At 35.4% G+C, this 261,181-nt stretch overlaps 14 protein-coding genes, 1 long non-coding RNA gene and 1 pseudogene across 21 annotated transcripts; 8 read left to right on the top strand and 8 right to left on the bottom strand.

The window, feature by feature from the left end:
• Window positions 1-3,522: 3,522 nt before the first annotated feature.
• LOC138323203 (uncharacterized) lies at window positions 3,523-10,525 on the bottom strand. Of its 2 annotated transcripts, none has more exons than XM_069267617.1 (3): window positions 10,445-10,525; window positions 5,324-5,556; window positions 3,523-4,610 (listed from the first exon to the last, which is right to left on the bottom strand). In XM_069267617.1, the coding sequence occupies exons 2-3, from the start codon at window positions 5,426-5,428 to the stop codon at window positions 3,594-3,596; spliced, it is 1,122 nt and encodes a 373-aa protein (XP_069123718.1). In that variant the 5' UTR covers window positions 5,429-5,556; window positions 10,445-10,525; the 3' UTR covers window positions 3,523-3,593. The 2 variants fall into 2 exon arrangements, with proteins under 2 accessions (XP_069123718.1, XP_069123719.1); XM_069267618.1 differs by lacking the exon at window positions 10,445-10,525 and adding an exon at window positions 8,323-8,892.
• A 5,034-nt stretch (window positions 10,526-15,559) lies between these two features.
• LOC138324526 (membrane progestin receptor gamma-like) lies at window positions 15,560-17,610 on the top strand. The gene has a single exon (XM_069269580.1). The coding sequence runs from the start codon at window positions 15,571-15,573 to the stop codon at window positions 16,792-16,794; it is 1,224 nt and encodes a 407-aa protein (XP_069125681.1). The 5' UTR covers window positions 15,560-15,570; the 3' UTR covers window positions 16,795-17,610.
• A 9,695-nt stretch (window positions 17,611-27,305) lies between these two features.
• Window positions 27,306-30,534, top strand: LOC138323202 (membrane progestin receptor gamma-like). The gene is made up of 2 exons (XM_069267616.1): window positions 27,306-27,677; window positions 29,167-30,534. Exon 2 carries the CDS (start codon window positions 29,174-29,176, stop codon window positions 30,224-30,226), a length of 1,053 nt encoding a protein of 350 aa, XP_069123717.1. The 5' UTR covers window positions 27,306-27,677; window positions 29,167-29,173; the 3' UTR covers window positions 30,227-30,534.
• A 9,279-nt stretch (window positions 30,535-39,813) lies between these two features.
• On the bottom strand, window positions 39,814-43,757 carry LOC138323200 (uncharacterized). Its single transcript, XM_069267615.1, has 3 exons — window positions 43,130-43,757; window positions 41,643-41,849; window positions 39,814-40,771 (listed from the first exon to the last, which is right to left on the bottom strand). Exons 1-3 carry the CDS (start codon window positions 43,551-43,553, stop codon window positions 40,164-40,166), a joined length of 1,239 nt encoding a protein of 412 aa, XP_069123716.1. The 5' UTR covers window positions 43,554-43,757; the 3' UTR covers window positions 39,814-40,163.
• A 6,502-nt stretch (window positions 43,758-50,259) lies between these two features.
• On the bottom strand, window positions 50,260-72,063 carry LOC138324318 (target of rapamycin complex subunit lst8-like). The gene is made up of 9 exons (XM_069269395.1): window positions 71,849-72,063; window positions 69,775-69,826; window positions 69,323-69,485; window positions 68,939-69,014; window positions 67,980-68,054; window positions 67,114-67,191; window positions 66,364-66,489; window positions 54,130-54,394; window positions 50,260-50,789 (listed from the first exon to the last, which is right to left on the bottom strand). Exons 1-9 carry the CDS (start codon window positions 71,969-71,971, stop codon window positions 50,668-50,670), a joined length of 1,080 nt encoding a protein of 359 aa, XP_069125496.1. The 5' UTR covers window positions 71,972-72,063; the 3' UTR covers window positions 50,260-50,667.
• A 46-nt stretch (window positions 72,064-72,109) lies between these two features.
• Window positions 72,110-89,572, top strand: LOC138323197 (programmed cell death protein 2-like). Its single transcript, XM_069267611.1, has 6 exons — window positions 72,110-72,260; window positions 75,948-76,108; window positions 77,377-78,051; window positions 78,275-78,382; window positions 85,321-85,472; window positions 88,899-89,572. Exons 1-6 carry the CDS (start codon window positions 72,177-72,179, stop codon window positions 89,024-89,026), a joined length of 1,308 nt encoding a protein of 435 aa, XP_069123712.1. The 5' UTR covers window positions 72,110-72,176; the 3' UTR covers window positions 89,027-89,572.
• Window positions 89,573-91,296: 1,724 nt separating this feature from the next.
• Window positions 91,297-95,218, bottom strand: LOC138323199 (membrane protein BRI3-like). Its single transcript, XM_069267614.1, has 4 exons — window positions 95,087-95,218; window positions 93,766-93,820; window positions 93,041-93,282; window positions 91,297-92,468 (listed from the first exon to the last, which is right to left on the bottom strand). The coding sequence occupies exons 2-4, from the start codon at window positions 93,812-93,814 to the stop codon at window positions 92,337-92,339; spliced, it is 423 nt and encodes a 140-aa protein (XP_069123715.1). The 5' UTR covers window positions 93,815-93,820; window positions 95,087-95,218; the 3' UTR covers window positions 91,297-92,336.
• A 53-nt stretch (window positions 95,219-95,271) lies between these two features.
• Window positions 95,272-105,163, top strand: LOC138323198 (cyclin-dependent kinase 1-like). 2 transcript variants are annotated; one of them, XM_069267613.1, is made up of 8 exons: window positions 95,272-95,322; window positions 95,839-95,936; window positions 99,324-99,480; window positions 99,854-99,977; window positions 100,392-100,562; window positions 101,143-101,306; window positions 102,084-102,225; window positions 102,726-105,163. In XM_069267613.1, the coding sequence occupies exons 2-8, from the start codon at window positions 95,900-95,902 to the stop codon at window positions 102,846-102,848; spliced, it is 918 nt and encodes a 305-aa protein (XP_069123714.1). In that variant the 5' UTR covers window positions 95,272-95,322; window positions 95,839-95,899; the 3' UTR covers window positions 102,849-105,163. The 2 variants fall into 2 exon arrangements, with proteins under 2 accessions (XP_069123714.1, XP_069123713.1); XM_069267612.1 differs by having other exon boundaries at window positions 95,277-95,380.
• Window positions 105,164-105,935: 772 nt separating this feature from the next.
• On the bottom strand, window positions 105,936-134,905 carry LOC138323196 (regulatory-associated protein of mTOR-like). 3 transcript variants are annotated; one of them, XM_069267608.1, is made up of 32 exons: window positions 134,628-134,905; window positions 132,651-132,753; window positions 131,823-131,983; window positions 131,559-131,639; window positions 131,015-131,161; window positions 130,528-130,709; window positions 129,633-129,692; window positions 128,995-129,095; window positions 127,724-127,868; window positions 127,073-127,253; window positions 126,617-126,700; window positions 126,358-126,468; window positions 124,571-124,645; window positions 124,079-124,144; window positions 123,511-123,609; window positions 122,987-123,079; window positions 122,229-122,372; window positions 121,634-121,799; window positions 119,893-119,973; window positions 119,333-119,592; window positions 119,011-119,111; window positions 118,355-118,520; window positions 117,741-117,957; window positions 117,426-117,540; window positions 115,458-115,582; window positions 114,665-114,760; window positions 113,803-113,909; window positions 113,270-113,400; window positions 112,863-112,949; window positions 112,434-112,550; window positions 111,622-111,751; window positions 105,936-111,181 (listed from the first exon to the last, which is right to left on the bottom strand). In XM_069267608.1, exons 1-32 carry the CDS (start codon window positions 134,799-134,801, stop codon window positions 111,113-111,115), a joined length of 3,975 nt encoding a protein of 1,324 aa, XP_069123709.1. In that variant the 5' UTR covers window positions 134,802-134,905; the 3' UTR covers window positions 105,936-111,112. The 3 variants fall into 3 exon arrangements, with proteins under 3 accessions (XP_069123709.1, XP_069123710.1, XP_069123711.1); XM_069267609.1 differs by having other exon boundaries at window positions 121,670-121,799; XM_069267610.1 differs by lacking the exon at window positions 119,893-119,973 and having other exon boundaries at window positions 121,670-121,799.
• A 198-nt stretch (window positions 134,906-135,103) lies between these two features.
• Window positions 135,104-147,811, top strand: LOC138323194 (suppressor of fused homolog). The gene is made up of 10 exons (XM_069267605.1): window positions 135,104-135,303; window positions 137,118-137,252; window positions 138,829-138,965; window positions 139,578-139,723; window positions 140,072-140,157; window positions 141,402-141,557; window positions 141,861-142,022; window positions 142,559-142,700; window positions 142,942-143,010; window positions 144,018-147,811. The coding sequence occupies exons 1-10, from the start codon at window positions 135,122-135,124 to the stop codon at window positions 144,108-144,110; spliced, it is 1,308 nt and encodes a 435-aa protein (XP_069123706.1). The 5' UTR covers window positions 135,104-135,121; the 3' UTR covers window positions 144,111-147,811.
• A 666-nt stretch (window positions 147,812-148,477) lies between these two features.
• Window positions 148,478-150,019, bottom strand: LOC138323193 (polycystin-2-like). Its single transcript, XM_069267604.1, has one exon. The coding sequence runs from the start codon at window positions 150,002-150,004 to the stop codon at window positions 148,631-148,633; it is 1,374 nt and encodes a 457-aa protein (XP_069123705.1). The 5' UTR covers window positions 150,005-150,019; the 3' UTR covers window positions 148,478-148,630.
• A 708-nt stretch (window positions 150,020-150,727) lies between these two features.
• LOC138324317 (polycystin-1-like protein 2) lies at window positions 150,728-153,103 on the bottom strand. Its single transcript, XM_069269394.1, has 3 exons — window positions 152,645-153,103; window positions 151,270-151,399; window positions 150,728-150,996 (listed from the first exon to the last, which is right to left on the bottom strand). Exons 1-3 carry the CDS (start codon window positions 153,101-153,103, stop codon window positions 150,728-150,730), a joined length of 858 nt encoding a protein of 285 aa, XP_069125495.1.
• LOC138323195 (polycystin family receptor for egg jelly-like) lies at window positions 153,044-179,166 on the bottom strand. The gene is given in 23 exon segments (XM_069267606.1): window positions 153,044-153,208; window positions 153,211-153,227; window positions 153,597-153,710; window positions 154,066-154,226; window positions 154,578-154,748; window positions 155,030-155,263; window positions 155,542-155,717; window positions 155,924-156,374; window positions 156,812-157,042; window positions 157,336-157,565; window positions 160,185-160,287; window positions 160,794-160,931; window positions 161,441-161,590; window positions 161,956-162,105; window positions 162,476-162,597; window positions 163,503-163,661; window positions 165,412-165,582; window positions 171,731-171,912; window positions 172,238-173,573; window positions 174,077-174,235; window positions 175,547-175,702; window positions 176,287-176,571; window positions 178,960-179,166. Coding segments are annotated over 23 exon segments (5,031 nt in total). The 5' UTR covers window positions 179,042-179,166; the 3' UTR covers window positions 153,044-153,155.
• Window positions 179,167-182,645: 3,479 nt separating this feature from the next.
• Window positions 182,646-201,411, top strand: LOC138324316 (uncharacterized). The gene is made up of 11 exons (XM_069269392.1): window positions 182,646-182,710; window positions 188,319-188,360; window positions 191,163-191,221; window positions 194,333-194,377; window positions 194,937-195,097; window positions 195,339-195,387; window positions 195,883-195,974; window positions 196,549-196,633; window positions 196,979-200,350; window positions 200,573-200,632; window positions 201,317-201,411. The coding sequence occupies exons 2-11, from the start codon at window positions 188,329-188,331 to the stop codon at window positions 201,409-201,411; spliced, it is 4,050 nt and encodes a 1,349-aa protein (XP_069125493.1). The 5' UTR covers window positions 182,646-182,710; window positions 188,319-188,328.
• A 339-nt stretch (window positions 201,412-201,750) lies between these two features.
• LOC138323191 (uncharacterized) lies at window positions 201,751-230,785 on the top strand. 3 transcript variants are annotated; one of them, XR_011208531.1, is made up of 5 exons: window positions 201,751-201,787; window positions 205,779-205,832; window positions 206,186-206,226; window positions 229,088-229,105; window positions 229,949-230,785. It is a non-coding gene; the product is annotated as an uncharacterized lncRNA (long non-coding RNA). The 3 variants fall into 3 exon arrangements; XR_011208529.1 differs by having other exon boundaries at window positions 229,088-230,785; XR_011208530.1 differs by having other exon boundaries at window positions 207,431-230,785.
• A 12,784-nt stretch (window positions 230,786-243,569) lies between these two features.
• Window positions 243,570-246,631, top strand: LOC138324524 (apolipoprotein L4-like; annotated as a pseudogene).
• Window positions 246,632-261,181: the final 14,550 nt, after the last annotated feature.

The following is a 261,181-nucleotide window of genomic DNA, read 5'->3' as shown; positions in this document are numbered from 1 at the left end:
CCTAATTATCAACTTTCTGATAGTTTATAGATTCCAAGAATGGTTTGGGAGCAATATGGGGTCCGTACCTACATAAGAAATTTGATAAAACCGATGACATTGTTTCTTGATGTTTAATATTGTGAAAAAACAATAAATTATCATGCAATCATGTCTTGAATCAGGTGGGACCTACTATATAAATTTGTTTGATTTAATAAACAAACAACGTATGTTTGATATTTTTACAATATGCACAACTGATACATAGCCCTAAATTATGAATAAACAAACTATATGGTAGTGAGTTGAATGGGTGCTTACAGCCTGAGAACTAAAATATACACCAAAGATGGCTAAAACAAGAGTAGACTTGGAAATTCTTCAAAGAGAAATAGCGGGAACAAGAATGGTTGGGAGCAAGGTACCGATAAAACCGAGCAAGGTACCGATAAAAACCGATGACATTGTTTCTTGATGTTTATATTGTGAAAATAAATTATCATGCAAAAAGGTTGACTATTGTTTGATTTAATAAACCAATATGTTTGATATTTTTACCTGATATAGCCTAAATTAAATAATATATGGTAGTGAGTTGAATGTGCTTACAGCCCTTAAATATACACCCTAAAACAAGAGTAGACTTGGAAATTCTTCAAAAAGCAAAACAGCCCTAAAAGACCCTGAATTTAATGAAAATGTAATGTGTGACTTTGAAAGGTCATGGTTATTTGAAAAGCACAGATACCTCTTCATGTAAACAAGCTACAGGAGCAATACCAAAACTTTGATTCAGGTTCTGACAAGAAGCAGTTTTAAACATTTTACAATATGGGTCAGGGGCACTGTATAACACTTTCATTACACAGGGTATATTTGCGGAAATTGAAATTTCATGGTTCACAGATTCCAATGATACTTTAAACTATCATTCTTGAATTTCTGAATATTTTGCTACAAATGTAGTGTTTTGAATTCATGAATTTCAGTGGAAACGCAGATACAGCGAGAAAAAACCCACGAGTGACATTAATCCTCAACACAGTACATTACTACTAGGTAATCCTTTGAACAAACTTGCATGGTAGCGCATAATCCTAGGATATGACCAGCCCAATGTAATGTTGTAGGGTCTCTTTACTTCCTAAAGGTCATTTAAAGTTTTTAACATACCATATCCAGTGACCTTATTGTCATTTAGCTTAACAGACAAGGTAGCCAGCTTATTACTAATTGTCAATGAATTGTCAATACTATATTACCAAAAGCTTTCTATCTCTGAATTTCAAGTTCAAATGCCATGTAAGGCGATTACTTAGGTGCTCTTACTGACCATAGGTCACACTCTGGGTACTCCTGCATTCCTCCACATTCTAAACCATGCACACACTCAAATGTCCCTGGTGTAATGTAAAACAGAATCAAACAAACCCCAAAATGTTCCAATTTTGACATTATTTGCTTCTATGAATGCTCTGTATTATTTCCCTTAGCCAAAATACATGGTCTGACAATACAAACATCCATTAAGAATGTATTCCTCAGAGAAGTCAAAATTTTCTTGCATTATTTTTTTTTGCTCAAATAGATTTCTGGAAACTGTCCAGAGATCATACCATAGAAGAAAATGGAAGTGAAAAAGTATGTCCGTGTGCTCGTTTTTGAGCTCTTTTCACCCAAAGATACCTAGTTGACAAAATTAACACTCCATTCAACAGAGGATCTGACAACATCCAAAAAAAGGTCATGTTTGGATGACTATTTTACCACATGTACTTCAGATCACATACATTTTCTACACATTGCTATGTCAATTGATAACGCCATCTTGTCCCAGTATATGTATACATTTAGCTTTGTTATGCTCTTTGGGGGAGATGACTACGTACACGAAAATAATTTGGAAAGCTTTTTCAAACTCTTTCGTCCCCAGTCAAGATTTTGCCTGTGCTAATTTGATTGGCCATTTCCAATAGTCATCTGGATGTGACCCCTAATCGGATGTTGTCAGATCCTCTTATCAAACGCAGTGATAATAAGGATTTGTATTTTAATCAGGTTGAGCTACAAAATGCACCATTTTCAGCCATTTTTGCCAAATTTAACACGGTATACAAAAAGTTCTGGTATTAAACTTTTGTAAATATTTTGCATATCAATAGGGAAAAGGTTGCTCTCTCTAAATGGGGAAGAATATGGGGTGCCTGTGTGCTTACTTTTTTGCCCCATTTAAATATTTGTTATTTTTCAATATTTTAGAGTAAAAAATTAAAGTGTTCAAATTACCATTAAATGTAAAATTAACGAGACAAAAGTGTATCATTTCACACATCAATGCTCAATAATTTGATTACCATGAATCTAGTAAAAATTTACAGCAAAAATTAGCAAAATACAGCTGATAATTTAAAGTGAATAGTCCGGCAATGAATTTTGAACTTCTTCATAAAGTCTACCAGTGCGATTTGGCTGAAACTTGCATTAAATTATCCTGACATGGTAATGTCAAAGTGGTGTTATTTTTCGGGTTGATCAGAAATCCAAAATGGCTGTCACAGCCGCCATTTTGAAAACACTTTTTGAATTTCTTCTCAAGTTCTACTGGTGCGATTTGGTTGAAACTTGCATGAACTGATGACATAGTCCTGACCAAGTTTTGTTACTTTTTGGGTCGATCCGAAATCCAAGATGGCCATCAGCGTGAAAACAAATTGAGCTGTGCGATTTGGCTGAAACCTGCCTGAAAGGATCACGATATGATCTTGACAAATTGTTGTTACATCTCTGGTTGTTCGAAAACATGACGACCATGACACCATATCTAATTAATTTCTGAATATTGCCCAGGTAGTCAGATGACCGTTATTAAGGCCCTTGGGCCTCTTGTTCTCTCATATCTCAACATTTTATTGCAATGTTATTACTATGATTTTCCGCCATTTTGAAAGTCAGTTCAAAAGAAACACCACTTCAAGTCAATTATCCATACATGAAACTGCATGGTATTTTCAACTCAATTCCCATTGTTTGTATATAGTTTCCAAAAAATTAAATTGTTAAACTATACCCAAAAAATAGTAATTTTGTTAACACTGTGATGTCACCTGACTTTATTGCATGGGTAGCCATGCAATACAGCCTCAGGCGACAACAAGGAATTGCCCTAGAACAGCCAGTATTACATGTGTAGATATGAGAGAAATATAGCGTAAACATGCAAGGGAGACAATCCTTCAATACTAGTTACATGTAAAGACTTAAGGACAAACTACCAAAGAGACAATTTGAATATTATTCAAATTTTTTAGTTAGTTTAATTTTTACGTGTTTTAATGTTTGCCTATTTTACTGACAATTATAATTCTCAAATCACTGTGAAAATGTTCTAGATTTGTGTATGATCACCACAAAAATAGTTTGGTTTACATCAGTCCACCTTAAATGATAAAGGGTCATCATTAGAAGTTACAAATATCCACAGGATACTGAGGATAGAAAGACCGAACACCAGGTACATAGGAAGAGGAAACAACTCATATGTCAATACTGATATATAATTTATTAACAAAAACAAATTGCAAATAATTGTATGCTTCAAAAAACACTAGTATCTACTCGGAAGAAACATTCAACTCATAACATAAGAAAGCATGGAATTCGGTTTTCACAACTTGCATACTGAACCTGTGGTTCCTTTCTATATAATACTGTATCAAATTTAGGATTTTTTTCTTGTCATCCGTCAGTATTTTTCTTTCATTGAGACTCTCTAAATAAACAATTAAGATTTCTGGAGAATGACATACTACTAATGGACAGGAAACAATGTCTTCCAAACAGAATCCATGACTTTTTAAAACCTCAAGATTTTCGACGACCTCTTTTTCGTGTTTTACAACCAAGCTTTTCACATCATTATCTACAGCATGGTCTTTTAAACATTCGTAGAATTCCCAGTGTTTCTTTGATTTAGATCTAGAGAAAATCTTATTGCTATAACAGAATCTAAGAATTTTTTCTAAATCCAGTTTCACAACTTCTTCTCCAACTTCAGCAGTATGTTCAAGAAGAGACACAAATTTTTCATAACTCATTCGATTCAAAATATTATATTTGTCATATTTAGCAATGTCCTCTTCAGAAAAATAAATGCCTTTACTTTCAAAATATTTCACAATATTTTCTCTGTTAGTGATAGAATGGGTCCAGGCATATGTGTCAGACTTGTGACTGTCTGCTGTGCTATTTTTTGCATGGAGAAAATAGCGAATCAACCAACGATCACCGGTATAGAATTCCACAGGTGGTCGACACATACTTGAAGGCTCATTTTTAATCATATCTAAAATTGTATTCAGTTTCTTATGTTTCAAAGAAAGTATTTCATGATGAGAGATCACTTGTGGAATAGAATATCCATGTTGTCTAAGTGTGTAGATTTTAGAAACGGTTTGGCCCCAGCTGTTTCTGTATTTCAATTTAGAAATCTTTGCCAAATGCACCAACTCCACCGATTTACACTCCAAAGCAGATGAATGCTTTGTGATGTCTTGTACGTTCCATTCATGTTTATTTCCTCCATTTCTCAGTTTTGTCCCAATAACCTTTTGACCTTCTGATAGCATGTACTGAAAGATAGAAAATTAGGGTCAATAAAACTCATATAAAAAGTTCAATCTGTATGAAGGCAACTAAAAAGGGGGGACAAAATCCATAAAGACCTTCATTACAATAATGAAAGTGAATATTCAATGTATAGCTGCATTATCCAAAACTATCTATAAAGGCATTTGTAAAATGTCAATAGTGTATTCCATCTTTGCATATTACAGAGTTACATGTAGCTCCTTTGCGGGTAGGTATCGATTAGTTTGTGTACGCAGTTCATGTCGTTGTCTTTGAAAAGTATGATTTATACCTTACTGCAAGGGCAAATGTCTCTGTAATATGCAAATACAGAATATCCAAATGAAGGCTATTGATCAACAAAGCAGAGAAATAGAGGTCTACAGTAGAACTCATGTAATTCTAATAGTGACTTTTATTGACCAGTAGCCTCCAAGGTCTTACCATCCCAGATCTCTATAAGTGTTTCCAACTGCATTTTTTTGTTTATTTTTTCTTTTCTCAGTCTTTTGTGAGGAAACAAATCTTCACTATCGACAACTGTAATGGAAACTTTGCATGTCATTAACCTAAGAGTTTAATCACTGATATGTTTCAATTACAATTGTTAATTAACCAGTACACTGTAGTTTCTAGCTAGCCATAAAAATATCTTAAATCCCCTCTTCCCACTCCCCTCTATTGAGTAATTGTAATTGAAAGACCATTCACTTACTTTTTCATCTAAAGCAATCCTACATGAAGCTGATATAATTTGCACATACTGCCTTTGCCTGCATTGTAGAAGATTTCTTCTGAAATTTTCCATGAAACAATTCATTTTGCTGATTGTTCATTTATACTGCAAAGATGCTTTGTGTAATAAATGTCAGGTGAAAAGAGCTAGTCTGAGAGAAAGTATGTAAATCTTTCCATCAAAGGGTCCATTCACCACTCACTTTTCAAGTTCTGAAATTGAAAATAACACTGATGAGTCATTGTTCACAATAAATATAATTTGTCACATAAGAACAGTCTGTTTGGTTTACTTGCTTACTTCTACCATATTAAGAGGATGTTATTCAACTCCCAGAATATCAAATAAACATTGCAACTGTCGAACAACATATAGGACTTCCAGGTAATTAACACATCTTGATTAACTTTAGTAGGAGTGCACATTACTTTAACCCAAACTTCCTTTTTTTTCAGTGTCTCATTAGCATTTGTCATTACTGTATCACTAATACTAGATTGCCATACTTCTATGCTTCACCACCTTTTGATGCCAAAGCTGTTTTCAAAATTAACAATGTTTTTTTTAATTTACTGTGTAGCAGGTTTTAATTTGTATCTAGTAATATGCACGCTAGATGGAATGTCCCTTTAGTTCAGTCAGTAGAGCGGTGGACCAGTAAGTCTGGGGTTGCAGGTTCGAGTCACGACCAGACACTTTTGATCATTAATCATCCTCGATATTCCAGGGGTACCGACCACTTACAATCTCTACACCCCTGGCTTATCTCATACTATGAAGACAACAGAATAGAACAGGTAATTTAGTCATTTGATGTACATCAAAAGAGCTGTATAACAGTAGTCTTCAAAGGAAATCTTTGCTAGCCTGTGATTGATCAAATGTTTTCCGCTGAGCTGCCTTCATATTTACTATGAGATAGTCCAGGGGTGTAGAGATTGTGTGTGATCGGAACCCCTGGGCTGGAGTATCGATGATGATCATTAATACGTAGTGTTGATATTTAATATTATTGGATTACAGTAGAAGACTGCAACTTTAGGCCTAATGAAGTGCAACAAGTTGGGGACACTCCCATATATGCAGGATAGTCCTGCATTTGAGTAACAGTCCTGTATTTGAGGGATAAATTTTTTACACAAATTCAGGATTTTGTGAAATGAAAATGGATAAAGTTGTTTTAAAATTTTGTATCAAAAAGTGCATCATAATTTTTAGATAGCTATGTAACTGATTGAAGACTCTATGTTTTTGTGTCTGAACTATTGAATTCTATTATTTCACTATAAATGTCATAAAGTGACAATTTAGGTGCTCTCCATAGACTACAGTGTATAGCCATATGGGAAATTTAGTGCAAATAATGGCATGGTTGATTGCATTTTACCTGTGTTCTATTTTAGCCCCATAGTAAGCAATAGAGGTAATTTTGTTTGTGACTATTACCAACATTTAGAAAATAAAATTTGTTTCTATGTGAGAAATAATGTGGAAAGTTGTTTTAGTGATGTTACCATGTAAAAATTATGGTTCCCTATTTTGATAAACATGTTTAAATTAACTTTATCCATTTTCATTTCACAGAATCCTGCATTTGTGTAACAAAATTATCCCTCATATACAGGACTGTTACTCAAATGCAGGACTATCCTGCATATACGCACAGGCGTCTGCATCTGGTTTTGGAAAAACAAAATATCCTACCCATTATATAGTAGGGGTAGGTTATTATATTTTTATCTTCTTCTTCCAATTTAAAGGGCCACTACCTTTCCGGAGCAAAATTTATAGGTTTCTTAAAAACATTAATAACGAAAGAAAATATATATCGATGGCTTAAGATGAGGTTACAACACCAAACATATGCAAGATTTCCTGTCTAATGTACGATAACAGTGGAAATTCATTTCGCTGTTTTGCCGTCTGGCGCAGTGATAGTCAACTGCCGCGCGGCATTTAGGACCACGGCGGGAAACATAAAACGACCCGCGTTATGAAAATTAACATTTTATCTATTCTAATTAAACAGTTCTGAAGGTGGTGATAAGTGTGCTAGTAAACGTATAGTTAATAACTTCTGCGACTCTACAAAAATATTGATCTCGTTTCACATTCCTATTTTAAAAATTAAAAGCTGTTTCGGAAAGGTAGTGGCCCTTTAAGGGACAGGCTCAAAGGTTCGAGTGCATTTGTCCCTTGGAGGTGGCATCAATATATTATGTATGGGTTTTTTTATGTTATATAGATAAAAACAGGCCGTGTATATTATTATGGGAGGTTGTGTCTAGCCAGGGTTGTCCGCAACTTGTCCAGGACAGGCTCCTGAGCTAGAGATGTTGGTAGCGAGTTCCACTTGATGATGGTACGAGGGAAGAATGAAAATTTGCAGCGGTTTTTTTTAGAAGGTATCTGATTTAATCTGTGTGCACCTCTTGTTCTCCTGCTACCTAATGTTATATGTTAATGTGATGGGTCGATATCCACATGCTTATTTATGATTTTGTGTAGCATGGTAATTCTGTCTTTAGCTCTTCTTGTAGCAGGGGTTCCCAGTTTAATGATGTTATCATGTTGGTGACACAACCTGGTTCCCTAATTCTATATTGGTTGTAAACATACCTTGCAGCCGTCTCTAGATGTTTTCGAGTGCTAGGATTTGATCTGATGTGTATGGATCCCAGCAGGATGCTGCATATTCGAGATATGGTCTTACAAGTGTGGTGTATGTGGCTGCTTTTACTTTCATTGTGCATGATGACATATTGCGTCTAAGGAATCCTAAAGTTTTGTTGGCCTTATTTGTTTTGGTATGAATGTGTGTGTTCCAATTTAGGTCATGGTTGATGGTGACCCCTAGATATTTTCCAGATTCTATATTATTTAAAATTTGGTTGTGTAGTGTGCAATTGAATTTAATAGGGTTTTTCTTCCTGGATATGTTAATGACAGCACACTTCTTAGCATTAAATTGCATTTACCATTTATTTTCCCAGTCATCAAGTGATTTCAGGTCATTTTCCAGTTTCTGACAGTCTTGCAGTGAGGAGATTGCTGAGTAGAGAAGGCAATCATCAGCAAATAATTTAATTTACAAGAAACAGAGTCTACTATATCGTTAATGAATACGAGAAAGAAAAGTGGGCCTACCACTGTTCCCTGGGGAACCCCAAAGAGGACTTGGGCCCTATCTGAGTATGTTCCATTCAGTACATTGGTATTTAGCACACTGATAAGTCAAAGACCCACTATAGACTATTAGTACATCACGTGACAGAATACAGTATTCTGATTGGCTACACACATGGGTACTATTTGCAATAGTGCCCGGGCAGGCAGGCACTATTGAAGTGGTACGATATTGAACGTGAATGTATTGTGACGTCATCACTAGTTGACGTCATTATAACATTGCACTTCGACCAAGACGTCAAGATGGCGGACATGCTGTTGTGTGCAGGGATGGAACCAAATGTTGCTTTTCTACAAAGCACTCATGTTCTACTGATCTACTTTTAATCTTCATGAAGCTGAATCCCGTTTTAAAGAAATACAGATTTCAACGACAATTCATATCTTGCACTTTTAATGTAACAACGTGGTGTGGAAATGAAGATAGCGTTGCAAGGTGTCGCTTCATGTCTGGCTTGAGGTGAGTCTGTTACGATGACATGAAAATGGGTCTCATGTGAGGGTGATGTACTAAACCCATTATGGCCTGTTTGAGAGGGCACTATTGCCTCATAGTATTACCTCTTGATGGTATAGTGCCCTCGCCTTTGGCTCGTGCACAATTCCATCCCTCGACAATACTATGAGGCAATAGTGCTCTCTCAACCAGGCCATAATAGTATTTATTATACCTTCGCTTCTTTTTCACTATATAAAGAGTAGAGAATATAAATGCTATTCAAATCCAGTCTTTTAAAACCACTATTTACCGGGTAAATAGTCATTCGAACTATTTACCTGAAAATGAGCTATTTACCTGCATTCAAATTTTCGCGGACTTTTGCTTAATCATGAATTTGATTGGATAACGCATTGGGAGTACTTAATTTGGAACCTCTCTGACTGTATCTCATTCCCAACCAAAAAATCACAAAGCGCTTAGGTGATCTAGATTTGACGCTGCAGACGACAACTTGTTTACAACACGGCCTCCAGATTTGACAACCTATACTAGGAATCTTTCGAAAAATTGTTGACCGATAGGGACAGTGGAAATACATAGCAGTTCATATTCAAAGGACTACGTACGAGAAAATTCACTGGGCACTATCGATGACATGGAATGTGGAACAAGTGAAAATATCAACAGGTTATATGTTATAGCATTTTTCTCAACGGTATAATAAAACACTTATTGAATGTGTTTATTCGAGAAATGTCACTTTTATTGTCCCCCTTGACACAACTATTTCCCTCGGCTTCGCCTCGGGAAATAGTTTATGTCTCGGGGGACAATAAAAGTGCTATTTCCCTCATACCCATTCAATAACTGTATAATATATATATATATTAGTCTATAGGCCTAATGGGTCTTTGACTTATCAGCGTGCTAAATACCTATGATTCTGTATAACCTTTTTGATGTCTGTCATTTAGGAAAGAAGAAACCCAATTAACCACGTTTGGGTTGATACCATAGTATTTTAATTTAGATAACAGTCTGGATTGTGGAACTTTGTCAAAAGCCTTGGAAAAATCAAGCAGAAAAAAAATCAAACCAGAAGCAGACGCCTGTAATATACGGGAGAGTCCTGTGCAAGTGACAGCGATATGGTAGGCCTAATTCCAGTGATACTAATAGAGAAAATGTCAATCTGAAATCGGGACGCGCATACGAGAAACTATGGGCGGACACAATGTCAAACAAATTAATATGACGGTGGGCAATACAGTCAATAAACCTACTAGCCTAGCAACCTATATCCGTCGAAATGGGGCACGTTACTCATAACTGTGTAACCCATTTTGACGAAGGTTACGAGTTGTGCCATCCACGTAGACAAAACATTTGACAAGTAATATCATGATTTGGGTTTTAGCCTTTTTCAAAAACGACCCAGTTTATGTATATCCAATTAGCTCAATATATACCGGAATTTCACCGTTTCCAAACATTCCTCCAATATGCTATTCCTCAGCTCCGATCAAGCATTCGTCTGACACAGATTGCTAAACTATTAACCAACCAGGACCAGGCGAGGTGCAAAATAGCGCCTGCTGGTGTTGGGATGGGCTAACTAATAGCGGTCATAAAAGCACATGACACCAAACAGTCCATTTGGTTTATTTAGAGAACAATAAAATATTCTAACATTATTAAATTTGACCGAAGTACCGATCGGAGAATCTTTATAGGCTACTATTTATATAATTTTTATAATATTGTTGTTGAATGACATTATTATATCATATAGTCACTTTGACAGACTTTGTGATTCCATAAAATAGCTGATTTAGTTTGTGTATAATCCGAGAAATATAGATAATATCAGAGATTTACTATCTATGTCTCTGGCCATATAATCCTTTGCACATATATATATACGCGTAGTACTGATTTTTTTCAACTTTTGTAAAAACTTTGTATGGTTTACTTGTATAAGTAAAATTCGTATATCCAATTATACATGTAATAATTGGATATACGAATTTTACTTATACAAGTAAACCATACAAACGTTAATCCATTTTGATATGGAAAATATTTCATTATTGTTGTACATTGTGCAGGAAGCCATCCTAGCCCTCCGATGACTTTTTGGAAAATGAAACTAAGATCGCCTAACCATGATTCCACACACCTCTAACTAGCACATGCGGACATGAAGTAAGCATGCAAGGTGATCATCAATCTAGGTGATCATGGGCTACATCGAAAACCTTCCTCTGTCTTATCAAAATTATTCATAGTCGCGCGCAAATTCCATGTTCAAAGCGCTTCGTGTTGAATTTGTCTCGGTCCAGCTGGCATTTATTGGCTATGGATGACAACTGAAAGACGTTCAATGCTTATATTTACATAATTAATTTTTCTTTGTTTTCATACCAAATCTGGCTTTCTGATTGGCCAATATTTTTTTTGCATTTAAGCATTGATGTCACTATTGTTTAATTTGTTTTATCGGGGTATGAAAAAAAAATGGAATGCACTACAGTTAACATTAAATTAACATTAACAGCTAACATTAAAGGCCCATAACCTTTCCGGGGCAAAAAATAAAGGTTTCTTAAAAAACATTAATAACGTCAGAAAATGCTTACCGATGACCTAAGATAAGGTTACGACACCAAACATATGCAAGATTTCCTGCGTAATATATGAAAACAGTGGAAAGGAAAGTCAATTCGCTGTTTTGCCGTCTGGCGCAGTTGACGACGGCGGGAAACATAATACGACCCGCGTTATGAAAATAAACATTTTATTTATTTTAATCAAATCGTTCAGAAGGTTATGATCAATGTAGTATTAACGGTTAGTTAATACTTTTTAAGACTCTACAAAATTATCGATCTTGTTTTACATTCCCATTTTAAAAATTAAAAGCCATTTCGGAAGGGAAGTGGGCCTTTAAAGGCCCTCGACCATTCCAATACTTAAACTGGGAATGTACAAAGAGATCGATCATTTCATCGAGTTGCAAAAGTTATTAACTTATCGTTAATACTACACGTATCATCAGCTTGTGAATAATTTTATTTCAATAAATAAGATGCTAGTTTTCATAACGCGGGTCGTCTTATGTTTCCCGCCGTCGTTCTAAATACCGCGCGGTAGTTGGCTATCACTGCGCAAGACGACAAAACAGCGAAATGACTCTCCACTGTTATCATATACATGTATATTTCACAGGAAATCTTGCGTATGTTTGTGTTGTAACCTCATCTTAGGCCATGGGTATATATTTTTTTGACATTATTTATGTTTTCGAGAAACCTTTATGTTTTACCTCCGGAAAGGTATTGGGCCTTTAATTGTTAAAGTAATTTTACTTTACTATATTTGACTCAATTTAAAGGTAATATTTCAAACTCGATCCTAAGGAAAGGGTTCTTTAAATGCTGCCAAACACTCGACAAGCCTCGTGTTTGACAAAGAATCTTACTCATCGGGTTGGAATCGTCCCTGTTTCACCCTCAAGGGGGGGGGGGGGGGGTAACAACTATAAGATTATATTAGTCTATTTTTTAACCAACAGACACAAACTTGCATAGGAAAAATGAAGCATCCGCTGATTTGTCTTCCTTGTCGACAGGCTGACCAAAAGGCACTGCCAAATATGAAAGCTTATGTAAGTCAAATAAGGCATCTATACGTGTATGTACATAGATGTTCACCGAAGTGGATAAAAGCCTAGGGCAAAAACTTCCATTCCCTGTTGTTTACCTGTTGAAGGTAATGCAACTAAGCATTTAAGAAGTATAATGCTATATATACTATATATAATGTATACTCTAGAAATTAAAACAGTCAGGAGCTGAAAACCTAGTTTTATTTTTTTTAATTGTCCTTTGTTACTTTATCAAATTATTCGTGTATGAATTCATTTGTTAGCAATAGCACGCATGTTACAAAGCAAATTTGTTACTTACTAAAGCCGCTCTATATGACGCTAAACTCCCAGGCCATGGCGTATTGCCCGACCCCTCGGGGTTGAAGATAATGACAGGAATGATAAATCACTCACTGCACTTTACATGTATACAAGGAATCGATATACCAGGAATTAATATACACTGATTAACTGTCCACAGTCAGCTTCGATTATTTCTCCGTGGAAATTGGTGGTCAAAGGTAATTATACGTCATGAATATTGTCACAAACATATACCTTGTATGTTGTGTAACGGCACTATTGTATTGATGTCATATCAAAATATGTCGTCGAACTGTTAGTGTCTCGATAGAATCCTAAACAGAAGCGAAATTGGAATTGAAAGTGTTGTCTATATTTCCATAAACATTAGTTATGTGGTAAATAGAATCTTACACTTTTGGCTACATAATACGATATTTTAAAAACACGTGGCAAATCAACTTATTAGAACTACATGTTTTACATATTTACTCGTACATGTATACCTTTTCTCCATTGTTTATTAGAAACACAGACATTTTTTCTGGATTTGTTGAATCATAACGCACGTTTTAATTCACGTCATTTTGATAAAAAAAATAGCACACCTTACGATAACAGTTTGCGCTTTGTCTTAAAATCTTTTAGAAAGTGACATAAATATCACTGGCATCTTTTGTATCAATAACAGTAACGCAATAAATGTCTAGGAGATAATGTTGTTTTTATTGATAGGTTGTTCAGACTGTATTAAGTTGGTTTTTTACATGATTTCCTACAACCTCGTCAGATAATATGTTTCAGAGATGGCGCTGTGTTACTGTATAAGCTTTTCATATTATTTCTGGATTGAAATTGGTTTACATTTATTAGCCACATTGATATCAGTATGATATAAATATTATAGTGTCACTACTAGGGATATTTACAATATACGGACAAGTATTTGAAGGGAGCAATCATTATTCATTATTGCAGATTTAAATAGTCACGTCTAAAAATAGTAAATGTTATATCATACAAATATGTACAGATATTCTGTATCAACCTGTATCACGCCCGTCAGTTGCCCCTCATACAAGTAGTGATATATCAGATAGCGACATCAGAATGGCTATATATCCTTCAATGAAAAAGAAGTAGACAAAGAAACACAAGAAAACTAAATCCAGAAAAGAACTAAGAAAGGAAAACGAGAAATTTACTAGAAAAAAACTACGTTGATTTTGTGTTCTTAATTTTAATTTGTAATTTATACACACATAGAACAAAATTGGTATGATAAAAGTTATGAGAAATATTCCTTCTATATTTACTATTCACCTTAGTCAATGCTCGCTCCGAAGAACCACACTAATGACTAGCGTACAGCTCCGCTCCTTTACGGTTCACCCAGGTACACACACAGGGACCTGGCATGAAAATTTTAAACTAACAGAATACATATGAATATATTATAGTATCTATAATTTATACATAGTATTCTGTTAGTTTTAAAAAAATCGTGCCAGGTCCCTGTGGGTACACACATGTGCACGAAATCTTGCATTATAGGTCAAACAGAGCTACCAGATACTACATTGAACTACACAAATCAAATCAAAATAAGTTACGATAACATTAGTTTTATTATAGATTGAAAAAAATCATCAATTTTTATAAATAATGATCACTCCTCTTCAAATACGTATCCGTATACGAATGCTTAATGTAAATAGCCCTTATTCGATCATCCTTAGAGCATTTCGACACACACATCGATCGGCAACATGACAAGGGATTGGGTACAAGTTATTACAGCTTAACGAAAACCCTCTCCTAAAACACAACAAACTGAATATATACATGATATATACGTGTATTAATTAGAGTGAGAAATAAATGAACCAAAATATTTTTCTAAAACCTGCTTCTGGACCCAATGTAATTGTGGACCTGAAGAAATAAATTTGCATTAATTTCATCAGACATGTTTTCGCTTCCATTTAGCTCTAAATTAAGATAAATTGGAACATTCAAGTTAATCAAGAATCCAGATACTGTGTCTGATATATAAAATGGACATTCGAAAAAGTAGTGAAAAGTATTTTCAAGGAAATTCACATCGAACACTTGACTGTGGAGAAGAGTGCAAAGCGTGATTCGTATTGTTTGATTCGTTTAACTCCATTTTAAATATCGTCTTTGCTGAAAAGTAAAAAATAAATAAATAAATGAGTTTTTAATACAGATTTTTGGAAATAAGAGTTTAAATCAAATCCTAAAATAATGAAATATAAAACATACGTCGATGTGCTTGGTTTTGATAACTACACTTGTGTTGTGAATCAATGATCGCTACATGGATCTCTGCTTTTGATTTTACCAGAATTCCACTGTTTACCGTACACATGACAATCTAAAGCAATATCTTCAGGGATTTCAGTCGATCACTAAATCGTCTTTCTGACATTGGCAAGCTGAATACGCAAATCTTACGACTACCGTGTCAGTGTTTCATTAATTTCGTTAAATAGGATAAAATGGATACGTAAAAATACGGTTTTAATTAGATTGGCGATGTTCATAAAGATGGTCATATGACTTGAAATCTATTTTCACTTCTCAACACTAATTTCAATGCAATTTTCAGGGTTAAAGGCAATGAAGTTCCCTAATTCACCGCCGACCTTGACCTTGGCCGAACGCATGCCTTCTGAAATTTGTAAGAAGCACATCCTTACCGGATACCGCCGTCCGAATCAACCATGGATCTATTACGTCATCAGTGTCTTCCATGCCAACAATCAGACGCTCAACGTATGGACGCATGTGATCGGCTTCCTATATATAGCATACAGAACATATGACATCTCCTTGACCTTTGACATTGTATACGACCCCAAGTTTCGACCTTTAGGAGCTGGGTTGCTATGCGAATTGGCACTCCTGGCTGTCAGCTCATTCGCTCACACTTTCGGCGACAAATCAGAAGTAGCTCATTATGCTTGCTTTTGTATGGATTTCAACGCCATAGGAATCTATTCCATGGGTTGTACACTGATAAGTCATACTTACTTTACCAGAGAGAAAGGTCTGGCGACGTTTCTAGTGAAATGGTCAAGGCCTGTATGTATTTATTTAGCAATGCAGTTTTCAGTATTACTTTCTTTTACGAAAATTCGTATTGGAAGAGACCAAAAACTCTGCAAGGTAGTACAATGCTTTGTTGTTTACTCAAGCTATTTTTGGTTTATGTTGCCGTTAATACAACGTTATTTCTGGCCGTCGCATGGTTACCATGACGACAAATTGGGTCTGCATGTATATCACTTGATATCTTTCCAACTCAACATTCTTGTGTATTCTGCTCATGTACCGGAACGCTGGTTTCCAAAATTGTTTGATATCATTGGCCAATCTCACCAGCTACAGCACGTTATCATGGTAGCATTTGTTTATAATTTAATCAACGCGACGCTGGAAGAACTGAAATCGTCGTCCTCTGCCAGATTTATCAAGTTTATGGCAAGAAAACTGGGAACAAAGGAGAATTCGTATGGGGTAGTGATGTTGGTCGTTTATTTTAACTGTCTTGTAATTGCTGTGACCACTCTCTTTGCAATCATTAAAGTAGCACAAAACTCAAAACCGAGTGAGGTGAGTATTTCTAAAGACGCAGAGGATGATAACAACACGACATGTGATCAAACACATATTCCAGACGATGGTCTTTTCGACGGAGACATAAATGTTCCATATTCTTATTTAGGGGGACATTCCAAGTCGATGTTGGATGATAGGTCACTTCAGAAACCCTTAAACGGACTTCATGCTTCTGGATGTCATTATTCAGACAATGAATACCTTAACGACAAATCACAGTAACTATAAAAAGGTCTAAAAACACGATAGTTCTGCTTCAGCCTAACAGCCAATTATTTCCTATTCCAATGAAATATGGGACAAAGTAAACTGTTTTAATTGCAATTTATATAATAATCCCATATACGTTTTTATAACTATTGTAATGGTTCAAACTTTGTGCCAACCTGATTAAAATACAGATCTTATTATCACTACTTTAATAAGAGGATCTGACAACATCCCATAAGGGGTCATGGCCAATCAAATTGCTGCTGCCAGAATCTTTACTGGGAACGAAACTGTTTGAAAACAAAAGTCAGAATCATTTTCATGTACGTAGTCATCTCGTCCATAGAGCACAACAAAGTTAAATGTGTAAGTACACTGGGACGAAATGACGTTAACAATTGACGTAGAAAGGTAATGCACGAACGAACATGACCCACTATAAAATGTTGTCAGATCCTCTATTGAACGGAGTGGTTATAAGGATCTGTATTTTAATCAGACTGACTTTTGCATACATTTTATAATTGTCTTTTATGACGCCATGCCCAATGTGATATCCTTGTGTTTCGTTTTACTTTTCTCCAATACCTCGTGTACCCATATACATTGTACGTGTATATATACATAATGTATATCTGGGATATGTGATGGATATCCTTCCAACTTTGTACATATTTTTTATTAATTGTTATTTTTAGTAATTTTACGCTACAGATTAATATCACCCGATGGCCGGATGTTTTGTTAACAGTAATTTTTAAAGTGGGAGAGTTTGCGCCTTTATCCTTAAAATCTTACGGAATAAAACCAACTTGAATTAAACAATGATTTATGTCATTTCTGTTGTTTTTCATGCCTCCTGTTCAAAACCAATATGTCGATGTACATATAGTTTTTAACAAAACGGAGTTTGTGTTTTTCGTTTATTATAAACCATATAGACATCATCGCGTTATTAAGTAAAATACCGAACTATTCCTTCAAAAATGCCTGTTCATATAAGGCGTATATTGTGACGTCATACGTGTAATTTCAAAGAACAGACGCAACGTCATGAAATATGAGTGTGGCGAACAATAATGGTTGTTTCTAGACTCTAGTGTTATCTACGTGATCTTGTGGGGGAAAGGGTGTCGATCGTCACATAAAATAAACATCCTCAATTTTCCAGGGGTTACTATCACTGTCGTTATATCCATCCCTTGCAAAACTGAAGGCTCTAAATTTGTGCGATAAAAGCTGAAACAGGTAGTTTCGTCCTTTGATTTACACCGAAGCAACCGAATAAGAATACATTGGTATGGAGTTGAAATTGGCAATCGTTCTATGTTAATCTTCAAAGAAAAAAACTGTATGCCTGTGGTTGCTCAGTTTGTTTCTCGTGAAATGTCTTCAGACCGATATTAAAATGATAGTAACCCCTGGAATATCGATGATGGTAAACAAATGATGTGAGATTCAAAACACTATATCACTCCTGGTTCTAAAAGGCAGCGGTGGCCGAGTGCTTAAGATGTCCCGACATATTACCACAAGCCCTTCATCTCTTGGTCGCGAGTTCGAATCCCACGTAAGGCGGTAGTCAGGTACTGACCGCTGGTCGCTAGTTTTTCTCCGGGCACTCCGACTTTTCTCCACAAACAAACATGGCACGTCCTTACATGACCCTGGTTGAAACTAAAAAAAAACACACAAAAAACTAAAAAGACCGAGTATGTTCATACTTCACGCGCAATTTCTCCAAGGGACCGCAATACACCCTTGGCGAGATTGCCCACGCGTATAATTTAGCTGAACTTCCTAGTTTAACTTCCCTTCGGCATTAAATGACAACAGGTGATAAATTTCACGGCGCCTAAGTTAAGACAGAAATTACACATTGGACTAGCAGTTATTTCTTGCAGAGAAAGCTATCTTGCAATCGCGAACATTTCTTCGCTGTCTACATTTTATGTATGATAATTAACACGTAATTGTACACATTGCCGATGATCGACTAAGTCCAATCCAGTTACATCATTATTGACCGCCCAGAGTGTCAATAGACAATTTGAGACGTTTTAGGGGTTTAGATCAAAAATAGGTAAAATTTGTATTCTACAGTACAGTGCTTAACTATGTATATAATTTTCAGATCCCTGTGAGTTGGAGAATCGATTTCAGTGGCGGAATTGTTTCCGGAGGCCATTTTCTCCATGGCAGAAGGGAAGTCTTTTCAGAAGACTCACAGAAGGAAGATCACAGAGGCAGAAATGGTAATCAGGCGCGTAGCTACCAGACTCCCGTGAATCCACTCCATCCCTGCTCATTTTAGAATTAACTCTGATTACATTTAAACACTAAATTTAAACTTTAATACATCCTCTAAAAGCAGTGTGTCGATCACCAACATTTCTCCCATGAGTATCTAAAATTCCCATCAGATTCATTACTTGAGTTCATTAAATTATTCAAAAACTAGCGTTACTATTATATATGATTGGGAATGCAACTATATAATAATTGAAATGCTAGTAATCATCTATGTTATATATGCTTTGATTTTCCACTATTGCCATTGGCTAATACATGGTCACCTGGAGGTAGATACATCATATGTGTTGCTTATTTTAAAAACTTTGAGTTAATATTACATAATTATGCACTATTGGGAATTTCACTTTTCGAATTCTTGAGTTCACCAGGGTGTGGTCCCATGGCCATCGTTTTTCTTGAAAGTAATAAGCACCCGTTAAAAGATATCCCATATCTAATGCAATTTAAGGACCTTTGATTCGGTTAATATGGTGTTAAACTGCCCTGGTCTGTGCTCAATCTATGGATAGCATTTTGGGCATTTTGCTTATGGTAGACACTAATGGCTAAAATAAAAATAATCATTTTAACATTTTTTCTTAACTGAATTAAGAAAATAGAAGAAATAGTATTTGTAATTTCATTTTTTAGTTAATTCTCAATACCTGATCTATCAAATCCATATGATTTAAGATGGAATTTAAGTGTGTTATTCCAAGTGTTACACTGAAAAAATAATGGCCTGATTATGGCTTAATAGAGAAATAGGGAGGAACATGTGGAGGATTATGAAAATATCATGTTCTTTTATTATATTCTTAATTTACTTTGGGCAATTAAAAGCCATGCAAAGTTTGCCCTATGCGCTATTGTATCACTTATATTTTTTGTAAAGGACAAAAAAGTGACTTTGTCGGGCACTAGGTGCGTTCTGCTCGCAACACTTCTTTTTTGCTAAAGGAAAAAAGAAAGGTTTTAGCAACTTTTGCTAAGGTGTTTTCTTAACTAGAGTTACCAGTGCTGTCAGTATTAACCTCAACAAATTACAAGTCCATACTTGTAATTGATAAATGCCCCCATTTTTGAGACATCACTATTACAACATTTTAAAATTGTGCATCGTTTTCTTACTGATACATACATATCATGCAAATCCAGAGTTCAATTAAATTTATCAGGAAATGGGGGCGTTTCCATTAGAGAGTAATCCATCCAATCGTTTTCACTTGGAATTATCCTAAGTACTTTTCAAACAAAAACGTAATATATCACGACGAGACACTTTTATGGCAGTCACGGAAATTTTTGAACGATGCAAACGTGTAAATAAAGCAACAAATATGACGTTACCCAACCTTCATCATGTATGGAAGCGACTCATCAAACTTCTACCATAGCAATATGTACCCTCGAGCTGTGCAATATAACAAGGCATTTTATTTTAATCTCTTTTATAGTTTTATTGAATGACGGAGGATTTAATCGGATTTATTAGGATAGGATAGTAAGAAATAGTAATAAAATAGTATGTAATAAATTAGACTATAATATCAAAATAATCAATGTGTCGGTAATCTTTAAACTATTCTGTTATAAATTTCTTTCTTAATTCTAAATTGCAAGCGTGACCTGTCTGTATGTCCATTTGGAGGATGAATATTGGTAAACATTTAATGTCATCATCAACATGCGTTCCTCGTATGTAAGGTTTGAGTCACATTACTCCAACAATGTTAGAGGTGTAAGATTTATTCAATTTATTTCAGATCACGACGAGACAAAAGAGACTTTTATGGCGTGCCGATCGTTGTGCAAAAACAGGCCAGTTCAATATTAAGTAAAAACATATTGTGTAAATTTTTTTTTTTTTTCAAAGTAACAATCAAAATCATTTCTATGTAATATATATCTTTGTAAAATGTGTTCCTTATCCTTTGTGGTTCTAGTATATTTTTTAATTTGTGTGTAACTTAAACAATAAATGTTTATGTGAATAATTTATTTTTATTTAAAGTAAAGCAATTTGGACCAAACTGTAAAACGTCTGTTGCAATCTTGAGAGAGCAATCATGGAAAAATAAAAACACTACTCAAATTGTAAATAAATTTTGTATTTTATTCACCTTTTTTGTATAAAGTTTGTGCTTTTATGATTATTTGTAACAGATACACTAATGTTTAAATAAATGCTATTGAAAAAGGTAATGATCTATCAATCTACATGAGTTATATCTGTTTGGGTGTATTATAAATAATCATGGTCTATGACGGTAATATTCAGATCTCAGAATAATTGATTTTTATTGTTATTTATCTAATGCTCGATTTTTGCAATGAAAACCTCTATCTGAATTGCATGTTGTTCATGAGTATGGCATTTATCTCAATCACTTTTTTCTGTGTCATTTACATGAGGAAATCCCATGTACACTGTAACCATTATTTTGGAAGTTAACATCAGATATAGACCTTTTTGTCTAATGCACTATTTTTAATAGACCTACATGATTATATATACAGCGACCTGAGTACTAGGTACATTTTTGCCTTCTTTTCATTGAAATGCAGGACTGTTTCATACTTTGCCTATGATAGATTACAGCAATGATTGTGGTCAGTGATGACAATTATTGCTTCACAAATCTTGTGGAAGTTAAAGCTGTCGTGGCATATTGCCTCAACTTAATTTCAGACTTCCAGGGGCTGTTCTCGAATTTCTCAACAATTTTTTGGTGCACTAATTTCCAAAATTCTCTATCATTGTTCTTAAGTTGTAATTAAACTACTCATGTTCTTATTGATTGTCAATGAATAGGCAGACATGAAGTGGTCTAATTCTTGTGATGTAAAATGATCATCATTTCTCATACAAATTAAATTTCTGAGAGTTGGATGCGCTGAAAATATGAAATAAAATCATTGATTTTAGGCTGTCTTCTAGATCTGCTACATTATAACTTAACACATTTCATACAAAATTTTTTGTAGGAACAAACTTACTGCAATCAGTAGGAATTGTCGTTTTACATTACATATACTAATATTATCTATAAGAGCAACTTTCAATTTCCATGAATACTACATGTTAGTAGATTTATAGATTTGATCATGTGAGTTCTTCACAGTTGGTTTTTATAGTTTGACACCATATTAATAAACAAGGTTCATGTAACACATGTCAGTTTATTTGTGGAGGAAAGCACAGATAAGTGGTCGCAGTTCTACAATTGCTCCCATGGGATTTAGTTGCAACCAGAGGTTTGTTGTAGTAGTATGTGAGAATAAACACTGACCACTGCACACCCCCTCTTCCATTTGATAATGAAAAAAGATTTATATAAGTTACAAATCTTTTGGTTTGCTTGATTAAATCAAACCTTAGTAAAACCAAAATATTGAAAAATTAGCAAACTTGTTTCTTAGCATTTATTAGCATAAAAAATCCTGTAATAGTTTTGATGAAGTTTTTTATGTCCATTCTCTGTCCAGGACAGGACATGGACGTAGGTGTCCAAAGTATTTTTCTCACCCATTTTCATTCATAACGCTAAGGGGAATCTGTTAAAGTATGATACTATAAGTTCAAAACCTCTATGCATATTTTATGTTCAATATTTTTCTTTGTGTGTGTGGAAAAAATATATTTGTGTGTAAAAAATATTTTTGTGTATTTTTTTTTTATATTTGTGTGTGAAAAAAAATAATGTTTTGTGTGCAAAAATATATATTTGAGTGTGATTTTGTTTTATATTTCGTGTGTGAAAAAAAATATGTGTGACTTTTTTTTATTTGTGTAATAATTAGCATCATGGGATATATGCTAATGTCGCTTTTGTAACGGCTCGTCTGATTGGCTAATCTGTTAATGGCCGCATCTCTTCACTGGCGGCGAAATTATAAGATTTTGTTTGGAAAAAAAAAAATGGTGAGTATATTGTGGAGTATATACAGTTTCCATTAGCACAAGTTTGGATATGAAGCTACATAGTTCACAACTCGCATCGTTCAGTCGGATATATTATTATATATGTTTGTTTTATTTCGAAGTTGTACAGTGTGTAACAGTTATGGCATGGTCAGCCACGTTGTTACATTTAACGATCATAACGTTAGGACCTATGGGCCTGCTTGCTTCTGACCCATGCGTAAGTTTTACGGCCGGGTGTGCGGGGTAATTTTTCGACACAACCTTTCAAAATATTTTAAGAAAAGAACTTTATGTAAAGATCAAAAGTAGGCAAACCCTTGATTTAAATTCTTATGGTGCAGGTCGATGTCATCTTGAATGTTTCAGTAGGTCAACTCAACTATAGAATAATACAGTGGATTCACCCCCTTTCAATTTTTCAAAGTTCAAAATTTAATGAAAATTGCTGTGCCCTTTTTCACTTTAGACCTGCATTAGTGTTATTCTGGTCATAAGTTAAAAAAATAATGATCAATTATTTTAGAAAAAAAAAACATGCCTTTTTTTCAGGTAACAGAAGCCATTTAATATATATGTGACCTGCACTATAGCCAGAAATGATTCTGGCCTGTTGACTTAGTCTAGGCCAGAAGCATCGGCTATATGAAAATCTGGAACTCGCCACACTAGACGATGCTGCTACTTTAAGTTTAAGTTCAAATACAGAAACATTACATACATTTCCTCAGGATTATCTGATACAATGTTTTTTTATTAATACAATTTAGACAAATAAATATCAAAACAAACAAGCTGTGGCATCAACATAATATTTGGCACCCTTTATTAAATTTGTTTTAGTCATTTCAATTGAAGATTGAAACTGTTTTTAATGCTGCAAAAAATACTAGAAATAACGTTATTTTTCCAGCTGCCTCGGGTTAGAAACCTGAAATTTCTTTTGGTTGACACTGATCACGTGGGATCCAATATTTTTCCATATTGGATGCATGGTTACTGACCAAAATATTGAGAGATAATGCGCAAAAGTTGCATCGACAAATGTCTAGAATATAAAATTAACTCAATTTTTGCTATCACTGCAGAAGTCATTTCCGGATATTTAAACTGATTCCGGGTCCGTTTTTTGTGCCAGTATCCGATTTCCTGTTTTGGTCGAAAGTTTGTTTTCCGAAATGTCAAATTAGATTTTTCTGTCATTTGAGTCCGATACTGACTCAATTACAAATAATGTCTATTTGTATACAGGTATCTTTATTCAATCGGGTATGTACAATTATTGAAGGATAATTCGAATGTTGTTCACATTGGTGATCATGTCGACATATGTTAGGACGATTTGGCTGCATTCTTATGAATTAAAGTAACATAAACCATAAATATGTACACAATGAATAGTCTAGTATTTGTCATGTGAAGTGTGCTTGGCTGCTATTTGTTGTACTGCGTGTTATGGATAGGAATTTAAAATTCCGAGGAAGTAAGGTTAATTCTTGATTGGGAATAGTATGAGAGAAAAAATCTCTCCCTAATGAAAATGATGAGATTTTCATCTCACTGTAGTCGGACTTTTGCAGTGCTGCGAGCGCACGCTCCTAGGGCAATTATAACTTTAACGTAATTATTCAAACACAGGTAGTATAATACCACAAAGAACAGTGAAGATCTATGTAGACATCAACTACATGTATATATATATGACATTGCCTACATCATTCATTTAATTCGATCATTAATTTGTTATTAAAAATAAAAAAAAATAAAAATAATTAACGTATTGACTTTGATTCAATGAATATATTACATACAATGGCACAAAGATACGTCTCTTTCATATATTTATACTAAAATATTAGAAAAAGCGACATGGGCCATCCTTTAACACCACCTTAGAGTGAGTAAGTTAGACAAGAAGGTAAAATAAATATTTGGTCTTTTTATTTTATTCCAGGAAAATGTCTTCTGCATCTACTGAGACCGGCATGTGCTGGTGTTTACCGCATATGAATGCTGATGGAATTTTCATACCAGTTTCTGCAGGCGATAAAATAGAGATATCGACCATAAAATCTCAGTTTCCACAAGCCATTGGACTGAAATACAGACGACAGACTCCCAACAGAGCAGATCAAGATGGCCATGAAGGTTCTGGTTGGATGGCAGTAGCTGTCAAAAAAACCGAAGGCATTTCTTTATTCCTTCAGATGAAGATGTTTATCTTTGTAACAAGTGCGACAGCTACAGGTTTGTATTTGTTGACAGACAATTTCACAATTAGTATGTGGACTCCTTTAATATTTATGAGATCTTGATTTTATTTATACCCCTGGATAAAAAATCACTTTACCTGGGCATGTTTGCCAGAAAACATGGAAAACACTGACGTTTGTGAAATACTGGGTAACCTAGTCCCTCTTTATTTATGTCTCTGCTTTATGAGTAAGTGTATATCATGCATTTCTCTTAATTATTCTTTATTCCTTATTAGGTATATTTTGTATATTGTGTAGATCAGGCCAGAAGCGTCTTGAGAAAACACTAGCAGCCTAGCAATGAACATCTCCAGAACATTTGGATCTACACAGAAACTGAAAACTCCAGGAACTTCCCCAATTGGATTTTAATCCAAGGATGCCTTTGTAAGTTTTTACGGTAAATACATGTAATTGGGAGAGGCAATGTCCGTCAGTTTGTCTGTAAGTCCATCCGTGGTACGTCCATGCTATATTATGGTGGGTTTATCAGGTAATTTATTATAAAGTTAATTTGTTTGGCCACGAAAGGTATTGCAACTTCTTGGGAGAATTGCACGAGTTCAAATTTTGCATAGTAATATCGTGGTGTGAAGGTGCACATCAAGGGGAGATGATTTCTGTGATATATGTATCTTTTTAGAGTTATGGCCCTTTAAAATGAAATGATTATTTAATTAATATTTCCTATAATTTATATTTTCTATAATTTCTATGGATTAAACACAAACCCTGAGGAAATGTAAAAGGGTGGGAAAAGTTAGGTCATTTTTATTTATATATATATCATGATATGGGAGTGTGAAAATGTTCAAAGGTAACCGTGATCAAAATCAACAATTGCTACTTTCGGTTGATTAGCAATATGCATTACTTTATTTTAGGACATTATATTGTGGGCTATATATGGCCGCTTCTTTTTTAGTAATTATCCCCCGTCTCAGAAACGGGGGATATTTAATTTTTGGTCTGTCCATCTGTCAGTCGGTCTGTCAGTCTGCTAATGCCTTGTTTCAATGCAATTAATTTGCAACATATCTAAAGTGATTTTTGTAACTTGGTCACATGGTTAAATGTCCCAAGGGCTCGGATTAATTTGCTTTGCACTTTTATTGAACCCTTTTAAGCGGAGTTATGGCCCTTTAATTAACGAAAATTTCAAAACAAAAACTTCCAAAAAATTATAAGGAAAAAAAACTTGAAGCAGAATTTATGCTTATTGTTTAACGGAGGGCGGGGCATATAAATTCCACAAATTTGCTTGTTTAGTATTTGCTCAGCTTGTAAAACCTATAGGTAAATGGGCATTATATAATATAATCACACTCTACTATTCCTTTCTGCCCAGGACAAGAAAACAGACGCGAGAAACCTACATGATGAACAGAAACCCAAAGAAACCAAAGGAAGTAACCAAAAGTATTAAGTGTTGTCTAATTAAACGGGTGGAACTGCCATCCTCATTTGCAAAATCTTTGACACTAAGTGAGGGGATTTTTACTTTCTCGACAATCGATGATGAAGAAACAATTAGAAGTAAAATTGCGAGGATTTTGAACATTGAAGCAGAGGACTTTGAGTTCCTTACATGCGCCGGGGAAAACTCTGTGTATGAGCCCCCCCACTAGGTGGTGAAAGGTGGAATGGTGAAATGTTGAAAACAAATATAGGGCAGGGGAAACTTTATCTCATGATAAAACAGGTAATGAAATGTCATAAAACTGTCAACCATCATGCTTGTACTAAAAATGCATCATTGATTGCCATACTATACTATAATCTAATATAGAGGGAAGGCTCCATTTATTTTGCCCTAACTTGATTAATCCCTATTTGCATATAATCCGTAATAAAAGCTTATTATACAGGGAATGGTAATAAGGCTTGATAATATTGTAAAAAATTAGAATGGAGAAAGTACGAGTTTCATAGCGAATAATTAGAGATATTAACGACGAGACACTTTTGATCATTACGTCGTGCACATCAGAATTTTCTCAATATCGAGATCTAATATTATTGGATTACAACACACATATACGTACATTGTAGGTGTTTTCCCATTTTTAATTATATATTACAAATGTCTGTGCGTACATACGGAGAATTAGCTTAGCTTACGGCTTGTAGCGCGTTGATTTGTGACAAGTCATTGACGGATGGGAGATTTCCGCTATCTATACGTTCATTTATATACATCAAACATACCTCGGGTATTATACATGTTATTCCGTCTGCGAAGTTTCCGTGCTAAAGACCTATTGTGGAGTCCTTTACTTAAATAACGCACATGGTACAGTCGATTTCCGTATCATTCCCGGAAAACGTCATACAGGAACATATACCCGGAAGCAAATGTATTCTCTCAGCTTGATTTAGTCCTATCTCTTGTCAACATATACCAGCCAGGCGAAATATAGGTAAGTTGTTGACTTCAAAAGTTACAAGTGAGTTGTTTAGTTCATGTGTATCCCTGTATGTGTATAGAATGTCACCTGGACCTTTCAGTTAGTGTGCAATGTAATGCAATATTTTAATACGGACTAAAACGACGTCAGAAGATATTGGGAAACCATGCACCTGCGTAGATTGTCAAGGTCATCGAACGTTCGGGCCTAGCTCGTGCAAAACTATACACAGGGGCCTGATAAATCATAATTCAAGGTGTGTTGAAAAAACCAAAGAAATAGGTATTTTTGAACCACTGAAAATAACTTTCTATCGTGTCTAAAATATCATTAACATTTATGCACAACGTTTTATTATATTGTTTGCATTGCACATTTAATTGAATATGTACACTTTTACGTAATACATGTCAGTAGACCGGTACCAAGGCCCTAGTTTAACAGCTTGCTGCGTTCTATCTATTACACTTAGAACAGTTTCTCCATATATATATATGTATTTATATTATTTACCTACCGTCACGAACATGAATACTGTCATTAGTTACTGTCGTGTAAATAGTTCACCAGCTGGCGTAAGGTTGTGTCTAATGTTCTAGTCTACTATATACTACAACAACCGTTTACTAAAGTAATCATTTCGAGAATATATAAATCCCGACTGTAATGTATGTTTTTAAATAGGCCTAGGAAGGTTTTGGAAAGTTTTGCCAAGGCTAGTCTTTAAACAACATGAAACCGATAGGTCCATCGATCGTTATTTCACAAACGAATTTCGAGCAAATGTTTTATGATATAGACTATCTTCATGTCCATTATTTTACGTTTGTTTTAAGATTTTATGCATACAATCAATTGTTCACCGTGATGTCACACGAGAGAGACGTTAGGCTCGTTTGGAACAGATTTTTTTAATGATATCACAGGGACCTGGAACGAATTTCCAACCACTGGTCTATATACATGTATATAATAGTATTATGAGTGTCAAGTACCTGTGATTGATAATTGGATCGGGTAATCATTTTACAAAAGCTTGTCTGATAATGTTGAACAAAAATCGCTGGAATATTTTCAAGAAAAAGTGGTAGTCTAACAATTTTCTAATTGTCAAACCCAAGATGACAGACTCACAGGGGTCCGGGAATTAATTACAGTCTATATAATTAAAAATCATACTCTACATTGATAGTACAATGTTGAGTATGGTTTTTATCAGTTTGTTTTATCTATACCCATAAAACGTCTAAACATGGTAGATATGGGCACTCTGATTGGTCTATAATTATATAAACTGTAACTGATTCTCAGATCCCTACGGACAGACTGACAGCAAAGGTTTTCTGATTGATTACAAAATACCCTTAGCATTTTATGAAGTCATCGAAGATGACCACCTGTCGTTCTTTTTATCACCCGATCGATCCGGAATAGAAAATACACAACAAAGGACTAGTTTGATCATTTAATCAGTCTTTATCTTTTTTTTAATGTGTTGCAGGTTCCTCATGACGTGTTTCAACTTCCCGTCTACAGTGACCTCTGGTGACCCCAGTCTGACCGCCGTTTGTAACAAACACATACACACAGGCTACCGTCGATCGAATCAGCCATGGTCGTATTACGTCACAAGTGTGTTCCAGGCCAACAACCAAACATTCAACATTTGGACACATCTCATTGGTTTTCTATTCATAGCAGAAAAAGCACGTGCTATTTTTGTGACCTCCGATTTTGATTTTATCAAATATAACGAATTACCTCCATTAGGCACTGGGCTGATGAGCATCTGTGTGCTTCTGCTTGGAAGTTCATTGGCTCACTGGTTTTGTGACCGTTCACATTGCGTACACTATGCTTGCTTCTTCCTTGACTACAGTTGCGTTGGGATATACGCAATGGGTACTACCCATATCAGTCACTGCTTTTTAGTTAGGGACAAAAACCTGGCATTTTTTCTCTCAAAATGGTCAAGTCATGTGTCAGTGTATTTATCTTTACAACTTACCATACTGTTGTGTTGGCTGAAATTCCACCTTGGAATGGAGCACAAAGCAGCCAAGATCATTCAGCTAATGACTGTTAGCTCGTTCTATGGTTGGCTTCTTGTTCCATTATTGCATCGCTACATATGGACATCACAAAATGATGACAGTTTGTATTTCCATAAATGGCATATTCTATTAGCACTTTTCAATGTCTTGGTTTATGTTGCTCATTTTCCTGAACGCTGGTTCCCAAGAACGTTTGACATTGTTGGGAGTTCACATCAGTTCCACCACGTGGTTCTTGTTGTCACTGCCAACAGTTTTATCAACGCGACGCTTGAAGAAGTAAAATACGCCGATCTTACCACAAAACATATGACAAATTATATGATAGAAAATATCGGGACTGTTTGGATGTCTTACGGAGTTTTCTGTCTGACTTTAATAGCGAATGGTATGATCATTGTATGTGCTAGTTTTAAGGTAAAGTTTGAGGAAAACAAACCAAGCGAAAAACATACAACCCGGCCTTTACAAAACGGGAAAATACATAGAGATACCATTCATTTTTGACAATGCCAGAGATAATTCTCGTCACAGGTAAAGTTCAATGAACTGTAAGTAAAACTTAGCTACGACTAGGTATATCATTTATCTTGGGAAAAATGCGACAATGCGATTCCGTGACTAGGACTGAAGGCGGAAAGACTTGTTACAAACGGCTCATCCTTCAGGAAATTGTACAATCGACAATGACAATAAATGTATACAGTAAGAAAAGGATGGGGTCATTGTTATAACATATACGTGTACATAGTTCTTCAGCGACTATGTTTTGATCACATCATAACTCAGCAGTTCACTGAAACGGTGTTTTATTTTGTTTTTTGTTTTTTTTTGCGTTTTTTGGCTTAATTTTGTTTACTTTTCGTTGTTCATAAAGATATGTACACGTTACTGTATTGCTTGTTTTCTTTTCATGACAGTGATTTTATATCGAACACATCGCCAAAAAATTCGGACATTGCAAAAACTTGGGCTGATCGTAACGTCAAGTCGAATCTATAGCGTTTGAATGCCATTACCAGAATCTTAAATAATCTTTTCAGCGATACATGAAACATAAATTTCCCCACTAACTGACAATGGACACGGTAAAGTTCTACGTATACACTCCGATAGCTCGTCTTAGGCACAGAGATCTGAGAATGAGTTATATAATTATGGACTTACCAGAGTGCCCATAGACAATTTTAGGCGTTTTAGGGATCTAGATTAAAAAAATCGGTAAAAATCATACTCTACATTGTACTACATGTGTAGAGGGTGGAAAGCTCTCCAACACAAAATTTCCAACCCACCTAGCTTAAACTTGTGTCAAGAAGACAGGGATTTCCCTTACCCCAGACAGGGATATCTACAGTTTTACCGGTGTGAGATTTTTCTTTCTCCCATACTTCACAGCGATATCCCGCGGTTGCTAGGGAAAAGATGACTCTATCTTACACAGGGGGGTGTAAGACAGCTCACACGCGCTAGACAATAACGTGACATCATCAATACATGCGGCGTAACTGCGCCGCGCATTGTAGCTGACGTCATCAATTTTGACGCATAACGACGTTCCTGCGATAATGGTGCGATGAAAAACAGAAAACCCAGTGGAATCTCATCATTTTTTTCTACTTAGTATGGGAGAAAAAGAATCTTACATGGGTCTGTGAACAGGGATATCTCAACCCTCGTGAAAGATTTTGGCCGTCAACCCTCGGCAAGCCTCGGGTTGACCGGCCAAAATCTTTCACTCGGGTTGAGATATCCCTGTCCACTTCACAGACCCATGTAAGATTCTATTAATATACTCTACTTTATTTACACTAGGCCTATATAAAAGATACTTTGTTAAATTTACTAGCTCCCTGCTTTTTCCAAAAACCTCACTCAGCTGTGTGTTAGTAATCGAACTAGCACACCCCTGGAAGCTAGCACACCCTTGCACTCGGATATTTCCGTTTAACCAATCAGATTTGAGGTGGGCGGGACTTGTTTCCGATCACGCCATCAGTTGCTAGGTGACGTAACAATTGGACGGAGCTAGTTTCCGATCACGCCATCTCCGTTGACGTACTCAGACGACGTTAGTATCGATCGTAAACTGTTACCGAACACGTCGTCATGTTTATCTTGTAAGTGAGAGGCTTGTGATAAATGTAATGGGGTCAGAGGACAATACCTTTTACATGTACGTACAGTTGTTATGTATATATTTAGGCTACCTGTAAGTGGTTAACGTATGTTTGTATGTTTGAAGATAATATTACGTAGATCGATTACAATGGTAAAATTATCTCAATCTCCAATGGCCATTGCCGTACGCGACAGGAATATATAGCGTATGAAAGAAATATATTTTTAGTGTAATCATAGCTTTTGTATGTATCGGTATATTAAAACAGTTAAAGTATGGGATTGAGTGATATATCAAGTTTCCGGTTTCCCTCGAACTTGCCTATTTCCCTCGGCTCCGCCTCGGGAAATAGACAAGTCTCGGGAAACCAGAAACTTGCTATATCCCTCAATCCCATACTTTAACTGTATATTATTCTCTTACCCCAGACAGGGATAACGTTATCCACAGTTTTACCGGTGTGAGATTTTTCTATCTCAGGGTAAAGACAAGCTACACGAGATCTTTGCACGTGCTCAATAATTGTATGACGTCACGACAACAGTATCATGACGTCGCGGTGATAGTATTATAACGTCACGACAACAATGAAATGACGTCACAAAGACGGCGACTCATTGAGGTCACGTCATCCTCACTTACATAAGTGACACGTTTATTAGAGACACAAAATGGTCAACAGATTTGCAATGTCAACCTCTGAACAGGTGTCCATCGGTCTCAGGTTGACATTGCATTTTGTCAAGACCTGACCGACCGGTCTACACCAATCAGAAAACGGCAAAACTCACAGTCATATAACAAAGAAAAATCTCACACCGGTAAAACAGTGGATATCCCTATTTGGGGTAAGAGAAAGGGATATCTCAACCCCTCGTGAAAGATTTTGGCCGTCAACTCTCGGCAAGCCTCGGGATGACTGGCCAAAATATTTCACTTGGGTTGAGATATCCCTGTCCACTCAACAACCACGAGTTGTGTTATCTGTTTCTACCACGATTACATCCGCTTTCAGCCGATAGAAATCCGACGAAGATAAGGCAACGTGTGTTTGCCGACATATGCAAATAAGATGTAGTGATATTTTCATCAGCAAAAAAGGCACTAATTATTCAAAAGTCATATTTTTTATAAAGAATCCATTCATATATATATATTTTTTATAATTAAAAACAACTTCAAGATGAAATACATTTCATTTGACGTATTATTAAATTCAATTTTTCAAAGTTACTTCAACAATATAATACTCAATGTCGGACTATTTAAAAGTATGCTAACGGCATGACCAGGCCGTCTACTTCCCGTCAAATAATCATCAAGCCATTGTAATCAAGTTTAAGTCCGTTTCGGAATCGTTTAATCGTACATGGGTCTGTCAAGTGGACAGGGATATTTCAACCCTCGTGAAAGATTTTGGCTTGTCAACCCGAGGATTGCCAATGGTTGACGGCCAAAACCTTTCACGAGGGTTGAGATATCCCTGTCCATTTGACAGATCCATGTTTGATTCTTTTTCTCACATACTTAGATAAAAAGGGATGAAATTCCCGTTTGTTTCCGGCTTTTTCATCGCGCCATTCTGCAGAACGTCGTCATGCGCAAAACTGGTGACGTCATCTACAATGAAAGCCGCGGTTACGCCTCATGTATTGATAACGTTACGTAATCATTGTCTAGCGCGTGTGAGCTGTCTGATGATCATCACTATTATTATTTCCTTTATTTCCTCCAATATTGAAGAGTTTACAGAAAATAATACATAAATAAAGAAAGAAACATTCTAACATACACACGTTACACACATATATACATATCTATCAATACAAGAAAATACTATTAGATGTTCGACTACATTTCGCCATTATCTAATAGCGGAGAATGCTTATAATAATTAGCTACAAACATATGTAGACGAGACATCACAAATGATACATACAGTTTGTAATAACAGATATATACGTATCAAAAGTCTATATATAAGGCTAGCACAAAAACATACATAATACAAATACTCTGGAGTTCACAAGATTAGCATACATATAACTTCAGTTGACGTTAATACAATCAAATATTTGCCTAAAAAAAAAAAAAAAAGGTCAGTTATGGATACCACTTTGTACGAACATTTTGTTAACAATAATAATTGAATTTAGTCTAAAGTCTTCCATTTCATTTTGAGATAAATGGTAGTTAAATAGTCCACCAAGAAGAACATGCACTAGATGATATTTTGATAATACACCACAGTTGGTCTCGCAAGTTCTCAGTGTGGCTACATTCAAGTACACTGTGCAATATGAGATCATTATACATTAGACCACAAAAATTACACAAATATAAATTTTCATTATCGCGCATTTCTATGCATATTTTAACAATTCGTTTAATGCATGAACTATACTGTGGAAAACGTAAAGCAAGTTTCCATATTGCATATGGTTCTATTGAATTGTTGCTTAATTTGTGCTGTCGATAGACATTTCTCTTGCCTTCACTTTCATGCGCAAATACCATGATATAAGACTAAATCCTCTATAAACGTGACACCTGTATAAACAGAACAAATGGACTGATCCCGTTAACATCCGGTTAAGTTATACTGTACTGGACCAAACTTCAATCATGCTATATATTAACTTCATATTGTAACATCATCATGCTGTATCATCTTTGCGATTTAACAGGGAAATTGTCCATGCGGAATCCATGCAATGTCAATCAACTTCAAAATAAGTTAATTTTCAACTATGAAATGTTATGCTGTAACCATGTTGTATTAGGATACTTTTTTAAAGGAATTTTGAAGAATGGCTGATCATTTCCATAAATAATTTACGTTTTTAATCTTTTCATAAACAATTAACATTGCAATATGTTCCACACAATGTATATGCTAAAAGTTTGAAGATGTAATGTCACGACCGTCTATACACAAGTCATTTAAATATTAATATTTTAGCCTATTTGACCTCTGTGGCCTTCAATGAAAGTTAATGTCATTCATTTGAACAAAGTTGGTATTCAAGCTAATATTAAAATTCCCATAGAAACGGCCCACGGCCAGCCCAATTTTCTTTAAACTTTGCATATCAAAAGTACCATTAATTTCCATTTAAAATAAGGCTACTTTTTTCTCCTTTGTGATTTAAAAAGAACCCAAAGGGCCCAAAATCTTTGTGTTCATTTTCAACAAGAGACCACCTGGTTCGTAATGCCAAGTTATGTTCTGAATACAGGTTCATTGTTACAATCTATGCATAACTCTATGACTAGTAGCGATTTAAAGGATTTACCTCTATTTCCGTTATTGGGCCCCGCCCCTCCTGTCCCCGGGGGTAAGAGCCAAAATTTATACAAAGTCTGTTCCCCTTTCCCGAAGGAAGTTTCTAGCCAAATTTGGTCAGAATCCATGAAGAACCCTGATTAGTACTAATGTTGACGGACGGACGCCGCGCCATGACAAATAGGCTAGGCAATGATTTTTTTCCCCATAAGGGGTTGGACAAAAATTGTAACAAAGGTTTCTCAACTGATTTAGTTAATGTAAATGTTCATCTAACCACAGAAAAAAAGTCTACTCGAATCCCTGCATGGCAATGCCTCGTTTTCGACACAAATCCAAGATTGCCGCCGTTAAGTCTGATCAACTTTTGGTATGCTCATAATTCTAGAAGAAAGCGACCTATAGGTATGTTTGAGGTGTCAATTTTGATTGAATTGGTGATGGCGGATCGTTTGGTAACAATAATAGAGTGATAAGAAATCAACTGAAGCGGTTAGGCTCAATATCAACATCAAAATATTCCACTTTCGGCGTATTTTTTTTTACTAGATTCTAGTCATTCAGTATTTACTTTTTGCAGTTATCTTTCTTCGTTTTGCAGCCTTGTTTCGTCATGAAAAGCTAAGTATGAAATATTCATGTATGCACAAACCATGTAATTGTTGATTTATTCTCGTTTCAAAATTATAAATGAGTGATTATGTCGTCACAACCTACTTGTATACTGTGTGGTGAAGTGATATCTGAAGGAGTCTTTCAATCAGTTGGACGAAAAGGTCTCGCGACAATCAATGAATACGCCGAAAAATATAACGAACTAAATCCGGTTTCACCTTTGCCAATTTATGTCTTTGATGAAAATAAAAAATTAAGCGTACATACTGAATGTCGGAAAAAAGCCTACCAATCCCAAACGGTACGGACAGAAAAGAAAACATCATGATGAACTCCGGCATTCAGCAAAAAAACTTCGATCGGAGGTTACACCATTTTCATTCCGAACTGACTGCTATCATTGTGGCAAATATGTTGTTAAGGAAAAGGCTAGACGTGTCCTAAACGCGCTCAATATGAGTTCAGTCATGTTATGGTGATAAACGTACAGAAAACGTTACTGGAACGCTGTGCAAATCGAGCAGATGAATAGGCAAAGCAGGTTAAAGATAGACTTTCTTGTATCCACGACATACTGGTAGAAGAAGCTATATACCATCGAAGATGCTTCCAGTTGTTCATGACATCGCGTCATTTGGATTCCCGATTCGTAAAAGAGGAACTGGTGATGGTGAAGGGTATTCCAGGAAGTCACTCCAACGCCAACTGTACGCACATTATGGTGACAGAGTTTCCATCACATCACCAAAGCAGAGGCCACTCATCTTGACGCTCAACTCGAACTTGAAGCAGGTCATTCAAGATGCACAAACTAAGATGAAAAAGGATTCAGATGATATAGACTAGCTTATAAAAATTGTCCTTATGCATGATGCTTCGGATATGAAGTCTATGTATCACAACCTAGCCATCATGCCTCCGTCGGTTCGGCTACTTCTACAGACAATAATCAAGAGTAAAACAGCCGATCTGAAGTGTGCATCAATCGGTCAAGCGATCATGAGCGCCACGTGTCCCAGGGCCTTTTTATCTCCCTTACAAGTCGGTCTCTCGAAGACATCCGAAATATGGGACAACATAGATAGTATTCCAAAGAGATCCTAAAGCAGTTCCCGCATTCATGAATGGACTATTCCCTGTTAGGAGAAGTGATGGTGTATGGCCAGGCATATTCACAGATCTCGTCATCGAGCAAGTACTAATGGCTGGTATAAAGTCAACAGGAGGTCTTACGTGCGGTCGTGTCTTCACTGAAAGCACTCGTCTACTTTTTCTACTCTCCAGACCGGTATGCGCTGAGGTCAGTCAATCAATCTTCGAGATAGCAGGAATTTCTGTGAATAAAGGAGATGGACATCGTGATTTATCGAAAACGCGAATTGAACACGATATGCCTGACATACAGAAGTTGCTTGAGGTGTTCGTTGAACGGAAGCCATTTAGTAAACAGACAAACTTGAAAGCCTTTCCACTGGGTTGGTTGGAAATGAATCGGTCAATGTAGCCGATGCTAAACGCGTTGGTAATCAGATCCTGCATTCCATGGTCGGACATTCGGTCGCAGAGTACAAATTTCCCAAAAGAATCAAGTGTAAACATTGGCTTCTGCTATCCATGTAAAAACAGCATATGGTGAGAGAATAGAAATGGAGTCTCAACGTCTGTATCAGCGTCTCCTCATCACGGTGATGAACGATGTCTCCCTCCCGGAACTCTTCAAATATTAGCTGTGTTCATTCTCTCCCTCTCTCTTTGACAAACAGTTGTATATGCGTACTGATGACAAAGCCGAACTTTCACACCATCTTCTCAAACCGTCACCATCATGCATTACCCTGGATATGATCGACATGAGCTTACAGTTTGTCCTTGACGGAGGTGGATTGCTGCACAAGTTCTCGTGGCCAAAGAACTCTACCTATGAGGAGATTTGTGCTATGTACACCCGGTATGTTCGAGACAGCTATACAAATGCCTGTGTTGTATTCGACGGATACCAAGGTCCCAGCACTAAAGATGAGGTCAACCGTCGAAGGAAAGGGAATGACATTGGCGCTCCCGTCTCGGTATCCCCCGAGATGCGACTTACCATGAGCAAGAAAGCATTCCTCGCAAACGAGGCTAACAAACAAGCCTTCATCAACCTCCTCGCAGAATAACTAACCGACGCGGGTTTTTCGGTTCAACACGCGATAAGTGATGTAGACTATACAATATGTAAAGTAGCATGTTTGTTTGCGACAACGAAGCCAACCGCCGTCATCGCCGATGATACCGACGTGCTCCAACTGTTGGTGTATCACGCAGATGCTTCTGACGAAAGTGAAAATTTGTACATGATTACGACAAAACAGACGATCTGTATCACTACCCTGAAGAAAAAACTCGATCCTCTTCTTACAGTTTCCCTTCTGTTCCTTCACGCCTTCAGTGGTTGTGATACCACATCGCGACCCTCTATGGAGTAGGCAAAGCGACATTATATACAAAATATGAAGCACAACAACACTCGGCATCCGCTTTTGTCTCTCCGTCAGCTTCAGAGGACCAAATTGCGAAAGCAGGAATAGATGCTATGCTAGTTATCTATGGCACTTCAGCTACAGAAAGTCTAGCGGATGCCCGGGTTGTGAAGTTCCAGCAGAAGGTAGCAACATCTACTGGTTTCGTCCCACCAGAGAAACTTCCGCCGACCAACGATGCTGCCATCCTGCACAGTTATCGGGCTTATCACCAGGTGCATGTTTGGCAGGGACATGACCTTAATCCAGAAGATTGGGGTTGGACAAAATCTTCTGACGGTCTACATCCAATCCGGATGACTCAATCTGCTGCACCGGAGAAGCTCCTCACTATTATCAGGTGCAACTGTAGTGGAAAATGCAACAAAAAGGTATGCACCTGTTGCAAAAATGGCTTCCTGTGTACTCTAGCGTGCGGACAATGTAAGGGCATCACATGTCTAAATGTTCCTCCCTCAGAGAGCTGTGATGATGACGATATTGATCACAGTGATGAAAGAAATAAATAAAACTGGTTAGAACAGAGAACTGAACCAAGGAATTAACTGAATACTGCTGTCGTAAGAACAGAAAACTGAACTGTTGAACGTTACAATCATTGTACATTATTTTATTATGTTTTCAGTGTACAATTAAACCCATTTGTTAATATTGAATAATGTTTTTATCTCTTTATATGTGAACATCACAAAATTCTTGAGGTCAAAAGATTTGTTGGCCGCTTTTACGATAATTTGGAATAGTTTTGTATACAAATAGTCACTTTTAATTGCCTTACTTGGACATATTTATTTCTGGCGAGAAAACCATCGCAATTCATGACAATATGATCCATCTCAACCACCAAATCAGCCTCAAAACTATTTTCTCCGGCATATATTGCCCTTGGAAGTGTGTCCAATCGATTCAGCATCCCAAAATCAATTGAAATAGACACCTCAATTGTATCTCTGGGTTTAATACTTTTCAAACTATGGCCATTACCGAATTTGAAGCCATGTAGTGGCGGCCATCTTGGATTTTGATCGAAAACGAGGTGTTGCCATGGCGGGATTCGAGTAGACTTTTATTTGTGGCGAAGTATACCTTCCCTGAACATAATTCAGTTGATAAACCTTTGTTACAATTTTTGTCCAACCTAAGTTGTTTATTACCTAGCCTAATAAGCTAACTGGCCCGAAGGTGAACTGATAAAACTACCTTCACAAATACGTCAAAAAAGGTCATCTTTTGTTAAATATTCTACATTTTTTATTCATACAAAACTGGAGGCAACATAACAGAACAGGTAATCTATTCCTTTGATGCACAACAAAAGAGCCGTATAACGGTACACTGTGGTTGACTGTGTGACTTTGAAGTTGAGCCTTCAAAGAAAATTTTTGCTGGCCTATGACTGGTTCAGATTTTTCCTCTGAGCTGTCTCCAGTTTTACTTGGAGATAGTCCGGGGGGTGTTAAGATGTAAGTGATCAGAACCTCTGGAGTATCGAGGATGGGGTCAAGAATGATCTGTGGTCACCATGGTATTTCAACAATAACACCAGATAGTCAAGTGCGAACTTTATTTCAATGAATAGATACAGCTCAATTGTACGCAATCTAAGATAGTGACAGACCTGAATTTAGCAATGAATTACAGAAATATCAAATAATTTGTTTGTGATTGATAAATTATTTGACTTAATTGTGATCTTGCTAATATTGACATCTAACATAACTTGCATTGTGGTACAAAAAGGAATTACCAAATGAAAAGGATATTATCCTAACCATTCATAGAAATTAACATGCATCACACTGAACATGATCATAACTCAATATTTGTACCTTAAAACTGACAATGCTAGGCATATGCTTATTACAGTATGCTATCATACCAAGTTTAAATTTAAGTTGTTTAAATTTTCTTCAGAGTAACCTCAAATCGCTCTTCCTCAATTTCTTTCATTGATGGATCACTCACTAAGCTGAACCGTTTTTTGGGTTTAGGACATGGCCGTTCTATATTTCCAAACTGCAACTCATTTTCATAAATGAAAAGTCTTTTCTCAGCTTGGTGAAAAAATCCAGATCTTGTTTTCTTCAGAACCTGTGTTAAGCCATCACAAAGATATTGGTGATTCACAACCAACCAAGACACTATTATAGCCACTACACTGACATTTCCTGTTAATGATTTCTGTGTTACATGCAAAGGAATTGGGGAACTTTCAAGCAAAACATCATACTCGGCATCATAAAAATACACCACCATCTCTTGACTATTGACTCCAATACAAGGAAACAGATACTGGCAATACTCTGGGTGTCTTTTCTTCTGAAGAAAAGAAAATACAACAGTTTCAGCTATCATCTGGGAATTTCTTGAAAGACAAGCAGATTTTATCTTTACTTCCTTTGGCGTCCTCTCAGGACTCTCACTGTCAGGTTCATCTTCCAAGGCTTCTACTACAACTTCATTGTTGTCTATGACACCTACGTTTCCATGCCAAACTGAAGGGTTTCCTACAAAATGATATGCATTGTAATAACAAGAGGCCTGGAGGGTCTGTATCGCTCACCTGGATATTTATTAATGCGGAAAAATAACAAGACTTCATGTGCTGCCCTTCCTTAAAATCCCTTCCAATTTTCCGCTCAATAGCACCAGTGGGACTGGAGAAAAAGTTTAAAACAGGTTTTTCAAAATGGCGGCTGTGACGGTCATCTTGGATTTCGGACCGACCCAAAAAATAACAACGATTGGTCAGGACTATCTCAGGATCATTTCAGGTAAGTTTCAGCTTAATTCCATTGGTCAAACTTGAGAATAAGTTTTAAATAGGTGTTGTTCAGAAAAACAGTGATTGCGCAATCTTGTTACCAAATGGCCGTCGTAGCTGTAATATCAATTCTGAAAATAACAACACTTCATCAGCTGTCCGTCTACCAATTCCCAGTTCATTGGCACCAGTGAGACCAGAAGGAACCTATATTTGAAATTTGAGTTCTAGATCCCTTTAGTTCTTACTGAGAAATAGTGGTAACAGGAATTGTTTACAGACGAACGGATGGATGGACCATGGACAAAAGGTCATTTGAATAAGCGCACCATCTGATGATGGTGGGCTACAGATGGTCGGCTAAAAATGTAAGTGTAACATTAGGATTCCCATTTTGTAACTTGTCCAATAGCTTTTTGATGATAAAATTTGTAATATAAGGCTGCATACAAAGTTTGATCAAGCTCAGCGAACATGTACTCAAGTTATCATATTCCAAAGGAAAAGTTAAACACAAGACAATAACAGACAAAAGGCTATCACAAAAGGTCATCATCATCTATGGTCGGGTAATCTTATAATAAGGTAAATATGAATAACAAATCACATTTTACCTATTCCAGTGTCTCCAAAACGGCCTGTACTTTTACATTCTGGATTTAAACACGGGCAAGATCCCATGGTTTTGCCTTTTGCTTTATACTGTTTATCAATGAGGAAGCTTGATGATGTAGAGAGTTTCCCGAACAAGTGGTTTGTAAGAATGATGTTGATGTCTGTTTCTCCAAGTCCTTCTAAAGCCTGAAAAGGAGCCTGTGCATCTGCAATGAAAAACCATTTTTAAAAATCATGCAGCAAATACTGATTGTAATATCTCTGAAATGGCCTCCCATGGTCCTAAAAATATATCAGCTACGAAATCGTAAAAATACATCTGCACTTTAGTGTTTATACGGAATACTGTAAGTTAACGTTTTTTATCAGTAATACCTCCGTTAAGATTAACCTTGAATTATTTTATTATACATATGTATTATGAAGTGTTGGACCGATTCTCCATTTTAATCAATGATCGATTGATTATGATTTATCTAAGGAATATAGATTATGAAAGTTAATAATCCATAATTAAAATGGGAGATAACTTATGGTTATTTTACACTGTTCTGAATCTTTCTTATGTATATACATTGTATATAATTTTGCAAAACCACATTTCAAAATGCCTTACACATGTCAATCATTCAAATTTGAATGAAAAAAAATTACTTCAGTTCATCGCTGTTGGTTCATCTTTCTAACATTATTCATGGCAATTAAAAGGTTTATCAAATATGTAAATAAAGGGGAGTTTTCTGTTAATGGTATCCGATTATAAAATTGAAAATTAGTAGGTTGTCCAAAACCGATCATAGATTATGATTTTACAACCGATTCCCAACTCTAACATTATGAAGATTTTGTGTAAACAGTAACAGGTTGTGATGACCGATAACAGACTAGGTTACTCCAAAATTATTGACAGAAAAATCCTACCAGACTCTGTCAGTTGTCCATCGATGACGCCACATGTACCAAGTGACCACTAAGCTAATTAACGATTTTGCTTATCAAGAGCAGTCAACTTTGACTGTTGATATTCACCAGATTGACTGCCTGTTGATGGGCTATTCGTGTAATTTTGATGTGCGCAAAAAATTGTGTTGCTTTTTGCAATATCTTAAAAATGATAGCACAAATCCTTTAAAGGCCCAGTACCTGTTCAGAAAGGTTTTAATTTTTTAAACCACCATGACATAACGATTTCAATTTGCATCCAAAGCCTCCAAGGTATCAGTGTAGTGTGGACAGATTCTATAATACCAAATCCTTTTTGACGCAGATTATTTGCTTTTACACATACAGTATATTTATCTAATAGAACATGTTTTGCCTCTTCTATTTGTCAACTAGGCTATAAGCTACTCACTACTGTTTTTAACTTGTGATTTATAATAGCACATTGTATATTTATTATTGTGTATGCGATTGTTTTTGGTTTTTTTTAAATTGATGTACCATTGATTTGGTCATGTTTGTCACACAAACAGCGAGAGCTTACCTTCGTTAGTCATCTTCAAAATAAAGTGCAGAAGTGTATCCAAGACATGGCGTTCTTGTGCATTTGAAGGCATCTCTTGCATATCTAAGTATTTGATTAAAATACGCAATCCTTTTTTGAAGAGACAGCCGAAAGAATGCTCGTCATCGTTCTCCGATATACTACAAAATGCCTTTGAAAATGAATACCTGTCAGTAGCGTTAGAGTTTAAAACAGTAAGACGGTTTAGCTTGATAAATGAAAAACAGTTCTCGTCACATATACTTCGTAATTCCATTGCCACTTCTTTCAGTAATTTCCTAGTAAAGAATTCATGAATATGACCCATGTTTAAACGACAACCATTAATTGTACATCTCTTCTTCTTTAAAACTATCTGTGTATCGACTCTTCCTTCGAGCTCGCGTTTAGTAGTAGACGCCATTGCAAGTGCTACTTTTGGTTTGAATACACTCGGACTTTATCCATCATTACGGAGATAAAATACGAAACTAAAGTGTCAAACCGAAAGTAGCACAGAGAACGTCTAACTTCGCTGCTCATTTATCATTATAAGGGCTTTTCACATATTGTTTTTGTTCTGCTTTTACGTCATCTGACCCGAAGGATCAGGATGATCTATAGTCATCATGCATCGCCCGTCCCTGTGCGGCATGCATAAACTTTTCATTCAAACGACTTCATCTCAAGAACCGAAATGCCCAGGGTAACTTACTTCGGACTATTGGGCCGTAGGGATATAAGGGTGTCACCGACCTTATATTGGGCCTGTGTCATTTAAAGATTTTAGCCATTTTCACATACGTGACCTTGCATGAAGGTCAGAGTCATTCATTTGAACAAACTTCGTAGCCATAATCCCAACATGCTACAGACCGAATATCAGTACTCTTGGCCTTTTTGCCGGTTAATGAGAAGAAGTCGTTTAAATGTTTAAGCCTTTATGACACGTGACCTTGAATGAAGGTCAAGGTTACTCATTTTAACAAGCATGGTAGCCCTTCATCCTAGCATGCAACATGCCCAATATCAGTACTATGGGCCATTCGGTTAATGAGAATAAGTCATTTAAAGATTTTAGCCTTTAAGACCCGTGACCTTGAATGAAGGTCAAACAATTTCTTTTTGAGAAGCAAAAATCCCAAGGTGCTCATATCAGGCCTGTAGCATGCTGGGATGAAGGACTACCAAGTTTGTTCAAATGAATGACCTTGACCTTCATTCAAGGTCACAGGGGTCAAATAGGCTAAATACTTTTAACAACCTCTTCTCAAAAACCACAAGGCCCGGGATACTTTTATTGGGCCTGCTACCAAGTTTGTGCAATTGAATGACCTTGACCTTCATTCAAGATCACAGGGATCAAAAAGGCTAAAATCTTTTTAAAGACTTCTTCTCAAGAACTGACAGGCCCAGGATACTCATATTGGGCCTGCAGCATGCTTTGATGAAAGGCTACCAAGTTTGTTCAAATTGATGATCTTGACTATCAGTCAAGGTCATAGGGGTAAAATAGGTTAAATCTTTAAACGACTAATTGAGAATAACTTGGAGGCCTAGAGACCTGATATTAGGCCTGTGACATGCTGGGATGACTGGCTACCAAGTTTGTTCAAATAAATGACCATGACCTTTATTCAAGATGACAGGGGTCAAATAGGCTTAAATCTTTAAATGACTTCTCAAGAACCGGAAGACCCAGGATACTGATATTGGGCCTGCAGCATGCCGGGATGAAGGGCTACCAAGTTTGTTCAAATGAATCACCTTGACCTCCATTCAAGGTCACAGGGGTCAAATAGGCTAAATATTTTAACAACTTCTTCTCAAGAACCACAAGGCCCAGGATACTTTTATTGGGCCTGCAGCATGTTTAGACTAAGGGTTACCAAACTTGTTCAAATGAATGACCTTGACATGCATTCAAGGTCACAGGGGTCAGATAGGTTAAATTTTTTTAACAACTTCTTGAAATAAACTAGGAGACCTAGAGACCTGATATCTCGCCTGTGACATGCTGGGATGAAGAGCTACCAAGTTTGTGCAAATGAATGACCTTGATCTTCAATCAAGGTCACAGGGGTCAAAATGGCTAAAATCTTTAAATGACTATGTTGTATTGTGCTAATAGTCAGATGACTGTAAAGGCCCATGGGCCTCTAGTTTCCATGCAAGTTTTATATTCTGCATATTACATCAACATATTTGATATCAAAAGTGATTTTCATCAGTTAACATTTCCCTTCCAGGTTTCATTTGCCACTTTGTGACGTCATGACGCCCGTTCACTCCCAGCAAATTGGCAAGTGTTTTCGTGACCCAATTACACAACACTCCGGTCACATTCAGGTCATTCGATTTGCAATTAAATTCCACACTTGTCACAACACCTAGTGCTTGAATGAAAGATGTCATTAATTTGAACAAGATTTGTATATAGTCCTTCATCCCAGCATGCTACAAACCCAACATCAGGTCTCTATGGCTCTTAGTTATTGACAAAAAGTCATTTAAAGCTTTTAGCCTATTTGAATGAATGTGAATTCAATGATGGTTAAGATAAGTCATTTCAATAAACAGCCCTTCATTCAAGCATGATACAGGCCAAACATCAGGTATCTAGGCCTCTTTGTGTTTTGTCAAGAAATTTTTAGTCTATTTGATCCCTCTGACCTTGAATGAAGGTCAAGGTCATTCATTTTAACAAAAATGGTAGCCCTTCATCCCAGTTTGCTGCAGACGCAATATGGTACCCTGGGCCTTTTTGGTTATTGAGAAGAAGTCATTTAAAGTTTACAGATGGCGGATGATGACAATAGGTCAACCTGGCCCTTTGGATCAGATGACCTAAAAATATGGCTATCTTGAATATTGACAATGTTGGATTGCAGTAATGCATACTTTTTCCATGTTATCAAATATTTGAATGGAATAGCAGAGAAAAGATCAATATTCCATTTACATGTAATAGATAAAGGTCATTCATTCAATCCTCGACACCAAGACCTCTCTGGGATCTCTTGTTAAGTGATGTTGTTCATTTTACAAAAAATCACTTGCCTTGTTTACTTTAGGGTGTCACCTCTTCGACATCAAATAACCAAATGATGGATTGAGAGCCTTAAAATGTCAGAAAATAGTAAAAGGGACCTGAAAACTAGCTAGCTAAAATGTTTATAGTAGGGCTGGACACTAGGGACATGAAAACTAGCTTCAATGTTTATAGTAAGACAGGACACAAGGGACATAAAAACTAGCTACAATGTTTATAGTAAGGCTGGACACAAGGGACATGAAAACTAGCTACAATGTTTATAGTAAGACTGGACACAAGGGACATGAAAACTAGCTACAATGTTTATAGTAAGGCTAAACACAAGGGACATAAAAACTAGCTACAATGTTTATAGTAAGGCTGGACACAAGGGACATGAAAACTAGCTACAATGTTTATAGTAAGGCTGGACACAAGGGAAACTAGCTACAATGTTTATAGTAAGGCTGGACACAAGGGACATGAAAACTAGCTACAATGTTTATAGTAAGGCTGGACACAAGGGACATGAAAACTAGCTACAATGTTTATAGTAAGGCTGGACACAAGGGACATGAAAACTAGCTACAATGTTTATAGTAAGGCTGGACACAAGGGACATGAAAACTAGCTACAATGTTTATAGTAAGGCTGGACACAAGGGACATGAAAACTAGCTACAATGTTTATAGTAAGGCTGGACACAAGGGCATGAAAACTAGCTACAATGTTTATAGTAAGGCTGGACACAAGGGACATAAAAACTAGCTACAATGTTTATAGTAAGGCTGGACACAAGGGACATGAAAACTAGCTACAATGTTTATAGTAAGGCTGGACACAAGGGACATAAAAACTAGCTACAATGTTTATAGTAAGGCTGGACACAAGGGACATGAAAACTAGCTACAATGTTTATAGTAAGGCTAAACACAAGGGACATGAAAACTAGCTACAATGTTTATAGTAAGGCTGGACACAAGGGACATAAAAACTAGCTACAATGTTTATAGTAAGGCTGGACACAAGGGACATGAAAACTAGCTACAATGTTTATAGTAAGGCTGGACACAAGGGACATGAAAACTAGCTACAATGTTTATAGTAAGGCTGGACACAAGGGACATAAAAACTAGCTACAATGTTTATAGTAAGGCTGGACACAAGGGACATGAAAAACTAGCTACAATGTTTATAGTAAGGCTGGACACAAGGGACATGAAAACTAGCTACAATGTTTATAGTAAGGCTGGACACAAGGGACATAAAAACTAGCTACAATGTTTATAGTAAGGCTAAACACAAGGGACATGAAAACTAGCTACAATGTTTATAGTAAGGCTAAACACAAGGGACATAAAAACTAGCTACAATGTTTATAGTAAGGCTAAACACAAGGGACATAAACACTAGCTACAATGTTTATAGTAAGGCTGGACACAAGGGACATGAAAACTAGCTACAATGTTTATAGTAAGGCTAAACACAAGGGACATGAAAACTAGCTACAATGTTTATAGTAAGGCTGGACACAAGGGACATGAAAACTAGCTACAATGTTTATAGTAAGGCTGGACACAAGGGACATGAAAACTAGCTACAATGTTTATAGTAAGGCTGGACACAAGGGACATGAAAACTAGCTACAATGTTTATAGTAAGGCTGGACACAAGGGACATGAAAAATAGCTACAATGTTTATAGTAAGGCTGGACACAAGGGACATGAAAACTAGCTACAATGTTTATAGTAAGGCTGGACACAAGGGACATAAAAAATAGCTACAATGTTTATAGTAAGGCTGGACACAAGGGACATAAAAAACTAGCTACACAATGTTTATAGTAAGGCTGGACACAAGAGACATAAAAACTAGCTACAATGTTTATAGTAAGGCTGGACACAAGGGACATAAAAAATAGCTACAATGTTTATAGTAAGGCTGGACACAAGGGACATAAAAACTAGCTACAATGTTTATAGTAAGGCTGGACACAAGGGACATAAAAACTAGCTACAATGTTTATAGTAAGGCTGGACACAAGGGACATAAACACTAGCTACAATGTTTATAGTAAGGCTGGACACAAGGGACATAAAAACTAGCTACAATGTTTATAGTAAGGCTGGACACAAGGGACATGAAAACTAGCTACAATGTTTATAGTAAGGCTGGACACAAGGGACATGAAAACTAGCTACAATGTTTATAGTAAGGCTGGACACAAGGGACATAAAAACTAGCTACAATGTTTATAGTAAGGCTGGACACAAGGGACATGAAAACTAGCTACAATGTTTATAGTAAGGCTGGACACAAGGGACATGAAAACTAGCTACAATGTTTATAGTAAGGCTGGACACAAGGGACATGAAAACTAGCTACAATGTTTATAGTAAGGCTGGACACAAGGGACATGAAAAACTAACTACAATGTTTATAGTAAGGCTGGACACAAGGGACATGAAAACTAGCTACAATGTTTATAGTAAGGCTGGACACAAGGGACATGAAAACTAGCTACAATGTTTATAGTAAGGCTGGACACAAGGGACATAAAAACTAGCTACAATGTTTATAGTAAGGCTGGACACAAGGGACATGAAAACTAACTACAATGTTTATAGTAAGGCTGGACACAAGGGACATGAAAACTAGCTACAATGTTTATAGTAAGGCTGGACACAAGGGACATAAAAACTAGCTACAATGTTTATAGTAAGGCTGGACACAAGGGACATGAAAACTAGCTACAATGTTTATAGTAAGGCTGGACACAAGGGACATGAAAAACTAGCTACAATGTTTATAGTAAGGCTGGACACAAGGGACATAAAAACTAGCTACAATGTTTATAGTAAGGCTGGACACAAGGGACATGAAAACTAGCTACAATGTTTATAGTAAGGCTGGACACAAGGGACATGAAAACTAGCTACAATGTTTATAGTAAGGCTGGACACAAGGGACATGAAAACTAGCTACAATGTTTATAGTAAGGCTGGACACAAGGGACATAAAAACTAGCTACAATGTTTATAGTAAGGCTGGACACAAGGGACATGAAAACTAGCTACAATGTTTATAGTAAGGCTGGACACAAGGGACATGAAAACTAGCTACAATGTTTATAGTAAGGCTGGACACAAGGGACATAAAAACTAGCTACAATGTTTATAGTAAGGCTGGACACAAGGGACATAAAAACTAGCTACAATGTTTATAGTAAGGCTGGACACAAGGGACATAAAAACTAGCTACAATGTTTATAGTAAGGCTGGACACAAGGGACATTAAACAATGATAAATGTTTATAGTAAGGTTAAACACAAGGGACATAAAAACTAGCTACGATGTTTATAGTAAGGCTGGACACTAGGGACATAAAAACTAGCTACAATGTTTATAGTAAGGCTAAACACAAGGGACATAAAAACTAGCTACAATGTTTATAGTAAGGTTAAACACAAGGGACATAAAAACTAGCTACAATGTTTATAGTAAGGCTGGACACAAGGGACATAAAAACTAGCTACAATGTTTATAGTAAGGCTAAACACAAGGGACATGAAAACTAGCTACAATGTTTATAGTAAGGCTGGACACAAGGGACATAAAAACTAGCTACAATGTTTATAGTAAGGCTGGACACAAGGGACATAAAAACTAGCTACAATGTTTATAGTAAGGCTGGACACAAGGGACATGAAAACTAGCTACAATGTTTATAGTAAGGCTGGACACAAGGGACATAAAAACTAGCTACAATGTTTATAGTAAGGCTGGACACAAGGGACATAAAAACTAGCTACAATGTTTATAGTAAGGCTGGACACAAGGGACATGAAAACTAGCTACAATGTTTATAGTAAGGCTGGACACATTAGGGACCTCAAAACTAGCTACAATGTTTATAGTAAGGCTGGACACAAGGGACATGAAAACTAGCTGCAATGTTTATAGAATCATTTAAGGTGTTTTTCAGGTTCAAAATGAAAATGTTGACCTCTATCAGTTACTTGTTATACTAAATACAAGTTTATCTTTCACTGAATACTTACTCCTTCCTAAACCAGATAGAAAACAGAACTTCCATTATACTTTTTACAACAGTTATTTATCATCAAACTGTATATTAATTATTCCTTACTTCATTCTAGCCAGTCTCTCTCTTGGGAGGCACCAGGAGGTGTATAAAAGTTATCACATCTTAATGAATTAAATCACTTTCATGTCATATTTTTGACATTAAAAAGGCTAACATTTGCATGTAGTATTTCTGTCACTTCCTTCAGAATATATTTCAACACCTTGTCCATCAGTCCTCCTATAATAGTTCACACAATAACACTCAACATTTCATCAAGACGACCCTTCACAACCCAATGTTTTAATCTATGCAATAGAGGGTTCCATTATTGGCTTTTTCTTGCATTATCAAAATTTTCACCATCTTGCACTATCAAGTTCAGACAGGCATAATACACTTGTTTAAATTTCCGATCAATGAACAACGATTTCATCCCTGAACGCCATGGCAACCACAGCCTTCTGATGACCACTGTATTCCTTCTTCACTTCCCCTGTGTCCACACTCCATAGACGAGCAGTGTTGTCTGATGAGGCTGAAACAAAGTCGAGAATAAAGACCTAAAATTACCATACATAATCCAAAGAACATTAATGCCTGAAGGTGTTGGTATTGAAATAAGGATATCTACCCAGTTATCTACTGCATGAAATGTTGTGAAACTTTCAAATTACTTTATTTTGACATTTATGTTAGCTGATGGCACTGTGCTTTCAATATTAAATGTATGATTTTTTTGCAATTTTAGGCGTGTGTTTCATCAGCAACCACGAAAAGTAATGAGCAATACTACACAACCAACATTTATACAGTTATTATACAAATTGAGTTAGACCCCCTATGTTTCGTCCTGTTTTTGATAATATCAAAAATGCTGTACTTAAATTGTATGTCAAGAAATAATTCAGTTCTGACTACAAGTATTCCATGTTTGTTTTACCTGAAATGATATACTAGGAGTCACCACTGTATTCTATGTTTGTTTTACCTGTAATGATATACTGGGAGTTACCACTGTATTCTATGTTTGTTTTACCTGTAGTGATATACTGGGAGTCACCACTGTATTCTATGTTTGTTTTACCTGTAATGATATACTGGGAGTCACCACTGTATTCTATGTTTGTTTTACCTGTAATGATATACTGGGAGTCACCACTGTATTCTATGTTTGTTTTACCTGTAATGATATACTGGGAGTCACCACTGTATTCTATGTTTGTTTTACCTGTAATGATATACTGGGAGTCACCACTGTATTCTATGTTTGTTTATACATGTAATGATATACTGGGAGTCACCACTGTATTCTATGTTTGTTTATACATGTAATGATATACTGGGAGTCACCACTGTATTCTATGTTTGTTTTACCTGTAGTGATATACTGGGAGTCACCACTGTATTCTATGTTTGTTTTACCTGTAGTGATATACTGGGATCACCACTGCATCCTATGTTCGTTTTACCTGTAATGATATACTGGGAGTCACCACTGTATTCTATGTTTGTTTTACCTGTAATGATATACTGGGAGTCACCACTGTATTCTATGTTTGTTTTACCTGAAATGATATACTAGGAGTCACCACTGTATTCTATGTTTGTTTTACCTGAAATGATATACTGGGAGTCACCACTGTATTCTATGTTTGTTTTACCTGTAATGATATACTGGGAGTCACCACTGTATTCTATGTTTGTTTTACCTGTAGTGATATACTGGGAGTCACCACTGTATTCTATGTTTGTTTTACCTGTAACAATATACTGGGAGTCACCACTGTATTCTATGTTTGTTTTACCTGTAGTGATATACTGGGAGTCACCACTGTATTCTATGTTTGTTTTACCTGTAATGATATACTGGGAGTCACCACTGTATTCTATGTTTGTTTTACCTGTAGTGATATACTGGGAATCACCACTGTATTCTATGTTTGTTTTACCTGTAATGATATACTGGGAGTCACCACTGTATTCTATGTTTGTTTTACCTGTAATGATATACTGGGAGTCACCACTGTATTCTATGTTTGTTTTACCTGAAATGATATACTAGGGAGTCACCACTGTATTCTATGTTTGTTTTACCTGAAATGATATACTGGGAGTCACCACTGTATTCTATGTTTGTTTTACCTGTAATGATATACTGGGAGTCACCACTGTATTCTATGTTTGTTTTACCTGTAATGATATACTGGGAGTCACCACTGTATTCTATGTTTGTTTTACCTGTAATGATATACTGGGAGTCACCACTGTATTCTATGTTTGTTTTACCTGTAATGATATACTGGGAGTCACCACTGTATTCTATGTTTGTTTTACCTGTAATGATATACTGGGAGTCACCACTGTATTCTATGTTTGTTTTACCTGTAATGATATACTGGGAGTCACCACTGTATTCTATGTTTGTTTTACCTGTAATGATATACTGGGAGTCACCACTGTATTCTATGTTTGTTTATACATGTAATGATATACTGGGAGTCACCACTGTATTCTATGTTTGTTTTACCTGTAATGATATACTGGGAGTCACCACTGTATTCTATGTTTGTTTTACCTGTAATGATATACTGGGAGTCACCACTGTATTCTATGTTTGTTTTACCTGAAATGATATACTGGGAGTCACCACTGTATTCTATGTTTGTTTTACCTGAAATGATATACTGGGAGTCACCACTGTATTCTATGTTTGTTTTACCTGTAATGATATACTGGGAGTCACCACTGTATTCTATGTTTGTTTTACCTGTAATGATATACTGGGAGTCACCACTGTATTCTATGTTTGTTTTACCTGTAATGATATACTGGGAGTCACCACTGTATTCTATGTTTGTTTTACCTGTAATGATATACTGGGAGTCACCACTGTATTCTATGTTTGTTTTACCTGTAATGATATACTGGGAGTCACCACTGTATTCTATGTTTGTTTTACCTGTAATGATATACTGGGAGTCACCACTGTATTCTATGTTTGTTTTACCTGTAATGATATACTGGGAGTCACCACTGTATATGTTTGTTTTTTGTTTTACCTGTAATGATATACTGGGAGTCACCACTGTATTTATGTTTGTTTTACCTGTAATGATATACTGGGAGTCACCACTGTATTCTATGTTTGTTTTACCTGTAATGATATACTGGGAGTCACCACTGTATTCTATGTTTGTTTTACCTGTAATGATATACTGGGAGTCACCACTGTATTTATGTTTGTTTTACCTGTAATGATATACTGGGAGTCACCACTGTATTATATGTTTGTTTTACCTGTAGTATATATACTGGGAGTCACCACTGTATTCTATGTTTGTTTTACCTGTAATGATATACTGGGAGTCACCACTGTATTCTATGTTTGTTTTACCTGTAATGATATACTGGGAGTCACCACTGTATTCTATGTTTGTTTTACCTGTAGTGATATACTGGGAGTCACCACTGTATTCTATGTTTGTTTTACCTGTAATGATATACTGGGAGTCACCACTGTATTCTATGTTTGTTTTACCTGTAGTGATATACTGGGAGTCACCACTGTATTATATGTTTGTTTTACCTGTAGTGATATACTGGGAGTCACCACTGTATTCTATGTTTGTTTTACCTGTAATGATATACTGGGAGTCACCACTGTATTCTATGTTTGTTTTACCTGTAATGATATACTGGGAGTCACCACTGTATTCTATGTTTGTTTTACCTGTAATGATATACTGGGAGTCACCACTGTATTCTATGTTTGTTTATACATGTAATGATATACTGGGAGTCACCACTGTATTCTATGTTTGTTTTACCTGTAATGATATACTGGGAGTCACCACTGTATTCTATGTTTGTTTTACCTGTACTGATATACTGGGAGTCACCACTGTATTCTATGTTTGTTTTACCTGTAATGATATACTGGGAGTCACCACTGTATTCTATGTTTGTTTTACCTGTAATGATATACTGGGAGTCACCACTGTATTCTATGTTTGTTTTACCTGTAATGATATACTGGGAGTCACCACTGTATTCTATGTTTGTTTTACCTGTAGTGATATACTGGGAGTCACCACTGTATTCTATGTTTGTTTTACCTGTAGTGATATACTGGGAGTCACCACTGTATTATATGTTTGTTTTACCTGTAGTGATATACTGGGAGTCACCACTGTATTATATGTTTGTTTTACCTGTAGTGATATACTGGGAGTCACCACTGTATTCTATGTTTGTTTTACCTGTAGTGATATACTGGGAGTCACCACTGTATTATATGTTTGTTTTACCTGTAATGATATACTGGGAGTCACCACTGTATTCTATGTTTGTTTTACCTGTAGTGATATACTGGGAGTCACCACTGTATTCTATGTTTGTTTTACCTGTAATGATATACTGGGAGTCACCACTGTATTCTATGTTTGTTTTACCTGTAGTGATATACTAGGAGTCACCACTGTATTCTATGTTTGTTTTACCTGTAATGATATACTGGGAGTCACCACTGTATTCTATGTTTGTTTTACCTGTAATGATATACTGGGAGTCACCACTGTATTCTATGTTTGTTTTACCTGTAATGATATACTGGGAGTCACCACTGTATTCTATGTTTGTTTTACCTGTAATGATATACTGGGAGTCACCACTGTATTCTATGTTTGTTTTACCTGTAATGATATACTGGGAGTCACCACTGTATTCTATGTTTGTTTTACCTGTAATGATATACTGGGAGTCACCACTGTATTCTATGTTTGTTTTACCTGTAATGATATACTGGGAGTCACCACTGTATTCTATGTTTGTTTTACCTGTAATGATATACTGGGAGTCACCACTGTATTCTATGTTTGTTTATACATGTAATGATATACTGGGAGTCACCACTGTATTCCATGTTTGTTTTACCTGTAATGATATACTGGGAGTCACCACTGTATTCTATGTTTGTTTTACCTGTAATGATATACTGGGAGTCACCACTGTATTCTATGTTTGTTTTACCTGTAATGATATACTGGGAGTCACCACTGTATTCTATGTTTGTTTTACCTGTAATGATATACTGGGAGTCACCACTGTATTCTATGTTTGTTTTACCTGTAATGATATACTGGGAGTCACCACTGTATTCTATGTTTGTTTTACCTGTAATGATATACTGGGAGTCACCACTGTATTCTATGTTTGTTTTACCTGTAATGATATACTGGGAGTCACCACTGTATTCTATGTTTGTTTTACCTGTAATGATATACTGGGAGTCACCACTGTATTCTATGTTTGTTTTACCTGTAATGATATACTGGGAGTCACCACTGTATTCTATGTTTGTTTTACCTGTAATGATATACTGGGAGTCACCACTGTATTCTATGTTTGTTTTACCTGTAATGATATACTGGGAGTCACCACTGTATTCTATGTTTGTTTTACCTGTAATGATATACTGGGAGTCACCACTGTATTCTATGTTTGTTTTACCTGTAATGATATACTGGGAGTCACCACTGTATTCTATGTTTGTTTTACCTGTAATGATATACTGGGAGTCACCACTGTATTCTATGTTTGTTTTACCTGTAATGATATACTGGGAGTCACCACTGTATTCTATGTTTGTTTTACCTGTAATGATATACTGGGAGTCACCACTGTATTCTATGTTTGTTTTACCTGTAATGATATACTGGGAGTCACCACTGTATTCTATGTTTGTTTTACCTGTAATGATATACTGGGAGTCACCACTGTATTGTATGTTTGTTTTACCTGTAATGATATACTGGGAGTCACCACTGTATTCTATGTTTGTTTTACCTGTAATGATATACTGGGAGTCACCACTGTATTCTATGTTTGTTTTACCTGTAATGATATACTGGGAGTCACCACTGTATTCTATGTTTGTTTTACCTGTAATGATATACTGGGAGTCACCACTGTATCCTATGTTTGTTTATACCTGTAATGATATACTGGGAGTCACCACTGTATTCTATGTTTGTTTTACCTGTAATGATATACTGGGAGTCACCACTGTATTCTATGTTTGTTTTACCTGTAATGATATACTGGGAGTCACCACTGTATTCTATGTTTGTTTTACCTGTAATGATATACTGGGAGTCACCACTGTATTCTATGTTTGTTTTACCTGTAATGATATACTGGGAGTCACCACTGTATTCTATGTTTGTTTTACCTGTAATGATATACTGGGAGTCACCACTGTATTCTATGTTTGTTTATACATGTAATGATATACTGGGAGTCACCACTGTATTCCATGTTTGTTTTACCTGTAGTGATATACTGGGAGTCACCACTGTATTCTATGTTTGTTTTACCTGTAATGATATACTGGGAGTCACCACTGTATTCTATGTTTGTTTTACCTGTAATGATATACTGGGAGTCACCACTGTATTCTATGTTTGTTTTACCTGTAATGATATACTGGGAGTCACCACTGTATTCTATGTTTGTTTTACCTGTAATGATATACTGGGAGTCACCACTGTATTCTATGTTTGTTTTACCTGTAATGATATACTGGGAGTCACCACTGTATTCTATGTTTGTTTTACCTGTAATGATATACTGGGAGTCACCACTGTATTCTATGTTTGTTTTACCTGTAATGATATACTGGGAGTCACCACTGTATTCTATGTTTGTTTTTTACCTGTAATGATATACTGGGAGTCACCACTGTATTCTATGTTTGTTTTACCTGTAATGATATACTGGGAGTCACCACTGTATTCTATGTTTGTTTTACCTGTAATGATATACTGGGAGTCACCACTGTATTCTATGTTTGTTTTACCTGTAATGATATACTGGGAGTCACCACTGTATTCTATGTTTGTTTTACCTGTAATGATATACTGGGAGTACCACTGTATTCTATGTGTTTTACCTGTAATGATATACTGGGAGTCACCACTGTATTCCTGTAATGATATACTGGGAGTCACCACTGTATTCTATGTTTTTACCTGTTTGGGACCTGTAATGATATACTGGGAGTCACCACTGTATTCTATGTTTGTTTTACCTGTAATGATATACTGGGAGTCACCACTACCACTGTATTCTATGTTTGTTTTACCTGTAATGATATACTGGGAGTCACCACTGTATTCTATGTTTGTTTTACCTGTAATGATATACTGGGAGTCACCACTGTATTCTATGTTTGTTTTACCTGGTACATGATAATACTGGGAGTCACCACTGTATTCTATGTTTGTTTTACCTGTAATGATATACTGGGAGTCACCACTGTATTCTATGTTTGTTTTACCTGTAATGATATACTGGGAGTCACCACTGTATTCTATGTTTGTTTTACCTGTAATGATATACTGGGAGTCACACTGTATTCTATGTTTGTTTTACCTGTAATGATATACTGGGAGTCACCACTGTATTTCTATGTTTGTTTTACCTGTAATGATATACTGGGAGTCACCACTGTATTCTATGTTTGTTTTACCTGTAATGATATACTGGGAGTCACCACTGTATTCTATGTTTGTTTTACCTGTAATGATATATACTGGGAGTCACCACTGTATTCTATGTTTGTTTTACCTGTAATGATATACTGGGAGTCACCACTGTATCTATGTTTGTTTTACCTGTAATGATATACTGGGAGTCACACTGTATTCTATGTTTGTTTTACCTGTAATGATATACTGGGAGTCACCACTGTATTCTATGTTTGTTTTACCTGTAGTTATGATAATACTGGGAGTCAACACTGTATTCTATGTTTGTTTTACCTGTAATGATATACTGGGAGTCACCACTGTGTATTCCTGGGAGTCAACCACTATGATTTGTTTTACCTGTAATGATATACTGGGAGTCACCAACTGTATTCATGTTTGTTTTAATGGGAAGTCACTGTAATGATATACTGGGAGTCACCACTGTATTCTATGTTTGTTTTACCTGTAATGATATAGTCCACACTGTATTCACCCGTGAAATGTTATACTGGGAAGTCACCACAAGTATTCTATGTTTGTTTTATACCTGTATGATATACGGGATACCTACTTATTCTATGTTTGTTTAATACCTGTACAAGATATACTGGGAGTCACACTGTATTCTTTATGTTTGTTTTACCTGTAATGATATACTGGGAGTCACCACTGTATTCTATGTTTGTTTTACATGCTTACATGAATATACTGGGAGTACATACTGATGTATTCTTCGTTTTTCACAACTTTACTGTAATGATATACTGGGATGTGTCACCACTGTATTCACTATGTTTGTTTTAACCCTGTAATGATATACTGGGATGTCACCGACTGTATTCTATGTTTGTTTTACCTGTAACATGATATACTGGGAGTCACCACTGTATTCTATGTTTGTTTTACCTGTAATGATATACTGGGAGTCAACACTGTATTCTATATTTGTAATGATTTGCATCACCTGTATGTTTGTTTTTAATAATGATTATACTGGGAGTCACACACTGTATTCTATGGTATTGTTTTTGACCTGTAATGATATACTGGGAGTCACCACTGTATTCTATGTATGTTTAACCTGTAATGATATACTGGGAGTCACCACTGTATTCTATGTTTTTGTTGTTACCTGTAGTGATCCCCTACTGGGAGTCACCCACTGTAGCCCTATGTTTGTTTTACCTGTATGATAGTACTGGAGTCACCACTGTGATTCCTATGTTTGTATTTACGCTGAAATTGATAACACTGGGAGTCACCACTGTTATTCTATGTTTTGTTTTACCTTCATGATATACCTGCGAGTTCAACATCTGTATCTATGTTTGTTTTACCTGTAGTGATAAACTGGGAGTCAACACTGTCAAAATCTGCTATACAAGTTTTGTTTTACCTGTAAGGATGTTTCTGGGAATCCCAATTTGTATTCCATGTTTGAACTCTATGACTGTAATGATATACTGGGAGTCACCACTGTATTCTATGTTTGTTTTAACCTGTAATGTGATATACTGGGAGTCAGAGCCAAAATGTATTCAATGTTTGTTTTACCTGTAATGATATATTACTGGGAGTCACCACTGTATTTCCATTTTGTTTCTACCTGTAATGATATTACTGGATTTCACCACTCTATTTCCCCTTTTGTTTTACCCGCCCCTGATATACTGGGAGTCCCCACTGGGGGGTTCTATGTTTGTTTTATACAAGTAATGTTCCCCTTCCCCAAAGGATGTTTGTGTCACCAAATTTATGTTTTCCATTTACTCTATGACTAGTACTGGTTTAAAGGATTTATTCTATTTCCCCTTTTGGCCTGTAATGATATACTGGGGTCACCACTGTATTTATGTTTGTTTTTACCTGTTTGTGGCCAAATTTGACAATATCATGGGAGTCACCACTGTATTTTACCTGTAGCGATATAAAGGGATTTACCACTGTATTACCCTGTTTGGGCCCCCCCCTCCTGCCCCCGGGGGACTGGGTTCTGTTCACCACTGTATTCTATTTTGTTTTCCATGTAATGCTCTATGTTTAAAGGATTTACCTTTTTACCTGTAATGATATACTGGGGGTCACCACTTTATACAAGTTTGTTCCCCTTTCCAAAGGATGTTTGTTTTACCCAAATTTGGTTTTTACATGATATCCATTCAGGGCCACCATGTATTCTATGTTTGTTTTATTGTAATGATATACTGGGAGTCACCACCCTATTGGGCCCCCCCCCCCTCCTGCCCCCGGGGGGCCAGAGTAAAATTTATACAAGGAGTCCCACTTACCCCATTTTGTTTTACCAAATTTGGGAGTCACCACTGTATACCTGTTTGTTTTACCATATACAGGAGTCACCACTGTATTTATGTTTGTTTTTACCTGTATTTCCCCTACTGGGAGTCACCACTGTATTCCCCATGTTTGTTTTACCAGTAATGATTTATACTGGGAGTCACCACTGTATTCTATGTTTGTTTTACCCTGTAATGATATACTGGGAGTGACCACTGTAGCTATGTTAAAGTTTTACCTGTAATTATACTGGGAGTCCCACTGTATTCTGCCCTGTTTGTTTTACCTGTAATGTTTATACAAGGGAGTCACCCTTCCCCCAAGTATGTTTGTGTCCAAATTTTTTACAATCCATGTAGAGACTCTATGACTATAGCGATTTAAAGGATTTTTACCTCTATTTATACTGGGCCCCGTCACCACTGTATTCCAAAATGTTTGTTTGTTCCCTTAATGATATTTGTGGCCAAATTTGTTACAATCCATGCAGAACTCTATGATTCTATGTTTGTTTTACCGATTTAAAGGATTTACCTCTATTTTTTATTGGGCCCGCCCCTCCTGATATACTGGGAGTCACCACTGAGTCAAAATGTATACAAGTTCTGTTCACCCTTCCCCAAAGGATGTTTGTGGCCAAATACTGGTTACAATTCATGTAGAACTCTATTACAAGTAGCGATATAAAGTTTTACCTGTATGATATACCCCGCCCCTCCTGGGGGTCACCAAAATTTAAATACTGTTCTGTTCCCCTTCCCCATGTTGTTTTGGCCAAATTTGGTTACATTCCATTCAGAACTCTATGACGAGTGCGATTTAAAGGATTTACCTTTATTACCCCTATTGGGATCCTGCCCCCGGGGGTCACCACTGCCATAAATTTATATGTTCTGTTCCCCTTACCCCCATTTTGTTTTGGGAGTCACAAACTGTTGGTTATATTCCATTCAGAACTCTACCTACTGGGAGTCAGCGATATTTTTGATTTACCTCTATTTCCCCTATTGGGCCCCCCGCCCCTCACCACTGAGTCAAAATTTATGTTTTCTGTTTTTCCCCCAAGGATGTTTGTGGCCAAATTTGGTTACAATTCCATGTAGAACTCTATGACTATGTTTAAAGGATTTACCTGTATTTATATGGGCCCCACCCCTCACCCCCGGGGGACCAGTAGCTTTATACAAGTTCTGTTCCCTACCCCCAAAGGATATACTTTGTGGCCAAATTTGGTTACATTCCATTCAGAAGTTACTATGACTAGTACCGATTTAAAGGATTTACCTCTATTTACCCCGTCCTGATATACTGGTCAGAGTCAAAATTTATACAAGTTCTGTTCCCCTTCCCCAAAGGATGTTTGTGGCCAAATTTGGTTACATTCCATTCAATGAACTCTATGACTAGTAGCGATTTAAAGGATTTATCTATTGTATTGGGCCCCGTCCTGCCCCCCTGGGACCAGAGCCAAAATTTCAATGTTTGTTTTACCCCAAGGATGTTTGTGGCCAGTCAATTCATGTAGAACTCTATGTTTGTTTTACCGATTGATAAACTGGATTTACCTCTATTACTATTGTTCCTGTTTTACTGTACCAGAGCCAAAATTTATGGGTTCTGTTCCCACTTACCCCATTGTTGTTTGTGCCAAATTTGGTTTTACCATTCAGAACTCTATGACTAGTAGCGATTTAAAGGATTTATCTATTTCCCCTATTGGGCCCCGCCCCTCCTGCCCCCAGGGGGACCAGAGTCAAAATTTATACAAGTTCTGTTCCCCTTCCCCCCAAGGATGTTTGTGGCCAAATTTGGTTACATGTTTGTAGAACTCTATGACTAGTAGCGATATACTGGATTCACCACTATTTTCCCTATGGGTTTTACCCCTCCTGCCCCCCGGGGGTCAGAGTCAAATTTTATACAAGTTTGTTTTTCCTTCCCCCAAGGATGTTTGTGGCCAAATTTGGTTACAATCCATTCAGTACTCTATGACTGTAGCGATGATAAAGGATTTACCTCTATTACCCCTATTGGGCCCCGCCCCTCCTGCCCCCCCCGGGGATATACTGAGCCAAAATTTAAACAAGTTCTGTTCCCCTTCCCCCAAAGTATGTTTGTGGCCAAATTTGGTTACATGTTTCATTCAGATCTATGACTGAAGCGATTTAAAGGATTTACCTTTATTACCCTATTGGGCCCCCCCTCCTGCCCCCGGGGGGTCAGAGCCAAAATTTATACAAGTTCTGTTCCCCTTCCCCCAAGGATGTTTGTGGCCAAATTTGATTACATTCCATTCAGAACTCTATGACCTGAAGCGATTTAAAGGATTTACCTTTATTACCCCCTATTGGGCCCCGTTTTCCTGCCCCCGGGGGACTGAGCCAAAATTTATTCAAGTTCTGTTCCCCTTACCCCATTGTTGTTTTGGCCAAATTTGGTTACATTCCATTCAGAACTCTATGACTATAGCGATTTAAAGGATTTACCTCTATTTCCCCTATACTGGGCCCCCGCCCCTCCTGCCCCCATGGGGACCAGAGTTTAAATTTATACAAGTTCTGGGAGTTCACCAAGGATGTTTGTGGCCAAATTTGGTTACAATTCATTAGAACTCTATGACTAGTAGCGATTTAAAGGATTTACCTCTATTTTCTATTGGGCCCCACCCTGTCCTGCCCCCTGTATTCTATGTTTGTTTTACGGGGGGTCCAGAGTCAAAATTTATACAAGTTCTGTTCCCCTTCCCCCAAGGATGTTTGTGGCCAAATTTGGTTACAATGTATGCAGAACTCTATGACAAGTAGCAATTTAAAGGATTTACCTCTATTTCCCTATTGGGCCCCGCCCCTCCTGCCCCCGGGGGACCAGAGCCAAAATTTATACAAGTTTGTTTTACCTTCCCCAAAGATATACTGGGAGTCACCAGAACTCTATTACAAGTAGCGATTAAAGGATTTACCTCTGTTACCCCTATTGGGCCCCGCCCCTCCTGCCCCCTGGGACCAGAGCCAAAATTTAAACAAGTTCTGTTTTCCCCAAAGTATGTTTGTGGCCAAATTTGGTTACATTCCATTCAGAGCTCTATGATAAAGCGATTTACTGGATTTACCTTTATTCCCCTATTGGGCCCCGCCCCTCCTGCCCCCCGGGGGGTCAGAGCCAAAATTTATACAAGTTCTGTTTTTCCCCCAAGGATGTTTGTGGCCAAATTTGATTACATTCCATTCAGAGCTCTATGACTGTATTTATGTTTACCTTTATTACCCCTATTGGGCCCCGCCCCTACTGGGGGGACCAGAGTCAAAATTGTATTCTGTTCCCCTTACCCCATTTGTTTTACCTTTGTTACATTCCATGGGAGAACTCTATGTACTAGTATGTTTAAAGTTTTACCTCTATTTCCCCTATTGGGAGTCACCCCCAAGGGATTCAAAATTTATACAAGTTTTTCCCCTTCCCCCAAGGATGTTTGTGGGAGTCATTTGGTTACATTCATGTTTGAACTCTATGACTGTAGCGATTTAAAGGATTTACCTCTATTCCCCTATTGGGCCCCCCCTGTCCTGCCCTACGGGGGGTCAGAGTCAAATTTATACAAGTTCTGTTCCCCTTCCCCCAAGGGAGTCACCACTGTTTGTGGCCAAATTTGGTTACAATCCATGTTTGTTCTATGACAAGTAGCCTGGGATTTACCTCTATTTTCCCTATTGGGCCCTGCCCCTCCTGCCCCCGGGGGACCAGAGTAAAATTTATACAAGTTCTTTTCCCCTTCCCCACTGTATGTTTGTTTTACCTGTATATGAAATTTGGGACATTCCATTCACCACTGTATGACTAGTAGCGATTTAAAGGATTTACCTCTATTCACCCCTGTATTGGGCCCCGCCCCTCCTGCCCCCGGGGGGATCAGAGCCAAAATTTATTCAAGTTTGTTTTCCCTGTAAAGGATGTTTGTGAGTCACCATTGGTACATTCCATGTTTGTTTTATGACCTGTAGCGATATAAAGGGAGTACCACTGTATTCCCCTATTGGGCCCCGCCCCTAATGCCCCCTGGGGGTCACCAAAATGTATACAAGTTCTGTTCCCCTTCCCCCAAGATGTTTGTGGCCAAATTTGGTTACAATTCCATGTAGAACTCTATGACTAGAGTCGATTTTACTGGATTTACCTTTGTTTTACCTGTATATTGGGCCCCGCCCCTATGCCCCCGGGGGAGTCACCAAAATTTATACAAGTTCTGTTCCCCTTACCTGTAAGGATGTTTGGGCCAAATTTGTATTACATATCCATTGTTCTATACTAGTAGCGATTTAAACTGGATTTACCTGTATTCTATGTTTGTTTTATTGGGCCCCGATATACTGGGGGGTCCACCACTGTTTTACAAGTTTGTTTTCCCTGTAATGATATTTGTGGCCAAATTTGTTATTCCATATGAACTTTGACTTACCTGTTTAAAGGATTTACCTCTATTACTATTGGGAGTCACCCCCGGGGGACTGAGCCAAAATGTTTGTTTTACAAGTGATGTTCCCCTTCCCCAAAGTATGTTTGTGGCCAAATTTGGTACATTATCCATGTCCTGTAAGATATACTGGGAGTTTAAACTGTATTTACCTGTTTGTTTTACCCCTATTGATATACTGGGGGGTCAGAGCCAAAATGTATACAAGTTTGTTTTCCCTGTTTGTGGCCAAATTTGGGACAATTCCATTCAGATGTTTGTATGATATACTGGAGTAACGATTTAAAGGATTTACCTTTAATTATATTGGGAGCCACCACTGCCCCCGGGGGGTATGCCAAAATTTTACAAGTTCTGTTCCCCTTACTGGGATGTTTGTGGCCAAATTTATTACATTCCATTCAGAACTCTATACCTGTAGCGATTTAAAGGATTTACCTCTATTTCCCCTATTGGGCCCCGCCCCTCCTGTAATGATATACAGAGTCAAAATTTATACAAGTTCTGTTTTACCTTCCCCCAAGGATGTTTGTGGCCAAATTTGGTTACATTCCATGTCAGAACTCTAGACTGTAGCGATTTAAAGGATTTACCTCTATTTCCCTGTATTCTATGTTTGGGCCCCGCCCCTCCTGCCCCTATGGGGATCAGAGTCACAAAATTTATACAAGTTCTGTTCCCCTTCCCCCAAGGATGTTTGTGGCCCAATTTGGTTACATTCATGTTAAACTCTATGACTAGTAGCGATTTAAAGGATTTACCTCTATTTCCCCTATCTGGGCCCCACCCCTCCTAGCCCCGGGGGACCAGAGCCAAAATTTATACAAGTTCTGTTCCCTTCCCCCAAGGATGTTTGTGGCCAAATTTGGTTACAATCATGCATGTAGATCTATGACTAGAGCGATTTAAAGGATTTACCTCTATTACCCCTATTGGGCCCCGCCCCTCCTGCCCCCGGGGACCAGAGCCAAAATTTATACAAGTTCTGTTCCCCTTCCCCAAAGTCACGTTTGTGGCCAAATTTGGTAACATTCCATTCAGAATATCTTGACACAAGAAGCGATTTAAAGGATTTACCTTTATTACCCTATTGGGCCCCGCCCCTCATGCCCCCGGGGGGTCAAGCCAAAATTTATACAAACTTATGTTCCCCTTCCCCAAAGGATGTTTGTGGCCAAATTTGATTAATCCATTCAAGCTCTAACGAGAATCGATTTAAAGTTTACCTTTATTACCCCTATTGGGCCCCGCCCCTTGCCCCTTTTTACAAAAAGAAATGAAAGTTATGGTCATTGTTTTAAAACTTTTAAGTATTTAATATGCCTCAGGGCATAAACAAGGTCTAATGGCCTCTTAATTTTAAGTTGTTTAGCCTATTTAATCTCTGTAACTTTGATTATAAACCTGGTAATCCTTTATCCAAGCATGCTTCAATATCAGAACTAGAGGCATTGTAATTACTAAAACAATGTTTAAAATGTAAGACAATTGCAACAGGTCAACTGATACTTTGTCCAAGGTGACTTAAAACCTTTAGCATATAAATCTTGATTTATAAGCTAAGATTTTTTTCAATCTTCATATAATTCCATATTTGCATATTATAAACTATCTGCCTTTGCGGATAGGTATGGATTCTGACGTCATGTGTTTTCAAGGGTAACATCATATTTTTCAGAGAAAACAATGTGAGTTACAATGGATACCTACCAAAGAAGGGAGGTAACTCTATGATATGCAAAGACTGAATAAGCTGCCATCAGGAATTGAATACAATCATTTTTCTATAACTGCAATTTTTATGACAAACCTACTTACGTAGAATCTGGACTGAATAAACATTTCAGAGCATAGCGACTGTGTGCCTCAAACTTGGTTTTGAGGTGTAGTTGAGTTGGATCTGTACCGCGGCCTCCAGTCAGAGTCCATATGTAACAACTACACTGTAAAATTAATAAAACTTTGAATGACTAGACAATGGATGTGAATGTTTCTCTTAATTAATCCCACTTAAATTAACCTGAGATGTTTTGAAATCTAAGTGCCTTAGATTATTGAGAAATATGCATAATTTTCAGACCAGCAAGACATTTTGGTGAACTGCAGTTACTGACAGAGGATAAAATCTGTTCAATGTACACTTTTAGCAAATTCAATTATTTACAAGCTAAGAGTCAATACAAATAAAGTTATACTCAAACCAAGATGAGCTACTCATTCAAATAGAAAATTGGTTAACAACAAAACAATTTAGGAGACAGCCCTCAACAATATGGAAGCACAGAACAAGACAAGTAACATAAAATATCTGCCTCCCTTGGATAGGAACTAATTATGGTGAACCAACTTATATATCTCGGAGAAAATGTTTCAAATGCAGGTAAAGTATAGATCGCAAAACGAGATTACCATGGAAAGTTTATTAGGCATGAAACCTGGAATATAAGTCACAGCGAAAATTAAGTTGGTTTACAGTATTCATAATAACATTACTTGTTTCATGTGTCTAACAGGTTATCAACAAAGTCCATGAAAAGGGTTATCTTCTTCTCCCTCCTCTTACTTACCTTGTTATTTACCGCGGCCATCATTGTTCCCATGGGATCTATGCTGATGGAGTGGATTGAGGCGTCTGGTTCTGGGATCTGTAACAACAAGGGACAATAAAACATATAAGGGACCATTTAGTCAAAGAGTATGCTGGAATTTTGATATTACTGTGACCTGGCAGTAAGTGTTCACTATGTTGTCCGTGTGTGTGATACATAAAATATCTTGCTCTTCACCATTACACATTAGTGGCGCAACGTTTGTAGGCCTAACCAAACCTGCGCAAGTGGAGTAAAGTAACTTTTGTCTACTCCAATCACTCTTACAGTAGTGTGTTTTACTTTTTAGATGCATGGTCATTTATCAAAAGTATTTTTCCTTATAAAAGAGGCAAGTATGCCCAGTAGCATCTCAACGGTAGATATTTGTTGCAATGATTGCAAACATTACAGGGAGTCCAGCTTGGTTATGGTATGTACACGGTATATAGCAAACAAACCAGGTTAGCTTAATTGTATAGGTAGCTATATATTATATTATACAATTAGAAATTTCAATAGTATCAACTCAAAATTGTTAACAATAATGCAGATATTGCCAATGTTGTTTGCTTTATTTTTCAAATGGAATGTAGAACAATTATAGTTAAATGTAAGAATTTGCTTCCTGATTATGTGTGAGAATTTGGTGGTTTACAGTACAATGCTTAAAACCACATTAATTACGTTTAGAGAAATAGCGTCAGTACAACTAGTGCGGACTAAAGAACAGCTTCAAGGGCTGTGTACATCATGGATGTTGGATAGTCTTAGTATCCTAATTACTTTGTGTCCTATAAGTTGTTCACAATAGTCTGAAACTACAAAGCTAGGATGATACTTACAATCTGTTCATTGTTATTTGTCTTCAAATCCCAGATATGTATGGCTCCACTCTGGTCACCAATAAATAGTTCTCCCTGTCAAAATGTTTTTAAGTTACTTTATATTTGACAACAGCAAAATTTTATGGAAATGAAAAATGAATAGATGTACATGTATGTCCCTTCATCAAAGTCACCAGGGATCTGACAACAAGGAATGGTAGAGAGTTTTATATGTGTTTTATAGCTATTGGTATTGGATACTGTAATTAAACAGGTATTTAAAAACCACAGAAGTGTAAAATTTTGATGTGCTCTACTGGATATTCTTTCAGATGACATTACATTCCCACCCCTTCTTACAATCAACTCTAACCATCTGTTGTAACTTTCCATAATGTCTATACTACTTGTATATACCAATACTATGTATGTTCTTACTCTTTATAAAGTACATAAATGATTGGTGTCTTCGGTGGCATTTTTCAGTGATAAAGCACTATAGAAAGGGCAACAGTTCCACTATACAAGAAGACACAACATGAATATACTGCAGTCTCCCAAAACACACACCTGGCAAAACATACATGCAACACACCGCATACATGGGAGGCCGTCCTTACATGACCCTGGCTGTTAATAGGACGTTAAAATAATCAAACAAACAAACAAACTACACAAATACCTCCCCTTGTAATCAACAACTATACCAAACATCTCAGAGGCTCTGTTTTCCTATATTTTATGAACTACATAATTACCTCCCCTTGTAATAAATAAAAGTTATATACCAATCCTTTGTATTTTCCTACATTTTATCAACTACATAATACCTCCCCGTGTAAACAATAACCATACCATCCACTGTTATAAGTAACTCAAATTTTTAAATCTTGTCTGTATTATGTAATTGCCTCCCCTTGTTAATTACTTCCCTCTTGTAATCAATAACTATATTCATACTTTAATTTTATTTTTACCTGATTAGGATGCAGACAGACACAATTGATTGGGGCATTCACTTGGAACAGCCTCTGACACTGTTGATTTCTTGATCTGAAAAAAAATTATAATAGATTTAGGTTGAGGTGTTTTTCTTTTATTTGAGATCGGAAGTATCGCACAATACCATAATATGTTCATCTCCTACAAATTTTACGTTCCTGCTAAAATAAAAATGTGCTTAAATTTGATAACAGAAATTAGAAAACTTGAACCAACTGAGTTTATTATAAGATTGATAATCTGTATGTCAGAGGTAGAAGCAGGGCACTGCAGTCACAGTCATTTTATTAGGTTGTCATATTCGTAAACTAATTTAAAAGAATCATACAAGTTTCATCTATCTTGATATCAGTAATTACCTGAGATCCCAGATGCGCACATTGTTATCTTCTCCCCCAGTGTACATCCATTTGCCTTCTTCCTGAAATCCAACACCGGTAATGTTTTTGGAGATGCCTTCATAGTTGATAACAGGATTGGGATTGTTGGAGTTTAGATCATACATACGAATATGCTGATATCCTGCAAACAACAAGTTATAAGTTTTAGTCTCCAATATCCTGACTAACCCTTTACATATTTTGTTACCAACCCTAGCTAATTTTTCAATATGTTGCAAATAAATAATATATATGATAGTCTACAGTGACTGTCATAGGATGATGTTATTAAAGTATCCTTCAGACATCCTTTTGGGCATTTAAAAGCTTAAAGTGCCATTTCAGCAATTTCTTACAATATTGCATTTTAATAGATTTTGTATCACTCACTAAATATAATGTCACACAAGTATTAAAATGTAAACATATACCTGCTGCTGCTATCAGCTGTTTGTCTGGTGTGATTTCCAATGCATTGACTTGCTGTAAACTGTTAAAGATTATAATATCAAAAGAAAACTTTTCTCATTCTCATAAAAAAGAAGTTATTGATCTTTTTATGAAACATATGCTGTCTGACCTATAGCTACGTGACAGAAAATGGATTTAACATGGATGTAATTTAAATCATACTGACCAACAAGATTTAGATTGTAGTCCCACATGGGTTTTTATTTCTTTATTATATTAATTTTGTAAAAGGAGTGGATCGGTGTGGCTTACGCTCAAGTTAAATACGGTCTCTATCACTCAGCTGTTTGACTCTGAAGTCGGAAGGGCCATTGATTTATCCCACCAGAAACCTTGGTTCTATTCCTCGACCTGGTGGGTGTACTGAACAGGAATGGGCATATTTTCTCTTCTTCATTGATTGGTGACTAACTAAATAATTTACAGAATGTGGTTTGAGAGTCTAGATGGAAATCAAACCAGGTGTGTAAAAAGAGCAGATTGGTGTGACTTGTATATACACAAATACACAGTGGTCTCTATATCACACAGCTGAGGAGTGAGGATGGAGCATGTTTCAGTTTAGGCGTCAGACTTTGGTTTATCACACTTGAAATTCAGGTTCAATTCTTGGTTGGGGCACTAAACAGAAATGTGTATTTTAATCCAGTCATGTTACTATGTTATATGCTAAAAAGGTGGGTTTGCTCTATCAGCTTAATTTCTAATTGTCCAATAGATTGTGCAAAAGAGACTATACATTTGTACATTGACCCATTCTTTTTGACAAAAAACTTCATTTTCTCATGTGCTGGCAGACTTTAGATAATTTTTATCATCATGTCCATCCTCAATACTTTACAGATGGATATAATGTCAGTGATAGTAGCCCCTGGAGTATCCACAATGCACTACTCATGTCTGATAAAATTTGTTGTAACAGAGAGAGAGAAGTGTGCCACCAGCTGCATGACCAGCCAGACTCGAACCTGTGACTCCGGTCTTACTGGTCTGCTGCTCTACTGAATGGGAAATTCACCTTAGCGCAAAGCTAGAAGGCAACCGTATCACTACTACAGCGTATATAGTCAAGTGCCCTAAATTTGTCAAGGACCTGTTTTCCTCATGTTTACAATTTTGCTTAAGTCTCATGAACTATTGCTTGATTTCATAAAGAGTGTCGTCTGCCAAAGCAGATTTGATCAAGGAATACTCGTTTTGCTTAAAAGGGAGTGTGTGCTATAGCCAAGCGGTTTATAAAAAAAAAAAATAGCATTAAATCCCAAAATGTAGGTATTTTCTTAAGTCCATTTTAAATGAAACTTTAAAACCCTGCCATCAGCATTTGACTTTCAATGTGCACTGATCACACTATGTCAACAAAGTATCCGGAGTCACTTGTCTGATCATGTGATTCATAGACCTGATTTAGGGTTTTTACAAATTATTTTGGCGATTCAAATTACCCAAAATATTTGGTGCGGTACGGTTGAAAACATAACGTAATTCTATGTAAACAGAGGTGTTCGCCACTTTCAATGACCAATAGGTTTACAGACTTAATATTGAAGAAACAACGAGAACATTTCAGCTTAAACACGATCTCACAAGCGCCTGCTGCTCAACATTTATTTGGAAAATAGGTCCATCTTGTTTCGGCCATCACCCAGCAACCGAAGGGTAGAAATCTTCCGTATCACAATAAATAAATCACTAATTGATAGACAACTTGTTGTAAAAGTAAGACAAAATATTACATATTTGTGCTGATAAAATTGGTACATTTTATTTCTTGCTGGTGTTTAGTAATGTAAAGTGACAGACACGAATCCTTCTCATTTATAAATCCTTGATGTACAGTAGTGTGTGTACAATTTATGTTTACAATATTTCAGAAAGAAATAATTATAAGCTGATAAGGGGGTTCAGCGAGGCAGAATGTAATATCTTCATTCAATGTGGTGTCTAAAATGTAAGCGCACACCAAACGCTATAAAAACGGTGAAACCGGTATATCAAACCATCATAACAATTTTCATATTTTGGTAAGGATACAGAGTCTGGATGTTGTACCGTCCGGTAACATATCCCGCTGTGAGCTTGCCAGAACCTGATTGTATGGTCATATCCAGCAGTGGCTAGGATAACAGGGTCCGTGTTACCGTTTGACCCAGTCATAGCTCAGAAATAAATTACATATTTCAAAAAAATTGCAATATATTTACAGTTCATCGGCCGGACGTGCACCTTGCGGAAGTAAATAATAAACAACCCGAAGTGATCAGTATGAAGAGCGTTGATTGGTCAATAAAAAAGACGAAATTGTGCAGTTCTGATCTGATTGGACAATAATTCTATTCCCCATTGTAACTCACGTGGGAGAATGTCAACTTTACTTGGAGTTCCAGACGGGAAAATCGGAACTAGAACAACCGATTTCACAACTAACAAGATTGGAGGAATCCCGGTTAGTGTCTTATGAAGTATAAATTCGGTAATCGAATAAAAAGTTCCCGAAAAAACACTGATTGACACAGCCATGTGAGAAGCATGTGTGTCACAGGGACTTGTCAAGTTTTCTGTATCCATGACCAAGAATACCTACACACTGTGTTGGGTTCAATCTAATGCTCCTTTATAATTATTATAAGTGAACAAGTTGGGACATATGAACTAACTACTTTGTGGATTATATAGTTTGTACAAAATATAATATGAACATACATGTACCAATTTATGCCCCTGTTCTCACCCAGATAGCATGCCCATGTTGGCCCAATATTGGCCTAATGCTGGCAGTTACATCGGGCCAGTATTGGCAGTTGACATTGGCCCGCTGTTGATTTGCAAATTGGTCCATTGTCGGCCCAGTGTGTCGGTTCTATGTCGGCCCAATGTTGGCATGTCGGCTTTTGAATGTCAGGCCAACATTGGGCCGATGTAGAAGTTAGCATTTATATTGGCCCAGCATTGGCCCAATTCCGGCTATCTGTTGGCTCAATGCTGGTCTGATGTTGGTTTGTCTGATCCATTGGGTCGATGCTAAATATAAGCATTAATTAATTTTAAGCATGGTAAATACCTCTCTCATTAATACCATAAATTGCATGGTTCCTAATTAAACACCAATCCATTCCACATGAGCTGAACAGGTTATTTCAACATTTGATATTTACATTGCTTCTACTGATCAAAATAGACTTTAAAAGCTCATATTCTTCCATATATATATATATTTCTTAAAAAGACATTAAAAATACAGATTCCAAAACTTAAACCCATATTAATTAAATGATGAAATAACCTGTTATGAAATATTTCTAAAATTATCAAAATGTCAGCAAAGAAAAATGCAACTATTAGATATGGAATAACATTGTAGTGTATTTTTCTTTCTTCAAAAACAATAAAAGAAATATTTTTTTTAAATCATAAAGTTTAAGAGCATGCCAGTTGTTTTTAATGGATCAAACCTTTTGTGGTATTTCCCGAATCTATGTTAATTGTTTGTGTATTCATAACAGTTTACTATATTTCTTCTGGATATAAAAAGAAATAACACCAAATAAGCTTGTATAACGCTCACTGCACTCATAGCAGATGTGGATCATTGATAGTGCCCGCCTGCGGAAATTAAACTTACTTGTAAATACTTGTACACGTAATGGTATAAGTATGACCAGAAGACCGAGTCAAATATGCAAAAATTTAAATTCAAGCAATGAATCTCGCAGATACACACAGAGGAGAAAGACAAAAAATAAAATAGACCTGGGAAATAAAGTTTTTCATTTACATTATTTACGGTTCAAACCATTTAAATCAACTCACGGTCATTAGAGAAATTCTAGCAACTGTGTGTAGTACATAACATTGTTTCATTATTTTATTGAAAGTTTTTTTTTCTGTCACTCGTCGCATTGGTCTAATGAAACTGTATTGGGAATCGGCCAATTTGCCAATAATGGGCCAACATTTTACCAATGTAAGCAGGCCAACCATTGGGCGTACAACATCGTACCAAATTGGGCCAACTTTATCATCCCAACCGTTGGTCGTACTCCATCGGGCCAACATTGGGCCATTGATAGTACACCGACTGCCAGCGGTCACCCGACCGTACGACCATTACCCAACATCAGGCCAATATTGGCATGTTATCTGGGCAACTATTTTTTTAACTATAAAACATTTATCTGTTTGATTTTTGTAAATATATTTTTTCATATTTACCAATGTTACTTAAATGTTCAACTACAATATATGAAAAATTTCTCAAATGGAAGAGCTATATATTGGTTATTGCATGCCTGTCATATTTTTAATAGTTCCTGTATATGTTGAATCACAGGAGTTTGACGTTCTGTCAATAATATATATAGTTTACATATACAAAAAATACCCCAATATACTATATAAAAACATATAGTATATAGGGGTATTTTTTTATATATGTATACTATACATTATTGACAGAACGTCAAACTCCTGTGGTTGAATTGTTACTGCAGTATATAATAATTTAAATTATGATTCAATTAAGTGAAGTACTGGGTGGATAATGAGAAATGCCACATTGTGATATCCAAAAATGAACTGAAACTATCGATCATTATGAATTAGTGAAAACTCCCAGAGCACCATCTTTAGGATATATACACATTACAACTGGAACTACTGTGATAATTTCTTTAAACTTAGGAATCTAATTGATACACCTGACAAATTCCTTTCAATTTTAATACTTGATATTTTAAGCAATTTAAAGCTTTGAAGGCATAGTGTTACATTTGTATGTCTGTGATACATTTTTAGGTCAGGATGACCTATTGTCATCGTGTTTTGTCCGTGCGTCACTATTTATACAAAAGCCTACTCCTCCTTAACCATTGAGTGGATTACATCCATATTTGGTGTGAAACATCATTGGGGAAGGACAATCATATTTGATATAAATGAGCCTGGTCTGACCCCAAGGGGCTGAGGGGTGGGGCCCCCAAAGGGCAAATTTTCTTAATTTAAGCTCTAAAATCCTACTACCCCTTCATCCTTGGATGGATTTCATCCATATTTGGTGTGAAACATCGTTTGGGAAGGACAATCATATTTTATATAAATGAGTTAGGTCCGACCACTAGGAGCAGAGAGGCAGGGCCCCAAAAGGGCAAATTTTCTTAATTTTAGTTTTAAAATCCTACTCCTCCTTCATCCTTGGATGGATTTCATCCATATTTGGTGTGAAAAATCATTGGGGAAGGACAATTATTTTTTAATATAAATGAGCCTGGTCTGACCGCTAGGGACTGAGGGATGGAGTCCCAAAAGGGCAAATTTTCTTAATTTTAGCTTTAAAATCCTACTCCTCCTTAACCCTTGGGTGGATTTCATTCATATTTAGTGTGAAACATCATTCGGGAAGGACAATCATATTTTATATAAACAAACGAGTAAGGTCCAACCCCTGGGTACAGAGGAATGGGGCTCAAAAGGGAGAACTTATGGTGAGGACAATCATATTTTATAAAGGACGTCTTAGGACGAGGCAAGACCCATTGGGATAGAACGGAGGGGGTACAAAATTGGAGCTTTGCTGAAATTTGGCTTTAAAATCTGACTCCTCCTTCATCCTTGAATGGGTTACAACCACATATGGATGAAGGGCAACCAAGTTTGTTCATCAAATGACCGTTACCTATTTCAGAAACTTACATATTCAAGAAGGAGTTCCTTGTATTGCTTATATTAATTGTTAACCACTACTTTATACTGTGACTTTGTTGTTTTGAGCCAGGAGTCAGGTGACCGTTAAGGCCTATGGGCCTCTTGTTTTTGTTTATCCAAATTAAAATTCATAATTATATCTTAAACAAGACTATTTTCAGGAGTCAAACCTAGTTTATTAAAATTAAAGAAAAAAGTGGTCTCTAGATTTATAGCCAAGTGGTCTTTATACACAGGTCAAATTGTGTTATCAATGATTGTTTAGGACCCAGAGAAAATGGTCTTCACACATTTAGTGCTTGTGTATATGATTGATTTATTGATAAAATTCCTGAAGTAAGATAAGAAAATATCATTCATAAATGACATAATTTTAAAAAAGATCATTTGGTAATGCATGCACTTTCATAACTATTCCATACTTTTGTTTCAGGATTGGATAATTCCAGGAAGTAAAATACCAACATGTCGAAGCTGCAGTAGAGTTATGTCCCTTGCTGCCCAGCTGTACTGTCCACTGGAGGGTTCTCTATACCACCGAACTCTCTATATCTTTTCGTGTCACAACAAGAGATGTTGGGGGAAATCAGACAGGTATGTTTAAGTCAGTTTAATTTTGTTTATCCAATGCTCTGCATGTCACTGAGGGTGTTAGAATTGTACAGCTGCCTCCACTGCATGATTGTAAAGGATGACTAAAGTTGGGAAATTTTCTTTTATGTTACTAGGATGTTATGAAGGCCTTATCAACTAACCAGCCAACCAATGGCAGAACAAGAATATATATATATGTGAAGTTGTCTGATAATGTTGATGTGGTGGTGTTGGTCCAATGGTGTTGATCTGGTGGTGTTGATCTGGTGATGTTGGTCTAGTAATGTCCAAGGATGTTGATTTGGTGATGTTAGTTCAATGGTGTTGATCTGGTGGTGTTGGTCTGGTAATGTTGGTCTGGTAATGTCCAAGGATGTTGATTTAGTGATGTTAGTTCAATGGTGTTGATCTGGTGATGTTGGTCTGGTGATGTCCAAGGATGTTGATTTAGTGATGTTAGTTCAATGGTGTTGATCTGGTGGTGTTGATCTGGTGATGTTGGTCTGGTGATGTCCAAGGATGTTGATTTGGTGATGTTAGTTCAATGGTGTTGATCTGGTGGTGTTGATCTGGTAATGTTGGTCTGGTAATGTCCAAGGATGTTGATTTAGTGATGTTAGTTCAATGGTGTTGATCTGGTGATGTTGGTCTGGTGATGTCCAAGGATGTTGATTTAGTGATGTTAGTTCAATGGTGTTGGTCTGGTGATGTTGGTCTGGTGATGTCCAAGGATGTTGATTTAGTGATGTTAGTTCAATGGTGTTGATCTGGTGATGTTGGTCTGGTAATGTCCAAGGATTTTGATTGGGTGATGTTAGTCCAATGGTGTTGATCTAATGATGTTTGTCCAATGATGTTGATTTGGCAATCTGATTAAAATCAGCTGTTTGATACTCCGCTAACTTGAAATAGAACTTGTGGTACATGTACATGATCATTGATTAGCTATAGACTTCTGTATTACATCATATAATTGTGCTGTTGGGCGTTTTTATGTGATAGTGATCTGTTGAAGTTATTCTGGCTATTCTGGCAGTGGTCTCTGACCATATATTAGTCTCTTTACTATCAATAAAATTGTCAACCATGAGCTATCGGTACAACACTTACAGCAAATTATTTTATTGATAAAATGTCCTATGAAAGGTATCAATTGCAAATGTTTAGAATACCTTGCTTTTGTTCTAAAATGGCAATGGAGGTTTCCCTACTTTAGAATATTTCTGTTCATAACCATTGAAAAAAAATGTTCTTTTCGTTTTCTTCAGTTGGACAGCTTTGAGATCACAGAAACTTGATGGCAGTTTAGCTGCCAAGACAGAGAAGTCAGAGAAAACGAAAGCCAGTGCAGCATTTGATGACTGGGGTGTTGCTGCAGACGACTGGGGAGTAGATGCTGATGACTGGGAAACTGAGGCTGAATGTCAGAGGTCAAATGTCAATGATGGGCCTGACCTCGGGACAAACTGGAGAGATACTTTAGTTGGACCTGGAGCAGGAATGAGAGGCTGTTCACCAGAAACACAAATATCTTCTGATCAGAGTGAGAACAGGGTTTTATCCACAAGAGAAACTGATCTTCAGGGAGAAATGGCACAGTTAAATGTTCACGATTTTGATGATAGTGATTCTGAAAAATCGGGCTCTAATATTGTAATGGACACCGATAGTGTTACCATAAAAGTAACAGAGGAAAGTGTTGAAGGAATGATGAGTTTACTGGCTAGCAAAATCAAAGAAGACAAAGGTCAAGGTCAGAGTAGTTCTGAAGAGAGTTGCCATGGAAATGGCCCTGAGCTTGTTTTTGAACCTTATTATATAAGTGTTTTTTATGAATCAGAAGCTATTGAAGACAACACCTTTCATATACAAGAGCTAATTCGAAACTATAAAATCCAGGAAGGTGAAGATTTGGACATGATGCCAGCTGAAGGCAAGAAAGGGTATGTCACGACATTGATTTCTTTTCACTTCTATGTTATAGATTTATTTTGCTGTATGTGCACACAAAATATTACACCAATACAAAATGTATCATCATGGTTCTAAATAATAGTTTAAAAAAATAATTAAAAAATTTAAAATTGATTCAAAAGACAATTGTATAGTTGTGCTAGTGATTTACTGGCAGTAAATTAATTTGATTTTATTCTTTATGATCCAAAGGTTTAAAGGAGGGGCTGAAAACTATGAAGAGGACCAAGTCGTCCACGGCGATAAATATTTCTACAAGTTCAGTAAGAGAATGGCAGTGTGTCCACAGCAATGTATACGGTAAGTATAGACCTCAGTTTATGTTCTCCTTTGGAAAATGTTAGAAAAGGCAAGGTAATATATTACAAGGTCATTCCTTGTACTGATATTCTTCTTGGATTAAGAAAATAGTCAACTTCAACATACATTTTGCATTTTCCATGCTGCAGCAAATATATTAGAAATAGGCCATTACTGGTAAATGAATCCCATATCTGTGTTTTTCTGTTACAGCTAGTACATTTTGTTTAAATTCTAAACTCGCAAACACAAAATATTTAGAAATTCTGTGTTTCTATAAAACTCAGTTCTTATTCATAGTACATATATATTAAGCCATAAGCTGTGAATTTTTAGCTCACCTGGTCCGAAGGACCGAGGTAAGCTTATGGGATACCGCAGCGTCCGGCGTCCGGCGTCCGGCGTCCGGCGTCCGTCAACGATCGACTTCTTCTCCATAACCGCTGGTCGGATTTCAACAAAATTTGATTGGTAGCATCCTTATGGGCTACTAACTGAAAATTGTACAAATGATGGTGCTGATCCCCCGGGGGCCTGAGGGGCGGGGCAAAAAGGGGTCAATTTGGCTATTTGCATATAAACGACTTCTTCTCTGAAACTAAGCAAGAGATAGCACTCATAATGCAATGGTAGTATCGTTATAGGGTAGGGATTCAAAATTGTACAAATGATGGGGCTGACCCCCCGGGGGCCTGAGGGGCGGGGTCAAATGGGGTCAATTTGGCTATTTCCATAAAACAACTTCTTCTCTGAAACTAAGCAAGAGATAGCACTCATAATGCAATGGTAGTATCGTTATAGGGTGGGGATTCAAAATTGTACAAATGATGGGGCTGACCCCCGGGGGGCCTGAGTGCTGGGTCAAAAGGGGTCAATTTGGCTTTTTCCATATAAATGACTTCTTCTCTTCAACTAAGCGTGGTATAGCACCCATAATGCAATGGTAGCATCCTTATAGGATGGGGATTCCAAATTGTGCAAATGATGGGGCTGACCCCCCCGGGGGCCTGAGGGGCAGGGTCAAAAGGGGCCAATTTGGCTATTTCCATATAAATGACTTCTTCTCTGCAAATAAGCATGGTATAGCACCCATAATGCAATGGTAGCATCCTTATAGTGTGGGGATTCAAAATTGTGCAAATGATAGGGCTGACCCCCCGGGGGCCTGAGGGGCGGAGTCAAAAGGGGTCAATTAGGCTTCTATTTCCATATAAATGACTTCTTCTCTGCAAATAAGCATGGTATAGCACCCATAATGCAATGGTAGCATCCTTATAGGGTGGGGATTCCAAATTGTGCAAATGATAGGGCTGACCCCCGGGGGCCTGAGGGGCGGGGTCAAAAGTGGTCAATTTCCATATAAATGACTTTTTCTCTGCAACTTAACATGGGATTACGCTCATAATGCAATGGTTACATCCTTATAGGGTTTGGATTCAAAATTTTGCAAATGATGGGGCTGAACCCCCGGGGGCCTGAAGGGTGGGGTCAAAAGGGGTTAATTTAGCTATTTCCATATAAACGACTTCTTCTCTGCAACTAAGAATGGAAGAGCACTTATAATGCAATGGTAGCATCCTTATAGGGTTGGGATTTGAAATTGTACAAATGATAGGGCTGACCCCTGGGGCCTTAGACGGCAATAGATGCGAGGTCAAAAAGGTCAATTAGGCTACTACTTTCATATAAATTACTTTGTCTCTGAACCTATGTATTGGATAGCATATTTGTATGGTATCAATAGCATCATTGTATGGTTGTGATTCAAAATTAAACTTTGGGAGTCAATTTTGCTTATTTTTCCAATTGTCAGAGTCTTGTAATAATTACTAACAAAAAACCAGGTGAGCGATACAGGCCCTCTGGGCCTCTTGTTTGGCTAGTTACATTATTTGTGTTGTAAGGTACCAATGGAATGGGATTGTTAATTACATTATTTGTTTCGTAAGGTACTGTTGGAATGGGATAGTTTCATTACATTATTTGTGTTGTAAGTACCATTGGAATGAGATTGATTGCATTACATTATTTGTGTTGTAAGTACCATTGGAATGGGATAGTTTCATTACATCGTTTGTGTTGTAAGTACCATTGGAATGGGATAGTTTCATTACATTATTTGTGTTGTAAGTATCATTGGAATGGGATAGTTTCATTACATCGTTTGTGTTGTAAGTACCATTGGAATGGGATAGTTTCATTACATCATTTGTGTTGTAAGTACCATTGGAATGGGATAGTTAATTACATAATTTGTGTTGTAAGTACCATTGGAATGGGATAGTTAATTACATTATTTGTGTTGTAAGTACCATTGGAATGGGATAGTTTCATTACATTATTTGTGTTGTAAGTACCATTGGAATGGGATAGTTTCATTACATCATTTGTGTTGTAAGTACCATGTGAATGGGATAGTTAATTACATAATTTGTGTTGTAAGTACCATTGGAATGGGATAGTTACATTACATTATTTGTGTTGTAAGTACCATTGGAATGGGATAGTTTATAGTTTCATTACATTATTTGTGTTGTAAGGTACCATTGGAATGGGATAGTTATATGACATTATTTGTGTCGTAACGTAACATTAGAATGGGAGAGTTACATTACATTATTTGTGTTGTAAGTACCATTGGAATGGTATAGTTACATTACATTATTTGTGTTGTAAGGTACCAATGGAATGGGATAGTTTCATTACATTATTTGTGTTGTAAGGTACCAATGGAATGGGATAGTTAATTACATCATTTGTGTTGTAAGTACCATTGGAATGGGATAGTTACATTACATTATTAGGTCATCTGACCGAAGGTCAGGATGACCTATTGTCATCGTGTTTCGTCCGTCGTCGTGCGCCGTCCGCCGTCCGCCGTGCGCCGTCCGCCGTGCGCCGTGCGTCGTGCGTAAGACTATTTATACAAAAGCCTACTCCTCCTTCATCCTTTGATGGATTTCATCCATATTTGGTTTGAAGCATCATTAGGGAAGGACAATCATATTTTATATAAATGAGCCTGGTCCGACCCCTAGGGGCTGAGGGGTAGGGCACCAAAAGGGCAAATTTTCTTATTTTAAGCTTTAAAATCCTACTCCTCCTTCATTCTTGGATGGATTTCATCCATATTTGGTGTGAAACTTCATTAGGGAAGGACAATCATATTTTATATAAATGAGCTTGGTCCGACCCCTAGGGTCAGAGGGGCAGGGCCTCAAAAGGGCAAATATTCTTAATTTTAGCTTTAAAATCCTACTCCTCCTTCATCCTTGGATGGATTTCATCCATATTTGGTGTGAAACTTCATTAGGGAAGGACAATCATATTTTATATAAATGAGCCTGGTCCGACCCCTAGGGTCAGAGGGGCGGGGCCACAAAAGGGCAAATTTTCTTAATTTTAGCTTTAAAATCCTACTCCTCCTTCATCCTTGGATGGATTTCATCCATATTTGGTTTGAAACATCATTGGGGAAGGACAATCATATTTTATATAAATGAGCCTGGTCCGACCCCTAGGGGCTGAGGGGTGGGGCCCCAAAAGGGCAAATTTTCTTATTTTAGCTTTAAAATCCTACTCCTCCTTCATCCTTGGATGGATTTCATCCATATTTAGTGTGAAACATCATTAGGTAAGGACATTCATATTTTATACATTTGAGATAGATGTGACCCCTAGGGGCTGAGGGGTGGGGCCCCAAAAGGGCGAATTTTCTTATTTTAAGCTTTAAAATCCTACTCCTCCTTCATCCTTGGATGGATTTCATCCATATTTGGTGTGAAACATTATTGATGAAGGACAATCATATTTTATATAAATGAGCTTGGTCCGACCCCTAGGGGCTGAATGGTGGGGCCTCAAAAGGGCAAATTTTCTTAATTTCAGCTTTAAAAACCTACTCCTACTTCATCCTTGGATGGATTTTATCCATATTTGGTGTGAAACATCATTTGGGATGGACAATCATATTTTATATAAATGAGCCTGGTCCGACCCCTAGGGGCTGAGGGGTAGGGCCCCAAAAAGGCAAATTTTCTTAATTTTAGCTTTAAAATCCTACTTCTCCTTCATCCTTGGATGGATTTCATCCATATTTGGTGTGAAACATTATTTGGGACGGACAATCATATTTTATATAAATGAGCGTGGTCCAACCCCTAGGGGCTGAGGGGTGGGGCCCCCAAAGGGCAAATTTTCTTAATTTTAGCTTTAAAATCCTACTCCTCCTTCATCCTTGGATGGATTTCATCCATATTTGATGTGAAACATCATTGGGGACGGACAATCATATTTGATATAAATGAGCCTGGTCCAACCCCTAGGGGCTGAGAGGTGGGGTCCCAAATGGGGAAATTTTCTTAATTTTAGCTTTAAAATCCTTCTCCTCCTTCATCCTTGGATGGATTTCATCCATATTTGTTGTGAAACATCATTGGGGAAGGACAATCATATTACAAATGAGCCTGGTCCGACCCCTAGGGGCTGAGGGATGGGGCCCCAAATGGGGAAATTTTCTTAATTTTAGCTTAAAAGTCCTACTCCTCCTCCATCCTTGGATGAATTTTATCCATATTTGGTGTGAAGCATCATTGGGGAAACACAATTATATTTTATATAAATGAGTCTGGTCTGAAACCTAGGAACTGAGGGGTGGGGCCCCAAAAGGGCAAATTTTCTTAATTTTAGCTGGCTCACTTCCTGTTTTAAGGTTTCAGTCTCCGATCTCAATGAAAATTGGTCTATAGGGGTTTTAATTGATGCCGAACAACATGCAAACATTTTCGTAAAGATTTTGGTATTCCAAGATGGCCGCTGGCCCACTTCCTGTTTTAAGGTTTCAGTCTCCGATCTCAATGAAAATTGGTCTATAGGGGTTTTAATTGATGCCGAACAACATGCAAACATTTTCGTAAAGATTTTGGTATTCCAAGATGGCCGCTGGCCCACTTCCTGTTTTAAGGTTTCAGTCTCCGATCTCAATGAAAATTGGTCTATAGGGGTTTTAATTGATGCCGAACAACATGCAAACATTTTCGTAAAGATTTTGGTATTCCAAGATGGCCGCTGGCCCACTTCCTGTTTTAAGGTTTCAGTCTCCGATCTCAATGAAAATTGGTCTATAGTGGTTTTAATTGATTCAGAAGGGGGAACTTTAGGTAAGGACAATCATATTTTATAAAGGACCGAGGTAAGACCCATGGGGATAGTATGACCGAGGTCCAAAATGGGAGCTTTGCTGAAATGGCTTTAAAATCTGACTCCTCCTTATATTAATCCTTGAATGGGTTTCGACCATATTTGGATGAAGGGCTACCAAGTTTGTTCAACAAATGACATTTACCTTTTTCAGAAACTTACATATTCAACTAAGGAGTTCCTTGTATTGTTTATATTAATCGTTAACCAATACTTTATACTGTGACTTTGTTGTTTTGTGCCATGAGTCAGATGACCGTTAAGGCCCATGGGCCTCTTGTTTGTGATGTTAGGTACCATTGGAATTGGATAGTTACATTACATTATTTGTGTTGTAAGGTACCAATGGAATGGGATAGTTAATTACATCATTTGTGTTGTAAGTACCATTGGAATGGGATAGTTTCATTACATTATTTGTGCTGTAAGTACCATTGGAATGGGATAGTTACATTACATTATTTGTGTTGTAAGTACCAATGGAATGGGATAGTTAATTACATCATTTGTGTTGTAAGTACCATTGGAATGGGATAGTTACATTACATTATTTGTGATGTTAGGTACCATTGGAATTGGATAGTTACATTTCATTATTTGTGTTGTAAGGTACCAATGGAATGGGATAGTTAATTACATCATTTGTGTTGTAAGTACCATTGGAATGGGATAGTTTCATTACATTATTTGTGCTGTAAGTACCATTGGAATGGGATAGTTTCATTACATTATTTGTGCTGTAAGTACCATTGGAATGGGATAGTTAATTACATCATTTGTGTTGTAAGGTACCAATTGAATGGGATAGATACATTACATTATTTGTGTTGTAAGTACCATTGGAATGGGATAGTTTCATTACATTATTTGTGTTGTAAGTACCATTGGAATGGGATAGTTACATTACATTATTTGTGTTGTAAGTACCATTGGAATGGGATAGTTACATTACATTATTTGTGTTGTAAGTACCATTGGAATGGGATAGTTAATTACATTATTTGTGTTGTAAGTACCATTGGAATGGGATAGTTACATTACATTATTTGTGTTGTAAGTACCATTGGAATGGGATAGTTTCATTACATTATTTGTGATGTTAGGTACCATTGGAATGGGATAGTTACATTACATTATTTGTGTTGTAAGTACCATTGGAATGGGATAGTTTCATTACATTATTTGTGTTGTAAGGTACCATTGGAATGGGATAGTTACATTACATTATTTGTGTTGTAAGGTACCAGTGGAATGGGATAGTTATATTACATTATTTGTGTTGTAAGTACCATTGGAATGGTATAGTTACATTACATTATTTGTGTTGTAAGGTACCAATGGAATGGGATAGTTTCATTACATTATTTGTGTTGTAAGGTACCAATGGAATGGGATAGTTAATTACATTATTTGTGTTGTAAGTACCATTGGAATGGGATAGTTACGTTACATTGTTTATGTTGTAGGTACCATTGGAATGGGATAGTTACATTACATTATTTGTGTTGTAAGTACCATTGGAATGGGATAGTTATATTACATTATTTGTGTCGTAACATACCATTAGAATGGGAGAGTTACATTACATTATTTGTGTTGTAAGTACCATTGGAATGGGATAGTTACATTTACATTATTTGTGTCCTAAGGTACCATTGGAATGGGAAGTTACATTACATTATTTGTGTTGTAAGTACCATTGGAATGGGATAGTTACATTATATTATTTGTTTCATAAGGTACCATTGGAATGGGAATCCACTATACATTTCTCAACCTGACCCTAAATTGACTTCAGTACTAAGATGTAACCACTGTGGAGATCAGACAGCGTATGAACTTCAGCTGCTCCCAACGCTCGTCAACTTTCTCCGTGTACATGACAAGTCAGGTCAGAATCTTTTAAAACATTTGTATATTTCAACAATATTAAAAAAAATCTTACAAAATGTTATGGATGAGTACCCTGTTACCTATGTTTCCTGAGATGTAAAAGTACTTCACTTATTTCAAATACTGCTGAGCCTCATTAGCTTCAACTTACCGGTATGTTACTTGTTTCTTTACATTCCAAATATTTTTTTTGTAAACTTTGCGCAAGGGATGAATTTTTGCTTATTATGTGATTAAAGGTGATAAAAACAGAACGGACATGGAAAATGAGATAATACGCTAGAAACATTTGTAATGCCTATCTGAACATATACCAGTTTGATATTTACTTATATTTTGTCTCTAAATAGTAAAATTAATGAAAGCAATCTTCACATCTTTTCGACGACATATTTTTTTCTATGACTTACCTCCCTTGAGTTCCGATGAGTTGTGACGTCATCTGAGACAATCAACTACCGGAAGCCGGTGTGCCGATCGCGGAACTGTCAACATGCATGTGCATTTTAGCCACATGTCTTAGTACTTATGGAAATACACACGGAGAAAAATATGTTATATTTCGACTTATTGGGTAGCGTGATTTATCCCCTACATAATGACACATTATTGACGTCATAACCTATGAAATGACGTCACTACATGTAAATAATGATGTCATTAATGTCGCGGGTACATATGTCATGTGGCTTATGGTGTGCCAGGGGTTAAACCACGAATGAATAAGTAGTTCTTTCCTATTCAGTCCACCCTGGAGTAATACGACTGTGCATGTATGTAATTTATAGTTTACACATAAAATTAACCGAGGAGTTTTGATATACATAGAATCTACTGGTAATTTTATGAGCGAAATAAGATCGTAGCGAAAATGGACAATTATTGGGGCCCACCTCTTTAGACCTACGTTTTAATAGAAAATCATCTGTTACAAACATACGGAGACATGAAAAATACATGCAGATTAAAAGAAAAAAATCAATAATTCATAAGTTGTGTCCTTTTGCCCCCCATTTTCCTCGACTGAAATGTTCTCAAAATGCGCATTAAAAATAAAAGAGGTCCTTCTGCACATTTTTCATACTTCATTTTAGGGATTTTCATATTTATTTTGGGTTACACAACAATGTGCCGGTGGTGTGAAACAGGTATGTTCAGATCTAGTCCGCGAAACCTGCTCATATCATTAGGCTTTATTAATTATTTTTTTGGCCTAATACATAGGGGGAAAAAAAGCCTAATAATATAGGCAGGTTTAGCAGACTAGTTCAGATCGAGCAGGGTTGCATAATGATATGACGACATTCACAATTATCATTATTTAATTGCAGGAATTTAAATTCGAAAAATTACCATGTTAAGAACGCTCTAAAGTCATCAAAATACATCGTAAAACTCATCTCAGCAATCATAAATACATTTAGTAATATTTTTCCTTCTCGGGGGAGACCTTAGGACCCCCAAAAAACAAAATATCTCGCCTTAAGCCCTCGCAAAATCATCAAAATACATCGTGAAACTCATATCTCAGTCATTCTAAATTGTAATATCTTTATCAGGGTCTCCCCCGAACCCCCAAAACACCACAATGCTCGCAAATTTGGCCAATTTTAGTACTCATTAATTTCCTGTTATAGTACATAGCACACTTGCGTATATATATGTAGAATGCGAATTTTACCGTTTTTTTTTATTTAGACCCCTAGATCGTTTCATAATGGTCAATAGGCTATCTAGTGTGCTGTGGTCTGTGCGTATACTTTTAAAATTTACTAAGGTCGACAGGTTTCTTATTTCCAAAACTCCGCACGGTTAGAAGATTTGTGTTTTATAAGAAATATATGTTGTTTCATGGTCCTGTGTTAGTTGAACTATTACATGTGTATCTTGTCCACGAGTACATGTCATCCATATTAGGTCATTGTATCTAGTTTCTGTGTTTTGTGTCCCGTCTTTTTTATCGGCCGTGCGTGTATTGTTACTACTGTACATGTTATTCTATTTCGTACACATCCGTAAAACTCATTATAGAACTTTAAGAAAATAAATAAGTCTAGCCCTTTCTGTGCGGTGTTCTGAAAGATTAAGCTTCAAATAGGAAATATAGAGGTGTGCAGTACGTACATAAGGCGGGATAGGGGCACGTTTATCGCGGTATGATAGGGTTTTGGATAGGGTATGAGGAATGTTTTTTTTTTTTTTTTTTTTTTTTTTTTTATAAATATGCATTATATGTACATGTATGTGCATGTAGCATGTAGTCTCATTGTAATTTGGGTCCATTTTCTTGTAAAGTTATATTTCTTCTTGTTGGTTTAACTTTAAAGTCTATGTTTTGAGTTTTAAGTTACAGACAAAAGTCAAGTGCAACCCCCTTGAACCTGAGTCAGTGGCACACACGTACACGGTGTCAAATGGCTTTTAAAGATGCTCCACCGCCGACAGAGCATAAATGATATTCACCATTTGAACAATAATTGGTGTTTAATCGTGTATATATATGTCTAATTAACACAAAAAATAATATAGAATAATTCATTTCGCCTTTGGTGCATGCGCAATCAGTACTTCATTCCATATAGGATATAGTAACACGGATTTTTTTCGGGATGCAATTAATTATATTTCATGTTTTTAACTTAAAGTAAAATTAGAAGCTCACAAACTGTTCAATGGTGGTAATGGTGTAAAGTAAGTAACCTTTGTAACTGAAGAAAAATACTAAATCGTCTGCTCCTGTTTTTGATAGTTAAAATTTACCATTTGTCAGCGGCGGAGCATCTTTAACATACTGAACATAACAATTTTATAGCCCAGAATATGACGATAAGAATGAGTAAGCTATCGTTTTTATTATATCATTGTATGTTATAGATTATATATTATATTTCCACTATTCAATATAGCAACTACACGTAGCGAGACTGTTTTAAATATCTATAATCGCCAATACCGCAACACTGCCCCATTGAGTTTCCCGGCTCTTGTCACAGCTGTTGGTCTCAGATGACGTCACGAATCTACGGCCACCTGGTGATATCAGGGGCGATAAGCGATGCGATCGTTCTAGACAAGGGTCGTTGTGGACTTCGTTTCAAGCACATTTTATGGAAATTACGTCAAATACAACCTGTATTTTTTGTTGGAAATCATAAAGTGCACCACAATAAACAAATATCAACACAAAAATAGCATATTTAAAATCTGTTTTTATCACCTTTAAGGCCATTTTCACAGAAAAAGTTTTCACATCACATAAAGTTTTGTGAATATATAAACTAAATTATTACCAATTACCAATACCAATTATATATGGCGAAAATAATACAAATGTGAAATGTTTACACTTGCATATCGAGAAATTAAGCACTTACAAAAAAATCCACGTTTACAGTATGCTATTTGAATGTATTGTTTTTTACAGACCCGGCAACAGAGTTTGGTACAGTTATTGTGTACAGTTGTCGTGGAAGCTGTTGGAAGGATACAGATATAACGAGGTCAGAGGTCACCTATGTACAGCCTGACACTGATTATAATCTGTTCAGATAACAGTAGTAGTACCCCAGCTAAGTATGACCTGTAACCCCAACCCTCCAGACAACCCAAAGCGGGACTTCCAACTTCCCTGACAACCAGAAACCCAAAGCAGGACTTCCAACTTCCCTGACAACTAGAAACACGCAATGGGAATCCCAACCTCCCAGACAATAACAAACCACAGTTAGAGTCACAACCAAGATCTGAGAAACTGAAAAAAGTCGGTGATCTTGTGTCATCCACATTCAGGAAATACTGACATCTTCCCAAACAAACATTTCAGCTTTACCAAAGAAAGTGACAGCTTCGATGGGATATCTGATACCCAGCATTGGAAAATTATAAAAAGACTGTGTTTGAACTATGAATCAGGTGTTGGAATTAACTGGAGGTCTACCATAAACTCTTCATGCAGCCAAAGGACAAACACTGAAGTAAAATTGTTTCGGTTTATTTCAACAAATGTCTGAATTTAAACTGGATAATGTGATTTCATGAATGATAACAAATAGACAATTACATGCATTTACTATTTACATTAAATACTTTAAGAAATGATATTTTCTTTTTCTTTTCCAAATCTGTGAATAAATAAACTTATCTAATATGATGCCCAAGATCAGCAAAATTTCTGTGTTATAAAAAATGGTGTTGAAACACAAAATTTTAAAAAAAAACAGAAACTTCCTAGCTTGATCATGAAGGAATGTCAAAATACTCAGGTGCCATATTAGACAGGTTTTACATGTGAACATTACTGTAAACATGTCAGCAGAATCTCATCTACTAATTCCAGTGATGAGTATACATATTCACACTTTCTTTCGAGTATTTCTACTTCAATGTACTTATCTGGTAACATTTGTTTTACTGTAAACCAACTTATTTTTGGGGCAAATAAATTTTGTGTTTTCATGTCAGAACATTTTCGCAGCAATTTATTATTTTTGCCGACCAATTTATAATTGATCTCGAAATATGCAAAATTTAACTGCTCATGGTTTACAGTATGAGCTAAAATAAGAATATTTTTATATGTTTACGTAGTAACAAAAATGTGAAGATATGAATACTTGACCAATTCCTTGGTAACAGATGCTGTAATAATAAAGTTCTACATATAAGTATAATTACAAATGTACCATGCACATACCGATGTATACTGGACCACATGAGTAAGTTCTGTTTTGTTATTGCTAAAACATGTCTGACTTTTGTCTCTATTGATCTCCCTGATAAATACATTTCTGCTTGTTATTAAGAATTACATCATTTAAATGTAATATCTCTCTTAAATTTACAACATTTGTAGAACAGGTTTTATTTACTTATTAGGCAAGAATAAAAGGGTGGCAGAGATCTACGAAGAAAACTCTAAAGAAAATCTATGAAACAGAATGAACAGGATATTGAAAAAGATAACTCTTTACTCCAAAAATATTGGTGGGAGAATTAGAAAATGAGTCTAATCCCATAAGTTTGGCAGTTGTCTTCTTCAATCTTTTTGAACACTATATAGCTAGTTATCACACAAATATAACATACCCACAATCTGGTAGTTAAAATGGACAATTTTAAGTACTAGGCAATAACATGCATGTCCTTGTAGATTTGTCAGTTACTGACTGACACTAGAGCTTCGAGGCAGCTAGACACAGTATTTCATCAAGTAGGTTATTAAAATCTAAACTTGACATAGACTTAATAAAATATTGCAGCATAAATAATAACTTAATCAACAAGCACATGTTCAATGTTTCTTCTTCTGTTTGATTTGTTTGTACTTATATTGAATAACTACAGCCATTTCATCCTCAATTTCCAGGGTTACAATTACATACACTCTCTTCATTTCATGTAACCCCTGCGGACTGAGGATGTGGTCATTTAGAATGTGCAAGTTTGGTAATTGGGGAGGAATTGAGTTTCCCATGAAAAATCACTTTCTAGTGGTCAAGATAAACCAACTACACATACTACTCACATAGCTTGTGCACGTGGCTGGTAGCAGAATGTTCAATATTTAAATAACTTTATCACCACAATTGCTTTTGTACATTAAGTGTTTGATATTAACCTCTGAATACAAGTACTAAATCAAAGTATACATAGCCAGGGAAATTGACAGATAAACAGAAAATGTCTTTATGTGGACCTTTCTCTACATCAAGCCCTCGTTGACAACAAAAATATAGAAATAAAAATCAAACATAAATTATACATATACACTGTAGTAATGTATATAAAGTAGAAATATTTACAAAGACGGCTGGTTTTTGATAATAACTATTCAAGTTAAGAACACAACAGCAAATGTTACAGATAAAAGAAAGTAAAGATCTCTAGAATTATTGCACTTTAACTATACATAAACTTATCACTTTGAAGCAAAATTCCCAAAACTCCGAAAGCAATCCATGTAACATGTTCATTAAAATATATCACAAGGCCTATTGACACAAAAACATAAGTCAATGGTCCTTTTGAAATCTGTAGAATGCATTGACCTTACATCTATATTTATCAACAACAAGGACCAGTATTTCATAATTCATATATATATACATGTAATATAATACACATGCTGATGCCTCAAATCTACTACTATGTGAAATGTGTGTAAAAATATTTCAAATTACAATCTGTCTACAATAATCAACATTTCAAACCAAAGAGAGTGACCTAATTATTTCTACCACAGTCAAGTACTGAATACAGACAATCTACATAATCTGTTTATGTATTAATACACATTGTTTCTTATAGGGACAATACGGGGGTTTCGAGATCCCAAAACGACGAGGGTAAAATTCAGTTTACCGTCGATTAGTCCCACCATCCGGTGATTATGACATCATCATTTGTTTCGTGACGTCATAATCACTGGAGGTGGGACTAATCGACGGTAAATTGTACTTTACCCACGTCGTTTTGGGATCTTGAAACCCCAGTATTGACACGTGTGGTATTCATTTTGATTTATCATTGTTATCATTAGTACTGAATAATTTCACACCCATCAGATTTATTCCTGACAAATAGAATTTTAATATACATACATGATATCCAATATGTTACTCTTTATCAATATCTACTTAATATGAATGAACAGAGTAACAACATTAGATACAGTGTACTGGGATGGGACGGCATTGTGTGGATAAGAGAACACAATTTGCTCTTTATGTTTAAAACCAAATACATTTCCCATAAATCAAATCCAATTAAAATGAGATATGAATAGCATGTGCCTCCTTTTTATCATCATGCATCCCAGATAGAGTTTATAAGTATCAAAGTCACAATAGAATGTTTCCACTTTTCAGTCGAACACTGCTCCACAATTTGGACATCGTCTTTGCCTCATAGCTAGGCAGCACAGGACTCCCAAAGGGAAGAACAAAATGGCACAAAGTACTCCGAGGCAAGTGTAGTCTTCCTCTAAAACACCAACCTAGGAAACAAAACAGACATGGATGACACGGGAGTTCTGAATCAGCAGGTGCTATTGTAATGTATAAGTGGTAATGATATGCTCCATCCCTATAAGTTATATGTCAAAAGCCATATTAGTACAGACTCTGATTTTTAAAACTGCTTCTACTCTTAGTACCACAACTTTTACAGTATCCGGTAATTATGTTTTACAAGAAAGTCTATTTGCAACCAGTGCTATGTACATGTAGTTGCATTAATTTAATTTTATTGCCAGCAAGTTTGTGTTTTTTTTAATTATTGATATCCAACACAAATATTATTGTACTGAAATTATAGTGGATGTAATCTTACCTAACTAGCATTTTCATGAATAACTCAAACCTGTCTTACAGCATTTTGGTAAGTCAAACCTGTCTATAAAGATCACCCAAATGACAGAGGGAAAATGGTCTTTCTAGCCAAGTGGTCTTAATACACAGGTTGGATTGTGTTGAAATTGGTTGTTTAAGATCCTACAAAAGTGGTCTTCTTAAGCTGGTGGTCTCTATACAGGGGTATCTCGCTATGACAAAGTACCATTAAACTTACCCGACATGCTGGACACCCTCCAACGACGACGATCTGTGGAGCAGGTTGTTGGACAATAACACTATTACTATTATAACCCTGTTGATAGCCCTGCTGGTATCCTGCTGGCGGTGTGTTACCGTATGGTGGACCAGTGTAGGCTCCTGCTGGAGGGCCCCCGGGGTTGGTATACCCTCCCTGGGGCACTTGTGGAGGATACTTCCCTTGTGGATATTGCGGAGCTCCTGGTACTGTTCCGTAACCTCCAATACACAACAACATACAGCTATCAGATAATAGTGTAATATTCTTTAAGAAGATGTTCTTGAACTTTCCAAAACCCATAGATCAATTTCAATTAACCTCTTCATACAGCCAAAAAACAATATCATCAATGGTGAGTTAAAAGTGTCCCTCATCTATATATGATAAGCAGCCCATTTTGTTACATTTTTTGAGAGCTATGGGCACTTTATGGCAAATATTTTATATTGCTTCAACAAGTTATATATATACCAAAAAATTAGAATGAATATTTGGTGACTTAGAACATAGGATATGTACAACCCAAACAAGATTTTTCTGAAAATGAAGGTCAAATTTTCAAAATATATGCCACAATAACCTGCTTTTGATAACTGACACATCGCCTGATCTTTGTGAATATACCAAGTTTGAAGTTCATGTCACTGAGAGTCTTAAAAATCAGTACATTATCAAAGTAAAGTTACTAAATTTTTTTTTACCTTGTTGGCCTGTAACTTCCTGGTAAGGTGGTGGGTCACCTGAGGACATCTTTACCTGAAAATCATAGTACCCATTTTATAATACATGTAATAATAATAAAGTTATAACAATTTTTGCTATCAAATCCTTTTCATCATTAGTATTTAGATAACATCTGATCTCCAGTACAAATTCATGTTACATTTATTGTGATTCCGACTTTTAGTTAAGATTTAACTTTTAAAGGTACGTAGATAGAACAAATGTACATGTGTATGTAACTATCCTTGATACTCCAAGGGTTACTGTAGTTTTACATTATAACAAATTAAATATTACATTTGTTTGTTATTGTAAATTCATATTAGGTCATCAATAAAGAATGTCAATGCTTTTCTCTGTTATTGATAAACTATCAATTTCGTTTTGGAAACATATACCACAAGTTTATAATATGGGAGTTTGGAGATCCCAAAATTAAATGACATGGGTAAAGTACAGTTTACTGTCGATTATAGGCTCACCTTCCGGTGATTCTAACATCACATTTTGACATGATTTTTTTGTGACATATCATATTAACAGGAAGGGAGACTAATTGACCATAAATCCTACTCTACCCGTATCATTTTGAAATCGCATAACTCCTGTATTATGTTAACAGTTTTCTGTGTAAATTAAAAAATTTCAGCATCAGATTCAATCACAACTCAAATTGTCGGTTAATTATGGAGTTATCTTGCAATAAATTGTATTTGTATGTGATACATTACCACCAATATCATTATGTAATGTCACAAGTATGGTATTGATAATTATACAACTACACTGATACTAGCTGATACTTTTCAAAAGTATATTAAATGGTTATTGTGTAAAAGAAGTGGGTCACTGTAGCATTTATGAAAAAAATATACATGTATACACATATAAGCCTATGCAATATAAAATCTGTACACTCATACAAAGTTCTGTGTTTTGAACACTTCATTTTTTTTTAAAATTATTGTTACATATCCCCCCCCCCTTTTTGGTCATATACAGGTGATAAATGAAAGAAAGAAGTGCAATATATATCTGATATACATGATAACAGTATTTTGCTAATATTGATTTGTATGAACAGTTACACCAGTTCACCACAAGCTATAGCTATAGCTGTATATAGCTGTAGCTGAGTCAGAGTCATATGTGGTTTTTGTTTGCAAGTCCAGTAAGAATAACTGTTAAGTATTGCACAACTTTTTAACATTATAAATGTGATGCCTCTAATCAAGCTAAGATGAAATCATGTACAGAATTGTAAAACATGGAAATCGTTAATTTCCAGTTTATGCCTACCTCAAGAGATTAGGAGATGATTTTTACACTGTTTTGGTCTGGATCGTCAACAGCTTTCAGTTTGTCACAAGACTCTCAGCTCATTCGGGATTCTCGTATGTTTACCTTACTCGATTCCTCTTGAGCATTCATTGTTATCAAAAGGTCAGAGGCTTCCCGGGAACTTTCTATTTACATTTTGAAAGCTCGGCTTTGATTGGTTGATTCGAAACAGCGGCATTTGCGAAGGGGAAAAGGTTTGTAAAATTTCACATGTGGAATGAGTTTCGGTTATTATATCAATTAATGAATTAGGTAAGCACTGTTCTCACTTTAAATCTTTTGACAATAATAAAGCTTACAATTGTAAGCATTCGAGTATTTATACAGTTATGTGAAACTAATGAATGAAAAGATTTTCAATGTTCGGCCTATACAGTAAATGGCCTGATTGGGATTGGTGAATGTTGGTGAACCAAAAACAAAATTTAGTCATTGGCTTGATTGTAATTAATTCGCTCGAATAGACACTTATGTATTTAAATGCATTTCCCCAACACGTAAGATGTTTGTTGTAGTCACTGAATCTTCATTAGATGAACACTAATCATTGTTCGTTATTTCGACGTGTTCAAACTTGAGCGGGGTTTACAAAATCACAAACTTCACTTCCGCTCTGACATAAACAACATGAACACGAAATGGTTTACTAACTTACTTTTCATAATTTGTGGAATGATCAGTTATGTATTCAATTAAATTTTTGTTTTCAGAAACGGCCATTGTACTGAACAGGAAAATCAAGAATTAAGTTATTTCACACCCGTGAGAACAATGGAAGATTACATCAAAATTGAGAAAATTGGTGAAGGTGCGGTAGTAAGATTTTACAAATTAGTCATTGGAATACTTTTTCAATGTAATCTAATTTAGATAGAATACTTATGAATTCTTTGAAAGATATTTTCAACAATAAATATACTTTTTTTCAAATTTAAAGACAAAATATATGTTAAAAAATAATTATTATTAGCCTTCAAAGTTGTATTGTTTAGCTAATGACTTGCTGTGTTTTTCTCATAGAAAAAGTATTTAGTGTTCAACATATTTTTCTCTGCTTCTCAAAGTTTTAAACTTTCCATATTTACAGACTTTTGTAAAGTTTGTATTAGCAAATTTATTGAATAATTAGATTCAAATATTGATTTTCCATGTATACTCGTTAAAAATAGTGCTGGAATGGTTAGTTAAAATGTTAACAGGACCGGATAACCGTACAATTTTGTAATTGTTTAAGTAACATTACAATCGTACATTGATGCCATGAATTTGTCATACTTCGTCTGGATTCCATAACAATTGTTCATATCTTTCAGGAAACACTCATTTGACACAAAGAATTATTACTTTAAATTTGATTTGTTTTATTTGTTTTTAATAAAACCATGATAGTGAATGGAAATCTGTGTAAACACTTACAATGTCAAAGAAGGTCACTGGAACGTTTGCATAGAAGTCAAGTGAAACCTAGAAGCATTTTAGTGACCACCTAGTTTACGTTTACGATAACATCACTGTTGTCATAACACTTTTCATTTCATTACAAAATTGCGCTTCTGAAAGCATAGATACTTTTTACTTTAGGTGAAGACAATCATTAGTACAGTGTTACTTCCAGAAACTGAACCTCCTCAAAACCGGATCACCTCTAGAAACCGAACATGGATGTCATGTATGGAATGAAATCCTCTTTATTGATAGTAAACAAAACTTCCCAAAACCGATCCGCCCCAATACCAAATACCGGACTGATTTTGAGATCGGAATAGTCAAATGTAACTAAAATACACTTCTGAAAACCGGTCTTACCTGCGCGACACCAATAGTTTGCATTGAGGTCTGATCAAGCGACTTTGAAATACACACGTACCGGTATCCATAGTTGTTGCATGCCTTGTCCTGGGGCATGTATTTAAGCATTGATATCACTATCCACTACGCGGATTCACACAGTTTGCAAACAATTTTTTTTTCATACCCCGATAAAATTAGAAAATAGTGACATCAATACTTATGAAATTAATTTTATACTCTATTTGATTAAATGAAGTATGTTTAAATGTAACATTATATTGGTTTCTCAAGGGATTCTTTTTTTCCAATCAATACGCAACGTCAATGTCTTTATTGTAACATCATGATAACGTCAGGGTTTCGCGCCATTCTCAGATTTTTTTTCATAGCGGAAGGGGAAAAAAATATTGGCCAATTAGAAAGCCAAAATTTTTATGAAAACAAAGAAAAATTAATTATACATGTGTCAAGGCTATAGGTATATGTACACAGTAAATATATCAGAGATGGTGGTGTAATTATTCAATCATGTCTATTGTTTTGATATTTAACGAAGGTCTACCATGTGCACTGGCGGTTTGTTCACTGTAGGAAAACAAGCAGAGCTAGTAATAAACAGAAAGTTTTGTATTCAATTTTTAGAGTCTCACACGGGTTATTTATTTACTAATGTAGTTGTTGTATAACGTGAAGAACCTGAAACCATGTACTGTTTTGTCATATAATGCCCGAAATCGACTGGTCATCCTGTAATTAGACCATATTAAATTTGATTCTTGATGTAACCGGAAACGATCTGCCGTATTTAGGTTAGTTCAGACGAGAACATCCCAAAGAACATTCACGCAACTAACTACGTTTATAAGTGGTGACAAAATTAAGATTGTTGTAATCCATTCCTTTCAATCGTATGATTTTCCCTTTTGTGATAACATCATTAACAATTAATATCGGTCGGTTTTAATGAACACTAGACAGTCAGTGTAGTGTAGAAAACAACTTCTGATCAATAAAATCTTGATCATAATGATCAACATTCGGTTCACTTGTCTTCTCCAAACTGAACCCTCTCTAAACCGGCCAAAATTCTATGCACCAACCATGATCGGTTTAGGGAATTTCCACTGTACAGGTTTTTCATTACTTTGATGAGTATTTTTGCCGTACGAAATGTATATATATGGCGGTTATCAGATAGTTAAAATACTAACTGAATACAAGTTCAAACGGGAACTGTGATCCGGTAATTCGATAATCCGTTCTAGCATTAGTTAAAAATAGCTCTGAATTGTTCGTATCTACTCCGATCTGTACAGTGTTTTTGATGTTGGTCACGTGATATGACCTGGGAAGTTCGGATCTAGTACAGGTATCGCCAATGTCAGTTGTACACATTACACAGCTCGGTTTTCGGATATTATTACCCAAAAATTTTTTAAGCATGATGTTGATCTGTGTCTGCTTTTGAAATGCATGACATTCCTTCCCTCTATCTGAATGTTTTGCCGATGGGACATTTAGTGTCAGTGACCCAATGAATTCAAGGTCAATAGGAAAAAAATAAAAACTACTTCAAAAAATGTTATTAATAGGGTTGGAAACCGGTATTTGATTATACTTATAAAGTAAGTATCATTATTCAAATACTCGTTTTTAAAAAATAGCTTGATACATGTTTTAAAAAATACTGGTATGTATACTCTTATAGGTATTAAAAAAATTAACAAAATAAAACTTCCCAAAACTGATCCCTCCCAATACCAAATACTGGACCGATTTTGAGATTGGAATAGTCATATGTAACTAAAATACACTTATGAAAACTGGCCTTACCTGAGCGACACCGATAGTTTGCATTGAGGTCTGATCAAGTGACTGTGAAATACACACGTACCAGTATCCATAGTTGTCTCATGCCATGTCCTGAGGCATGTATATATACAGGTGTGAAAGCTATAGGTAAATGTACACGGTAATTATACCAGAGATGGTGTTGTAATTATTTAATCATATCTATTGTTTAGATATTTAAAGAAGGTCTACCACGTGCACTCGCGGTTTGTTTACTGTAGGAAAACAAGCAGAGCTAGTGGACACTTTAATGTCAGTGACCAACGAATTCAAAGTCATTAGGAAAAAAATAAAAACTACTTCAAAAAATGTCATTAATATGGTTGGATACTGGTAATATATTTGATTATACTGATAAAGTAAGTATCATTATTCAAATATCTTGATACGTTTTTTAAAAAATACTGGTATGTATACTCTTGTAGGTATTAAAAAAATAATAACATAACATTCTTAAGAAATTAACGTATACAAAGAGATGAAATGCATAGCACGGCAGAAACTCATCTCTAATATTGATAATATAATGAATATGTTCTTTTAATATTTTCAGGAACCTATGGTGTTGTATACAAAGGCAGGCATAAAAAGTCTAATAGAACAGTGGCTTTAAAGAAAATCCGTTTGGAGAGTGAAGAAGAGGGTGTACCTTCCACAGCCATTCGTGAAATATCTCTGCTGAAAGAATTACAACATCCCAATATTGTAGGGTACGCATTTTCTTATAAAATTAATATATAGTATTGCAATATCTAAATTCAATAAGCATACCGGTAAGTACTAAGCAGTTTATAACTTGTGAAACATTACACTTGATAGCTTAGATTGAGAGCTACATGGAGTAAAGATACCTTCACTATGAAATAAATTCATTTCTTTTGGATGATGAATGGGGTTGAAATTAGCTCTGGGAACAGACAGTCACTCGACAGCAATATTAGATTTGGATTTTAATATTAGCTTGAATATAAAATTTGTTTTTAAATAATTAGATTATTAAGGTAGGTCTAAATCAAATTAATGGACGCTTGGTTTCCTATTTGATAACAATCAGCATTATTAGCTAATTACTGACTTTTACAGACTGGAAGATGTCCTCATGCAGGAGAACAAACTGTTCCTGGTGTTTGAGTTTCTGTCCATGGATCTGAAACGATACATGGACTCCATACCATCTGGTCAGTTCATGGATAAAATGCTGGTCAAGGTAAGACATCAACCAACCTGTGTCACCTAATTATTGTAGACAAGAAGGACAATTATATCTTTCTCTCATTTTAGGGTATGATTGACTAGATATCTGCCTGAAGAGCAGTTTTTTGGGGCATTTTTACCTAAAGCTGTGTTGACAGACAAGAATAGTTTCCTCAAGGAAGGATGCATTCTCTAAAATACTGTTGAAGGAAAATTCCTGATTGGTTACACATGTGAATATCAAACTCGAACTGGCTACCTTCTCATGGTTTCATAAAACAACAATTTTACAATAACACATACCATCTTACATAATAATAATATGAGCTGGTCTCCACCAGTTCTATCAGTTTGGAGTTGTGTCAGTTGTACCAAAGGTGTAATTAATATATGCACGACCTGATTATTGTCTGTTGTCTATCCTCAGAGCTACCTGTACCAGATCATGCAGGGCATCCTCTTCTGTCACCAAAGAAGGGTACTACACCGTGATCTCAAACCTCAGAATCTTCTTATTGACAACAAAGGCATTATCAAACTAGCTGACTTTGGCCTGGCGAGAGCATTCGGTATCCCTGTCAGGGTCTACACACATGAGGTATGGCATCACATTGACCCTTAACAATGTTTTTAAACTCCTCAAAAAGAAATCGGGATTGAAGATGGAATGTTTTGACTCTTCAAAATAAGGATATTATTATATTAAGTATATATATATATATATATATATATAGAAGGTTCTTAATGTTAAAATTTAAATATTATGTATACATGTATATTTAACCATGTAATTAACATATCGTTAAAGTGAACAGTCAGGCAAGGATGGCTAAAGTCGGTAAAAATGGTGTGAATGTATCCAGTATAATTTCTTATGATATAGAAAAATAAAATCTCTCGCCAAAATATGTCTGCGTACGAAGAAATTAATTACAATTATAGGAATCCTAAAAAGTCCTCCTGGCTGACTATGTCCGTGGTTACATTTACACGCAGCCTCGCTTTCAATGCTTTTAACTTTCCTTTACTTTAATGGTCAGAACTGGGAAACGTAAGCAGAACATGGCCGTCGTATTAATATGTGAGAACTTTTGGAAGGCCAATGAACGCATTTAGACTGGTTTTCTTTGCCCGACTATTCACTTTAATAATAAGAGTTCTTGAATACCATGGAACAGGTTGTGACGCTGTGGTATCGGTCACCAGAAATTTTATTGGGATGTCAAAGATATTCCACACCTGTGGATATTTGGAGTATTGGATGTATTTTTGCTGAAATGATCACAAAGCGACCGCTCTTTCACGGAGACTCAGAAATTGATCAACTTTTCAGAATATTCAGGTGAGTCAGTCAAATTACTGTTACATTTACAATAAGTGTCGCCTCTCTTAAAGTTATATGTGCCGTAACTGGCCGAAAATTTGGACATGTTATTTTTTCTTCAATTATCTATTTGAAACCATAAGTTTTAATGAATAAAGCTGTGAAAATCATTCAAATGGACAGACAAACATATATAATGCCTTATAAACGTTAGTTGGAACACATAGATTATGCACTGTGAAATTCTCGTTTTTTATGCCTTATACACGTTTAGATGGAAACATACCTTCAGAAATCACTTTACAATTACTAATAATACTGTAAAAATGTGCAATGAAATTGTGCACAACAATATGGATTCATGGTATGACCGTAGATTCTCATTTCACTACACTGAAGATGTTAATATAATGATTTTTGGCAGTACTGCCAAAAATCATTTTCAGCTCTCTTTTGAACTTGTAAAATTAATTGTAAAATTTTTAGGTTAAATACACATGGAATTCCAATTACACTGGAACCTGCATCCATCACAACACAATGCACAAAGATTGAGGAAAATAATTTAATTGTTTCTAGTACTCAACTTTGGTAGATTTTAAGTCTACTTCTTGACACATTCCTACAACTGTCATTACATAAATGGGATCCATGTTATGTAGAAATATTTGTGCTCTTTGTCTTTTGTCAAATGGCCTTTCCCTTTATAATTTAGGGATAGGCGAGGCAAATAATTTAATACATGTAATACTTGTTACAAACACTGATTAAAAGTTGTTTTAACCCTTGAAACAGAACTCTGACTACCCCCACTGAAGAGGATTGGCCCGGGGTGACATCCATGCCTGACTACAAACCAACCTTCCCTAATTGGAGGACAAACCAGCTAGCTTCAGCAGTCAAACAGCTAGACAACACTGGTCTCGATATCTTACAGGTAAATTATATATTATACAGGTAAACAAACAATGCTAATACCTTTTCAGGTAAACAAACAATACTAATACCTTATATAGGTATAATATATTATACAGGTAACCAAACAATGCCAATAACTTATACAGGTATTAAAATTATTAACACTAATATACTTTATACAGGTGAACAAACAAACAATACTGAAAATAAACATAGTATGTTATTTTGTCTTGGACATCTATTAAAATTGTTAAATTAGGCATCAATACAATATGGAAAAAAATCCATCAAGAGATGTATTATCACTATAACCGGAGTAAGGAAACATAGCTCACAGGCACCTGAGAAAGATATGAGCTATCTTTCCCTACTCTGGTAGCTAGCTTTTACTGGAGTAGGAAAAGACAGCTCGCAGGCACCTGAGTAAGATACAAGATCTTTTACCCTACCTGTAGCTAGCTTCTACCGAAGTAGGGATAGATGAGTATTTTCACTCTTCCTTTCCTCTTTTTCTTCCAGCAAATGTTGGTATATGATCCTGCATATAGAATCTCTGCAAAGAAAGCACTCAATCATACATATTTTGCCAACTTGGATAAATCTGGACTTCCCGCCAACATCACAACCCAAACTTTTTCATAGAGACTCTCATCTGGTTCCCTTCATCTCCAACTGAATAGGAATTAGCCTTCCTTCTGCGATAAACAAACTGATTCAGGACATTGCATTTTCTTATTGATGGATTTAATGGAACTGGGTTCCATTTCTTGTGTTCATTAATAGGATAAAATCCTAGTGGAAGGAAATTGATCTGAACATAAAAAAAAAATCTCATTTGTTCAGAAAGGAGATATTCAACTTTTGGATTTCCAATGCCAGTTAATAAATGCTTAAGAAGAGTCAAATATATATATATAGGAAATAGTCTTTTGTTTGATTTGGGTTCAGAGATTGTAAAGAGCTGACCTGAATGACTTTAAGATGTTTCTGCAAAATAGAATGGTTTTTTGCAAGATTGATGCCAAAATAAAACCAGTCATGTATGTATTTACTGTCGACGCAATAATAGTGTGAACGGTTTCGGTTGATCACTACATCAGCCATCTGTCGCTATTGCCTGGCAGGCTGTCGCTACACTCTCGATAACTTGGTCACAGGTGTTGGTCATGTTACCTTGGCGGTGCCGGCAGGTGGCGCTGTTACGTCATACACACGTGTGTAAGTCTACACACTATTATTGCCTCGACAGTAAGTCTATAGCTTTTGCTTCATGAGGCATTCAAGCATTAGTATCGAAATTATGAAGTCCTTTGGTTTTGTGCGACATTGCCTGGCTATAGGGATGATCTAGTTACATACACGTATATCCCAGGACCTCATTAATTATTCCTTTGATCTCTTTATTACTTAGTCTCAGTGAAGTACAAAAAAGGTTGGTGTATGCATTATACATATTTTAGATTCATAAACCCCTATTTTTCTATTTCTTTTTAAATTGAATGTTTTTTGAAAGATTTGTAAGCATCAATTTCATATGCTGTAATAGTAGTAAAAGAACTATTCATTTTGTCATTGTAAAGGTTATAAAAGCATACTGTGTCTATTGTTTTCTTTTATTTTGATTTAATATATTACATTTTTATGTCTAGCTGTTATTTATAATTAGTATAAATTGAGGTGAAAATATCAATAATCTAAAATCCACCTTAAATGCTTGAACATTTTATCAATTTCAAAATAACTGAAGAGAAAACTTTTTCTGATCAAAAACTGAAATGGTTGTTCCATTCTTAAATTTGTGTACAGCCTATTATAGAATTGACATCTGGTATTTCAGTACACTACACCGGTATATATACCAGGTAAATGTTATATTACATGTAATTGTGTGTTTGTACATTTACACTAGTGCTCACTATCATATTCACTTCCTTTTCTATCTTCTTCACTTTCCTTTTTCCTCTGTCTATCTGTACACTACTTTTCTCTGTAAAAACCTTTGTTAGTGGCCTTGTACTTTTTGAAGTGTGTAGGTTAATTATGAAGAGTTGAGTGTGAGTATGCATGTTCACAGCAATATTATATTAGTGTACTTGTTTTACCCTACTACCAAATGCTACATATTGATGGTTTTTATGAAACATATGTAAAGGGATTTTCTAAAGCTCTATAGTTTACCTTTTTTAATAGCTGCTAAAATATTTGTTTATTTGAATGACCCTATCATCGCTGAGGATTTTCAGCACAGGGTGAGCGAGGTTTTCAATTCCACCAATGTGTTCATGGCATAGTCATCTCTTTTTTGTTTGAAATGTTGAAGCTATGATGAAAAAGCTTCAAAGTATGCATGATCTGTATGTAAGATTCTTTAAATCATTAATTAGTAATATAAACAGCATTGAAAGCATTTACAGATGTATATATTGAAATACTTACCGGTACCAATTCCATGGGAAATGATTGATGATACTGCTTAAAATTGTACTCAATGAAAACCTAGTTCTTTCCTAAATGATGTTCAAATTCAAATATTTACTTTGACATTCAATAAACAATTACCAATGTACAACTTTAATAGTAAACAGGATTGTTGACGTACCATTTATGAGAAATTTGATTAGTTCTGGTAAATTAAATATTTGTAACCATGAAACTTGGTCTCTGTTATAACCTGGAGTTAAAAAACAACAACAAAAATCAAAAGATGCTTATGCAAGTTGTAGCAAGATTGCAACCCATGAATTGATGATTGGCAAATGCTGGGTTTGAAACTTACTAGAATCAGCATTGTTTTAGTCAAGCGATTTAAATGTTGGTACCCCCAGTAGTATGTGTGTGTTTGTTGTTTGAATGGCACGGTGTGGTTGTGGAAGATATATCATGCAATTTATTTCAATTTGTGATTGAGTGAATTATGTATATTCACATCACTGAGAAAATAAACAATTTTAATTGAATTTGTCTTACTCCTTCTTTTTGTCTCGCTTGGCCCGAAACTGCAAACCTAGTTACACAAACTCGGAATACCTTTTGATTTTAATAATTTTGCTGATCTTGACAAGCTTTTACTCAAGTATACTTAAATTTAAATACTCTTATAATTTAAAGTACATTGGCACTTTATGTAGCTAGTATTTCTGTGGTAAGCACAGGTTTTGACTGTATTTTTAGGCTGATTAACTAGGGTGTCCAAATAACAAGCTTCGATAAAGGACCAACAAGTTTGTTGAAATGAAAGACCCCAATGACCAAATGGAATTTGAGAGACTATAGATTGTATAACCTGTAGGTAGCAAACTTCAATGAAAGACTTTGATATTTGTTCAAATGTTTGACCTTGACCTTCATTCACGGACACAGTAATTCAATAGACTAAAATGTTGAAACAGCTTGTTGACAAACAATTTGCCAAAACTCCAGGATCACCAGGAAAAAAGTTATTTTAAATTTTGACCCCTTAATGGGCGATTTTGAATTACGTACAAAGTCCCTCCAAAACTATGACCATAATATTCAGTCTTCGAAGTCCCCTGGGCCGTTTTTGTATAAACGATCGGCTTCATGGGCAGTATGTAAAAGTAATTATTTCAAGTATAACTAGTGAGGGACCTGCAGATTTTGATACAAGCCTACGAGGGTTGAAATAGTTTTGTGATATTCAGAACTTACTGATAAGCATTTTGTTAAAGGGAAAGCATCCAGAGATTAGCTAACAAAAAACAACACAGATTTGTTTTTTATCTTTTCAATGATACAATTGACATTGGATTTTAATGGACACAATAACATGATACATTTATAGTAAAGGACACATATTGCATACTATCATACTACAATGAAATATGCTGGTTCATAATCCAACAGAATTCTACAAACACAAATCTTAACAAAACCCTGAAACAAACAAAAACATTTTCATAACAGCAAATCACCGTTAAACATAGCACAAATCTCATATATCCACTATCACTTACGCATTTTAGTAATGGATTACCTTAATTTACCTACCAATTAAATTCATCCGGCAATTTAAAGTGGTTTAATTTCAGATTGTGTGCATTTCTTTTCATGACGATTAGACATATTTATAATTCATTATATGGAAGCACTATACTGGTTAACTATTTCTCTGACAAAATATTATTCAATGCCCTATAACTATATCAAAGATCACCAGTCAAAGATCACCAGTATCAATGGGCACCACCATGCATTTTTATCGATCCATGCTATGTATACATTATTAAGGAATTTGCTTTCTAGCTATATAATCGCTGTTGCATTTTAATGTCCATGCCATATCATTGAGAATTTATGATTAATTGCTGATAAAAAAAGAAAAGTTAAAGGCCCACTATCTTTCCGAAACGGCTTTTAATTTTTTAAATGGGAATGTAAAACAAGATCGATAATTTTGTAGAGTCTTAAAAATTATTAACTTACCGTTAATAATACATTTATCATCACCTTCTGAACGATTTGATTAAAATAAATAAAATGTTTATCTTCATAACGCAGGTCGTATTATGTTTCCCGCCATCGTCCTAAATACAGCGCGGTAGTTGACTATCACTGCAACAGACAGCAAAACAGTGAATTGACTCTCCACTGTTTTCATATATTACGCAGGAAATCTTGCATATGCTTGGTGTCGTAACCTTATTTTAGGTCATCGGTATGCATTTTCTGACGTTATTAATGTTTTTTAAGAAACCTTTATATTTTGCTCCGGAAAGGTAATGGGCCTTTAATTATTATTACAAGGTCAGTTTATCAGTAAGCTCCCTAGATTAAACTTACACAAAGAAGTTAATACACAATTAGTCACATACACATGTTCATAAATAATGCTTATCATGCCTTAAGTTAAAGATGCTCCACCGCCGACAAAGCATAAATGATATTCATTAGTTGAACAATAATTGGTGTTTGATCATGTATATATATGTCTAATTAACACGAAAAATAATATAAAATAATTTATTTCGCATTTGGTGCATGCGCAATCAGTACTTCCTTCCATAAAGGATATAGTGACACAGATTTTTTTCGGGATGCAATTAATTATTTTTAAACTTGAGGTAAAATTAGAAGCTCAAACTTTTCAGGGGTGGTAACGGTGTAAAGTAAGTAACTTTTGTAACTGAAGAAAAATACTAAATCGCCTGTTCCTGTTTTTAATAGTGAAAAAAATACCATTTGTCAGCGGTGGAGCATCTTTAAATATTAAAGTTAAGAAGGAAATTTGATATTGCATGTATGTACATTATACATCAAATCCGAATCACAATAACTCACTTAGGGTACATTTGAATTGAACAAAGTATTGATTTCAGGTCTGAAATCTCAGAAACAAATTAACCACTTTGGTGCATGTTTTATTTAATACTGGGTCAATATCTCCCTTTTAAAACATTTCTTTACCATAATAAGAAATACTTATGTATGTAGTGAGGACTTTTGTCATTCAAATCAACCCATACAGCTGCTTTCAAATCAGGTAAGTAAGAGTATTACACAACCTATATTTTTTATTGAAACATAAATGCAGTAAAGGTGCTCTTCTAGTAGGACAGCAAATTAATCAAGCATAATGACATAAGTTAATTCATTCACCCCTGAAATTTCATAATGGATCGATCTTTAGAAGAGTCTAAATGCCATCAGGAAATGGATGAGTGAAAGTAATAATTTTGAATGGAGATATTTCAGTTATATAAAGTAATACTATATGTGTTCCTGGTTTATTTTTCTTCACAGAAAAAAAGACATTTATTCCGACCAAAACATCACACACAAAGATAGACCATAAATCAATCTACTCATTGAACATTTCTCCTACAAATACTGTATAGTTGCTTTAATATATTCATGGGAGTTTTAATTTTGCTAAATTTTTGCAATTTTTTTCAAAAATCGTGGTTTTACATGTCACAACATGGCCCAGTTTCACATTCTTAAGATAAACAAATTTGCTAACTTAAAATTCCTCATAGGAAATGGGAAAATTTATGGGAAAAATCTTAAAGTTAAAGAGCCTTCTGTGGAGAATTTTAATTCAAGGAATTCCTTAAATTTCAAGAATGTTCATGAAACTAGACCCTTCTCACATGAGTCACACAATGAAGTGTCAAAGGCAATGGGTGATTTGTGAAAATAACCCCTGCAAACGTCAGTTGTAAACAGTAAATTATGAAATTTTACATCCGCAAAGTTAACAACCGTACAGTAAATCCTTGATAGGAACTTGGCACAGTAGTTGTACAATTTATTTATTGTGTACTTATCATAATCATACAATTATGCACCATCAATTTTATTTCCCATTGTGTACTTCCTCGGTAATATATATGCACATCAAAATTTTATTTCATAAAATATTCTGGAGTTGAAATTGATGAAGAAGTTTGTAGGAAGTTAGAACTATAATCTGTTACCAATGGTCTATTTCACGGTTTCATCTAGTCTTATCATGAACCTATGCCCTTATTAGGTCATATTCTGTATATACATAACACAGTTAACTGCCTGTATGGGTTAGTATTGATTGCGATATCATCTTTTTGAGTCTAACGTAATGCATACACTTCAAAAAAAAAAAAAAAAAAAACCATTAATGTCACCAGAGCCTAACTTGATTTGCCCTCTTCTACTTCTAGAATATAACTTCCAGGTACCTGTCTATGAGGTGAAAAATCTTTTGAGAAAACTTCTCTTCTTAGATGAGCCCAAATTGAGTCGAGCTCAGGTATCCTACCCACATGGGAGGTAACTCAAGATATACAATATATAAAGACGTAATAAAAAGCTGTCGAACTGATACACAACACGGAAGTAATATGACACTCCCGCTTGGAAAATTAAATTCCTATCCAAAGTGAAGAGGCATCATCACAATTAAGTCAGAAAAAAATCCTAAATAAATCTTTTGTCTACAACTAATGCTCTGACTTGTAATGCTCTTTGATAACTACAAAATATAGACTTTACGGTTGCCACTTAACATTCATAGTAGAGAAACCTGACATTCAATGTTTCACATTTTACAGGTGATACAATAATCCGTTGAGAACTGTTAACCTTGAAAGCATGACCTTGAGGGGAAATTCAAGATTCAGGATATCAATTAAAACAGTGTTTTCTTTTCACAAATAATCTAACACATGTATACAGTACACTTCACTCAAGAATGTAGTCTTGTTATGAATCAAACTTAGTTAGACTTTTTTTGTGTAACAGAAAGTAATTGCATATTAAAAGGTTGACTTAGATAACACTTCAGTATACAAGGTACAGAAATTACATTCTAATACAGCAAATAGTGCTCCTAAATTACATGTATATATTGATGTTGCAACAAAGACATTATTTTGAAAAGGATTTGTTTCCAGAACAAATTAAGACATTTTTATTAGAAGTGAACAAATTATAAACATCACTGCATGACTTTGGGACTAGCAATAAAACTTCACATTTCATGCCTAACAATTTTTACTTTTCTAAGCATTTACTAAAAAGTAATATTGCAATTTAGAATGATATGGTCCTACTTCAAACTATCAGCTCTCCCATATCCTTTAAAATATATACATGTATCTATAAGAAGAAAGGCATTCATGATTTGCATAAATACAGTTATAAGTGACACTTAAAATCATGCACTAAAAGCTACCATGCAAAAGAAACTATTCATCAAAGAAAGATTCATATGGTTTTTCGGCTTTTGTAGCTTTTGCATAATACAGCAAGTTTCTAGCATTTCTTTGGTTTGAAATAATACAAAGTGAGAATTAAAAGTAGCATAATTACGAACAAAACTGACCTAATTCTATGAAAGACCAGCAAATTGTCTATGAAACAAATCAAACAATATAAGGACTCCAAAAGGACTAAATCCTGCAATCCTGGGTATCATTCCCTGTAGTCAAAGAAATGATTTCTGAACCATCCTTGAATTTGGCCCCACATGTTCACACTTCTTATTGAATTATTGTCTCACAAAATCAACATTTTCTTCCAACTAAGGTCACTGTTGTATTGTAAAAACCAATATTTTCTTCATTTCACCACATTTTCCTCACATGCGGGAAACATCATTTCACATTTTCCAACTTTCTAATCATAGTTCCAAGTTATGCACAACCATTAACAATTGTGAAAACTCTACGAGCTACAGGGCCATAGCTCTGCTGTATTTAGTCAAAGTTGGATGAAAATATTCCATGGATACCCATTTGTTCAATATATTTTTGTGGTTCCAAATATAGTCAGTCTAGCCAATTACTGCTTGTTTATTTTATTAGATATAGCCAATTTCAAATGTGTCCTTTTATTACAGGTTCAAGTACCTAATATTAAATTTATTACCTTGTATAATATTTATCAATGGAAAATACCTTGTAAAACACCCCAATAAATGTTAATGCATTTCTTAGCATTCACAATCATCTTTTAGCTATTGAAAATCCCTATTAAAATAAACTAAAACAAACTGAAAACTTTGTCTAGTACATGTAATTGCAAGCTAATATTTAAGTTTTATTATAACTTAAAATATTGTGCAAAATTTTCAAAAAAAAAAAAAAAAAAAAAAAATCCCACAGAATAGCCTAAAAATAATCTCTTTTTTCTTAATATATTACACTCAGCTAAAATCACAGGAAGGGTTTTCTTAGTTGAGTAAGGACACAAATATGATGATTGTTGGCTAAAAATAGAAAGCATCAGTTGGCTAAACACAGGACACACAACACTTCCATAGGTTTACAAAGTATAAAATCATGTCCGAGAATAATGCACCGAGTCGTAGTTAGCACAAGACTCCAACACATCCGTAGGCTTATACCGTATAAAATTCTGTCCTGATTTACACACAGAGTCACAGCCGTACCTAAGGACAGCCACTATCAGCTACGCTTCATTGAAGTGGAATACACAGAAATAAACGAGTCAGAACCTCCAGCAGCCAGCTTCACCTGGAAATGGAAATCAAGAAAAAATATTTCATGATTAATACCTCCTTTAAAATATATTAAGTATAATTTAACCTTTTTAAAACTGTAAGTTTTGTGCACACATTCAGACTTTAGGATCTAAAAAGTTCTAGTAATGTATTTTTCATTATTATATTATATGCTCCACAATGCAAAGTTCATGTACTATTGTATAACAGTACTACGGTTTGGCTACATGTGTATGTTTAAGGTACATACTGTCTACTCTCAAATATGCCCTTCCAATGGTGTAAATGTAGGGTGGGCTTTGGTGAAAACATATTTTCTGGAAAAAAATTCTGCTTACAATTTGTTTTTTAACTTTAAATTCATGACCATTGAACAATAAAGATGTAACTTTAATTTTGTATTCATTACAAGTGTAAAGCTTTAGCTTAACTTCTTGTAGGATACACCAATACCTTATATGGATGGAAGGCCAGACAGCTGATGGCGCCAATTCTCTGTCCCAGGAAGCCCTCATGGTATTTAATTGTACTTAGACTATCCCCAGACTGGTTATAGATACCTATGTACTGGTTCATAGAGCCACTGAAACAAACATGTGATGTTGGTCTTTGGTGTTATCATAAAACACTCCACCTAAATACATCTATTTACTTTCTTCAAATTATTTTATCAAATTAGAGATGGAATCACTGACATCAGATACAAAGACACAACTGATTGTCACTTCAATTTAGAGACTTTAATTTTGAGAAAATTCATTGATTTGAAGCAATATTTTACATGAAAAACATAATTTAAGCATTAAACTATCTTCCTATGGCATCTATGGATATAGATGCCAGAGCTTTGCAGACAATCTTCATAATGCTCGCTAGCGTATTATGAGATGATAGTCTGCAAAGCTCTGGCATCTTTATAGACCATGGATGCCATAGGAAGATAGTTTAATGCTTAAATTTACATTACCAACTCATTTTGGGGTCTCTGCATTACCATTGTTTAAGCTAGACCAGGAAAACAGTTTATCAACGACGATTTAATCCTCACTGCCAACCAGGCTCCGATTTCTCGAAACTTAAATCAAAACTGAAGTGTTTCTCCTTATGTAAATTATTTGAAAATTTTTTACTGAAGTAAGTTTGTGACTAAGTTTGTTCTGAGAAATCGGTGCCAGGGCTAGCTGAATGTCAGAAATAGGAATCTAATTCAGAGAATCTTTGAATATTTTGAATTAAAATATTTTATGTACAGTGTACTGACTTACCATGCTATAACATCGGCTAATTTATGCATATCTACAGCAGTGAGTCCTTGTTGTAGATTTAATACACGGACCGACTCTGTAAACCGTGGGTCCCAAAATCTCACATCTCCACCATTACTGTAACAGACAATGTAAAACTTCTAAAACAGTGGATTCAACTGGTGTGAAACAGAAAATTACCTATGTAAATATGTCTACATTGGAATAAGTATATGATTAAAATGCTGCCACAAAAAGTGGATACGACAAGATAGGACAGACTTGGGTAATAGTACAATTTGTTTTCCTTGAGAATGCTGGAAATGTTGAAATATTGTATGATGCTAAGAATGCCTTGGACACACAATATGCTCTCAATCATAGCATTTCCTGTTATTATACTCTGAATCCACATACTATTTATATGAACCTTGACCTTTTGACCCTTACCTTGTGCTGACAATCTTGCCCTCTGACCCTTTCTGTAGGTGAACCTTGAGGACTCTGTGATTGTGCTCCCTGAGGGTCATCACTCGACTGTCAAAATCAACAAAGGTTGCAAATTTAACTTTCAAGTATCACTATCATCTCAGATTCTGTTAATGAAGCATTATGATATTGTAAAAACACTTATTTTTTAAAATCTTGGATTTTTCACATCAATCAAAACTCAAAAAAACACAAATGACATTAAAGTTATAGTTCAGAGAGAAAACCCAAACAAATAGAAAAGCAAAGTACGGATCAGATATAGAATCTGTAAACAATGTAACATTTAGGATCATAAAAATAAATTGATAAAAGTTTCCTTTTAATATCATGTCAACAATTAGTTGAAGTAAGAAATATAAGCTGACCATTCTGTTGGGCCCAGCCTCCTATCAAACAAGCGTACAGTTCCGTCCCCACAGCCAGCTATTAGGAGAGAGCGGCCGACAGAATCTGATGCGAGGCTTGTTACACAACTATCTGCTCCTGTAGGTATGTCCTAAACATACATATAGGTACCAGTTATAGGTCAATACATAAGATAAAGTAATCACTTAAAACATAGAAAACTGGAGATGTTTTATACTTATTAAAGAAAACTTTAGTTGAATTAGAAACACTTCAACTGAATTTTCCATTAGGACTTGTAATCGATAGACGGTCTTCATTTTTGAGACAAACACTTTTCAAAACTTAAACAAGACAATGGCTAACAGTCGTCATCTACCAGTAAATGTGTAATTATCCCATGACAGCTTTAATATTAAGAACTTTCTGCAAGTTGTAACTCATTTCATGCACTGGTGACAAAAGTCTAGTTATGACTGATTGAATCAATATGGCTTATCTATATAACAAAAACAAATATTATGTTGCGTGCAATTGCTGAACATGACCATACCTGTAATTTGGTCTCTGATCGCGAGTCCCAAATCTTGATAGTCCTAACATCTCCTGATGCCAGTAACATGCCTGACTCCTGTTCCCAGTCAATCACTAGTCCAGAGCCTGTCGTTAAAGTATTGTTAGTTTAACTCAGTATGAAAACTTTCAGTTCTAACCAGACAACTTTATGTAAACTAACTAAATTATAAGTTATAAAATATTTAATCATAAATTCAAAGAGAAGGTTTAGTGGTTTTAAAATTGTAAGCTTAACCATTTATTTAGAATGTTATTTTAAAATAGTAAACATCAGATTCTTTAAGATAACTAGGCTTTACTGTATCCCAGAATTTGACCACAAGTTACCAGATTAATTTCCAAAGCATCTTTTAAATATTACTTTCTTTGCACTTACCATTAATTAGATAATTTGCTTCTCTGAGAAGGAGAGATCACTGACAGACTTATTATCCTAAAATGATTGTTAAAACCAGTAGTAGCTCTGTCAAATGGAATGATGCCAATCTTATTGGATAAATGTAAGGAGAGTATGAGTCTAACCAATCAAGGACACTTCCCAGAGTTTTCATTGGCTGTCGTAACAGAATGTAATACATTTGTAAATAGCTCAGGCTGGTCTAATCACAGGCGTTTGGCTCTATAGACATTTTCTCTCTCTATATATATATATATGTTATACTACATGTCGACACAGTATAACACATATATATATATATATATATAGAGAAAAATGTCTTTAGAGCCAAACGCCTATGGTCTAATTACATAAATCCGACATCTGTCGATAAGCCCCACCCCTATTATGTGAAAGTGAAGACTAGCCATGATTTTCTGTGATCCTAATTATTGTAACATACCTCTAGATAGTGGGATCATATCAGACAGAGCCTGGAAGGCCGTCACCATTTCTACGTTATCAAGGTAGTTCCTCCATATCCTCACTGCTCCATCATCTGATAAAACAAACAAGACAAATTAATTAGGTCTTTCCTTACCTTGAGGTCTGAAATAATTTTTTTTTTCCAGCGGAGACTATACTGAAGTTTAGAAGATAAGAATATTTTCAGGGGATTTCGAGATACTTTTCTCTTACCTCAGACAAGGATATCCACATTTTTACGCGCACGTGCTCAATAATTGTATGACGTCACGACAACAGTATTATGACGTTACGGTAATAGTATTATAATGTCATGACAACAATGAAATGACGTCACTGAGACGGCTAAGACAACGATTCATTGAGGTTACATCATCCTCGCTTGCATAAGTGACAGGTTTATTACAGACACAAAGTGGTGTACGAGGTAAGAGAAAAAGAATCAGGTTTGACAACTAAAGAATCTTCCCTTGGGTTGAGATTTTCCTGTCTCACCCCAAAAGGGATGAAAGATTCTATTAATCCCACATCCTTAAGCAAGGGGTGATTCTCTTCTTCTTGAAACTTCTGAGGACCAAGTTGTTTATATTTAAAAGCAGATTCATTGTGAAACACAGTACAGCAAACTTCCAGCAAAAAAAATTAATGCAAGGGTGCATTATTGTCATCACCGTAGCTTTGAGACAGATAAATCATTACCATGTTAAAGGCTGAGAAACTGGGACATACCTGTAGAGTCGGTTTAGTAAATCTGATTATGACATACATACCTGAACCAGTCAGCATTAACGTATCATCATGAGCATTGAGGAACTCCACTGAGGTGATCTTGGTGTGTTTTGGATTTTCATTACAAATACTTCCAAGCTTGGTTCCTTGTTCCCAATTCCAAAAACTGGAAAAAAATTGCCAATGTAAAAACTTATGTGCTTCTCTGAAATTCTCAAGGACACACAAATGCTAAAAATTTGTCGCCATTTCTTTACTGCTCTCCTGATACAGAGCATGTCTACAGTTACCGATATATCAAAAATTCTCTCAATGGTGAGAAATTCCAATGGGACTAATTCACGTACCACGTGATACCCGATAACGTTTGTGCAGGACTAGTATCTCCAGTGGTGATGGAACATAACTCTTTGTAATCTTCCTGCTGAAATGACGTTATCCCGCGATAACATCATTTGACATCATTCCATCACCAATAGAAACAACAGTCCCGCACAAACGTTATCGGGTATCACGTGGTACGAGAATGAGTCCCATTCTGAGAGTTTGATAATGTGATAAGATTATTTAGGATTGAAATTTATAATTACTTTTATCAATCTCTTCTAATTTTGATTCAAAGCTTAATGGGACATGAACCCAAATAGTGTTGAACTTTAGTGACCTCCCACAATGCACTGCATATGTTAACAAAATGGTGGGTCAAAAACGTGGGTGAAGCGAACACAAACGAATTCTGATAGCAAACAGTGTACGTCAAGAGTCAGTAACGTGCGCGATTGGAAAGTAGGTAAATATAAATAGATCACTGAAATGCATGAGACGGGCGCAACTCCTCACTTTATACTTGCATGATGTACATATATGCAATAAGTCGGGAACCTCCCTTCGTGGTGCCCTATCGAATGAAAAGTCTCGTTTGACTTTTGACTTATCATTCTTACGCTAAATACAATATTTTTTATAACAAATATGGCTTAAACTTCATTTGTCAACCATTGTAAATTAGAAAATAATCTTAAAATGTGGAAAACTAATATTCCATATCATGTCAGCAAGTTTGTTGTTCATTATAACCTCGCTTTCGGCCAGCTTTCGTTTTGTGTTCCAAAAATAGAATATGACGGTCTATTTTTATCATTTTTGAGGTAGGTATTCCCCACGTTTTCCTGTTGTTTTAGATAACCCATCATTGTAATAAAATATTCAATAAACATCTGAAAACCATATCTAAGCATACAGAACAAATTATTTAAGGTTCATATCCCTTTAAAATGTTAGTCCAGTAATAAATACATAAGCAAGGGGTTTGACAAGTTAGATATTGAAGTTCAGGAAATTTTTGTACACCTAGTTACTAAATATCAATGATGTCTTGTGATTATCCGAGAAGTAATATATCCAACGTTTGAAAGACCTAGGACTTTAGACACCAACATTCTAAAAGGACTCCTTGCTTGTGTCTCATCGAAAGCTAATTTGGTATTTTGTTTTTTGGTCGTTAATCACTGGCTACTACAATAGACTCTCCACTGTATGACAGACATCCAGTGATGTAGCCACTGGCTACTACAATAGACTCTCCACTGTATGACAGACATCCAGTGATGTAGCCACTGGCTACTACAATAGACTCTCCACTGTATGACAGACATCCAGTGATGTAGCCACTGGCTACTACAATAGACTCTCCACTGTATGACAGACATCCAGTGATGTAGCCACTGGCTACTACAATAGACTCTCCACTGTATGACAGACATCCAGTGATGTAGCCACTGGCTACTACAATAGACTCTCCACTGTATGACAGACATCCAGTGATGTAGCCACTGGTTACTACAATAGACTCTATCCCCAAATGGATTCACCATGTGATATACATAACAACTATGACCTAAAACTTATAATACTTTAAGTAACCTGACCATTTCCCTATCAGCCACGGCCATAAAGGATTCGTCATGTCATACACCTAATATTTATGACCTTTAACTTTTAATACTTACCTGACCATTTCTCTGTCAGCCACGGCCATAAACGATTCATACGGGTGGAACTTTATCACAGAAGGTATGCCTTGATTTCTATTTACAAATACTTGGTCGTCCAACCGATTAAAACCTGCAAAGAAAACATAAAAACACTGTGGTGAATAGGAATACATGTATATGTCTCCCCTTTTTATAGTAAGGTGCAATGTAATCACATTTGTAATTGTTTGATAGAGACCTCATTAATCCCTGACCTTTGGGTTAGTTAGATAAACACTTGGTTACAACAGTTACCCGAGATACATTAGTTACCAGGGTTAAATTAGTTACCTGCACGCATCTGTTCCTCTTTAGCCTCATTTCTCACATGAGCATTGCGTTTGAAGTGGTACTGTCGTTCATGGTGAGGGAAACTCTCTGGGTCCTGCTCATCAGAAAGTCGCATTAATGGCTGAGCAAAGTGTTTACAACACCAAGGAAAGAACTCGGTAGATACAACTGATGACTGTTTAATACGATTAGCCACTTCCTCTTCCTTCTCCTCAACCTGTAAGGATAATGATACAAAATAAATCACCACAAAGACCGTGCTGTAAACGCAATCGATTTAAACTGTAATTTACCACATATTCATGATGATTTAATTTTGCAATCTGAACTATAGCTGACCATTCTACTGTTACTTGTGACTGCAACAATTTCACAGTAAAGTTAATCACACTCATGGTGATCAAGTTATCACAGTCTCTCACATCTTATCCAATCCCTCTCTAGATTGCTGTTTGAGGTGCCCATAGAAGAAAAGTAGAGTCTGTTTTTCTCAGAATTCTAAAAGTCAAGATGACCTTGACTCACTGTTCAATATAACAGAATTGTTGTATCCTAGCCAATGGTTAACAAACGGAGCACACAAACATATAATTCACTTACTGTACGTATCTTACCTGAGAAGGACCTTTATCAAATATTTTCCTATTACGACTGAACTGTGTTGAATATGTATAAGGACTAGAAGTACTGCTGGGTAACCGTGGTGATGAGAAGTCTCGCTTGATACCACTGGTGACTGGCCGACCAGACTCGTCATACAAGTAGTTCTGAGGAGGTGTTCTGTCAATATGAAAAAGAAGTTTTCAGGCATGCATTTTAACAGTATATTAAGATTGGACAAGAAGACAAGTAAATGATTTGTTTTAATACTATTTTTTTTATTCAGTGAAGTTCTAGTCTAAACAGAAACAAAGACTAACAAAGTTTTGGTTGTGACTTAGGCTTGTTGATTGTAAAGTAAGCTGTCTAGTAGGAAATCTGTTCACTACTTAGCACCATGCACTAAGTATGGACTCAGTTTAAAACATATACCAACAGGAAGTTTATTTACAAGTATGTAATTTTATCACTGGCACAAATACCTATCAAACTGAATGATGCAATACCTACAGATCTGAAAACTGAGAAGTCTCACAGACTGGTCAACAAGCTCACCAATCAAAATAAGACAGGGTGATTCAATAAGCCCCTCACTCTAAGAGAGACAAGCTAATATGGCAGGTGTTGATACTGGATTTTAGTTTGTGTCCCCTGTGTGCTGTATACTTACCCTTGGGCAGTGTTGACAGGTCTGTTTGAGGGACTGGCTGGGGCTGAATGAGTCATTACTGGGTTTGGAATCATTTGAGAGGGTTTTGAGGTGGTTGTTGCCTGTAAAAAACAACACTTAAATTAAAGTAACTCTTAACATAATCAACATCTATTAGTTTAGCTTTAAGATGATATCTGGTTTTGCTTCAACAGTTTGCCATCAGTTGATTATAAGTCAACACGATTGAATATATCAGACTTAAGCCTATATACATTCTCTCCGTAAAATATGAATAGTATTACTTATAACTTCATAGGTTCTTTTTATGTCAGTGCCCTACCTTGAGTTTGATGGTATTGACGATGTACTTGGCCATATCTGCCACCTCGTTGACAGGATCAATGGCCAGCTGAAGTAAAGTTTTCCATACCATAATATAAATATTACTGAAACTGAGTCCAGGGATGGAAGGGTTAGACCCAGCCCGTTTACTGCGAGGGTCTGATGCCCCAGGCATACTGTCCACACTAGAGGTACTGTCCATAGAACTAATACTACTGCAGAAACTTGTATTCCCAGGAGAAGGCTGCTGGCCAGACGCTAAACAGAACAAAGGGTTTAATTAATTAATTTGGGTTTTTGTCACATTGCTGACATTGGCTTTGAAATGATAAATCTAAATTATTATCTGATTTCAAGAATAACCTTACTAATTAGATTATAACAACAGGAATATTTCTAACATGATCAATTTTTTTTAATTACAACTCAACAATGTTCTCCATTGGCATGACATAAGCTGGTAAAGAATATACAGGTGTATCGGAAGGTAAGTTTATATGTGTGTATATGTAAGGGAAGGAGTGTAGGTATGTGTGGTGAGGGAAGTGTGGGGCTTACACGTGCTGGTTAACAAACTCTTCACACTCGTACGCGAGGAACTACGCTTCATTCCACTGCTCATCACCGAGGCAAAATTCTCTGTAAGAAAATCATTATATACAAGTGAAATTTCTCTGTACGTAGTAAAAAATGTACATTTAGTTTCAATTTCTCACTTCTGTGTAAGCCTAAAACATAACATATAAATGCTTGCAACCACGAGTATGTGTTTATATTAATACATATACAAAATGTATGCATATATAATTATAGATACATCTATATGTCAGAGACTTATGGTATATGTATGGTCTTAAAATTAAAATTATAACTTAGATTTTATATAGGAGCCATAGTCACATTACATATTCTATACAGGAGTAAAACTGGTGTTGATTTTGTAGCCTAAACCACCATTACCTTATATTTTTAGGGGACAGTATAAGTGGCCAGAACAAGTACTAAGTTAGGAGAAACCATTATATACGTAGCTGAATATTAAGTTGTATACAGAATATTATGTACCAGTTGTTTAGAAGGCAGTTTTACAGAGGGTGAGTTTAATATGTGCTACAGGTTATAAAATGATAATTAGTATCAATTTTGTAATTTTGCAGACAAACAGTTGTAATAAATTAGATGGGTGTAACTTGTAATATTTATTTAAGTTTTACCACAGTCACCGTCTTAACGATTTATCAGTGTTTTACTATTTTTAAGTTTACAAAACATTCACACACCAAGCTACAACACAAAACAGATTTACAATATTTAAAGCATTCAAACATATTTTCGTCAATGATCATGTGAAATGAAATAAAAATACTTATAAATCTTGCTAAATCTGATAGATAATTTGAAACAGATCCCATGTGTTTGACAGTTGATTTAAGTATGTTTTAAAACGGCTACAAGACAGAATCTAGGCAAGATGGTATGAAAGGCAGGGATATTGTAGATACCCTTGGTATGTATCCACTTACTTTGCCAAAAATTATTTTTTTTAAATTAATTGGAAAGAAAAGTGAATATTTCTATCTGTATCGATAAATGGAGCAACTACAGCTGTATCTTAATAACAGGGCGACAAAAAAACATTAAAAATCATAAATATACAATTATAAAGCATTGTCCAATACTTGATGACTGGGATACCAGGAAATACACTACAGTATACCACAAAATACAGGATACCACAAAATACAGGATACCACAAAATACAATACAGGATCTACAACAGCACCAGGTAAATCAGGTTCATCATATTAGGTCATTTATAAGCGTTGGAAAATATCTCAGAATAACCTTGGCATAAAAATAATTGAAAAATAAATATTTCTTTTAAATCTGAAAAATTTAGTAATTGCCTGTCACATATAAATGTGATCAGTATATTTTACCTGGTGCTGTTACACCAATATATATACAACAAACTAGCTCTGTGTAAGAGGAAGGACAAGGCCTCATCTGAAATGTTCATAGCACTTTTAAAACCATATTGATTTCAATATTTTAAAAAATTCTTTTCAACATAACTTTTTCAATATGATCATGTTGCCATTTTTTTCATGTTTTCATTGAAAGAAATGGCAACAATTTAAAAGACATTTAACAACATTAACCACAATGGATTTTTAAAAAATTGCCTATAAAGAGTTTGTCAAAATTCTGCCATGATATGTCTCAATGTCAAAGCAGCAAACCAACAACAGAGAAGGCCTTGGGTAATTGTGGAGGCATGCAGGAGTGCGTTAGTTACCAGGGTTACCAGACGATGCTACAACATTCCACCCACCCGGGGCCTCAGCAGCCACAATTGGCACCGCTTTATCCTTCTGTCTCTCCTCTTCCATCAGCTGGGTTGCCACGGTCGCAAACTGGGACTCAAACTGGGTTACCAGGTAACCAAACGCCACCACAAGTTCCTGTAGATAGACAACACTTGGAGGGCAAAATGTCAGCTAAGGACATCCATATTATAACCTAGCTGCATTTAAACTGAAGATGTAAAATCAACATAGTAGAGACTAACTTTAAAAGGTTGCACAAGGAGAATGAAATCTTGGTATGATTATTATGAGTAAAACTTGTTTGCTTCAACAACCAAACCCACCACACAAATATATGTTCAACATAGCTGGGAAAGTGAATGGATACCATTTTAGTATGCTATGAAATTTGGAAATAGCAAGCACCAAAAATTTTAGAGGGAAACAAACAATTTGAAAAATTTATAATATCTTACGACTAGCATATTTTATACCATATTACAGTGACAATGGTTTTGAGCCTAAAAACAAAACTAGACCTTGTAAACATTGTTTAAAGGCTAAATGTACAGTTTTACAACAAACCTTTCTGACAAGAGGGTTTCCATCTTGACCGACTGATGCCAAGGTCATACCAACTCCAAGGTCAATGTTATTAGCATGGTCACTCCGCTCTGACGAGTTGTTGTTAATAAATGTTCCTAGTGCATACACAGTAGCTGCTCGTACCTGTGATGAACATTAAAGCAAATCACTTCATATTTTTAAGCAATGACAAGATACTTCCAGATTTAATATTCAATTAAATTTTTTCCTTGAGAAAACAAATAGTTCTCAATCTAGCTGTTCTCAAAATGCCTTATAATTATATTATTATGGAAAAGACATTCCAAAATCAAAAGTGTATGTTGAATGTATGAGATTAATAATAATTAAAATTTAAAGAAGCGATTTATATTAATAAGTAGTAGTCAGTGTTTTCCCAAACTGTTGAATCCCAGTCCCATAACACATATTTGAAAATGTGATGCCACAAAGACAAATCAGATCACATAAGAATTTAGTTAATTTTAAATAACTTTTCAGCTCTGACAACACATTATATATAAAATGTACAATTGAATGCCTTCACTCAAACTTGTAAAACTCATGAAGATCCTGTATAATTTAAACCTCTAGTTCTGTTGATCCTAAGCAAACTTTTTTTCTGTCATTTTCAACAATACTTACTCATATACTAGACTGATTATAAGAAGTTAACTGTGCTCCATCTGACTTTTATAACTCAAATTCTATCTTATTCAGAAAACCTGACTTTTTGGGAGAAAGATTACAGTATGTACCTCTGGGGTGGGATCTGTTAACATTTTGGCCAGTTTCTCGTGGGCGCTATCCCTCACTCCACACCAACGAGCATTATCAAAGCTTGTCCACACCTACAGGTAAATGAAATAAACATTTTAGTCAGTTATATACACCGTAAGCAATACATTTTAGGCTGTGCTTCCATATTTATTGTTATATACTTTTGGAAAAATTATGGCAATGAATGATAAAGGAACTAGACAGCTGAAAGTTTCTGATTCACCAGGGTCACAATTTTACTGCTGACAGACAGTATGACACAATACTGATGAGGTAGAGCTCTTAAATACACACAACAGAGGGCTCAAGAAACAAAACCTCTGAGGCTGCATTGGAATATCAAAAAGGTTACCTCATACAATATACTGAAAGATAGGTCTATTCTTTTCCCCACTCCTTGTGGGTTATCAATAACCATGTTAGAACTTTAGGCAATATTTCAATTCATAAAGTAGACTTACATGCCTCCTTTTTTAAGTTATAAGAAATGCCACCAGCCTACCTTGCCAAGACACAGGGCCAGCCATTGTCGTAAGGAGTCGTTGGTGTCGGCCAACTGTTCCAGACACACCGATATCACATTCCCTTGTAAGGCTGCCTCCTGATCAAGTCAAAATACTCACAATGTAAGTTTGAATATGTGTAAAATTATTAGCTTTCTGCAAAATCATTATGAGGCTAAAATATTACATGTGTGTTCAAACTGTAACCTCACTTTAAAACTGATACTGTATCTTACAGCAAACTCTCCCTTCTCCCTTATTAGGTTTTGTTAAACTTATATTTTTTGTTTTATTTCCATGGATTACTATGAACAGTGAGTACCGTTCAATGAAAACCATTCAATTCATCATTAAGAGGAAAAGAAAAGACAGGATACCAAAGAAAAGGGATCTACTTTCAACCTGAAGATGGAACCACTCCAACAACCATAGACCCATAAACTCTTTGAGACAAAATTTGGTCAAAATAAATTCAGTTGTTCATTTGTTCATGACAAGTAGTCTTGATAGAATTAACCTCTATTTTTGTTTAGGAGCCCACTCTTCTAGCCTCCAGATTCAATATACCTGTCCTTGTCTGTAGTCATTCACAATCATAGAAAGAACAAAGGCAGCCATCGTTCTGTGTTCTGCCTGGAAACAAATGCATTTGTAATAAAAATAAATGAGTTACTTGCCAGTCATTATCCAGTGATTTTTTTTTTAAATTCACATGGGGTTAATTTCACTTGTTTAAACTTGTGAATATGTCATCAATAACTCTATGACTTTGTCAAATGATCACATTCTCATCAAAGAAATGATATAAACTATTTTATTTTAATAAATGTTAAAAGTATTTTAAATGTTTTGAGAGGTGTTAATCCAAGGACACCGGATCCAATTATGGTACAGTATCATAAATCTGCTATTGCTGAGCTGCTTTTACAAAATTTTGCAGCATTTCATCCCAGACCAATATCTTGGCCTGATTTTAACTAATCATAATTCTTAGTTCATTTTAACTGTCAGATAAATCGTTAAAACCAATTTGATACTTTTGACCCAAGAAATACTTACTGGCATATAGGGGTCAGCTAGTACTGCCAGAAAATACTTATGCCCGTTATCTTTTACTAGGTCTGCCTGGCAAGACTGAAAATACAAAAACAGCATTATAGCATGTACATTTTTCCTCAAAGGATTCAGATAATTGGGGTATATCTCATCATTTTTTCATTATTGAAAAAAATAATTCATACTTTAGGCCATTCCAATTTGATTTCTTGTTCTTCGGATTTTGGGATTTTAAAATAGGAGCGAGCGAGCGAAATTTTTTTAATTCAAAAAAAAAAATTGAAAGCGGAAAAAATTGGAGCGAGCGAATATTTTCACAGTATTTTTTTATTAGACTTTTATGTTTATTTCTTGAAATAACAATTACTATTAATAACGGAGTTTTTATGTTAAAATATAAGTTTTGCTGTTTTCTTCAGTGTTTTCAACATTCATAACTGTATCAAAGATGTAAAAAAAAGAAGTCTAATGTTAAGGTATTTGTGCAGCTATTGAACATATGCTATTCCAAAAAATGCTTTCAATGCATGGCATACATGTATTTCAATTTTAAGAAAAAATCTTGACAATTTTAACATTGAATAGCAATGTTTAATACCTAAAAGGAAATAGTCAAAGAAAGTTGAACTTTTTGTCAATAATTTCAATAATTAATTTGCTGTTGACAGAGCTATCAGCAAAAACCAACAAATTAATAGAAGCAATCAGGGATTAGCATTAATGGAAAATATTTTAAACCAATATAACCTCATCTGACATGTACATTCTTTCTTAGTTGTCACATAATATTGTATGGAACTGACTATTTATTATTTATGATTTTTTCATGAAACGCAAACATACATATAACCTATCAACACAAAAATGAAGGCAAATGTATGTTATATTGTCGTAGAAAGTAACACTAAGTTTGGATCTCAGTGAAATGTGTAATTTACTACCGATGTTAATTTGACCGAATAGCAGACGAATCATCACCTATCTAGCTGTTACTAAGTCATGCAGTCAAAACATGTTTGCAAATGCAAACTATGTGGGCCACGTGTCAAAATTCACACTGGCCAGGTCTTAAGATATAAGGCAACTGATGTGTTAATTAATTAGGCTAGAGATTGCCTTCAAATAATGGACATGCTTGATTACCGTTATTCGTTCGTAAGTCGGCCAGTCAAATCACCTGTCATGGTCGCCATTTTTATAGCGAGATCGAACGGAAAGTCTTTTAAAAGAGTTGCAGACAACGGCAAAAACAGACTGAAATCGGGACACGTCCTATTAAAAAGTATGCGTCCCTCAGTCTCTACCTCGCAGTACCACTCTGCACGTGGTGGTGGAAAAACTTGACATTTCTGTTGTTGTAAAGGTTTGCAAGACGCTTGCGGGTTTGAAGACACAATGTATGAATAATTCAAACATCTGAGTGACCAGGAAATGATGACTAGTAAAAATGAACCCTCTGAAAATTTGCCCGGGTTCGTCAAATTCCCAGACAAAAAAATGAGGAGCGGTAAAAAAATTATTTTATTTTTATTTCATTTTCAGAAAATAGGAGTGGGAAATCCGACGAACGAGACATTAAATTGGAATGGCCTTAAAAATTTATTCAATGTCCAGTATTTTTATAGACATTTCATTTAACTATAATCTTATAGAGATATACAATATTTTTTTTTAAATTTAACTGGTACTCCATTCAACAACTCAAAAGAAATAAAACATTAGCAGAAAATTTCAGCAGTATGAGCCATAGATATCTGAACTTCCAAGATTAGCAATTGAATTCTACTCACACTGTCCACCGACAAGATCTTTGCCCAGATAAACACCAACAGAGGGCGTAACTCCCGTGCAGAACTCTGTAGCAACTTCAGTACATAGGGAAAGATACCAACAGACAACGCCTACACAATAAACAAAATAAGTTAACTGTTTATACTAACGCAAAATTTGACAATAACAGACCATAAGACTGTACAGGTAATAATTATACATCAGATTTCCTACCTAATGTAGAAATGCAACAGTTATTGTGTCCTTATATCTACCTACCAGACTGACTGCCCAGGGTCCAAGGTCTAGGAATCGCCCCAGTAGGTCTAATGCCCGAAGTCTGTGTACCTGACTCAGGAGAACCTGTAATAGGATGACAATTGGATTCCAAGGGATTAGGAATAACAAACAACTAAGATATAAACTATGTGATCGTCTCACAGATAATCAGGATATCTATTTGAAATTATTTCAAAACATAATCTGACATAAAAATATGGCAAATTACAATTAACACAAGACTGAAACCATAGGCATAGAATGCACAAAATGATAGTAGAATAGGCAAGATCTGTATTGGACAGACATGCATATTAAGAAATAAAATATATTCAATGGTCCAGTGACAAGAAGCATACAAAATCCAGATTATCAACTTTGAAATTCCTGTGGCTGAAAGTGTCGAAGAAAGAACAAAAGATGGAAATATGGCCATGATACAAAACAGTAACTTACCTGTAGCACTATGGGGAGTTGTTCCGGAGGATTGCGAGTCTCGGAGCCGTATGTTAGCCACACCTGGAAAGCAGTTAGCTGCTCTGTAAAGAAGGGACTATGTTGGAATGTGGAGCCGTCATCCTCTAACAGACGAGGTAGCTGTCGCAGGCACAAATCTAAAGCCAAGTCCCATGCTTGCCTGGAATATGGTAGATACTTAAAGTCATTACTAAAGCCATTTATAACATCATGAATATTAAGCCAGTTTATAAGAATTGGATGTAAAAATCATTTAATCTTTTGGTTTAAATTTCATTTCACTACTCATAAAGCTATATCTGGTGTGATCTCTTTTATGAAGTTTTATAATAATCGATTCTTAGACTAGCACTGTCGCAAAGAAGAGCATTAATTCTTGACTAAAACTTCATGATTAATATATTAGATACATTTTTTAAAGAAGCAAAATTGTACACTGAAAACTTGTATTAGATATAGCAAAATTGTACACTGAAAACTTGTATTAGATATATCTAAGAAAAGATACTTGTTTTTACCTTCAATATCTAAATGTTTAATTATCAGTATGCTTATATGGTTCAACTTCTATAATTGCAACACCCATAAATCATATACATGTATATATATGACATTTCTATTGAAACGTACCACATGGGGTGTTGGTAAGTGGGAGGTAACTTTGGCCCAGACACTGGCGTACAGTTGTAGGAACGCATTATCCTTTCAGCCAGTAAAAAGTTACGGAATAAACTAGCTACCAGTAGATCTTGTCGGAACAATTTCTGGAACAGATCTGAAAACAAAGAATTAAAAAAATATTTGAAAAGAGATTATTTCATAAATTATGACAATTATAACCTGATGTCAAAAGGCCTTATGCTACACTTGGGTTTATATAATGGTAAATAAGAAGATTTAAATCACATCAACCTCTCTTACCATGAATGCAGAACAAGTAATAATCATCAAAAGCAAGCAATGTAACCTTTCTCTTAGGGAGAATACAAAAGTACTGTGAAATCATGTATTTTCGTTGGTTTAATTTTCATGGAATACAAAATTTAACACGCTCGTTGGGATTTAAATTCGTAGGAAGACGTTACAGGGCATGTTTTATTTCGTGGGTAACGAGGTATGGAATATTACACACATGACCAAGAAAGAAAATCTGTTACGATATTGTACAGTAGTGAGTAGTTTTCATTGACAATACGTACATGGATACGTTACGTTACACCTGTCCAGGTACATGATGTGAGATGTTTTTGTACCCACATCGGAGCCTACTGTATAGAGTCTCTCCTTCTCATTGTTTGAGTGACCGTCGTATTCTGATCACAATGGGATTTAGGAAAGCAGCTACGATCACTACGATTTGTATGACTTGTAAAGACTGAACTGTCATGCATATCGTGTTAATATGTTCACGTGTTATCACTTTGATTCTCTTATATTTATGACATACTTGTATTAAATATCAAATGACGTGTATCAAGCTTGGATTTGATGAAAAATAAAGGACTATTAAACTGTTTTGAAAAGGTCTGTTCTGCTTTTTAACTGACGTAATACGTATACATACTAGCGACCACCTGTACTACAGACTGTAGTCACTTAGTGTACATTTCATGTTTGTACTTTGAAATGGATTGATTTTCGTGGGGACGTAATTTCGTTGCATCAGGCCAAAAAACGAAAACCACGAAAATAAAACCCCCAGAAAATAAATGATTTCACAGTAATAAATAGTTCATGAAAGAATTTAAAAATTACAAATGATTTTCATCAACCTTTTGCTGGCAACAAAAACATTATTACATCAGATTAATGACTATAATTGTACACAGATAGGGTGTACAGTGCAGTTTGTCTCTGTCTTAATCTCAACCACTCTCCTACAATCTCACCCCACGTCATACCTCTTGGAAGTGTATTCCATGCGATTGTGTCAGTAATTGCTGTAAATATCCAATTAAGTTCCCCAAGCATGGTCCGTCGGTCATTTAACTGGCCAGGAACTCTGTAATAGACATTATAAAACCTTTACTTATAGCCTGACAAGATATCAGAATATCAAATTAACACAGGGCATCCAGTTGACCCTTGGCTGTTAGTAGTTTCAGAAGTCAAATAACTATTTCTCAGAAATCTGAAGAGTCAAAAATTTGACAAATAGACATTGGCTTCAAACTCAAGAGTCAAATCTGATTTTTGAGAGTCTGAAACATACTCTCAATGGTCTACTGGATGCCCTGTTAACATAGAAATCCTAACTTAACACATCTTTTAGCTGAAAGGAAGGGTAAATCCATTTCCAAGTTTTCATGTTTAATTAAACCAGGAGTTATTTTTTCTAACATAGAAATTATGACAAAAAGGCTTCTGGATAGAAAGGTTACATGCGCTAAATGACTGCTGCTCTCAGTCAACGGTTGATTTATTAAACATTAAATAAAAACATTTGTATCTATTGGATAACCTACCTAATACTATCATAACAATGCATCTATTCATTAACAAGAGGTTTTACTGTATCTTCTGTTAAGTTTGTACTTACTTGTCCACCAGCTCAGCAGTGAGATTTGGCACAAGTTTACTAGTGTTCTGTAGGACATACCTGTAGGGAGATGTAAACATTATCATCATAATACACTTTAAAACATTATATTACTATCAATATTCCATACTTCATAGAACTATGTCTCATTGAGAAATAAACATAAAGCTGGTATCAATAAGTGTTAATATTAACTGATTATTACACCTACTGAAGATAGCACAACCATGATACTTTTTCTACTATTTCACAGTCAAGATAGCACAACCATGATACTTTTTCTACTATTCCACAGTCATCCTTATCTAAATGGGATGGCTATTTTGATATGCATAATTCCGTCTTTGCATATTACAGAGTTAGCTCCCTTTCGGGTAGGTATAGATTGTTACGTCATTATTTTGTGAGCGCAATTCAGGCCCGCAAACACATGATATCACAATCGATACCTACCCGCAAGGGCAGATAACTCTGTAATATGCAAACACAGATTAATAACAAAACAACAACATAACAACAAAGAACCTTTTCATGGGATATTTAATTTGGCAGGTGTGGTGAGAATACTCACCATTTGAGGGCTATTTTGTTTTAGATCCTGAGTTGTGAGAATACTCCCCATTTGAGGTCTATTTTGATAGATAATGAGTTGTGAGAATACTCACCATTTGAGGACTATTTTGATAGATACTGAGTTGTGAGAATACTCACCATTTGAAAGTTATTTTGATAGATCCTGAGTTGTGAGAATACTCACCATTTGAGGGCTATTTTGATAGATCCTGAGTTGTGAGAATACTCACCATTTGAGGGCTATTTTGATAGATCCTGAGTTGTGATAATACTCAGCATTTGAGGGCTATTTTGATAGATCCTGAGTTGTGAGAATACTCACCATTTGAGGGCTATTTTGATAGGTGTGGTGAGACATGAAGTAAAAAGATCAGCAGGCAGCTCAGGGTTCATAGGTAGAAACTCTGTGGACCCACAAGCTGCCAGTTGTATACAGTTTTTCACCGCTGACGGTGAAGGTGCAGGGCTGTTGAATCTCTGACTGCCGCTCATTGACGATGAAGACTAAAATATCAAAATAAAATTACAAATCAAACATCAGAACATTGCTCATTAATGATATGCAAGGAAAAAAGGAAACAGCTTGAACTAGTAATCATACCTAGTTTCTAGAGTTAGCCTTGCCTTTTGGAAAGGTGCCATAAATATTGTTAAAAAGAAGTTAACCCATCATACACAGATGTGGTTTATGGAAATAGAATACACATTGTATACCTAAATAAAGATCTATATAAATTATATATTTTTTTGTTGTACAAGGCAGATAGATCTTAAGTGGGAAACCATATTTTACAGAAGACATCCCTCACCTCCATCTCATGTTCTCTTTGCACTGAGAACTGTTTGAAGGACTCAACAATGATTCCGGCATTGGAACAGTCGTACACATAGATAGACGGACTCCCCATCCATGTCTGTAAGTCATACACTGAGAGTGGGATGTACTGTGTGTAGCTCTAAAATAACAAAATCAATCTCAGTTAGTTCTTCAGAATTCTTTGCTGAAGAAGATAATTTAAACTTAAGAAATAAACACTCTTATATTTAAGATCAAACTGCAGAAAATCAAATCAAATTGACGTAGGTCAATTTCCAGAAGACCACTAAAACATGAGTCATATTTCTGACTAGGACCATTTTCGTTTATTTGGAACAACCGATTTGACCGTTTGTTAAAGTCATTATTTCAAGTATAAATCCTAACGGACCTGCAGTTTTTTATACAGGAATGTGAGGGTTTTGTCAAGGCTCGTCTGAAAACAATATAAAATTACCAGGTCCGTCTTTAATTCATAAACGAACAACTAGGTCCAACCAGTCAAACCGTATAATCGGAGGCGGCCTAGTATTTACCTTATTGAATACCCAGATTTCTCCATTCACTGTTGGCTTTGGTACTCCATGGCCATTGTAATGGAAAAGAACCCTTTCTTCCTGAAGTCAATGAAAAAAGTATAGAATAATCTATCTAAATAACAGTTGCACTAAAGATACTATTTTCAGGACAAAAAAAAAGAGTAAACAAATTGTGTTTTGAATCCTACATGGTATAAAAACATTCTAAGATTCTAAATTTCAATAATTTCACAAAGACATTTAAAACAACAATCTGCCAACCTTTGCGTTACGACGCAGTGAAGAACAAAGTTTCTTGACCTCGTCAACCGTGGGGTCAAGACTTTGCTTATATCGGGCCCTTGGCTGCCATCTCTCATACTGCTTCTGAAGGTTACTTCCAATGGCCTCCAGAGCCTTCTGTGGGCTAGAAGTGGTCGGATCTGTCAGAACAAAAATTGTACTAAGTGTCAAACAAAGAAACTCTCAGATATTTAGATATTTTCTCTCAAAGATTTAAGTGAATAGTCGGGCAAAGGAAGGAAAAGTCAATGAAAATGGTGTTAAGACATCCAGTATAATATCTTATGAAAATAGAAAAATAAAATTTCCCATCAAAACCACTCTGCATGTGAAGAAATTAATTTATGTTATAGGAATTCGAAAACCGTCCTCCTGCTAGCTATGTCTGTGTTGACATTTCCATGCAGTCTCGCTTTCAAAGAGTTCGGCAAATTTATTGTTAGAACTGCACTAAATTAACACAGGCTTTTCCATAAATTTAAATGGTCAAAACTGGACAATATAAGCAGAACTTGACTTTTGGAAGTCCAATGAACACATTTAAACTGATTTTCTTTGCCCGACTATTCACTTTATGTACTAGGAGAGAACTTACTATGTATTGCATGTTTTCAATCCTACAAATGTACCGGTATTTCAATTTATTATTGAAATAAAATTTTATTGAAATTGAAATTAAAGTAAGTTAAGACAATATTTTCTCTGTGATTGCGTATCTAAAATTGTCTGTTATATTAGTGGAAATAATTTTCAGAAATCACCTTATCTATAGAGAGAGTAAAATAAAAACAGTAAAAAACAATTTACCAATCCAGCTTTCTAGACGAGCACATGGTGAGGTCTTTACTACATCAGGAGGATCAACCCCCACATTCAAGCACAGCACCAAGGCAACACTCACAGTCTTCATCTACAAGGAAAAGGGGTTCAATAAATTGAAATTATAAAGAAATCAGGCACAGATCCATGAAATACAGAAATTACTAACAGACAGATTGACATTTTAAATTTTAACAGACAGACTGACATTTTAAATTTTAACAGACAGACGGACATTTCAAATTTTGAACCATTATTGTCAAAAACCGACTTCTTTATATAATTTTATGAAGAAAACATTGGTACCTTCCAAAAAAATATTTCCAGTAGTAAACTTTATTTTTGGAAACTTGAGCATTTAACTTGAAATAACTTCCAGAAGTGGGCTCATAAATTATGCCATTATAGCTAGGTCCCTAAAGTCCCTCAAAAAAGAAGATGACTAGGAGCCCCGAAATCTTCTTTTGTTCAATGCTGTAACTATTCATCTACAGAGAATATAGGCATCAAACACAACAGACAGGAAATTCATCCAGCTACTTATAAGTTATATGATGCAATTACTAAATAGTAGTGTAGCATGACTGGACTAAACGCCGATGATTGGCAGCTAGATAGCTCAATCTGTAGAGCAAACCGTCTATATAGCTAGTGTTCTGAGGTCCTAGACTCAAGCTCCAGTTTGCATGCTTCATTTTCTCCTCTCATGCTATAGAATAGGGGTCCAAATAAAACCCCACGGTGCTGGTACATTAAATATAGTCTTGTAAGTCTTCATGGGTGAAGACTTTGAGAAGGGAAGGAGTGTAGCAGGATTAGACTGGACAACGTAGTTCATTAATCAGTAAAACATCTGGCTAGTGTTGGGGATCTAAGGTTTGATCCCAGTCTTACAGCTACAATTTCTCCCCTCTCATTATAGTGATATGATTATATCATAATCAATATGTATGTATAAGGATTACAGAAGACCTTGCCAAGGAAAGCTACCTACAGTGTCAAATTTTATTAAACTGTACTTGGACCCAACCAGTAGTCCGGACGTAACAGTAGTCGTGATTGTGTGCATATTCTGCTCTGCGTCCAGATTTCTGAAAGTCTGGAGCTGTTTACGAATACTTCATGATGATGTTGTTTTGTTTGTGTGGAATAATGTGTTTTGTGAAATACAAACAATTATTTTTTTTCCAAAACCACGACCACTGTTCCTTCATGACTACAGGTAGGGTCCCAGTATAACTTAGAAATTAAATAACTGGTCATTGCATGTTTTGTACTTAAAGATGTTCCATCGCTGACAAATGGTATTTTTTCACCATCAAACAGTAGCAGACGATTTAGTATTTTCTTCAGTTACAAAAGTTACTTACTTTACACCATTGCCACCACTGAAAAGTTTGAGCTCATATTTTACTTAAAATTTAAAATATGAAAAATAATTACTTGCATCCTGAAAAAATTCTGTTGCACTATATCCTATATGGAATGAAGTAATGATTGCGCATGCACCAAAGGCAAAATAATTATTTTGATGTTATTTTTTGTGTTAAATAGGAATATATATACATGATTAAACACCAATTATTGTTCAAATGATGAATATCATTTATGCTCTGTCGGCGGTTGAGCATCTTTAACTTAAGGAATGATAAGCATTATTTATCATCTGCAAAAATACCTATTTAATGAATAGATCTATAACTACCAAATATACCATAGCATACGATAAATCTTAGTCAACGAGAAAACTATTTCTTCAGCTTTACATCATGCTGATCACTGCATAGTGAATTGTTTATATCAAAGGTTCTTCAATAGCCTAATTTGACTAAGTTTACAGTATACACGTCACTATGTCTAAAAGTGTACCAAAATAAACACACTCTATGAACATTTCTTGAGATTCCTTGTATACGTTGACAGTGTAAATAAAACAACACACTCTCTGGTAATGTAAATGCATACTCGTTCTTTCATTCGCCATGTCTGAGTAACTTTGGTCGAACCCTCAATTTTCTCTCGATGGCGAAGTTCATTGAAAGCCACTGGTAGATGCCAGTCAAACAGCTCATCCTCTTCGTCACACAACTCAGTGATGACATCTGCCTCAGACGTCCCGGATTGTGTGAGATTCAACATTGCTATCTGTCAACTATCAGGTGCTATTGGTGTCATGCATTGAAAAGCGAACATTTTCCAAAACGGACGGAGGCATGGCACGGAAGCAGCCATGTTTATTTTCCTTTTGGGACATTTAATCTCTAAACAAAAGTACATTCATAATAAGTTGTCAGTATTTATATCTAATATAAATAATTTTGGATTATATCATTCCTTTTATGAATATGCCAATATAATGTTCTAGTGAACTGTTCATATAAATGTTTTATAATATATGTTTCATTTAGAGATTATGGTAGTGACATCTATCGGACAGGTGAATCAAAACATTAGCCAGCATGGCTGCGGTGGCGGCAGCTGATCAAGACGACGGTGATCTGGCGGATGTGTTTGTCCAAGGGGGTCGGAGTCAGACTGATGAGCCCGACTATGTAGGACTTGAATCCATTGATAGGGCATGTCTTGAAATTTATCCTGACCAACCAAACCCTCTTCAAGCTACTGCAGTTGTCAAACTATGGTATGACACCTACATTTATATAGACACCTGTACAAGCATAATATGATAGTAGAAAAAACATGTTTGTCTCTGTCTATCTATCTGCGTTTTTATGTATAATCTTATTATAATTTATTATTTAATTTGATCAGATAAAACAATTACTTTGTACACTAGTAAATAAAATCGCATAATTATTATTGAATAAAATGAACGTTACAGACATTGTTATAAGATAAAAAAAAATGAAAAAAAAAACAAACCAACAACACATTGATGAATTATCAAATTAGTTGCTGCAGTGGTCATTGTGCTGATCAATATGGAAACAAATCATGATGGCTGGGTGCAATGAATTAACCATAAAATAATTTACTCAAATATGCATGCGACTGATTGTTAACATTTAGTATCAGATAATATTCTCCCGAAATTTAGTCTAAAGCAAAGAGATCTTAATAAAAACCACCTAAATGTAATGTAAATGTTGTTTTAATCTTAACGAAATGTTAAACTATATATAGCTATTACAAAAAATATGTTGTTTATATAATGACAATATCAGATGGTAATACATGATAGTTGCAAGTCAACACTAATTTGTATTAAATAATTTATTGTTGGTTTACTTTAAATTTGTATATAAAATAAGGTAGATATATAGATTGATTTATTTAAAATAAAAAAGTTACTATTACTTGCTTTAGGATGATAATCCTTAAGTCAGTGTAAGGGAGATAACCTTTATTGACATCCAATTTTGCTGATAAGTTGTTGGTGTTTTCTGTACAGCCATCTAAAAGCAAAACCAGAGATAAATAAATATACTTCCTTCCAAAAAAATGAACGATCTTTTGTTTTTCTTTTATTTATTTGCAAAGTTTAATCTGACAATCATGTTGAATGTATAACAATATAGGTATGAGTTTTAGTCAAGAGTACAAATTTTGCTTCAGAGTTCCGTCTGTAATTTCAAAGTTGCACATCTCTAGTTTATTAATCAGACTGGTGTTCTTTTATAAATGACTGTATTTTAACATGTTGTACACCATCCTCGATATTCCAGGGCTTCCGATCACTTACGATCTCTACACCCCTGGACTATCTCATAGTAAAACTGGAGGCAACAGAATAGAACAGGTAATTTAGTCATTTGATGTACATCAAAAGAGCGTATAACGGTACACTGTGGTCACTGTGTGGCTTTGATATTAGTCATCACTCTCTCTGTAGTCTTCAAAGGAAATCTTTGCTGGCCTGTGATTGGTCAAATGTTTTCGGCTGAACTGCCTTCAATTTCACTATGAGATAGTCCAGGGGTGTAGAGATCGCTAGTGATCGGAAGCCCTGGAGTATCGAGGATGGTTGTACACTGGAGGCTCAGAACTGCAGGACTAGCTAGTACAGTACATCTGTATATATATTAATATGTTGTAGCTAATAGGTGAGGAGGTACATCTCTATGTACTCCAAACTTGGTGACCAGGATTGTGTATTAATGTGTTGTGGGTTCGATTGAGGTCCGGACCCCCTGGACTACATCTCTATGTCTCCAACCCTGGTGATCCTGATTGTACATTAATGTGTTGTAAGTTTGTAGGTCGGGACCCTCTGGGCTATATCTCTATGTACCCCAACCCTAGTGACCATGATTGTATATTAATGTGTTGTAGGTTGGGAGGCCCGGACCCCCTGGACTACATCTCTATGTACACCAACCCTGGTGATCCTGATTGTATATTAATGTGTTGTAGGTTGGGAGGCCCAGACCCCCTGGACTACATCTCTATGTACCCCAACCCTGGTGATCCTGATTGTATATTAATGTGTTGTAGGTTGGGAGGCCCAGACCCCCTGGACTACATCTCTATGTACTCCAACCCTGGTGATCCTGATCGTGCCATCCTCCCACACTGGCATTATGTCAGCTACGGCTTCAGTGATCTCCATGGCGACAACAGAGTCCATCCGTACGTAAGATTTGACAAAATATACCTTTTCTGCTTTGGGAAACACTTTTAGAATATCATCTTTTACCATAGGTCTTTTTATTAGCCCACCATCATCAGATGGTGGACCATTCAAATCGCTTTTTGTCCGTGGTCCGTCGTTCGTCCTTCCGTCCGTCCCACCATCTGTCCAACCGTCTGTTAACAATTATTGTTATCGCTGTTTCCTCAGAAAGTACTGAAGGGATCTGTCTCAAATTTCATATGTAGATTCCACTAGGGCCCTTGTTGTGCATATTACATTTTGGGACCAATCGGTCAACAAGATGGCCGCCAGACAGCCATCTTGGATTTTGATAGTTAAAGATTGTTATCGCTATTTCTCAGAAAGTACTGAAGGGATCTTTCTCAAATTTCATATGTAGGTTCCCCTAGGGCTCTAGTTGTGCATATTGCGTTTTTGGACCGATCGGTCAACAAAATGGCCGCCAGGCAGCCATCTTGGATTTTGATAGTTAAAGTTTGTTATCGCTATTTCTCAGAAAGTATTGAATGGATCATTCTCAAATTTCATATGTAGGTTCTCCTAGGGCCCTAGTTGTGCATATTTTGATTTGGGAGCGATCAATCAACAAGATGGCCGCCAAGGAGCCATCTTGGATTTTGATAGTTGAAGTTTATTACTGCTATTTCTCAGAAAGTACTGAAGCGATCTGTCTCAAATTTTATATGTAGTATTTTTGAAAAAGTTTGAAAAGCAGAGAAAAGATCCCTCTTTCCATTGTCAGACATAGATCATTCTTTGGTTGGCGCCAAGATCCCTCTGGGATCTCTTGTATATTTTAATCATGATAAAAACATACTTAGAAAATTATTTACTGGTACTCTTAAGTATTTTTGAAAATATACTTTTTCAAACATTTTAAAACAAAGGACATTAAGACTCGAATATGGCCCCAAAATTAATTCTCCAGTAAAGAACAACATGTTTTGCCATATAACAGTTGAATACATTTGCTAACACGTTACATCCCGAAAATATCCCGCATGTGCCAATTATGTTCACTATGACGTCATTAACATGCAGTTTCTCGCCATTTTCACAAAAATCCTTGAAAAATCATACTTTTTGAGTGGTTTTCTCTAAAAATGGATGTGGCCGCCTTCTTGGAGCAGAAAGAGATTTTCAAACGTTGTGTATCGTGTATTTAGGCATATCCATGCAAAATATAAAGTTGCTCCAAGGTGGCGGCCTAATCCATTTCAAGCCTTTTCTAACCTAAAGATGATGGATTTCTAGCAAAATTTGGCGAGAAGAGGAAAATCATCAATTTGATGACGTCATAGGTGGAGCACATCGTGTATATGGTTATAAAAAGTTATGTTTTGATGAATGGCAAGTATGAGAGTATTTATTGATGTGAAATTGATGTGGATCAGAGTCAATATTTTTCGGCCTGAAAAATTGAGGCCAAATACTGGTCCTATCATATCTACTCCTTTAAAATACTGTAAATTGTTTTTGTGTATTATGTATGCACTTATTTTGAATATTATTTAAGATATAATAAAGCATTCTGTAATATTGTGTAAACAGAATTTCTGGCCCTGGACAGCCTAGTGGATTTGGATTTGAGCTGTCATTCCGGCTTAAGAAGGAAGATGACCAGAGTGTTCCTCCTATGTGGCCCTCAAATCTCATGAACAAATTAGCTACTTATGTTTTTCAAACAGGTACCAGCTACAAACAAACCTGCCGTGAAAACAATCAGGCTATAATAGCTAATTTTCTTCTGTCTTTGAGTGGTTGTTATAGACAGTTGTGTTATCAATCAATTAAACAGTTTCATAATTTGTATCCAGTAAATGTCTGTGTGTCCAATTTTGGGTCATTGGATTAAATATTTAAAAATGTATACTTATAATTAGCACTTGACATTTTACTGACCATATAAATAATACTAAAAAAGAAAGCATGCTTTTCAGGTAACCCATATAAAATTTGATAATATGCAAAACAATTTAGTGCACTTAAATGTACAGTAATTGTTGTGTCAACTGTCAAATGTTTTGTCATCTGCAGGTTATTGTCAATATGTCAATTATTTGTACTGTGATTTTGACCAATACAGGTTACTGTGTCAAATGGAGGTCAATGTACCAATAGGTCATCCAGGGTTAAGGTTTACTTTAGGTCATTATGTTAAAATGTGCAATCCACTGTGTTAAACTATAAGCCATTGGAATTTGCATCAGATATAGATAATTAATTAGATATCTGAAATATTGAAAACAAATCATTGTGTTATCTATTTACAGTTACTAAAAATTATTTTTTGCTTACAGGAAATGTATTACAAGTGGGAGACCATATCCCTTGGCACTGTCCATTAGACGGGGGTGGTAACTCCCAAATACAGCATATGTTAATTACGTCAGACCCACAGCTCCCGGACCTGGACACCCTCATCGGATATGTACAATTCCGACAGGTGAGAGATAAAGTCAAACAAAGTTATGGTTATTCTATCCTGGAATATTGGAGAGTTATCTGCTCTTGAGAATAGAGTTATCTGCTCCTGAGGGTATATATAGGTTATAATGTACTGTGTTCTCTAATATTACTTTCACATATAACTCTATGATAAGCAACAAAAAGATCACTTCAATTCTTGTTAACTTTTCTTAATAATTTTCATTATGGATATGTTTTTGTCTCCAGATCTGTATAAAATATTCACAATTTGAAGCTGAGAAAATATTTTGAAGAAATTACAGAAATGTGATGTACTATTTTTGATTTTCATTTACTGATGTTTATTTATTCCTATTTTTTGTAGATTGTTGGTGTAAAGGATGATGAGTTAAAGGCTGCTCAGAGGTGGAAAGGAGCAGGTGTACTAGAACTCATGTGTACAGTTAAAGAGTAAGTACCAAGCCACTTTTTAATACCCACCTTGAATTTGAAAATTAATTGTAAAATTTCTAAAAAGACTCAATGTTTCATCAATTAATCAGTATTTCCATTCTTCAGCACATTATTTTCTAGATATCTCCTTCTCTAGAAGACACTTATGTGTTCTAGAAGCAATCACCACATTTTGACCTTAGAAAGCTTTTCCAATCTCTCTAATACATTAAAAGGAACTGGAACTTTATACTTGGGATTTTGGATCACTTGTGTGAGTCAGTGAACAGCATTATCAAAACAAGGTTACTGTGACCTTCATTTTAACTTTTTTTTTTAAGTACATTTAATAATTAACAATTTGTAGTGGCTGTCTCTCTTACATTATAACACACTGGATATATTTACTTGGAAAATTTAACCATCTAGGTAAGAGGGATATGATCATTTTTGGGTCTATTGTCGTCTCGTACCGTCCACCGTGCAAAAACTTTTCATTAAAATGACTTCTTTTCTATAACCGAAAGGCCCAGGGTACTCATATTGGGCCTGTGGCATGCTGGGATGAAGGGCTACCAAGTTTGTTAAAATGAATGACCTCGATCTTCATTCAAGGTCGCAGGGGTCAAATAGGCTAAAATCTTGATATGACTTCTAGTGCCTAACTAAGATGACTAGAGAGCTGATATTGGGCCTGTGATACACTGGGATGAAGGACTACCAAGTTGGTTCAAATGAATGACTTTGACCTTCATTCAAGATCACAGGGGTCTAATAGGCTAAAATCTTTATACAACTTCTTGTTAATAACTAAGAGGCCTAGATATTGGGGCCTGTGACATGCTGGGATGAAGGGCTACCATGTTTGTTCAAATGAATAACCTTGATCTTCATTCAAGGTCACCGGGATCAAATAGGCTAAAATCTTTAATAACTTCATGTAAATAACTAAGAGCCCTAGATACCTGATATTGGACTTGTAGCATGATGGGGATCAAGGGACATTATGTTTGTTAAAATGAATGACCTTGACCTTCATTCAAGGTCTAATTCTTAAAATATATCGGAACCTTAACTTCTTTTAAAAGAGTTCTTTTGTATTGCCTTAATTGTGTGCCACTACTATATTCTTTGAGTTGTTGTATTGTGCTATGGGCCTCTTGTTTTGTATGCAGATGGAGAACTCAAATTGCCAAATTTGTTTCTTTAAGATTAAAATAATCGCTCTTATTATTACAGTGTTTTAATATATTTTGTGACAGGATTAGTCCTTATTTCATCACTGACATGTCCAGAACACGGTCAATCTTTGAGATGGACTCTAACCTCCTTCACCAGGTGACTACTGGGATAGAACAAGACGGATCCAACCTGGGCCACGTAACAGCTGTCTGCTCCTGGACAGAAATGTCAGCAGGGTAAGTTTTAATCAGGGAAGTGTGATGTCAAGTGAGAACAAACGTATTGGATAGCTTTAACAAAAATATTTATGAGGTCAACTGACCGGAAGTGTGCGTCATCGCATCTTTATACCCCTAGCTTGGGACCATGTGTAGATGTATATACACTTTTTTGTTTGCTGAAATTTTGGTTTGGTTGCTATAGTAACCAGGTCACTAAACACAGGTTTCTGAAGAAAAAAATGTCTGGGTAACTCCACCTAAACTATTGTGACTGACATTAAAATAAAAGTCCATTCATGTGTATTTTGTCTTTATCAGGCCTGTGTTTGAGAGAGAAGCAGACATGGTGACACAGACACCGTCGGGTGATGTCATGGACACTGGCGATGACACAGTAACTCTTTGTCCACCAGAAACCCTCGAAGCTGTACATCTCAAGTTTGATGCTGAAGCAGCTGAACTCTTGCCATTAATTGTCAAGTAAGTTCTAATCAAAAATAAGATTTTTATCCCTCCGACATGAAATGGGGAGAAACATACAACGTTACCTGAGCTCTTTCCCATCTGTTTCACCTTGTCCTAGTTTGATATCTGGAGGCAAAGGCATTTTTTGCACCAAGTGGTATTTTGTATGTTTTTAATTTAAAAATTAAAAATGCATGTTTCTATTTTGCAAGTCTTGAAATTTATATTGTATATTGTTCTTGTTTGCCTAATTGATTAATCAGAGAACACACACCTTTATTAGAGACAAAGTGTCACAGCACAGTGTCTATTAGGTTCAAAACCACCTTATACATTGTAGTAGATGGTGGCTTCCCCACTCCAATGAAATGGCCTTGAATGCTAATCAGAATGATCAAAGTAATTGAATTGAAAATAATTAATGTATTCCTTAGAGATGCAACCACATCTCTCACCTTGGATTGTTGGGTTGCCCAAATTAATTTTATAAGTTGTGCTTCTCATTTTACAAGTTATATTAGCAATTGAATGTTAACACCTTAACATTTCAGAGCTAGACTACAAAAGGGTCGATTCTTTGTGTTTCACAATGCAGAAAACTATGCAATACATTTGATACCACCATCTTGCCAGGAGGACAATCTGTTTGTCAGCCAAGGAGAGCCTCTCAAAGCACAGAGTACATTCTTACAGGTATTGTACTAACTACTACCTACTTCAGCATATTCATTGGCTTCCATTGGGTTTTTTTTATTAATATTAATAGAAATCAAAGAAATTAAATAAGAATTATTTCTTCTTATTAATGAAATTTCTGTGTGTTTTTTTTTTTTTTTTAAATTTCAAAATTCATGACATATACAACCAGGAACCATTACCCAATGATGCAAGTATACACCATGTTGTAAAGATTTTGTGTGTTTTTTATTTATAGATTTACTGTTCAGAAATCCTCATCGACAAAATGTCACAGGAGTTTGAAATGTTGCAGGATAGTTTTGAGGTAAGTTTGAAATGATTAATACTAAATAAATCAAATAAGAAAATGATTTTGTGTATTGGTGTTTATTAGACCGAAATGGAAGTGGTTTATTAAAAGGTAGATTCCATAAAAGATTATAAAGACAAAGTTGTGATACTTTTCATTACAAAAACATAAATCCTACATTTTAACTGATTTTGTATTTAGATAATTTAAAAATGCATAGGTAGAAGTCAGCAAGAAGCCTCAAATCTGTCCTGCCAGATTAATCTACCTGGTATTCCATTGGCGAATTCAATTTACCAAAGGGGGTATTGTGTCACCTGCAACACTTAGGTATCACTATGTCGGCGTTAGCGTCGGTGTAGATAGTATTTTTCGTCCGATTTCAACCAAATTTGGAATATTGCTTTATATCAATGTGATCTCGGATAAGTTTGATAATGGTCAAAATCCGTCAATATTTGCAAGAGTTACGGGACTTTAAAATTGTCAAAACAGATAAATCCACAGTTTCAACTTGATAACTTAAATGTTTATTGTCTGATTTCAACCAAATTTTATATTTTGTTTTTTATCAATGAGATCTCGGATGAGTTCGATATTGGTTAAAATTCGTGTATATTTGCAAGAGTTACGGGACTTTAAAATGGTAAAAACAGATAAATTCATGGTTTCAGCTCTATAACTTTAGTATTTATTGTCCATCTTTAACCAAATTTGGTATATTGCTTGATGTTGATGAGATCTCAGAGTAGTTTGATACTGGTCGAAATCCATCAATATTTGCAAGAGTTAAGGGATTTGATAACTTCACCTAACTATTAACAATATTTTCAACTGTAAATAACATTTTTTGTGATGCTGTGCAGGCGATACATCCACTTCCATGGAATTCTTGTGTTTTAAAGATAATGCTTGTGCTTAAAAAACATCAATATATATATATATTCAATGACCTGTGCCCCAAATTATTTTCAATGTCTTTGTAAAATCTTTTAAAGTAAATTAAAATTCTTATATTGTAGGAGAATCAACATTATCCGATTGAGTTCCGGTTTTCTGACCCGACCATTGTGATAACAGTATCACCTCGAGGACAGCTGTACTGTGATCTATAGCTGGTCTGCTTCTCTGGTGTAACATTATAACGATTAAGGTCTGGCTCTCTAGTATAACATTAACATCAAGGTCTGGTCCAGTTAAAGTCAACTGAAGTTTGAATCATTCCTTCCTGTTCATATTTTAGCCAACTATCATATGATTAGTAGGCCTTTTAAATTATTGTGAGTTGTTAATACTTTATCTATCCTCTGTCTCAAAGGGAGTTTTCTCAAATTTTAATTGAGAGTCGGATCTTTTGTAGTAGACAAAGAAACGGTCCTACCTAAAACCAATAATGATGGTATCATGTTATCACTTGCATTTTAGTTATCAAGAAAATTATTATTTGAATATTAAAACAGAATAATAGTTACATTTCATCGGTGATATTTAAGGTAAATTCTAAAAACTAGTGCCAGACAAGTTTATCGAAAGCTATGAAAGTACTTTTGGGAGGAGTGATATGAATCTGACAATATTTTCATGAGGACTTTTTATTAGTTATGATATTATTTGTTAAGAAGCCTTCAATGTTTGTTGTATTTGTTAAATATGGCCAGTGTCAGATGTGACGATGTTGACGGATGGACTTTACAGTCAGTTATTATTTGTTGAAACAGTTTTTGTGCTGGAATAGATACACTTATCTATATTCAGAAAGGTTTCACAAAGATTATTTTTACTTTCATTCTACAAATTCTATTTAGTTTCATGTTTTATAAATTGTATGACCTGACCCTATTAGTTTGACCTATGACATCATATGACCTTGTAAGTTTAACATGTGTCAATCTTAATATGACCTATGATGCTGTTTCTTTGTTCCTTCATATTTGACCTTTAACATTGTCACTTAAGTGACCTCTGACCTTGTCACCTGTATAACCCCATACTTAGAGCTTGTCACTCTGATGACCTTTAACCTTGTTTTATAATATGTGTTTGACCTGACCATGTTGTTTAATGTAACCTTGTTACTTGTTATCTATAATCTGATTAATATGACCTGTTACCTTATTGACCTTTGACCTTGTTTAATAGTTGTTGTACCCATTTGACCTAATATGCTACCTGTTTCATCTATCACCATTTCTTGATTGACTTGAACCTACTTATTATTCATATGACCTTTGACCAAATTCTGTTGGTTTCTATGAAACCCGATATTGTATAATTAGTAAACAGAAAACTTGTAAAAGGGAAATTGTTATGTAGTTTTAGTGGTAACATTCATAACAATATGTTATGTTTTAATATTTGTTCAGAATTCGATTACAAACTGTGATCTTTTCACCATCAAAGTAGATTAAAAAACTAAATTTTGAAATAAATAACTTTAAAATCTTTCTTCAAGATTAAATTTGATTTGCTACAAGGATAATTAACCTTATGTTATTGATATTAGCTAAGTGCTACTAATTGAACAATAATGTCAGAAAATAAGTTTTTTAACTGTCTCTAGATTCAAATAAAAAACACATGATGTATCCAATTTTCACTGAACAAAAATGTGTCTCAGCAGTATATTATTTTGATTTAAATTTTCCTATATTTTAATCAATGTCACAATCTCTGTGAATAGACAAAACGACATCAAATGATCTGTAAATATTACATCCTGATCTACCAGAGCTAACTCAGTAATAATGCAGTGAAACGAGGGGAAGAAACTCTGAAATGATTTGTTCTAAAATCTGAAACAACAAGGTTATGTTATATCTGCTATGTATTGCCTGTGTTCATTGGAATGTTCTTTTGATTAACAGTTATTATGTTTCTCTTGCCTTTTTTGTTGATTTATTAAGCATAAACAACCATATACAGTGCTGATTTTATTTGTTTCATGTTCACAAAATGTAGCTAGTATGTAATCATCATACACATTTTAGTTTTTTTAAGCTTAATCATATTTCAGTTAAATTTCATTTAAGCTTTTGTAGCAATTAGCCATAGAATACTAAGATCTGATTTTTAAATATCAGTAATTTCTTTTACAGATATGTCATTGTGCAAGCTTATGAGAAGTTTTATTATCATTTTTGATTTAATGTATGGAGTCTTACAAAAATCCTTTATTGAAATTGTATGAATTTTTCTTTAATAGATGATCTTATTACATAACTTAGCCTATTATCTTCAAATCTACAGACTAGTTGTTGACACACAGGCAGTTCAACCTTTGGAAATACAGTATACATGTACATGTATTTCAAATGTTCCAGTAGCATAGTAGTTTACTTAAGTTTATAAATGATCAATTAAACATTTGTTTAAATTCACAATCTATTAACTGAAACACTATGTAACTATCTAGATCTTTCTACACCTTAAAAGGGACAATTCACTCAGGCTAATTCTTTTACATAACCAAGAAGCAAATATGGCATAAATATATTGTTCTACATTTCTTATGAAACATATAACATAAAATATTGACAAATTCCACGTCATTGTTTAGTATTTTAATCTATACCGTTGTAATTATAAATCGTTGATCAATACGATTCAGCAGGTAAAATATGTTCGCTGTATCTATACCCGAGCCAACGTCACGCACGTTTAACAAATGAACTGCATAACCACTGAGGTGATAAAATGATTTTTTTTAGACGAGCCAATTCACCTAATAAGGTAAACACACTATTGTCAGAGCGATTTGAGCAGTTCTAGACAAAAGTAGCATTACTCTACGAGCAAGGGACAGGGTTCGGCATACAAGTTCGACCACAATGTGTAATGGCGGACAGCGAGCGAGTTTGAACACTCCACATGCATTTCACCACCATGGGTTTTTCTGGCATATTACAGTAAAACCAACTGTTTTATTTCCATTAGAACTGGTTTTTTCCTATATATGTACAAATTTTAATGTTCTTTTAGCCTGAATTGTCCCTTTAATAACAAACACAAGCTTGATCAACTTTATTTATATAATTCATGCATCACATTGATTGGAAAAAATCGGTGAATCCTACAATTGAGTCTATTCTTGCTAGAACACAATAACTTTATATAAGCAGTTTATCTTCATGACAGTAGCTGATAAAGTTAATCCTCGTTAATTTCCATGAAGTCACCAGGAACATGGTAAAACGGAATAATTTGACTATCAAATGTAAAAAGAGTTTACTTGAAGATACAGTGAAATCTCAAAGTATCAAATGTAAAAAGAGCTTACTTGAAGATACAGTGAAATCTCAAAGAGAGATTTTCAGTTGTACAAGTTTGCATTTTCCCTCCAATCTTCTAAAATTACAAAATAAGGTGGTATATTATGATTTCCTTCTTCTATTTTTTAACAATTCACAAGTCCTGAAATACTTATTTTACATTTGTAAGAAAAACAAATATATACGCAAGTAGTTGACATTTGAGAAGTATTTAATAGTTAATCAAACATCTTGTATATGATAAGTCGTTGAAGAATTTTACTAGCGTGGTTGATGACTTACAAATGTATAAAACTGTTTTTACTTGTTACTGTATGATGATGAATTAAAGGTTTAAAAGAATAGTGTAAGAGTGCTCTATAACAATGTATAATGTGTGTATTATTGCCTTAAATGTTCCAGTATTCTAAGGCAAATATGACTTATTCCATTGCTAATGATTATGGAGTAGAAGCTTAATTATTACGTTTTTTTGTTGTCATTATTGAATTCTGTAAGAAAACATACCAAATTTTATGTTGACCATATTAAATGTTATTTTTCTTGAATCTGTGTTAATGATTTAATTAAATGACTCCAATATTCTGTTCAGAAAAGTTATAAACACAACTCTAAACAGTTAGAAATAAACGCGATGAAATAACAAAACAAAAAAAACCCCGACCGATATCTATTGATCACTGCAGGACTCGCACACAGATTTACAGAAATGTGAAATACATGTATATAATTAATGAAATTATGTTTCAGTTTGATTTAGGTTATACTGTAATTCTGTTAAAGACAATTGAACCATAACATAGGTAATATGTAACCTACCTTTTCCACATTGGTGACCTCGCCCTTGACCTACTTGACATGTAAGATGTGCCAAACACAGTTTGAGATTGCCAGTAGCACTAGTTGAAAATTGAATGAAATACCTTGACTGCTTTTAAAGTCAATTGGATAAGTTGAATTGCTAAAACCTTATATCAACAACTATTTATTTCAGTATTTAGATGCCTATTAAGAGTTTCTTGTTTCTTTGTTATGCTCTAACCTTTTTTGACTGAAGCTGTTCATGAGTTGATTTGCAGCGAATTTAAATTTGCATTCATGATCCTACCAAGGTCAAAGTTATCACTGTTGCATATATATCTTTTGTGGTGAACTTTGATGACAATGATAATCAAAAGGTTGGAGCTGAATGATATTTTAATGTATGACTCAACCATTATTTTTATACAATAACAAAAAGTTACACAACTGAGTTTATATAACGTTCATAAATTCAATCTTGCAATACAATTCCTTTAGCTACCAGAGGTGATAATTATGATTCAAGCATCATTACACTGAGATTTGTGGAGAAGAAATCCTTTCATTCAATTCATGTGTGAGTTCTTATCCTGATTGGGTTCAGTCTGTAAGGCTTCTCCATCCTGATTGGGTTCAGTCTGTACGTCCAAATCGACAAGCTCCTCAGTTAAAACGTCGTTCAGGTATTTGTCTGTTGTCTGTTGGTTCATACGATGCTTTGGTCCATTTGGTTTGAAGTCGTTCTTTTTGGATTGGTTGGACCTCAGACTTGCCACGAAATCTTTGAACATTCGAACAGCAAGGTCATGAATGCCAAACGGAGCAACATGTTGTCGCTGTTGTTGCCGTATGATAGATATACTCTTGTTCAGAGTGGCGTTTATCATAGTCATAAGAACCCACATGACGAAAAACACAAATGTGACATAGTAAAACTGTGCGAAAACCGGCGTGACTTCTATTAAATTAGTGATGCTGTTGCGTCCAATTAGAGCGTTGGTTATTGTTGTCATGGCAATAAGAACATTTCTGTATGAAGACAAACTACGGCCGAAGAGTAGATAACCTACCAGCACATAGGCAAAAAACACTATTCCGAATATTAAAGCACAGCCGATGAGATCTTGTGAGCAGTGATTTAGAACGGCGACGAGTTGTGTTATTCTGTTGTTGTAACTGAGGATTTGCATCAGGCGAATCGTGCACAAGAAAACGATGAAAGATATAAACGACGCCAGGACTTCATCCCACACAGCAATGTGGCTGAAGTTAACAAACTTGTAATTGTTCTTCTGGAAGGCATCCAGTGTCAGGCTTGTGAAGATCCACCTGGCACAGTACATAGCTATGGCAATGACTGTCAAAACAATACATGCCCAGTTCAGAATCTGCCATCGATCGTCAAAAACTTCAAGTTTCCGTTTGATCAGAGATCTAGTCATTTTTACACAGCAAACAAATATACTGATCAGAAATACGATCTCACACAAGAAGATAAACATTCCCAGGCTGCCATGGTGTTGGTATGCTCTGAAAATTTGAATGAAGGTAAATTGGTTTGTGCCACCCGTGTCTGGAAACTCGACAAGTAGCGACACATATGCAAACAAATTTATATTGCTATTATACAGAGTGAACTCAACCATCACACCACGGGTTTTACGATCAATCCAAGAATTTGACTTAAGTTCTTCTAATGTCTGAAGTGAGACATCGTAATTTACTCCCATATCTGCCACGTAGCCCCCTCCCCCATACAAACTATAGTCCCCCAGCAGTGGGACACCCCAGAGGTCTGCCGAGGAGGTGAACTGCCAAGCCGAGCTACTCAGTAGGAGGATTTCATCAGCAGGACACGGTCCGTCTTTCCATCCGAGGCAATAGTTGTGGTCGTCCTCCTGAGAGATTTGGTAGCCTTTATAACATGTACGAGACGCCATTGGAGGAAATGGACAGCCTCCTACAACCCAGAACAAACAACAGATATATTAAAAAATCATAATTGTGATACATTTGCCAGTAACATGATGCATTAGGGTTGTAAAAGGGTACTATAATGATATCAATTGCATGAAATCGCCACAAAAACTGACATTTCAAGGACATTTTATCAATGGTTGGATCACACACAGAAGTTCTACACCAAATATTGATATAGTTGATCAATATTTACACATTGATATTATCAATCTTTTAATTTTGAATGGAGGTCAATAAAAGTTTCCTATCAAGGTGTGCATTACCTCTCCTGAAGTCCAATAATTATTCACATAACATGATGCATTGTAGAATTTGAATTATCATGTAAAATGGACACAAAATCCTGTACTATAATGATATCAATTGGCATGAAATCTTATGGACAGTTGTAACAATCTGTAATTTTGAATTGCATATTAATTGTTGTCTAGAAATGTAATTCAAGTGATAAAAACACAGAATTTATTCCTTTGCAGTAAATATTTTCAATGATAATTCGGAGAGTAGATGAAATTGTAAGTGGAGAACCTGTTTTAATATTAAATGGAATATTTATCCTGTGCTGAATAGATATTATTTTTTCCTTCTAAAAATATAGGAAATGACTGCAACACAAGCTTATCTCATGAAAATGAAAATTTTCTTTTATGAAACATCTATTTTGATAATTGGAACAAATCTATTCATTTATCATATCTTACATTGTTGAATCTAAGTGTTGGTTTGGCCAGGGGGCTCTTTAACAGATGGTTTTCGATATGGCTCCTGAATTGGTATGATCGGCTGTCACGGTTACTGTAGCTGATCAGGTAGAGAACAGTGATGAACAGGATGTAACAGAACAGTTCTAGGAACACCATTTTCGCCTTCAACTCCTTTTGTCGCTGTTCTCTCATTTTCTCCACAAATTCTCGTCCAAGCTGTGAGGTTGGATACTCTGGTTTTACATGGTCTTTTAAAAAATAAACCGTAGCATATATTTGATGTTAAAAAAGATAAAAAAATGAAAATAATGGACATATTATATCATTTTGCCATACACCTTTAAGATAAAAAAAATAATAGAATGGGTAAATTCTGAAATTAGAGCCTATCATAACCTTGCTAATTAAATTAAACTGAATATCATAAGCATCTTTTAAAGGCAACTGAAGTGCTGACTGACTTAATGGAAAGAAAACTCGATAAGAAGATTCACCCACATGCATAACACTAGAAGCAGTACCTTTGTTATCCTTGGGTATGGAGGCATGCTTCCTAGCTTCCTCCATCACTTTGTGAATATCTAAATCAGCATGACTTTCCACAGATCGTTTCCGGAAGAAGTAGGAAACAATGAAAGCTACAGTGATCACCTGAAAAGGAAACATACATTGTCTATGCATATCTTGAATGTCTGTCTCTTTTTCGTCCTTTCTTTGAAATGGTACATTCGTACATCCATGTCAATCTTACAATAAAATCTCACGTTTTAGGGTGTGGGGTCTAAAAGTGCAAGCATTATCCATGGATAGTTGTGTGAAGTGCGAGGTGCGTGTTTTGGGAGACTGCGGTATGTTTGTGTTGTGTCTTCTTGTATAGTGAAACTGTTGCCCTTTTTATAGTGCTATATCACTGAAGCATGCCGCCGAAGACACCAAGCAACACTTCGTTTGATTAAAGATGTTCCACCGCCGACAGAGCATAAATGATATTCATCATTTGAACAATAATTGGTGTTTAATCGTGTATATATATGCCTAATCAACACAAAAAATAACATCAAATAATTTGTTTTGCCTTTGGTGCATGCGCAATCATTACTTAATTATATATAAGATATAGTGCCACGGAATTTTTTCGGGATGCAATTAATTATTTTTCATATTTTTAACTTGAAGTAAAATTAGAAGCTCAAACTTTTCAATGGTGGTAATGGTGTAAAGTAAGTAACTTTTTAACTGAAGAAAAATACAAAATCGTCTGCTCCTGTTTTTGATAGTGTAAAAATACCATATGTCAGCGGTGGAGCATCTTTAATTAACGTACTATTAACAGCTATGGTCATGTAAGGACGGCCTCCCATGCATGCGATGTGTTGCTTGTATGTTGTGCGAGGTGCGTGTTTCTGGAGACTGCGGTATATTATGTTGTGTCTTTTTGTATAGTGGAATTGTTGTCCTTTTTATTGTGCTATATCACTGAAGCATGCCGCCGAAGACACCAAGCAACACATCCCACCCGGTCACATTATACTGACAACGGGCGAACCAGTCGTCCCACTCCCTGTATGTTGAGCGCTAAGCAGGAGCTACCACTTTTGTAGACTGGTGTGTCTCGGCCAGGGGACAGAACCCAGAGCCTTCCTCACAGGGGCGAACGCTCAACTCAAGGCCAAAAGTGAGGCGGTGCCAAGGGAGGCATTATGAAAGATCAAGTCAGTTAGGAAGATGAGAAAAGATAATATCCTAAATTTAGTCGCCTTTTACGATCATGCAATAGGGGCATCAGGTACAATGGTAGTAATCATAATGACACCCTATAAATCAAAACATAAACATAAACCAATCTGTGTACATTATGTTCCTTAACTGATACGTCTGAATCATCAATGCGCTTACCTTGATTGGATCTGTAATAAGTACTGATTCTACAAAGGAAAATAAGAAACAAAGCAGCCAGTTCTCTGACTTTGTCTTCCCCCACTCCATACTGTAGAGCATTACGAAGAAGCCCGAGAGCAGGACTGAGCAGACAGCCAAACCCCAGCCCACATACACACACCAGTAGGGCAGCAGGAATACCATCTCATCTCCAACACTTCTACGACGAGAGTACTCATCCACTTGGGCAATATCAGGTAAGTTTGCAAATTTAGTAACTGCTTTTTCATCCATTTCTTTTATGATCGATTTTTTCTTGGATTTCTGAAACAGCACTGTCATTAGAAATACAGGAATTGCACTGATGACGATGCTCATAAATGATATGTAGAGACTGGTCAGTGAAAACTTCAGGGGTCCAAAGGTCACTTGGTTTTGTCCATCATCAGTTCGGTAAAACATGGCGCTGGAGATCATGGCCAGGAATAGTAGAGACAGACAGCACGTTAGACGCTGTAGTCTGGTAAAGTTACTGTCTTCTGGTCTGATGAAAACAGAAAGCCAAAGGTGACCGTCTGTTGTGGAATGTGTCGAGTTGTCTCTGTAAAATCAAATGAAGAAATCCCACTGATTCTACCATATTGTATATGGTGTCTCAGGAAAATTAGGAAAATTTCAGCAGTTTTACCCCTTATGGAACAGCTTTTAAATCGTTTCAAAGTGAAACCAAAAGGGGCTGATTATGGTTTTAGATGAAAAGGTAACCATTCTAAGGCTTTCTTTATAACAAAAACATAAAGTACACACCATTGCGTAATTGCAGGTGTTTGAGAACTCTTTGAGTAACTTGTCATCATTATCATAAATGAATGACTGATAAAATTAACCTGTATTATTGACAATGAACACATGCGGAATCTGACATTTTAACCTTTAGAATATGGAGATGTATTTTGGTACTGAAACCAACCTAAAACGATAACCAAATGAGTCTAGATCTTCTCTACCAGACACGGGGAGGGCGCACTGTGTCGATCCATCCACCTCATCCAAAGATAACCAACGGTTACCAACAAACGTAAATCTGTAAAATAGACACAACAATACATATATCACCCAACATTCATCAGCTGGTTTCCAATATATATTATATTTTACTGGTGTTGATTTATTTTCCATAGCTTGAAATATGTGCGTCTTTAATTGACATGATGTAGTATAAACTACGGGACATTTGTATAGGATTCTTTCAACAATTTCGTGGGATTCTACATAAAACCTTTTCTTTGTGTTGGTGCTCCACTAATTTTCACTTTGGAATATGTTCATTATTTTGCTGTGGAAATTGTTATGCAGTTGTATACACAAAGAACAAGAACATTTATTCATCCAGTTGGAAGTTCACCATTTGATTGAAAACTGAAGAAGAGACTTTATACCTTTCCATTGACTGTAGATCCATGATCTCCACCTTATTTAAGAGCCAGGAGGCAGAGTTGCCCTTTCCGCTGTTATCATGCCAGATGTCCAGACAAGTGAGACTGCCCAGGCACTTAGGTACACACATGATAAACTTACGCACACTTCCAGTTCCGAATTCCTAAAATATAAAATCACGATGTACCTCATAAAAGTAGGATGTTCTAAATCAGCTTTCTTTCGCGCGCTATCAATTTTCGCGAATTTCGCGATCAGGACAAATTCGCGATAGTTTATCACTGCGAATTTACATCCTCCACATTCTTGCACAATCAGATTCGAGGACAATTCTATTCAACTTCAAATCCGTGAAACTTAATCTCCGCGAAAATGCTTTGATATGGAAATCGCAAAATTCAGTTACCGCGACAGAAAGTGAATTTGTATACGTATTTGACTGACTGGTAACATACAAGAAGACTATATATATCTATAGAGATTGAAACAGAAACATGAAACGACAACAACATACCTTGTTGGTGCCATCATCCAGGGCTCTGATACCAGTACTCCGTCGGTTACTTGTGACGGCCATGTAAACACGTGACATGGTCCCAGCATTCCTAGCGAGACCAGTGTGAACCGTGACAAGATAAACGTAATTATCATCTATCTGGTTATCCACCAGGTATGACAATGACCACTGAAACAAAAATGATACCTTTCACTGATTTATCTTAAACACTTAAAGCTAAATATTGATGAATAGCAACGATGGCATGTGTGAGATTCTAATGACATTTAAAAAAGATATATGTAATTATTTTGAAATTGTCATTAATCTTGAACACTATACTTACGTTTTTGTGAAAACGTAATTCTAATTATAGGGTGAATGAACACATAACAAATGTATACTATTACCCTCCCAAACTTTGTGGAGAGGGAAAATTACATTACTATTAAGAATATATATCAGTATACCCTTTCGTAATCACGCCGATCCTGTCGCCATGACCACACTGCCAGGAGGATGTATATAACTATTACTCCGACCAACGTTCCAAGCACAGCACCGTTACTGACAATGTCAAACTTTCCAAAGACCGAGTTAAAATCGATGGAGTTTGGCGGGACATAAAATGAGGTGGCAAAGTGTTGTCCGGGAGGATCATCACAGACACACACGGTCTCCATGGCAGTAGAGTCGGTCGACATCTACAGGTTAACAGGCAATAGTAAATACAAATACATCACATTAGGCTTTCAGTATTGATAAAAATAACAAAACATGTGATTAGATCCTCTTCAATATTGTGTTACGGCCGGCATGCCCTACAGCTACTGTCCAGAATTTAAAGTAGACAACTATTTCTTGTATTAACCTAGTGTAATTAGTCATTAATTCTAAATCTATAGTCTACTCTTCTACCATTCTACCTTGTTACACAGCTCATCAGATAAGACGGGTATAGGTTGGACAGATCGAAACTCACCCGACATGATGTTTTGTCCCATCTTGCTCCAGATTCGTCCCACACTCGGCATCCAGCAGTCCATACTGTCATGTCATACGACAACACCCTGGTGGACGGGACGGTGCTATTGTTTGACACCACTGTGGTATTACTCGCACTACGGCGGGTTCTAGATAAACTCCCATTGGATGGTACTGTGTAAATAATCAACAATGTCAAAAGTGATGGAATAACAACAATATGCCAATTCATGTCCTTAGTCTTACATTTAAGAAAAATCACAGTGAATTATAGTTTCCCTTATAATATCTTGATTAAAGGTAAAAAATGTAGATGTCCTTGACCTTTAAATATTCCTTATTCTAAAAATGACATTGACCTTGATTAAAGACACACATACCTGAGTCTACAGTAACAGTGAAATACACCGTAACTTGCTCCTGGAACATGCCGCCTGGCACCACGACCACCAAATAATTGTTATACAAATCAGTGTCCTGTACCTCATACCGCCAGTCATACGCCGATCTAGTTGCCCCACTGCCACCTTTTAAATACACGACGAACCTCATACCATTTATTACCCCATCCAACCTGAATGCCATGTCGTCAGCAGGAAACTGCCAGAAAAACTTGTAGCTGAGAAATTGGGATGCAGTTTCATCCTCATCGACTGGGAAGGCTAGATACGCTGTTTTAGGATTGTTGTCCCCTATGTTGGGGAATTTGACCTTGAGCGAAATGTTGACTTCTTCATCGTTTGAGTCCTTTATCGATACAGACAGAACATTTGAGGTTATGTACTGTGCCTCTGGGTCCCAGGTGAATGGATTCTTCTCAAATACAGTGATCTACAAAACATTAAAATATTATCTTTGGTTATTTATTTTTGGATCAATCAAATTTTAATATTTCTGACAGGAAAGTATGCAATACAAATAAATTAGTTTCACTAAAATATTATTGGAATTGAAAACATTTGATCATAAATTGTTATACTTTAATAAATTAATCATATTAGGGATGGACATTTATCAAAAGAAAATACACTTCTTGAATATACTTTTCAAACCAAGAAAACTACTGATTAAATTACAAGTAAAGTTGGACAAAATATCCAAAGGGTGCAACCCTGTATAACTATGTATGGATTATCCAAAGGTTCCATCAAGTGAATGGATTCCATTCAAATAAATGCATAACGTAAATCTTCATCAATTGACCAAGTGCTATAAATGTTTCCCGTTTCAGCCATTTAATAATATGCTTGGGTAGTGTACAAACAGACCTGTACATCTTTACTGTCGAGACTTTGATCCTCTGATTCGGTAAACTCCATGGTGATATTATTCTGCAATACCGGACTCTTTGTCAGTTCAGGTAACGTTACTGTTTGCATACTTGTACTTAAGCCAGGTCTATTGACAGACACAGGGAGCTGTTTCATATGGACCATGCCTTTCAGCACTTTCCCCAGCGATGTCAGTGATGCAAGGATTCCAGGCACGAATCTCAAAGCCTAAGGAGTAGTTAAAATCACTTGTTCAGTCTTGCAAACTACAAGGTTAGACGTTTTCAACTTATTTAGTACTAAAATTAAAACGATTGCGAAACATAATCATGAAACTTAATATGTTTTCACCAGTTGGCATATGCAATATACGTCTCATTAAGCGTATGAGGTAATATCGAGGCATTATTTGATAACTTGACATCAGGGGTTGTGTCATCATCTTTGGTATTCATTCTTTATTACTAAAGTATACGATCGGCAACTTTCTGAATTAAAAAGAAACTTATAACTAAACAAACTTTTTCATCCGATTCGTTTTTCTTGAGCCCCTGTGATTTGGAGATTTGAGAAACCAGGAAAGCTCGTTCCATTGGAGTCATGTCCTCTAAGCTGTCAGGATCGGAGCCCGTAAATTCGTTGTTGGCTACGATGGTCTGTTGTATGTCATACAGGTTGGTAGTTGTAGGGTTATTTGGAGATCTCGTCGTGATGATACTGTTTAAAGCATTGTCTGCCACACGCAGAATTGCTATAACAAAATTGAGGATTTATTTTGTGATGTGTTTCATTTGGTAGCCTTACCATTTATATAGGATTAATTGATAAATCAAATTTATAGTATAGATCTTAGCTAGACATACAACAATATACTGTATGGCTATATAAATGACCACTGTATTGAAAAGAGCAGATCATGTATATCTTATATCTGTTTCAAAGACTACCGGTTCCATTAACCCTTTTAAGGATTAATTGATCAATTAAATTGATAATGTAATGATATGCTAGACAAAAAATATGCCAAAATATGCAGATGTATAAACTACCATTGTATTGAATTTGATATTTATTTTTTAACTCCTAGTTTAATAAGCGTTCCTTCTTAATACATGCAATAATATTAATAATTCGAATGATTTGAAACAGTTTAACAATGATAATGTTCAAAGGAGGGGTATCACTTTGGCCGTTTAACGGCCACTCAGTGATGAGCATTTATTCCATTTTAGCATTAAAAACTTTAATAATTTTTCTGAAAACTAGGATTTTTCAAAGATTTGATAGCTGGAAATTGATGTTTAGTACTGTCTAAGGATCTTGGCATTGTCTGCTTTAGATGATCACATTCTAAGGTCACATTTGCTAGGTCACGTGCATAAATTAGGTCATATTCAATTAATGGTATCATCTGTCCACTAAACCTATGGTGTTTTCCCATGTTTAAAAGCAGGATTTAAAATTATTCAGACTTGTTTTATGAGCTTAATTTCAAGCTACGCCATCACTGAGCTGGGATTTTAGTATAATGCATGCTGCCCCACTGCATGATTGTGAAAGGCGACTAAATTTGGATTCTTACTTTCATGGTTACCTAGATGAAAATAGTGTACATTTTCAATTATTCCATAGCTTCAGAGTGACGTTTAGAGCTGTAATGATCTGGTTAAGATGATGGCGGATTAGGGTCTTATGAGCTGGGTGACGGGGATTAATTAGGTCATATTCAAAGAAAGGGATATTCTGTCAATTATGTATCTTCTGGATTTTCTTTATATAAAGCAAGTATTTAAGCTATCTAAGTTTGTTTTGAGATAATCTCAAGCAACACCTGTATTACAAGCAATTTGTTAGAACTGTGCCTGCTGCTCCGTTGCATGACCGTAAAAGGCGACTAAATATGTAACCTTTATCTCGTGGTTTTAGCAAACAATATCATGTATTTAACATTTAGTGTTCACCATAAAAGAGTATTATCTTATTATTATTATTAACTGGTTTGTATGAAACGTTCTCTATGATATCTGAGACAGAAGTCCAATACATTTTGTTTGATTGTTTGTTTGATTAATTAATTAACGTCCTATTAACAGCTATGGTCATGTAAGGACGGCCTCCCATGTATGCGGTTTTGATTTAGGTAGTCACTAGAATTGAGATCCCATATTCAGTCGCCTTTTCCTATCATGCAATGAAGCAACAAGCATCATCATCATACTTGCAATGTAGGTGTTGCTTAATATTTTCTCTTGCAACAATCTTAAATAGCTTAAACAATTACTTTAAACATGGACAATTCTGAAGATCGTTAAATGACAAACAATAACATTCATTGAATATGACCTAATTCATACACGTGACCCAGCAAATGTGACCCTAGGATGTAATAATATAAAGCCGATCGTGACAAAATACAAATCAAGTGCTTAACATTACTCTATAGCTTTAAAATGGTTGAAAATTAAAAAAAAATCATCTCAATAACCGCGAAATTAAGATACCAGATTTAGTCGCCTTTCACACTCCTGCAATGGGGCAGCAGGCATCACTCTAACATCCTAACTCTGCGAAGGCGTTGCTTGAAATTAAGCTCATAAAACAAGTCTAAATAATTTAAAATCAGGCTTAAAACAAGGAAAAACAGCTTAGAGGACAGATGTTACCATTCATTGAATATGACCTAATTTATGCACGTGACCTAGCCAATGTGACCCTAGGATGTACTAATCTTAAGCAGGTCATGTCAAGATTCTTATGCAGTACTAAACATCAATTTCAAGGTAACAAATCATTGAAAAATCCTAGTTTTCTGCAAAAATATTAAAGTTTTTAATGCTGAAATAGAATAAATGCTTAACTAGGTCACTGTGACCCAGTTTTTGAATTTTCATCATTTTTAACTGAACTTCACAAACCCAATTTTTACAGACAAAATCTGCAAAACAAGTTATCTCTATTCTAATATTTAATTAATTAGGACTTAAACAATGAAAATGTGAATTTTTCACCCTTTGACCTTTGACCTCTAAAATTACCATGAGCGCAGAAAAAATCGGATATTCTGAATAGCATACAATATACAGCTGACCCTAATATATCTTCATGCAAAATATTTTGCTTATCACTGAGTGGCCGTAAAACGGCCCAAAGTGATACCCTTCCTTTGAAAATGATACATAATAATGGTTTTATAAGTTATCTTCAGATTCTGGTACAAGTAATCATTTGTTTTAATATGTAGACTATATTTTTCAAATATTTCACTGAACTTTGCTGAGAAGATTATGATCATGCAAACAGATATTCTTAATTAAACGCCGCATTTTCACTTTTTATACCTTTAAGGGAATATGGTGTATTAATCACTTACATTCGGAAGTGGTTTCGTAGTCAGCAAAGAGAGGGTACTTGTCTCCCACAGTCGTGTTTTGAAACATAGTCAGAATGATGTCGTTAGTAGTCACAGCAGTATTCTATAAAACAGGCAATGGGTTTTCACCTTTTTATTAATACTGAAAGACTATAACTATTTTGTTAAAACAATAGCTAGGTAAGTGATCAATAATCCTAACATACATAACTGTTGAAAAGGGATGAAATTTCTTCTCAGAACAGTAAAGAATATGAATTAATGTAAGGTATATTTTAACAGCAAGGAATGAACATTTTGTTGTTTGTTCAGAAGTGTAACTATCAGTCGTTGTTGATTATTGACAAAACATTAACCAAACAAAGACAAAAAATGGTAATATTTATCACTTTATTATCATTATTTATATTTAATACTGATCTGATTCCAGATAAGCATAGGCATTATTTACAATTTAAGTTATTTGTCAATGTAGGTTTCTGTAGTGCTTTTACAGAGTACATGCTTGTAAGTCATTCATACAAGTTAAAATAATCATGCCCAATGTCTTAAATTAAACATTAGTGGACACATGGAGTGTATTCTAATGACAGTACATAAAGAACCTACCAGGACCTCCTCGTCAATAAGACTAGGATCCGTGATGACGGAGCCAACGCCCTGAGCTAAATGCTTCACCGTCACCATACCAGCTCCTTGTTCTGCTAGAGTGGTAGTATGTAATATGTTGGAATACTCCTCTGTAACCTTGGATACAAAAAAAGATGTTGAAGGCTTCATCCGCGAATATTCGTCTTTGCATTAAGGGATAATGCCCTTGTGGGCAGGTAATTATTTGACTTCATTCTTTTGGGAACGAAATTTACGTCGTTTTCTCTGAAAAGTATGACGTTACGCTCGCAAAAACATGGCGTCACCAGCACCCTACCAACAAGGGCAGATTACTTGTGTATGACAAACATATAATGCTTCTATAGGTGGTGGGCTATGGAAAAAATGAATTCTAGTCTATCTGCCAATCTGTAAAAGATCGTTTCTGTTGGAGATACATTTTCAAAAGACATAGGTTTGCTAGAGGATGACATTTTACACTGAAATAACCCATATTATTTTGCATTCGTTTAAATGCTCTCATTATCTGGGAAACACTGAAATTTACGAGCTAACTAGATGTGTCATGATCAGTTATACAAATTCAAAGTTTTATGGATATATTCATGAATTAAATGTGAATTTTAAAAAATCCAATTCATTACAATAGATAAGTTTTCGTGTGCAGAATGAACTGGTGGATCTATGTAGTCAGCCCATAGGGTATCCCAAGTATAGCTTGTCCCATTCTCTTCTGATGAAGGCACGACCACAAGATCTCCTGTATCCACTGGTACACTTGATGTCGGAAAATCCTATAATAATTATAGTTAAATATTATTATAGAACACCACTCTTATCATTATTTGATACTTGGCTTAATTTTTTTTGATGTCTTCACATGTATGGTATTTTACTACCATATCAGGATACATAATATATTATATCATTATAAAACAGATGTCAACTTAAGTGATGTTTTACTTTTATGTAAATGGTTTTAAAATGCCTGCATGTTATACCATTACATAAGCCCGATCTCTTTGCAAGAAATGAATTAATCCAGCTCAATCAATGCATCTTGATTGAAATATTGTTTTAGCTTTGATGCTTAAAAGTCTTTGAAAGTAGAAACTGCCATCATTACAGACAGCTTATTTTACCCACTGCACACATTTACCAAATCGTTAATGGTAGAGGCAGCATTCTCCACGGACATTGTGACGAGCTTTAGATTTCCAGAACCAATGGCTGAATCTATGTTGCCATCTACCGTGTCCACAAAGGATGACACTTCACTTATAGTTGTATTTGTAATGGACGGAATACTCTGTTTAATAAAAGCATGGATAAATTATGAAAAAATATTTCAAATTTTTACGAAATATTCCTGCATGTATTTTTGTTTCAAATGATAAACCTGTTATTGTTGTATTGCCTGCAATCTCATGTAGTAACGGTTTTAATAAATGAGGAGCTGAGAAAGATTCCGAATTGATGAACTAAAGCTACAGTGTTAAGATATCACTTTTGAAAAACTCTTTTGACATTCAAAACCAGTTACATGCATTTAATAGTCGTATCGATTCTGTGCTCCCTCCCCCCCTCCCCACAAAAAAAAACAAACCAAAAACAAACCAAAAACAAAAGGAACCCCAAACACTAACGTAAAAAACCTACCACATATCACTGATACTTACTGTTACTGTAATAGATTCTTCAGTGAAATCTCCAAAGATGTCATAAATTCTAAACAGGATTTCAAGGGAATACGAATTGGAGGAGTTTCCTTCTGGTAAGTAAACACCCAGGTTCCGTTCAGCTGAAAAAACCCACCACATTAGTAAAAGCTTTGAATATCATACATATCCTTTACCTAATTGAAACTAACAAAGAAATAAAAAAAGGAAATATTTTCTACGTCAGCATTGCTATGTATTTTTAACCGCGTTCAAGGATTATCATAATAGTGTAATGAAAATGCATCAAACCTATTGTAGGGAGAAAATACTGTTGTAATTAACAGTAAAGTGAGTTTTTCCTTGCACACACGTCTTTATCGGAAAATTGCCTTGTAAGTCTTAATTACAACATATCATACATTAAACCACATATGGTCTTTGGTAAATGAGATGGCATTGAACACCATAAACATTTGATTGACATGACCTTGGAATCCATTTTCATGCCTATGAACAAAGTAGACTCAGTTTATAAAAAATTACTTTTATTTCAGTACTGGAAACTAAATATCAACCAAATCCATTCATTTCTACAGCAGATGGATATGAAATAATTTGTAAAGATTCCGCTATTGGGACCCTATTATCCGGTCCCTTAGAAACTGGCTTTAGTATAAAATTGGTTTTTATTACTCAAGGATACTGAGACCAATTATGAATCAAGTCATACAGAAAAGGGATTTGAAATAAAAGGAAAAATATCCCGTATCGGCTTGATTCTTTTTCCTCTATGAGCTAGGGTTATGGCTTATATGTAATTGGTTTCCATTTATGCATTCCACTCAGTCGATAAGTAGCGAATACTGGACGACAGACGGACGCCAGGTGCTGCACCCGGGCAAAACCTCACCATCCCTAATCAACGTAAGCTAACATATTTTAGGCTATCTAGCGATAAATTAAGCTCGATAACAATACATTTTAATTCAATTGCAGAACAATGTAAATCAAATGGTGTAAGTAGCTAAAATCTATACGCACTTACCTCCATGGTAAAGTAGAGTTGGTTCATCTGTTCCTCTTTTGGAGAACACCCTGTAGAATATTGACTCCTTCCAGTCAAGGTTGATATTCCGTTTTTCTCGATATCCCTCATCCTTCCAGTTTTTAAATTTGATTTGAAATTGCGTTACTCCTGCTCTCCCTTATATAAAATCAATTATTAAATGAATTAACAGAGAAAAGAATGACAAAAAAATTACGAATGTTTTCACTGTATTTGCACTTAACTTAATTGTACTAACACTTTGTCTAACCCTCCTAAATGCCCATTATATGGTGTATATACTTACTACTTCCTGGTCTAACCCTCCGAATTCCCCACTAAATGATGATATATACTTACCACTTCTTGACCTAACCCATTTCCCACTTAATGGTGGTATAGTAACCACTTCTTGGCATAACCCATTTCCCACTAAATGGTGGTATATATTTACCACTTCTTGGCATAACCCATTTCCCACTAAATGGTGGTATATATGGTGGTATATATTTACCACTTCCTGGTCTAACCATTTCCCACTAAATGGCGGTATATATTTACCACTTCTTGGCCTAAATCATTTCTTACTTAATGTTGGTATATATGTACCATCTCCTGGTTTAACCCTCCCAATTTTCCACTAAATGATGGTATATATTTACCACTTTTTGGCTTAACAAATTTCCCACTAAATGGCGGTATATATTTACTAATTCTTTTAACACATTTCCACCAAATGGTTGTTTATATTGACCACTACTTGTCCTAACCCATTTCCAATTAAATGGTGGTATATCTTTACCACTACTTGTCCTAACCCATTTCCCACTAAATGGTGGTATATATTTACCACTTCCTAGTCTAACCATCCAAAATTGCCCACTCAATAGTAGTATATATGTACCACTTCTTGGCCTAATCCATTTCCCACTAAATGGTGGTATATATTTACCACTTCCTGATCTAAACCTCGTAATTGCCGTCTAAAGGGTGGTATATATTTACCACTTCTTGGCCTAACCCATTTCCCCACTAAATGGTGGTATACATTTACCACTTCTCGGCCTAACCCTTTTCCAACTATATGGTGGGATATATTTACCATCTGCTGGTCTAACCCATTTCCCCCTAAATGGTGGTACATATTACCAATTCTTGACCTAACCCATTTCCAAATGAATGGTGGTATATATTTGCCACTTCCTGGTCTAACCCTGCAAAATTACCCACTAAATGGTGGTATATAATTGCCACTTTCTGGTCTACCCCTCCTAATTGCCTACTAAATGGTGGAATTTTTGTTTGTTTGTTTGTTTGATTAATTAACGTCCTATTAACAGCTATGGTCATGTAAGGACGGCCTCCCATGTATGCTGTGCGTTGCATGTATGTTGTGCGAGGTGCGTGTTTTGGGAGACTGCGGTATATTCATGTAGTGTCTTCTTGTATAGTGGAACTGTTGCCCTTTTTATAGTGCTATATCACTGAAGCATGCCGCCGAAGACACCAAGCAACACACCCCACCCGGTCACATTATACTGACAACGGGCGAACCAGTCGTCCCACTCCCTGTATGCTGAGCGCTAAGCAGGAGCAGAAACTACCACTTTTATAGACTTTGGTGTGTCTCGGCCAGGGGACAGAACCCAGAGCCTTCCTCACAGGGGCGAACGCTCAACTCAAGGCCAAAAGTGAGGCGGTGCCAAGGGAGGCATTAGGAAAGACAAAGTCAGTTAGGAAGAAGAGAAAAGATAAGATCCTAAATTTAGTCCTGGCCTTATCCATTTCCCACTAAAGGGTGGTATATATTTACCACTTCGTGACCTAACCCATTTCCCACTAAATGAGGGTATATATTTACCACTTCGTGACCTAACCCATTTCCCACTACATGGTGGTATATACTTACCACCTTTAGGTCCAATCTCCCGTTTCCCTCCATATGGAGGGATATTGGTTTTGAGTAGAGCAAGAGTCAAATTTGAAGAGTTTCCAAAGAGAGTGATATTCAACTCAATGATGTAACTGCTATCCGATGACAGAATGTTCGGTCTGAGAACAAATGCAGGAGAGTCCAGTTCTGGGAAAACAAAAAAATAATTTGTAAAGGTGGGGTTGCAAAATCCGACCACGCTCCGATTTTTTTTTCTTCAAATTTTGCAAAGTTTAGGTCTAGTTACATATCTACTTTATGTGTACCTTTTATCTATTTTGTATTTTTTTAAAGGCATAAAGAGCCAAAAATGATGTTTTTAAGAAAACTTTGGGTATCTGTGGCAAGGGGACCCCTTGTGTCCACCTTTTGAACACATGTTTTATTCTTTAAATATCTTTTTATTTTGTACCCATTGATATTTATTAATCATTTTTACTACAAATTTATTTTCAAATCAAAAGAGTATTTCATAGGCTGAAATGTAACCTGGAAAACTTAAAAATCAATATTAACCCTAGATGACTGTAAATTCAAATTTGATCATAAATACCAATTAAAACAACAGTTAGTGATAGAATTTTGTAAACAAACATATATACTCTAAAATAAGTACATTTTATTCTTGCATTTCTCCTAACAGTACAAAAAAAACCTAACAACTAGATAATGCTTTTGAGTGAAACAAATAGCTCTTTTTAATATCAGAAATCAAATAATTATTGGAAAGAAATATATTTCTGTCAGCAACTCAACCTCAAAAGATACAAATTAAGATTATACATCTTTCTTATGCAGATAAAACTATTTTAAATTGACTTAAAAATGATTAAAGAGGGAAACAGAGTTACAATTGATTTTGAAATAAAATATGTGTAATCTCAAAATAACGCCAGCACCACAAAAGCTGCAATTTAAATTTTGACCAATCAGTGAGCCTTTATTTCGCTACAATGACAACAATACATTTAAAACTTTTACTATACCCCAATTTTACCAATTTTCACTTATATGTATTAAAATTTAAATTTCAACCAATCAGATGCCACCATTTTGTTTCCAAGGCAATCAATCTTTTTGAAAATGATACCATGTCAGTATACTTTATAACCCCTATATACCACTTCTCACTTATATCTGACAAAATTTAAATTTCAACCAATCAGAGGCCTCTATTTTGTTTCCATAGCAACCAATCTTCTTGAAAGTGAAACCATGTTATTCAGCATACCTCGTTTCCTTTATATACCAATTTTCACAATTTTCAATTCTGACATCATTTAAATTTCAGCCAATTAGAGGCCTCCGGTTTGTTACTATGGCAACCAGTATTTTCAAACGTGTTATCGTGATATTTAGAACTAAAATTATAACTGTACACTAATTTTCACATACATTGGACTCTGGAATCATAAATTGGAAATGTATTGCTGGGTATACTAACAAAAAAGTGGTCAGTTGCTACCTGCACTCACTATTCTCAATTCACTCAAGAACTGTTCTGCCGGATTTTAATTTCGAAATTGATTTAAATATAGGCAGACAATTTCATGAGAGTATATCAAATGGGGGGTAAAATTGTGACAAAACCCGTAAAAGGGTGAAATGAGATGACAAAGAGCAATGTTTCGTTTTCGTTTTTTCCCAAAAGTGTTAATTTTTCATAAAAAATATTATTTGAAACAAATTTTTCCGTTAAAAATCTAAAAGAAATGACTTAAATGTAAAGTATACAATCTATTCAAATGAATAATAAATTGAAAATGTAAAATATTTAAAGTGAATAGTCGGGCAAAGAAAACCAGTCGAAATGCGTTCATTGGCCTTCCAAAAGTTCTCACATATTAATACGACGGCCAAGTTCTGCTTACGTTTCCCAGTTCTGACCATTAAAGTAAGGAAAGTTGAAAGCATTGAAAGCGAGGCTGCATGGAAATGTAACCACAGACATAGTCAGCCGGGAGGACGTTTTAGCGATTCCTATACTTTAAATTAATTTCTTCGTACGCAGACAGATTTTGGCGAGAGATTTTATTTTTCTATTTCCTAAGAAATTATACTGGATACATTCACACCATTTTTACCGACTTTAGCCATCCTTGCCCGACTGTTCACTTTAACAAAGGCTAATCAGTTTTTGCATGTTTGTGCAGGCAGTTTTAATGAAAATGAACAAGACGAATTCAGGCCTTTTGGGCATTTTTAAAATCACAAAAGTTGTGTCATTTTACAGGGACAACTATTTTCTTTTTCGATATGGAAATTTTAAAAAAAAATTGGCAGTGGGCAGTTCCTATGGGATTTTTAAAATTAGCGTGTACACCACCTTTCAATTTGAAGGATGAAGTTAGTATTTCTTTTTTTCGTCCATGACAAATATTAAACATAGATATTAGAAATGCTCTGATTTCCACTTTTCTCATTGGTTGCATAAATGGTCACGTGCAGTTCGATATAAAGCATATCGACTGGATGTTTCTAACACGAAGTCAACAACTGCCCAAACATTGCGTTGTTCAGAGATGTGAGCATTGCTTTTCTTGTCATTAATATACACATCCGATAATTATTTTGACATTTGTCAAAGAAACTACACATTTAATAAAAAAATCTACCGTAGTGATATATAGATAATACATGGTTAGTATCTTACAATACAAGGTTTATTTTGGTGCGAGACTTAGGAAAGCCGAGATGACGAGGCTGATCTCGGCTTTCCGTGCCGAGCACCAAAATAAAACTTGTATTGTAAGATACTAACCGTGTATTCTGTTTATCCTGCAACCATTATGACATTCAAAAAGACAGCAAATCGCCAGTTATTTACTTGGTTTCGCTCAAAGCGGGACGCTTCTTTGATGCGGAGGTAAAGATTCATTCACTAAACCGAATGGGAGTGTACTCCTTTACTGCCGTGGGAAATAATTAAGCGCATTCGCAAACAGTATCCGTAATTCTATTCGGTGTGTAATATCAATGAAACAAAATGAAAATACTAAAAAAACCATTAAATACCCATTAAAGAATTACTTAACAAAACATATACTTTGCCATGAGCCAAGAAAAAGACGACACCGCCATACCAGATTTTCGATATCATATAAGTGACGTCATTCCGGCGAAAGTGACGTCACGTTTTAGCGGGATTGAATGACGTTTCATTCACGAGAAGGTTCAAGTTCTGGGTCAAGTAAGAAAAAGTTCCGTAATATATGGAACAAACTCACGTGATCGTATTAACGGACAAAGCATTTTTTATTGACGGATCAAGCACAAGTTTATCCGGCAGTAGTTATCGGTCAGTATGTGGGACAGTTGCAGGATAAAACATCATATGGACCTTAAAGGGACAATTCAATCTAAGACAACATTAAAATTTGTACATATATCGGGGAAAAACCGTTCTTATGGAAATTAGATCAGTCGGTTTTACTGTGATATGCTCGAAAAGCCCATGGTGGTGAAATGTGTGTGAAACTATCAGACTCGCTCGCTGTCCGCCATTACACATTGTGGTCGAACATCTTGTATGCCGAACCCTGTCCCTTGCTCGTAGAGTAATGCAACTTTTGTCTAGAACTGCTCAAATCGCTCTGACAGTAATGGTTTACCTTATTAGATGAATTGTCTTGCCTAAGAATCATTTTATTACCTCCTCAGTGGTTATGTAGTTCATTTGTTTAACGTGCGTGACTTTGGCTCGGGAATTGGTACAGAGTACATACTGTACCTGCTTAATCGTATTGATCAACGATTTGTAGTTACAACGGTATCAATCAAAATACTTAAAAATAACGTGGAATTTGTCAATATCTTGAGTTAAATGTTTCATAAGAAATGTAGAACAATACATTTATGCCATATTTTGCTTCTTGGTTATGTAAAAGAATTAGCCTGAGTGAATTGTCCCTTTAAAAAAGATCAATAATAGGTACTTGTTGGAAATCTTCATAAATCTCATTTATCTGCTCGCATCTGTGCTTGAAACCATTTTGTGAACTTATTAATTATAAAAAGTTACTTAAGGATTGTAGAACATTAAAGTTGCTATTGTCTAGTGTTATGGCTGCAATGGCGCATCGCACAACTTCAATCATCAGCAATCATTAGTTAGTAATAATTTGATTTAGTATTCAACACTCTCCCTATGGTCAAGTACTGCGTGTACTAAGCGTGATCAGGAATTTTTGATTTTGCACTTTTTGTGGTGAAGAGATTTGAATTTTGACATTTGAAGCCAATAAAGTATTATCAACCCCCAGGGGTCATCACTCTTGCAAGTTAACACTCACCACTCTCCATGCCATTTTTGTAAGTAAACACTCACCGCTCTCCATGTCTTGTTTTGTAACTAAACACTCACCATTCTACATGTCATGTTTTGTAAGTTAACACTCACCGTTCTCCATGTCATGTTTTGTAAGTTAACACTCATCATTCGCCATGTCATCTTTTGTAAGTTAACACTCACCACTCTCCGTGTCATGTTTTGTAAGTTAACACTCATCACTCTCCATGTCATGTTTTGTAAGTTAATACTCACCACTCTCCATGTCATGTTTTGTAAGTTAATACTCACCACTCTCCTTGTCATGTTTTGTAAGTTAACACTCACCGCTCTCCATGTCATGTTTTGTAAGTTAACACTCACCACTCTCCGTGTCATGTTTTGTAAGTTAACACTCACCGCTCTCCATGTCATGTTTTGTTAGTTAATACTCATCACTCTCCATGTCATGTTTTGTAAGTTAATACTCACCACTCACCATGTCATGTTTTGTAAGTTAATACTCACCACTCTCCGTGTCATGTTTTGTAAGTTAATACTCACCACTCACCATGTCATGTTTTGTAAGTTAACACTCACCACTCTCCGTGTCATGTTTTGTAAGTTAATACTCACCACTCACCATGTCATGTTTTGTAAGTTAATACTGACTACTCTCTATGTCATGTTTTTGTGATTTAACACTCATCACTCTCCATGTCATGTTTTGGTAAGTTAACACTGACTACTCTCTATGTCATGTTTTTGTAAGTTAACACTCATCACTCTCCATGTCATGTTTTTGTAAGTTAACACTGACTACTCTTCATGTCATGTTTTGTAAGTTAACACTCACCACTCTTGTTAGTTAATACTCACCACTCACCATGTCATGTTTTGTAAGTTAACACTCACCACTCTCCATGCCATGTTTTGTAAGTAAACACTCATCACTCTACATGTCATCTTTTGTAAGTTACACTCATCACTCTCCATGTCATGTTTTGTAAGTTAATACTCATCACTCTCAATGTCATGTTTTGTAAGTTAATACTCACCACTCACCATGTCATGTTTTGTAAGTTAACACTCACAACTCTCCGTGTCATGTTTTTAAGTTAACACTCACCACTCTCCATGTCATGTTTTGTTATTTAACACTCATCACTCTCCATGTCATGTTTTTGTAAGTTAACACTCACAACTCTCCGTGTCATGTTTTGGTAATTTAACACTGACTACTCTCTATGTCATGTTTTTGTAAGTTAACACTAATCACTCTCCATGTCATGTTTTTGTTAGTTAACACTGACTACTCTCTATGTCATGTTTTTGTAAGTTAACACTCATCACTCTCTATGTCATGTTTTTGTAAGTTAACACTCATCACTCTCCATGTCATGTTTTGTAAGTTAACACTGACTACTCTCTATGTCATGTTTTTGTAAGTTAACACTCACCACTCACCATGTCATGTTTTGTTATTTAACACTCATCACTCTCCATGTCATGTTTTGTAAGTAAACACTCACCACTCTTGTTAGTTAATACTCACCACTCTCCATGCTATGTTTTGTAAGTAAACACTCATCACTCTACATGTCATGTTTTGTAAGTTAACACTCATCACTCCCCATGTCATGTTTTGTAAGTTAACACTCATCACTCTCCATATCATGTTTTGTAAGTTAACACTCACCACTCTCCATATCATGTTTTGTAAGTTAACACACTCATCACTCCCCATGTCATGTTTTGTAAGTTAACACTCACCACTCTCCATATCATGTTTTGTAAGTTAACACTCATCACTCCCCATGTCATGTTTTGTAAGTTAACACTCATCACTCTCCATGTCATGTTTTGTAAGTTAACACTCATCACTCTACATGTCATGTTTTGGTAAGTTAACACTCACCACTCTGCATATCATGTTTTTGTGAGTTGAAACTCATCACTCTCCATGTCATGTTTTGGTAAGTTAACACTGACTACTCTCTATGTCATGTTTTGCAAGTTAACACTCACCGCTCTCCATGCCTGCCCTCCAATTAGCAAGTTCAGACTTCGCTTTGGTGACTGTGTTGAACTCGTATACATTCCATTTGTAGGTGATAAAAGTCAGTTCACTGTAGCTACAGGAAATGCAGTTTGCACGCAGAGACAAGATCGAGGTACTAGCTGTCTTTGGCAAACAGTTCAGGCGGCAGCTAAAATATAGAATTGTTTTTATTAAGTGTTTATATCTGCAATTGATTAAAAACTTTAGATAATAACTGCCTTTAATTTTATTTCTTCTGTTTGGGGAACTGTGTAGTGTATTCCCTTTTGAATCTGTGTCATTTTCACGTTTTAATGCTAAGTTGATAAGTCTTGAATTTTCTACTGTCATGAGTGATGATCTGAGAACTGCTGATTAAAGTGAGCATGCTCTTTTTACATTTAATTATAAAAAGATTTTAATTCGATCATCAAAACAAAATTAATGTAAGAACATACGCCTTACTTTACCCAATTAAAGACACTAACATTTACCTGATATCAATAGCTGGTGGATCCCCCGGAACAGCTTGGATTCTCTGCTGGAAATAGCTATATGAATCATTCGCACTAACTCTCAGAGTAATGAAGAATCCCGCAGACTGCAGTACATCTCCATTAGTAATTCCAAGGTTAGCGTTTCCATCCGATGTTTCTGTGAAGTCTGTACAGGACTGCTGTTGAATGTAAATATCAGTAGTATTTCTCAGCAGCTCGTCTTCCAGAGCCAGTGAATTCCAATCCGAAAACGGAAGGGCATTTATTCGCGTAGGAGCTTCCGTCAGATACCCTACCAGAGATGTATAATCGGAATCTCTGGTTCTACAAATGTAGTAGTAATCTGCTCCGTGGTGTTCAGGGATTAATGTTTGTATCCCATTGATGATGATTTTTAACCTCTCCAAATGTGTCTTTTCATTCTGCACTGTGTTGACCCAGTTTTGAACGTCGGTCTTAATTGACGACATGGAAGATGAAGAAATAGAGGAGTAATCAGTGAAAGTAAGAAACTTCTCAAAGTAGTCAAGTTTTTCTGTGATGATTTCGATCAAGTTCACCAAATCTGCATACATGTAACTGTGTCGAGTTATTTGGTCATCAAAACGAATGAATTCATCTGTAAAGTTTGGGCGCGTAGTCAAGTTACAAAACTCTTCTTTTCTATGATTGACATTGAAATAAGAAAGGAAGGTGAGGTTGTCCACAGCAAGAAGCAGGTTATCGATGCGGTACATTACAAAGGTATGATTGGACCAAAGCTGTTGTGATATATCAAAAGGAAACAAGATTTCTTCGTCAATGTCAACGTTAAGTGTGTCATAAATGGAGCTAATAGCTATCGGTGTACATGCCCATGCCGTCTCCAGTGTCGATATATATCCAGGCCCCTTACTCATATCATACGACAAAGTGAGACCGTCGATCGTGTGGTCACCAGCGCCAAGCATACGGACTGACCCTCCTACGATGGCAGCATAGGGCGGAGGATAGGATACACTGATGAACATTTCATCTTCCAGCCAGATTGGTGATGCGGAGTGATAATACACCCTAAGGACGATTCTGTACAGACCTAGATTTGTGGCATAGAATGGCAGGCTGGTCTCCGTGCTGTGATGGATGTGTGTCTCATTATCAGACGTAATGGGTGTTAAATAAACATTCCAAACATAGTGTGGGTTAATATTTTTTCGTTTACAAGTCAATTCCTTGTAGTTTATTTGCACGTTTGAATATATGTCAAAATTAGCTGCAATGTAAATGGACATTGGGTTGTCGATCGAGGAATATACGGGGTCCAGTACGTTGTCACTAAAACATGTTGGTAATACTGAAAATAAAATTATTTCAAATGATCTTTAAAGGTTTAATGATAAAAGTAGAATATCTAAACGGGTCGACTAATTGTTTGATGTATACCTCAGAATCAGTATTCCATTCAGTCATCCGTTACAAACGTAAACTAAATTTAATTGCTATTACAAAAGCCCCGCATATAACGCTACTGGAGCAGTCGTATTATTGCATTCCGTATCTCTACAAACCCTTATATCGATCTTCATCGCAATCGAATAATATTTAAATTCCAATCAGTCATGTTACCATGGCAAAACACTATTACGTAAATGTTACCGTTGTATTTGGCTTACGTTAAAAACCCCTATATACCAATTTTCACTTAATTCGAATAATGTCTTTTTGTACTAGTCAGAAGCAAAGGAATTGCGGCCATGTTGGTAGACGAATCGAAAAATAAGGCTGGCGTGTCTACCTTCTTAGTATGATGCCTTCGTTTGAAGTACTTAATTACCGATCGACATTCTCAATGATTACCTTCACACTCTCTGGTCTGGTTGTGTTCACCAACACAGTACATTCCTTCACAGGTGGGAGGGTCATCGCAGTACCTTTGTCGTATTTGGGTTCCTGTTCCGATAGTTACTGAACAACTTGACCAATTCGCCCATTCTGACCAAGCTCCATCAACGACCGCTGTCAAGAGAATACAATATACCTTAATCAATCAAACCTTTGACAATGGGTTCATCATTTTCTCTCTCATGAATTCTAAGATGGGTCCTAACCCCATACCAAATAATAAAACATTAATCCCTATATGAGTGTACTTTTGAGCACCATTGTTTATTTATTGGATATACCAAATATGCTCTGAGTTTCATTGGCTAATGCATAGTCACGTGACGTTCAACATGTAGCATGTAATATTGACTCAGAAAACAGAAAAAAGACTAGAAACACCTAGTCAATATTCCTTTGCGAACTTCATAGTGCAAACGCTGCATTCTTCAGGTAGTGTCCTTTGACCAACGCTTTTCTTGTAATTAATTTGCACGTTAGATAATGTTTTGACATTTGTTAAAAAAGCGACACATCTAATGTAAAAATTAGAGACCTTTATTCTACTCGGGCGAAAAAAAAGTATGGACCTCAGTGAAGGTCCATAATTGATAGCCATTTTATTAGTTATTTTAATATATACTGTACGTAAAAAAGTATATTTATGCATGTAACCCTATCATGGTATGCTGTTAGAATTGTACCTGCTCCCATATTGTATGATCGTAAAAGGCGACTAAAGGATTTAGGATATTATCTTTTCTCTTCTTCCTAAATGACTTTATCTTTCCTAATGCCGCCCTTGGCACCGCCTCACTTTTGGCCTTGGGTTAAGCGTTCGCCCCTGTGAGGAAGGCTCTGGGTTCTGTCCTCTGGCAGAGACACTAAAGTCTATAAAATGACAGTTTCTGTCCCTGCTTAGCGCTCAGCATACAGGGAGTGGGACGACTGGTTCGCCCGTTGTCAATATAATGTGACCGGGTGGGGTGTGTTGTGGGGTGTGTTGTGGGGTGTGTTGCTTGGTGTCTTCGGTGGCATGTTTCAGTGATATAGCACTATAAAAAGGGCAACAGTTCCACTATACAAGAAGACACAACATGAATATACCGCAGTCTCCCAAAACTTGCACCCAGCACAACATACACGCAATACACCGCATACATGGAAAGCCGTCCTTACAGGACCATAGCCGTTAATAGGACGTTAATTAATCAAACAAACAAATTTAAAAACTGCTGTTCTATATTTCTGTTTTAATGGATAGTCCATCGATTAACATCGTATCAAAGACCATCACTTATAAAAAATGATTATTGATTATGAAAGTAAAGATAAATAACTCATATACTTTTGATAGAAATTATGTAGATAATCTACAAGTGATGATAATTTCCTTGATATTTAACGAGCCGATTGTAAACACCAGCCTAAAAGGTAAATACATACGCAACTGGCAGGGGAGGACCATGGTGTTGTTGCCAATACAATTCAGCCCACCATTACAGGGACTTGGGTTATCACAAGTTCGGTATCTGTTGAACTGACCGCTGCCGCACGTGACACTGCACGACGCGTTGTTCCAGTCTGACCATCCACCGTCAACTACCAATATAATAAATAAAAATAATACAATTTAGTCATGTGCTTTACGAATATATTTTGTCGTAATATCGGAAGTAAGAAAACAGAAATAGAAGAAACCAAAAACTTTTGAACTATTATTATGATTATGTAGTTTTAGTCCTACTTCAATGAGTGTATGCGTGACGATCCACCAGATGGCTTCCCATGAGTCATACGAAATCATTTCAGACCATCAAGGTACTAAACCCATTTTTTCCATTATCTATTTAATGACAGTAAAAAGAGGATCTCAGTTGCTAACATTTTCACTTTATCAAAACGTGTTTTCAGAAATTATCAAAATCAAATAGTTCTATATGGTACAAGAGTAATATAAATGCGTAATGTTCCAAAATTTCCATATTTGGCTACATCATTCAAGCCCCTGGGGGCATGAATCGTGCTCAAGGAGAAAAATACTTCCATAAAGCATCTTGTTGAGAATAGTTTTGAAACATATTCCAATAACTGCTACTAGTGACCGCGGGATGGTTTGCTCCAGGTCGCCTAGGTACAAATGTGTACCTGTTAGCAGACACTGGACTTATCACGGGGCATTTTACCTTGTAGCGGACAAGAGTCTTCGTCATCCGCATTTGACTGTCCACCATCAATACACAAACTGTCTGGCTGAACGCCAGAAGCATCGAACGGACTACACGTGCAGTTCCATCCTGTCCCATTGGTACAATCTCCCACGCAGGTTTCATTCGGAGGGACCACTGCAGGGTTCCAGAAGCAGGAGCGCTTCCGATTGTGTTCTCCGTAACAGGCATTGGGAGTGGTGCTTTCACAATTTGACCAGTTACCCCACGTGCTCCATTGATAATCCTTCACTGCAGGGACACCTAAATTATAACAAGATATGATAAAGGACAGAATGCACACTTATGAATGAATTACAATGTCATTTCATATTTTCAAAAAACTTATAAAAGAAAACTTGCCTAGCAGCAATTGAAGGAATTGCTTCTATCTCACAAATTGTTTCCTCCCATCTTGTCCCAGGTAGCTTAAATGTAACATTTATTAAAACCCAAATTCTCTTCAATCTGGATTATCGTTTGAATTATTTCAGAAATTTCTGACGGTAGCGATTTAAAGGAAATTTTGAGAGACGAGAAACAGACGGACGACGCTCACCAGAATGTTGCTATGTACAGAAACGGATTTCTTCCTAATCAAACGAAATCATGACGATAATGTTAGTGTGTGCAACAAAAGCGAAACTAAATTACCAGACACTTAAAATTGATGTAAAATCATATATGCAATCCTGCGGACATAAAAACAATGAAATGAGAACATCATATAATGCTTTTAAGTATATCTAGTGTCGATAGACCACCTTTGTTGTCATGATGTTTGATGGCGGAGTGAATTAAAGGTTTGATGTCAGTGTATGGTAGTTTGAAATCTGTTTGTGTTGTGTTAAGTGCAGTCTTGGCTGCTTTATCAGCTTTTTCATTCGCTGTTATATCAACATGGCTGCGAAATGTAATTTTTGTTTTAAAGTCACTCGAAATATTATGATAAACGGATAACTGCAAGAGCCAGGTGGCTAGCACATGCTTCAAAATATTTCGCACCAAACATTGATAATAATAAAGACATGAGAAAATGAAGACATAAACATGTCAAACAAAACAAAAAATAAATAGGAACTCTAAATTTAACGTCTAAATGTTTATGATATTTATGTTACCTGAAAAATAAACGAAACATCCTATATAATTTATCCAAACAAAATGTCATCTTGATGTTCATATGGCGAACTTTCCACAATTCAATAAGTCAAAGTAAGTGTTGAATACAATGTTTTCGAATGTAGTTGGATAATTGAAACGAAACAATAGTCAAAATGAATCGCTAATCGCACATATTTGTCTGCACTGACCATCCGCATTGTTAGATAGAATGTATCGTGTTCATGAGACAGCGTATTCATCAGATAGGAAGCAAAACAAAAACATCACTCGTGACTATGTGATGTGAAATTTATCAAACTCGTTAAATAATATGTAATGCCACTCGCCTAAACGCTCATGGCATATCAAATTATTGAACTCGCATGGTAAATTCGATATCGCATAGCCTCTCATGTAAGATCCTCTATGTATAAGGCATTCGTTATCACTCATGTTTTTCCGTAATGACAATTCTCTAAGGTAAGGTATGGTATACGGAGCATTCATAAATGGTAACAAGAGTATTATCATTCTATGTTATACGTATGTAGATTATATAATTGGTGTGTCAATTGCCATTTTATGTACTTGTGTAGAATATGTAATTAATGTGGCCATTGCCATTTTATATACTCGAAGAGAATATGTAATGGATGTGTCCATTTTCATTCTATGTTATACTTCTGTAGATTATGTAATTGATGTGTCCATATCAATTTTATATACTTGTGTAGATTATGTAATTGATGTAACTATTGTCATTTTATATAATTACTTTTGTATGTAGATTATGTAGATTTTGTAATTGATGTATCTTTGTTCTGCCACCTCAATGTATTTGTTTGATTGACCTCCTGTTACACACATATTGTGTGTCCGGAGAGAAAAAAAAATTAATTGAAAACTAAACGTCATTCCTTTTCACGTCTAACATTATACACCATTGATAACCTTTTAGAAATTGTTGAGTATGTCAAATCTACAGAAGTGAATTGTAACCATCAAACAAAATTTATTCCCGGGGACGGTCAAAATACATGTATGTGATTTAAATGGACAAAAAATGATGAAACTAATCCAAAAAATTGATACCTGATATGTATACAAAAATCCATAAAACATTTTATGTGATGATGACAAAAAAAGAAATGATGAAGTTTTTGTAATTTGAACTATATAAAAATTATCATCCCTTCAATCTGTAAATATAAATGTAAAAATTGTTCACCTATGCAATTGTCTACACTGCACGTTTTTGTTTTGCTTGCTATTTGATGAATATGCTGTCTCATGAATACGGTGAAATATATATTATCAATCCATCTATACATTCTATCTAACAATGCGGCTGGTCAGTGTAGACAAATATGTGCGATGAGCGATTCACTTTATATTTCTAAATTATGTGAGGGAAAATCTATGAACTTTTACAGATAAATTGAAAATATTTTACGTGCGATCCAAATTCTTGTGAAAAAACTACAGAATAGATATAGATCTAACCATTAACACTGTTACATTAATATTGATACCTAAAAATAAACTTACCGATGACGTTAACAGCGAGTATACTGCAAAACAGCACAATTTGTAAAAAGAATAGACAGTTTCGTCCAGTCACAATTTCCATTATTCGAATTTTATAATTCTCCAGTTTGTAGATGTTGATGACTGAGCGATGTCTGAAATACTCCCAAACATGCTCAGTTTTGACACCTTTTAAATAGCAAATCGATGGATGTCAATATTTACAGATGCTTGACATCATGGAATCAAGTATTGGTTTCACGCGTGGCTTTTAATACAGCTTGGATGTCTATACGTGATTAAGTATATTTTGTTAGTACTTTTCTAAACTGCAAATAGTATACAGTTCATATACTGTTTGACTCTGTAATATAAAATCCAAGGCGAACTAGGCCTATATCAAACTGCAACTGTGTTTACGTAGTCCTCTCTCAACTTCTAAAAAATAGCAGATTTGAAACTGTGTGTGATAGGGAGTGAAATGGAAATATCGACCGCTTCTTATGACAAACAGAAATTTAAAAACTTATTGAAAAATACAAAATATGAAACACCAGCAAAGCGGAAAAATAATTCCGAAAAAAAAATCTTAATATCTTGTTTACTGATATATATAGTGATATTAAACTAAACTGTTACCAGTTTAAAAAAATGTAATGACATAGACTCCAGTCTAGTCAAGTCACGCTACAAATTATTTCTTTCTTCTAACCATTTCCAGATCTTCCGTTTTCGGAAAATTACTTTTATGACAATAACTTCAATGAAAGAAGATAAATTTATTTTAAAAAGCTGACGAAATAACGCAATTTGTTTAAAGCTTTGCTCTATCCGTGGACCAGTGGTTTTGACGTAGGCGGTCTGTGATGGTGTGTGATCGATTGCAAAAACAAGTGATGATAACTTTGGCACCGTGTAATGGAGCTATCATATAGAGATGGACGGAGAGGAAATATGGATCTTGGTAATTAGCTTTCCCTTGTGTCACTTCATCAACAAAGGGTCAAACGATTGATTTATATTGCCTTAAATAACAACATTTATATTAGACCGAGTTAAGGTATTTTAACATGAAACAGCGTCCGCTCGCCAGAATCGCAACATAAACTCTCTGATTGGATTACTGTCAGACCAGTGATTGATTTTGAAAAAAAAACCTACAAATTCATGATTATTTTAAATTAAGAGCATATATATTCTCTGTTAAAACGTACTGTATTGTGGGTTATTTGACAAATTATCACAAGAACAACAATGGTTACTCATGTTTGGGGGACAAATATACTTTAGAGATTACCAGAGACTATCAAATTCGTAACTGAGGTAAAATAACATTTGAAAAAGTAACTTTAATTTTACTCTTCAGTCATGCTTATTGAATAGTTAAAGGAAGTCAAACAATTTTTTTCTTAAATAAGACAATATGAGATTTTGTTTTTAATTATGTCTTTTTCCTATTTTCAGTTTCATTTCAGTCGTCTCCTCGTCGTGTAAACTTTCAGAGAGGCCGCAGTGGCCGAATGATTAAGATGTCTCGACATATTACCACCTCTAGGCCGTGAGTTCGAATCCCATGTGGGACAGTTGCTCCACCTGCACGAACCTGGCACGTCCTTACATGTCCCTGGCTGTTAATAGGACGTTAAACTAATAAAACCGTAAACTTTCAGGCCCGAACGATCGTCGATTGACGACATACCGGCAAGCCTAATATACTAGCATATTTAGTGTTTTAATTTTCTGTTGTTTTTGTTGTTGATGTATTTGCACTTTAATGTTTTGTTATACACTCTGTATACTGGCCCGACATCACCCCGTTTACCCTTGAATTATGAACAGTTGAATCCTGTTTATAACCCTTTGTTTATTCATCAAAAACCATGTAATTTAATCAACGATTGATTTTCAGAAGATCTATGTGAAAACCTTGGTGTATTGTACGTTGTGCCCTTTTCTCTGTGTTTACTCGTGCGTAAACAACAAAACCTTGGACTACTGGTACCGATGGTCAGTCGGATGCTACTGTTTGTTTAACTATTATTACCAGTATTGGTCATTACAAATAAACAGACAATCGGTATGGTCAGTTGTTTTTCTATCCTATAAACTCTATTTACACATTTGGTTATAATGGTATCATTCCAATGATAACAACGTAATTGATATCTCGCTAACGGTTATTGCTTTTGTCCAGAAATAATTTCAATGTGACAGGCCATATTGCCATTCAGGATTCAGCAAAATCGAACAAATACTGCAAACCACTTACGTATAAAACATTTCAATACCAACAAATTTAAGAATACATTACAATATTTCAATACCAACATATTTACGAATACATTACAATATTTCAATACCAACATATTTACGAATACATTACAATATTTCAATACCAACATATTTACGAATACATTACAATATTTCAATACCAACATATTCACGAATACATTACAATATTTCAATACCAACATATTCACGAATACATTACAATATTTCAATACCAACATATTCACGAATACACTAATTGGCGATGAAGTTGTGTTTTATTTAAACATATTTTCATTGTGTACTTTTAAAACAATTTACATTTGTGTTTGAAGGTCCTCGGAAAATTACATTTTTTTATCTTGCGAAAACAAGATGATTTACAGTAATTGACAAATCAATAATATTAAATCGTTATAAATATTCTATACCTAGCATTTTGTAGTATATCATATCAACCTCCTTTTCAAACGTCTTTTTTAATATATTTTATAGGCCTAAAACGAAGACGAAACTTGTCTGTGTGAGCATTCATTCTTGTCTCTTTTCTTCAATTGTTAACTACTGAATATTTTCTTGCGTATATGACTAGAAAATGATATAACAACATGAGAAGGATACCCTAATATTAAGTCAGTCTACATCTTACCTACATAGTGTCATTCATATTTATTTATTTATATTTATTCGTAAAATGATACTAAAAAGGAAAGGTCACCTCACCACTGTCATCACCTTATTAGTTATTGTTCTCTCGGATCCAAATCAGAATATCAACAACCAGAGTCGTTGTGGCAAAATGTTAGCAATTTATCCTCGACATATACAAAAAGTTTTATCATTTAAATAAGGGCATTTTTATCTGAAGATATTTAAAAAGAAAATAGTTATTTGAAATTACATATAATTTAAAATTTGAAAACTTGACACGACAAAACAATGAATCTCATTTGTTTGTCAAAATAAAAAAACAACTATTATGATTGTTGTGATTTAAACACCCAGTCACCTGAGCTGTGCAGATTAAGTTCTGATTTTGATTCATACGTAGTCAAGCTGATACTAAATTATGACGTTACATGAGGAATTTCCGATGCAATTATCAACAAAGAGTGATAAAAACGTCTGATGCAATACACATCACGCGTGCTAATTATAACTAGGCCATGACATATACAAATAACGCTAACGACTTTTATCATAATATAATTTGACCTGGTGAAAACTTAGAGCGGTAGTTGTTGTAAAATAGTTTCAACCTCTGCTATGATTGTATATGCTGGTTTAAACATGATTTCAGTTTTCTTATTTAACAAGCATACAATAAATTGAACAATTTAATGAAAATATTTTTGATTTATTGAAACCATTACTGTACATGTTCTTATTCTGGGGTCCATATTGTGTTCGTTCTTAAAATAGAAACAAAGCATTTAGAGCGTGACACAAATAAAAAAGGAAGTAATAACCTATCTCAGTCATTCTGAAAGAAGACGACAATAAGGTATGTTGTTATTAATTTGATTAAAATTTATAATTTCCCAAGGTGTAACTAGGCTCGAACATCGTAAGGCTGATCATTTTCATGAAAGTACTAAGAAATGATGAACAAGTGATGAACTCGTTGATAAACAGTATATTTATGATAAACATCTAGATCACTCTGACTTAAAGACGAGACAGAAGCTATTTTTTATTTATCATATAAATTACAAGAAAAAATAACAGTATCCAGTTAATGGCATTTAATTAAGTTTAGAGTAACATGACAGACATGGGAATAACAATGTCAGCCATCTTGCATTCACATATATACAACATTGGTAATATCTTGATACATGAATAACTAAAAATGTGGAGCACTAAAACATACCACGGCTGTTATGACTTCTGTATAAGTTACGTTTTTAGAATAAGAAATATACAATATATATCTGATTAGGGGAAAATATAGGACACACTAAAATATTTATATTGTGACGCATTGGTTATTTATAGACACAGCTAACTACTATGTTACGTGACATTGACCTACTATCTAGATATGTTGAATGGATGAACGTTAAATTATTCCATTTAACTCTAGTTTTCATATTTATTATCCCATAACAATGTTACACAATGACGAACAACATCTGATAAACTCCATAACAGTTGGTTATTGTTTATATTTCCACACCCTGGTGTGTATACTACATCACATCTCATTGGCCATCTCTTGATTCTGATTTCAACTGTAGACCTTTTCATATAAAACATTTTGTTTTAAATTGCATTTATAGCAGGTAGTTGCTTATTTAAAGTCTAAAACCACAGAATATTGGCTCTCTGTATAGGCAGATAAAGTGCAAATGTTATCAAAATGTAAACATTATTTACATAGAAACTCTGAAAAAATAATTCTGGTTCATGGTCATTAGCCACTATCTAGGTCAAACACCTATCTATCTTCATTTTAAAATGTAAATATATAGTAGATGTATACTAGATATGCTCTGATTTTCCATTATTCTCATTGGCTATTACTGTAAACTAACTTTCTTTCGTGGCTATTAAATTCGCGATTTCCATTTCAAAACAAGTTCGCGAAGATTAATATTCGCGGATTTAACAAATGAATGATACTTGCTATCAATATGCTAGGATGAAATACAGATATTAAAGTTACAAATAGTTATTATAGTTATTAGATCCACATCGACCTGATGTAGCCGTTGTGTTGTATATTTCTAGAATTACGTTGGTGAGGTCATAATCCTTTTTAAACAAAACTCGGGGATAATCAGATAAGGTGTAATCTAATATAATCGCACCAGGCATTGTTATGTAACTTTAACCTGTATTTAGTTTAGAATTTATTACAGATATGCAGTTAGATTTTCCATCAAATCTTGATATCATTCATTTATGATGTTTAGATTATTTACTGGTTCACAAACAGTATTATGATTCCTTTTATTGGCAAAAGGTTGTAACTATTATCAAAATTACTGAAAACATCATGCAATATTCCCCAAAATATTGAGAAGACAGGAAAAAGGAAATACCAAAAAAATATATTGAAATGGACTTATTTATATATTTGATTCAAAGTCCCATTCAATGTGCCGATATATTTAGACAACATATATGACCTATATTAGTTCTCTTCGTGTATAACAGGTGATATGAACATATAACTATGTATTGATAAAGTTTGACAAGTCAGAGGTTTTCTAGTTGTATCATATTCCTTTAACAGACAAATGATTTTTAACATAGTTTATCATTGTATATATTATATACGTTGATATCCTGACATTGCCCATTGTTATCCCTAACATTTATTCTATTATACTTCCAAAACCATAATTACTGTAAATACAATAGATATAATACAATACCATGTAATCGTTATTTCTAATCGTCCCTACACTGGCGTTCTCAAGGTGTTTAACAGACCGTTGAATACTGGTACCCTACAAAACAGAGATAAACATAAGAGAATGCTTACGGTATGATGAGCTAACTGAATGTTATTATGAGATGTGCATTATTTACATTCAAATGCATTATGTAAAGTAGAATCGAAAATCCGTTATAGTATAAAAATATTTTGAATATTAAGTGAAATATAATTATTCATCTGTTTTATGTTGAATTTCGTTTTATATCGAATTGCTAATTGAATATGCTCATATACGGTGAACTTTTTACATTTTTCTTGATATATTCAATGCCAGTAGGAATAAAATGATATTCAAATAGACATTTTAAATAAATATTTAATAGCAAAAAACAGAACTGGAAAATCTGTATTTTCAAAGTATTACAGAAATTACATGTAAACGTTCTCATGCTTGCACGAAAGGGTCTGTTTTGTTTTAAGAAACTAATACCGTGGGCATTTGTCATGTAACCATATTGCTTCTTAGGTGTGTTGTCAATTACCAATCGACAACAAATGTGTTTTTCAATATTTGTAAGGAAGCTTTTAAAAGTTAGCACAAATCGCGTTTCATCTTGTATAACTGCAGGATCGTTAAGACAAATATGATTTAGAAACAATTTAAATAGCGAGGTGATTGATTATTGCTTTAAAGCAATACATCATATTCATGATTTATAAGTAATAAATATCTTTATTTATTTTGGGAACGGTGTTTATTTTTGTATGGACAGTCACACATGCATTAAAACTCGTATTTGTATTTGATAGTGTGCATTGTCAGTACTCCACACATTTATATAATGACTCATATAATGTACACATAAAGCCGTATGTATTTATATAATACTAAATGAAGTCGGTCACATTTGATGAGTCATGTGAACATACACTGAATAGTGCTATCTATACACTATAATAGCTGAAAACGAAACAACAAACATAATGTGTAGCGTAAAAAGTAGAAAAAAGAAAGAAATAACAAAATTGTTTTTTGGTATTTATTTATTTCAGGTCACCTGAGTCGCCTTTTGTCCGTCGTCGTGCGTCTTGCGTCTTGCGTCGTGCATCGTGCGTCGTCCGTCGTATGTCCATAATCAATTTACATTTTCGACTTCTTCTCCAAAACTGCTGAAGTAATTTCAATGAAATTTTGCACAAACCTTCTAAGGCATAAGGCCAATCAAAATTGTAAATTATATGGTCCCCAACCCCCAGGGAGCTATGGGAGAGGCCAAAAGGGGTAAAATTGACTAAAATTTCAAAAATCTTGACTCACAGATATGATGGAATTAAATATTCTTCATAGATAGAAAGGTCCTAAGGTCCTTTACAAAAAATTGTGAATTATATGACCCTGGGGTCTCGCGTGTCCCCCTGGGGAGGGGGTTAAGTTTACTGTAGTTTATATAGGGAAAAAAAATTTTTGAGTATTATTTGATCATTTGTAATAAGAAATGAGTCAAATATTGTCGGAATTATCAGTATGAGATGGCCATTGAATCCTATTAACCAATTTTCCATGCCTGACCCCAAGGGGCCTTAGGGGCGGGGTCAAAAGGGGTCAAATAGGCTATTACTTAAAAAAATCTTCTTCTGAAATTCTGGAAATGGCAGAATCACATACTCTTCATAGATGGAGAGGTCTTGAGGTCCTCTACAAAAATGTGAATTATATGACCCTGGGGTATCACGTTTCCGACTGGGAAGGGGGTCAAGTTTACTATAGTTTATAAGTTTATATAGGGAAAACACATTTATGAGCATTTTTTGCTAAATTTTCATAGGAAATGAGTCAAACTTGTTTAGAATTATTATCCTTCGAGATAACATTTTAATATCATATCTGTATTGGTTCTGGTCAACCCCCTCGGGGCAGAAGGGCAGGGCCAAAAGGGGATAATAGGCTAAAACTTTAAAAATCTTCCTTTCAAATACTGGAAATGGTAGAATCAAATACTCGTCATAGACGGACAGGTCTTAAGGTGTTTTATGAAAATTGTGAATTATATGACCCTTGGGTCTCAGGTTTCCCCCTGGGGAGGGGGTCAAGTTTACTTAAGTTTATATAGGAAAAACACATTTATGAACATTATTTGCCTAGTTTTCGTAGGAAATTAGTCACACTGGGTTACAATTATTAATCTGAAATAGCATTTTAACATCATATCCATATTTGTTCTGGCCGACTCCCAGGGGCCAGAGGGGCGGAGCCAAAAGGGGTCAAAATGGTAATTTCAAAAATCTTCTTTTTGAATTCACAGATTTGATGGAACCAGATACTCTTGATAGATTGGAAGGTCTTAAGGCCTTTTACAAAAAATTGTGAATTTCATGGCCCTGGGATCTCAGATTTTCCCCTGGGGAGGGCGTCAAATTTACTATAGTTTATATAGGAAAAACACATTTAGGAACATTATTTGCTTAGTTTTCATTGGAAATTAGTCAATCCGGGTTAGAATTATTAGCCTGAGATAGCATTTTAACATCATATCCATATTGATCCTGGCCGACCCCAGGAGCCAGAGGGGTGAGGCCAAAAGGGGTCAAAATGGATAACATTTCAAACATCTTTCTTCTGAATCCACAGATTTGATGGAACAAATAATCTTCATAGATTAAAAAGTCTAATTTCTAAAATCACTGACTGACTTCAAGGGCCTGATGGTCAAATATACAGTGTTTATATGCATGTCTTTGTTTCATTCTGTATCTGAACTCAGGTGACCGCTAAGGCCCATGGGCCTCTTGTTTATTTATTGAATTCATTCCTTCGTTCTAACATCAGGAAAGAAGTTAGAAATTATAAAATGGTACTTGAAAATTGATTCCATGTTCTAATTCACAGCAATATTTGGGACCGTGCGTAGAATTTTAGTTATCATGGTAACCAGATCACTGGCCATTGAGTTTTTCAGTCGATTTTATCAAAGTTTATTAATTGATGTAATACTCTTAGCTTTTGGGTGATTTCTTTTCAATCTAAAGTTGCCTTTAAAATATTATAAAAAGATAATGGAAGTGTACGTCTGCTTAGTTTAATATTTATTGCTCTTTTACAATTACATAGTAATTCAACGGCAATATAAATAACAGAAACAGAAACAATAACATGAACAAAAAGATTTGTACTGGGTGCAGTCCCACTCTCCTCAGTTCAAGGGACTGTTTTATGAACAGGCAAGACTGTTGTATAAACTTAAAATTATCGTTCGTTAGTACAATAGCTTACCTTTTCAAGTCCGATAGAGTCAAAATTAAGGTTTTTTCCGAACTTATTTAGGTTTTTTCCAGAATGAAAAAAGCAATTAAAGGTATTTATAGCATCCAGTGTTATTTTCGTTGCCATGATTACGAATAGAAACGTCATAATGAGCATAAACGAAACATGAATGCTTAGGTTTGAGGAATGGTAATACATTAACATGTTATTTGACTGCTACAGTCTCGAGTTAGGGATAAGTGGGGTTTTTAGTTACGCCATTTTCCATTAGTGTTGACTTCGTTTTCAAAGGTTCAAGTTGACATATTAGATGATTACCCTCCTTCATATGTTTCAATGGACAAAACGTTGCATACGAAACTCAGATTTAGTGTTCGTTCCATGAAATATTGTAATTTCTTTGTACCCTGTTTTTGTTTATATCTATTTCAGTAACAATAATATCATACAATTGTGTTAAAGGTTATTAAGGATGCCGGATAGCAAGGCCACTTCAAAAGAAAAGTAAGTAAAGATAAACACCACTCAGCGCCTACTTCTGTAAATCGACCAGCTGCCCGATATTAAATACAATTTTATTTTTATCACACTAACTGTAAACCAACTTATTTTCGAGTGCTGGTGAATTTCGTGTTTTAGGGTTGATGAGAAATCGCAAAAAAATTAACGGCGCGAAAATTATCCAAGGAGTTTAAATAGCAAACTTAAATCACCGAGAAAAGGTCTTTGGCATGAAAACGCTAGAACGCTAGACGCCGCGAAAATAGGTTTTAATTGAATTTCAACAGATTTTGTCCTGTGTAGAAAGAGGTTTTGCTTGTCACTTAATATTTGTTAATTGGCTATTCTTTATTGTGCATTACACAACTACTTTCATTTTGTACTGAGATTGCATTAATACACCATACTTACCAATAAATTTGATATCAGTACATAATGATTAAAATATTAAAACATCTGAGACGATTTTACCGTTATGGAACGTGATTCGCAGGACAGCATGTCAAAGATTACTACAACCGGACCATCTGAAAAGAGTTTGAGTTTGAAGAAAATGACATAAAGTGATGGCCGAATAAAAATATTCTATGGAAAACAAATAACTTTTTGACAAAAAATAAGTATAAATAAAGATTATTTACACAGAAAACTGTAAATGTATGCACTTTATTGTTTATGTTTAAGGGTTTGTGACACAAAGTGATAAGTTGTCTATAGATTGGGCCCCCTTTAAGTTCACCGAAATATTCCACTCCATGGGGATGGCAAATACACACACTGAGATACCAGGCTATACATAGGGCCATCTGGGCAGCTGACCGATATGCAAAAAATTATTGCGATAACGAGGCTGTCAGCCAGCACACGTCACTGGTTCACCGACTGGCTCACCGCTGCTGATGAGACAGACACCAATAGAGCTAAACACCTAAACTTACAGTCATCTTATCCTGTGTTTCACATGAAATAATTACAGGCTGTCATTATAAATTCAGTGCTATAATAATCACAGAAATAAGATAAGTTAAAATAAAGTAAGTTTTTTAAAAACAAGTTCTTTCGCTTTCTAAAGAAGATACATGGTTGCATTACAAGAGCTGATCATTTGTGTGAATGGGGTTTTATATGGAGGCATTAAATTACGTACTTCAGGGTCAATTTAATTCATGGTTGAAAAGGTGACCTATTATCTATGACATGATATTGGTATTTATAGTACATTTATGTTATAATTACTCAGCCCTGTTTGTTAGTATACATTATACATGGAATGTGCGTTTTTCAAATGTGTGTTTGCTTGTAACAACTGAAGGACAATTTATCACCACCATTGCCTGCTACTGAATTACTCATACGAATGCTACAGTACACATTATTAAATAGATAATTGCATAATATCAGTAAAAGTATCTGGCTGTATAGTCGTATAAATACATTATATCGAGAAGAGGATTGATGTAATGTATATAAATATTGCAACAAAAGTAACATTTCTTTAATGATAAATATATCAATAGGTAAAATTAATAACAATATAAACAATTTACAGAGATGTTTTTTTTATTGAAAACTATAGAATTGATATCATTTATCTCACCACAGCAGAACGTAGATTCCCAGTCCGTAACCATTGGATCACAGAAACCACATGAACACCTGTTGAAAATAAAAAATACCGGTATAACTAAATATGTATCCGCAACATAAAATGGAAATATTGACTTTTGGTAATTGAACCATGTAATTAGCTTTGTCTCACAGTAGTAACCAATGTCATTATTAAACATTCCTCTTTTGTTAAGAATACAATCCTCATTTACTGAATTCTTCAATTGTTTATTGACATAGTAATAAAGTGTATTACACATTGTTGTCATTGATGTTAATTAGAAAAAGAGATTTTATTAGATACATGTATATTTTTAATATGTTAAGTCACTGATATAAATCATACAAATGCATTAAGGTTAATGCATTTATAAAGCAATAAAAGGAGAAATTAATTGTTCTCAATGGATGATTTTAATGTAAAAAATTTAATTATGTAAGATATATTACAGATTATATTCACTTATTAAAAGGAAATTATCTGATGAATACCTATGAAGGCATCCACATTTATATTTAATGCCAATAAGTTAAAATAATAATAGGTGTATTAGAAACCATGCTGTGTTTGTCAACCGATCCTCTTGATTACCTTCTGGGTTTCTTGATCAGCATCTGAAACATCTGGCGATGTTATCCCCCTTCTCCGTAGAAAATGAATTATCAGTGTTCATCAAAGGGTCAAAGTGGTATGGGATAATGTCCGGAACAAATCCCAAAGCAGGGATATCACTGTCATTGTTTTTCACTGCAGACATTTAAAAAAAAATCTAGAAGACTGTGTAGTTTTTCTCTACAAATATATAGTATCTACAGCAGACAGCAGAGCATGGTGAAACGAATGACGGTACCACGTGACTGGCTAGCTCAATAAAGTTTTCTCAGCCGCAGCAATTTACCCTTATTGCCCTTAAAGTAGATAAACAGCTTTGCGGAGTGCTGTGAAACGTGTGTCAGCCAACATTGATTGGGTCAAACTATCAGAAAATTTATAAAAAGGTTTTTGTGTCACAAACCCTTTAAGTTATGAGGCTTGGGTAACATAATTTATAAGTGGACGTTTAAAAAGTTGACAAATAAAGGGCAGTAACTGATAGTCATCATAACATGTTGATACAAAAAATGAATATCGGTACCATCAACTTTACAATTAAATATCACTCTTGTTAGTAGTATATTAATTTTATTCTTATTTAGGCACCAGGTCGGAAAAATGGTTGAAATGGCAGATTTTGTAAGCAACAAAGCTGAAATAGGTAAGTCGTCTTGTTACCTAATTTTCTCAAATAGAACTAAATCGATATTGTCATACATGTATTATATCCCCATAAATACCACTTGAACCTTGTTGTTCATAACGATAAAGCATATATGCTGCCATATATAATGTTCACAACCTACATATGTTCATTTTATTTTTTTGACAGTCCATAAAATTTATTCCTTACAGATAATATATGTTACTAGCTTTCCATGGACTCAGACAAGAAAAGTTTGTAAGTTCAGGATGCACCAAAGAGACCATTCTTCAATTTCATCTGTGTCCCTCTGAATTCTGTCTGTGTATGTTCTTCTACATGGACTTGTTCTCTTTTGGGATTTGTTGGGTTTTTTCTCGAAGATTCCTATTTTGAATTTCAAGTAAAATAAAGTATTTTTAACTTTCTTTTATATTAGGGCCCTTTTATCACTGGTCTCGAGTTGCGCATGTTCTGTTGTAGGTTTCAAAGAGAAATAAACGACAAATGACCTCCGTGACCTCCATATATCCTTACTTTTATTCAGTAGTTTCATTTGGTCCCCAGTTATTTCTCTTTGATATTTTAGATCTATATATAGAAGAAATGGAGCCAGGTAACCAATTTTGATAATTAGTCCCCTGCCAGTGACACGAGAGGGGACTATAGTGTTTGTTCCCATCTGTCTGTGTGTCTTGTCTGTCTGTCTGTCTGTCTGTCTGTCTATCTGTCTGTCTGTCTGTCCGGATTTCGTTTCCAGACGAGAACTTGAGAAAATATCAACGGATTTTGATAAAACTTCAAACAATGATAGCATATGGAAAAATACAGCTTGGGATTGAATTTGATCAAAAATCAACTATAAAGGTTACTGTTACTAAAAATAAAATGTTTAAAAAATTTCGTTTCCAGACGATAATTATAACTTGACAAAAAATCAAGTGACGTTGATCAAGCTTCACACAATGTTAGTATATACATGTAAAAATAAATACAGCTTGGGAATGATTTTGGGGTCGAAAGGTCAACTACAAAGGTCAATGTTACTAAAAATAGAATTTTTCCACAAAATATTAGTTTCCAGACAATAACTTTGGAAATCATCAACTTATTTTGATCAAATTTCACATAATGGTAGCATATGAGAAAATACAGCTTGGGAATGAATTCGGGGTCAAAAGGTCAACTACAATGATCACTGTTACTAAAAAGAGATCGTTTAAGTAAATTTTGTTTCCAGACGATAACTTGAGAAAAAAATCAACGGATTTTGATCAAATTTCACACAATGGTAGCATATGAGCAAATACAGCTTAGGAATGAATTTGGGGTCAAAAGGTCAACTACAAAGATCACTATTACTAAAAAGAGATCGTTTAAGTAAATTTCGTTTCCAGACGATAACTTGAGAAAAAATCAACGGATTTTTATCAAACTTCACACAATGGTAGCATATGAGGGAATGCAGTTTGGGAATGAATTTGAGGTCAAAAGGTCAAATACAAAGGTCACTGTTACTAAAATAGATTTTTTCCACAAAATGTTAGTTTACAGACAATAACTTGAGAAAACATCTACGTCTTTTTATCAAACTTCACACAATGGTAGCAAATGAGGGAATGCAGCTTGGGAATGAATTTTTGAGGTTAGGTCAAATACAAAGGTCACTGTTACTAAAAATAGATTGCTTAAAAATTTCGTTTCCAGACGATAACTTTAGGGAAAAAAAACGATGTTTGTTCAAACTTCACACAATTGTAGCATATAAAATACAGCTTGGGATTGAATTTCCATTGAATCTGTAACTATAAATAGATTTTTCCACAAAATATTAGTTTACAGACAATAACTTGAGAAAACATCAATATATTTTGATAAAATTTCACACAATCGTAGAATATGGAAAATACAGTCTGGGATTGAATTTGGCGTCAAAAAGTCAACTACAAAGGTCACTGTTACCGAAAATAAATTGCTTAAAAAATTTCGTTTCCAGACGATAACTTGAGAAAAAAAAAAGATTTTTGTTCAAACTTCACACAATGTATATACAGCATATGAGAAAATACAGCTTGGGATTGAATATGGGGCCAAAAAGTCAACTACAAAGATCACTGTTACTAAAAATAGATGTTTTCACAAAATATTAGTTTCCAGGCAATAACTTGAGAAAACATCAATCAATTTTGACAAAGATTTACACAATCGTAGTATATGGAAAATACAGTCTGGAATTGAACTTAGGGTCAAAAAGTCAACTACAAAGGTCACTGTTACTAAAAATAGATTGTTTCACAATTTTTTGTTTCCGGATGATAAGTTGAGAACACATCAACGGATTTTTTTAAACTTCATACACTGATAGCATATGAGAAAGATACAGCTTGTGGTTGGATTTGGGGGCAAAAGGTCAGTTACAAAGGTCACTGTTACTAAAAATAGGTTGTTTCACAAATTTAGTTTCCGGATGACAAGTTGAGAACACATCAACGGAATTTGTTCAAACTTCATACAAAGGTAACATAGGGGATCACATAGCTTGGGATTGAATTTTGGGTCAAAAGGTAATTGTTACTAAAGATAGTTTGTTTCACAAATTTTCGTTTCCGAAGGATAACTTGAGACAGCATTTGTTCAAACTTCATACAATTGATAGCATTACAAAGCAATTATAACTGGCCATAGATTAGAGAAATGTAATTGACGGCAGAGGACGTGTTTGCTTGCAACACTTACTGTACTTTTGTTATAATTAGGTCCAATATCGCTATTTATCAAAGAATCAATATATCATGACTAAACCTTGATACCTGTTTTGTATGTTAAAACTAATTAGAAAAAAAAAATTAATTCGGAAATCTTCAATACTGACCACACATGTATCAACGCCATGTATGTCTATCAAATGTTTAATTAAAGAGACAAAGAAGGAAATATCGAGCTTTCATGTCGGTGATGTGGGTCATTTCAGGAATATCTCTGAAAATGATGGGTACCAAGCTTCCTCTTCGATGGATCGCCTATTATATGTATATTGATGTATAATATAAATATTCATAATTATGTTTTTAAATAAGATCTAACTAAAGACTCTTTTGGCAATTTAATATATTTTTCTTTTGTTTTCAGGCGTTGAGGAAAATGTCAAATGGACTGGAACGCTTACAAAACATTGTGAGTATTTCTCCGTTCAGAAACGGTTTCCAATAAACATTACCATGTAAATCGAAATTCTCGTGCTGATCATTGATTTAAAGAATACTGATGGGCTTTATAGACGAATCACGAGATATTCAATATTATAACTAGAGGTATGAAAAATAGAAAGAGAAAAACAAAATCGATATAAGAACAGATCTCGATTTAATCATGACCAAATAGTTTTATAAATTCACCGTGATAGTTTTACCGAATAAAATAACACCATGATTCCTAAAAGAATTATGCATGTAACGGCATTGATGCCTTTTGCTGAACTAACCATTATTTACAAACTAAAATTGATCCACAGTGTTATAAATATTATTTTCATTGTTGATAGCAGTTTGAACCATTTTACCTGAAGTAGGCTAGTCATTTAATTTAGGAATATTTTAATTGAAGTTGGCTAGTCAACTTACTTAGGACTGTTTTATCTGAAGTAGGCTCATTATTTTAAAGTAAATCTTCAAACATAGTGTTCCCACCAAGTCTTAGTTGAAAATGTCTCATATGATTTTGTCTGTTAAAACAGGTAGTAGGCTTAGAAAGAAGGACAGGCAAATTACGATTACAGAAACAAGAGTGATTTATATCAATGGAAGCGGCCAGGACAAAGTCATTCAGTATAAACGCACAGAGTTTGACTTCGCGAAAAGGTTAATCAAAGTCTTCAGCACCAAACGCAACTATGAGGTAAGGATAACAGTGATAAAGCAATAACGAAAAATAGAGAACAATGGTACCGTTATGTATGCAAAATGCAAATAATAAGCAAATATGACAACAGTGACTCTGATCTGTTTATTACTAGTGAATGTGCAATTAAGTTTTCCATAAGGGCATTGTGTTTACATCATCAACATATTTATCTGTAGGTAATTTACACTAGGTTATCATAGAATTTAACATCGACCATCGTTCTCGTGTGTTACAGTTAACTGCAAAGAATGAAGAGGACTTTAAATGTGCAGCTAAAGAACTTGGTGAGTTATATTTTTATTAAACACAGTGGTGATGACATTCAATGTTAGTACATCATATCTTACAGAGACTCAAGAAGTCTACTGTCGATGTCCAATATGTTATATTTTTCCTACATATTGGACAGATACAGGTAAATTTTTGATTGCAAAACGTAACATATTGGACAGCACAAAGGGAATGTTTTGGTAGGCAATTGATTTAAATAAGCGATCAATTGTGAATTCAGAAATTCAAAATCCACGTCTTTCTCAAAAATATGCTACACCTGTATATAAACATGTTAATTATAATGGTCGTATTCCCATATATATGACGAATCCAAAATGAAGTGTAAATGTAAGTGATATGATCAAACAAAAGGATTCCGGGTCGGTAGCACACATGCCTGTGACGCCTGTTGTTGTTTAAAGAACTTTAAATATGTACAGTTTAAACTTCGTTTTCATTCCATATACTTCTATACCTTTCACAAGGATAAGTATTTTTTGTTCCAGGATATATCGGTCCAGATTGTACAATCTCAGCACCACATAATACGAAACACGTCTTCAGTATACGAATGGGCCATGACGGGCAGAAATTGGAGGTACATATATTTTATAGATGTTTGACTAGGCTGTTGGATGACGTTGATCGTTAGTTCGAGGACTGGTCCATAGCCTCGAGCTAATTAATTGTCTTCATTCGTAACTTGTGTAAAATGAGTATACTATCTACAGTAAAACACGAACTTCTAAGAACCGAAAGAATCATTTTTTTATAAGCATAGTTCATTATACATATATTACAAATATATAATATGAACATTACTGAAAAATTGCTACGTTATTACCTTAAATTAGGTTTAAGCATTTTCGTTGTAAAAGTGTTTTTTCTGTAATTATTTACGCAAAGTATCATACATACTCAATAAGTGTTGTTGATTCGAAAGTCGAAATTATACTACGTTGATGCGCATAAGTACTGGAACATTTAGGGCAAGCAAGGAATCACAAATATGACAACTGTTTTGTTATGAAGACCAAAAGGAGTAATATATACATTTTCCCTACCTTTTAGGATATATATTTGACATTATATACTTACATTTCTGTTGCTACTATCAAAACATCTTTTCTAGTCTTTAGACATCGTAATAGCTAGATGTTATTTCTGTTTAGACTCCGGACAGAGACCCATCTACAACTTCTGAGAGTGAGGTTATTAGAGAGTTAGAGGAGAGGGGAAGGGAAAAAATGTCCAACGGTAAGCACAATGTAATAAACAGTCCACCCACATACCTGGTTACTCTCCGGTGTACTTGGGAATTTCTAAAGAGCAAAATATCTACTTAAAGAGTTACTTTCTGAACTATGATCAACATAGTTCCGATATCTATTTTAGTTAGGAAGCTTAGTTTCTTACAATGAGTTCTTTTATTAAAGAGTTTCATTTTGCGTGGAACTACATTTTTGGAAGGTAAAACTGCATAATGCTTACTTTCATAACTTATCATTAAACCGTGTGTTTGTTTATAATGCTCTGTATTTTAGCAATAACATTCTAATGCAATAAGATATAATGCATGGAAACCGTTACTTTCTTCTCCAGATCTCGATATCACCGATAGATGTGAAAAGAATGGAGTAACCTCTTACAAATCCTTATATGGACAATCGGAGTTCTTTCCTATTTCGCACCAACAAATGAAAGAAAACGTACGGGTAGACTTTGGGGATGATGTGTCCATTAACTCCCTGCATATATATGGCGATGTTGAAAACGAACATTCGCAGAATACCCGTGAATTCAACACCAAAGCTAAATATTTCGGAGAGGGTGCGTCTATTGTTACCATGAACGACACTGTTCATATGCTCCCAGTGGATACAGTTAATAAAAGTGAAGACCTTACTACACATGCTAACCCGGTTAGCATGTGTAGTAAATTTCCGCCCTCAGTGGATGGGTTTGATGAAAATGAGGACGGTAGTTTAAATTCATCTCCGGTCATGGACACCAAATATCTGCATCCAATGAATGCGTTTGCTGAAAATGATGACGGTCGTTCACATCCTTACCCGGTTGGGGACATCAAATTGTCGCCCTCAGTTGATGCTGCTACTCAAAAGGAGGACTGCAGTTTTCATGATAACCATGTCATGGACATCAAATATCTGCTCCAAGTGGATGCATCTACAGAAAATAAAGACGTTCGTTCACATGCCTGTCCGATCAAAAACACCTTGTCACAAACCTCAATGAATACGTTTGATAATGGGTTTGATGGAAGCGAGGACGGTAGTTTAAATGCTCACTCGGTCATGGACACCAAATTGCCGACGACAGTGGAGGGGTTTGATGGAAATGAGGACGGTAGTTTAAATGCATCTGTGGTCATTGACACCAAATATCAGCGCTCAGGGAATGCATCTAAAGAAAATCAAGACCGTCGTTCACATGCCCTACCGGTCAGAAGCAACTTATCACAATCCTCAATGAATACGTTTGAGAATGGGTTTTATGGAAGCGAGGACGGTGGTTTAAATGCTCACCCGGTCATGGACACCAAATTGCCGCCGACAGCTGAGGGGTGTGATGGAAATGAGGAAGACAGTTTAAATGCATCTGGGGTCATTGACACCAAAAATCAGCGCTCAGGGAATGCATCTACAGAAAATAAACACCGTCGTTCACATGCCCTTCCGGCCAGAAGCACCTTATTACAATCCTCAATTAATACGTTTGGGAGAGAAAACGGGTCAACATATCAGCCCTCAGTAGATTGGTTTGATGAAAGCGAGGACGGTAGTTTAAATGCTCACTCGGTCATGGATACCAAATTGCCGCCCTCATTGGATACGTCTACTCAAATTGAGAACGATGGATTAAATGCATCTGTGGTCATGGACACCAAATCACCGCCGACAGTGGATGGGTTTGACGGAAATGAGGATGGAAGATCAAATGCGTCTGTGGTCATGGACACCAACTATCTGCGCCTAGTGAATGCGTTTGATGAAAATGAAGATGGTCATTCACACCCAAACCCATTCAGGGACATCAAATTGCAACCCTCAGTGAATGCGTCTACTGAAAATGGGGAATGCAGTATTCATTCTTACCCGATCATTGGCACTAAATATCAGCGCCCAGTGGATGCTTCTACAGAAAATAAAGACGTTCGTTCACATGATCTTCCGAACAGAAACATCTTATCACAATCATCAAGGAATACGTTTGAGAGAAAAAACGTCACAACATATCAGCCCTCAGTGGACAGATTTGATGAAAGCGAGGACGGTAGTTTAAATGCTCACTCGGTCAGGTACGAAAAATTGTCGCCCTCATTGGATACGTCTACTCAAAATGGTAACAATGATTTAAATGCAGCTGGTTTCATGGGCACCAAATATCTGCGCCCATTGAATAGGTTTGATGAAAATGAAAACAGTCGATCACATGCCCTTCCGGACAGAAACACCTTATCACAATCCTCAATGAAAACGTTTGAGAGAAATAAAGACACTACATATCCAACATCAGTTTATGGGTTTGATGGAAATGATGACGGTAGATTAAATACATCTGTGGTCATGGAGAACAAATATCTGTACCCAATGAATGGGCTTGATGAAAATGAAGATGGTCATTCAAATCCTAACCCAGTCAGGGACACCAATTTACCGCCGACAGTAGATGCCTCTAATTCAAATGAGGACTGCAGTTTTCATGAAAACCTGGTCCTGGACACCAAATATAGGCGCCCACTGAATATATCTACTGGAAATCAAGACCGTCGTTCACATGCTAACCCGGTCAGGCGCACTTTATCACAATCCTCAGTTGATGAGTCTGTTGAAAATGATGACGATCGTTCACATGTTTTCCTGCCCTCAGTGGATAAGTGTAAAGAAACTGGATGCAGTAGTTCATATGCAACGACTGATATTCTGGATGCCAGTAACATTGTTGACAACAAGTCGTGTATGCCTCCAGGGTATGTCAGAAATCAGATATCGAACGTTCCAGGAAAAGATATACGTTTACTAGGTCTAGGTGGTACCCAGACAGAAACTGACGATACTCCTGACAGTGATGAACATGTCTTTAACTCTTCTATAAAACAGAACGCAACTCTCTCGCGCTTGGAAGATAAAGAGAAAAGCAGTAACAGACTACAAGAGGAGAGATCATCGTGGTGTAAATGGCAAGACAGAAGTGATCTACAGCCGACATTATCCTCATGCAAAGGACGTCATGCAATTGATACATGGCCTAATGCACAACAGAAGACAGCGAAAAACATTAGTGGACCACAGAACACATTATACTTAAAAGAGGAGGATGGGGAGAAAAATAATATCAGACTAAAGAAGAAAGCACCCTCGATCAGCAGTGGACAGGATATGAAAGATAAAAAGACAGGTTTAATTGAACTTCAGAAAGCAGAGTTCTTTCGCGAAAAATATCATATCGACCAATCTACCATTTGTTCTGAGATTAGTCCGCTGATAACCAGTGGAAAAACAACGGAAACTCAAGTACGTATTGGCAGGACGCACCAAGAAAGAGAAGGCGAAAATGATAGTGTTCCGGCACAATATACGCTTCATTCTAGGAATGATAAAGAGCTAGAACATAATTGTAATGATCCTTCTACAAATACAGGTAATCTCAAAGCAAGTAAATCAGAATTAAATACCCAGATCCGTCCTTCCTATGGTAGGTCACTGTCTACGACGCCTTTTAAGGATCGAGACAATACAAAGAAACATCGAAACGTCGTTATCAATAAATGTAATGAGAAACTGCAATTTCTTAAGCAGCAAAGCATGTTTCGACTCTTTCCAAAAGATACTTCATCGATGATGGACTTCAGCTCCTCGGCTTTCTTGAGTCCAAATGCAATACACCAAATGCAACATATAACAGTAGCACCAGTTCATTCCGTTGAACCGAATGGGGCCTCTGTCAGTCAAGGTAATATTCCTTTGTTTTAATTGTGATAATAATGCTTCTACATTTACCTTGAAAAACTGTAGTATATACAACATGTAATTGTCACGTTTTTGATAAAACACATTTTTTGGGTCACGTCTGGCTTGTAAAATCTCTTAAAACCGAATATATATGAATTACATCATCTTATAAAATCCTTTAGCAGGAATTACAAAAGATGATTTTGAAACCATTTTATTGCAGAGGAGACTGATCCCAATCACAACCAGAACCGAAGCCCTTTCAGTTTTGATTTGAGGAATTGTAAGTAAAGCATTAGTTAAAATGTGTTTGTTGCTATAACTTAAAATAATAAAAACTATAGATTGAAAGTGAAACAATATCCATTTTTGAATATAAATAACGGCAAAGAACGTATATTTATTTTACTAAAACTTTGCAAAGGTATGCATGATGCATAATATTCCGCTTAGATGACAAGAATGAATTTGCCAAGAAACGTGTTTTTATATTTTAAAGTGAGACTTCACTGTCTGTCGCAATTTTAAGTTAGATTTGCGAATCAATTCTAGCAGTTATACATATACAATTGTCACTGGGAGAACTGCTTGTCAGATGACTACATTAAACTAATTTGACCTGATATAGCGTTTCCACTCCTAACGCTTTTTTATTTACATTTTTACAGTGATTTTTGGTCGGGCTGTAAAATACGCGAAATTTAATTGCACGTGCAAATAAGTCGATATACAGTAACGCTAATCATGTCGAGTGAAGTCACAGGTGCAAGACGTTTACACCACATCCATCGACAATTTAACTGTGAAAATCCGCGAGTACAATCTGTAAAGAAAACCGCGAGCATTTGACTCCGCGACCTTAAAGTGATAAACACTATTATTATTAATGGGGATCATTCACAAAATGAATATCACTAATTACTGTATTTATAGCTATCTTATTCCAAGAATATTTCTAAATATATAGATCCGGATCCTGCTATCCGTATTGGACATACTATCGGTGAGTGTCTTCATCATGAAGGTTGCTTTATCAAACTATATATATTTACTGCAGGTTGAATGTTTGATTTTCCTCGTTAATCTGATATGAAAATTAATGATGTTATTAATAGCTGAAAGTCTTGTGGTATATAAAATTGTTTAAATTGTTCAATAAATTTCACACACATTTTCACATAATTCATCGATATATCAAAATGATACAAATTAATTAAATTAATAGTGTTAATACTGTATATATAATAATATGATATATATAAAAAATGCTGCATAATATGATATTTGCCAACTGCTATGTTATGTAATGTTTATTTTACAATCATACGTAACCCTATATATCTTAAGACTGAATGTGACATATACGAGTATATGATTTTTTTTTATTTTTTTATTTTACAAGCGACAGTGCTACAACCAAGGACAAGAGGACAAACAGGTAATACAAATGTAGTGCATGCTAATATGTACATTTCTGATAAGCAACCATCCTTCCGAAAATGAGTAGTATTTTTATAGGTAATCTTTTGTATTTTTCATGAAAAACTATAATAGCTACATTATGTTCTTGTATTTTTAAGCGTTTATCTCTTCATAAACGTTCCTATTTTAAACACTTGTGATGCATGGCACTGTTTGGGGTTTCCTGTCTGTTGCTTGGTTCAATAACGTAATGTTTCCGATCGATGTTCTTCGTTCTCTTGTGTTCTGGCACCGTTCACTTGTAAGGATCAGATTGTCAGTTGGGGTTTTTTGATTTAAGAATATTTTAAGTCATTTGTTTTTCGGAGAGTGAAGGATGGTAGCTTATAGGGAAAGGGGCGTTTAGTCTTTTGTATATGGTTTTACAACCGCTTTCTAATATTTTCGTGTATAATGTTTGCCAACTCTGTTTCGGAATATGGGTTTTTATAATGGTTCTATTCGTTTCTTTTGTTTAATTTGAAATTTATCTGTTGCTTGTGTCAATTAATCTTTATAACCAGTAATGGCTATTATTTAGCGTACATATTAAATTAAAAGCAGTAACATGCAGGTGTTTGAATCAATTATACCATTGTCATTTTAGTCGTAAGAATAATTTATCTTTGTTCTTAAAAGTTGATTGGAAAGATTATCGGGAGCACAGGGAAAGATTATCGGGAGCACAGGTATTTTGTTATAGGAAATTAGTTAGTGTTCCAAATACACGTTTAGTGTTTAGTCACATCTGTAAATAGATTAACCACTTTAGGACATCAATCTATATGACATTCTACTTATTATGTATGCATGCTGCGCATAACTTTATATGGTGTTTTTACTTGTAACAAAAATAATATGACAACATTTGAAGGATAATAATTTCAATATCTTAATTGCTCATATTTAAAACACTATCTTCAATTTTGCTGTAATGCTCACTAAAGTTTTGAAGTCAGGGGTAAGATGCAATATATATGTGCTTTTCTTCTTTTAAAATTATCTTGCTGACAAGCATATATAATGATATTTTTTATATCTTTATATTATGACTTTTCGAAATATTGGTAACTCAGTTGAAGACCACATCTTTTCTAGGCCTATTTGCAGTCTCGAAATAAGAATCACTGTAACAAATATACGAATGCTAATGATAATCTAAAGATCAAATGAGACCATTTACTTATTAGTGTATTTCATACTTGTATTACAGAGTAGAAATTTATCTTATCATATCAAGATAATTTATTAACAAGACAAAAGGGTCAGATATCAGGCAGTGTAGTCAACTATATATGAAGGGAGATAACTCCAAAAAGAATACGATTAAATGTTTGACTTAGTGTAGGAGAAGCTTTATTTACTTGTATTTCATTTTTATAGCAAGTAAAAATATCAGCTTATCGTTTCCCAAAAAATATTGTTCTTGTCCCTCCTTCCACATACAGATGTTGTCTTTCGTTATAACAAGATAGCTACATGTCTCTCGTTGTCATAAGATAGATATATTGCTATAGTTCGATAACGTTATTGTGAGATAAAAAGAAAAATGAGACGTACCGCCTTACGAAAAATATGCCCTTTTACGTGACATGTTTTATTTTGTCCATCAACGAAAAACTTCTTTATCTTGTGTAACCGCTTTCATTCCAAATAAACTTTACTTTTTACATCTCTATCTATTATTTTATCATAAACAAGGAACAATGGAGGCGACTTTCATATCAACACCAGAAGAATATATATACTTAGAGCTTAAAATAACGCTGCCATACCTTGCTGCACGATCCGATTTATGATTCAATAAAATATTGTGAAATGAAAATGACATATATACATCATTGGAAATTATTTCTTAATCGACAACCCATTATATAGAAAGTTTTAGTCAGCTAGCTTCAATTTCTATACGCTCAATTATGTAACTTCAGCATGTTTAGATTCAGATGCTATATAGATGTCATATTGTTATAAATGTATAGCAGATGCTATTTAGATATCAGTTTTGACGCTATGTAGATGTGCGATGGTTATATATATATTCTATCTTATGTAGAACTTCTGTCGTTATACTTTCCTCATACTTTGATCATATTTTGAGAGCGATAATTATCGATTATTGACCTAATCAAAGGTCCTTACTTTTTATAATCGATGTATTATTACTTTGGCAAAAGTCAAACTAATTTTATGATGTATATTTTTGTTACAAGACGTACGATGGCCATATGATGTCACAGTGAATGTTTCGGTAATGATGTCATAGAAGGAACATTGAATCGATAGGGATATTTTACCCGAGGGTCACAAAATGTTGTAAAACCAGAGGCTTGGAGGGTTTTACAATATTTTGTGATCCCAACGATAGAAAATCCCATTACTTCATATTCAACTGTACAGAGAATTTTTTTCTCTCATACCTCGACGTTTTTATTACAATTTTACAATTATGCAATCCTACCATTTTAAATAAAGTTCGAAAAAAACTGCGAATGCAATCTCCATGTATGAATATTGCGTGAAATTTTCAACAAAAACCCCGTCGTTTGTGTTTCTTTATAGTAAAAGTAAACTAGTTTCTGAAAATAACGTTTGTATTTAACTGAGAAAATAGAAAATATGTTGACGCTGTGATATTACAAAGTTGTATTACATGGATAACAATGTAATACAGCATCAGCCGACATGTGTGTATTGTATCGGATAAACCACTATTACACCCATATGTATGAGAGATAAGCCAGTAATACACCCGTAGGTATGAAAGCTAAAACAGTAATACACCCGTAGGTATGAGAGATATACCAGTAATACACCCGTAGGTATGAGAGGTAAACCAGTATTATACCCGTAGGTATAAGAGATAAAACAATATTGCACCCATAGGTATGAGAGATAAAACAGCATTACACCCATAGGTATTAGAGATAAAACAGTATTGCATACATAGGAATGAGAGATAAACCAGTATAACACCGTTAGGTATGATAGATAAACCAGTATTACACCCATAGGTATGAGAGATAAAACAGTATTGCACACCATAGGTATGAGAGATAAAATAGTATTGCACCCGTAGGTATGAGAGATAAACCAGTATAACACCGTTAGGTATGATAGATAAACCAGTATTTCACCCATAGGTATGAGAGATAAAACAGCATTACACCCATAGGTATGAGAGATAAAACAGTATTGCACCCATAGGTATGAGAGATAAAATAGTATTGCACCCGTAGGTATGAGAGATAACCCAGTATTGCACCCATAGGTATGGGAGATAAAATAGTATTACACCCATAGTTATGAGAGATAAGCCAGTATTACACCAGTAGGTATGAGAAATAAACCAGTATTACACCCGTACGTATGAGAGATAAACCAGTATTGCACCCGAAGGTATGGGAGATAAACCAATATTACACCCCTAGGTATGAGAGATAAACCAGTAATACACCTGTATGAGAGAACAAGATGTAGAAACCGAGTCAATATATTATATATTGAACCTCACGTGACCATGTATTAGACGATTTCAATCGAGGAAAGTCAGAGCTTCGATAACAAATTACTAAACTGTAATAATATACACATACGATCTATACTCCTAATTACAAAAAAAAATCTTTTTATTAACCACGAAAATATAGCAAACTTCTGAGATACATATAAGATAGAAATTTACTTATGTATGTACGTAAAATATGATTTTATCAAAGATAATGTAGAATCTGGTTTTGATTGTAATATAATCTCAGCTGCTAACACTAATAATAGTCTGATTGATATTGTCTAGATATTAAAACTTATTTAATTTTATTCAGAATAATACATATGATCCATTTGTCATCCTTTGGCTCTAGAATAATGGCCATTTCTATCGGGTATAATTATTCTATTGGGTATTTTTATGATTAAAAGATAATCGAGCTTGTACATATATGCTTAATTCAATTTTTTTTAATCAGCTTACGGAAATGGTGGCATGGACAACCCTGGTATTCCCGCAGGTCAGCAACAAGGTATTCATATTTTTAGAATAATTATCAAATAATAAGACAAGTCAATGGCGGGTGGAAAAAATGGAAAATTCTATTCCAAAGTCAGTTATTACGTATTTATAGCACAACCTCGATATCAGGACTACACGAAAAACTCAATTTAGCAGTATGACTTATGTCACATCAATTACGACATCGGGGATATTAAACAGTTTACGGAAAAGTATTCATTGTCTTGTTTGATAATGATTACAAAAGTATATGAAGTGTGACGATAATATTTTTATGAAATTCAAGAGCAGCGTCACTGTTACTTTAAATTTGCTTCAATTGTTTGATTTTCCATCTAAAAATAAGTCCTAATTTACTTACAGGAAGAATAATCCGAGTCCTAGAATCAAGACATCAGCCTGCGGTAAATATTGACCTTTACAATACTGTTCAGACAGGCGTTTAGTAGTCGATTAATATTGGAGATTGTTGTTATTGAATACTACAATGATATGTGTTGTGTTGGTTGATTAATTGATCCTTTCCGTTATTCTGTCAACCCCACCCCACCCCATTTTTTAAAGCTGCCAACACATAAATAGTCATAAATTGTAAATAAATGTATATAATGATCTGTATTTGTAATCCTATATACCTATTTCAATACAGATTGCGAGTAAAAATCACGAAAACGACAATCATTTCCCTTTCCAACTCATTCATGTTTGTTGAACAAATTTATGAGTCACATCTTGAAGACCTCGCACTGTTGATTTAATGAAAAAAGTTCGAGGGAGGCATTAAATTGAAATAATTTTGTGGTAAAGTTTAACCATCCGATCACTAGATCCGTTTGACCGGAATGTCCCGTCAAGTATATCTAATATTTGACGTACTGCATCCTCAACATTATAAAACATTTGTAAGAGTTGTTCCCCTTTATATATTAATATATTCTGTTTGGAATTATGCGTCTGTTATATATAATGAAGCATTGAAGTCAAATTACAAAATTGTTCTTGCTATTTATATATGAGTTAAACATTGGCTTTCACTTTCAACAAATTGTAATTGCATTCCTTAAAGCTATGCCCATTAATCTAAAAAGTGTATCAACTGAAAATAAGGTTTATTACAATCAATACTACATTTCATTCAATTGTTATGAAATTATAATAAAAATAATGTCCATTACAATAAAGAGAACAATTTTGAATTTTAAAGGGATACTTGTACTATGTAAATGCTATTTTTTCGTGCCGCTTTTGCTGACTAATACATTTTTTTTCTTCCAAAATTGTAATCTAAATGGTTAATAAAGAAAAGAATTAGATCCGTTATTCTTTAATGATCAAATTGTTCTTCAGGTATCTAAGCTAATCTGGTATAAATGATGGGGTATAGAGGCTCGCTAAAATAGTAGCACTTGTGTAGACATATCAAAAGGTTTTCTGACCAAAACATTCAGTCATTTAAATACAAAAACTGCGAGTCATCTTTCAATAATTTTTTCTTGTAAAAATAAGTCAAATGTTATTTCAAATATGTAAATACTTTCAAATATTACTATGACGTTACATTCGAATTGACATATTTCTATCATTTCCTCTCTTTTTGCCTTTAAACAGTAATATTTGACCCAAAAGAAAAACATGCTGAGAGGATTACGTCGAATCTTATCATATCTTTATGACGCTTGTCATGGAAACAATTGAATCAATGAAGTTTTAAAGGCAACTTTTTATATATGCATGTAAACTTCTATGAATGTACACCCTTGATTGTGATGTTGATGCTAATATATTTGTGTGCAAGTGCTTACACAATATATTTGTGTGCAAGTGCTTAGCTTTTTCAAGCACAAAATGAAAATTTGATTTAAATGTCATCTAGCCATCAATTGTACATTAGGCCTATCTGCCGGTACCATTAATGAAAAAAAACCAAAAAACTCAGTATTAATAAAAGCAGAGAATAGAAATTTAAAATACTTATCATTTTGAAATTATGACATTATAATTGATATTTTTTTATACTACTTGTATATGTAATCCTAAGTACACTGCAAAACGAAATAATGAATGAACGATAATATAATATTCAAACGAGTATACGATATTATGCGTGTGTAAATAATATGTATTTTTATCTATCATTCAAACGTTGCACTTGTACCAATATTTGACGATACCATTAATGCGAAGAATACTTTTCAAAGTGAAGGGGATAGTTGAATGATAGTTTTGAAGATATGATTTTTTTTTATTTCAGCGTCGATATAACGTAAAATGTTAATATTCATATAATCTGAATGCATTGTTAGTGCAAAGTATGAATAATACATAACCGTTATTGACAATTATTATTACAACACCTTTCGTTTTAGATCAGAAACCAAGTTGAATTTAGGTTAATCGGGTATCGATGGTTACTTGCACTTTCGACAATTTCGCTTTGACCAGCAAGACAACCGAAATGGTAACATACCTGTATTAAGAGGAACATGTGTAACTGATGAATCTTTGCTCTTAAAATGTCTTTCGAATAATGTTTTAAGCTATTAAGGTAAATATGTTGATAACAAATTTAGGAATCCATCTCTGTATATGTCGTTTAGTACTGCGTATGAACACTAAGTCTGGGTAAACTGAAAAGAAAACTTTAAAACACGCAAGTGCATTGTTCTGATATTATAATTAGTTGTAATTTACCGGTAATTTAAGGTCCAGAAAAATTATTCCGAAAAAAAAACCCCACATATGATGAAATGACACTTTTACTACACTGTACTTCATCTCTGTGTGAAAAACGAATATTTGTAATAGGTATGAGATACATATTTACATTGTACGCGATCTCTTATTATCAATATCCCTTAGAAAAAAGTAGCTACCAGTCAACAAATTGTGCTCTCTTGGATTCAATGGTAAATAATGATTGCTAAAATTTTCGCCGTGTTTGGTGAAATACATAACACAACTATATTTGCATTTAAGAATGGGCTGTGATACTTTTAAAAACTGGCAAACTTTATAGAAATGTAGGGATTTCTGTACGACCACCAGTGTTGATAGTAAACTCTGATTGAAACAAAAATGGTCATCGTCACTTAGACGAAACGCAAATGCTTTCTTTCTTATTTACTTAAATTATACGTACATTGAAAGAAAGATTACATTAGTAATTATGATTTTCTTCTGGCAACGTGGCTGCTGAGATAATGGCACAGTGAAAATGCTTCTTCACAACTGGAATTTGAAAGGACATAAAACAATCAATTATTGAAGACTTTGAGTAATAGTATGACTACTACACGAGGTTGATGTATCCCTCTTCATCTGGCATTTGTCAGATAAGTGTAAATATTTTGATTTGTCCATGTTCCTTTCTTTTTTTTAGTTCTAGCTGATGTTAATACAACGTTTCTTGGATTTCAAGCGATTCCTTCCACGTTGGCAAGCTTTCTCTTGGAGTTTAAAAAAGTAGTTCCGTTTTATTTTTAGCAATTCTAGCAATTCATATGCATATTAGAGCACCTATTGTTTATTGTCGTTCCATTGGTGATTTGTTTCGATGTTTTAGTGGTTTGTGGCTATGTTTAATCCCTCCTCGTGGTTCACATCCGCAATCATTTCTATGTTTTCAACGTTTACTTGTTTCCTCTCGAAGTTCTTGTGCAGATAATGCTTCGATACACGAAGGTTCTATCATTGATCCAGGTCCTCTTTTATTTTCCGTTGATTGTCGTCCTTACGTACTAGGAGTTGTAACAATCCAAACCCCCATTACTTATTTGGGTTCTAGCAGTTATCTCAATATTACTTTGTGGTAGCGGTTGATTGAATGTTTCCGTGGAATATTTTCATTGAATTTTCACGTGTTTAACTTCCAACAGGATAAGTATCAATACAATCATCCCTTGTTATGATTTATATTATTGTCATGTCGTATGACAGGTAGAGGAAAATGATGTATGAACAATGTCAATTAAAATATTTGACAATATCATATTTGATAAAATTGACTACAGCAAATATAATGTGGCCTATATTTTACGCTAATTTCTACAACTCATAATAAGCCTTAATATTCGTTAAAATAATTTTGAAGAAAACAATTATGCCTATAACTGAATTGGTACATTATCAATCATAAACATCCTAGTTAATTTTCTTCTAGACATACGAATGTTTTCAAAGTTATAATATAATCTTAATACTTACGGGGACATGGGTGTTATGTTGTGAATGTCATCTTGTTTTTTCTTGTTTTTTGATTACTTGTAGTAAACAGTTATGTTTATGTTAGGAAGTTTCAGATGCTGAGGTAGAAAAACGGAAGTACCAAGGTAAAACGATCGATCAATTTTCTGGCAAACTTCCTCCAAGCCCAAACTTGCAACCTAGATTTGTATTACGGGTGGTAGAATGTCAGATACTCAATCACTCGGCAAGGTGAACGCTAGTTTTAGAATGTTATATACCCAAGCAATAGCTACCGCATCCTGGAGCAAGAGGTTACATAAAGAAATTCAGATGCATGAACAAATCGAACTTAGCGACATAGAAGTGGCGGAATAGTAATACCTTAATTTATATTAGCCATTGCGACCTGGGGTAGAGATCTAGCGGTAGTGCCTAACAACTAAACTAATTTGCTATCGAGACTCTCAGAGCTAGAATTGAGGTCACTGGTACTATTAATAGATGGTATTGATAGGTAATTTATACTTGTTAAATGTCAGTTCTTCGCAAATGTAAATGTCACAAGTTTTGCTTCTGATTATATTTTTCTTTAGTTACAGAAAGGGAGATAATATATAGGTAATTTTCAGCATGACTGTTCCATCCAAAAGCACGTTTTAGTGAGTAAAGAGTACCCTATTTCTGAATTGAATTTGCGAATAAAATAAACGTCAGCAGGAAAATTGAACGTTTAATATAAGATCAAACCTTTCGTCATCACTCAATTGATAGATTTTGCACAATGGTAGCCTATGAGAAAATACAGCTTGAAATTGAATTTGGGGTCAAAAGGTCAACTACAAATGTCACTGTTAACGTTACTAAAATAGATTGTTTCACAAAATATTAGTTTTCAGGCGATAATTTGTGAAAACATCAATGGAATTTTTGAAATTTGGAACTTCATATAATGATAGTATAACTAAGCAATAATAACTTACCATAAATAAGAAAAATCCAATTGACGACAGGGGACGTGTGTTACTTGCAACACTTACTGTAAGTTTTGTTTAGCTCTAACTATATTCTTCCCATTTTTAAATGAAGAATTCGTGCCTATAGTCAATTGTTCAATATGATCGTATTAAGGACACACTGGTCCAAGATTTAGGCGTAGAACACTGGTTAGTTTGGTTTGACGTCCTATAAACAGCCATGGCCATTGGAGGCCAAACCAGATTTATGAGGTGGTGTACTCTGCAAAACATCACCAATCAGCTATCATATTTTTGCAACTGTCCACATGGCTTTCAAACACGCGACGCAGAGGTGGAGGGCTAGGGGTAGTGTCTTGAGACATATTACATGTTAATCATTTTACCAAAAGTTACTTTAGATATTAATAATATTAATAATAATGCCAACATGATTTAAACGTTCGTCTCAAAATGAAAGATTAGCTAAAATAAAATATATGTATTTTTAAGTCAACAACATAGGGTTTTGACAGACAGGTTCTCTGAATGTACTGATGCCTTACATTTCGAACGCACTTGCTAAGATATAGAAGTGATTCGATTGGATTATAGGACTCTGTGTGATATGATTGTTGTATAAAGTTTACGATACATGACTCGAAAGCATCAAAATAATAAAGATTAACTGTTTATAAGTATTATGTAGTACTAAATGTTTAACCTAACCATACCATCAAACAACGTATCTATTAACTAAGGGATATCTTGCAACGTCAAGAAGACGCAACGTTGCTTATTATGTGTTTGCAGATTCAAATGGCCTAAATTTTACTCTGATTCTGATTTGGAACTGTACCCAGTTTGAATAATCAGGACGCAAATGATCCGTCAGGCGACATTATAAACTTAATAAATTAGTTAAGTTTTATCACTTCCTTTTCCGTAAAAAATTCTTATTCCCACTGTTTCATGTGGTATTCTAGCATATTCCGACAGACAACATCCCCTCAACAACTGCTGTCTTCATCTTGATTTGAAAATTAAAGAACATGGCATTTCTTATATATAGGATACCACATTTTGTTTTCTTTCTTTTATTTACTTAGTTCGTTTATTTAGTATCTATGTACAAAGTACATAAGTTTCCACGGAATGGTCATGCTCAATTGAAATACCTTGTGTTACACTTTCTCTGGTCATCAAGTCTTTATCACATTTACATTGAACGCATGGACAGTAACCTGTTCTACCGATATTTCATAAAAATCTCCCATTTCAACTGAAATCTCAGCATTCCATCTCTGCTGAAATGTAACACTTCACCCTGCTGATAATCCGATACAGGATACTGATACCCGGGGCTAAATTTTGGCTGAAATCTGCAACCAGTCCAGGCCTCCTTTGTCCTTTCATGCCTTCTTCCTCTTCTTCCACAATGTATTTGAAATGACAGATGATACATTATTTTTGGAGGACTCATACCTTTCAACTCTATCAACGCAACCAAGGATGTGTTGCTGCTTTATCACAGGTTCCCTTGTCATTATCTACATAGTCAAATTAGTTATCTAGCCGACATATCGGACATATATTGCAACTGGGAATGAAACCAATGGACTCATGTCACTCTACTATAAATTTTCTTATCAACACCTTCCCAGTTTCACCAACTGGTATGAATCTTTATACACACACTTTTCCATCATTATATCATCTGTTTCTAAAATGGCGGTTCTATGTTAGTTGTTTCAACAATCTTTTCATGTCGACTGTTGAGCTGCCTATGATGGCATTCTTAAACTTGATTCTGCCTCTTTCTCTGTCCTTTATGTTGACTATTTAAGTCCAGATTTGATATCCGTCTTTGGGTCTTTATCTCTGTTATTTCTATTTTACTTTGGTAACTGTTATTAATGTTGTCGGTGTACGTTTTATTATCACTACAACATAATGCTACAAAAGACAATATTGTCGTGTTTGTAGTGTGGTGTGTGTGTCTGCCGACGAACAACACATCAGGCGCCATTGAGATCAACACTGGAATGGTTTTATTACCGTAAACAGTGAAGAGTTCCCCTATAGGTCATAGACTAAATAGGAGCCGGATGCGGACCGAATATACGGACCCGATACGTATACATACACAACAAATATATCTACCGACCAATCTCTCTTTACTTCTGCTTACTTCTGCTATTTTTAGTGGTACTTTCTACAGTGGAAGCCAAATTATACGTTATAACAACATTTACTAGTTCTATATCACGTATGTCATTGTTGCCCATTCAATTTTTCTGCTGTGTGTGTGGATGTATACTGTTCATGTTCTTTGTGTCGCTCAACGGTTCCAAAATGTATTTTAAGACTTTTTTTCCAATTTTTTCGGAATTGTTGGAATTCAAACATTCGCTTCGTTAACCTTCCCTTATTAATACCTGGATCCTGGACATCTCGCCTTGCTTTGATGATAGTATTTGTTGTTCTTGTATGTTCTCCACAGTAGCTCTCGCTGGAGATTGTCTTATAACAACCATTATCCGCGATCCACTACTGATTTCCCCTCAGATTTCAACATTTGATTTGTTACTACAGAGAACAAGATCACTGTAATATTTGAGTAATTCGACTTTCACACCTGCATCATTGTTTCCACAGTCTTTCCGAATTAATCTTTATTAGGTGGAGAGTCATAAGATCACGTATGATCACATTGCTTGTTCAGCAAGAGGTTATATAATGGATCGATTGCGTGTTTGCTTGGTACCTTCAGCGTATACTAGCGTTTACCTTTCTCTGCCTTTCTTATTTTCAGTTTTCTTCTCAATTTTTCTCAACTTTGAGAATGCAGGCCGTTGTTTCAGATGTCATCTGAGACAAATTATGTTTCAATTCCTTTTTCAGATGTCACACTCATTGTCCTCAGCTCTTATTACCAGCTGTTTCGTATAATCTGTATCAACATTATCGAGACTGGCATAAGGTTATAATAGTTTTATTGTCTTATCGATGCACCCATAAGAACATATTGAATTTTACTTTTTCAGAAATTATCGTCAGGATATTTTTAAACACCCTTAAGTTACCCTTGTACATACAGTGGTTTTTTTCTGTCAGAACTGATAGAAAACAAACCAGACAGCATTAAACTATCCCGATAGAATTCAAGTTTTTATTTTAGTTCTCAGAAAGCACCATTGAGATCGTTCTTCACATGCAAACTTTCCCTGTCGTCGTTTGTGCGAATTACATTTTTGAGCTACGAAAACCCCATTGGTAAAGCGTTATTTTGAATTTTCCGAAAATGTTGGCCAACACTATTTAGTTCACAAAGTATTTGATCTCTCTTTTGCAGGGTCGACCTATTCCTTATTGCTAAGTTTTAATTTGATACTCGATTATGGTGCCACTAAAATAAATGCAAATGCGCAGTATATATCATTTGATTGTTGGTATTAATGTCATTCACCGTTCCTTTTCAAACCAACTGAAATAAATTATTACCACAACTGGGTTTGGATGTTACTAACGCAATGTCTAATTTTGATTGGCCAACACACTGGCCATCTATATACAGGTTCACCAACAAGCATTTCAAAAACTTCAACTATATATTTATACCATGGTGACCATTTTCTCGTCTTTATTGAAACCATAAATATGTAATGATATCTTTCCGCCATCAAATATAATGCCTAAATAGATAGCCAACATTTTAATGTTTTTAAAGCTCTTTGAATAGGCAACAACCTATTATACAGCAAATACAATACTATTTAAAAGAACATGCGCTATGAAAAGTGGCCCGAATTTGAAAGCCGATCGGAAATAAGAGATCTTAGTGTTGACCAATCAGAGGCGCCGTAGGTGTTTAAAAACTGAAGAGTGTAAACATAAATGATAACAAACTACTATTGAATTTATCACTTGGTATTTCCATTATGAAACATACATAGTTATGGGATAAATATGACTCCTTGACGGTCATCGTCAGATAAACTTAACATAAATAATTGGGTAATCTATAAGGATGGCATTTCTATTATTACTGCAACGGGAAAGGGGTGTCAAAATGAAAAAAAAGACTTTAAGGTTTTGATCCATGTCACTAATTTCACATTTAAGCTAAGGTCAGTACGGACTATAATTTATTGATAACTAGCCCAGTAATTATACTCTTGAAAATACAGCTAAATACTGAAAATACTATCCAGCCCCTAAAATTGTAATACTTGCAATATCAAATGTTAAAACAGTTGGTAAAATCAAGCAGTCATACAGGCATTTGGAAGTATGGACAGACAGAGAAACGACGAACACAGACAGATATCAACGCGCTCAGACAGACCGATATATATTAAACGGACATACTGAAAGACAAGTACATAGATGGACAATCAGAGCAACAAACAATCATATTAAGGCGTAGTGATACAGATGGACAAATAGATAGGTGGATAAAGAGCCAGGCAGACGAACGGTCAAATAGAAGAACAGACAAAACAGACACCTACAGAGAGATGGACAGATGGACGAACAGGCATATAAATAGACGAAGATACAAATAGATACGCAGGTATTCAGACAAACAGATAGAAGCACAAAGACAAACAGATAGAAAAACATATAAATAAACGAATGAAGGGACATTGACAGATAGAACGATAAACAGACAGAAAGACTAACGGACACATTCTGACAATCGGCAGACGATACAAAAGAATAGATATTAAGCCGAAGAAACTAAAAATGTATAAAGGCCTATAGGAAAAGACAGACAAGCCATCGGACAGAAAAACAATCAGGTGTACAAAGAGACATACAGACAGACAGGACCGACTTATCGACCGACAGACAAACAGACTGACAGAACCGACAATCCGAGAGACAAGCAGACTGACAAGTCTGACTGACTGACTTATCGACCGACCGACTGACAGGACCGACCGACCGACAGACAGACAGGACCGACTTACCGACCCACAGAAAAACTGACTGCCAGGAGAGACTGACCGACTCATCAACCGAAGGACCGACTGACAGACGGACCGACAAACAGGCTTACTGTCTAACAGACAAGACCGACCAACGGACTCATAGATATTTGACCGACCGACCGACCGACTGACCGACAGACAGATGAAGAGACTTACAGGACAAAGAGACAAGCAGACTGACATGACTGAGTAACCGACTAATCGACTGACCGACAGATAAGCAGACTGACAGGACCGACTTACAGAGCAACAGACAGACAGGACCGACAGACGACTTACCGACTGACAGGACCGACCGACCGACTGACGAACAAACAGACTGACAGGACCGATCGACCGGCCGACTGACTGACCGACCAACAAACAGACTGACAGGGCCGACCAACCGACTTACTGACCGACCGACCGACTGATTGACCGAGACAAATAGACTGACATGACTGACTGACCAACTAATCGACCGATTGACTGACAGACTGACAGGACCGACCGACAGACTAATCGACTGACATGACCGATTTATCGACCGACAGACAAACAGACTGACAGACTTATCGACCGACTGATCGACTGACAGACCGACCGGCCGACCGACAGACTAGACCGACTTACCGACCAAACGACTGACAGGAGCGTCTTATCGACCGACAGACAAACAGACTGACATAACCGACAGTCCGAGAGACAAGCAGACTGACAAGTCTAACTGACTGACTTATTGACCGACCGACTGATCGACTGACAGGACCGACCGACCGACCGACCGACTGGACCGACTTACCGACCGACAGACAAACTGACTGACAAGAGAGACTGACCGACTCACCAACCGACTGACAGGAACGACCGACAAACAGGCTTACTGTCTAACAGACAAGACCGACCAACGGACTCATAGATATTTGACCGACCGACCGACCGACTGACCGACAGAAAGATGAAGAGACTTACAGGACAAAGAGACAAGCAGACTGACATGACTGAGTAACCGACTAATCGACTGACCGACAGATAAGCAGACTGACAGGACCGACTTACAGAGCAACAAACAGACAGACAGGACCAACAGACGACTTACCGACTGACAGGACCGACCGACCGACTGACGAACAAACAGACTGACAGGACCGATCGACCGACCGACTGACTGACCGACCGACCGACTGACTGACCGATCAACAAACAGACTGACAGGACCGACCAACCGACTTACTGACCGACCGACCGACTGATTGACCGAGACAAATAGACTGACATGACTGACTGACCAACTAATCGACCGATTGACTGACAGACTGACAGGACCGACCGACAGACTAATCGACTGACATGACCGATTTATCGACCGACAGACAAACAGACTGACAGACTTATCGACCGACTGATCGACTGACAGACCGACCGGCCGACCGACAGACTAGACCGACTTACCGACCAAACGACTGACAGGAGCGTCTTATCGACCGACAGACAAACAGACTGACATAACCAACAGTCCGAGAGACAAGCAGACTGACAAGTCTAACTGACTGACTTATTGACCGACCGACTGATCGACTGACAGGACCTACCGACCGACAGACTGGACCGACTTACCGACCGACAGACAAACTGACTGACAAGAGAGACTGACCGACTCACCAACCGACTGACAGGAACGACCGACAAACAGGCTTACTGTCTAACAGACAAGACCGACCAACGGACTCATAGATATTTGACCGACCGACCGACCGACTGACCGACAGACAGATGAAGAGACTTACAGGACCGACAGATAAGCAGACTGACAGGTAAGCAGACTGACAGGACCGACTTACAGACCAACAAACAGACAGACAGGACCGCCAGACGAATTACCGACTGACAGGACCGACCGACCGACTGACGAACAAACAGACTGACAGGACTGATCGACCGAATGACCGACTGACCGACCAACAAACAGACTGACAGGACCGACCAATCGACTTACCGACCGACTGATTGACCGATTGACCGAGACAAACAGACTGATATGACTGACTGACCAACTAATCGACCGACTGACTGACAGACTGACAGGACCGACCGACAGACTAATCGACTGACAGGACCGATTTTTCGACCGACAGACAAACAGACTGACAGGATCGACCGACATACTAATCGACTGACATACTAATCGACTGACAGATTAATCGACTGACAGATTAATCGACAGATAGACAGGACCGACTTACCGACCCACAGAAAAACTGACTGCCAGGAGAGACTGACCGACTCATCAACCGACGGACCGACTGAAAGACGGACCGACAAACAGGCTTACTGTCTAACAGACAAGACCGACCAACGGACTCATAGATATTTGACCGACCGACCGACCGACCGACTGACCGACAGACAGATGAAGAGACTTACAGGACAAAGAGACAAGCAGACTGACATGGCTGAGTAACCGACTAATCGACTGACCGACAGATAAGCAGACTGATAGGACCGACTTACAGAGCAACAAACAGACAGACAGGACCGAAAGACGACTTACCAACTGACATGACCGACTAACCGACCGACTGACAAACTGACAGGACTGATCGACCGAACGACCGACTGACCGACCAACAAACAGACTGACAGGACCGACCAATCGACTTACCGACCGACTGATTGACCGATTGACCGAGACAAACAGACTGACATGACTGACTGACCAACTAATCGACCGACTGACTGACAGACTGACAGGACCGACCGACAGACTAATCGACTGACAGGCCCGATTTTTCGACCGACAGACAAACAGACTGACAGGATCGACCGACAGACTAATCGACTGACATACTAATCGACTGACAGACTAATCGACTGACAGACTAATCGACTGACAGATTAATCGACTGACAGGACCGACTACAGGACCGACTAACCGACCGACTGACAAACTGACAGGACCGACCGACCGACCGATCGACAGACTGGACCGACTTACCGATCGAGACAAACTGACTGACAGGAGAGACTGACCGACTCACCAACCAACTGACAGACGGACCGACAAACAGGCTTACTGTCTAACAGACAAGACCGACCAACGGACTCATAGATATTTGACCGAACGACCGACCGACCGACTGACCGATAGACAGATAAACAGATTTACAAGACCGAGAGACAAGCAGATTGACAGGACTGAGTGACCGACTTATCGACTGACCGATAGATAAGCAGACTGACAGGACCGACTTATCGACTGGCCTACAGATAAGAAGACTGACAGGACCGATTTACAGACCAACAAACAGACAGACAGGACCGACAGACGACTTACCGACTGACAGGATCGACCGACCGACTGACGAACAAACAGACTGACAGGACCGACCGACTGATTGACCGATATACCGAGACAAACAGACTGACATGACTGACTCACCAACTAATCGACCGACTGACTGACAGGACCGACCGACAGAGTAATCGACTGACAGGACCGACTCATCGACCGACGGACTTGCAAACTGACAGGACCGACCGATTGACTTATCGACCGACAAACATACCGACATAATCAACCGGTCAATTTCTGTACCGTGTATACCTTTGTTCAAATATGTTATGTCAGTGTGTGAGGTTTTGTGGGCTTATATGTGTTATGTCAGTGTATATCTGTATGTTTATATGTGTTGTATTAGTGTGAGCGTATTTCTGTGTGTGTATATGTTGTGTGAGTGCATTCTGGGTTTGTATGTGTTATGTGAGTGTATCTGTGTTATGTAAGTGTAAGAGTGTGTATGTATTTGTTATGTACGTGCATTGCTGTGTTTGTATGTGTTATGTAAGTGTTATTCTGTGTTTGTATGTGTTATGTAAGTGTTATTCTGTGTTTGTATGTATGCGTTGTGTAAGTGTATTTATGTGTGTGTATGTGTTATGTAAGTGTATTTCTGTGTGTATATGTGTTGTGTAACTTCATTTCTGTGTGTGTACGTGTTGTGTAAGTGCATTCCGGGTTTGTATGTGTTATGTTAGTGTATTTCTGAGAGTTATGTGTCATGTTAGTGCATTCTGGGTTTGTCTGTGCTATTTTAGTACATATCGTATTTATTTGTGTTAGTGTTAAGGCGTGTTATGTAAGTGCATTTCTGTGTTTTTATGTGTTAAGTAAGTGAAATTCTATGGTAATGATTTAGTTATGTAAGTGTAAATTTGTGTTTGTTTGCGCTATGTAAGTGTAAGGATGTGTTTGTATCTGTAATGTATGTGTATTTCTGTGTGTGCATGTGTTATGAAAGTGTATTTCTGTGTGTGCATGTGTTATGAAAGTGTATTTCTGTTTTTGTATGTGTTATGTAAGTGTAAGGGTGTGTATGTATGTGTTATGTAAGTGTAAGTGTGTGTTTGTATGTGTTATGTAAGTGTAAAGGTGTGTATGTATGTGTTATGTAAGTGTAAGGGTGTGTATGTATGTGTTATGTAAGTGTAAGGGTGTGTATGTATGTGCTATGTAAGTGTATTTCTGTTTTTGTATGTGTTATGTAAGTGTAAGGGTGTGTATGTATGTGTTATGTAAGTGTAAGGGTGTGTTTGTATGTGTTATGTAAGTGTAAAGGTGTGTATGTATGTGTTATGTAAGTGTATTTCTGTTTTTGTATGTGTTATGTAAGTGTATTTCCGTGTTTGTATGTGTTATGTAAGTGTAAGGGTGTGTATGTATGTGTTATGTAAGTGTATTTCCGTGTTTGTATGTGTTATGTAAGTGTAAGGGTGTGTATGTATGTGTTATGTAAGTGTAAGGGTGTGTATGTATGTGTTATGTAAGTGTATGGGTGTGTATGTATGTGTTATGTAAGTGTAAGGGTGTGTATGTATGTGTTATGTAAGTGCATTTCTGTTTTTGTATGTGTTATGTTTGTGTCTTTGTGTCTGTCTCTGTCCTTCTGTCTGAATGTCTGTCTCTCAACCCCTTTGTTTTACTGTTTACCGACTGTCTATCTTTAACTATTCGCCTGCCATTTAGTTTCTTTGCCTATATGTCTGCTTTAGTTTTAGATTGTCTGCCTCAGAATGTTTCGTTGATCCTTCAATCTTTCTATCTCTCCATCCATGTTTCATCATTCGTTGATCTATCTGTCTTTCTGTCCGTCCGCCTCTGTTCCTCAATCTGTAAGTCTGACTTTCCGCGGAAGTCTATATGTTTCTCCGTCGGTTCGTGAATCCGTCCGTCAATCTGTCCTTTCTGTTAATGTGTGTTTTCCATTGTTCATCTATCCGACAGTCACCCCTCTCTGTCCACCTCTTATCTGTCAATCTGTGTATATCTGAGTTTGTCTATTTGTCTTTGACCACCCCTCTGTGTACATGTCTTTCTGTCTGTTATCTATATATCAGTCTGTTTGAATATCTTCATAACTGTTAGTGTCCGTGGTTCGTGGTTCATCCCTCGGTCTCATCATCCGTCTACCTGTCTGACTGCTTTATTTTACCAATAACATAATTTGAATTTGAATTAATTCCCATTTTGAAGCTTCTTAAAGTGTGCTAACAAATCCTTATAACAGGATACTTGCATTTCATATATAAATCAGCTTTATTTTAAATAAGTCACAACACCAAATATGATATATTATTCTTGCTTTCATTGTAATTTAATCCATCATTTAAAGCAAGGGTATTGTCCTCCGTTCCGTTGTTTAAGTACACGGTTACCTTTTTCTCGGTAAAGTTTAAGTAAGGCAACATATTTGTCTTATGGCATTTACCTGTTAGTTCATATGACGATACCTGTCAACATACATATGCTAAAACATTTATCTCTATAATGAAGCGGATGTTGTCAAGATGAATCAAATGATAAATAATATTGATTGGGTAAGTATTGGTGAACACCATGATGTAGATAGTTTCAATTCCATACTTAGTGATACTATAAATAGGGTTATGAATGAATGTATACCCCAAAAGAAAATAACTGTAAGACCTAATGACAAGCCATGGATGACAGGTGAGATTAGGCTAGAAATTAGGCAGAGAAATAGAGTTCATAAAAAAGCAGTTCAAACTAATAATCCAACTCATTGGGAAAATGTTTAGAAATCTTAGAAAAGAAACCATAGCTTGGATTCGTATTGCAAAATCTGTATATTTGGAAAGTTTAGAAAAATCTTTAAATGATATAAATACTTCCTCGTTTAAATGGTGGAAAACTGCAAAAACTCTACTTAAGTTCAATAATAAACACTCTATAATTCCACCATTGAATTATAATAATTCTTCCTTGTTTCATCCAATAGATAAAGCCGAAGGTATTGTTGACTATTTTACATCAATATCAACTTCTTCTGATAATATTGATCCATTGCCTGCTGTCCCTGATTCTCCTAACATACTTGATAATATTTTAATTCAGGAACAGGAAGTCAGAAATCAATTAATTATGATAAATGAAAAAAAATACCTGCTGGCTATGATTGCATTATACCTAAGGTCATTAAACTTCTTTTATCATCAATTGTTACTCCCTTAACTATTTTATTCAACAAAACATCATCAACTAGCTTTGTTCCTTCTTCTTTGAAACTTTCTAATATAAATGCTATTTTCAAAGGCAAAGGTAGTGATAATGACGTATCAAATTACCGACCACTTTCAATTACATCTTGTCTTGGTCAAATATTAGAAAAAGATTATTTTCAAACATTTATACAATCATCTTGTTGAACATGAAATGTTATCACAATTCCAATCAGGTTTTATTCGAGGAGACTCAACTATTTATCAATTACTCTCAATGTATGACACAGTTATAAAAAAAATAGATGAAGTGCTAGAAACTAGATATATTTTTGTGATATTAGCAAAGCCTTTGATCGGGTTTGGCACCCCGGCTGACTTTATAAGCTTGAAATGCATGGTGTTAAAGGTAATGTCTTAAATTGGTTTAAAAGTTATTTAGATAATCATCAACACAGAGTTATAACTGAAGGTTTCTCCTCTTCATATCGTCAGGTAAGTGCGGGTGTCCCCCAGGGCTCAGTTCTCTGTCCTTTCCTTTTTCTAGTCTATATAAATGACATAACTGATTGTATAACAAATGATAAAAGACTATTTGCAGATGATACCTCTCTTTTTAAGGTCACTGACATCTCTCCTTTAGATACAGCAAATAGTTTATCTGAGGACCTTCAAATATAGATAAATGGTCTAAAAAATGGGATATTAAATTCAACCCAGATAAAACAGAATCGCTTACTTTCAGTCGCAAAAGAAACACCATTGTGCGAGTGTGGTAATGCATATGAAACCACTGAACATTACTTCTTCTCCTGTACAATGATCAACGCAGAGCTCTCCAAAATAAGTTAATAAAATTTACTTATAACCACTTTGACCTTCAAATACTTTTGTCTTGCTTTAATGATTGTAATAATGAAAAAAAACTTGAATATCTTTCAGTGTGTACTGGAGTTTGTAAGGGCTACTAATAGATTTCATAACATATAACCACCATCATAATTGTTTTACTTATTGATTCTCCCTCTTGTACTTCTAAATTGTATGATTCACCAATAACTTTGAAGAATTGATTAACTAATTGTGGGTAAAGATACCATACCTTAATTAATAAAATTAGTGTTCTGAAAAACACTTCTATAATATCATCTGTTTCGATGGGCATTTATCATTTATTAGTTGTAAATTTTACGTATTATTACATAAATTATCATACTATTTAGAATACATGATTGATAATTTATCTTAGCTACATATCTTTTTAGGTAATTGTTAAAAATAATGCATGTGTCATGACAAGTATAAATTTAGACCAAACTTTATCTAAATATTCTGCAACATTGTATCTTTTAAATCATATACATGAATGCAGCAGCCATGGTAGAATTTCTGAATCCCATTGTGGATGACCATCGGCTTATTAAGGTAATTTCCTCATGGCTGCTGCATTCTCATTTCTTTATTATTATACTTTTTTAAAAACAAAATTACTATCTATAATCTCATTAATAATATCTCATATAGTGTCACTACTTGATACGTTTTCATCCTATCACTCAACACACCCACGCCATGTCTCTCTCCATCTTGATCATGTTTAGGTAGATTGTCTGAATGCGTTGGCGCTTAAAATTGCATTATATCTCTAACGACAGACATGTTGCTTCGTACAGTTTGTTTTCTCACAGCACCCATGTGACTTAGCAAACCATGATTTGTAGAATTACCATTTTTTCTGTCAGACTCTCCATGTTTTACGTCCCTATTAACAGGTAACCATAGCAGCACGTGCAGTATTCAAACGCTCTGACTTGACTTAACACTTCTAGTATGAATTATGATCAAAATAAAATAACCAAACACCAAAATTAACATCAGTAAATACATCGACCATTTAAGGATGTAATTGATAGATATGAGATAAATTTTAACACAAAGCTATGTATGTTCAGATTATTTTAGGGCCTGAAAACAACATATTTTAGATATGATTAAAGATGCTCCACCGCTGACAAATGGTATTTTTTCACTATCAAAAACAGGAGCAGACGATTTAATATTTTTGTTCTGTTGCTAAAGTTACTTACTTTACACTATTGCCACCATTGAAAAGTTTGAGCTATTGATTCTACTTAAAGTTAAAAATATGAAAAATAATTAATTGCATCCCGAAAAAATTCCATGGCACTATATTCTATATGAAATGAAGTACTGATTGCGCATGCATCAAAGGCAAAATAAATTATTTTATATTATTTTTTGTGTTAATTAGGCATATATATACACGATTAAACACAAATTATTGTTCGAATGATGAATATCATTTATGCTCTGTCGGCGGTGGAGCATCTTTATATTAATGTATTATTAAATTTAGCTGCGCACTCATAAGGCCTTTACTCATATTACTGCTAAGAATGAAACGTAGTAACAACAATAACTGTTATATTGTTTAGCATTTATGTAGAAGTATGTAAGATAATGTTTAATATACTTTGATAATCATCACAACCACAAGCCTGACATGTCATAGTTTGTAAATGATTAGCATATTTTTCAGGACGTGTTCTTTGGCAATATGCATTTATCTACTTTATCAACTTTAAATATTGAGCTGCTAAAGTTTCCAGTTCCAGTTTCTATCGTTTAGTTGCATCAACAAAATTATGACATGCTTTATCATAATGTTTCCGATATACAATCCACTCGCATCTTGCGGTAAAAATTCTTTTCTAAATCTTTAATTTGGGATCAATACGTGCTACACCCCTACACTGTTACGACATCACTTTCTTACTTCATTTTAGTCTCTCAGGGCATTAATAGCAATACTGAATCAGCTCCTGTGCGGTGCGAAGCTGCAGAAGGATACTATTCTTTTCTGAGAACGACTTGATTCTCCGATTTTATCGAAGTCTCGAAGGTTCTATCGAAGATCCTATGACAGACTCGATCGAGTATATTTAATGCCTCCTTTCAGAATCAAATTTCCATTCCCTTCTTTTACAAAGGTGATAATTCGACCAGCACCCCATTGTTTCCAGCCTTGTCTTCAGGTCAGTCACATACCAATATTCGCAGAATTGCTGGAGCTGAGACCAGGTCGCTTTTATAATGGCACGAATGAATTTATAAAATGTAACTATGAGGATATGAATTTCATGATGAGCTTATTTGAGCTTTCTACCACCTACAGTCATTTTCATGATTCTAGTCCACTAATGACCCGTTTTCACTTGCTCTTCGTTTCGGATCTCATGTAGCACCAGTCCATGGACCCAGGCCTTTCTGCTCAGTGATATCACTGTGCCTTATCCACAGACCTGGCAGCTAAGCAATGGTCGTGTTTTCTCGGGGATGTTCTAGTTCTTCTTGCAGATCTTACTTTGCTGATTACAGCACTGCTTTCCTACAGACCTGTTTTCGTTTGATAAATTGTGTACTTGCCAGTTGTTTCTTGGTTGTTCTATGTTGTCCCAAAACTGTTTCGGTCTTGTGATGTTACTATGACTTTCCTTCAGGTACACCTTTAACTCAATAACATTGGAGTTACCAATTGTTTACATTTCGGCACTTTATATCAAAAGTATCCTGATTTGCATCCTGAATGGAAATTGGAAGCAAATAATGATAACTCATTTGCATATTTGACATAAGCATTAATTTTGTAACGTCATCTTTCATTGGCTAAGTCTAAAATTAAGACAGTTTGGACTTGTTTGTTTCATGATCCTGAGCCTAGGAGATACGAGACATATGCGTTTGTAATGCTTTCAGGTTTTAGAAGAAAATGTTATATTTGCAGTTGACTTTAGGTCCAAATGTCAAAGCGTCCATGGTTCAAGTTCTGCTTTAAATACTCTTAGTGGACATAGACAGTTTTGGTGGGGTAAATTAGGTCTGTTTCGGACAAATTACAAAGACTGCAGTTACCCGATAATTTGGGCCAATAATGTATGTGATATGCACAGATAAATGCATTTCATATTTGTGTGTGGTTATTGCTTTTTATTTTAGGGTAAAATTCACATTTTGGACTTTAAACGTTGTGTTGATGACGTTCCAGTTACAGTTTAGTACTACATAATTCATTATATATTGTTGTGTTGATAAATCCATTAATTTTTTATTTGTTATGTCAAAACGCAGCAGAATAACCGGCATGCAATTCTTATTTGAGTGTGGCGTTACTTAATTTAGAATAAAGACTAAGCAAAAAAGGCATTATGCATTAGGTTGCATTTGTCAGGCTTATAAACATTTGAATGGTAATTTCAATGTCATTAGATAAAACACAATTTTGATAAAGAGTTTAATGTGATTTTATTTGTATGATGTTAATCGTAAATTATAAGCAAACTGAAAAATAATGAACCACTTGTTATACGATTCCATGCTGCACGGTAAAATTCAAAATGCGAAAATTTAATTTACTTCAATGGGACTATACAACAAATTCCCAAACCATCAGAATTTGAACATGGCTTAAATACCCTACGATACTGTCCTTTTGGAGCAAACGTAATTTATGATTATGTGCCATACAATAAAAAAAAGTCATTATGATAATTGTCTCAAAGTGTTATAATAAAACCATATCTAATTACTGCAGCATTGATAGCTGTTTGGTCATAGGTTTGCCGAGGCTCGAGTGCGTTATACTTTATTATCGGGAAATTGTCCGATGGTCAGTATATATTTGGCAATTCGCAAAACTCACATTTTTCTGTTGTACTAAATACAATATCAATAAACAATTGATATTTTGGATAGAACAAACATGTTGAATGTACTGATGTCTCTTTAAAAACAAATCCATCAAACTTCTCGGCACGCATTTCGATAATTAAATATCAGTCACTTTTACTTTAACAGTTATCTTATGGCATTTCATTTTCATAATTTTGACAATGGATATCGTGCAGCTTTTTACCTCATTCACTATGACCATTCATCCTAATTTTACTTTTCATTTTTAATGTTTAATTCTAGAAATTTGTGCTTCTGACGTAACTATATTCTTTTATTAGTACTATTATGGCTTTTGAATTGAATTCACATTCAAGCCTTCAAATCTCAAGATGTTTATGAATGTGCCAAAAGATGATTACCATCAGTTATAATGAAATAATTAAATACTTACTTTTATTGATAATATATTTGAATATCGTCTTTTCTGCAGCTGTGTGGGCCCTAAGGTTATTTCAAGTTTTATTTGTCGTATCACTTCCTAATGTTATTTGTCGTATGAGGTCCTAAGGTTACTTGTATTTTATTTGTTTGATTAATTAACGTCCTATTAACAGCTATGGTCATGTAAGGACGGCCTCCCATGTATGCGGTGTGTTGCGTGTATGTTGTGCGAGGTGCGTATTTCGGGAGACTGCAGTATATTCATGTTGTGTCTTCTTGTATAGTGGAACTGTTGCCCTTTTTATTGTGCTATATCACAAGCATGCCGCCGAAGACACCAAGCGACACACCCCACCCGGTCACATTATACTGACAACGGGCGAACCAGTCGTCCCACTCCCTTTTTGCTGAGCGCTAAGCAGGAGCAGAAACTACCACTTTTACAGACTTTGGTGTGTCTCGGCCAGGGGACAGAACCCAGAGCCTTCCTCACAGGGACGAACGCTCAACTCAAGGCCAAAAGTGAGGCGGTGCCAAGGGAGGCATTAGGAAGGATAAAGTCAGTTAGCAAGAATAGAAAAGATAAGATCCTAAATTTAGTCGCCTTTTACGATCATGCAATAGGGGCAGCAGGTACAATTCTAACTCCCTACCTGCAGGGCTCGGTTACTTGTCGTATGAGGTCCTAAGGTTACTTGTCGTATGAGGTCCTAAGGTTACTTGTCGTATCAGTTCCTAATGTTATTTGTCATATGATGTCCTAAGGTTATTTGTCATATGAAGTCCTAAGGTTACTTGTCGTATGAGGTCCTAAGGTTACATGTTGTATGATGTCCTAAGGTTATTTGTCGTATGAGGTCCTAAGGTTACTTGTCGTATCAGTTCCTAATGTTATTTGTCATATGATGTCCTAAGGTTATTTGTCATATGAAGTCCTAAGGTTACTTGTCGTATGAGGTCCTAAGGTTACATGTTGTATGATGTCCAAAGGTTATTTGTCGAATGATGTCCTAAGGTTACTTGTCGTATCTTTGTAATGTTATTTGTCATATGAAGTCCTAAGGTTATTTGTCGTATGAGGTCCTAAGGTAACTTGTCGTATGATGTCCTAAGGTTATTTGTCGTATGAGGTCCTAAGGTTATTTGTCATATGAGGTCCTAAGGTTACTTGTCGTATCAGCTCCTAAGGTTATTTGTCGTATCAGCTCCTAAGGTTATTTGTCGAAGAGGTCCTAAGGTTACTTGTCGTATAAATCATTTTTTCAACCTACTTAGGATCTACGTCATTACGTGCATTGTTTAATGAGAGGTGGTGATTAAGAGTGATTTGATATTTTGAAGAACAACGATAAGAAGAATAGAAGCTGAAGTATCTATTCAAAGAAATAACTTTCTGATAAATAACCATAAATTAATTTATACCATAGAAAAACAACTAATAAAAAAGTAATATTAAAACATTGATATTTATTTCAATTAATATTATAACATTATATTTGCAGCTCGACCAGTAGACGGAGGTATTTCACAGGTTTTATTATATTTCTTTTGGGTGCTGTGGTATGCTTTTCACGGTATATTTATCGGTGTCTGTTGTTCACAAATATCATCTTTAACTGGAGTTTCCCCCCCAAGATATTTAGGTTCCTAGTGCGAATAGTATATAGTAATTTTATCTTTTAAGTATATCATACTTCTTTATTCCATTTAGGTGTATATGAAAAGCACTCATTTATTTGTAAAAACGAAATCATTTCCTTATTGAATCATAATAATTTAGATTTGGTAACGAAATCTTAATGCACAATTGTGTTCTAACACAAGCACTATGAATCGTTGATAAATTCGCACATGTTCAAATGAGTTGTAAATGTGTTCTTATTTGCCACAAGTCACTGCACGGACTTTTTTCACTCCTCACTTTTAATCCGGGCTTTCACTGTGGTGTCATTGTGTTTTTTACGTATTCCGATGTAAATGTTTATGGATTGACACTTTCCTGATGTGTGGCAGTATTATGTCTAAAGCTAATATAAGTAATTAGTGCATATTTAATCTGTTTTAACTTTCCCCATTCTATCCTGTTAATGACTTTTTCATTAATATCCTCAAAAAATAATTGAATATAAAAGTAGTTAAAGGAGTAGTTTTACAAAAATTTGGATCACTTTTTACACTGTTCCCGGCATCTTATATTCAATTCCTTGATCTTACCATATATGATACCAATACACGGGTAATAGAACATTGTTAACCAGTAATTGCTTTCAAGTTGTAATCATGTTGCTAAAAAGTATATGATGAGATATATAGATGCTTTGTGTCTCGAGATACTTTTGAGCTTTTGAAACTTTACCTTTCAGCATTGGTGGTCCGTCTTTATTTTTAAATTGTAAGAAGTCAAAAACATCGGTATACATGGAGAAGGAGTAAGTTGGGTAATGAATATAAAACAGAATTCTTTTTGTTTTAAAAACTGAATAGTCGGGCAAGTGACTGTAAAATCGGTAAAAATGGTATTAATATATCCGGTATAATTTCTTATGAATTAGAAAAATAAAACTTTCCGTCAAAATCGCTGTACATGCGAAGAAAATAATAATATCTATGGGAATCCTAAAAGTCCTCCCGGACGGCTAAGAGTGCAGTTCAATCTTAACGCATGCGCAACACCCACCACTCTCCGTAGTAAACAAAACATGGCTACCGTAGTTTTGAACCAAAATGTTTCCGCCAAAACAACCAACTGACTCACCTAAAATGCGAAAGGAAAGGCAATGGAGCAGCGACAATCCCAACAACTGACTCGGTAAACATTACGACGCAATACAACTTGTTATAGTGAAGAGAACAGTTCAAACGAGCACGCGGCTCCGGACCGCTACTGTACGTACCTAGGCCTACTACGTACCCGGTACTCCCTGCTCAGCTGATTGTGAGTGAGTCTTCGTATTTTGATCATTATGTAAATAGTCCCTAGCAGTATTTTTTCATAAATGAGTGGTCACATATGGTCACATGTTTCATACCTGTTCCCCAATCGCGTAAAACGTAACCCTGGGGTAAATAGCGGTTCTTTAGTGGGGCCTCTTTAGGGGTAATGAATGCCCTGTATGCTACCGGTCAATTCATACAGTTCTGATGTATATATTTATAGATTTTTAATTTGTAAATTTTTGTTCTGTACATGTTCTGGTAGTGTTATATACACATACATTGTATATAGGATTTACATTGTAGGTTAATTGGTAAAATTGTATTGTATATGTTCTGATATACACATATACATATGTACATGTAGGTTTTAGCTTGTTCTTTAGATATATTTGGAGGACACATACAATATTATTTCTGGTCATAATAATAAATAGTGTTTGTATATTTATTACAACTGTACCTGGTTCATGTGTATATGACAAACTTTACAGAGTTGAAATGTACTGCAGCCATGTATCATTTATAATTATTCTGAATTTTTGTTGGAACTATAGATAATGAATTTTGTATCTTTTTTGAAACAATATTTGATTCTATCAAATGCATCAGTGACACATTCACAACTTATAAAATGTTTTCTCTAAAATAAGAAAAAACCTGTAGAATGAACCTACATTTATTCATTTATATATATTTGAAATTGATCATTTAAATTTTTGTCATATTCAACAGATATAAAAAATTGCTGGTTCTTTTTTTCAGGCACCATGCATGCATAGTGACATGAACAGAAAGTTCATCCCTTGGACCTGTATACAAGTGTATGTATACATATACATACAATTAGCATCATATGAAGACTGAAGAATGTTGATTTGAGTGCTCTTGAAAGTAAACTTTTCCAATATGTACCTAGAAGATCATGAACAGAAAATTTAAACAGTATTAATTTATTAAATGTTCCTTTCAACTGTAATCATTAAATAAAATTATGATGCAATACTTTTTCATTGTTTAACTTTGTAGAAATATTTGTTTATATTAGTCCTCTAGATCCAGTGATTATAATTCTTGCATCCATATGCCTGCCCATTTGTTTGTCAGGGCTTGTGAGATAGCTTTTCAATTACTTTTAAAATATAAGGATTTTTTTTTACATATAGCAATATAGATAACATTGTCTTAGGATTTCTAAATTCTACTTTACAAGAGAGTAGACTCAACATATAAATAAAACCATAAAACTAGCAAGTTATCTGAAATGTTAAAAATCTTTTTGTCTGAACCAAATTTCACATTTATTGTCTATGTGTAACTTGTACATAGACCTGACCATTTATGTATTAATACTGTAGTAACAGTGATTACAAACACATAGACTAAAATGTAGTATGTAGTACTATGTACATCTGTCTTTGATTTGAGTTCTAAACAAAAAAGTGGTACCTATTGGGAAGTTGTGACTTGGGCGGAGGGTGAAATACAGAAGAAATAGCTACACATGGAAAAAAGAAAGATATACAGTACCATATGGATTCAAAGTTGCTCCAAAATCAATGAGACTAAATAACCAAAAAAAAGCCATGTAAACCCCAAATATGCAATGACCAGATCAATGATAAAGCACCCTTCCACTTCCAGTTATCTGTAGCTATTTCTTCTATATTTCAACCCCCCACTCAAGTTACAACTTCCCAACCTCATGATTCTTCCTGTCTTTTAGCCCCCCCACCCCCACCCCCAACACACACATACCTGATTGATTGTCATGTTATTTCAGGTTCCTATTCAGGTATTATTCCTAAAAACCAAAAAGGGTATACACACTGTGTACTCTCAAAGGAGGGGAACCACTTCATTCAAAAATGGAATTTACAATTTCATCTTAATTTTGAAATTTTCAATTTAATTATTAATTACTGGACTATTAAAACAGTATAGAACCCCTCGGCTACAGACAAAGTACTGTGGTACACATTTCTCTTAATTAATTACTTTTCTTCAACTCAATCATCTTTTTCTCCAGAGCACAAAAAAGAACAGGAAACAACAGAAAAGGAAAGTAACATACATGCAGGCCTATATGTTTTCTGGAAATATATATGATGTGTTAATTCTCACAGCATAGGCCTACTTGAATGTGAAGAATTAAATATTATCAATGTTTGAGAGAATTTCCTAGTTGTAATTCTATAGCAGCTACATGGAATGTACGTTTACATATATACATTGTACGATACATATACATCATAAAAGTTTCTTTCCTTCCAGCTGGACATTCATGTCATCTCTCTCCAGAACTCAAATATTGTTTACAAAAAAAAAACAACAACCAGAGACATAGATAATTTAATTAAATCTCTGCAAAAAACTACACGAATAATTGAACACATATATTGTACTTGTAAAATATCTATGTATGAGCTAATTTATTTTCACATCTTTGACAGCTACATGCACGGACGTTCTATGGAACGTTTTCGTGTGGTTTTAAATGGGAAATTATGTTACGATTATTTGTATTTAACCTTCATGATTCGGTTGATGTAAAATACGACGAATGCTATGCTGCAATAATTGCCCCTTGCCGGGGCCCCATCTCTGCATCGGCCGAATATTTGTGTCGATTTCCATGTACAAGATGCTTTTATCGAAAAATTATTACAAAGCATTGTCATTAATGTAAGAATACTTCATTTGCATCAAATGTATCATCTCAAAACAACAATTTGCATACCGCATTAGTGGTTTATCACACGAAACGAAACCGACACGACTGAGAAACACATGTCCATGTTGACATTTCCACGCAGCCTCGTTTTCAAAGAGTTTGGAGAATTTATATTTAGAACTGTGCTAAATTTACACGGGGCTTCCCCAAAATTTCAATGGTCAAAACTGGACACCGTAAGCAGAACTTGACCATCATTATGGTATACAATGACTTTTGGAAGGCCAAAGAACGCATTTAGACTGGTTTCCTTTGCCCGACTATAAAACAGAATTCTTTTTGTTTTAAAAACTAATTACTTTCTGCTTTCTACTACAGCCTTGCAAACTTGTTTCCTTGTGATTTTAATGTACATGTAAAAGTTTTGACAGGGTATGCTTTATGTTAAACTAAATAGATATGGTTCTGTAGGAAATAGATTGTAATGTACATATCACAAGGAAAGAAATACAACAAGAGGACCATGGGCCTTAACGGTCATCTGACTATTAGCACAATACAACATAGTCGTTTAAAATATTTCGCCTATTTGAACCCTGTGACCATGAATGAAGGTCAATGTCATTCATTTGAACAAACTTGGTAGCCCTTCATCCTAGCATGTCACAGGCCCACTATCGGGTCTCTAGACCTCCTAATTATTCTTAAGTAGTCTTTTAAAGATTTTAACCTTTTTGACTCCCGTGACCTTGAATCAAGGTCATTCAGTTGAACAAACTTGGCAGCCCTTCATCCCAGCATGCTACAGGTCAAATATGAGTGCCCTGGGCCTTTCGGTTATTGAGAATAGGTCGTTTGAATGAAAAGTTTACGCACAGCAGACGGCGGACGGCGCACGACGACGGACTGTGCAGTCAGATGACCTCAAAGTGATATCTGGCTTTGTCTTATTTTCTTTAAATTCAAATTAATAGTCAGATAGTCATTTACGGACATGCCAGGTTTAAAAGATGGAGATAAACCAGAAGATCTGGACAAAAATCACTGACCTACATTCAGTGTATCGTAGTTGTTCGATGTGGGTTTCAGAACTCGAAACTCACAGATGAATGGCTCATGGTAGAATGACATGGTAAATAGTTAGATGATACGTTCCTTATTTTTTAAAACCTCTAAAGCGCAGTGATAATTAACATGCATGGTTCTGTCATAATATTAACTTTTTAAAATAAGAAAAAGATGATAATAATAATATTGATTTAAAAAAAAAGTATTTCAAATATCTTAATGGATGTACATTTAATTAATCTGTTTTTGAAAACAAAACAGTGTAGAGTCTTATCAAGGCAAAACGTGATTGTTATGAGAATTTCACTATCATTCATGAAAATTGGAAACAATGCTTTATCATAGTATCATTATTATTTCAACAGATGCATGTGTTGGTATGCAGAACAAATCCAAAGCATAGTTTTTCGTAGAATACGATATTGGCAATAAAACACAGTCATAGAGGATGTCTGAATCGTAATGCCAATATGGTTACACAAATATTATTTTTAACAAACACACAAAACTATCGTACGGTCTTATTGCGTAATGATGTGCATTTTATTTCGTGAAAAAGACAATTAAGAGCAAAGATGGGCTTAGATGCCATACATTTCATCTCGTGTGTGTCGTTTTGCCTGGTAGACCTTCACACCAGCATTAAGACTGCATTACTAAGGATGAAAAAAGTGACGTGTTATAATTCAAATTAGATCGTCATAAATCGATATCAAATCGATATTTAATCGTCAGTTACACTATGTACAAAAAATTATCGAAGGCAGACTGAATTACATATTATGCAATACGAAATTATTAATTGACTGGAAAGGTCTTGAACTTAAATACGAGTTAATTACTCAGCTCAAAGTTATATTTATGAAATTAATTTTGTTATGATAATCTCAAACGCCAGTCCATGACTTTGATTAAAATGACAACAAAACCGTTTTAAAATAAATTTAAAAGATAACACTTATTTCATCTAATTGCAATAAGATAATTTTATTCCCATAAATGTTTTGTCAAATGCTGGTACGTTTGCTCAAGATAATATCACTCGATAAACGTACAGAAAATTACATGAAACCACTTAGATTTCATATCATGTTTTTGTTTTTGATACAGTGCTCAAGCATTTTTCCATTCATTTAAGTGTACAATGATTTCTTTTCATAGTAGGATTGTGGGTAAGTTAAGTGTTCTGTGTTGTATTTGAATGTAAATCTGCAGAATTAAGAGCAAATATTAAACTTGTTTTGAACTTTGACTTCTTGGTCTAGGTTTTCAAATGTTGATTATCTTCATCATAAAAATGAATGTTCATTGCTTCAATATTTGAATGTATGTTCAGAGGGTCGAACGTGTCTAAGTATGCCAAAGTTTGTTTTTAATATGCGTAGCTTGATATGGCGTCGAAAGCTCAGCTATGTATCTTCTATGCTTCATGCAATAATCTTATATATGCGCTTGACAAATAAAGAAAGAAAATAATATTTTAAAACGTTTGTGAAGATTTGACAAATTTCATGAAAAATTGCAAGACAAAATACAGTTGAACTAAAACTAATCAACTTTTGAACAACTTGGATTATCTGAACGAGTGGCATATATGAAAATTCGATATTTGTTTGCAAAGATCGAAATGTTTTTTCCTTCATTAATAATATTTAGCAATTAATAATTGTTTGTTTGCATGATTAATAAACGTCCTCTTAATAGCCAAGGTCATGTAAGGACGGCCTCTCGTGTATGCGGAGTGTAGCGTGTGTAGTGTGGGGTGCGTGTTTTGGGAGGCTGCTGGATATTCGTGTTGTCTTCTTCTTTGTAGTGGAACTGTTGCCCTTTTATAGTGCTATATCACTGAAGCATGCCAACGAAAACACCAAGCAACACACCCCAAACGGTCACATCATACTTACGGGCGAACCAGTCGTCTCATTCCCGGTATGCTTAGTGGTAATCAGGAGCAGAAACTACCACTTTTATAGACCTTGGTGTGTCTCGGACCTAGAACCTACCTCACAGGGGCGAACGCTCAACAGAAGGCCAAAAGAGGCGTTTTCAAGTGAGACGCTAAGAAGAAAGGTAGTTAAAGGCCCACTACCTTCCCGAAACGGCTTTTAATTTTTTAAATGGGAATGTAAAACAAGATCGATATTTTTATAGAGTCTTAAAAATTATTAACTTACCGTTAATACTACATTTATCATTAACTTCTGAACGATTTGATTGAAATAAAGAAAATGTTTATTTTCATAACGCGGGTCGTATTATGTTTCCCGCCGTCGTCCTAAATATTGCGCGGTAGTTGACTATCACTACGCCAGACGGCAAAACAGCGAATTGACTCTCCCCTGTTTTCATATATTACGCAGGAAATCTTGCATATGTTTGGTGTCGTAACCTTATTTTAGGTCATCGGTATGCATTGTCTGATGTTATTAATGTGTTTTAAGAAACCTTTATATTTTGCTCCGGAAAGGTAATGGGCCTTTTAAAGGAAAGGAAAAGATAATATCATAAATTTAGTCGCCTTTTACGATCATTCAATGGAGCAACTGGTGTAATTCGTTTGTTGTTTGTTTGATTAATACAAAGGAACGACAAAGGGTGTTGGTAATAAGCTAGAAACACTATGTCGTTTGTAGTGTATGCATTGTTTATAGTAAGTAAATAAATGTTATTGTGAATGTAAATGTAACTTTGGTTCTTAGAATTTTTTTTTATCTATTGTTCACGTACATGTTTTGATGGCGATATCATTTAAAAATTTTTACGACAGAAAAAAAATACGACTGCGTTAATGTCATTTTTCTGTATATCATTTATAAATAGTGATTTTTGTGAATGCACGAAGGATCACGCTAAAATAAGTATATTTACTATCTTTTTATTTGTTTAATTTATTTTTTATTTGTTTCAGTTTGTTTTATGTGTTAATGATGTATTTTTGTGATATTTGTATCTCAATGATTATAAAAAGTGGTTTTTGTTTGCTCTGACACAAGTCTTCTTTCATGTTTAACTACTTTTTAATTTTTTTTCTTCTTTAAATACGTATGTAAGAATCGAATTCTTTTAACACTATTTACTCAGATTTATCTATATTTCCTTATATTATCCAGTGATCTAATCGGTCTATATAGTCTACCCGCAAATTATCTAGTGCATCTAGTAGCGTTTCATTTCTCCCGCTAGCTATTGTAATTAAAAATCGGTTTTGTTTTGTGTAACAGAAGAAGAGCGGCCAGACCTAGATTCGAACGCGGGACCGCCGAACACTAACCGGATGCTCTACCGATTGAGCTATCTGGTCAATGATTATCGACACAGTTCATTTCCTCTACATTCCTTCTCTTTTGTCCAAGTGTTCAGTCCGATGACACATCCATTCACAAGTTCACATGACTAAGGTTAAACTTTATCCAAATGTTAGATATAAGGGTTGGCAAGCCCTCTTTGTAACATATAGTGGCCATACAGAGCTTCGAACCTGGGGTCTAAACACTAGTCGGATGTTCTACCGATGGAGCTACCTGTTCTTCGGTGGTCGACCCATTCCAATCCCGCTACACGATGTATGTCTTTGTTAGATCTAGAGAATTAATGGTCATGTATATAGGTATGTATGATAGTATATATTTGCCTTTGATTCATAATTACTGTAGATGTACGTAAATAATGTAGCGCTATGTAGATTAAGAAAGAGGTAAATGCAACTAATATATATGAAGTTGTTTGTATCAACATAACTTTTTTTGAGTTATCGCCCTTTGTAAAGCGATAGTGGCGCCGGGAGTAAAGCAACTTCCGGTTTACATAGACAGAACATTGCATGGTAGTTGATGTCAGCTGATCTTTCGCGTAAAACACTTAAATTACAAAATGTTAGAGGTACATGTATGTTGCGTTTGGATCTCGAACTGCTGGTTAAACCACGTGAAAGAAAATAGTTACCTGTCATGTCATATTCACTACAAAAACTACCGACTCAAAGTCACCGGTAACGTGATAATGGCGGTATTACACTATGTAACTTTCGCGTAGATACATTACTGTTGACGGTGATTTGACAGCTGTATTAGATGTACAAATGTAACGTCTACATATCATGTTTGTTTGTAAGCATCTGTGATTTCATTCTAACACTTAAAAGTAGCCGTTTTCAGTGAAATAGATTAATAAATATTGTGTCTTTGACCATAGCACACGAAGGAGTTTGACGTCTCACGATTTGTATACATCCTACAGTATCAACATAAAAATACCCCTCTATGCTATAAAATACCATGCTTATGCTAATTATTATTAACAAAACTTACGTGTTTGAACTTAATAAAGTATTTAATGTCGCCGTTACAACATTTTGTTAATTTGTGTTATGTACTTTGTATGTATGTAAACATTTCCCACTATCATAACCATATTGGAACAGACTACAAATATGAACCTGTAGACTGAATTTGTCTTCTAATAAACCATCTGAAAACATGCTTGATGTAAATATTTAATCTTGAATCTATATTCCTATAGAGTATTTAATGAAATGAATGTTGTTACTACATGTATGTACATCATAACATGTACAAATGTAGATGTATACAACATTCAAAAGTGTATGTTTTTGTTTTTACAACAATAACATGTACATACAGGTATCAATTTAGCTATGATTTAAAACCGTTTATGGGTAGTTCCCCTCAAGGATTGAATTTCCTTCCAAACTTTAAAAAAAATACCATTTGAAGCTAAAACTGAACACTTTTTGGGACAAAATTCCACCTTTGTCTTATTTTTCATCAAATTTTAAGACTTTGGTTGTAAATGTCTTCATGCTTATTATACATCTACTATATATATCTATGATGATGGAGCTTAAAAATCGGTTTACTGAATCTTGCAATGACATTCTAGGTGTTATAATACTTCAAAATTATTTTTTTCTACCAAAATGAGAATGGTCAAATATCCGATAATGCCGCTATTATAAACTTCTCGCAATTTCGAAAAGGACCATAGTTTTCCCCAAAACCTAGATTTGATCCCTGGTATATATAATATATAATGCATATTTGGTTATTACAATGTACATGTATGTTCACTTCTAAGACTTTGGGTTATACTAGTCCTAAGACAATGTCACAGCCATCTGAGAGCAATAAAATCTTCAAACCAAGGACTTGGACACTTATAAACTACCTGAAAAATAACTAACCATTTCTGGAAGCAATGGGAGGGAAAATGTCACTGATTAGAAAAAGATCATAGGTTATGTCTGAAAGCGTCCATAAAAGAATCATTTTCTCATAAATTTCTAATGTATTTTCCATCTGTATTCCAAATCAAATAACAAACAATTATGTCTTCAAATTCTCATGCAATCATCATTACCGGTATTTATGATGTTTGTTACATAATACACATAGTAGTATAATTTTTTTTTTTTTTTGCAGTTTTCCTATGTGACACTGTCATGGCCATATCCCTTATTAAAGAGACAATGCAGTGAGGCTAGATACACACGATTTCTGTCAGCTTGAAAAAATAATTGGAAATATCAAGATTTGAAGATAGTTTTTTTTTTGGTTTGGGCAGTTTGCTAGCTTCTGTAATTTCACAAGAAATTTACAAGGGAAAAGTCTCCTAAGACGCATATCAATCACTAAAGAACTTTGATTAACCTGAACCTAAGTGTATTGTATTTATATCCAATAAATAAAAAATATATACAATACATGTGTAGATAAGCCAGGTTTTCTTTCCAGTTTTTTATATACAAATGTATATGATCTCCGATTCTGTGTTTCTGAAGTTTGAAGGTACCATTCTGGCTAAAATGTGATTAATGTATAGATGGATTTCTAGCATAGTTACAATGTACTATGTTCTAAAAAGTAAAAAAAAAAACCAAAAACTTTATTATACGCATTTTTACATCAATAGCTGCAGTATCGTGCATCATCAAAGTATATTTGTATCACAGTATGGTTTGATGTATATGCATTTATTATTTGTATATAGTTATCATCAAATTATAAATAAATAATAATTTGCTTAATTGCTGACAATCTACTCTAACATATAACTACATAAAATGAAAGAGATAACGGTTAAACTTCTTCATGAAGGCGGTGGAATACAATTCACATAAACAAACACACATAAGTACAAACATGTACCGGGTACATTCTTTCAGCTTCCTCATCATTTAGACAGCAACACCTACCACTGATTACGTTTTGTTGTCATCAGCTTATCAACTTTTTAAGATTTACATGTAGGTCAATTCAAATTGGTTTTATTTGAAACAATGTGCACATACAGGATTGATACATGTATATCTAAATAAATCAACAAAGTGCTATGAAGTATGTGTAAAGAGTGCATGTGCATTTCATTTTGAATATAAATAATAATAAATACATTTATCTACCTAAAGGGATCATGATATGGCATTAAATATTTCTGATTGGAATGAAAAGACTATCATCATTTACCAAGTCTTTCAGAAGTCAAATAATCCATTTAAGATTTGTTTTTACATAAACAATTGATTCAAACTATTCCAAGTAGCAGAAACATTGACGAATCAGTGATGGTAAGTTTTAACAGTTTTATTTCCAGAGTCTAGGGTGCAGAAAAGAAATCTATGTATTCACAAGTGTCATCCTTTTTAGACTTTTGGATCGAAGGGTGCTGTTTATAATGGGAAAAAAAACCAATCCTTAATCTACAGTAACAGCAACCACACAGTATTCATTTGTTTGAATGATGACACATACAAGATATGGACAACTTGTATTAGGTTTTGAGTAAATATAATTCCAAATGACATGAAAGAGTCCTATATTATAATAGTCATTAATTGCCTATAATCAATGAAAGGTACATTTACATGTCCATTTCCACAGTGCGTTATAAGTTGTCAGTTACTAATTTGGATCGAATTAATATAGATATTATGGTAATCCCTTACCCATTCAATTTCGTACCCAAACAAACTCGTACTCACATTTGGCAAACTCGCACCCAATCATGGCTAACCCGTACCCATGGAATTTGGCGAACTCTTACCCATCATATAGTTCATGTTGTTATTTGTGATTGATATATATAAGACTTAATATATTCGTGTTCGATCAGATACTACAAATAAGTGATAACAGCTCGTATTTATACATGTTTAAAATAAATAAATACAACATACCAAAAATATATGTTTACTCCTTGGTTTATTTGACTTCCTCCTTTAATAAAAAATGACATTCATTGGATTTTTGTTTACAAGAGTGTCAAACAAAATGGAAATCAGCTTTTATAATTATGGCATGTGGAGCATTTGCCGTGTAAAGTCACAACGGGCTCGGAATATATCTTTTAGAATTATATTTAACTTTTACAAATTTATTACAGATGTTAAACCGTGTAAAATATATCGACTTGAAGTCCATGTGTATGTAAATGTAACAATGCTGATTAATTGTATTGTATTTGTGATCATGCACTTATGAATTACTTTTAAATGTAACCATCAACGTGCACTACATGTATAACAAAAACCAGTGACCATTGCACTGAGCAATAGACCAAAACAGTTTGCAGAGGGACATCATAATTTTCAAGTTGCTAGTGAAACCAGTTCTTTTTTTAACGTTGATTTTTTTACAGTGAACAGTGGATATATTACCATATGTTAATTTCACCATGCATTAATACAGTCTCGAGAAAGATGGAAGACGTAGGATAGGACTCATGAAGTCGAATAGACCCTCCACTAAAACTTTTAATATCGGCCACGCCCACTTAAAAATGAACGAAAAAGTGGGGAAACTATCCAATATTTACGAGAAAAAACACATACATATCCCAAACAGTATTACCAACAACACAGCAAAGGAACGTGTCACAAATCGGGAACAAGAGAGAAAAATGCAAATAATTTCTGAATACAGGTTCATTGTTTCTTTCTGATTTTAATAAACAAAACTAATGGGCCCCACCCTCCTGCCCCTGGGGGTCAGAGCCAAAATTTATACCTGTTCCCCTTCCACAAAGGATGTTTCTGGCCAAATTTGGTTACAATCCATGCAGAACCTAACAGAGCAAATTTACAAGTTCTGTCCTCTTCCCCACAAATTTGTTACAATCCATGCAGAACTCTGCAAAGGAACGTGTCAGAGCCAAAATTTATACAAATCTGTCTCTACCCCAAGGATGTTTGTGGCCAATTTATTACAATCCATACAAAACTCTAGGGCCCCGCCCTCCTGCCCCGGGGACCAAGCCAAAATTATACAAACTCAGTTCTAAAGGATATTGTTCCCTTCTCCCAAGGATGTTTGTGGCAAAATTTAGTTTACAATCCATGTAGAACTCTATGACTAGTAGCGATTTAAAGGATTTACCTCTATTTCCCCTATTGGGCCCCGCCCCTCCTGCCCCCGGGGGGTCAGAGCCAAAATTTATACAAGTTCTGTTCCCCTTCCCCCAAAGATGTTTGTGGCCAAATTTTGTTACATTCCATTCAGAACTCTATAACAAGTAGCGATTTAAAGGATTTACCTATATTTCCCCTATTGGGCCCCGCCCCTCCTGCCCCCGGGGTGTCAGAGCCAAAATTTATACAAGTTCTGTTCCCCTTCCCCCAAGGATGTTTGTGGCCAAATTTGGTTACAATCCATGTAGAACTCTATGACAAGTAGCGATTTAAAGGATTTACCTATATTTCCCCTATTGGGCCCCGCCCCTCCTGCCCCCGGGTGTCAGAGCCAAAATTATACAAGTTCTGTTTCCCCCTCCCCCAAGGATGTTTGTGGCCAAATTTGGTTACAACCCATGCAGAACTCTATGACTAGTAGCGATTTAAAGGAAATGTTGACGGACAGACGACGGACGGACGGACGATTGACGGACGGACGACGGACGACGGACGACGGACGCCGCGCCATGACATAAGCTCACCGGCCCTTCGGGCCAGGTGAGCTAAAAATCGTTTCAAAGTTACTCAAAATGCAGGAGCTGTAAGCTGTTTCTATATTGCGTAATGAAAACCGGAAGTGTCTTTACTCCGATCAAGGGGAGGATAACTCTAAAATTTCAAGATGGCGGACTGATGTTGATTGCAACTAATATATATGAAGTTGTTTGTATACTCAAAGTTGTAAAAAATAACCATATCATTATCGTTTTTATGTGTATTTAACATTATGGTTAAATGTGTTTCATTCTACATGTATTTCATTTTCCTAACAAGTTACATCTTTTTGTTGTTGTATCAAATTTATGAATTGGAGTTAAATAAAATTATCATTCTAACATAAATACTCTGCATTGTTTTATTTCGTTGCCCTCAGATTTCTTAAAACATATTTCTCCAAAATAAGAAAACAACATTTTACATGAGTATTTACAAAAAAAAAGATGACATTGTAATACGGGTAATATTGGTATACTGGTTGGTTTTTGGGCCACTGAATACTATAGTCATAATTTCAAAGAGGTCTGGAAATCCACAAAAAAACTGAAGTCGGCCACACACTATATAGGTCAACATTAATCAATCGTCTGATTTTAATGAAAATTTGTATATAGAGGTGTTTGGGGTCACAAGTTATTAACTGCAACTTAGGGCCAAGTTAGCTGGAGCAGGACCCTTTCTGGGGGATGAGAATTTTCTTGTTTTGTCAACGTCCTAATAACAGCCAGATCTATTGAATAAAATATCAGATACGGGAGGTTAACAATAGTTTGAGATATAAGTACGCCCGACATTCAGACGGAAATATTTTCTAATGGATCATCGATTGCAGATTGTCCTTATTCGTCCTTTGTTTCTATATTTCAATTTATACACACAAGGAGATCATGAAGCTAACATCTTAACATAATAATTTAGAACTTTAATTCAAGTGCGTGATTTATTGCATTGGGCAATTAGACCCTTAATATAATACATACAAAGTTACAAACAATAGTAGAAAGGATTGCGATTTCATCAATGACCTTGCTAAGTGGAAAGGATCCACATCACATCAGATACATGTTGGGGTTGTGACCACTAAACTAAGTCGACTTTTCTTGGCGTCAACTATCTATTGTTATCTGACCTATTTCAGACTGGTTCACGATACTTCTCCAATCTTTGGTATTTCCGCGTTTGACCAAGACATTATAGACGTCACCCACACTTACGTAAGGTATAATGCTTTTAGAAAACATTTCATTTAGTTTTTCTAAGTATTTGAATAGACATTTGAAATTAGAGCATATGCTATATAAATGATATTCTCATTCATACTTTATCCAGAGTCGCTCTTCAACGATAAACAAAATGTTGTCTACTGTATCCTTCAAAACTTGGCTCAATGCAAGGAAATCCACCATAAGGCTGCTGAGAAAACTAGCTGACGAACTTGATAAGATGCAAGAAAACGTCAACATCTCAAAATTGGCTGGAAACTTAACAGGAATAGTGGCTGGATTGGGCATATTAGGTTGTCTATTGGTAGCCCCTTTTACGGGCGGTTTGTCAACTTTAAGCATGGTAGGATTTGGCGCAACGGGATTGGCCAGTGGTACCATAAGTCTTGGAGCGCTTATTGGAAAACACTTCCATGAAAAAGATTTAATTAAAGATGCTCAAGCTGCTATTGATCAAGACAGAAAAGAAAGTGAAAAAACTGAATAAGGCTATGCGAGAGGTAATGGAGAAACTCGAAGAGCTTGATCCGGAGCTTGAAATTTCCGAGGTAGGCATGACAGCTGTTGGACTTTTAGAAGACGGCCACGATTGGTTTGGGAGTATCAAAGCAGGAAAGATGGTGGCTGCTGTAACGGTAATCATTGTAGGCTTCGACATCTATGACCTGGTACAAACATCAATCAAAGTACACAAAGGACCCATAAATGAATCTGCTGCAGAGGTGCGAAAATAGCTCGAGACCTGGAATTAGACATGGACAAGATTAAAGGTAAAAATATCAATATACGTATAGTAGCATTATTAATGCCAGGAGAAACACGTTCTTTTTATAAATGAAGGCTTGAGAACTGAAAAAGACATATTTACACATAAAATGTAAATATTTCATCTAAATATTACGTATATTTTCGTTAATGCTCGCCTTGAAAGCTCGCTAGTTTATCTAAGTTGCAAAGATCAATGATAATGAAGACTGTGAATTCTATGGCCGTCATCATGAATCTATTTGAAAGTATTTTTACCTCTGTGGATTAAAAAGTCAGATATGTAAATATGTGGTATCAATTGTGACTCAACCTGGTGGAGATTTATATGGTAAATATCGTCCCCATCATATAGGGATCACCGTCTTGTATTGAATTCCGCACCAAAGTTTAAACAAATTGCATCGTTGACTAACTCCTGGCATACCCCATACTAAAGTGATTTACCTTTGGTTTCAATTGAATGGACGCCGTTAAGTTAGCGAATGTCTATTCTGAATCTTACACATTATACATAAATGATTTCTTTCAGCCGCTCTGAAATTAGGCATTATTCTTTTCCCTATTCTAATGGTGTTATAACCAGTCGGCGAAGGAGAAATAGAATAATTGCGCTGTACATATTCCTCACATGGTGTACGTAGTCTTATTTTAAGGCCAATACCCGAACCAGGAACGTCAGGAATCCCTAACTAAATATTTAAATTTACAACAAATTGTATCGTTGATTAACTACTGACAAACACAGATTGAAATGACGATACAACTTTTACATTTTACAGTTACATATATTGCCTAACCTACATATTTAATTTTTGAAACTGATTCAACAAATACACCTAACAAACAGCCCCTGAAGCAGCCACTTTCCTATCAAATCGACTGTCTGAAAGGAGTATTCCAGGGATCTATTTTTGTTCGGTTTGTGGGCAAAATTTTTCTAGTAATTTCTTGGTTTGGTTCTCCTCTTAATTCTATATCAATTTATTACTTTTCCTTATTTAATCAAAACGAATTGTAATTCAGATATTAGTTACTTAGTAACTGTATGATAGATTCCGCATATGTTCCTTATATAATTGGTACATATCTTCCATTTGCATTTCAGAATCAATTGGGAAAGTCTAGAAAATCGTTACGTATGGATGTTGACCTGGTTTTGTATCCAGCATGACGTGGACTTTTTTCCCTCATTTTTTGTCAGTATACAAAATTATAACAAAACATGCAATAACCAAACAGGACAATTTACGATATTTTAAAACGTAATCACATCGGATGGACTGCCTGTTGAAATTGACGTGAACGATAACTCGGAGAGAACTTTGATCAAATATGTTATCAGTTCATTAAGAAAAGCATCATAAAAGACATCTTTATTGTATTATCTCCAAATTTGGGGAAATAAAAGTTGGCTGATCCGAAAAGCAAAATGACAATGTTATTGTTACTTCTTATGATTAAATCAAGGGATTGTTCTTAATTTCGTATTGCAGGTTCCCTTTTGTTTCATTAATATAAAATTGAATGGATGCTATTAAGCGTATAGAATGTCTAATATAAATTAGAGAAAATATGAGAAAATTTGTGATATTTTGAATCTACACATGGATACATGGACAAAATGCATACCGAAATTTACTAGGAAATACAAACATTCCTTTCATGGTGTACATGAGCTTGTTTTTCAGTCAAGAATCCCTTTATACATCACAATCGTGACAATACAACAAGGACAAAAGACAGCATTATTAGGACAAGGTCCGTAAAGTGTTCCCTGTGGTCACACAACGTCCTATCCTGCCAACAGAAAATCGACAGGAACAGGCAGTTATAGTTTCATATTGCCGTAAAACGCATCCAAACATTTCCTAAGTAGATATATATTAGTGGATTTCGTGTCGACACGAAAGCTGTCAATAACTAGTGTTGTTATGTGTAATCATCGAAACAGCATTGGCTGATCTAGCCAGCGTTAATGTCATAGGTTGTGTTGAACCGCCTCAATTCCACTACGTGATAAAGGAAGTGACCGAAGTTTTCATTTATAATTGTATCTATTCTGTCGTGTGTCGTGACAATGTTGACATTATCATTAGACTAAAGCTGGTATATGTGGTCATCTTGGTCAATAATAATTCAAGATTATAAACAAATCGGAAAGCATTCGTTAGTTAAAGGCTACTATCAAACCTATTGTGAACCGTATTGGTGATAACGGGCATAGTTTTCGTCCTGAAAATACAACTCTATTCTTATTTCCCATTCTTATTATATTTTGTGCTTGTATCGTATAAAATTTTGTATTAAATGAAAGTAAGATCATAACTAATTTGGCATTAACTAGACTTACCCCAGTACTCTAGGTACTACGTCTGATAATCAAGCTTTCTTCACTAGAAACAGAGTATTTGAGAAGATTGGGCAACAGGTCTCTTAATCAATTTTGAGTGTTATCCGCAGATTACGATGGAAATGTCCAATTTTCGATGGATGTATAGGGATGAATTGTAGTTATTTTATCCCTCAATTGTACATGTAACTACAACTTATCTATCTTTGTATTTGTAATCAGCTTTCCAAAGACAAGTAAAGAAGCTAACGTTTTTGTCACTATGGTGACTTATCATCGCTGTAGCTACATCCAGTTGGACACAGTAACATACTTTCTAGCTGAGAAAATAAAGTTAAATATTCCCATTAGAACCTGACTGTGGAAAAAGCAGTCCTACGGGGGCTCATCAAAGTAAATAAGTCTCGCTTTACCAAAATAGCTATGTCAGATATCCCGTGAGAGCCATGGAAAGACTCTTCTTAATTTTATTCAATTTGATGATGCCATGGCTTTGTGTAGGTTTTCCCATAGCAGTATTCAAGCCATGATCAGCCTACGTAGTTGACGTCTCGTTACTGGAAGTCTTGAAAGTGAAAGTAATGTAAAATGCATAACGAAGGATTTGAATAAACCTTAGATATGAGGCACAGGGGCCTTAGAGGCCAGCGTCAGCTTGGTTCAGATACAAAATGTCACAAGATCTGTTTACACTTTTGACTCCATGCATCCACCAGCCTCTTGATGTCAGTGAGGATTACAGTATCGAAAAATTGTAATCTTAAACTTAAATGATAGTAAAAAAGAAAACGTTAATATGAAGTAAGTTATTTTATCTATTTGACTCCTTAATCTTGAGAGAGTATTTAATTCCATCGTATCTGTCAATTGAGAAATTTTGGAACTTTAACCATTTCGACCCCATTGGTTCCGCCTTTCATGGGCAAGGAAAAATAACCCAAGGCAATGGTATTCACAATTCCTATAAAGGCCGTAAGACCATTCAATATTCCCCAAGAGTATATGTTTCCACAACACCTGTCATTTAAACACCTCTGCCCCCCTCCGCACCCTTGGGCTGGGGACCATGTAATTCACCATTTTGATTGGTTTTAAGTCAAAGTATTAATGAATGTGCTTCAGTAGTTTTGGTAAAGAAGTTGAAAATGTTAATTGTTTATAGACACACGACGGAAGACAACGGAAACAAATATTATTAGATTTGTAGCATCTAGTTCTTTATTGAAAATTTTTTGCTGGTAATGCGGTAACCAGTTACCATTATTTGCTGCCAAAAGATTTAGTTTCTTTTGCCATTGTTCAGAGATAATAAATAAGTATTTATCAAAACCATGAAAATTATCGAAACAAATATTGATTGAATGTGATCCGAAACAATATAAAGTGTGGTATACCTCAGATATGTGACTTGTAAGCTAGACCAGACGATGAAATATAAGTACAGGAGTCATGGAGGTATCCATGTAGTAAATAATCTAATAATTAGGAATACTCTCGTAAAAACACACTTACACACCTTAACAAGGCCAAGATGTGTTAATCTCATGTCGACACGAAACCTTCACTTCGATAGTACCCTCTATTCTCCAAACCTTTGGTGAAATATTATTGATATCGCCAATACAAGAATATTTGATAACCAACATCTTATAGTAAATCTGTTTCGGAGATAATTTGCTATAATTATCTTTCATTTCTTCTTACATGTCAGAAACACGAAAGTAATACATAATCTTTGATGGCATTTTGTTGTTAAAAATGAAAAATAAAAAATGGATGATAATTTGTTTTATACCAACTAAATTTTGCCTTTAACGATACATCAACTGTTCTCCGTTGCTATTGAATTATAACCATAAATGAAATATGTTCAATGAACAATTTTGCCAACCAAACAAAATTAGCATAGTCTTAATTTTTCATTGAGTCTTTTAAAGAAGTCTTCTCCTTTATCGTTTTATAAAATATCTTGCGTCAGTTTTTGGTTTGTATCGTGGTTGGTTAGTTGTTTACCATCTCCACATATGCACATATTGAACTTATACATGCAGTATGTCGGATAAAATCGTGACTCCATATTACGTGTTGATACAAGGCAGATGATATGCAGAACCAATTCGACAACCAGAAAACTGAATTAACTGTTGTAAGCCCTGACAAATCACTTTCTTATTTGATTTCGCAAACAACACGCTCGCATAACTGCTGTCCGAAAACCAGGAAGATGTTTACATTATAACAATCGACTCGACAAAACTAAGTGTTCTAAAGATAAGCATCGATGTGATTTTCCGTACAACCAAGAACACTATCGGTACTTTTTGTTGATTTGTCAATTAAGGCCCGTTTTTAATATGGCATGTTACGTGAAAGCACTACACACATATCGAATGTATATTTCGGCCCTTTTAGATAGAAAATTATAAGGGACAATTAGGTAAATCATAAATCCTATATAACAATAAAGCAATATAAATTACATAAAAGTATAACGTAGGATGTTTTCTGTCTTTACCTAGATATCCTTGATACAGCTTGTATGCGAATGATAATGTAAACTTCAACAGGAAGTAGAGCTTTATAATTCTTGCTGCTGTTCCCATTACAATATCATAAAAACATCTAAATGGGTGTCATTTTAATTTCTCTTACATATATGATTCCATATAAACCTACATAATGCACAAAAACAACAATTTTACAATACATTAATTTCTGTGTTGTAACTAGCGTAAATATGTCATCTCAGGCAATCTGAATGATTTCCACAGCTTACTTCATCAACCCTTAAGGTTTCAATAGATTAAAGAAAAAATAACAAAATTTTAGTTCAGTTACGGCACATGTCACTTTAATAGGACGTTAACCATACTTGACCTGACTTGATAATTTTGCTCAAATTCTAATTTCCTGTGAACTTAAGTCAAACGAGATAATGATAGTTCAGCTTGTCTAAAAACTGAAACACTTTAAGATTTTTTTTATAAGTTATTGCCTCCTTTATTTAAACTAAATCTTAGAATTTTGTTGAGGGATTATCGACTTGTGTCTGGATCTTGAAAGAAGTTCGACGGCTTGTAAGAATGCACTCCAAAAACAATACTGCTGTATCAGCTTTCAATAAACACACGTAATCTCTAAAGCTACCATTGTCGCATACTTAGAAGACAGGTCTTAATGGATTTTATCATTAAACAACATAATATCCTCAGGATATTTTTTGATTTAAAATCAAATAATATAGTCTTATCTTAGATTATAATGAGTGCGTACCTATTAATCCTAAGGAATGCACTACATTGAACAGGTTGTGTAATAAAACTCCATAGATAGGACAAAAAATACTGTACCGAAAGCTTATGTCTAACAGGATAGAAAAAAATCTTAATTGATTTTGACAGTGATGAGAAAAGCTTTGTACACGTCAGATATGTCACGATACCAATCATCCTTACCTTAGATGATTCTCTTGTAGCACTTTACCTGTCAATGAGGATTATTCGCAGATTTATCATTATTGATTAGGGCATGTAGTTCATTGTTTTTTATGATAACCCACTAGTTTAATGAACTATGAACCCCTGACTCCAGGAGTTATTATAGAAAAACATGTTATAGAAACGTTGATACGTCACCACCTGGAGCCTGCATCATTCTAGAGATTAGATGCCAAGCAAGTCATGTAATGAGTTTCTTCAAAGTTGAACAAAGTGATTTGTTTGTTTGTTTGATTATTTTAATGTCCTATTAACAGCCTAGGTTTTGAAAGGACGACCTCCTATGTATACATTGTGTAGTGTGTGTGAAGTGCGAGGTGCGTGTTTTGGGAGACTGCAGTGTGTTCGTATTGTGTCTCCTTGTATAGTGGAACTGTTGCCCTTTTATAGTGCTATATCACTGAAGCATGCCGCCGAAGACACCAAGCAACACACCCAAACCGGTCACATTATTATACTGACAACGACCGAACCAGTCGTCCCACTCCCTGTATGCTGAGCGCTAAGCAGGAGCAGAAACTACCACTTTTATAGACGTCGGTGTGTCTCGGACAGGGGGCAGAACCCAGAGCCTTCCTAACAGGGACGAACGCTCAACTCAAGACCAAAAGTGAGGCGGTGCAAAGGAAGACATTAGGAAAGATAAAGTCAGTTAGGAAGAAGGGAAAGGTTAGATCCTAAATTTAGTCGCCTTTTACGATCATGCAATAGGGGCAGCAACAGTAATTCTAACGCCCTACCTAAATACTCTTGACACAGCTTTACCTATTATAGCAATAGGTGAAATGGAAACAAAATATTATCTGATATATGTGTTGCGCGTGTGAAGTGCATGCATGTTTTAGGAAACTGTTGTATGTTCGTTTGTGACTTTTATCACTATATATGTAAATATCAGCATTTTAGGCAGTACTGCCAAAATTTATTTTGAGCTCTTATTTGTACTTGTAAAATTAAAAGTTATGCAATATGATTATTGTAATTATCAAAATGTTGGTAACTTTTGGTAATGAATAACATGAAAAGCTATGAAAAGTACGTCATTTATTTTAATATATTTACAGTCAGGGGGGAATTGATATTATAAACCCCGTTGATTTCAACCAAAGGCTACTCAACTTTATTTCTCGATAGATTGAGTATGTCACGCGCAATTTGGAGCCGCGCGGATGAATTTATGATGGTCCAAATCAGAAACTTTTGGTGTTTTCAGTACCTAACGTACGTTCGATGAACATGTACATGTATCAAAATAGGTTTGAACACATATACATGTACGTGTGTAAATACAAATGTAGAAAAGTTACATTGTTTATGTTACTACCGTACCTCTTTGAGCAATGCTTCCGTGCGTATGATAAATAAACAATGTTGTACAATGTACAATTTTGCACATTCCGATGACGTCGCAATATTTACATGTTGTGTGGCGGTGAGTCTGTGTTGTTCGCTATAACATGTAGATCTACATCCTATTTGTATTTTTGACATCTTTGGTTGTACGCAAATGGATAAGATATGTTAGGACAACATCAGTCTTTGAGTTGGATAAGTTTAACCAAAACGACCTAGCACGACAATGCGTTTTTGTTCACCTCGGGGGACAGACAAGTCATGTACGTTATCTACTGTGAATCGGCGAGAGTAGGCTAGGCCTTACATACACAATGTACGTTTGGGTGTTTCGAAATATCAATGAAACGGAATCCTACAATTGTAGCTTTTACAATACTTGTAATAGATATCTCTAATATTTATTGAGGTGTTTGAAACAACAATATAAATATAAGCTAACATTTTGAGAGCGGTAAACGTTTACAGTAGTGGGCCTACCTGTGTTTGTACGACGTCCGATACATTTGAAAATATCAAAAGTCCGGAAAAAATGACATGGAACTATGTAAACATCCGTGTATTCAAGTAATTTCAAACGTGAACTGATAAAGTAGAACTCAAGTGATCACAAAATTGAAGAAACTCTCTGTTTGTCACACCTCCTTGATACAGGCGGTTTGAATCGGACGCCGCGTCACAACTACGTTAAATATCCTGCCACGTTATGAATTGTGTAAGCGTGTGTAATCATACGAAGCAAAAGATTAAAACCAAATTACTTTGCACCATAGTGTTTTTAACAACAGATAAATAAAACGATTTATAGTTTCATACCGGGAAAACCCCAGATATATGCTTCATCAGACGGAACTCATTTTATTTGTATGTTCATTGATAAATTGGCGGGAATTTCCGCCACTTCGTATGGCTGTTCAAAATGCCTGTCGGAACCAAACGATATAATTCAATTTTAGTCTTATAAATGCCATAAACACTTGTAAGGGTAAGGGGCTATGAAAATAATAGTTAAGACTGCAAATATAAGAATTAAAGTCTCTTTCTGGTGGTTCTATCGAAGGACAAAGTTGAGTAGGGTATCGATATTTGTTTCATGTTCCATTCCAAATATCGATACCCTACTCAACTTTATCCTTCGATAGAACCACCAGAAAGAGACTTTAATCCTCAATTAACTACTATTATAAAATTTTAAGTTTTCTGGTGACATTAAATTATCATGCGTTTGCAAGTCGTGCGAGATAATTACAAGTATTTCATTTCTTGTTTTGAATAGTTTGTGATACATATTACCGCTAATATTGAAAGACTGAAAGACAGGATGTATCCATGACTAGTTGTTCAGACGGTAATAGTGTTATTTAAGAGATAATTTGAAGATGTCAATGCTAAACCCATTTAACGAACCAAAAACAAGGTCACCTTTGCCAGTGTTCTGTTATTATACAATAACTGATATTACTATAACGGTGTCAGACACACAACATCAGAAGCAACCAGACAGGTAATTGTAGGCCATTTGTATCGAAGTAATAATTACACACATAATGACAAGTCTAGTCTGTACATTAGGGTTATTAATTTTCTACACCATTAGTAACGTTTTACCAAGACTGGCATATCAATTATCTGTTTTACAGGACATAACAAATCAGTAATGTAGTCTATTGCCGGTTCTGACCTGGTGGTGACTTGCTAGGTACACATGGCTACTGTAGAACGACGGATGTATATACTGCATGAAATGTCAATGAAAATCACAAACATCGCAGTTGCGTTCACGGTATATTGTAATATCAGACACACACTTGGAAAGGTTGTTTTAATAGATTGGTAGTATACTTGCAATAAAACATAGTATTATCCACCATAACAAGTGGGTGATAATCAACTCCCTGAGTATGAAACAGGTCAAATAAAATCGTAGTTGCTGGTTATATGAAATTAATTTCACACTCGTTATTTTTATTTTTTAAGGTTACGAAGTACAGCAGCTTCGAGGGTCTTTTGTATCTGAAACAGCCTTACCTGTATGAAATAATGCATATATCTTATGCTTTCTCGGTACCTCTACCTAACACTCCGTTGTTTTAAGGCCGTTTGGAAACAGCAAGTTGTTTGTTTTTTTCTGTGTTGCAGATGCGTTGCCGTAAACATCACAGTGCAATCTCATAAAACTTGAATTTCGTTTTGGATCTAATCTTCTTGGTTTGAGAATACTTGATTTATCTATGTTATTAGTGTACATCACAATTGTTTAACAGGAGTAGTGCTAATGCCATTATCTAAAACATTAATCACGCGTTAAACAAAATTACACTTACGAAAAGTGATCAGGGGAGATCAGGAAAATGTCGAGAAATCTAAAGCTAACTGATTTACTTCTCTACTGATATGTCGAACGTCGTCACGTTGTCGATATCTGTTTGACAAATACAGCAACGTTTTACATGTTGACGATAAGAGGTGTTAACTGTTTTTAATTATAAAAGCACAGTTTTCACAGAGATAACCATTTGTATCACATTTTGTGATCTGGTCGTGCGGACTCCGAAGTAATTTGGCGACTCAACTCTCACGCGCATACTCCGAACACTCATCACCAACAGTATGTAAAACTATAGCACTGTTTTCAAACTTAAACAATGTCCATTAAAATTGTACAGATAAAAACAGAATTTGTCCGGAACTAAAATGTTTTTAAAAATTGTGGTTATCATGCTGGTATTGTTGTAGCATTAACTGCTTCATCCAATTAGTAGGTAGTGAGTAATGCTATGGCCATTAGGAAAAAAATGTTTCTCAGAGACGTTCATATTTATTATGTATTTGCTAATTACAGAGTCATTTGAACTTGCGATTAGGTATTGATTGTGATGTCATCAGTTTTTATGCGTAACGTCATACGTTGTTTTACACACAAAATAATTACTTTACGATGGCTACCAGCCTGAAAGGGTTTTTTCTATGTAATTATGTATTTGCATATTACAGAGTTATCTGCCATTGCGGGTAGGTATTTCTTGTGACGTCCTGTGTTTGCGAGCGTAACGTCATACTTTTCAGAGAAAACGACGTGAATTTCGTTCACAAAATAATACGTCACAATCAATACCTAAAATAATGAACCTGCAAGGGAGGTAACTCTGTTACATAAGACGGTATCTGCAAAATCGGAATAACATCTGCAAAATCGGAATAACAACTATGGAAGCATTCCGTCATTCAAGTGTGTGTAAACTAGTGAGCTCAGAAAATATTCTTGAAGAAAACCTACTATCAATGCTATGTTCACATTATGTGCCAGGTGGTCACATCAATCACGTTTCATGACAACATGAGATAACGCGAGACAACGCGTGTGGACATGACAGACAAACGTAAGCGGCTGTGATTATCGCGCACGACATTCAAATCGTCAAAAATCTTTGACGAGACAGTCATGATACAAATGGTGAATGTAACATGATGCAGTAAACAGACTTGATATAATAAAACTTGACAACACGTCACACAATAAACGATGGCAAAATGTCTCATATGCTGACAGCTTCAGTCCAAGCCATGTAGAAGAACAGTACATTGTTTCTTATACATCAATGTTTGAAATATTTTTCCAAAACTCTATTTGCAGAGGTCTACAGCTATTAAGGAAAGCACTGGCAATTCCGCTGGAGAGTTCTCAAATGGTAATTGTGGTAATGGTAATGGTATTGACCTCTTGAAAAGCTGCTGCATCCTTTTCCCTTTAGCTGCAAATAATTTATATTGTCTTTTCTTGTAACACGTCTTGAGTTAATTTAAAGTTTTAAACGAAACATTCGACCATAAATATTGTTACATTTCTGATAATCCCATTTCTTTTTATTCTGGGCACACACCAAATCTGCCCGGCCTAGAGAGAACTTAGTGGTATCATTGGTAGACTGTAGTCAAACCGTATTTACCTATAACTTCCAGGAGCAGCCACGGCTGTTCCCACGTTTCGGGCAAACAAGGCTGCTGTGGCCGTCAGGGATGCTAAAATGAACATTAGGAAATGGAATTACTTGAAAGTATTTAATAAATTGTTGTCGCTGTCAATGTGACCCTTCAATAGATGGCCTAGTGCTCGTCCTGCACTACCTGGTCTTGGCACGTCCCTAGCTATTAATTGGACGTTAAGCATAATCAATCAACTAGCATTTGAATTAGCTAACGGTCCTGTGTTTAATCAGCGTCGTGTAAATCTCTGTAATATTGAATTAGTGTTGGTGCCCTTCAGCAGCTAGGACATACAAATTCTACTTACTACATCCATAACGTTAATGTTGAGGACGATTATTATTGGGATGTTTTATAGCACTATTCTACCGTCTTTCTAGACACTGGCTTACGTGTTGGACCTTACTGAAAGTACACCGTTGTTTTTATTATTCTAGCTGGATCTATTCCCTGGCAGAGACATACAACAGCCAAAAGAAGTTCCTTGTTATGTTTAACGAGTGAACGATTTAAAGCAGACCCGTAATCAAAATTCATTTACCATGAATCTTAAATTGAAGTTGTTTATGAAGAATGCCAAACAGTCTGCTATAAGTAAGAAACATTAATAAGTAATACAATAATCTCGCACATAACACATCGATACTTATCCTCATTGTTATCATGGTCATAGTTTTGGTGCTTTAATATAACAGGTAGTTAGTGTGAATAGACTCCTACATTATGAATACTTTGACCTTTAATTTCACAGTTTGTTATCATTTCAAGGTTTTGGAGAATTAAACATAACGTATTGCGTCAATAGGAATTTCAGTTTGTAATATTTTGGCAACCGAAATTTTTGAAGTCGTAAATTATGAATATACAAAATGTAGGAAAATCCTGTTGGTCTGTATTTAGCTAATATTCCCATTACACTGGTCTTGTATTTGTTTGAATTCGGGAAGGGAATATGTTCTGAGGCCATGTGGTAGAAATACAACGCATTATCTCGTGGCAGTATTGAATAATCATTTCCTCGAGAAGCGTAGGCAATAAATAACTAACCTTGGAGAACTTCCTTGTTGATATTAAATGTTACAGTCCTCCAGCAAGTATCCACTTCTATTTCTCCCTGACAAACCATGTGGTACTTTCTCACAATCTAGATTTTCAATCAATAAGATGACCAAGAGTTTTGTGCCATTTTTGAATAATTTATTACGAGAACATGCTTGAGATGTTACGTAACATTTGCGACTTATTTCACCTCTATCAATAACATTTACCTGGCTTGGTTTTATTGACGAATCATAGCGAAAACCGTATCAAATAGGCCAATAACCGGTGGATGTAGTTGATTATGTTAAGAATTCGATTCAGGTTTGCTCTCATAAGAATGAACTAGTTAGGTGACACTCCTTTGAGGTAGACACTAAGTTCGTCCCCTGGCCGAGATACAACAAAGTCTATAAAAGTATAAGCATTTGCGCCTGCTTGGCGCTAACCATACAAGGAGTATGGCGACTGGTTCGCCCGTTTAATGTAACTGGGTTTGGTGTGCTGTTCAGTGTCTTTGGTGACATGATTCGGCGAGATAGGCTTAAAGTTAGGAGACAAGGAGACACTGTATGAATATACTGCAGCCTCCCGAAACGTAGACATAAAATCTTTGGCTAAACCATATTGTTTTATGCCCCATAATACCTTTGTTTGATGTTGCGTGGTGTCTTCGGCAGCATGCTTCAGTGATATAGCACTATAAAAAGGGCAACAGTTCCACAATCCAAGAAGAAAACACAAACATACCACAGGCTCTCAAAGCACGCACTTCACACATGGGAGGCCGTCCTTACATGATCCTGGCTATTAATCAAATAAACAAGACATAAATCCCAATTGACAAGTATTCGTGATACTTAATCTGGGATGAGCACAATAGACCTATTTGATGTTAGTGTGAAGTATTCATAATAATATTGGCTTCTAAATATTGCTTACCGTCCTGTCAACAATTTGATTTTTACGGATGACCTCCCCAGTAACTTAATACTGACAACTACCAATCCAGACGTTCCAACCCCTCCTTCACAGAGGTAGCACTATTCTGTTATTAGGCGAGTCTTGCAGCGCTTTTGCAGACATTCAATTTCACAACAAAATGGACATCAGCATTCACTCTAATAAACTACACCGTAGTAGGTTAAATAACACTCAGAGCTAAAATTACTTTCCAATAAAAAAAACCCTTTGATGTAGGAAATGATCCGATTTGTTTGTGTTCACATTCCTCATCTTCCCAGAAAGATTTCAATTATGTTTCGTTTTTCAACAATATCCCTCTAGGCCGAGAAAGTAATTAGTGTTTTGTTGAAACATTGGAATCGATTCCTCAATACCTAACGCATTTTTATATAATCAGTGATCAGTGCGCTAGACAAAATTTAAAGTATGTTTAAATCTAATTTGATACATTCTATTTAATAATATGAAAATTTAGATTGACGAATATGTACCATATACATCATTTCAAAGTCTAATATTATTAGTTATGTTCTAGGAATTTAAATAATGTTCTAAAATCCCTAATCTCTTGTAGCATTATTAAAATTCATTCATAATATTTGATTTGAATTTCAAATATTTTTGGAGAGTCAAATAAATCGAGATATGAAGTATAAGATCTGACATACAATGTCACTCTCATATATGAGAAATGCAATAAACAAAATAACGCAGACACTGAAGTCAGTTTAACGTTAAGATATCCGACACATTTCAAAATATATCGAGGGTATTAAAATATACTGGAAACCATATGGAAAGTGTAGTGACATAGAACCCAAAAACTCTTAACTAAACTTCTTTATACACTTGAAATTAGCCAAACATGGGTCGTACTTGTCTCGTTTTAAATCGCATGTACCTTAAAATGAAACAATTTTCTAAACATGCCACCGATAACCTGGGACCATATTCTTATCTACCGTCCTATCCTATTGTCTCCGTAGAGCTGAACACCACAATACAGGAAGGGTAAAGTGAATACATTTCTGTATGTGTAACAAAATGTATTCTAACAGATTAATTCAATTGAGAGAACATGCACACATATCTAGCCACTTCAATAATTTATTATTATATTTCATTCTGAGTTTTTAATGTCAAACAAAGACCCTGATATCCAGTATCCCGACGACGCTTTGAACATCAAATTCATAATACATACCTGCAAGTCATCGGTTCTTACGTTCTGCAAGTTAAAAACATTAGGCATATTGCAGATCGACATTTCTTTAGAACTCTCGTATTTCTGATCCAATAACAATAAAGGATATGCACCTCGTGGAAGGCTTTACATCACAATTTCCGTGACTAAGACTTATGATTTCACAGAAATTTGTGAGGATCAATACCATATTCCTTGTTACATAATGAAGGTCACATGGTTCAGTCTTACCACATTACACTTCAATGATTACAGATATGCACGTAAAGTCTGCGTTTTTAGATAAAATGACCTTCACAATAATTAATAAATAGATCATCTGAATCCCGGAAGCAGACAGCAAGAAGAACCCCTTATTATCCTGTGTACATTAACAGTATTGCTTTAATGCCGTCATTAAGATTTCTGTTGCCAGTATTGTTGTAAATGTATTCTTTTATCTAGGGTCACAGACCCATTAATGTGAGACTATAGATGACATTGCTTGCTGAAGTATCGGAAATCAGGTTTGATTAATAAAAAGGCGCCAAAGGCACTATCTGTTTACGCACCGATTTACATCCGGTGCAATATGGATGTTGTTGAAATATTTCATGTACAGTTTCCAATAATTAGTATGATTGTTTTGTATTAGCAGCTTTGAAGAGAATGCAACTGATCGGTCAACTGCCAACACCAATCGAATGTATTATTGGACATAAAACAATATGTTTTTTTTATGTCTACGTTTTGGGAAGCTGCAGAATATTCGTATTGTGTCTCCTTGTTATAATAGAACGATAACTTTTAGTCTATCTCACCGTTTCATGTCACCAAAGGCACTCAACAGCTACTAAACCCAGTCACTTTTTACTGACAATGGGCAAACCAGTCGTCCCACATCTTTTATGCTGAGCACTAAGGAGGAACAAACACAACCATTTTTATAGACTATGGTGTGTTTTGCCGGGGGACAGAGCCTAGAACCTTCCTCGAAACGATCAAAGGGCAGACCTATATATTGGTAGATTATTATAGTCATTTTGTCCTTCGGCATTGAGCAGATTGTTGTATTGTCTTTATTGCAAAGAAAGAAAATAATGCATTTTGATAATCTCTCTTTCTTTATCTCTCCATCTCTCTCTCTGGTATACAGTTATATGTATAATATAATTATAATGATTCTGAAGATTAGCGTTTGGACAAATCCCTATTAGAGTAAATGAAGAAGAAAAATATATAGTTTTCTTTTTATTACATAATTTGCGTGTTACATGTATCAAGTGACTTCTCCTTTAGATATTTTTGCGTGAGCCAAGACTGTTATATGACCTAGGGCTCATTTCATTGGCAGTGATCCGAAAAGAGCCTAGATGTCCGTCCCTATGGTGCCTATTATGGGCATATAACCGTACTCTATGCGTTTTTTTATTTTTTGTTTGTTTTTTGTTTTGTTTTTTATTTTTTTAAAAAACTCTGGCACCTAAAAGACTAGTATCGCCTGACGTTATCGACTGTGACAGTGTATGAGTAATGTAAGCACGAAAACAGGTTGTCGATTTCCGTATTAAGTAAAGGATAGTGGCCCACATATTT

This window comes from Argopecten irradians, chromosome 5 (genome assembly GCF_041381155.1).
Source record: "Argopecten irradians isolate NY chromosome 5, Ai_NY, whole genome shotgun sequence".
In the NCBI taxonomy this organism is placed as follows: Eukaryota; Metazoa; Mollusca; class Bivalvia; order Pectinida; family Pectinidae; genus Argopecten; species Argopecten irradians.
This window is presented reverse-complemented; position numbering and strand designations above follow the sequence as displayed.

Coding starts and splice junctions, on each gene's coding strand:
- LOC138323203 (XM_069267617.1), bottom strand. CDS start 5,428: ATGAATTGTTTCATGGAAAATTTCAGAAGAAATCTTCTACAATGCAGG. Junction 4,611..5,323: donor GGATTGCTTTAGATGAAAAA/GTAAGTGAATGG, acceptor TCTATCTTTCAG/TACATGCTATCAGAAGGTCA.
- LOC138324526 (XM_069269580.1), top strand. CDS start 15,571: ATGAAGTTCCCTAATTCACCGCCGACCTTGACCTTGGCCGAACGCATG.
- LOC138323202 (XM_069267616.1), top strand. CDS start 29,174: ATGACGTGTTTCAACTTCCCGTCTACAGTGACCTCTGGTGACCCCAGT.
- LOC138323200 (XM_069267615.1), bottom strand. CDS start 43,553: ATGGCGTCTACTACTAAACGCGAGCTCGAAGGAAGAGTCGATACACAG. Junction 41,850..43,129: donor TTTGAAGATGACTAACGAAG/GTAAGCTCTCGC, acceptor TTTTCATTGCAG/ATGCACAGGCTCCTTTTCAG. Junction 40,772..41,642: donor TTTTGGAGACACTGGAATAG/GTAAAATGTGAT, acceptor ATCATTTTGTAG/GAAACCCTTCAGTTTGGCAT.
- LOC138324318 (XM_069269395.1), bottom strand. CDS start 71,971: ATGACTGGGTCAAACGGTAACACGGACCCTGTTATCCTAGCCACTGCT. Junction 69,827..71,848: donor CGGTACAACATCCAGACTCT/GTATCCTTACCA, acceptor AACAGTTTACAG/CAAGTCAATGCATTGGAAAT. Junction 69,015..69,322: donor GTGCGCATCTGGGATCTCAG/GTAATTACTGAT, acceptor ATTTTTTTTCAG/ATCAAGAAATCAACAGTGTC.
- LOC138323197 (XM_069267611.1), top strand. CDS start 72,177: ATGTCAACTTTACTTGGAGTTCCAGACGGGAAAATCGGAACTAGAACA. Junction 76,109..77,376: donor TGTTGGGGGAAATCAGACAG/GTATGTTTAAGT, acceptor CGTTTTCTTCAG/TTGGACAGCTTTGAGATCAC. Junction 78,383..85,320: donor TGTCCACAGCAATGTATACG/GTAAGTATAGAC, acceptor TTGTTTCATAAG/GTACCATTGGAATGGGAATC.
- LOC138323199 (XM_069267614.1), bottom strand. CDS start 93,814: ATGTCCTCAGGTGACCCACCACCTTACCAGGAAGTTACAGGCCAACAA. Junction 93,283..93,765: donor GGAAGTTACAGGCCAACAAG/GTAAAAAAAAAT, acceptor TGTGTATTGGAG/GTTACGGAACAGTACCAGGA. Junction 92,469..93,040: donor GAGGGTGTCCAGCATGTCGG/GTAAGTTTAATG, acceptor TTTGTTTCCTAG/GTTGGTGTTTTAGAGGAAGA.
- LOC138323198 (XM_069267613.1), top strand. CDS start 95,900: ATGGAAGATTACATCAAAATTGAGAAAATTGGTGAAG. Junction 99,978..100,391: donor TGGATAAAATGCTGGTCAAG/GTAAGACATCAA, acceptor GTCTATCCTCAG/AGCTACCTGTACCAGATCAT. Junction 100,563..101,142: donor TCAGGGTCTACACACATGAG/GTATGGCATCAC, acceptor ACCATGGAACAG/GTTGTGACGCTGTGGTATCG.
- LOC138323196 (XM_069267608.1), bottom strand. CDS start 134,801: ATGTTGAATCTCACACAATCCGGGACGTCTGAGGCAGATGTCATCACT. Junction 124,145..124,570: donor TAGCTGACCCCTATATGCCA/GTAAGTATTTCT, acceptor ATTTGTTTCCAG/GCAGAACACAGAACGATGGC. Junction 123,610..124,078: donor ATGACTACAGACAAGGACAG/GTATATTGAATC, acceptor TGACTTGATCAG/GAGGCAGCCTTACAAGGGAA.
- LOC138323194 (XM_069267605.1), top strand. CDS start 135,122: ATGGCTGCGGTGGCGGCAGCTGATCAAGACGACGGTGATCTGGCGGAT. Junction 135,304..137,117: donor ACTGCAGTTGTCAAACTATG/GTATGACACCTA, acceptor AATGTGTTGTAG/GTTGGGAGGCCCAGACCCCC. Junction 141,558..141,860: donor TGGACAGAAATGTCAGCAGG/GTAAGTTTTAAT, acceptor TGTCTTTATCAG/GCCTGTGTTTGAGAGAGAAG.
- LOC138323193 (XM_069267604.1), bottom strand. CDS start 150,004: ATGGCGTCTCGTACATGTTATAAAGGCTACCAAATCTCTCAGGAGGAC.
- LOC138324317 (XM_069269394.1), bottom strand. CDS start 153,103: ATGATCTCCAGCGCCATGTTTTACCGAACTGATGATGGACAAAACCAA. Junction 151,400..152,644: donor TTATTACAGATCCAATCAAG/GTAAGCGCATTG, acceptor TTTCCTTTTCAG/GTGATCACTGTAGCTTTCAT. Junction 150,997..151,269: donor CATACCCAAGGATAACAAAG/GTACTGCTTCTA, acceptor ATTTTTTAAAAG/ACCATGTAAAACCAGAGTAT.
- LOC138324316 (XM_069269392.1), top strand. CDS start 188,329: ATGCCGGATAGCAAGGCCACTTCAAAAGAAAA. Junction 195,975..196,548: donor ATGACGGGCAGAAATTGGAG/GTACATATATTT, acceptor ATTTCTGTTTAG/ACTCCGGACAGAGACCCATC. Junction 200,351..200,572: donor TGGGGCCTCTGTCAGTCAAG/GTAATATTCCTT, acceptor ATTTTATTGCAG/AGGAGACTGATCCCAATCAC.